The 288,358-nt window shown below is 42.5% G+C and overlaps 1 protein-coding gene across 2 annotated transcripts; it reads left to right on the forward strand.

The window, feature by feature from the left end:
* The first annotated feature begins 76,820 nt into the window (after positions 1-76,820).
* Positions 76,821-219,798, forward strand: TMEM200C (transmembrane protein 200C). 2 transcript variants are annotated; one of them, XM_077492488.1, is made up of 3 exons: positions 76,821-77,153; positions 131,197-132,408; positions 217,933-219,798. In XM_077492488.1, the coding sequence occupies exon 3, from the start codon at positions 217,969-217,971 to the stop codon at positions 219,610-219,612; it is 1,644 nt and encodes a 547-aa protein (XP_077348614.1). In that variant the 5' UTR covers positions 76,821-77,153; positions 131,197-132,408; positions 217,933-217,968; the 3' UTR covers positions 219,613-219,798. The 2 variants fall into 2 exon arrangements, with proteins under 2 accessions (XP_077348614.1, XP_077348613.1); XM_077492487.1 differs by lacking the exon at positions 131,197-132,408 and having other exon boundaries at positions 76,822-77,153.
* The last annotated feature ends 68,560 nt before the right edge of the window (positions 219,799-288,358 follow it).

Genomic DNA, 288,358 nt, shown 5'->3' on the forward strand with positions numbered 1-288,358 from the left:
TATGCTTTGAGTAAAATGTTTTATACTCAACAACGTGTGGCTTATTTTTCAATGCTCAATACCAGTTTTTGTAGTTCCAACTACGTTCGTGTAGTTTACAGTGCCACTGGGGGTATTTACTTAATGCAAATCCACTTTGCACTACAAGTGCATTTTAAGTGCAGTTTCAGTGCACTTTCAAGTACACTTGCAGTGCACTTGTAGTGCAAAGTGTATTTGCCTTTAGTAAATAACCCCCACAGGCTTTCCATGTAAGCACTCAGCGTGCACGCATGCATGCTAGCAATTTAAGACACACACCTGTCACTAATCCTGAAGTCAGGCGGGCTATTTAAACAGGGCTCCTACAGAGGTTCATTGCTGTTTGGTCTGCAGCTTCTGTGTTGTATCTTGTTTCCTGTGTGATCTCTGATTCTGATCCAGCTTGTTGTTACCTGTGATTACCTGCTACCTGTCCTGATCCTAGCTTCCTTTAGACTCTGATCCTGCCTGCTGATTCCATTTGCTGATCTTCCCGTACTACTCAGCTTGGGACCTAACCAGTCTTCTGCCTACGTCTATGCCTGATCTGCCTGATTATTACCGACCTGGCCTGTCTGACCCTGCATCTCGCTCATCCAGTCTGCTACAGTTTATAGCCCTGCAAGCCTGCATCTGGTACTGCTCTGTGGTTCATCCCAGCCTGCCACCAGTCAAGCATTGTGTCAGCTCATCTACTATCTGCCTGTTGATCACCGCTACTACAGGGACTATTGAACTGTTTACAGGCACTCATACCCCACGTGCTCCTGTGGCTGCTGTATCACTACCAATAGTCCACAAGTCAGAGTTGTACGAGAGGCCTTCCTCTGCATGTGAGGCTCACATCCCGAGTACATAATAATGCCACTTTAGGGACTCAAAGCAATTAATTAATTGAGCTGAAAAGGATGATTATTTTTATCATTAATGCATTACATACATTAACAACAAAAACAATGTGTGTGTGTAGCAGACCCACAACATAATAGTTAGCTGAAGAAGAGATTGTCACCTCACGTATCAAATAAATTATGTTTGCACTATTGAAGAAAATGGGCAAAAACAAAAAGGCCATTGGAAAACCTAGGAGACAGCTAAAAGAAACACAAGCAGTAAATCAAATGAAATATGAGTTCAGTTTATACCAAAAAATGTATTTTAAAAATGTTTCACACATTGGCTGGCATATCAATGCCCCCCCCCCACCCGCAAAGTACTCAACATACTTCTGTATAACTTCACGGGAGCTTTGGGGGGCAAGCCAGGACGGCCAGGTTCAAGTGTTGTCAGAGTTGTATTTTGAAATCCAGCCTCAGCCCCAACTGAGGCCACATAGTTTGTTGCATTTTTTCTGAGGTAATTGTGGAGAATGCAGCAGGCAAGGACATTATGGTTCAGTTTATATTCCGCCATGTGGATTGGCGTCAGAAATAGGCAGAACCGGCTGGCGAATATTCCAAATGCATTCTCCATGACTCTTCTGGCTCTGGCCAGCTGGTAGTTAAAAACCCTCTGCTCTGGGGTGAGGGTTTTCATGGGGAACGACCGCATCAGGTGATCGCCCAGCCTAAACGCTTCATCAGAGACAAACACAAACGGAAGACCACTTACATTGTCTTCCGCAGGTGGCAAGCCCAAGCTGCCATTCTGGAGCCGTCTGTAGAACTCTGTCTGGGCGATGACTCCACCATCTGACATCCAGCCATTCTTCCCCATCTCCACATACAAAAACTCGTATGTCGCCGACACCACCACCAACATCACAATACTATTAAACCTCTTATAGTTAAAATAGTATGACCCCGAGTTGAAGGGCGGGAGGATGTGGATATGCTTCCCATCGATTGCCCCTCCGCAGTTAGGAAAGTCCCACTGATGAGCAAACTGACATGCCATAGTCTGCCATTCCTGTGGGTTTGAAGGAAACTGTGGAGTCAAACAAGAAAAAAAATTGTACTTTTGCACATAACATTGCAAACAGATTAGACACAAACATTTTTGGCCAACATAAGTATAACATTTATTGAAATTAGTATTTTAAGACAAAATTATAAGGTCCACTTATCAGATGCCCCCCCCATGGCCCATTGTAAAAATGTTATGGTGGGGGGGAGATGTTTTGGACAGGTACCCCTCTCCACTTCATTGAGAGCTGAATGCATAAATAATGAGTGTTACTTTGGCCAGCCCCTGCTTATTACACTATTGGCAACCCACTGGCCAGGTAAGAAGTGTCATAATACAGAAATATGAATACACACTGTACAAATTGAAGCAAATTTTTACATTGTGCAATTACCTATCAAGATAATAGTATATCAAAACTTGAAACAGTACCATTTGAAAGTATTCAGGCAGGCCCTTGCATTACATGCTTTGGTGAATTCATCCATAAATATGACCACAAAAGAGGTAGGTATAGTGTGTATGGGTTTTGGCAAAGTCAGCAGATAGAGTATTGGTATTGGTTGACATAGCGGTTGGGGGGAAGGAAGGGTTCCAAATGAGATTGCCCCCCCCCCCCCAAAAAAGCCTCTTGCACTCTGCATAAATTTAAGGACAAAAATAACATTTATACACATTTTAGGGGTTTTTTAGGGTAAGCACTACAATAGAGCTGATCAAATACACTGTTAAGTGACTAGGCTAGGTGTATATGGGCCCAAGATAGCATGCTGGGGAGGTTAGTGAAGGCAAATGCATGAAGGACAAAAAAGGAACATTAAAAGCTTCCAGCATGCATGAGGACAAAGAGGACATTCACAGCATTTTACAATCATGGTAATTAGGGAATAATGAAATAAATACAATACATTAGCACACATTAAATACATAGAATGTGATGTTAAAGGAGAAAACGTACCTTAATATAGTCCTTCTGCAGGACCTGAATGATGGCAGGACAGGTCTCTGGAATAATGATCCCCAGAGCCTGGGGGGAGATGCTTGATGTCCTGCAGACTTCTCCCCATCGCCAAGTACCGCAAGGTGGCGACAAGCCTCTGCTCGGTCTGAGGGCTTGCCACATGCAGGTGTCCTGCTTCATAATATAAGGGGACAGTAAAGCAAACAGACAGTAAAAAACAGGGTCCATCATCCGGAGATAATTCCTGAAATCATCAGGATTATTGTCCTGGATATCCCGCAACAAAGGCATGAGTGAGAATTGGTCACACTGGAGCAACCAATTCTTCGTCCATGAACTCCTCCTCGCCCTGTCCGTGGACTGGACTTGGGTCAAAGAAAGAACTCCAACACCAAGCCCTTGCACAGCCCGAACTCTACGACGAGTAATGTACATGCAACATGGCTTGAAAACAGTTAGCTGGTCAGAACGAACGAACCGAACACACTGAAAATCAGAAAGAACCTGAGAAGAACGATCTGAAAATCATAAATGAGCGGACAAGAATGCACTGAAAAACATATACAAACACTTCTTTTTATATAAAGGACTTGTCCCAAGCCGTCTCCTGTCGTTTTAATAATTTTGGTACTTTTTTGGTGAATGAGTAAGGGCACAATGTACACGATACCCACATGGGGGGCTGGGATCTGGGGGTCCCCTTGTTAAAGGGGGCTTCCAGATTCTGATAAGCCCCCCACCCACAGATCCCCACAACCACAGGGCAAGGCTCGTGGGGAAGAGGTCTTTGTCTCCATCAACAAAGTCTGTTGCTTTTCAACAGAACAAGCATCAAAAGACAAACTATTTACAACAGACAGTGGAGCTGACAATGATATATTCATGCAAAACATGTTGCTGTAACTGCTTGTGTAACTGCAGTGTGAGATGGAGTTTGGAAGTCCATTTAACACCCCCCCCCCCCCAGACTGACAATGCTGCTGTCCAAAGGTACCCCTTTTGCTCCTTCATCCAAAGTGGAGGCACTCTAACATAGGAGGTGTATTACTGACCAGATCTTCAGGAGAAAGCAGAAGAAAAAAAAAGCTTAAAGTGTAAGTAAACCCCCTATCAGTTTCAGCCAAGGAAGCTGCCATCTTTACCTCTGTTTAATCTAAAACTGCCATGATGCTGCACATGTGATCAGTTATGACACCAGCTATTGGATGGTTTGACAGTTTCTTTAAGAGCACAACCAATGAGAGTATTACATTTCCGGCAAGTGCCGGAAATGAAACTGTTTTATGGATGGGTTTACTTACGCTTTAAAGTGGTTGTAAATCCTCACATATACCCTGTTAAGTGACTGACCTTAGCTGATACACAGATACACAGATAAAACAAATCCTACTACCTAAGTTTTACCTGTCTATCGCCATCTGTCACCTACAGCCATTCAAAGTGCATAATTTACACAAGATCTCTCAACCCTGAAAATTGGGGGGGGGGGGGGCTGAAGTTACATTCAGTGAGGGGAGCTCTGAGAGCTGATTGGAAGGATATAACACCTGACCAATCACAGGCTGAGCCATCCCGTCACAATTTTTCTCTTGGTGTCAGGAAACCTCTTCAGAAATGACTCTTGACTCTTGATGCTGATACTGTAGCAGAGGAACAAGGCAGCAGACAGAAATTACACTAGGTGCTCTGGATTGAGACAAGTACACACTATAGAGGGATATGCTTTGTTCATATCTCATGTCTGAGGTTTACAACCACTTTAAAAAATATAAAACAAATGCAGCCACCGCATCGAATGATTGGTAAGCTGTAATATACTTTCAATTTTTGGTTTGGGGTTTAAAACCGCTTTAAGCCTAAGCATACATTTTTCACATGCATCAGCTAGCTGCACAGTAACACTTTGTAATCCCTTGTGTATGTATCCTTACTGAAGTCTAGCATTACTAAATAGCGTGAGACTGCCTTTACGAAGGCAATTTATGCGACTGCTTTTAGTATCATTTGCGATAATCAAGCAAAGTTGGGTTAAAAATATTGTCAATGTAATCACCACTGAAATTCCAGAACTCAGTGAGAGATCTACTTACATATGAAAACTCAAAGTTTATTTTCAGTAAAAGATTGCTCCTCAAGGATCATCAAACAATCTATTTAAAATCTTTAGTACAAGAGTAAATAACAAAAATGAATAATGCCAGAAACAGTTAAACTTATGTATGAGAGGGACGATTGAAGTGGTATTCTGATTTATATACTGTATGTGTATATGGTACCATTATTCTCTGACATACTGTAGGTGCTGCACCAAAAAATGTCCTCCTCCAGTTTGCACTTCAAGTAATTGCCTGCTTTACTTAGTTAGACAGCTGATATAATATAACCATAGAATGTGCTGACCTGCATGACATGGAGGAGAAAGTGTTCAGCTTTGGCCCTTTCAGCTGTGGTATTATGGAAGCATTGACATAATATTTGTGTAGGATTTGAATTGCTGTAAACATGCTTATCCTAAGTCCTTGGTTTTATATGATTCACTATAGTTTTATTGTTTGCCACAGTTTGTTTGTGTTATCCATGAGGAGGTGTAAATCAATTTATAATATCTCGAGCTTAAACCTAATTTTTAGTTTTGGATACTTTTTGGATACAGTACATAGATAGATAGATAGATAGATAGATAGATAGATAGATAGATAGATAGATAGATAGATAGATAGATAATCTGAATCCCTGTAATACCATTGCAACAGGGTAAGCAAGCAATAGGATATATATATATATATATATATATATATATACACAGTATATATATATACACAGTATATATAGTGTATAAATGCATATACACACACACTAATGCCGCGTACACATGATTGGAAATTCGGCCAGAAAAAGACTGATGAGAGCTTTTCATTGGAAAATGCGACCGTGTGTAGGCTCCATCAGAATTTAGCTGTCCGAATTTCCGCCAGCAAAAAATTGATAGCATGTTCTCAATTTTCCAGACGGAAAAACTTTCTATCGGAAATTTCGATCGTGTGTATGCAATTCCGACACGCAAAAACTCACGCATGCTCAGATTCAACTACGAGATGGAAGCGATTGGCTATTGAACTTCCTTTTTCTAGTCTCCTCGTTCTGTTGTACGTCACCGCGTTCTTGACGGCTGGAATTTGGTGTGACCGTGTGTAGGCAAGACAGTTTGAGCGGAATTCCGTTGGGAAAGCCTTTTTCCGATGAGAAATCTGATCGTGTGGCGGCATTACTTGATATATATAAAAAAAAATTTGCTTGTTAAATTGAGAACGTCTGCTCACTCACCACCATGGCTGCGCAATGTCAAAGGCTCGGATCCTCTCCTCTGCACATGTATTAACCTCTGAATGGTCTTCCTCAGTAGAGGAACCACTCCCAATACATGTAACAAAAAAAATTTTAGTAAGTGTCCGCTTTTAGCAGGGTTTTAAATAAAAGTTTTATAGCAGAGTCCCTTGAAGTGGAGGACAGCTGAATAATCTCAGAGATAAACCCCCTATCTGTGAGGGATACATTGGGTGGAGTGGAGATCATGAAAGGGAGAAATTGAACAGCTGAGTCCTGAGAGAAAGAAAAAGACGTTTGGGGAAAATAAAGAGTTCATTTGAGTCTTCCTGACTCATCCTTGAGGTGAGCAGATTAAATGGCTGGTGGTGGTTTACAAAAACAATAAGAATTATTGAGAAGCATGGTGATATGATAATAACACTGGAGTGCTAATATCAACATTAATATTGATTTATGGGACATTTATTATGAATTTTTTATGAATTTGAATTTTATTGCATGTATACATAGCACTAAGTATAGCATTGAATTATCACTGTAGTAGCGCTGCACTGTGTGTGTGTGTGTGTATGTGCCTTTTGGTAGACATACACACATATATATATATATATATATATATAGAGAGAGAGAGAGAGAGAGAGATTTTTAAAGTGTAGTGATTTCACTTAAAGTGTATAGTGGCTGCAACTTTGCACTTGATTAATTTAGATCGGCGCTGATTGTTTCACACATTTGTAAAAGCAATAGGATATCCAAGGTTTTAAAAATTTTCACCAGAACAGAAAGTGAGGAGAAATCTTCCATTGGGGATCCGCTTAGGCAGCTTTCTAAAAAGGAAATTTCTACTCATTTTGGAGAAATTTCCTGTAAATTTTTTTAGTCTTTAGAACAAAAAGGTATTGGAAATATTACAGTAACAGGCCACAGACAGCAAAATAAATAAATAAATAAATAATACAGTCTAAGTCTTTGCCATTTTATTGAAAAAAAAAAAAGATAAAAGAAATATGCCTAGACATGAAATGATTTATAAAAAAAAAAAAAATGCAAGTTTAGTTATGGCAGGTAAAACATACCTGTACACAGATGGAGTTAACATATGATGGAATAGGTGCACAAAATCTTAAAACAGTTAGGGCCCTTTCACACATGTGGGCCATTCAGATCCGCCTGGTGACATGTCCGCTGACATCCGATCCGTTCCGCTCCGCAAAATCCAGACAGAAGCAAACCCTATTTTTCATCCGTCTGGCGGATCAGATCAGATAAAAACGGACAGGCGGTCCGTAATCATGCCTTGTCATCCGCCAGCTCAGCGGGGATCAATGGAGCGATACGCTAAATATGGACAGCCCCGTGTGAAAGGGGCCTTATTCTTGCATTTACAAACTCATGTGTAAGCAATATACTGTATGAGTACATGTTAATAAAGAAAGTCATGTGAAGTGGATTTGACTTGTCCTGCTGAGGGAGAACCAGATGGTCCTTTAAATTTTTTTATTCATTTTTAGAAAAAAAATTCACAAATACAATACATCACAAAGGAATCTTTAAATCACATACCCAACACTACAAGCATACTAGTTCATGTATATAAAAAAAGCTGTATATCCTTTGACCCTATTAAACCAAATATGTCATATTTATTCCCCAAAGAAAAGGAAAGAGACGTCATGAGAGGCGGGGGATACCCCTATCTAAATACCAAAAAAAATAAAAATCCAGCTAGATCTAAGGGTTGCTGGGCCTCTCTACCTAATCCTTACATTTTTCATCCGCACTCCACTATCCCCTTTCTTTTTCACTCTCCATCGATCTCAACCACCCCTTACTACATGTGTTTGTGACGTAACCAAAAATCAAAAACCAAGAATCAATCCAAAATCATTCCATTGTGATATTAGGGAGAAATAATGTAAGATGCTCTCATCTTCCTTTATAATTCTTCCCTTTTCTTCCCACCCCAGCTACCTTAACCCTTTTATCCCCTTAACCCCTCCCTCCATCCCTCAATTTTACCCATTTGGGCCCCATATGAGTAATCTATACCAGTGAATATACCCCATCTCAAATTACTGAAGGTATATATCCTGTGTTTTAAAAAGTTCTACCACCCGTTGACATTAAACCCTAAGGGAGATGATGGGTGGAGGAAAAAAAAGGTAAGGGGAAGATGAGTACCTAGACGGGCCTTATTAGATTTCCCCTCCACGATATCTTTTATGCATTATGGGGATTCTTGTGTCGCTCCCTCTCTCCCCTTCTCCTATGTATTCTCATTACCTAGAATCATTTAAACCAAAGATTGTTTAAACCCAAACCAACTTCTCCAAGTTCCATAGAAATTTGAATAGGAATCATTTTGTAGATGTATCAACTCTTCCATTAATAGTTCCAGATAGTTATAATAAGCAGAGAGTGTAGTCATTGCTATGAGCAGATTCAACAATCATCCTATATTATTTTTTAGATTCTTATGCCACGTACACACGGTCTGATTTTTCGATGGAAAATGGGAGCTTTTTGTCGGAAATTCCGACTGCGTGTAGGCTCCATCGGACATTTTCCATCAGAATTTCCGACACACATCTGGATCTGGATCTCAAATTTTCCGACAACAAAATCCGTTGTTGGAAATTCCGATCGTGTGTACACAATTTCAACGCACAAAGTTCCACGCATGCTCGGAATCAAGCAGAAGAGCTGTACTGGCTATTGAACTTCAATTTTCTCAGCTCGTCGTATGTCACTGCGTTCTTGAAGTTCGCAATTTCCGACAACATTGTGTGAGCCTGTGTATGCAATATAAGTTTGAGCCAACATCCGTTGGAAAAAATCCCATGGATTTTGTTGTTGGAATGTCCGATCGTGTGTATGCAGCATTAGACTTTACCAAATATGCATTTTTGAAATGTAGAATTCACTAGAATGAGGATTCATTCTTATTACAATTGAGATAATAATACTATTAATTTCTATGTTATGGCCACCTTAGGCAGACTGATTTTTCTTTCTAATCACAGAAGTAATACTGGATAAAGCTGTCAACCACTGAGTTATCCATATCCTAAAGTAAGAAACACTAGTTATGCGTTATTATTTTCCACACACCCCAATGTAATGTAACTCAAAGTATATAAGGAGCAAGAAAATTCCACTACAACAGAGAGAAGACCTGCTTGATAAAAAGCAACCTAGTGACCAGCCAACAACTAAATCAGTCTTATATCTGTTTACTCAGTTTGCCTGTACAGCTAAAGATAAAAAGCAATTTATTTCTTAAGCAGTGCTAGCCATAAAATCTGCTTGCAAGTGATCTTGAGTTTCTAATTTTAAAAGACTTAGTGGATCAGGAGGCAATCAGTTTTAGCATTCAGTGTAATAATTTACATTGCTCTTGGTCAATTGCTTCTTTTTTGTTACAATGAGTGCACTAACAACATTAACAGTTTCAGACATTAACTGTTAACAATTTCAGTCATGCCCTCTTTCTAAGAGGCTGACACAGATCAAAAGAGATTTGTGCTGAATAATGTGGTCCCTAAAATGAACCCGTCATCCAGCACTGAAATACCTATCATTAATAATACCCTTTGATCAAAAGCCAGTTTGCATTGTGTGATTACTCTCGCATATACTTTTCATGAGTCCATTATACAATTCTTTCTCAGATATATATATATATATATATATATATATATATATATATATATATATATATATATATATATAAAAGTGTAATGACTATCCATTGCACTAAACTCTTTTTCATCATTCATACAATCATATTTCTCCAGCATCTGACAAAGCTCTTGACAATATAATAAGCATGATTTGAGCGAATAAAATAATCGTTTTTTTAAGCAAGGTGGGGAAAAAATAGGAAGATATATTTTCTTACTTGTAGCTTTAGATGTAGATTTAAATCCAAACCTCTGGCAAAAACATTTTTTCTTTTTCAATAGCATGGGTAAGTGTCAGAACTTCTGTTACGTTTTTATCGCTATGCCCTGGGAAGATTTTTCTTCGCTTCCTATCATGGTGACACTAGGACAAGAGATGAGGGGTTGCGGATATTATCAGAACAGCAAAGGTTATGTTGGCCATACAAGTAACAAGCTGATGGAACGATTCTTTACAAAACTGAACAATATAATTGAATCAATAAATAATTGAAATGACATTTACCGTTGCTCATCTTTTCTCTTTCCCCAGACTGACATATTTTTGGAATAAGGTCCAAACTATAATGCAGGAATGGCTGACTTTGAATTATTTTTATTACATCATAAATCTGTTACCTTTAAAGTGTTACTAAACCCACAACAGTAAAATCAGTCTGTATATGCAATACAGCATGTTTGTTATACTCACTGTGGAACCTAAGGGGTTAACCTCCAGATTTTTTTTAAAAAGGCTGTTTGATCCTGTCTTCTCTGATCCTCCCCTTCTTTCACTGTCCCCAACCAATTTCCTGATAGTACAGAGCCTTTGGAGTCACTCTGCACATGCTCAGTTTGGTGAGTACTGAGGGATTTTTTTTTTTATTGTTTGGGGGGGGGGGGGGTACACATGATCAGCACAGGGTCATAAAAGCACTGTTCAGACAGAGGGTTAGGGGTCCTGCAGCCACATAGGACAGTCAGACAAGCTTTAACCAGACACTGATAGGAGTCACAAGACAAAAATCTACCTCCTTGCTTGTTTTCTTTCCTTCTTGTTGTAGAAGCTCATATTAGCCAATGTATTTCATATTATTCATATTGATTTGCATATGTTTTATTGATAATATAATTATTGTTATTATTATTATATAGTAGTGCTCTTATCAATACTATTATTAAATAGTAAAACAATAATTATTAATCTTTATTAATGTATAGATATAGAGAAAGTTTTAAATGCTGAACTTTAAATTACCCCTCGGCTTCTTTCTCATACTTTGTATAAGATGGTTTACTGGGTGAAAGTTCATTAGAATAGATTTAAGTTATTTAGAACTGCCCCAAGTCCTTGAAATGCATATAAATCAAACAGATAAGATAACAAAACAGGTGATTAAAATAATTATGTGGTATACGGGAAAGTTATGTACAGAACATTAATTAAGTTTGACAGGGTCAAACAAAGGTCTGTTTGTGCCCTCATTAAAACTGTCAAAATACATACATATAGTGAGACATATAACACATCTAGTGGGGTTATTGAAAGTTCATTCTCCCAAAAGTCGTAAATCTGTCATTCTTGAACTTAGTTAAATCTTATCAAGATGAGGAGAGTTTGATAACACAGCTGGGTGCCAGACTGTCTCTACACAGGCGTTTCTAATCGGACAAAAGCAGTTATAAATCACTTTAATGAACATATAGACATTTTGGTAATAATTAAGTTTATCTGGTTATAGAACAGGTGTCAGATTTATGGTTAGTTACATTGACATAGATCTTAGCAACTAATCACATGTAGGAGAGATGATTAAGATAAGGCTTGTTAAAAGGGTATATAAATGCAAGCTCTACACCTGTTAGTGAGACAAGTCAGATAGGAGCTCATAAGGTTGAACTCTGTGTATGCTGCCCTATTGCAAGGGTCATAGAGACCAGAACCAATGGGCAAATATCTGTCCGTAACTTGTCTCCCCATACGAGTCAGAGAAGACTTCTTAACTTGTTCTAGAGTGTGGTTTCAGATGAATTTCCCTCACAAACTTGGTCGAGCTGGAACCCAGAACTCTGCGAGGGGACCGGACCACTGGTTGATCAACCGGTACCTATCAGGTGACGGGTTCCCAAGAATTGGCAGAAAGGACCCATTCTGGTTCAAGGTGAGAACAGTTCACAATTGTTTCAATTTGGTTAGGGAATAAGAATACCTATATCTAATATGCTTGCATTGTAAGAAACTGTATAAATTAGACCTGTATGTTGTAATACTTTGAACACAAACCTGTATGTTACCAGCTGTTAATAAACCTGCATTGCTCAAATTCTGACTGGTTCAATACTTTACTATTCTACTTCATTCTCTACCCTTCCTTCCCCCTTTTCCTTTTCTCCTCCATATCAATATCTCTTCTCCCACTCTGCTATGTCCCTATCCCTGCCTTGGCTATAAGAAAAGCAATGCCCTTCTGCCTTCTTACTGCCCTACTGTTCCTTTCCTCACTTTCTCTCTTTCCCTTTTGATTTGGAATATATTTTACTAAAAAAACAGGGATGCCCTGTATTTCAATGATTAGTAATTTTAGGGATTCTTATATTCCCACCTTTATTATGTATATCTCTTTTTATGTTTGTAATGTTATAGGAATGCTTCTGTCATGCGTTTAGTACACTATACAATAGCACATGCACCTGAAGTGTGATCTAATGTACATTGTTGATCATTTTCCTTTTTTTTTTTTTTTATATATATTAGAATGCATTTAAATTAGGAAGTTATACTGTCATCAATCAATTTTAAGCAAAGTTTTTTCTGTTCATTTTGGTCAGCAGTATTTTTGAGTGTACAGAGATGAGTCAGTATAAGACTAGAAATGTTGGTGGTTGGAGGTGAGGATTTGAAAAATTTGGGAATGAGTTGCTAAATATCTGTGCTGTCAAGAGAGAGGTGTAAGTATTAAACCAAGCATGTTAATTCAGTCCATAGGACAAGTACCCAAAACAGGGTATGCAGTATTAACCACTTGCCTTGGGAAAAAAAGTGTGGTGGGAACTCACCCAAGATCCCCCCCCCACCTCAAAAATAAAAAAGTGTGTGTGTGTGTATATATATATATATATATATATATATATATGCCTGTATATATATCAATCATACTCCAGGGGTTGGCCCCTACACATGTGCCCAGCATGTGAAGCCTTTTTTGTTGGTACGCAGACTCCCTCTTCATCTGCAGAGCGGCGTATAGAAGTGTCAGTGACACAGATGCTGCCGTGCTAGCACATGCCAATCTCCGAATTCCCTGACCCGCAGCGGCAGGGGACAGGGGTGCAAGAATTGGGGTGATCTGAGGTGTAAGAGTGCAGGAGATGGGGTGATCTGAGGTGTGAAGTTGCAGGAATTGGGGTGATCTGAGGTGTGAAAGTGCAGGAATTGGAGTGATCGGTGGAGAATAGATGCAGGAATTGGTGAGATTGGAGGTATGAAAATGCAGGAGTTGGGGTGATCTAAAGTGTGAAGATGCAGAAGTTGGGGCGATCTGAGGTGTGAAGGTGCAGGAGGCGGGGTGATCTGAGGCGTGAAGGTGCACAAGATCGGGAGATCTGAGGTGAGAAGGTGCAGGAGATGGGGTGATCTGAGGTGTGAAGGTTCAGGAATTGGGGTCATCTGAGGTGTGAAGGTGCAGGAATTGGGGTCATCTGAGGTGTGAAGGTGCAGGAATTGGCATCATCTGAGGTGTGTAGGTGCAGGAATTGGGGTGATCTGAGGTGTGATGGTGCAGGAGTTGGGGTGATCTGAGGTCTAAAGATGCAGGAATTGGGGCTGATCTGAGGCGTGAAGGTGCAGGAATTGGGGAGTTCTGAGGTGTGAAGGTGCAGGAATTGGGGAGATCAGAGGTGTGAAGGTGCAGGAATTGGGATGATCTGAGGTTTGAACTGGCAATTTCTTTGAAAGCATTTTTTGGCACACTGTGCTCAAAAGGATGCCTACCCCTGCCATACTCCTTTTTTTTTTTTTAAAGTGCAACAGTTATTGTAAAGTCCCAGTTTATGAAGACACCTCCAAAATTCATTTGTATTAACAAATAAATATAGAACAGATGTAACAATAAAATTATTTAACATGTATGCTATACTAAATAAAAACAAAGACAAAAAAAAAAAACACCACGATGTGTGATAATGGTTCCCTCGCAGGGAATTTCTAAAACAAATAGTGTATAAAAAACAGAAGAGACTGTGCGACCATGATACTGGAGATGGTCAGAGACTGCAGAAATGATACAGGAGATATTCAGAGACTGCGTGGCCAGAATACAGGAGATAGTCAGAGACTGTGCACCCAGGATACAGGAGATGGTCAGAGACTGTGCGGTCATGATACAGGAGATGGTCAGAGACTGTGCAGCCAGGATACAGGAGAAGGTCAGAGACTGTGCAGCCAGGATAGAGGAGATGGTGAGAGATTGTGCAGCCATGATACAGGAGATGATCAGAGACTGCAGACATAATACAGGATATGGTCAGAGACTGTGCGACCATAATACAGGAGATGGTCAGAGACTGGGCGGCCATGATACAGGAGATGGTTAGAGACTGTGCTGCCATGATACAGGAGATGGTCAGAGACTGTGTGCGGCTAATGATACAGAGATATTATTGTAATGACAAGCAAACACTTACCTGGCTAACATGCTAACAAACACTGAAGCCACAGACAGGGTGCAGACAGATGATCCCACCACAAACAGCAGGGTGCAGACACATGATCCCGCCACAGACAGGGTGCAGACAGATGATCCCACCACAAACAGCAGGGTGCAGACACACAATCCCGCCACAGACAGGGTGCAGACAGATGATCCCACCACAAACAGCAGGGTGCAGACACATGATCCCACCACAGACAGGGTGCAGACAGATGATCCTGCTAGAATGATACAGGAGGTCAGAGACTGTGTGCGGACAATGATACAGGAGATGGTCCGAGACTGTGTGCGGACAATAATATAGATGGTCAGAGAGTGTGTAGACAATGAAACGGGAGATGGTCAGAAACCGTGTGGCCAGGATACAAGACATGGTCAGAGATTATGTGCAAACAATGATACAGACAGGGGGCAGACAGGCCACAGACAGGGTACAGACAGACTACAGACAGGGCGCACACAGACCACCACAGACAGGGTGCAGAACACAGACAGGGTGCAGGCAGACCACAGACAGGGTGCAAAACACAGACAGAACACAGCCAGGGTGCAGAACACAGGCAGAACACAGACAGGCTGCAGAACACAGGCAGACCACAGACAGGGTGCAGACAGACCACAGACAGGGTGCAGACTAAACACAGACAAGGTGCAGAACACAGACTGGGTGCAGAACACAGACAGAACACAGACAGACCACAGACAGGCTGCAGAACACAGACAGACCACAGACAGGGTGCAGACAGACCACAGACAGGGTGCAGACTAAACACAGACAGGGTGCAGAACACAAACAGAACACAGACAGGGTGCAGACAGACCACAGACAGGGTGCAGACAGAACACAGACAGGGTGCAGACAAAACACAGACAGGGTGCAGACAAAACACAGACTGGGTGCAGAAAGAACACAGACAGGCTGCAGAACACAGACAGACCACAGACAGGGTGCAGACTAAACACAGACAGGGTGCAGAACACAGACAGGGTGCAGAACACAGACAGAACACAGACAGGGTGCAGAACACAGACAGAACACAGACAGGGTGCAGACAGACCGCAGACAGGGTGCAGACAGAACACAGACAGGGTGCAGACAAAACACAGAAAGGGTGCAGACAAAACACAGACTGGGTGCAGACAGAATACAGAAAGGCTGCAGAACACAGACAGACCACAGACAGGGTGCAGACAGACCACAGACAGGGTGCAGACAGAACACACACAGGGCGCAGAACACAGACAGAACACAGACAGGGTGCAGAATGAAGACAGACCACAGGCAGGGTGCAGACAGAACACAGAAAGGGTGCAGAACACAGACAGAACACAGACAGGTTGCAGAACACAGACAGGGTGCAGAAAACACACAGAACACAGGCAGTGTGCAGACAGACCACAGGCAGGGTGCAGAGAGAACACAGACAGGGTGCAGAACACAGCTAGAACACAGACAGGGTGCAGACAAAACACAGACAGGGTGCATACAAAACACAGACAGGGTGCAGACAGAACACAGACAGGCTGCAGACAGAACACAAACAGGCTGCAGAACACAGACAGGGTGCAGACAGACCACAGGCAGGTTGCAGACAGACCACAGACAGGGTGCAGACAGACCACAGACAGGGTGCAGACAGACCACAGACAGGGTGCAGAACACAGACAGACCCCAGACAGGGTGCAGACAGACCACAGGCAGGGTGCAGACATAACACAGACAGGGTGCAGAACACAGATAGAACACAGACAGGGTGCAGAACACAGATAGAACACAGACAGGGTGCAGACAGAACACAGACAGTCTGCAGAACACAGACATAACACAGACAGGGTGCAGACAGACCACAGACAATGTGCAGACAGACCACAGACAGGGTGCAGACAGAACACAGACAGGGTGCAGACAGAACACAGACAGGGTGCAGACAGACCACAGACAGGGTGCAGATAGAACACAGACAGGGTGCAGACAGAACACAGACAGGGTGCAGAACACAGACATGTTGCAGACAGAACACAGACAGGGTGCAGAACACAGACATAACACAGATAGGGTGCAGATAAAACACAGACCACAGACAGGGTGTAGACAGACCACAGACAGGGTGCAGACAGACCTCAGACAGGGTGCAGACAGAACACAGACAGGGTGCAGAACACAGACAGGGTGCAGACAGAACACAGACAGGGTGCCGGACACAGACATAACACAGATAGGGTGCAGACAGACCACAGACAGGGTGCAGACAGACCTCAGACAGGGTGCAGACAGACCTCAGACAGGGTGCAGAACACAGACATAACACAGACAGGGTGCAGACAGACCACAGACAGGGTGCAGACAGACCTCAGACAGGGTGCAAAACACAGACAGGTTGCAGACAGAACACAGACAGGGTGCAGATAAAACACAGACAGGGTGCAGACAAAACACAGACCACAGACAGGGTGCAGACAGACCACAGACAGGGTGCAGAACATAGAAATAACACAGACAGGGTGCAGAACACAGACAGAACACAGACAGGGTGCAGACAGACCACAGACATGCTGCAGACAGAACACAGACAGGGTGCAGAACACAGATAGAACACAGACAGGGTGCAGAACACAGATAGAACACAGACAGGGTGCAGACAGAACACAGACAGGCTGCAGAACACAGACATAACACAGACAGGGTGCAGACAGACCACAGACAATGTGCAGACAGACCACAGACAGGGTGCAGACAGAACACAGACAGGGTGCAGACAGAACACAGACAGGGTGCAGACAGACCACAGACAGGGTGCAGATAGAACACAGACAGGGTGCAGACAGACCTCAGACAGGGTGCAGAACACAGACATAACACAGACAGGGTGCAGACAGACCACAGACAGGGTGCAGACAGACCTCAGACAGGGTGCAAAACACAGACAGGGTGCAGACAGAACACAGACAGGGTGCAGATAAAACACAGACAGGGTGCAGACAAAACACAGACCACAGACAGGGTGCAGACAGACCACAGACAGGGTGCAGAACATAGAAATAACACAGACAGGGTGCAGAACACAGACAGAACACAGACAGGGTGCAGACAGACCACAGACATGCTGCAGACAGAACACAGACAGGGTGCAGAACACAGATAGAACACAGACAGGGTGCAGAACACAGATAGAACACAGACAGGGTGCAGACAGAACACAGACAGGCTGCAGAACACAGACATAACACAGACAGGGTGCAGACAGACCACAGACAATGTGCAGACAGACCACAGACAGGGTGCAGTCAGAACACAGACAGGGTGCAGACAGAACAAAGACAGGGTGCAGACAGAACACAGACAGGGTGCAGAACACAGACAGACCACAGACAGGGTGCAGACAGACCACAAACAGGGTGCAGATAGAACACAGACAGGGTGCAGACAGAACACAGACAGGGTGCAGAACACAGACATGTTGCAGACAGAACACAGACAGGGTGCAGAACACAGACATAACACAGATAGGGTGCAGATAAAACACAGACCACAGACAGGGTGTAGACAGACCACAGACAGGGTGCAGACAGACCTCAGACAGGGTGCAGACAGAACACAGACAGGGTGCAGAACACAGACAGGGTGCAGACAGAACACAGACAGGGTGCCGGACACAGACATAGCACAGATAGGGTGCAGACAGACCACAGACAGGGTGCAGACAGACCTCAGACAGGGTGCAGACAGACCTCAGACAGGGTGCAGAACACAGACATAACACAGACAGGGTGCAGACAGACCACAGACAGGGTGCAGACAGACCTCAGACAGGGTGCAAAACACAGACAGGGTGCAGATAAAACACAGACAGGGTTCAGACAAAACACAGACCACAGACAGGGTGCAGACAGACCACAGACAGGGTGCAGAACATAGAAATAACACAGACAGGGTGCAGAACACAGACAGAACACAGACAGGGTGCAGACAGACCACAGACATGCTGCAGACAGAACACAGACAGGGTGCAGAACACAGATAGAACACAGACAGGGTGCAGAACACAGATAGAACACAGACAGGGTGCAGACAGAACACAGACAGGCTGCAGAACACAGACATAACACAGACAGGGTGCAGACAGACCACAGACAATGTGCAGACAGACCACAGACAGGGTGCAGTCAGAACACAGACAGGGTGCAGACAGAACACAGACAGGGTGCAGACAGACCACAGACAGGGTGCAGACAGAACACAGACAGGGTGCAGACAGACCTCAGACAGGGTGCAGAATACAGACATGTTGCAGACAGAACACAGACATAACACAGATAGGGTGCAGGCAGACCACAGACAGGGTGCAGACAGACCTCAGACAGGGTGAAGACAGAACACAGACAGGGTGCAGAACACAGACATAATACAGATAGGGTGCAGACAAACCACAGACAGGGTGCAAACAGACCTCAGACAGTGTGCAGACAGAACACAGACAGGGTGCAGAACACAGACAGAACACAGACAGGGTGCAGACAGACCACAGTCAGGGTGCATACAGACCTCAGACAGGTTGCAGACAGAACACAGACAGGGTGCAGAACACAGACAGGTTGCAGGCAGAACACAGACAGGGTGCAGAACACAGACATAACACAGATAGGGTGCAGATAAAACACAGACAGGGTGCAGACAAAACACAGACCACAGACAGGGTGCAGGCAGACCACAGACAGGGTGCAGACAGACCTCAGACAGGGTGCAGACAGAACACAGACAGGGTGCAGAACACAGAAAGAACACAGACAGGGTGCAGAACACAGACAGAACACAGACAGGGTGCAGACAGACCACAGACATGGTGCAGACAGAACACAGACAGGGTGCAGAACGCAGACAAGATGCAGAACACAGACAGGGTGCAGAACACACACAGAACACAGAGAGCAGAGAGAGGACATCAATCATGCAAAATGACAGGGAAGTGGGTGGATCCAGACTCCAGAGCCAGACCATTTTCAGTATTACACTGTATGAAAGTCTGTAGACCCTCCCACAGGTATTTAGCTTGATTTAAATCTTAATGCCGTGTACACACGACCGGACTTTCCCGCAGACTAGGTCCGACGGTCTTCCCGACTGACTTTTCAGCGGAGTTCCGACTGACTTTCCGAATGAACGGACTTGGCCACACACTATCACACCAAAGTCTGACGGATGCAAACGTGATGACGTACGACTAGAATAAGGAAGTTCATAGCCAATAGCTGCCCTAGCGTTGGTTTTCATCCGTTGGGCTAGAATACAGACGAACGGATTTTCGACCGGACTCGAGTCCATTGGAAAGATTTGAAACATGTTCTAAATCTAAAGTCCGTCTGATTTTTCGACAGCAAAGGTCAGATGAAGCCCACATATGATCGAATTGTCCGGCAGATTCGTTCTGTCTGACCTTTTGCTGTTGAAAAGTCTGGTCGTGTGTACACGGCATTACAGAATGGGAGCACTTCTGAGAGGGCTGAAAAGATTTTTAGATATCAGCAGCTCACATAGAATAGATGTAAGCAAAAAAAGGAAACCAATACTTTGCTTTTAAGTGGGTTTTTGAAAATCAGACAGCAAAGGTATACAGAGACTATAAGCAATGCACGAATGAGATGAAAACGTAATGACCCTATTCCAGCAGTCTGAGCACTTACTGAATGGTGTAATGAAGGCATGGATGAGTAAACAATGAGGTCTACTAAATATGAAGTTAAAGGATGCAACAATATGACAGAAGGAAACAGTACTTCCCTATTGCTTTTCATTTGTAAAAAAAACAAACAAACAAACATGATCCTTTTCTTTTTTGTGTTTTATATGTCTTGGACAGAATAAAGAACAACTTTGTTGTGTGTATGTTAAACCTTAGGCCCCTTTCACACCGAGGCGGTGGTAAAGGGCCGCTAAAAACCAGCGGAGGTTTTTGTCCGCTAGCGTGATGCTTTTAATCCCCACTAGTGGCCGAAAATGGGTTAAAACGACCTGCAAAGCGCCACTGCAGCGGAGCTTTGCCGGCAGTTTAGCAGCGCTGCCCATTCATTTTTAATGGGCAGGGGCGCTTAAGAAGTGGTGTATACACCGTTCCTTTACCCCTCCAAAGATGCTGCTTGCAGGAGTTTTTTTTTACCTCTTGCCAGCGCATTGCGTCAGTGTGAAAGCACTCAGGCTTTCACACTGAGACTGCAGGACAGCCATTTTTCAGGTACTCTACAGGTGCTATTTTTATCCCAAAAGTGTGTGAAAAATGCCTCAGTGTGAAAGGGGTCTAACAAAAAACAACTCTTACTTGCTTTCTATTGTTTATTATTTCTGTTCAATAAGACCAAAAAAAATCTGTTAATTCTGCCAGGAATCAAACAATGGCAAACAATTATATCAACCCTGCCTGGCTTTCTTCTGTGAACATCTATGTTATAGAGATGATGAGAGGGGCTGCTGTTTTGTAGTCCGAACACACTTCCTATCTGAGGGAGACAACCATGCTCCTCCATAGTTAGTATAGTGGGTGAATGTTGTCACGTTGTCACCTTAGAACAGGAAGTGTGTTACTAGCAAGATTTCCTGGCGAACATAAACGAACAAAAAAAAAAACAGTGCAGCCACTACATCTAAGGATTCATGTACACTTGGCCGTCATTTTCACTAACGCAGGAAATTGCAAAATGTGGTTTTGTCACATTTAGAGTTTTCCTGCAGCCGCCGTCAAAATGTTTTTATCCTGGATGCGATTCTTCCACGTTTAGGAGAGGGAGATTGAACCTCACCTAACTGCAAAAGCTCCTAAACTCTGATGAAAGCCTATGTGTACATGGACTCATAGGGGTTTATTTACAAAAGGCAAATCCAGTTTGTACTGCAAGTGCACTTGAAAGTGCACTGAAAGTGCTCTTGTAAGTGCAGTCGCTCTAAATCTAAGGGATCGATCTGAAATGAGTGGAAGCTCTGCTGATTTTATCATCCAATCATGTGCAAGCTAAAATGCTGGTTTTTATTTTCCTTGCATGTCCCCCTCAGATCTACAGTGACTTTACTTCCAAGTGCACTTTAAGTGGACTTTCAAGAGCACTAGCAGTGCAGACTGGATTTTCCTTTTGTAAATAATCCCCATAGGCTTTTATGGAGTTGAATTTAGGAGTTTTGGCAAAAAAAGAAAAAACACCAAAAAGTCCGAAACTCCAGTTTAGTTTTAAATATTTCTTTATTTTATTTTATCTTTTCATATATACAAAACTTCCATCCATTACAACATAACTTAAAACTCCCGACAAATTACCAACATACTTGACATAAAAAACTTCCCAAAGAAAAAAAAAAAAAGAAGCAAACAATTCCCCCCCTACCCACCCCATCCCCCCCCTACATTCCCCAACATCCCCCAACATCCAACACTTACAGAAAATCTTTCAGCTTCCCCGAGGTGCTAAACTCCTCCCATTTTTTCCAATACTTTGAGATCTGATTCCCCACATATCCTTCTGCTCTTATTTGTTTCTCCAAATAATATATTTCACTCATTTCATATTTCCACTCTAATATTGATGGCGCTATTTCCTTTTTCCATTTTTGAGCTATTACGACTTTTGCAACTGTGGTCATACAATGTAAAAACTCCATCTCCTTCTGTGTTATTGATTTGGTTGTATGTGAAAATAAAACTACATTTATATCCAGCGTTATCCCTATACCTGTCACCTGCTGATATATTTTCATAATCTTACCCCAAAAAACTCTTATCTTATAACAGCTAAACCATATATGTTCTAGAGTTCCCTTTTCTATTTTACATCTCCAACAGGTTTCAGAGTTCCTTTTATTTATTCTATTCATAACTACTGGACTTCTATACCATCTTGTTGCTACTTTATAATTTTTTTCCTGATATTTAATTGCTACAGGTATTTTATGCATTCTTACAAATATCGCTTCCCATTCTTTCTCCGTCATCTCTTTCCCTATTTCCTCCTCCCATTTTTTTACCCCTATTATTTTTTTTTATGTCACCATAAGGGAGTAATAAATTATAGATCTTAGATAGTTTTTTATTCGCCTTATCTTTATTTGTTGCCATTTGTTCAAATATGGTTAATGGTCTGTTAATCATTATCACTATTGGATCTAAATACGTTTTTAACTGACAATATTGTAGCCACTTATTTTTATATTCGTGTCCCATTTCCTGAAGCGATGGTATTTTTCCATCAATCAAGATTTGTGTAATTCTCTCATGCTCATCCTCATTCCATTTAAGAAATGTTTTACTATTTAAGGCTGGCCTAAATTCGGGATTAGCAAATAATGGAGTCATAGGGCCAATTAAAGAGGATAGATTTCCTTTTTTTATTATATCCTGCCAAGTTTTTAATGTTGTTTTTACAAAGATAGGTAACTCCTTTTCTTCCGACCTTAAATTAGGTTTTATCCAGGGCAGATATTTTATTCTAACCTCTATAATGTCTTCTTCTAGTTTTACCCATTGTTTATTTTTTTCATTGTGCTGCCAATCTATGATTCTCATTAACCACTTGCTTACTGGGCATTTAAACCCCCCTCAGTCCCAGATCAATTTTCAGCTTTCAGCGCTGATGCACTTTGAATGACAATTGCGTGGGCATACAACACTGTACCCAAATGAAATATTTTTCATTTTTTTCCCACAAATAGAGCTTTCTTTTGGTGGTATTTAGTTACAGCTCAGAGTTTTATTTTTTGCTAAACAAACAAAAAAAGATGCAAAAAAAAAAAAAAAAAAAGAAAATTTTGCAAACGGGTCATTTTTCTCCTTCATTGAAGTGCGCTGATTAGGCGGCACTGATAGGCTGCACTGGTGGGCACTGATGGGCTGCATTGGTGGGCACTGATAGGCTGCATTGGTGGGCACTGATAGGCTGCACTGGTGGGCACTGATAGACATAGTTAAGGCGGCACTAATAGGCACAGATAAGGCGGCACCGATGGGCACAGATAAGGCGGCACTGATGGGCAAAGATGGGCACAGATAAGATGGCACGGATGGGTGGCACGGATGGGTGGCACGGATGGGCACTGATAGGTACCACTGATAGATGGGACTGATGGGCACTGATAGGTGGCACTGATAGGTGGCTCTGATAGGTGGCACTGCTGGGCACTGATGGGCGGCACTGCTGGGCACTGGTAGATGACACTGATGGGCACGGATATGTGGCACTGGGGTGCAGCACCTTTGAGGCAGATTGTGGGCACTGCTGGGTGGCACTGCTGGGTGGCACTGTGGGTGGCACTGCTGGGTGGCACTATGGGCACTGCTGGGTGGCACTATGGGCACTGCTGGGTGGCACTGACAGGGGCACTTACTTTTAATACATGTGGCACTGCAGGGGGCAGGTGGGCACTGGCAGGGGGCAGGTGGGCACTAGCAGGGCTGGCCGTGATCGGGACTGATGTCCCGATCACGGCCGCCGGTGATCGGCTTTTTTTTTCTCCTCGCGCTGACAGCGCGAGGAGGAATAATAGCCGATTACCAGCTCCGTTATATCACATGATCAGCTGTCATTGGCTGACAGCTGATCACGTGATAAGGGGTCGGGATCGACCCCTTGCACGGAACGGTGATCAGGCGAGTCTCATGGACTCGCCGATCACAGGGGGCGCGCAGGCCGCTCGTGCACGGGACGACGTCAATAGATGTAGTCCCGGAAAAGGAGATCCGCGCTGTAGCCGTCATTTGGCTATAGCGCGGATCTCAAGTGGTTAATAAAGCTGCTTGGAGATATTTATCAAAATCCGGCATTGCCAGTCCTCCGTTTTGTTTTGTTCTTATTAATACATCTCTTCCTATTCTAGGGGTCTTATGTGATATAAAACTCTCTACCGCTTCCCTTAGATCTTTCATATTTTTCCTTAAAGGCACTATAGGGACAGTCTGAAAAATATATAACATAATCGGTAGTATCACCATTTTTACAATATTTATTTTCCCTATCCAGGAATATGTTATTTTATCATATTTTTCTAAGAGTTTTTTTACCTTAAAAATTGTCGCATTATAGTTCATTTCCTGTAAAAGCCTCAAGTCTCTTGGAATGTATATTCCAAGGTATTTAATCGCATCTTGCTTCCATTTAAATGGGAAATCCTTTTGAATTACCTTTTGCATTCTTTCTTCCAGTGTGATGTTCATTAATTCAGATTTATCATAATTTACTTTAAAGTTACTCACTTCCCCAAATCTTTCCAATTCTTTTATTATATTTGGTATTGTAATTATTGGATTAGTTATATATAGCAACAGATCGTCTGCATAAGCAGCCATCTTGTATTCTTTACCATTAACCTTTATCCCTCTAATATTCTTATTTCCCCTTATAGCTTCCATAAGGTGTTCCATTATCATAACATATAAAAGTGGTGATAGGGGACACCCCTGTCTAGTCCCATTTCATATTTCTATATATTCTGACAACATCCCATTAGTTCTTATTTTGGCTCTTGAATTCCTATACAATGCCACAATCCTACCCAACATTTTACTTCCCATTCCTATTTGCCTCAATACTCCCTCCAAGAACTGCCAACCCACCCTATCAAATGCCTTTTCGGCTTCTATAGCCAATAGGCAGGCTGGGATGGCAGTTCTCTGAGTGTATTCCATCAGTGTACATGTCTTAATTATGTTATCCCTTGTTTCTCTACCCTTCATAAATCGAAACTCCAGTTTTTGTTGTTTCTTAATAGGATAAGATACTCTTTTAGTTAAAACAACAATGATCAGTTAACAACCTTTACTAAATGCCCATTTAATACCAAAATGCTGTATATTTATTATGTTTTGTATGGTGGGAGGCAATGATGACTACAGTTATAACAGGCTGAATGTGAGTCTTTAAAAGGGCAAATTCTCTATTTTTTGCACTTCCCTCACAGGCTACACATGTTGGTTCATAAGGCATATTTCCTAATTGTTGCTGGCTGACATTTTTTATTAAAAGGCCTTTTCATTAGCAAAAGCCGTGTAATTTTCCTGGGCAATGTTCATCAGCATGTGACAGTGTGATTGGCAGATAGGAGATGGTTGGCAACGGGGGCAGAGAACCTTCAACCCATAACACAAAATGCCCAAACAAGGACCTTTATATAAGTATCACCAGCTGTTAGACCACGTACACACGCGGGGACTGTTCGCTCAACTTTGTCCGTCAAACAGTTTCAGTGGACAGTCCGCTCAAAATTAGCATGGACGGACTTGCCCACACACGACGAACGAACAGTCCGCTGAAACCGTGCGCAATGACGTGAACGGCACGTACGACGGGACTAGAAAACGACGTCCTATACACTGCAATGCAACCTCCGGCGTGTAAATTCTTTCTGAGCATGCGCGAGACTTAGTTTGACGAACAAGCCTACACACGGGCGGACTGTCCGCTCAAACCAAGTTTCAGCGGACAGTTTTTCGGAATTTCCGAAAAACTTTGTTCGTCAGACTGTCCGCTGAAACTGTCCGCTGAAAGCCCACACACGAGCGGACTGTCCGCCGAAACACTGTTCAGCGGACAAAGTTGAGCGAACAGTCCCCGCGTGTGTACGCGGCCTAACACAATGAGCTTCATAAACAGATAAAATATTTTTTTATTTTTCACAACAAAAATGATCATCATGCCACAAGCATTGGATTGTTATGCAAAGTCAGCTGGTGCATTCTCATTAAACTCTTTGACAGGCAAGAGAGTAATGTCTGCTTTGGCAATCAGAAAATATTCATGTGCTTCGATCTGCTTCACCTTCATATGATTGTCACCACAAAGTAAGCTGGACAGAAGACCTTTTGCTTTGCCATCCACATCAACCCTGTTTAGATCAGATATTCCATTAGGTTTGAGTGAAATACACCATAGTACCAAAATTAATGTCACACCTGCTTTTACACCGACATGAAAGTTAATGGCATCCCAGTCTTAGTCCGTAGGGTTCAATATTGACTTGTCCCACCCTTTTCAGCTATAACAGCTTCAACTTTTCTGGGAAAGCTGTCCACATGGTTTAGGAGTGTGTCTATGGGAATGTTTGACCGTTCTTCCAGAAATGCATTTGTAAGGTCAGACACTGATGTTGAATGAGATGGCATGACTCACAGTCTCCATTCTAATTCATCCCAAAAGTGTTTTATCAGGTGAAGGTCAGGACAATGTGCAGGCCAGTCAAGTTCCTCCATCCCAAACTCGCTCATCCATGTCTTTATGGACCTTTCCTCTATGCTGAAAAAACAGCGTGGGGATTCCCCCAAAATCCATACCAGACCCTTATCCGAGGACGCAGGTCAGGAAAGGAGTTGAGGATAAGTGATCGCACCCTCCCCTTCCTGAACCATACCAGGCTGCATGCCCCCAACAATGGAGGCCCTATGACGTCACCACCCAGGTAATGATGGGCGGTGACGTCATAAGCAGCATGGCCTCCGAATGACGTCAATCGGTGACCCCTGCTCCATGCTAATATAAGTAGTGGCACACTGCGCTCCCAGCATTAGAGCAAGAGAGAGCGTTGAGTCAACATCGAAAGAAGAACAGAGGGAGAAGACAGCAGAGAAGACCAGGCAAAAGAGCAAGAAGAGAGCGGAGGAGACCCAGTAGAGGCAGAAGACAGTAAAGAAGACCCAGCAGAGGCAGAAGACAGCAGACACAGGGAGAAGACCCGGAGAGGGGAGAAGAAATCAGAAGTGATAAGCCACTCGCAGACCCCAACAACCAATGGCCAGGGTTGTTGGGAAGAGGCCCTTGTCCTCACCAACATGGGGCAAGGTGCTTTTGGGTGGGGGGTGCAGGGCCCCCCTGCTCCAAAGCACCCACCCCCCCATGTTGAGGGCATGCAGCCTGGTACGGTTTAGGAGGGGGGTGCTCACTCTTCTCCACCCCCTTCCCTGCCCTGCCAGGCTGTGTGCTTGTAAAAGAGTGTGGTATGGAATTTGGGGGGACTCCCACACCGTTTCTTCGGTGTGGGGTTTCCCCTTAAAATCCATACCAGACCAAAGGGCCTGGTATGCTCTTAGAGGGGGAACCCATGCTGTTTTTTTTTATTTGGCATGGAGTTCCCCCTAAAGATTCATACCAGACATAAAGTGCCTGCAATATCGAGATCAAAGTTGGATCCCCATTCATTGAAGTCGGATGGAAGTCGCAGGGCAAAGTGGAATTCAAAGTCATACGACTGTTGTGTTGTACCAGTGTGAACCCAGCCTAAAAAATGCTAATCTGTAAATGCTGTAAAAAAATGAAGACATAACAAAATAGTACTATTGGGTGGGAAAATGGCAGGGTCTGGACCAGTGTTTGGCTCTTAGCATTATTAAAGGACAGGTTGTTCTTTCTATCTTGTTTAAAAGACTGTTGGCCTCTCACATCTTTAATAAGATCTAATCTTTGTCACAGATCAACAGCAAAGCAGATCTGCTACTTGTGGTTCTACTAGCTTGTTTCTTTTACAGCATGGTTTCAGGGCTAGGAGGCCTAGGCATTGCCAGAACTCACCTACGTTTTCTCATCGCAACTGTAGCATGAGTCCGTCAAGATCACTTTTTACCTGTTCACAGACTAACATCTGTTGACTGAGCATGAGGTTCATTTTCTGGCCCTAGACTCCATTCCAAGTTATTTATTGTATTCCTGTACCTCCGTGTCTGCTTGTATCTCACTATGCTTGTTCTCTGCACTCCCGACCTATAGTCTGACCATGTTTCTGATATTGTCAACTGTGCACCATGCTATGGTTCTAATCCTGGTCAGCTGATATCTGCACAAGTGTTTCTGAGGGCCAAAATCCGGTACACCCATTAGAAAAAACATTACTCCTTGCAGGGTGCTCTGGTGAAGATCTGGTCTGTATGCTTAAATTTTGTACCCCGGCCATTTTAAGGATTTGCATCCTCTCCAACATGAAGATACCACCTGGGATGCAATCTTTTTTTTTTTTTTTTACAGAAATGGCCTTTTAACCAATTAGAGACATATCTTTCTCCTGTATCTCACTTTCAAGAAGGTATTCCATTTAGCCAATGCCATAATCTCTGCCAGTCGGGTTTTATATTTTTTGTTTTTTTGCTTTGAGGAAATAAACTATGGACTGTCTTAATATATTCATTGGCTTCTTCTATACTGCTGCTTTCTAGCAGTTTCCATTTCAGCTGACCTTTTAGCACTTTAATTGCCTTGATGACTGCAATTAAATGATCCACATTTAGATTGATGCACTGGGTTGATTTACTAAAACTGTAGTGTTCAATATCTGGTCCAGCTCTTCATAGAAACCAATCAGCTTCCAGGTTTTTTTGTCAAAGCTTAATTCAGCAAACTGAAGTTAGAAGCTTATTGGCTACAATGCACATTTGCACTGGATTTTGCACTCTCCATTTTTAGTAAATCAACCCCACTGTGTAATTTTTCTTCTTCAGTTCAATACTGAATACATTCTTTGATTTAAAGTCTTCAATAAAATACATCTCTTCTTTGATTTGCTTTACTCTATTGCATATCATTTAATTGGGCTTGAGTAAAGAGAAGCAGGAAGAGGGGGGAAAGGACATATTAGCAGCCTTTAATAAAAAATAGCTGCTATACACCTTGGAGGAGGAAAAAGAGATGGAAAATGGAGCATTAAAAGTCCTTAAAAAATGGCTGCTATGTGCCCTTGGGAAGAAGGTGGAAAGTAATGCATTAGCAGCACCTCCCTTGAGGAGGAGGAGTGCATGTCTTTTGCTGCCAACTTTTCTCTGCACCCACTGCTCTCTGTGGTGCAGTCATGTGTTTATGCATGCATGTGGTACCCCAATGACTGGTATTTCTTGGCACAGCTGATACCCTGCAGGCAGAGGCTATAGACCACAATGGTGCTGTCAGCAGGAGATAGATTACAAAAGAACTTACCGGTTTAAGGTAGACCTAGCTTTGATCCAAGAGACTCATTTCCGAAGTGGGAGCCTGCCTTTCTGGCGGAGCAACTCCTACCCGACTGTGTATCATTGCACCAATGGGACTTCGAAGTCCAGGGGTGTTTCTATTTTAATTGCTCGACATGTTCCCTGTAAATGTTCAGAAGTAAAAATGGATCAGGAAGGTAGATCTCTGTTCCTTAAGGGCTTAATTGGGGGAGTAGCTGTTACGTTTGCAAACATATACGCACCTAATTCTAGCCAAGATCATTTTATTTCCAAGATGCTGACTACTTTACAGATGTTCATTTCAGGCCAATTGATAGTAGGAGGAGATTTTAATATACCGTTGATACCTATGGAGGATACATCCTCCGGACACTCTTCTATTACCCCAAGTGTCAGACATCGCATTGCACGTTCTATACATAGGGCACAGCTGATTGATGCGTGGAGGCTACTCCACCCGTCAGAGAGAGATTATACATTCTATTCTCTGTCTCATAGACAGTATTCAAGAATTGACTACTTTTTTATCCCTCACGACTACTTGCATGCTCTCAGAGACGCCTCTATTGAACCAATCACGTGGTCAGACCATGCCCCCATTTTAATATCTTATTCCCTAATGGACGGTGTTACTGCCAAGACACGGACGTGGAAGTTGAATGAAAGTTTGTTGCAGGATAAGGAGGTGCTCCAGGATGTAGTAAGGGAAGTAGATCAATATTTTGTCATTAATGACACCCCTGACAGTAGTCCAGGAATAGTGTGGGAGGCACATAAGGCGGTTATTCGGGGGGTTCTGATTAAGCATGGGTCGCGTATCAAAAAGATACGTATGGCACGGGTGAAAGCACTATTAAGCGACCTGCACCTAGCCGAGGCTAGGCATAAGCATATTCAGACTATAGCAGGTGAAACGGAAATTAGATTTCTGCGGAATAAAATTACCGACTTAATGCAATCTCAAGCTAAGGCAGCATTACAAAAATGCAGACGAGTCTCATACGAGTCCGGCAATAAGTGCGGTAGAATCCTAGCTCAAACGTTAAAAGATCAAGCACTGGCGAGTTATATCCCCCATATTAAGACCCCCCACAATCAGAAAGTCACCCTCCCGCGGGAAATAGCGGGGGAATTCAAAGAATTTTATAGGTCCTTATATAACATACAGACCCCCGAGCTCTCTCACACTCATATTGAAGATTATCTGTCCGCCTCCGATATGCCCAAGCTGTCAGAGGAGGTAAGTAGGGCACTAGATGAACCGGTTACCCAGCAGGAGTTACAGGCGGTGGTAGGGGTGGCAAAGATAGGGAAGGCCCCGGGACCAGACGGGCTTACGGCCCTATACTATAAAAAGCTACTACCGGTATTGGGGAATTTTATGCTTAAATTCTTCAATTCGCTGGGGACAACTCAGATATTCCCAAGCGAATCCCTGCTTGCTTACATTACGGTAATCCCTAAGGAGGGAAAGGATCCTTCACAGTGCAGTAGTTATAGACCAATCTTACTACTTAACACGGACCTTAAGATATTTACGAAATTATTGGCATCCAGAATACAAGGCCATCTCCCGTCACTGATTCATCTAGACCAGGTGGGCTTTGTGCCCACCAGGGAAGCACGAGATAATACGGTTAGGGTGCTTAACCTCTTACATATAGCTAACGACATTAAGACCCCCTGTGTTTTTCTGGGGACAGACGCGGAGAAGGCCTTCGACAGGGTGAACTGGAGATTTATGACTTATGTTTTGTGACATGTAGGCTTTGGCGAGAGGCTACTGAATTGGATAGGCTCTATTTACTCTAAACCGACAGCTCGGGTTCGGGTTAATGGAGTTCTGTCCGAACCGTTTGAAATACATAATGGCACTCGCCAGGGATGCCCGTTGTCCCCTCTCCTTTTCGCCCTGTCGCTGGAGCCTTTTCTATGTAAGGTGCGAGCCAATTCTAACATTATGGGGATTCCAGTGGGAGATAGGCAATACAAAATCGCTGCATATGCAGATGACATGCTATTTTCCCTGACTAACCTAACGATTTCTCTCCCCAATTTGATGCAGGAATTTAAGGTGTATGGTGATATCTCTAATATGAAGATCAATTTCCATAAATCTGAGGCAATGGGCATAGGTCTTTCCCAGGGTCTTATAGGAAGGCTCCATCAGGATTTTAAATTCAAATGGACCCCCTTGGCCCTGAAATATTTGGGAACGTATATTCCGCCAACTATATCTCAAGTTTATACTTTAAACTTCCCTTCATTACTGTCGACAATTCGTGCCCTGCTGGCTAAATGGAATAAAGGCCTGCACTCCTGGCTGGGCAGATGCAACATCATCAAGATGTGCATCTTGCCTAAGTTTCTTTATCTTCTGCAAGCGTTGCCGGTTAATATTCCCTCTCACTACTTTTTACAGATCAGGAGGTTATTATCTAACTTTATTTGGGCTCACAAACGACCGAGACTTAACTACCGACAGTTGACTCGACCGAAACAGCAGGGAGGTTTAGCGATTCCAGATCTTTGTAGCTATTATCAGGCCGCCCACCTGACTAGACTGATAGACTGGAACAGACACTATGATACCAAACTGTGGATCCAGCTGGAACAAGCCCAAACGGGGGTGGCACTGAATAGGGCTCCCTGGTGCTACAGTAGATTACCAAACAGGGTGAAAAACCACCCTCTTATAGGAATAACCTCATGCATCTGTGCGTCTCTCTTTGTGAGTGCTGGGCTTGTATCGCAGACTTCTCCACTTCGCCCAATTCTAGGGACCCCGGAGTTCTCCCCCGGGGTCACGGAGCCAGCGTTCCGTTCTCTCAGGACGTCTGGGATTTATCAGGCGTCCCACTTTTTTAAGGGGGGCAAATGGGCAACTACCATTGACCTAATGGATCCGGAGGGCCTGTACAAATTAGACTTTTGGAAAGCAACTCAATTGAATCATTTTTTGAGGTCCCTGACTCCCCCCGACAGTTGCAATCGAAGTTTGACCCCCTATGAAGTCTATTGCTCGGAAGGAGGTGCCATGCCCCATGCCTTATCTGTCACATATCACATATTGATCAAGGCACCGGATGATAGGGGTCCGAGCTGTTTGGAGGCCTGGGAGAGGGATATGCGGTGTAGTTTTTCGATACGCCAAAAACAAAATATTCTATATTTTACACACAAATCCTCCATCTGCTCAAGAACACAGGAGACCAATTTTAAAATTTTAACCAGATGGTATAATACCCCGGCGAAGCTACACCGGCTTTTTCCGACATCGTCAGACAGATGTTGGAGATGTCAGAGGGAAGAGGGTACGATTCTCCACGTCTTCTGGTCCTGCCCACTTTTGGAGCGGTTCTGGAAGACAGTTGGGGAAACGATCTCAAAGTTTTCTGATACTCCTCCTCCGGAGGGGCCTGCCTATTACCTCCTTCATGCCACGAATATGCCCCGCAAGAAATATCAGACCTCCTTGCTTCGGCATCTATTGGATGCCGCCAAAGCATGTATTCCACTGCGTTGGAAGAACATCCACCCACCGACAATTGGTATGTGGTTGAGAAGGGTAGAGGATATTAAGAGAATGGAAGACTTAATTCTGACGTACAGGGGACAGAATGAGCAATTCATTAAGACATGGTCAAAATGGAATATATTTATATGTTCAAGAGAGGGCAGGACCCTCCTGGATGGGGATGCCCCGAATGGGGGAGTATATTCCTCGGGTATGAACCACTGATAGAACGTACATAACATCATGGAGATCTTGGAGCCTGGCATTTGATGTTTGATACAGAGGGACAGGTCTGCCTCCATGGACCCCTTGGACCCAACCCCTCATTCTATTCTCCCCCCCCCCCTTATATACCTTATACCTCATCTATTCTTGTGTTTAATTTTCTAACAATTTCTTGTTTCTCTTTCTAATACTTTTTTTTTTTTTTTTCTGTTTTTGTTTAAGGGTTTGGGCCTGGAGGGAACGTTAGAGTCTCCCCCACGCCCAAAACATCTTCTTTATATATAAGTTTGAAAACTGGGTGGGATTTATGGTGCTGATTAGTGTTTCTGGAACCATTTTGGTAAGGGTATTTGGTCTTTACGATATGGAACTGGGGATGCCATGATGGGATAGGTTATTTACGGTGGAGTTATGGAAGGAGTGGCTTAGATGGGCCCGAGAGGTCAGATGTTATCGCTTTTCTGTTCCGTAGGTCGAAGTCTCACATGTGCATGTTGTACAGACCATTTGTTATTGTATTGATCTAATATGTATGCCTATTGGTTCATTGTATTACCTATATGTTCTGTTTTGCTACATATCTCCCTACCCTTTGAATAAAATAAATTTGGAAAAAAAAAAGATTACAAAAGAACTGCACTGCAGTGCTCTTTCTATTTGCTGTCTATTCAAGTCCCGGTGGATTGTCCCGCTGGACATTGTGTCTGCCGGACCCGCTGATTGGCTTCTGCTATGTCCAATGACAGTGGGAGAGGGGCTACAGCGGCGCACGTGCCCTGGAGCCAGAGAAAGGCATCATGCACAGGTACAGTGCCTTGCAAATGTATTCACCCCCTTGCCATTTTTCGTGTTATGTTGCCTCACAACCTGGAATTAACATTTAATTTACAGATTATGCCCACAACTTGGAAGATTTTCTTATTCATTTTTTATTGTGAACCAAACAACAAATAGGACAAAATAACAGAAAAAATCAATGTGCATATCCATTCACCCCCAAAGTTAATACTTTGTAGAACCACCTTTTGCGGCTATCACAGCTCCAAGTCGCTTTGGATAAGTCTCTATGAGCTTGCCACATCTAACCACTGGGATTTTTGCTCATTGTTCCATGCAAAACTGCTCCAGCTCCTTCAAGTTGGATGGTTTGTGCTTGTGAACAGCAATCTTTACATCTGAACACAGAGTTTCCATTGGATTGAGGTCTGGGCTTTGACTAGGCCATTCCATCACATTTACATGTTTCCCCTTAAACCACTCAAGTGTTGCTTTAGCATTGTGTTTTGGGTCATTGTCCTGCTGGAAGGTGAACCTCCGTCCTAGTCTCAAATCACACACAGAGTGGTACAGGTTTTGCTCAAGAATATCCCTGTATTTAGCACCATCCATCTTTCCCTCAACTCTGACCAATTTCCCAGTTCCGACTGCTGAAAATGGTGTTCTATGGGTGATGTGTTGGGTTTGCACCAGACATAGCGTTTTCTTTGATGGCCAAAAGGTTACATTTTAGACTAATCAGACCAGAGCACCTTCCTCTATACATTTTGGGAGTCTCCCACATGCCTTTTTGCAAACTCAAAACCGCTATTTTGTTTTTTGCTGAAAGTAATGGCTTTCTTCTGGCTACTCTGCCATAAAGCCCAACTCTATGGAGCGTACGGCTTATTGTTGTCCTATGTACAGATACTCCAGTCTCTGCTCTGGAACTCTGCAGCTCCTCCAGGGTTACCTTAGGACTCTGTGCTGCCTCTCTGATTAATGCCCTCCTTGCCCAGTCCATGAGTTTTGGTGTGCGGCTGTCTCTTGGCAGGTTTGCTGTCGTGCCATGTTCTTTCCATTTGGTTATGATAGATTTGATGGTGCTCCTAGGGATCATCAAAGATTTGGATATTTTTTTTATAACCTAAACCTGACTTTTACTTCTCAACAACATTGTCCTTTACCTGTTTGGAGAGTTTCTTGGTCTTCATGGCAGTGTTTGGTTAGTGGTGCCTCTTGCTTAGGTGTTGCAGCCTCTGGGGCCTTTCAAAGAGGTGTGTATATGTAATGACAGATCATGTGACACTTAGATTGCACACAGGTGGACATCATTTCACTTATTATGTGACTTTTGAAGGTAATTGGTTGCTTCATAACAAAGGGGGTGAATATATATGCACATGCCAATTATCAGTTTTTTATTTCTGAAAAATTGCTTTATGTATATATTTTTCTAATTTTATTTTTCCTTTTCCAATGTAGACTATTGTTTTCTGATCCATCACATATCATATCAAAAATAGTTTTATGTATGTCTTTTTCTAATTTTACTTCACCAACTTAGACTATTGTGTTCTGATCCATCACATATAATTCAGATAAAAAAAAACTCATTGAACTAAAGGCTGTAATGTAACAAAAAAGATAAAAAGCCAAGGGGGTGAATACTTTTGCAAGGCACTGTACGTGATTTTGCGCTTGGGGGCCACCCTACTGCAGTATGTGTGTGCTGGGTAGTCCTTAAGTGTCAAATCTCCACTGGCCTAATTGAGGGTTGATCCCAGTAGAGTGGTACTTGAGGAAGTTCCACATACTACTTATATTTTTTTGTCTGATTGGATTTCAGTTTTATCTTGGAAGCCTGTCAAGAAAAATCGCCTAGAAATCATTTAATCCTTTGGAGGGAATTGTTTAGATGCCTGCTCTTTTTTTTTTCAAATCCTTTGTATTTTACTGTATTAATGCATGAATAACTGCTAAAATGTGGGCTTTATCTCAATTTACCAATAATAATAATAAAGACAATCAAATTTTTTAATTATCTAACATTTCAAATTGAGATTTCTTTACCGACATGGTTTTAAAAATGAAGGTCATTGAAGGAAAATATGAACACTTCTAGGGCAATGGCATTGTAAAAGGAACGTAATTAGAGTCAGGTATTCAAATGACTGATTATGAAGCCTCAACAGATTCATTTGGAGGACTGACTTGTAAAATATACAGTTTTAGTTACCCACTCTTTAAAGCTCCCAGCAAAAGAAATTCTGAATACTATAATAGAAACTCATCACATGGATATCAATCAATCTAGACTAGAGCCAGGCACTCTGCTCACAAACAGAAAAAAATTTAAAACAATATTGCTGCTTTCTATTGGTGTGAACGTCCTACAGAGATCAATCCCAAGGCATATCATACAAACCTCAGGTAAATGAAAAATGACACTGTGATAACAGCTAAGGATGTGTATACATCTTATGTACCCCAAAACCTCTGTACCCATAAGGCTGGATATGCAGAACAATGTTCATATGTAGTTGCTATGGGGGAAGCCTCTGCTTTGCAAAAAAATGCTGATGGTATCAGATTTGTTTGGGTCCACCTGCATGTTTCGCAGCACTTCTGGAGCAATTCCCTGTGCACAGATGAGAAAAGGGCTAAACTGTCCTGTAAATAAACAGCACCCCGGGGGGGTGAATACATACGCACATGCCAATTATCAGTTTTTTATTTCTGAAAAATTGCTTTATGTATATATTTTTCTAATTTTACTTTTCCAATGTAGACTATTGTTTTCTGATCCATCACATATAATTCAGATTAAAAAAAACATTGAACTGAAGGCTGTAATGTAACAAAATAGGTAAAAAGCCAAGGGGGGTTAATACTTTTGCAAGGCCCCCCCCTCGACTGTACATTCCATCCAAGCAGTGGCAACATCACTTCTAGCTTCTCACGGGCACAGAGAAATCAGAAGTGACGTCAGGAGGAAAAGCATCGTCCACGTCCTACGGCGGTACCAAGCAACATAAACACAGAAAGAAGAATGACCCTATGAGAGTGTAGAGGCCCACTTCATAGCGCCACAAAGCAACAGAAACCCCGCAAATGAAGTGTCTCATCTGCAATCACGCTTCCCATAGTGCACTGTGTCCAGCGCCTGAACACTGTGCACTTAAAGGACTTTTTTTTTTCTTTCTTAAAAGGACTTTTTTTGTGTGTGACTAGATGGGGGGGGGGGGCAGTCCAGGTCAGCAACGTTTGGACAGATCAAGGTACAGACAGCAGGCAGCAGAGTGGTCAGGAACCAGGCCGGGGTCGGTAACAGCAAGGCAGATCATACAAAGAAGTAGGCAAAAGAGTAGTCCAGAGGCAAGCCAGGGGTTGGTACAGGCGATGTACAGGCAGAGTCAGGTACAGATGAAGTCGGCAACAGAGGATCAACACAAGAACAGATGCACAGATGCTCAGGAGCGTAATAGACCAAGCGGCACGTACAAAGAGGACGAATGCAGTTTAAATAGTCTGCCTGATGCCAATGTGCACGTGAACGTGCAGCCATTAAGTGGCAGTGGTTCATAGGCCTATGCTCCTGCATGTATTCAAATGTCTTTCCTTATATCACTGTTCATATAGACGCATCCTTTCTGACATCATCATGTGCAATGACAAAGGATACTGAGGGCCTTCCCATTTTGCAGGAGCAGAAGATCGAGCTGGCTGTTGGGAAAACCAGGGATAAGGTAAGAATTTCTCTACATTAAACTCCCACTAGACTAAAGAAGCACTTAAAACTTACTTTCCTGGGAGGGGGTGGTTGGGAACTGTCACACACTACTGATTTTTTTTTTTTGGCTGACTGGAGCTTAACTTTAACTTGGAAGCCTGCCATTAAAGAACTTCACCCAGAAATCAGTTACCCTTTTGGAAGGACTTATTTCGAAGCATTTTCAAATGAATTGGCAATACTGTTGTGAGAAAATCATAATGCTGTTCACTCTTTTTTCCAAGCCTTTGCATTATTCTGGATTACTGCATGAACGGTTCCTAAAATGTGGTTTTATCTCAATGTAATAATAATAAAAAGTCATATTTTTCAAATAGCTAACATTTCAAATTGCCATGTTTACAGTTTAAATGATCAAGGTACTTGAAGGAAAAGCCATGACCACCTCTAGGGTAATGACATTGTAAAATCAAAGTAAATACTGTAGAGTCAAGTATTCCAATGACTGATTAAGGTGCTTCAATCAATGCATTTGGAGGAGTGACCTGTAAAATATACAATTTTGGTTACAACTTCAGTTCTTCTGAATGCGCAAAATGACGGAATATGTTTGGGAATTTGGGATGTTTTTACTTCTTATGGGATACCTAAATAGGAATTGGGGGGAATTTTCCCCATAACAAAATGCAGACCTTATCCCTAAAATTAAGAGAAAAAAAGTTCCAATTTTACTTTACTACTAATACTAATGGTAATAATTAACAATATAGCGCTACCCCTACAGAAGCCACTTGAATTTTTGGTTGCCCAGGCCTCCCACTGTTTAATCCGTAGCCAGTCTCAATAAATTTTTCGACACAGCCAGGTGCACATACTCTTCCACTCGTTGTCTCCGATAACCAGTCTAAGTGATGGACATTCTTATTTAATTTTTTATTTGAAGAACTTGGATAGAAGAGGGGATTCAGTAGGATACTCCTAATTAATTATTCACATGTGAGGACAGCTTTCTCAGTAGAACTGTGTAGCAGACTGTCAGTAGAACTATGCAGCAGACTTTACAGAATAGAGCAAAGTCCCTTTGTAGTAGGAAGAACTTAGTGAACCTTGCTTCTTCAAGACACCATCTGGTGTCCCCTTTAGCCTACACCCAGCAACTGACTTCTAGCAGCACCAATCTATAGGATTAATTTAGGGGGGTCTGTACGCACAATACCCTGGCCACTGGTCACCTTCCTCCGTGATACCAGATGGGACCTGTGGACATCCTCCCTCAGTCAGCTCTCAGGAGAACCATGCGTTTCAGCTTCAATGTTTCAGGCTCTCAGGTCATCCAGCTGAGGTCACATGGCAGCCTCTGTAAGTAAGACCCAGAGCCCATGTACTCATCAAATATAAATACAGGCTCCCAGCATGCTTAGGGTCACCTCCCCTTCTAATTGGCTAGGGCTGTAAGGATATTCATACTTTCAACTGCAAGGTTTCCACCCATTATCTGTCACTTCCCATAGCTGCTAGACCAGTGTGAAGACTTCAAGACAGCAGGAGCAGCACCAGAACACACGGCTCCCACAACAGTCTCTGCTAAACAATCACAGCCTCTTTTATGCAGACAGCACATAATTGTACCTACTGCCTCTCTATTAGGCAAGGAAACAAAAAAAAACTATAGTACACTCACTCTAGCACCTACCTAGGAGGGTGCTACAACAATAAGCTAACAATTAGCTATTTTAATTCTGAAATATGGTAATAACAAAAACCTAAGACATAAAATAAAAACATTTACATACCTCTGTGCTTCCAGATTTCGTGCATTTTTTAACTTGCACCGTCATGCCTTTTTGGTATGTTTCTCCAAATGATGTGCTCAGTACCTAGTAGGGATGAGCCGAACACCCCCAGTTCAGTTTGCATCAGAACATGCGAATGGGCAATACATTCGTTTGAATATCTGAACACCATTAAAGTCTATTGGACTCGAACATGAAAAATCTAAAGTGCTAATTTGGGCTTATAAGCAAGTTATTGTCATAAAAAGTGTTTGGGGACCTGGGTCCTGTCCAAGGGGACATGTATCAATGCAAAGATTTTTTTTTTCAAACGGCCGTTTTTTTCGGGGGGCAGTGATTTTAATAATGCTTAAAGCAAAACAATAAAAGTGTAATATTCCTTTAAATTTCGTACCTGTGGGGTGTGTATAGTATGTCTGTAAAGGGGGACATGTTTCCCGTGCTTAGAACTGTCCCTGCACAAAGTGTAATTTCTGAAGGAAAAAAAGTAATTTAAAAGCCCTCGCGGCTATAATGAATTATCGGCTCCTGGTAATACAGGGAACAGTCATTAAAAGTCATTGATAAAAAAAAAATGCGTGGGGGTCCCCCCAAATTCAATTACCAGGCCCTTCAGGTATGGTATGGATATTAAGGGGAACCTTGCGTCAATTTTTTTTTGACGTGGGGTTCCCCCCAAATATCCATACCAGACCCTTCAGGTCTCAATGGCTGTGCATTTTCAGAATATGAAAGCAAATGTGTTGTGCTTTCATGCATTCCTATTGACTTCTATGGACTCCTCAATGCTCATTGACAGATCATAAAATGTACCTGAATTATTTTCCATGATGCTCCATAATGAATTGCATATATGTGAACCATACTCATTGAAAAAAATGGGATGGCAAGTCAAATGCACTTTAATGTGTCTTAACATGCTTTACAACACATAGGTGTGAACAAAGCTTCCAGCATCTGAAGGCAAGTTTGAAACCCCACAGAAGAACAGCTGATTTGTTTTACAGTGGACCCAGGCTGTTTCCAGTTCATAGACCCCTGGACAATTTATTTGGATCGTACATAGAGGTCATTACATAATAGACATGTGCACACTGAAATATTTTGTTTTGGAATTTAGTTACCGTATATACTCGAGTATAAGCCGAGATTTTCAGCCTCTTTTTTGAGGCTGAAAGTGCCCCCTCGGCTTATACTCGAGTCACCGCTGTCTGACTGCTCGATCAGCGTATCAAGCAGACAGACGGCGGACATTAAAATTCAAAAGCCGCGCCTCCTTCTCCGCCTCCGCCTGTGATAGGCGGAACACTGAATTTCCCAGCAGTCAGTGTTCCGCCTATCACGGACATCCGTTCATTCTCATACTACGGACGAGTATGAGAGGATGTCCGTGATAGGCGGAACACAGGCTGCTGGGAAATTGAGTGTTCCGCCTATCACAGGCGGAGGACGGAGGCGCAGCTTTTGAATCGTAGAATGGCCGCCGAGAAGAGCGGCGATCCATCGGCACGACACGGGACGGAGGAGGCACGGGACAGAGGAGGCACGGGACACCGGAAGGCACGGGACAGAGGAGGCACGGGACAGAGGAGGCTCGGGACGACGGCGGCTCGGGACGGAGGCTTGGGACACAGGTAGGCTGGACACACACACAAGGCTGCACGGACACACACACACACACACACACACACACACACACACACACAGGGATGGATGGATGGATGGATGGATACACACACACACACACACACACAGGGATGGATGGATGGATGGATGGATACACACACACACACACACACACACACAGGGATGGATGGATGGATGGATGGATATACACACACACACACACACACACACACAGGGATGGATGGATGGATGAATACACACACACACACACACACACACACACACACACACAGGGATGGATGGATACACACACAGGGATGGATGGACGGACACACAGGGATGGATGGATGGATGGATGGATGGACACACACACAGGGATGGATGGACGGACACACACACAGGGATGGACGGACACACAGGGATGGACAGCCATGTCTCACCCTCGGCTTATACACGAGTCAATAAGTTTTCCAGTTTTTTGGGGGTAAATTGGGGGCCTCGGCTTATATTCGGGTCGGCCTATACTCGAGTATATACGGTACTCCCTGAATTTGTTTTTATTTATTTTGTTTAGTTAAAAAAGGCATTAGTCCGAAAATCTGAAATAATTAAGGTCAAATCTGTAGTTGAAGGCTTATGGTGTCTGTCGAATGTTCTAAGAAGATTCGAAAGAGTAGCTAAACTGTATGACGCTGCAATCGTACATTTCCAGTCGAATATCCCACCTACAAGCTATAGTAGAATTCTAATGTTGTATGACACTTGTAATAATTATATTTATTAATGATTACTACTAGTCAACCAACATTAGAATTCTTCTATAGCCTATGGGCGGAGCATTTAACCATAAATGTCCACTCGCAGGACTGCTTCATCGAATCTTCATGTCAAATCTTTTCTCTCTATGTCAAATCTTTTCTCTCTATGTCGAATAATCTTAGACTAATAGAGTTAGGTAAGGCACATTCAACCTTTTTTGCTATTGTCTCTATAATGTCAAATCTTTTCATTCTATGTCAAATCTTTCTTTCTATATAGAATAATCTTGGACTAATAGAGCTAAGGTTAGGCACATTCGACTACAGGTTCGATGGACAGAGATTGCTATTGTCAGAGTCATGTCGAATCTCCTATCTATATCGACCTGTTGTCACAACGAAAACAAAAATAAAGCATTTGTTTATGTCGGATCGTTTGGTTTTTGGATTCTGCATGTTCGTTATTGTTTGTTATAACGATAATGAAGATACCCGAAATTCGGACAAAAATGCATTCGGACGAAAATTAATGCACATGTCTATTATACAATGAACATAAAAAATGTAAAAATGTCTACAGAATTTGAAACATGGTGATCTTGTTGCTCATTATACCTATGATTGTAATGGATCATAGCAAAACAACATTTCCTCATTTAGGATTAATATACACTTATTGTATGAGATCATTTATGTACTTTACAGATAATGTCACCCTGCCCAGTAAGTGCAAAATTATCAGGTTACTGTAAGTTCACCCATTGACCCAGTTATACTCACCTTCACAGCACTCCCCTGCAGCTTCTTCCATTGCTGCTGCTGCAAAATACCCAGTACTTCTATGTATGGTGGAGAATGTGACCTCCTTCCTTGATGCAGTGCTCGGGTCTAGTGGTCAGTTGCTAGACTCAAACACTGCCCCATAATAAAAGGGTTTCCGAGATCTGCCTACACTCAATATTTTGTGTTGGCTTCAACAGAAAAAGGAGCAGCTTGGTAGTTTCGTGGAGGTGAGTATAATGGGTGGGGGTGTGTGTTTTAATAGCGCCATAACCTTTCTTGAAAGAACTATAAAGATTACCATTGAGTCTCTTCTAAAGTATAAAGTCAGAAGACTTTCAAAGCTGAAACTGACTTGCTATAAAAAGAACTGAGGTACCAAACTTCTTTTAGTAACCTCATTGGTCCCTTTTGAGTCTGGTGCCACAGACAGCCACTTATTGTGCCTTTAATATAATCTGCCACAGTGAAATAATTGCCAGTTCAGACAATGAGGTCACATTGTTAAAACAAAAACAGTAAATACTCATTGTTAAAACCAGTGTTAATTTTGACGTCAAATTTTCATTTTGTTTTAGTCATAGTCTTTTGACTAAAATGCCATTTTAGTTTTAGTCGCATTTTAGTCATCTGAATTGTTTTAATTTTAGTCATATTTAATTGACTAAAACCTGCAGTACATTTTGTCGACTAAAATCTCCAGTACATAGTCAATTGACGAAAATGTACGGTAATTTTAGTTTAATTATCATCACTGGAAACATGCCACTGACGAAAATTATGATGAAAATTATGACAAAAATTTTTTCGTCAACTAAATTAACACTGCTTAAAACAAAAAAAGTGGTAAGGTGCATTGGCCTTCATAATGGAAAACACTTTTTTTTTCATTTTTCTTTACATGGCAATTACGATGAAATGAAATATTTCATTCTTATTCTTTCAGACTGTTTTATTTATTTTTTTCTCTAGTTTTCTGAACTGACTAGCTGATCAACATTAGAGATGCCATCTTAGGGAGAAACTTACATTGTTGATCAAGCAGATGTGTGCAAAGTGTGGCTGATATGATCAAGGGGCTTTTTTTTTCAACAGACTCACTTTACATATACAGTATCTCACAAAAGTGAGTACACCCCTCACATTTTAGTAAATATTTTATTATATCTTTTCATATGACAACACTGAAGAAATAACACTTTGCTACAATGAAAATTAGTGAGTGTACAGCTTGTATAACAGTGTAATTTTCCTATCCCCTCAAAATAACTCAACACACAGCCATTAATGTCTAAACAACTGGCAACAATAGTGAGTACACCCCTAAGTAAAAATGTCAAAAATGGGCCCAACATGTTAATATTTTGTGTGGCCACCGTTATTTTCCAGCACTGCCTTAACCCTCTTGGGCATGGAGTTCACCAGAGCTTCACAGTTTGCCACAGGAGTCCTCCATGACAATGTTAGAGACCTTGTGCTCCTTCACCTTCCGTTTGAGGATGCCCCACAGATGCTCAATAGGATTTAGGTCTGGAGACATGCTTGGCCATTCCATTACTTTTACCCTCAGCTTCTTTAGAAAGGCAGTTGTCATCTTGGAGCTGTGTTTGTGGTAGATATGATGTTGAAATACTGCCTTGCAGCCTAGTCTCCAAAGGGAGGGGATCATGCTTGGCTTCATTATATCACAGTACGTGTTGGCATTCATGGTTTCCTCAATAAACTGTAGCTCCCCAGTGCCAGCAGCACTCATGCAGCCCTAGATCCTTGTATAACGATGGCGGCTGGTTGGCAAGTGGTTAAAAAAGATACATTTTATTTAAACAATGATTAAAAAATTGTCTAAAAACAATTTGACAAGAAGTACATAAAGTACAATCCTTATGGATATAGCAGATTTGATGGCGTTCCCAACATGTTTCGCCACAATCTGGGCTTCCTCATGGGATGCTGTCCACTTGGAGCACAAGCCTTCTAATAGAGAAGAAAAAAAAAAAAAAAAAAAAAAAATATATATATATATATATATATATATATATATAAAAGGATGAGCCAAACACCCCCCACCAGAACCTGCGAACAGACCTAAACTTCGTGTGAACTTTAGAACCCTATTAAAGTCTATGAGACTCGAACGTTCACAATCTAAAGTGCTAATTTTAAAGGTTAATATGCAAGTTACTGTCCTAAAAAGTGTTTGGGGACCTGGGTCCTGCCCCTGGGGACATGGATCAATGCAAAAAAAGTTTTAAAAACTGCAGTTTTTTCAGGAGCAGTGATTTTAATAATGATTAAAGTGAAACAATAAAAGTCTAATATTCCTTTAAATTTCGTACCTGGGGGGTGTCTATAGTATGCCTGTGAAGGGGCGCATGTTTCCCATGCTTAGAACTGTCCCTGCACAAAGTGTCATTTCGCAAAGAAAAAAAGTCTTTTAAAATCACTTTCCCTTGTCGGCTCCCGTAAAACAGAGAACACCGACAATTCATTCATTGATAAAAAATAAAAAAATTTAAAAGCGTGGGGGTTCCCCTAAATTCAATTACCAGGCCCTTCAGGTCTGGTATGGATATTAAGGGGAATCCCGTGTCAAATTAAAAAAAAATTGACTTGGGGGTCACCCTAAAAATCCATACCAGACCCTTTATCCGAGCACGCATCCTGGCAGGCCGCAGGAAAAGAGGAGGGGACGAGAGACCGGCCCCCCTCCTGAACCGTACCAGGCCACATGCCCTCAACATTGGGAGGATGCTTTGGGGGTCTGTGATCCCTCAAAGCACCATGTCCCCATGTTGATGTGGACAAGGGCCTCATCCCCACAACCCTGGCTGGTGGTTGTGGGGGTCTGCGGGCGGGGGGCTTATCAGAATCTGGAAGCCCCCTTTAACAAGGGGACCCCCAGATCCAGCCCCCTGTTTGAAATGGTAAGGGGGTACAAAAGTACCCCTACCATTTCACAAAGAAAGTGTAAAAATGGTTAAATAAGACAAACACTTTTGAAAAATTATTTTATTAAAAATAAAAAGAATAAAAAAATGATTCCAGCGGTGGTAATCCACTCTTGCTATTCAGCGATGGATGATCGTGTCCCTGGGGTTCAGCGATGGCTGATCTGATCCAGCGACAGGTGATTTTCAGTCCAGCGCTGTCCATACATGCATCCGTCTTCTGTCTCCACTGCGGAGACACTGCGGAGATCCCAGTGCTGACGTTTCTTATATTAGGAGGGTGGGGCCACCCGTCACCTGACCCCGCCCCCTCTGACGCTGATGAGGGAAGCCATGGAGTTCCCCAGTGACGTATGGGTGACCCCGCTCCCCTCTGATGTAACGCACCTGCACAAATAGAGCTTTCTTTTGGTGGTACTGGATCACCATCGTTTCTTATTTTTATGCTATAAACAAAGAACAACCAATAATTTAAAAAAAAAAAAAAAACAATATTTTTTACTTTTTGCTCTAAAACACATCTAACAAAAAATGGAAAAAATATAATTTCTTCATCAATTTAGGCCAATATGTACATATGCTACATATTTTTAAGCGTATATTGATTGGTTTTTGTGCATAAGTTACAGCGTCTACAAACAACGCAATATTTTTATTTATTTATTTTTAGTAGTAATGACAGCAATCAGAGACTTATAGTGAGACTGCGATATTGCGGCGGACAAATCGGACACCTAACTGACACTTTTTACACTTTTTGGGGGACCAGTGACATTATTACAGTGATTAGTGCTAAAAATATGCATTGTCACTGTCCTAAAGGCAGGGGAGGGGTTAACATCAGGGACAATTATAGGGTTAACTCTGTGCCTATCTAATGTTTCAGTGTAGTGGGGAAAGTGCTTTTACTAGTTGAAGACATGGATCAGTGTTTCTGCTTTACAGAAACACAAGATCCATGCCTTCTGCACTGCCTTGTTTACATAGGCAGACTGCCATTCTGTCAGTGTGCCGGAGGATCAGCAGGCGCCGGCAGACATCGGGTCCAAGGGACCCACTGTGTTTTATATATATATATATATATATATATATATATATATATAGATAGATAGATCTATGATTTTATATATTATATATATATATATATATATATATATATATATACGAGATCCCGCGCAGTATGGCCGTCCTGTAGCAGAAAATCTGCTATGGGGGCGATCAGCAAGTGGCTAAAATGCTACACAATCTCAAGGAACCCCACTTCAAAAAGTTAAAAACTAAACTAATAGTTTTACATACTATAATATACAGTATATAATGCAGCAACATCCCCACATGTAGGACACCCAACATTAGAGATGATTTATTCTTCTAAAGGAGGGGTCTCCAAACTTTCAAAACAAAGGACCGGCGGAACTTGGGCCAAAGAGAGCAGAAAATGCCCTGGCATTGGTGGGAATGAACAATGCCATAGGCTGGGTGATCAGTGGGAGTAAAAAAATTCCATCATTGATGTCAGTCGGAGGAATAGGGCCCCATCATTGGTGTCAGATAGAGGAATAGTTCTGCATCTTTGGTGTCAGTGGATGGGCTAGTGCCTCATGTCAGTGGAAGAAATAGTGCCCCAAGGGCAGGATAAAGGCAAGCAGCAAGCAAAGGGCCACATCTGGCCCACGGTTTAAAGTCCACTGTTCTAAAGCAAACCCACCTTTGCACACTGGTACTGACTAGTGTTCCAATGTTTCTTTTCTTTCTCAGTTTCTCTGCCTCACTCAGCTAATGTGACCCCAGTGCTGATGGAGGAACAGGGGAGGAACAAACAAGGAGGCTGTGCAGGTGCCCAACATCCTCCTTATTAACCAATTACATCATTGTAGTGGAAACTCACTACGCATTTGTTTACAGCGACCAAGCTCACTATCGCTAGGGCATGGAAGTCCCTGGTCCTTACTTTTGAAGCGCCGTATCGATGATAATATGATTAACCAAAAACTGACAGCTTGTCAGGAACCATGAAACAGACAGAGACAGAAATACAATCAAATCACACTTGTTTATTAATAAAAATAAAAAAGTAAATAGGAAAAAGCGTAGTCAAGCATAGCCAGAGTCCAGTAGCCAGATCGGGTAGTCATCCAGTCCAAAGTTCATAAACCAGATCGGTTAATCAGCCAGTCCAGATGTCAGGGATCCAAGGAGAGCAACTGCAAGCAGAATAGAAGCCAGGAGGCATGTCAGCAAGCCAGTCTTGAAACAAACAGCAGGAGATGGTTCCTAGTGATGTGACCAACGCGAAGGCAAAGAAAAGAGCTGGAAGGCTTTAAATAGGCAGGTCAGACGAGCATCATCAGGAACAGCTGCTAACTGTGGAAAGAGAATAGAGCTGGCAATTAGCCGACAGCTGAGCGGCCAGCCCAGAGGAGGAAGGGCTAAGCCAGCCCTGACACAGCTGTGTAATTTGACTCTCATGACAAATTTCTTAGAGTTTGGCAACTTTGGATATCATATTCTTACCCTTCACGTTTTGACCCCCAATTGTTGGACATTTGATGCACCTTTGCCCCTGGTCCCTGGGATGCTCTAGTTCTTTTGTTCTCTCTTCCTTCTCTCTCTTCTTTCCCTTTTTTTCTCTTTCCTTTGCTCCTCCTCTTTGGTTTTTCCCCTTTGGGTTACCCGTATTTGTCCTGCTTGGCTGGCCCCTTTTTACTGTTGGACAACTTTCACCTTATGTATGCGGTATTCATACCCCTTGAAATTTTCCACAACCAAAAGCATAAATGTATTTTATTGGGATTTTATGTGATAGACCAACACAGTGGGACATAATTGTGAAGTGAAAGGAAAATTATAAATGGTTTTCAACATTTTTTACAAATAAAGATCTGAAAAGTCTGATGTGCATTTGTATTCAGCCCCCCTGAGTCAATACTTTTGTAGAACTATCTTTAACTGCATTTACAGCTGCAAGTCTTTTTGGGTATGTCTCTACCAGCTTTGCACAGCTAGAGAGTGATATTTGATTGGATGGAGAGCATCTGTGAACAGCAATTTTCAAGTCTTGCCACAGATTCTCAATTGGATTTAGGTCTGGGCTTTGACTGGGCCATTCTAACAAATGAATTTGCTTCGATCTAAACCATTCCATTGTAGCCCTGGCTGTTACTTTAGGGTCATTGTCCTGCTGGAAGGTAAACCTCCACCCCAGTCTCAAGTCTTTTACAGACTCTAACAGGTTTTCTTCTAAGATTGCCCTGTATTTGGCTCCATCCATCTTCCCATCAACTCTGACCAGCTTCCCTGTTCCTGCTGAAGAAAAGCAACCCCACAACATGATGCTGCCACCACCATGTTTCATGGTGATGTGCAGTGTTAATTTTCCACCAAACATAGCGTTTTGTGTCCCCCACATGGCTTCTTGCAAACTTCAAATGGGAATTCTTATGGCTTTCTTCTTGCCACTCTTCCATGAAGCCAAAATTTGTCGAGTGCACGACTAATATTTGTCCTGTGGGCAGATCCTCCCACCTGCGCTGTGGATCTCTGCAGCTCCTCCAGAGTTACCATGGGCCTTTTGGCTGCTTTTCTGATTAATGCTCTCCTTGTCCGGCCTGTTTAAATGGACGGTCATGTCTTGGTAGTTTTGCAGTTGTGCCATACTTTTTCAATTTTTGGATGATGGATTGAACAGTGTTCCATGAGATGTTCAAAGCTTGGGGTATTTATTATAACCTAACCCTGCTTTAAACTTCTCCACAACTTTATCCCTGACCTGTCTGGTGTGTTCCTTGGCCTTCATGATGCTGTTCGTTCACTATGTTTCTCTAACAAACCTCTGAGGGCTTCACAGAACAGCTGTATCTATACTGAGATTAAATTACACACAGGTGGACTCTATTTGCTAATCAGGTGACTTCTGAAGGCAATTGGTTCCACTGGATTTTAGTTAGGGGTATCAGAGTGAAGGGGGCCATATACAAATGCACACCACACTTTTCAGATATTTATTTGTAAAACATTTTGAAAACCATTTATCATATTCCTTCCACTTCACAATTATGTGCCACTTTTATATATTTTTTTTATTCTCTTTCATATATTTTTTCTTATATTTTCAATTGTTAATACTGTGTGATTTTGATATATTATACTTTTGATTAATTGCTGTTCGGAGTCACATTGCTCCATTATGGCGGACCTCTGTGGAGAGGCCTGGGAGGGATTCATGGCCAATATACATTTATCTAAGAATGCCTCTTATATTACTGAGGCAGACTTAGATAAATCATTTTTGAGATTACAACATCTTTTAGAGAAGAAAATAAGGATCGATTGGCATAAACAATACTCAGAAAACAAAATTGTCCCGTGGGGGCTTAGAATACACATTTTTCCCAATATTAGAAAAATCAATGACTCTCTTAAACTGATTTGGGAGCAAAACTTACAGAACTGCTCCCTAGAAATGATTGCTATTCTATGCAATCAATACCAAACCAAAATCACCAATCATGATGTACAAATCAGTATTTGGTATCAAGACTATGTCTTGATGATCTCCTCTCTCTTATTTGTTCTTAAGGAAAAGGAATTGCATGAACATTTCAAAGAATATGGTACAAAGAAAAAACGCACTGACCAACCAAAATAATAAATTGAAAAAATGAAAATAAATAGCTCAATAGGCTGCAGTAATGTGGGATAAACACAGTACAAATGATAAATGTCCAACATGGAATGGAAGGGGGAATCCTATACAATCCAATGGAGATCTCAATATATGGTTTGTGCTGAAATGAACAACAGCTAAACTATAGTTCTCTCAGTTCATAAGTATAGGGATGGTAGTAAACTGAAGTGAACAGTCTCTTAATATGCCAAAATCTTCATTCAACCACCGCTGTGCTCCACATCTATAGTAAGTGCCACCACCAATATAAAAGCCGCTTACCAGATGATAAAATTTAGATAGCATTCATATAAAACCAGCCACGATCTTTACACATGGGGAATAGACACACACCACAACCTCCTCCAGGTAGATATGGACCCTTTGGACTCAGCAATCCGTGTGTTTCGTAACAGCAAGGACCATGTAAATTGAAAAGCGGACCATAGCGTGATACCGTATTGGTACTTAATATGCCAAAATCTTCATTCAACCACCGCTGTGCTCCAAATCTACAGTAAGTGCCCCCATCGATATAAAAGCCCTTTAACCAGATGATAAAATTTAGATAACATGCATATAAACCCAGCCACGATCTTTACACATGGGGAATAGACACACACCACAACTTCCTCAAGATAGATATGGACCCTTGGACTCAGCAATCTGCGTATTTCATAACGGCAAGGACCATATAAATAAAAAGAGGACCATAGCATAATAACGCATTGGTACTTAGATTTATTAAAAAATAAGAATTATACTCACAATTAGGGATGAGCCGAACACCCCCTGGTTCGGTTCGCACCAGAACCTTCGAACGGACCAAAAATTCGTACAAACTTTAGAACCCCATTAAAGTCTATGGGACTCGAACGTTCAAAATCAAAAGTGCTAATTTTAAAGGCTAATATGCAAGTTATTGTCCTAAAAAGGGTTTGGGGACCCGGCTCCTGCCCCAGGGGACATGGATCAATGCAAATTTTTTTTTTTAAACGGCAGTTTTTTCGGGAGCACTGATTTTAATGATGCTTAAAGTGAAAAAAAAGTGAAATATTCCTTTAAATATCGTGCCTGGAGGGTGTCTATAGTATGCCTATATAAATACATGCCCCTGTTAAACAGGGGATGAAAAATTAGGCCTCAGGCACTGGTGCCACAACTCTGCAACACCTAGTTGAAACTTTAGTTGAAGAGCAGGAATGAGCCCTGCTGCAAAGTATTGCATTAAAAATTGTAATTACACACCCCTGTTAAACAGGGGCTGAAAAATTGGGCCTTAGGCACTGGTGCTGGTGCCACAACACTGCAACCTCTCCCAGATACTCTAGTTGGAGTGCAGGATTGAGCCCTGCTGCAAAGCATTGCATCAAAAATTGTAATTACATGCCCCTGTTAAACAGGGCCTGAAAAATTAGTCCTTAGGCACTGGTGCTGGTGCCATGACACTGCAACCTCTCCCAGATACTCTAGTTGGAGTGCAGGAATGAGCCCTGCTGCAAAGCATTGCATCAAAAATTGTAATTACATGCCAAATTGGGGCTTAGGCACTGGTGCTGGTGCCACGACACTGCAGCCTCTCCCAGATACTCTAGTTGAAGTGCAGGAATGAGCCCTGCTGCAAAGCATTGCATTAAATATTGTAATTACATGCCCCTGTTAAACAGGGGCTGAAAAATTGGGCCTTAGGCACTGGTGCTGGTGCCACAACACTGCAACTTTTCCCAGATACTCTAGTTGGAGTGCAGGATTGAGCCCTGCTGCAAAGCATTGCATCAAAAATTGTAATTACATGCCCCTGTTAAACAGGGCCTGAAAAATTAGGCCTTAGCCACTGGTGGCGATGCACAGAACCAAAAATGTTCTTCCAAGCTATCAGCAGGATCATTGAGGAAGAGGATAGTCAGTCAACATAACAGGATAGTCACTCAGCATCAGCATAGGCAGTCTTGAAGGGATGTGACATTTCAAAAAAAATGATTTGCTTACATCAGCTTCAGGTGCTTGGTATCTGGTGGTTATCCAAGACTGATTCATCTTTATGAAGGTTAGTCGATCAACCGAATTGGTGGACAGGCGCACCCTGTGATCGGTTACAAAGCCTCCAGCAGCACTGAATGTGTGTTACAAAAGAACGCTGGATACAGGACAGGCCAGTAGCTCAATTGGTGATCCATCCTCAAGACCCAGTAACCCAGAGGATTTTCGGTGGGAAAGGTGTCAAAGTCTGACCTTGCCCCTAGGTCTTCCTGCACCATGTAAATCAGACACTGGTGATGGTTTGCTGGAACCGATCATGCCTTGGGGCTGCAGACTAAATATTTGTCTGAACACATCGGTCAGGGGTCACCTTCTCCACCGCTACTTCTGTGACTGACCGAAGCCTCAGCAACATGTTGTCCAGGACCAGGAGTTTGTAACCTCCCAGTCTCTGGGAACGCGTTGCACAGACCTTTCTGCAAGGCCTCCCAGAGATGTCTCATCCTCTGCTCCCTCTACAATGGCAAGATAAGGTCCACAACCTTACCCTTCTATGGTGGATCAAGGAGAGTTGCCAGCCAGTAACGATCCCTCTCCTTGATTCGAAGAATACGAGGATCCTTCCGCAGACTTCAGGATCAGGGAGGCCATGCAGCGTAGGTTAGCTGAGGCATTCGGTCTGGAGTTCTCTGGGTCACTAAGGATGACATGATCCGCAGCCACCTCCTCCCAGCCACGTACAAGTCCACGGGTTTCTTGGGACTGTAAATCATCCCTAAAAGACTGCTGCTGCTGCTGCTGATGCTGAGTGCCAGGCTCCACCTCCATGCTGACACAATCCTCCTCCTCCTCCTCTTCCTGTGTGTTCCGCGGGACAGCAGGAACACTGTCTGCATAAAGAGGGCTTGAGAGGCAAGGAAGTCCTCCTCTTCCAGCCTCTGTTCTGCCTCAAGTGCCCTGTCCATGATTCCACCCAGCGTATGCTCCAACAGGTGAACAAGAGGTACAGTGTCACTGATGCATGCACTGTCACTGCTCACCATCCTCATGGCCTCCTCAAATGGTGGCAGGACAGTGCATGCATCCCTGATCATGCCCCACTGGCGTGGTGAAAAAAAAACTAGCTCCCCTGTCCTGGTGCCATAGTCGCACAGGTACTCATTGATGCAGCTGCAGCATGGCCAACTGTAATGTTTATGCAGAATCACTGTGACCCTTAACCCCTTTCTCCTGATGCATGCTGGGGGAGATGCTGTACCAGGAAGTCAGTTACAGTGTGTGTGGGACTGGAAGCAGCAGCATGATACGTAGAGGGAGATCTGTTGTATATGAATCCTCCATGTAAGAATGCTTTCTGAGTGAGCAATAAACCCTTCCCTGGTTGTGCATCCAGCCTGTGTGCAACTTGCTGAGCAGTCACCGGCAGCATTGCTAGCAACACCCTGAGAGAACCTGTGTCAAAGGGACATAACACCAACGTAGAGTTCCACCTGGTGGGCATGTCACAGATAAGGCGGTTATTGGGCAGGTTCAATTCCTTTTGGAGCTCAGCCAGCCGAGCAATGGCATTATATGACGGGCGGAAATTAACACAGACTTTCCTGGCCTGCCTCAGGACATCCTGTAAGCCCAGGTACCTGCCCAAGAACCGCTGCACCACCAAGTTAAGGACGTGAGCCACATAGGGCACATGGGTCAGTTGTCTCTGTCAGAGGGCGGAGAGGAGGTTGGGGCCATTGTCGCAAACCACCATTCGTTGGCTTAAGCTGGCGTGGTGTCAACCACCTCTCAGCCTGCCCCTGCAGAGCTGAAAAAATAACTGTCCCAGTGTAGCTCCTGTCCCCAAGCACACCAGCGCAAGCACGGCATGGCATCTTTTTACCTGCGTACTTGTATAGCTCCTTGAATGCCTATGGAGCACCGCTGGTTATGAGAACAAAGCACAGGGAGAGGCCATGGAGGAAGAAGAAGAGGAGGGGGTGGAGGAGAGAGGTGTGTCACAACCAGTAGTAGCATTTTGGAGGCGTGGTGGTGGAACAACCTCCAAACACTACTGCATCTTGTCCTGCATCCTTCCCAGCTGCCAGAAGAGTGACCCAATGTGCCGTGAAAGATAGGTAACGTCCCTGTCCATGCCTGCTGGACCATGAGTCAGCAGTAATATGCACCTTACCGCTGACAGACCTGTACCAGCGAGGCATGGACATTGCCTTCCACATGCCTCCTGTGAGAAAAAGTGGCTTTTGGGAACCTGCCACTGAGGAGCCGCACATTGCTCAGACTCACGGAAGGGGGCCGAGTCTACCAACTGAAAAAGCAGCAGTTGAAGTGCTAGCAATTTAGCCAAGCTAGCATTTAACCGCTGGGCATGTGGATGGCTGGGAGTGAACTTCTTTCGACGGTCCAAAAGCTGGGGCAGGGAAATTTGCCTGGTACAATCGGACGTCAGTGTACTGCTAGCAGAGTGCCCACAAGTACTTGGCTGTGACACACCTAATTCTACACCTTCATTCCTCTCAGTGCAAGTTTCAGAGAGGACTGAAGGTATAGTGGGGTTGGAGATCCCAGCTGATGAGGAGCAAGGAGGTCTGCTGTGTTCTTTGGTGTGGGTCTTTAAGGTATGCTTGCCAATGAGCTGCATGGCAGGTCAACATATGCCTGGTCAAGCATGTGGTACCCAAGTGGCTGATGTTTTGGCCACGCGAGATACGCTTGAGACATATGTTGCAAATAGCAGCAGTTCAATCTGATGCACTTGTCTCAAAAAAGGCCCACACCAAAGAACTTTTGGAATAACGCGCAGAGGCAGCGCCCTGCACAGGTCGGAGCTCTGCGGTGTGATTCAGTCGGTGTGCTGCCCTTAAGCTGGGCCCGGAAGGGCATCCTGCCTCGTTGGAGGCGTGCCTCCTCTTTCTCCTCCTCCTCTCTTCTATCAGGCACCCATGTGGAGTCAGTGACCTCATCATCCCCTCCATCTTCACCATTGGAGCAAACCTGGCAGTATGCTGCAGCTGGTGGTACTTGACTGCCAGATTGCTGTTCTTCTTGAGCATCCCCTCTCTCTGAGCTCACGCTACTGCCTTCCTCTAGCTGGGTATCATCATCAGAGCCTTCAAAACGCTGGGCATCCTCCTGGAGCATGTACCCAACACTGTGCTCAAACAGTTCAGGGGACTCCACGGGAGGACATGGATGGTCTAGGAAAGGAGTGACTGATGCCATTGAGACAAGGGAAGAGGCCACGTTGGCAGCTGCTTTCCCAGTACCCTGAGCCTGGGTCAGAGAGGATGAGGAGGATGAGGAGGACTTGGTCATCCACTATACCAAGTCTTCGGCATGTTACGGCTCAACAAGTCCAGCTGCCGAAAATAAGGACAAGCGTGTCCCGTGGCCACGTGCTGATGACGATGCACCACTTCCACGACCAGCACTGTTGCCTCTTGACACAGAGCCTGCTTGACCTCTTTTATTGGCTTGTGACTGTCTGCCTCTCCTTGTTGGCCTTCCAGACATACTAATGGCCTGCAGGAAGATGATAACACCAGCAATTGGGGGTAGCTTCAGGTGTATACTGTGCAGGAGGCCCAATACACCGACTGTAACTGCTCCAGATGCCTGTGGTATAGAAACGGAACAACACCAACAATTCGGGTAGCTTCAGGTGTATACTCTGCAGGTGGCACAATGCACCGACTGTAACTGCTGCAAATGCCTGTGGTATAGGAACAGATCAACACTGGCAATTGGGGGTAGCTTCAGGTGTATATTGTGCAGGTGGCACAACACACCGACTGTAACTGCTCCAGATGCCTGTGGTATAGAAACAGAACAACACCAGAAATAGGGGGTAGCTTCAGGTGTATACTGTGCAGGTGGCACAATACACTGACTGTAACTGCTGCAGATGCCTGTGGTATAGAAACAGAACAACACCAGCAATTGGGTGAGTTTCAGGTGTATACTGTGCAGGTGGCACAATACACTGACTGTAACTGCTGCAGATGCCTGTGGTATAGGAACAGAACAACACCGGCAATTGGGGGTAGCTTCAGGTGTATACTGTGCAGGTAGCACAATACACCCACTGTAACTGCTTCAGCTGCCTGTGGTATAGAAACAGAACACCAGCAATTGGGCGAGCTTCAGGTGTATACTGTGCAGAAGGCACAATACACCAACTCTAACTGCTGCAGCTGCCTGTGGTATAGGAACAGAACAACACTAGCAATTGGGGGTAGCTTCAGGTGTATATGGTGCAGGAGGCCCAATACACTTGAATGGATTTTATTTGCAGAACTTAGACAATGAAAAGTCTCTTAAATTGGGATCAGAGGGTTGAAAAGGAAGTTCAGGCAGTGGCGGCCCGCCCATAGGGGGCGCCCGGGCGCCGCCCCCCCCCCTCTCCCTAGGTGTAAAAAAAAAAAAAAAAAGTTAAAAAAAAAAAAAAAAAACTAAAAAAAAAACTAAAAAAAAAAAAACGGGCCCTTTAAGACATTTAAAAAAAAAAAAAAAAAAAAATGTCATTTAACAATTTAACATAGTGTACTGTGGCGCCGGTCACAGTGCACTATGAGAAGCGCCACGTCCATGCAATCACAAGATTGCATCCATGGCGCTTCATTTGCGGGTTAAAAACCCGCCTTGCGGCGCACTGCAGAACGCCGACTAGCTTCCGCCCGTAAAATCACTGTGATTCTACGGGCGGGAGCATTGTCATTCTTAGACAGGCAGTCACTTCCGGCTTTCGGCTGCTTCACGAAACCCGGAAGTGACGTAGGCAGCTCCGTTCCTTAGCCCGAGCGGAGCTGCCAGACAGTGAGAGGTGAGTCACCGCATAAAGGCTTTCTAGCCTCTACTTTGTGGAGAATGTTCGTGCATTTAGCTGAATGAATGCAAAAAGCTTTCACAGCCAGAAAGGTTTCCCCAGGCCAGGCGACTTTTGCCGTGGCCAATCAGAGAATGAGCTCTGAAGGGGGAACTCCACGCCAAATTTCTGAAAAAAAAATTGACGTGGGTTCCCCCTCCGAGAGCATACCAGGCCCTTAGGTCTGGTATGGATTCCAAGGGGAACCCCCTACGCCGAAAAAACGGCGTGGGGGTCCCCCCCAGATCCACACCAGACCCTTATCCGAGCACGCTACCCGGCCGGCCAGGAAAGGGGGTGGGGACGAGCGGGCGCCCCCCCCCCTCCTGAGCCGTACCAGGCCGCGTGCCCTCAACATGGGGGGGTGCCTTGGGGGAGGGGGGGCGTGCGGCCCCCCCACCCCAAAGCACCTTGTCCCCATGTTGATGAGGACAAGGGCCTCTTCCCGACAACCCTGGCCGTTGGTTGTCGGGGTCTGCGGGCGGGGGGCTTATCGGAATCCGGGAGCCCCCTTTAATAAGGGGGCCCCGGATACCGGCCCCCCACCCTATGTGAATGAGTATGGGGTACAATGTACCCTACCCATTCACCTGTGAAAAAAAGTACAAAAAAAACACAACACAGGGTTAAAATATTTTATTGCACAGCTCCGGGGGTCTTCCGTCTTCGGGGGTCTTCTCGCCGGACTCCTCCGCTATCTTCTTGTAGCTCTTTTGCTAGCGGAGGAGTCCGGCTTTCTTCCTCGCCGCCGGCCTCTTCTCCCGACTTCGGGGGTCTTGTCCCCCTCTTCGGTTCTTCTGCCGGGCAACCGCGCCTTCTTATAGCTCTTTTAGAGGCGGTGGCCCGGTCTTCTGCTGCCGCCGCCGCCGCCGCCGCCGCCACCCGTTCTTCTTCTTCTCCTTCTTCTCCAGGAGATGTTGCCTCGACGATCTCCCTGGCCGGAATGCCAGGGACGCGCTGCGCTGCCACTTTTATAGAAGAACAATGGGGCGGTGTCACATGGGTTGATGTCACATGGGTTGGTCACATGGGTTGATGTCACATGGCGACTGTGACATCAACCCATGTGACCAACCCATGTGACATCAACCCATGTGACACTGCCCCATTGTCCCTATATAAGTAGCAGCGCAGCGCGTCCCTGGCATTCCAGCCAGGGAGATCGTCGAGGCAACATCTCCTGGAGAAGAAGGAGAAGAAGAAGAAGAAGAAGAACGGGCGGCGGCGGCAGCAGCAAAAGACCGGGCCACCGCCTCTAAAAGAGCTATAAGAAGGCGCGGTGGCCCGGCAGAAGAACCGAAGAGGGGGACAAGACCCCCGAAGTCGGGAGAAGAGGCCGGCGGCGAGGAAGAAAGCCGGACTCCTCCGCTAGCAAAAGAGCTACAAGAAGATAGCGGAGGAGTCCGGCGAGAAGACCCCGAAGACGGAAGACCCCCGGAGCTGTGCAATAAAATATTTTAACCCTGTGTTGTGTTTTTTTGTTGTACTTTTTTTCACAGGTGAATGGGTAGGGGTACATTGTACCCCATACTCATTCACATAGGGTGGGGGGGCCGGTATCCGGGGCCCCCTTATTAAAGGGGGCTCCCGGATTCCGATAAGCCCCCCGCCCGCAGACCCCGACAACCAACGGCCAGGGTTGTCGGGAAGAGGCCCTTGTCCTCATCAACATGGGGACAAGGTGCTTTGGGGTGGGGGGGCCGCACGCCCCCCCTCCCCCAAGGCACCCCCCCATGTTGAGGGCACGCGGCCTGGTACGGCTCAGGAGGGGGGGGGGGGCGCCCGCTCGTCCCCACCCCCTTTCCTGGCCGGCCGGGTAGCGTGCTCGGATAAGGGTCTGGTGTGGAACTGGGGGGGACCCCCACGCCGTTTTTTCGGCATAGGGGGTTCCCCTTGGAATCCATACCAGACCTAAGGGCCTGGTATGCTCTCGGAGGGGGAACCCACGTCAATTTTTTTTTCCGATTACATAAGGGGCGTGTTTTATGAGAAGTGGGAGGGGCCAAAATGGTGGGCGGGGTCATGATGGGCGGGGTCTGGCGCCCCCCCATCCAAAAACTTCACCAGCCGCCACTGAGTTCAGGTACTCTTAGTGTCAAAGTCATATATTGAAGAACTCGCTTACTTTGACTGCATCCAGAGAATAGCCATTCGCAACTGGATGTTCATTCAAGTTGGACAGTCCTTCTCTAACAAGGCCTAGCAGCCAACAAGGTGCTTACTCAGGAACAAGTCTCTGCCACAGACGTTGTTGTAGAGCATACAAGATATGTCTCTGCCACAGATGTTGTTGTAGAACACGTAGGAAAACTAAACTTGAAGAACACTCAAACCAACCCGTATGTGTCCTTCTTCTGAAGAGTCCTCCCCTGGATAACGTGAAGTCACTGAGTCTCTCCCAAACCGGAGACGGCACCCAAACACGTCAGAATCCTCCTTTAGTTTCCTCGCCTCGGACTAGCCAGCCCCGAGACAGCAAGATTGGGTGGATCCGCACCCCAGGCCATAGCCTTCCTGGGGGCTGGCCAGGAGGACCAAGACCATGAAGTCAGTACATCATTCTGGACCGGAAGCCCGAATCACGGGACGCCCGCATCTTAAATACCCTCTCCCAGAAAGCACAGCAAGAGCGCCACTCCCACTGGGTCGGCTCCGAGAGAGAGTAACTTAAGCACCCAACCAGACCATAGTTCCATACCTGCCAGAAGAGACAGTGCCCCCTGTGGCCAGGCTGAACATCTCATAGTCCAGTCCGACTGATGCTGAAGTCCAAATTTAGACAATTGTACCCAAACCAAACTGCAGTTTAGGTATAACTTTAACTTTGAAAAACGCATACATATATTATAAAAAATATATAAAAAAATATAAGACAAATAGAACCCACTAGATATAGGTGAAAAAGAAGCGAGTTAAGTGCTAACCTTACAATACTATAGGGAACTATATACCAAAAAGGTGTTTAAATATAATTTAAATTATAGATAGTATTACTCATGACCATGACCACTAGTATACACTACTTTGATTTTCATTTTCCTTTTCATGACGCTATCTTACTGTATTGTGAGAAGCGCTTTACTTTACATGTGTTTCCCGATTTTATACTATATATTATTTGGACGGGCTTTTAGACATAGCACTATATTACCTTATTGGTATCTCGCTTAGCTATAGAGGCTATTGTTATACCTATGCAAGAGGACTTACCCACACTTACTGACTCAAAACGCCATAGATGATTCCGAGTGTTCTAGCAACTTACAGGCATATCTACAGATGTCTTTACGGAAGCTGAAAGGTGACAGGTTACTATCAATTACAAGGGAGGAGAGGCGAGGAAACCCACACACTGATGTTTAGGCTGCGTTATATATTATCCTAGTAGGAGATGATTTGAACTATCTGTATACTACGGGGCCGTATGGACCCTGTTCCTTCTGTTCTTTAAATATGTTCACTGATTTACTAGTTTTCCTATGTTTGTACTTTGCAATAATTACCTTCCCAACAGCGGCTGCGTCCGCTGATATACTATGGTATTTTTTTTTAACTGATCATCTGCTGTTAATGTATAAGTTGTTTAACCTGCTTGTACTGACTTATAATCTTCAATAAATATTGTTTAAAAAAAAAAAAAAAAAAAAAAGCAAAAAAAGAAGATAAATACAAAAAAAAATAAAAAAATAAAAAAATAAAAAGTATTACTAAAGTGTTGCCCAGAAATAAACCTGGATCAAATATCAATTCAACACGGTGAAGACAATTATGAAAAGAATATGTGTCATAATGTGAAATGATAAACACATTAACAGAAAAACTTCTTAATACAAGATGCCCTAGTGAAAATTTGAAATTTGAAAATAAATAAATGAAAATAAAATATAATAAAAATATATAAAAATATATCTAAAGACTGCCCATCCTTGCGTGACACAGTGAGCATGGTTGTATGGCCAAAAAAAAAAGGGCTTTGCAAGAATATTGAATGTATATTGCTACATCACCACAACATGGAATGCATGTACATCAATAGATAAGTGTCAAAACACCCAACATACAAATGATTGAAAACAATCATTGCTGAAAATACATACATAGAAGTAATTAACAAACCACTCTATAGATCAAGGGGAATTCATCAATAATGTCTGGGAGGACATGCAGTGACGTCACCATGCTATCTACGAAGGAGGAAGGGCTCCATGAATGCCGGCCGACGTTTTTGATTTTAAATGTTTTCCTATATCTGAAATATTGTGAGTATAATTCTTATTTTTTTATAAATCTAAGTACCAATACGGTATTACGCTATGGTCCTCTTTTTATTATGCCATTTGCCATTATGAAATACGCGGATTGCTGAGTCCAAGGGTCCATATCTATCTGGAGGAAGTTGTGGTGTGTGTCTATTCCCCATGTGTAAAGATCGTGTCTATTTTATTGGTGGTGGCACTTATTATAGATGTGGAGCACAGCGGTGGTTGAATGAAGATTTTGGCTTATTAAGTACCAATACGGTATCATGCTGTGGTCCTCTTTTCAATTTACATGGTACTTGCCATTACGAAACACACAGATTGCTGAGTCCAAAGGGTCCATATCTACCTGGAGGAGGTTGTGGTGTGTGTCTATTCCCCATGTGTAAAGATTGTGGCTGGGTTTATATGAATGCTATCTAAATTGTATCATCTGGTAAGCGGCTTTTATATCGGTGGTGGCACTTACTATAGATGTTGAGCACATCGGTGGTTGAATGAAGATTTTGGCATATTAAGACACTGTTCACTTCAGTTTACTACCATCCCTATACTTATGAACTGAGAGAACTATAGTTTAGCTGTTGTTCATTTCAGTGCAAACCATATATTGAGATCTCCATTGGATTGTATAGGATTCCCCCTTCCATTCCTTGTTGGACATTTATCATTATTATTGTGGTTTCATTCTGCATTTAATTACATTTATCCATTCAATCTATTTTTTTTTTTTTATTCGTGGCGCAGTTTTTTTGTTATTATTTCAAAGAATATACAGTAGACATCATAAATGCAAAAGAAGGTAAATAAGTCAGCACACGAAAATGGTTATGCCTACAAATGGAACCAACTGACTTTTAGTAAACCTATGAATAAACCTCCAACACAGGCAGGACCTAAAATTACCAATGAGGTACCTAATATGTCCTCTGTTTCTCCTGTGTCATCTAGCCAGTCAACCATCTATTGTGATCTGTAACAAGACAGACTCCCAAAAAAATGCAAAGGAGAACTAGATACGATGTCCACAGAATCACTTAGACTCACCTTCGGATCTTCAGCTACTCGACGATCACAAATTGCACGTTCTAAACAAACGACTCCATGGGCCACTTCATCTACTCTTTATCCACTTAAACATGTCGACACTTTGTCCGCACCAGTTTCTAGTTCTGCACTTAACACTTTGGCATTAGCCTTGTCTTCCCTCTCTTCCAAAAACCATGACCACCGCTAGAAGGGTAAGTGTACCCAACCTTCTTTCTTTATTCAGCCACAGTACTCTAGCTATAGATCCCAAAATAGCTCCTATTTTTTTTTGTGAAAACACAGAATCAGTTCCCCAGCCCCACTGCCACAGCCTCACTACCCAAAAACAATATGGAGACACTAAACTAGAAATTATCAATCTTTCCTCTGTATCTTTGACTAGTGACAAAACTGAAGTGCTAAAATTAGGGTTAACCTTTTGTCCACAAGTTGATGGTGATAAGTTTCAGATGATCAAGGATATACAACTCTTTGCAAGGAAATTAATGTATAAAGTCAGTTACGATGATCCCATGTTAGGTAAACTACTCCCTCTAGGACCTCTATTGAGCAACATAATTTTTGCCCTGATGAACTTCAAGCTATTGGTGATCTGATGGATTTGATGGATGCCACCCCCATCAAATCATTCTCTGCAGCTATTACCTTTTGTACCACCACACCCTTTAGAATGTAAGCTTTTGTATTGTACTGTAATTGTGTTGTTGTCCCCCCCCCCTATACACTGCGCTGCGTAAACTGTTGGAGCTATATAAAATGTGTATAATAATAATAATAATTTGTGGGAGGAGGGCCACACTGAGTAGGGGGGCATCGCTCATTCCACCCTTGGGAGGTATCTGCGTTCCCGGTGTTGCCTTCCCCCCACCTTTATCCTTCAGACCAAAGTTGCAAATATTTCCACTACTCAGCAATAATCCCAATATTTGGCCATTTGTTGAACAGACAACTAAGGAAATTGAAAAGATTGACTGTAGCACTAAAAGTACCAACAACAATCTATCACTAGGACAGAAGCAAGCTTTGAAATCTCTTCAAAATAACTGTAAAATTGTAATTAAACAAGCAGACAAGGAAGGTAATGTAGTAGTTATGAAATTTGAAGATTTCGAAAATATGTAACGAGGCATTTTCAATAACAGAGAATGGTATTGACCGATTTTGAAAAACCTAATTGAAAACTTTAATCTTGGATACTACGCTCTAATCTTTAAAGCATACACCAAATTGACAAAAATACCTGCAATTACCAAAGAACCTAGGATCCCTAGGTTATATGCATTACCAAAAGTACATAAATCAATATCCAATCCCCCGGTCGACCAATTGTATCTGGTTGCCAAAGTTTAACTGAAAATGCTAGTGCACTTGTTGACAAATACCTTTACCCTCATGTAACTTTCTTATCTTCCTATATTAAAGACACAATTGATCTTCCTCACGCCATTGAGGGCATGCATGTCCCCAAAAATACCTGGCTAGTTGGTATAGATATAGAAAGCCTTTATAACGCTATTCCACACACCAAAGGAATTTAAATTATAGGAAATCACTTGAAAGACAGGGGACTCTCGGCCCACCAATGCAGCTTGTTCATTCTGGACATACTTAGATTCAGCCTTACCCATAATGTTTTTCTATTTGGCTCCTCTCATTTCCTCCAGGTGCAGGGAGTTGCGATGGGAACAAGATGTGCCCCATCGTATGCCAGCCTGTACCTGGGGGATGGGAGAAAGAACTCTTCTCATGTGATGATATATCAGAATATCTGTTACATGTCATTTCATGGTACAGGTATACCAATGATGTTTTACTGTTTTGGTCTGGCACTAAAGACAAATTAACAATTTCAATTTAAAATTTACCATGGATTGTAATCAATGTAAAATGTACTTTCTAGATTTGGAAATTTCTATTGATAATGAGGGATTCTTTATTCTTGTTTATATCAGAAAGCCCTCCGCAGGGAACACCATACTGCATGCCACCAGTGCACACCCCCAATCCTTACTAAAAAGTATTCCATTCAGTCAATATGTAAGACTCAGAAGAAACTGTACAGGAGATGAGGACTATCAGATAGCTGTTAAAGGAATTTATACCAGATTAAGAAACAGAGGATATAGCCATACTCTTCTCAAAAAAAGCATATAACAAAGCTTCTAAACAAGATAGAAAGGATCTTATCTTCTCTACTAAATCTGAAGATGCCAAACAACCAGTGAGAATAATTACACAATATTCTAGACATTTTGTTCAGTTACGGAATATTTTAACAAAATTTTGGCACTTACTGTTGGCAGACACCTCTGCCAAAATACATCAAATCTCGACCCTGAATTTGCTGAATCCAATATAGGACTGCTAGCCAGAACGGGCGTATTCGTGGACAAAACCACCAGATGTGAGCGTGAGAGGCTCGCTCACCACACTCTCTCCAGCAGAGCGGGGAGGTTTGGGGGAAAAACTGATGCAGTGCCACAGGCGTATAATGCCACCTGGTCAACAGCTTGTAAGTCATCTCAGATGTTTTGGAGGAGCCTGAAGCAGTATGCGCCATGGTAAGAATGGTAGACACTTGGGTAGGGGTGAGTTCCTTATCCAGGTCCAGCTCCCAGTTTCAGATAAAAGTAGGGGTCCTGTGAAACTCCAGGGATAACAACGTGTGATAGAAATAAGAGACGGGCTTCTCCACAGGCAAGGCACCTAAAAAAGCAGATTCCAGAGGTGTAAGGTCATTTATGGAGCGTAGAGGTTTAGGAAGGGAGCGAACAAAGGCCGTCAGCTGACAGTATTTCCAGCGGTCCATGAATGAGATAGGTAACTCCCCCATGATGGCAGAGAGTGGGAGAACCCCAGAGGGGCCAGTGAACTGATGGAGGAGAGTTTTATCCCCGAGGCTCCAAGAAAAGCTTGAGCGAGGGCCCATATTACCAGGCGGAAAATAGTTATGGCCCGACAAAGACAGCAAAGGTGAATTGTAGGGCCAGGTCCGTTTTTTACACAGGGAGTCCCATACTGCAAGAGAGGAGGTCGTTAGCGGTGAAGAATTGGTAGACAAAGCCCTATATTTCCTTGGAAGCCACATGAGGTTAGAAAGATCAGTCTCACCCAACATTGTTTCTAGTTCGACCCACAACTTAGTATTTGTACAATATTTCCAATCTGATAACCTTGCCAGCACAATGGCTCGGAAGTAGAGTCGGAAATCCGGTACTGCCAGGCCCCCAGCGCACCGTGGTCGCTGGAGTAGGGACCTTGGGAGTCGTGGCTTCCTCCTATTCCATATATACCTATATACCATCGAGCTTAATATAGTAAAGAAACCCACTGGCACTCCGAATGGGATCATTTGCAGCATAAAGAGCCACAGAACTTACTTTTATACCCATGTGTATTTAAATATTATATATTTGGATATTCAGTGTTATCTTTTAAACTATGTGATGTATTCTGTATTACACTTTATTATAGGATTGTTGTATTGTCATATGAATTATGAATTCAATGTTTGTGTTATGTAATGCATTTGTCATGGCTTCTGGGTATTTTCTGCGTGCCTACTGGCAGGTTCACCAGTCTATGTTGTGCAATCCATTCCCTTTTTCCTCTCTCCCCCATCCTCCTGATCGGCGGGTGCATCTGGGATCCCCTATCCCTGCCCAAGTTGGTTGGTTGTGGGCCAGGTACATGGCTGCATGGATAATGCGGATCACGTCACATGATCAAGCTATCCCACCCTGCCACCTGGAACTCTGAATCTTGTAGGCAGGCAGAAGATCACCTGTTGGCGCATGCGCTGTGGATATGTCTCGCCCACACTCAGTGACGTCAGACGCCGAGCGAGTGAGAGATATATAAGGCCGGCCAATCCAGTACACAATCAGCTGGAGAGCAGGGACAACATTTTTTTGTCTGAGGCCGCGTACACACGCGGGGACTGTTCGCCCAACTTTGTCCGTCAAACAGTTTCGGCAAACAGTCCGCTCAAAATTAGCATGGACGGACATGGCCACACACGACGAACGAACAGTTTGCTGAAACCGTGCGCGATGACGTGAACGGCACGTACGACGGGACGAAAAATACGACGTCCTATACACTGCATTATAACTTTCGGCGTGTTAAGCCTTTCTGAGCATGCGCGGAACTTAGTTTGTCGAACAAGCCTACACACGGGCGGACTGTTCGCTCAAACAAGGTTTCAGCGGACAGTTTTACGGAATTTCCGAAAAACCTTGTTCGTCAAACTGTCCGCTGAAACTGTCCGCTGAAAGCCCACACACGAGCGGACTGTCCGCCCAAACACTGTTCAGCGGACAAAGTTGGGCGAACAGTCCGCCCGTGTGTACGCGGCCTAAGAAAAAAAAGGGAAATTGGGACTTTGGATGAAGCAATTGAATAGTGGAGGTACCGTATATACTCGAGTATAGGCCGACCCGAATATAAGCCGAGGCCCCCAATTTACCCCCAAAAAAACTGGCAAACTTATTGACTCGTGTATAAGCCGAGGGTGAGACATGCCTGTCCATCCCTGTGTGTGTGTCCGTCCATCCCTGTGTGTCCGTCCATCCCTGTGTGTCCGTCCATCCCTGTGTGTCCGTCCATCCCTGTGTGTCCGTCCATCCATCCCTGTGTGTGTGTGTGTCCATCCATCCATCCATCCCTGTGTGTGTGTGTCTCCATCCATCCATCCATCCATCCCTGTGTGTGTGTGTCTCCATCCATCCATCCATCCATCCCTGTGTGTGTGTGTCTCCATCCATCCATCCATCCATCCCTGTGTGTGTCTCCATCCATGTGTGTGTGTGTGTGTGTGTGTGTGTGTGTGTGTGTGTGTGTGTGTGTGTGTGTGTCCAGCCTACCTTTGTCCCGAGCCTCCGTCCCGTGCCTTGCCTCCTTGCCTCCGTCCCGTGCCGTGCCTTGCCTCCTTGCATCCGTCCCGTGTCGTGCCTTGCCTTGCCCCCGTCCCGTCCCGTCCCGTGCCGTGCCGTGCCTTGCCTTGCCTCCGTCCCGTGCCCTCTTCGTCGGCGGCCATTGTAAAATTCAAAAGCTGCGCCGCCGCCTTCGCCTGTGATAGGCGGAACACTGAATTTCCCAGCAGCCTGTGTTCCGCCTATCACAGACGTCGTATCATCCTCGTCCGTAGTACGAGGATGATACGATGTCCGTGATAGGCGGAACACAGGCTGCTGGGAAATTCAGTGTTCCGCCTATCACAGGCGAAGGCGGAGCCGGAGGCGCGGCTTTTGAATAGAATGGCCGCTGTCTGTCTGCTCGACACGCTGATTGAGCGGGCAGACAGCGATGACTCGAGTATAAGCCGAGGGGGGCACTTTCAGCCTCAAAAAAGAGGCTGAAAATCTCGGCTTATACTCGAGTATATACGGTAAGTTACAATATAACGTATTTTATTTATTGAATAATCTCAAGACATTAAATCATTGTTAATATCGTATATATACACATAAAGTGTGCACAAAGACTGAACATATTAGATAAAAAAGTACATACATACAACACATGATCAGAGTAATGAATATGCAGATTGATACAAGGGGGCATGCACGTACCAATAGCACCATGCCCAATGCTGGCATATGCGCCCACATGGTATATGTGCATCTGTCAAAGAATATAAAAACATCATAAAGTCTAGTAGTGGTGAATAGATAAGTATCAGTTCGTATGAGGTATAACTGCGGCATCAAGTAAAGCTCTACACGTTTCATGGGTATTCCAAATCGTCAGGAGAAGATGCGGCAGACATTCCTATGGAATATATATAAAATGATGTAAAGAGCTGAATTCTAGATAGAAATACTCAAAATAATTATATAAGTATAAATAGTTGACCCACAACACTCACCAAACCTGACAACAACCGCAGCTAGGAGTGGCCTGCCAAGGGTCGGGCGAGAATACAAACCCCACCACGGGAGCTGAGGTGGCATAAAAACAAAAATGCAGCATCTGATGGTATCAGGGCATGAACAGTATGAATAGAATCTCCATGTGGCAGGTACATGGCTGCATGGATGATGCGGATCGCGTCACGTGATCAAGCTATCCCACCCTGCCACCTGGAACTCTGAATCTTGTATGCAGGCAGAAGATCACCTGTTGGCGCATGCGCTGTGGGTATGTCTCGCCCACACTCAATGACGTCAGACGCCGAGCGAGTGGGAGATATATAAGGCCGGCCACTCCAGTACACAATCAGCTGGAGAGCAGGGAAACCATTTTTTTGTCTACACTGTTATCACAGGTATTTATAATTAATTTAATGGTACCTTATGCTGCAACTTTTATTCTCCTCTTTTCTACACATAACCCATTGGAAATATGGAAACCCAATTTATGAGATGTTGTGTTCCCTTTCTTTTCTTTTTTTACTTGTTTTCCCTGAACTTATCATACAATGCGATTGCAGTGACCCTTTTTTACTATTTCAACTCAGCCATGCTGATCTTAGTTTTTATGATTGAACCTGATTCGGATCTTTTTTCCATCTCTCCTTATGAAGAGTTACCAGTTTAGCTTACCATCAGTGTTATATGTTTCATTAACCTCTATTACACAATAAGTAATAATAACCCTTGTTCTAGTATAATTAACTTCTGACACCTACTCTTCAGTACTTATAGTGTTGAATATGTTTTAACATAGATCTATTTCTATTTTGATTTCTATTTTTCATAGTGTCTATCCAAAGCAATTTAACAAAACAGTGATTTCACTATTATAACATCTTCCCTAGGCATCCCTGCCTTAATCTTCGTGCATTAATGAGCATAGTAAGTCATTTTGAGGTTTTTCTGCCCACCATATTGGACAATGGGTCATGTCCAATATAAATGTTTAAAACTTTTTCCATTTGCATTTGTAGCCTTGTCCTTTTATATCTCCTGTGGTTGTTCTCCGTTCCCCCCCCCTGCCAAAACTTTGAGTAGCATTGCATTGAGGGTTTGGCTTATTTTTTGTCTTCCCTCCCTTCTTAATATTGCTTGGTACATCCCATAGTAGGCTGACATGGGGAGGTCCAGGAATAAGGAAAATTGTTATCCATACTTACTGTAATTTTCCTTTCCTGGATCCTCCCCATGTCAGCCTATTATGAGATCAGCTCCGCCCCCTCTGACCCCTCCAGGACCCCCTTTTTCTTATCCCATAAAGGGGGGCTGTCTTCCCACACCAGTATGCAAAAAATACCCACCTCACGACGGATAAACTGGATGGGAATCCTCCGGCTGACATGTGGAGGATCCAGGAAAGGAAAATTACGGTAAGTATGGATAACAATTTTCCTTATTCCTGGACCTCCCCATGTCAGCTTACTATGGGATGTACCAAGCAATATTAAGAAGGGAGGGAAGACAAAAAATAAGCCAAACCCTCAATGCAATGCTACTCAAAGTTTTAATGGGCAACAGCCGCTGTAATAACCATAGAGACAAATGTTTCCTCAGGCAGACAAGCCAAATGAAGCCTGTAATGCCTAGTAAAAGGTGTTGGGCACGCTCCAGCTTGCTGCTCTGCACACTACCTCAGGGGCGACCTTCGCGTATGCTGCCCAGGATGCTGTCATACCCCTCATCAAATGTGCTTTGATCCCTGAAGGAGGAAGGCCCAGTGTTTTGTATGCAATATGTATGGTCTTGATAAACCAGGAAGACACAACTCTGGATGTTGCTGGCATACCCTTTTTGGGCCCCATTGGGAAAATCTACAGCTGATCTAGTTTTCAAAAGCTTTTAGTTCATTTCAGGTAGGTTAAAACCACAAAAAAAAGGGCTAACCTACTCCACTCATCATCAGCTGTATCCGCCGAATAAGAAATAATGAACAAGAGAGAGCTTGATCAAAATGGAGGAATCAGCAATGTTCCCAAGACTAGTGTTAAGTCCTCTTTTGGAAAAAATTATTTCAATGGATGGAGGTCTGATTTCTATGACTGCCCCTAAAAATCAGATCAGCAACGGATGTAGAGCATATCTTATACACGACATAGCTGACAAAGTGGGGATTTGACCCTTTAGGGAACTATAAGCTAACCCTTAGAGACCACTCTGCAGAAACTCCAAAATGTTAGATACTGAAGGAGATCCAAAGTCCCAACCCCTTTCTGTAGTATTCCAGATCTGGTGATAGGTTACATTCGTGGACCTCTTACTAGCCTGTAATAATGTCTCCACTACACTGCCCGAGAGACTGAAGCCAGTTAAAGCCCCCCTCTCACTTCCAAGTCATTAACTTCACCTTCCTGCAGTTCGGGTGTCAGGCCCCACTCTGTAGAAGGAGATTTTGACAAGGAGGCAGTGGGATTGGTGAGCCCAACTTTATCCTCCAAGCCAGAGGGAACGATGGCTCCCTGAGCCAGTAAGGTAAGCCTACTACTGCTGTGACCCTTTCGCGCTGAATCTTCAGCAGGATTTTGAGAGTCAATGGAAGCGGCAGGAACACATACACTTGCGCAGTACAGTGCAGCCAAAAGCCGCCGAATATAGGAATATGCTTCCGATGCTTGTGCAAGTCTGCAAGGGGCGGACTTGTTCATGATGGGAGCGTGTGAGGGGCGGAAGGCAGGGGGGCATATTTTGTAATGATGGGCAGTGATATTGCATGGGAAAGATAGACAGCAAAGACATGTAGGAATAATAGCAGAGATATATATTCGTAGGAGATGTGTTTGAGTTTATTAATAAATTCCGGTCCAATCTTAACAACACTGTCCATCATTACAAATGATGCCCCCTTGTGTAGGCATCCGCCCCTCACACGGGCCCATCATGTACAAATCCGCCCCTTGCAGACTTGCACGAGCAGCAGGGGTGTGTGGCACTATGTCAGCTATAGTGCGCAGGTGCCGTCAACAGCTGTTCGTCAATTCCAAGGTTTGGTGGCTTTCAGCGGCCCGGTACTGCGCAAGCGCTGCCCACGTGCAGTGGCAGTTGGGCATTATTCAACAGGGGCATTTCTCATCACAACACCGGCTCAGAGCCCACTCAAGTGGTCAAGTCGGAGTCAGTTATACGCTGCCGCCTGCCAGTGCTTCCCTGGGCCTAGGGAATCATCACAGACAGGAAATACTGAGGCATACACTTTGAATAACCACAGGTAACAGCAAGACTCATGAGGAGCATTTTTATATAGAATAATATATTACTTTGCTTGGAAAGTGGGGCAGCTGAGCTGAGCTATAATTATTAAAAGGGGGCTGCCAAATTCTGATAAGCCCCCCGTCTGCAGACCTGGTCGACAGCCACTTCAGCCACAAACTCTACAGCAGTCTTGAAAACTGCAAAGGAGAAGAACTGCCACTTCCCAGACTTTCATCTGAACATCCATCCACCAGCTCCGCTACCCACAGTCTAAGGCTGAATTCACACTCATGCACTCCCAGAGCCCCTGCATTCTGCAGACCTACACCACAGAATGCGCTCCATAGGAGACCATGGTAAATGGACGGTAGTGCAAATCCGCAAAAAGCACCAAAAAAGCACAGGTGGAATCCAACCCAAGTGCTACAGAACAGAAGTGAGTGCTACCGTCGGTCTGCAGGCTGCTCCGGCCAAACTATACACTTTTTTAGGTCTGCGTTTATTCTGCGATCCATAGGATCCCTAAAAGAGACCGAATCCTCCAGTGGAAGCGGAATGTGGCGGGCAAATCTACGTAATGTAAGCATCCACCTACAAGGGGTACAGCTTCGATACTCTATTATGCACATTGAGCTTCTTCTCAGGCCCCGTCCACTCATCATCAAATACTTTTTTTAATTTCAGAAATGCATGGGAAGGAAGGTAACAATTTCTTTAAATACGGGTAGTATCTCTGCTGTTTCTTTGGAGGCGACGATTCTTCCTGGCACTTCATCGCATCCTTAACAGCCTCCACCAAGGGGAGCCAGTGTAAAAAATCAAACGTATGCGATCGACTTCAGAGTTAAAACACACTAAAAATGAGATGCAGAAGATACAGCAGGATGAGCAGGATTCCTTGAAACACTCTTTAACCCTGCCTTGACTGCATGCTTAGGATGTAGAATTTAACCTGGCGTGCTTTCGCAGCATTGTCCTGATACGCCTCCTTGAAGCAAGATGCACATACCCGCTTTCCTCTGAGGATCTCAGTTGAGCAGGCCCAACAGGATCTTTCTTCTGCCTGGGCTAGCGAAGAAGACCTATCCAAAGAAGAGGATCTTCTTCTCTGTTTGCTCCCGGATTTGCTCTTTCTAGAGGCTTTCTGATGTCTTGACCACTCTTGGTTCAGGTCAAGATCTGGGATGCTGTGACAACAGGCATTTATCCAGCTGCATGCGACTCTACGATTTTTTCATGTCTTAGTCCCTTTTTTACTCCTTTGAGGCTGGCATGCTGATTTGGAACCTCTTTGCGGGCATTTATCCCGCACTGGGCCCTTCTCTCTGTAAAACACAGAGTGAGACTGTGCTCTCTTTTTTAAAATAAATAAATAAATAAAACCTTTTTTTTTTTTTAAAACAAAAAATAAATAAAATAAATAAACGTCTCCATCCGAATCTTCAGCGCTAAGGCAGCTAGACAGGCAGGCAAAATTCCCCAGACCTATAAGGTACAGGATAATAAAAAACTCTCTGACAGACAAGAAAAACAGCCGTAAGTAATGAGAAAGTAATGAGAGTCCTGGAAGGAGGCTTACCAGAGCAGAGCAGCAGATTGATCAGTTGGAGGCTGAGAGTAGCCTAGAGGACAGAGCCTGCTGCAAATCAGCATTCTGGTGTTTGCTAGGCAACCCAAAGAGGAAGCTGCCTCTGACCTCATCTGCTCAACTCTGAGCTTCCTGAAAAGAATACATGTGGAGACGGTGAACTACAAGTCCCAGCGAGCCAAACCACTGCCTGAACACACAAAAACATGGAAGGAGAGAGTGGCAGCACCTGCCTAACGAAGGTATATACAGTCATTTATACTGCCAGTGACCTTTGCCAGTAATGCACATTTATACTGTACCTTACAATCCCTGCACCACAGGAACCCACCTCCTCAGGAGATTTACAGCCTATATGGGGGGGGGGAGTCTTCTGAACCGGAACAGGATGGATGATGGATGGAGAATAAATAAATAAATAAATAAAAAATAAAATAAATAAAAATAAACTTTAACCACTTCGCATCTAGGCCAATTCTGACATTTCTCTCCTACATGTAAAATTCATATTTTTTTTTGCTAGAAAATTACATAGAACCCACAAAAATTATATATGTTTTTTTTAGCAAAGACTCTAGAGAATACAATGGCGGACGTTGCAACTTTTTATCTCGCACGGTATTTGCGCAGCAATTTTTCGAACACTTTTTTTCCAGAAAAAAAAACAGTTTCATGCTTAAAAAAAAACAAAACAGTAAAGTTAGCCCAATTTTTTTGCATAATGTGAAAGAGGAAGATACACCGAGTAAATAGATACCCAACATGTCACGCTTCAAAATTGCACGCGCTTGTGGAATGGCGCCAAACGTTGGTATTTAAAAATCCCCATAGGCGACGCTTTAAATTTTTTTACTGGTTACATGTTTTGGGTTACAGAGGTCTAGGGCTAGAATTATTGCTCTAGCTCTAACGTTCGCGGCGATACCTCACATGTGTGGTTTGAACACCGTTTTCATATGTGGGCGGGACTTAGGTATGCGTTCGCTTCTGCATACGAGCTCCCGGGGACAGGGGCGCTTTAAATTAATTTTTTTGATTTTTTTATTGTTAATTTTATTTTTATTTTTTTAGTTTCACACTTAAAAAAAAAAAATTTGATTACTTTTATTCCTATTACAAGGAATTTAAACATCCCTTGTAATAGGAATATGGCACGAATATGGCACGATTGGACCTATTTACAGTGAGATATGGGGTCAATAACACCCCATATCTCACCTCTAGGCTGGGAAGACTAAAATAAAATAAATAAACGATCCTGGCTTCCCAGCCAAAACGGCTCCGTTAATTTGAATGCAACATCGCACCCAGCCTCCGAACGATCATAGAGACTCCGGGATGATCTGGTCCGCCGGAAATCTCTATGGTATCATCCGGGGGCCGGCAGATTCTGTGACCGACTCACCGATGGAAGCGGTGAGTCGGTACAAGCACCGGAGGGCAGCGGGAGGGGGGGTGTCGCTATGCTCATTCTTACGGTGCAGGGAATCGCCGGCTGAAAATGCCGATATCTGAATGATGTCTGTGGCCTCAGGCATCATTCAAATATACCACCACAAAGCCCACGACGTCATATGACGTAGTATGGGCGCCAAGTGGTTAAAAGGTGTCCGGAGCGAGGACAAAAAAAGAACACTGGTGTAAGCAGACAGCCGCCCTTTATGGGCTAAGAAGAAGGTGGTCCAAGAGGGGTCAGAGGGGTCGGAGTTGATCGCATAGTAGGCTGACATGGGGAGGTCCAGGAAATATATATATATGTATTTATCTATGTCTTTTTTTTTATTTCTCTTATATTTAATTACTGATGAAAACTTTTTTGTATCTTATTAGTGCTAGAGCTGTGTGAATACTGGTGGTCCTAAATAATCCCCTGAGGAAGCCAAAGCTGACGAAACATGTTGGAACATAACATCTACTTCTGTCCTTCTGTGCCTCTGTAGGATACTAGCGACCAGTAAAAAAAGCAAATTGCATATGCTTTATTAATCAATTAATTGACCCTCCTCTCTTCTATGTAATAATAAAGATTAAATGTTATCTTATATGAACTTTATTCAAGCACTGCTATAATCCCATCCTCTTTTTTCCATTTACTCTATGTGCCACTTTGTGTTGGCCTATCACATAAAATCCCAAATAAAATACATTTACGTTTCTGGTTGTAACATGACAAAATGTGGGAAATGTAAAGGGCTATGGATACTTTTTCTTTGTTTACAAAACGATTTTATTAGGAAGGATAGAAACATGTAAAAATATATGGAAAATAAAATGTGTACAGTAGAATTACAATATATGAATACTTTTTCATAGCACTGAATGTGTGGACTTTTATCTCCCCATTGTGTACTCATTTTTATCCTATTGGATCCTCTTTATTTGTGCACTATTTTGATAGTCCTTGAATATGTACAGTTTTTTTACTTTTCTTTTCTGTTGCTATAAATAAAACTTGGATACAAACTATACAACTTTTGTTGTTCAATTTCCTGATTGCATAAAAATTGAAAGTGTTTAGGTTTAACCTTATACTATATGGTTCTGGTAAATCTAAAGGAAAAAAACAAAAGAAGATTTTATAGTGTGCATGCACAAAAATCTGCTAACCCTACCATCCTCTGCCCCTGCACATCTTTTACTGCACCCCCCCCCCCCCCCCCCAATCAGACAGGCTAGATCTGGCCTTGGTTTAGCTCCTGGAACTGCCGTCTGCTCACATAATTTGTAATAAAAACATCTTTGCCATTCTGAAGCTTCCCTCTAAACACTTTGCATATTATTTTATATACACTGTGATTCTGTATCTGCCAAATATCCTGCAGAAATCTCCCTCCACTGAGTCCGGCTGTAACCATTTTAACTGTGGGCAACTGAAGTTGCTGTCTGTTCACTTCCTGGATTTACACATGCAAAGGCACACCTCCAGCTCTGGAGCTCTCATTTGCCCTCTTATTACTCATCCCCCCTCCCTTCCTGTTGAACTCTCACTAGAGAAAGCTGTGCATGATGTCATAAGCCTATGCTTTTTACCAGACAAAAAAAGAGGAACACTTCCTCTTTTTTTGTCTGGTAAAAAAGCCTAGGCTTATGACATCATGCACAGCTTTCTCTAGTGAGAGTTTGCCAGGAAGGGTGGGGGGTTGGTCATTATAAGGGTTGCCACCTGTCCGGAATTCACCTGGGCAGTTTGGGTTTTGAATCATGGGTCAGGGTTTCAGTCCACTTGAAACCCGGACACATTATTCAGACAGGAATGTGGCTTGGACCAGGGCTTTACAGGATGGTAAGGGGGTACTATGTGCGCCACATTACTATTCTCTTTGGAGTGCTGAAAGGTGTCCCTGGTCTCCTACAATCCTATAATGTATACGAAAAAAAAAGTTACTGCAAAGTGTTCGGGTTTGGCTTTAAGAAAAAGTGGCAACCCTAGTCATAAGAGGGCCAATGAGAGCTGCAGAGCTGGAGGCGTGCCTTTGCATGTCTGTGTAAATCCAGGGGTCCAATGTATTTACTGGCAGAAAAAAAATGTTTTACTATCCAATAGATGGAAAGATGAAAAGAATGACTTTAGTTTCCCCCATAGAAGTGAAGGCAGCCTATGATGTGTATCCATTCCTCGGTGATCATATCAGGTGTGAAGAGCTGTCTCTACACTCCGCCCCTGCTGTGTAAATGACCCCGAGGACCAACCACAGGGCGAGAAGTGACCAGGGGCGGAGCCTGCCAGGGGCTCTGCGATGGAGAGAGTGACAGAGGCGGATCCCGCAGCCGAGGATGTCAGGGACGGGAGATCTTCTCCAGCCTCAGCGCGGCGCAGGACCGGAGAGGAGGAGGAGGAGGAGGCAGCCAGCCGGGGGAGCTCCGAGCATGTGAGCCGGGTCCATGGAGGAACATGATGGACGCCCGATGTCAGGAGGATCGCACGATCTGACCACACTAATCCTACTGGCTGGGTTGTCACCCGGCATCCATTCCGCGGCACGGCAAACTGGTGAGTGCGATCATGGAGGGCATCATTTCCCTGCAGATGGCAAAGCTGTTGTCTGCTCACTCATCGGATTTACAGACATCTCAGAGCCGGCGATCGGTGGGCTGCTGATCAATGGGCTGATCGATGGGCTGATCACTATCATCTGATCGGTCCCGGGAGTTCTTCATCTGACATCGATCTACTTTGTAGTGTGATCGGCCCCGGCCATCTGTCATCGTATTATACGGGGATGTACACGGCATCCATGGGCTCTATCCACACATTCCACCTTAACCAGTCTACAGCTCGGGGAAAAACAAACCATACTGCCAATTCTTTTCACACTGCCACTCTTATTGTGGTCTCATTATTCTAGTACAATGCTTCTGCTTTACCCATTGGAATTGTTATTAGAACTTTCTATCGTTACCAATATTTTATCATTATCATTTCTATTAGTATTTATTATTATTTTATTATTACTATTATTATTTTATTACTATTAGTATTATTATTATTTTATTATTACTATTAGTATTATTATTATTTTATTATTAGTAGTATTATTATTTTATTATTATTATTATATTATTAGTAGTAGTGGTAGTAGTAGTATTTCATTATTACTATTATTAGTAGTATTATTATATTATTATTTTATTATTACTATTAGTATTATTATTACTACTATTAGTAGTAGTATTATTATTTAATTATTATTATTATTATTATTATTAGTAGTAGTAGTATTTCATTATTACTATTAGTATTATTATTTTATTATTATTATTTTATTATTAATATCAGTATTATTTTTTTATTACTAATAGTATTATTATTATTAGTAGTAGTGGTAGTAGTAGTATTTCATTATTGCTATTATTAGTAGTATTATTATATTATTATTATTTTATTATTACTATTAGTATTATTATTACTACTATTAGTAGTAGTATTATTATTTAATTATTATTATTATTATTATTATTATTGCTAGTAGTAGTAGTAGTATTTCATTATTACTATTAGTATTATTATTTTATTATTATTATTGTATTATTAATATCAGTATTATTATTTTATTACTAATAGTATTATTAGTAGTAGTAGTGGTAGTAGTAGTATTATTTCATTATTACTATTATTATTAGTATTATTATTTTATTATTATTATTAGTATTATTGTTATTACTATTAGTAGTAATATTATTATTATATTATTATTATAATTATTATTATTAGTATTCTTTTATTATTATTATTATTTTTTTTTATATTATTGTCATTATTAGCCTTCAAATTATTTTATTTATTTTTATTATTTATTTCAATGACTATGACCGCGCTCCTGATTATTTTCCTTCTACATCAAAACCAAAACACATCTGAACCCTTTCTAGATGTTTATTTTCCTAAAGCAATGCTTATAAATAATTACCTTATTTCCACCCCTTTTTGTATCTAATTTCAGCTGATTATTACTATTATCATTATTATTTTTACAATACGAGAGTTCTATAGCAGCAACAGTTTGCGCACCGCTTTACAAAATAAAGAGGGATAGTACCGTAACAATACAATTCAATAGAGGAGGGCCCTGCTCACTAGAGCTTGCAATCTAATGTCATCCAGCCTCTTTTGGCTACCTTTGGTGACCATGTACTCGCTCCAGCATCAGCTGTACGCTATCACACTGGAACAGCAATGGTTGTACATAACTGTGCATTGTGCATAGGTACCGCCACTTGGAGTCTGCACTAGGGGCGCAGGGTGACAACGTAGGAGCAGTTTTGAAAGACAGTTGCCACCCCATAAGAGGAAATGCCTGAACGATTACCTTTATAGCGGGATCACAGTAGGCTTAATTTTGAGAGCTAACACACCAGTATAAGAATACTTATTTTCAAAAAAAGTGATAGGTATTTTCAGTAGCAGCTGAAAGCCACAGATTTTCAAACAAAATTAAAATAACATGGTAAAGCTGATCTCTAAGGAAAGGAAAAATCCTCCCTTCTAATGGAACTACTCCAGCAAAGCAAAAATGTAATTCTCATTTAGGACTAGGGGACCAGAAAAAACTATTTTATATACCTGATTCCTTGCTCTCTTGGCAGCCAGCGCTCGCCTACCCTCCAGCGGTAGACTTTCCCTCTGGGTGGTCCTCATGTCTAGTTCAAGGCTATTTGCTCTTCATTGTACTTAATGACATCAGAGGGCCTGCAGTCACCAATGCATAGAGAAAAGGCTTCAGGGACTTGTCTAGCAGCATGGAGGAAGCCTACTGGACTCAGAGATCAGGTAAGTGTTTTTACCAGTAACCTAGACCTGTGTTTCCGAAGTCCATTGCTCAAGTACTCCCAACAAGCCATGTTTTGGGAATTTCCCTTAGATAAAATAACTGTCATAAATACCAAGCCATTAACATCGATTTAAAGCTCCTGTGAAACAAAACCAAAGAAATTCCCAGCTTAATTTACGAACTAGCCCGCTAACCAAGGGTTGGTTAGCAGGCTGGTCGGTAAGTTGAGTCGGGAATTTCTTTGGTTTTATTCTGCATACGTTGCCATTCCACATGCTCCTTGCTGCAAAGGCCAGTAATTGGTGAGGGCCGTGGCCATTTGTTTGTACTGTTTAAAGCACCTGTGCAAGGTGAAGGAGATCTTGGACACATGATCTATTAGGGGTTCTTGAGGACTGAAGTTGGGAAGCATTACTCTATGAGCATTCAACTCTTATACCCTGTACACACGATTTGGATTTTCCGACAACAAATGTTGGATGTGAGCTTGTTGGCGGAAGGTCCGACCGTGTTTATGCTCCATCGAACATTTGTTGGCGGACTTACTGCCAACAAATGTTGGCTAGCAGGTTCTCAAATTTTCCACCAAGAAATTGTGTGGTCTGACTTTCTGATTGTGTGTACACAAGTCTGTCGCACAAAAGTCCACCCATGCTCGGAATCAATGCTCACCAAACACAACATTAGAAGAAGGAGCCCAAGGGTGGCACATGACTATTGAACTTCCTTTTTATCGGCTCGCCGTACATCTTGTAGGTCACTATGCTCGTAATTAGTGGCCAACATTTGTGTGATCGTGTGTATGCAAGACAAGTTTGAGCCAACAACCTTTGAACAAAAATCCACGGTTTTGTTGTTGGAAAGTCTGATTGTGTGTACGGGGCATTACAGTGCGACAACAGCCCCACTGCAAGGGAGGATTTATGTTTTCCATGGAGTTCAGCTTTAAAGCTTATATGAAATGTAAGTGATTGGATCTCTATCTATTTTAATTTCAATAGTTCTTTATTGGAAAAAAAAATTCATATCCATACATAGAACAATTTTGTACAGAGAGATATACCTAATAAAAGGTAAAGCATTAATAGAGAGTAGTGGATGTTCTGGATTACACTTATCCAACTAGAAAAATATCCGTCAGGGTCTCTATCTATTTTATTGCATGCCATTGGTATATGACAGTGATGGCGAACCTTGGCACCCCAGATGTTTTGGAACTACGCTTCCCATGATGCTCCACTACACTGCACAGTGCATGAATATCATGGGAAATGTAGTTCCAAAACATCTGGGGTGCCGAGGAACGCCATCACTGGTATATGATGACCTGAAAAGTGGAGATGTGTGAAGCTTGCATCAGTTTTCCTCCAGTTATATGAAGGTCAGCTCCATGGGTTTTCCATTACCCCAGAGTGCTGGTGACCCTGACATGTAGAGTGTATGAGTGTAAGCTTAGTAGGTGCAGGTTACCACTTCCATCCCCTGCCCTGGTCTGCATGAGCCCTGCACTTCCATTGAGCCCGGGTTCTCTTCTGATGCATGAATACATTGTATCTATGTTGAATCTCTATGGCAACGTGTAGAGGAGGACACGTGATGCTCACAGAGGCTTGCAGCGGTAAGCAGTCCTGCAGCTTCCTGAGCCTATGATGTTCCCCTGCCAGTTTGGAGTATTTTGGGAAACAATGACATAGGGGGTGAGTGAACTCCTTGGCTGAGTGAGAATGGGATCAGTGCGTGGCTATGGACACCGTGCTTTCTTTCCGTCTTCTATGCTGACTTTTCTCTATAGTACAATGTATCTATTATAAACCATATTTTGAATGTGACATTGTCTGCACCTGCTTAGTGCTCATAGTTACATCTGGTTCAGTTTGTGTTCTTAGTCCCTTCCTAGCCAGGATCAGCGGCAGAGGTAATTTAAGTGATTTAAAGTGTTTCTTTTGTGTAGTCCAAATAAGGATGTCAGGATTATTAAAGGCTTTCCTAAAGCTGACATCTATATTATTTTAATAGCACATGGGTCAGTGCGTGCTGATCGTACATCGCCGTCTGTTTTCCATCTTAAGTCTTTCACGGGAGAATGTGTTTCCTAATATACACACACCATTCCTCAGTCAGAAGGGGTATGGTATATTACAATCACCTTATATGTTGCAGAGCTACGGCACAATTCATCAGTGCTAGATGAGTACATTATGTGTAGAAGACCCGTAACAGCGGTGAGAGTGACAGCGCAGGTTCTGTATTGTAGTGATGTGCAGCTACACTGACGAGCGAGGGGGTCAGTGACTTCGATGAATGATTGAATACTGCTATAATGTGCTGCTGGATTTCCCACTGCAATTTACTTTTACCTTAGCTTGTTACATGCGTGAGCTAAAAAGGTACCAAAGGCGAGCTTGCGCAAGTGATTCTAATAAGCCATATTAAACGTAGTAAACAATGCGGAGATCAAATCGGAGTTGCATAGGAAGAATCCCCCCCCTCCCCGAAATTTGAAAAACTAGGGTTGGCGTGTTCAGCACAAACTGCAGCTGCACAAGTACTGTGGGGATACGTTATTATGCAGCAGTATTGCCTCGTTCTATTCTAGGGAGAGTAGACCCATGTAATGTATTCTGAGCTGTGTGGATTTTGCCTTTTATATCAATGCAAATACAGTACATACACAGATGAAAGCAGGCTAGAAGCCAGGATTCTAGGAGGCCTTTTTTTAACTATTTTGCTATTCCTGTGTTAGCGGAGTACATTTATCAGAATAAATAGAATACTGCTTATTTATATATGTGGACTGCTGGTGTAGTTTGCCCATTTTTCGGACGCTTTGTGTGTATGACATTTTTGAATACAGAAAAAAATGTTAATTTATGCGCTGTTACTGTATCATATTTATGTGGAAAATAACACAGAGGAGTGTGGATTTTGGGGTTTGAAGGAATGATCTGATTGTATAGTATGTATTATATTAATATGTATTAAATGATGTACATAAAGTGGAATTGTGCTGCATCTAAGCACCACAAACCAAAAATGCTATATAATTTATTTTAAATCGTCAAAGTAAACTCCTCCGTCCAGCCATGTCTCTATGCTTTATTTTGCTGAGAAATCGTTTTGAAAAAACACCCCCTGGCATTTCTGGCAGTGGCCATCTTGAGTAAGGGCAGGGGATTAAAGCAGTGTTCCACCCAAAAGTGGAACTTCCACTTTAAGAACTCCTCGCCCGTTTACAAGCCACATTTGGCTTGTATTTTTTGTTGTTGTTGTTTTGAGAGAGACTTCCTGTCCCACTTCCTGCTTCCGTCTCTTGGCCACCCCTCCTTTCCCCCTAGGTGGCCCCTCCCTCTCTGCAATTTTGTGGGACACGTCACAGGTCCCAGGAGATTGCCTGGCCACTAGCAGAGCGCAGCGTGACTAAGGCATGCGTAGTGCGCATCCGGGCGCGAAGCTGCAAGCTGTCACAGCCCGGATGCCCACAGTTGCTATGACAGCGAGGAGGGGGAGAGGAGCGAGGCTCAGAGCGGCCGCATTGCTTGACTGTGGGACAGGTGAGTGTCTGTTTATTAAAAGTCAGCAGCTACACTTTTTGTAGCTGCTGACTAAAAAAACAAGTGGAACTCTGCTTTAATATAGCATTTACTTCCTGGAATCCATAAGCCCTTAGCTCAGGCACGGGTTGGCTGAGAACCCACCCTCCCCTTCTAAAATCTCATGGGATGTATAGTATCATTTGCCTAGGCATGGAAACCATGAAGTAACTGAAGAAATAATAAATAAATAAATGTTTAAAACAAGTAAATATGATATACTTTCTTATCTACTGCAAACCAAGGATATGTATGTGAGCCGTGACAGGCTGTATGAGAATGAAGTCCTGTGCCCACCGCTGTGATAGCTGGCAAGGAAGGGACCTCGTCTATGCTCCAGGCAATGGTATAGAGTGACTAGGTGTCCCGGGAGCCACACATCAAGTCAAAACCTTCTGTATGATAGTGAATGGCAGTCTCAGCCTGGACCCCTGCCAGGCCATGTCTTGGGGGCATTGCCTGGTGGGCGTCCAGGCCAAGACTGACATTCTTTATCACACAGCAGGTATTGACTTGATGTGCGGCTCCTGGGACACCTAGTCACTCTCTACCATTTCGTATCTATTTACTAATTTACTATTAATTTGCTAGCAACATAAGAATTAGAAATAGTCTATGCTGTTTGAGAGAGTAAAGTTCCGCTTTAAAGCAGAACTATTGGAATTAGACAAATTTACCCCTTGCTGTGGGGTTCCCCATACTGCAAGGGCTAAATGCTCATTTAGTCTAGGGGTGAAAGGGTTAGGTGTATCACTGACCCTATCTCTCCCTCCAGCACTGTTCTCTTCTGTCTGAAGTTCTGGGCTGTGGGTGGTCCCACGGCATCACCATGTGCAATGCAGGGCTAATAAACCTGCATTGTATGTGAGGAGGTGAGGTTGCAACCAGGGCCTGAAGAAACTTTGAGAGGTGGCAGTGCAGGACTGGCCGCATGGATTAAAGGAGCATGCCAGAGCACCCCTAGACTAAATGAGCAGTAGGGGCCCCATTGCAAGGGTAGATTTTGTCTTATTCCTGGAGTTCAGGTTTATGAACTGTTGGTCTCGACCATACAACAAAAAAAAAAAATGCAGATTTGTTTTGTGTAGGAGCATATAATCTTTATATTGTAGCTGGCTGGTAGATGAAAGGTGAGATGTAGACGGAGATGTGAGGTGAAACAAGTTAAAATGTCAGAGGATCTTGCAGTCTAACAGACAAAAAGGTTGCAGCAATTTTAACAAATGTGACAGCATGTAGATAGAGCTTGTTTTACAACTTTGGGCAAATACATAAAAGCATGTCTTCTTTCTGGCTAGAAAATTTCAGTATTGTTTCTCTCTACTCAATGTACATAAGTACCAAATTAAACCTGATCTATGATAAAAATGATAAAATTCAAGGAACTGTGCATAATTACAGTATTTCATTCCTCGCTGCACGCGACAGGTTCAATTGCACACAGTTCGTATTGAGAATGTTCAAATTTATGTTGTTTGGTAGCAGTTAATAACTAGTCTATTGGAGTGTGTGTTGGACAGGAAAGGACAAATTTATATCAAAGTTAGGAGCCAGTCAGTCCTGTTTAATTACTAACTTTGGGTACAGAAAAAAAAAGCCCTTGTAGCGAGGCCCCCTGCATTGCAAGGGTTAAATGTTTGATAACAAAAAAACACCGCTCTAGGCAGACATCTCATAATGCATCCCACCTACTAATGGAAACAGGTGCTGGCTCTGCATGTAGGAATGAATCGAAGAAAAGGCTGGATGGCCGCACTCTGTCGACACCTTTATTGAAGACGGTTTAAAAATTATTTTGGTACAAAGACATCAGAGGCACAGGATCAATGAAAAGCTGACACATTTCACTCCAAACAGTTGTGGCTATGACTAAGCACCCCAAAGTGTTGTGAAACATGTCAGTTTTTCATTGATCCTGTGCCTCTGAAGTCTTTGTACCAAAAGAATTTTTAAACCATCTTCAATAAGAGTGTCAACAGAGTGCAGCCGTCCCGTCTTTTCTTCGTTTCATTAAATGTTTGATAAGTCTTGGGGCATTGGAGGAGGCTCCAGCACCTTCCTCTTCACTGTGTAAAATCGTATTGCATGTTATACCACTGTGCTGATAAGAACACTCTCCTCTTCTCCATGTAAAACTTGTATTGCTTGTCTAAGGGCTCATGTACACAGACTAGGTTGACCGCCGACCTTGGGAAAATGCAGCAAAATCATGCTGCGATTTTGCCGCGTTTTGCGGCTGATGGTCAAAACAATTCTATCCGGAATGCGATTTTTCTGCTTTCAGGAGAGATAGGTTGAGGGAGGTTAACCTCCCCTAATTGCAGCTGCATCTAAACTCTTGTAAAATCAACACATAGGCTTTTATGGAGATGAGTTTAGGACCTTTGAAAAAAAAAAAAAAAACGGCAAAAGCTAATAAAAACTTATGTTAAGAAGCTGTAGTGTACATGAGCCCTTACCCTTGCTCTGGCAAGCTCCAACGTTCTCCTCTTCTCCTTAGAAAACTTGTATTGCTTGTCTTATCACTACCCAGGCAGGCTCCAGCACTCTCCTTGTCTCCTTGTAAAATTTGTATTACTTGTCTAATACCTTGTACACACGGTCAGACATTCCGACCACAAAATCCGTCGGATTTTTTCCGACGGATTTTGGCCAAAACTTGTGTTGCATACACACCGTAGGACAAAGTTGTCGGAAAATCCGATCGTTTGGAACGAGGTGACGTTCGTTGCGTACGGCGGGACTACGTAGAGGCTAGTAGCCAATAGCTTTGGTCTCGTAATTTGATCTGAGCATGCGTGGCACTTTGTCCGTCGGAATTCTCTACAAACGATCGTAAAACGTCAGATCGGATTTTTTTGACGGAAAATTTTAGATCCTGCTCTCAAATTTTTTCTGTGGAATTTACGACGGAAAAAGTCCGATAGAGCCCACACACGATCGGAGTTTCCGACAATATAATCCGATCGCACATTTTACATTGGAAATTCTGACTGTGTGTACAAGGCATTACTCTTGCTCCGGCAAGCTCCAGTGTTATCTTTTTCTCCTTCTGGCACTCTGGGTTGCAGGTGGTCCCTCAGTGCTATCACATACAATGCAGGGCTTTTAGCCCTGCATTGTATGTGGAGGAGGTAGGCGTGCGACCATGGCCAAGGGTGTCTTAGAAAGGAGGCTTTGGGAGAACTGGTGGTATGGATAGGGATAACCTTCTGCAGTGATTAATATGACAAGCATTACACTTTATTCCTGTATCCCTAGAACTAACGAGAATTTAACCCTTGCAGTGCAGGGGCCCCACTGCAAGGGTATTTCTTTGGTTGTGCCTGAAGTTGGGCTTTAAGGTGCAGCAACCGATTTTATTTTTCATCTACAGCTTTTACTATTATTTAATTTAATAGTTTTGTGTTCTGGCTACCTTTCAGGATTTGTCCAGACTGATACCTTGAAAAAAATGAAACAAATTGTTTGTGGACATTTTTTTTGCAGGCCAATAAGGCATTTTCTCAAGAGATGTAATTAACGTCTGTTTTCTGTACATGTGAGTGAGTTAAGATACGTGTCCAGTAGTGAAAATCATTGGCACATAGTAAGATGTACTGTCTTTCACAAAAACAGGTTCTGGAAAAAAAAAACTCTTCAACTCATTAAGAGAATGGACAGTCCCAAGGGATAAAATATAAGCTTTCCATGCAAGGCTAAGCTTCAAGTACAGTACATATCAACCATTTTACATTATTGGACCAGAGATTCAGTATAAAGGAACTAGTGATGAGCAAATGGAATCCAGGTGGAATAAAAAATCAGTGAAGTGTACATTTTTAAGCACTCCTGAATATACACAGATTGATCCTGTATTGAGACATACAATTAATGAACCAATATTACCTGGGTTCCTACATGTTTTAATGTAAAAGAGAAGTTCGATATGTATATATATATATATATAACATTTTTATTATTTTTTTAAGAATCATATTTACATAGGCTCAATGACTGAGAACCAAGCGATCAAACAGCACCGATCGCTCAGTTTTCAGAGCTCTGTGAGCAGATAGTGTCAGTCACTGCTGTCTGCTCTGCCCCCAATGCTCACTGGAGTGCTGGGTGGTGGAGGATGCAGGAGTGGCTGGCTCAGTCTCTCAGTGGCTCGCTGAGCCAGGTAACGGTCCAGGGTTGTAGGTGGCCATAATCTTACCCCAGCCTGGACTGGCTCTGTGATGTCAGCCAATAGCGGGCTTCAGCCTGCTGTCGGCTGACAATGGGTCACAGAAATGCAGAACAGACTGCACACCTGTGATCCACAGGAAAAGTACAGCCAAACGAGCTTTGGATGTGCTTCTCCTTTAATTCAGATCAAATCTACATTAAAAAATATTAGGGGACTCAAAAATAATGAGTCAGCAGCTTTTCCGATTTGACATTACCTAGCAGTAAACCTTAAATTGAACACGCACTTTGCCCATGCAGAGCGAAGCAACAGGCTCACTTACATTTCCTATCTTCCCAGCTGTACATACTCACTTTCCATTCACCCCGCTGCTGCTCTGATCAGACACTAGCATAGCTCCCAACTATCCCTGATTTCGAGGGACTGTCCCTGATTTGGAGCAATATCACTCTGTCCCTCATTTTGGTCTGATCTATATAGTTGTATATATAGTTGTATAGTTGTATATATAGTGCACTTTTATCTATCAAAAAGTGTTTTCCAGCGCTAAACCTTTCATCTGATTTCTAAATTGCTGCATTTGTAAATTCCAAAAGCCAATCAATATAAAGGGATGAGGCTGCACTGCTAGGGCCACTGATAAGGCAGCACTGATAGGGCCACTGATGAGGCTGCACTGATAGGGGTACTGATAAGGCAGCGTTGATGAGCACTGATGAGGCTGCACTGATAGGGACACTGATAAGGCAGCATTGATGGGTGCTGATGAGGCTGCACTGATATGGGACACGGATGAGGCTGCACTGATGGGGGGCACTGATGAGGCTGCACTCATAGAGACACTCATGAGGCTGCACTGGTAGGGGCACTGATAGGGATTCTGATAAGGCTGCACTGATAGGGCCACTGATGAGACTGCACTGATAGGGCCACTGATAAGGTAGCATTGATGGGCACTGATGAGACTGCACTGATAGGGCCACTGATAAGGCAGAATTGATGGACACTGATGAGGCTACACTAATAGGGCCACTGATAAAGCAGCATTGATGGGCACTGATGAGGCTACACCTATGAGCATTGATGAGGCTGCACTGATAAGGACACTGATGAGGCAGCACTGATAGGGGCATTGTGGGGCTGCACTGATGGGGCACTGATGGGGACACTAATGAGGCTGCACTGATAGGGGCACTGATAAGGCTGCACTGATGGGCGCTGGTGAAGCTGCACTGAAGATGGACACTGATGAGGAGGCACTTATAGGGACACTGATGAGGCCAACACTGATAGGGACACTGATGAGGCTGCACTGATAGGGACACTCATGAGGCTGCACTGATAGGGGCACGCATGAGGCTGCACTGATATGGACACTGATGACACTGCATTAATGGGCACTGATAGGTGGCCACACTGGCTGTCCAGGGGGCTCTCAAGCTGGCCAGACCTGACTCAGAGCCCATCCAGGTGGGAACCGGAGTGCCTGGGGGATTCCACCGGTTCCTGCTCTAGGGAGTCTCCCCGGACAACTCGATCTAGATGCACACCCAGTGGGAGGGAGGAGAGGGCCGCAGAGGAACGCTTATTGCCGGGGCTCCGCTCCCACCCTGTCAGCTCTGCTCCTCCCCTCCTTCTACCTTACAGCCCCCTGTCTGCTCTAACGCGCCCTTCACACTCCCGTCCCTCTCCTTCTTTAACTCGGCTTCACAGCGATGCATCTCCCCACCCCCGGCATCAGAAAACAAACTTACCTGCCTGCCGCCCAGCAATGGTGCACCCGGCTGTTCCTCCCTATGCTAGCCACTGGGGCTGACAACAGCCCAGGTGCCAGGCTGCATTTCCTAGTTCCAATGGCAATCTGGGGTTTGCCAAGCCCTGAGATGCATCATTTGTTTGTTAAAGCACCAAGATGTGTTTATGCATCATTGACACATTTTTTCACAGAGATTGACACATAGCTTTCTTAAAGCGGAGCTAAATCCAAAAGGGGAAATTCCGCTTTAAGCACTCCTCCCCCCCTGCCACATTTGGCATGTTATTTTTTTGTGGGGGAGCGGGTACCTTATTTAGACAGGTACCCGCTTCCACTTTCGCTCAGATCCCCAAGACAGAGTGGAAGTTCTCCTTTCCCCCTTCCTCCCCGAAGTCATCTGGGACACGTCACAGGTCCCAGATGACTGCGGGACACACAGCACGACTCGCACATGCACAGTGTGCACCTGGATATCACTGCTGGGTGCCCACAGTTGAAATGCCGGCACCGGGTAGAGAAAAGGGAGGGAAGCGATAGTTTGGGTGACTACATCACTGGATCCTGGGACAGGTGAGTGTGTGTTTATTAAAAGTCAGCATCTAAACTTTTTGTAGCTGCTGATTTTTAATAAACATAGAAATGTCTGGAGCTCCTCTTTAAGGAAACTTTACTTGAAAAAGTGTGTCCTGCTCATAGCTCATGTTATAAATGAAATTAAAATGACCCATGTCATTCCTTTTACTATCCTGTCTACAAATAACAGTGCATAATAGCTGATTTGTGCTCTTTATTGCTTCTCTCTCATATCACAGTTTTATGTCAACCCCTAGATTGCAGCTGTGAAAACTTTGTGTAAAAGTTACCTTTACAAGTCAGGCTTGCAATGCCCGTATACAGTATGTCCCAGTAGATTGACATCAGCCCTTCTGTCCTTATTGGATGCAATTTTTTTTCTTTTGGCTGAGGTGAGGAATTGCCAAGAGAGGGACAAATATAGAGCTTATAAAAGCCAATACGTAAGGTAATGTTAACTGTGGTAGAAAGAAAAACGTATGGGTCACTTTAGCATTTTACAGGATCCCAGTAATACCTCTCCTTTGGTAAAGGCTGTGAGTCCTTTCAGTTCAGTGAGCCATGATTTCAGCATTCCCCTTGACACCCACCTGAAGGCTAAACAACAGCCGTATTGCCAGTGCCTGGCATATTCGGCCATTCAAACCCACAGGTGCTCAACTTGTGGCCCTCCAACTGTTGGTGACCTACAAGTCCCATCATGCCTCTGCCTTTGGGAGTTACGCTTGTAACTGTCAGCCTTCCAATGCATTATGGGACTTGTCTTTCGCAACAGCTGGTGGGCCACAGGATGAGCACTCCTGCATTAGCCCCATTATAAACTGCAAGCCCCCTCTCCAAATAAAAAACAAAAACAGACATTTAGAAGGAGGCAGGTCTGCCTCCTGATCCGCTGACAGCTGTTTGAGAAGTGGCCTACTGCAGACCACTTTTCAAAGCACTGGTTTTTGTGAACCTAGCCTAAAGCTGGCCATATATGGATTGAAATGAAACCGGTTCAGCAGGAACCAGATTAATTTCAATCCATATAAATCTGAAAAGAGTTGATCTACTGGCCCCAAACTGGACTATTGGTATATTTTCGCTCGCCCAATGCTTGCAGCCAATAGGCCTACAGAAATAATCTGTGTATTCTGGCAGCGGAGGAGACCCTCTGCCAGCTTTAGTAAGAGCTGCCTGGAAGCATGGAACCTTTGAGACATGCTGCATGAAAGACATGGCTAACTATGGACTCTCATTTGACTGGTAAGCCATGTATTATTTGGACGGCTGATTTGCATACTTTCCTGTACCAATGGGTTTTTAATTGAACTGAAGGAAGATAGGTAATTTCATGTTTTGTTGAAGAGAAGCCATTACTAAGAAACTGACTTTTTATAAACCAGCAGTGTCCTACGTGCATGCAATATTCCAGAATCCCCTGAATTTCACAAATGATTTAATTAGCTGCAGAGGAGTAGAAAAGTACACCATCTTTTATCTGATAATCAGTCTGTAGTCTGTGGTGTATGCTGGGAAGTGGACGCTGTTACACAATTTTTTTTGCATGTAGCACAGTGAGCATACTCTTTGAAGCTGGTTAGAAGACAGTCGTTTCATGCAGACATGTAAAAGGCATGGTGTTGTGTTTTTGTCTGATACTTGTTTCTGTAGGTGGCATGCTGTCTCTAACAAAACAGGGACACCAAATTACTTTGTATTTGCTTAGGTAATACATATTTTTTGTTCCGGTTATTACTACTGTATTAACTCGGTATGCAAATACCATCCTAATTATTTTGCAGTGAGACTCATGGGCAAATATATAGTATGAAGAAACATGAAACAATATTAGGTGGTCTAAGACCTAATTTGACATTAAAGGTGAATTTCATATATGGATATTTTATACAGTGGGGAAAATAATTATTTGATTCCCTGCAGATTTTGTAAGTTTACACACTTACAAAGAAATGAAGAGTCTATCATTTTCCATCATATGTGTATTTTACATGATAGAGACAGAATACCAACCAAAAATCCAGAAAAAAACACATGATACAAATTATATAAATTGAGTTTCAGTGCAGTGAGTAAAATAAGTATTTGATTCCCAAACAAAACATGACTTAGTACTGAACTGCAACTTAATTTATAGCATGTGTTTTTTCTGGATTTTTGGTTAAAATTCTGTCTCCATCATTTAAAATATACTTATGATAAAAGTTATAGACCCTTCATTTCTTTGTAAGTGGGCAAACTTGCAGGGGATCAAATAATTATTTTCCCCACTGTACATATATATAGCGCTACCCCCAAAGGATCCACTTGGTAATTTGGGTTCTCTGTTCTGTGCCTCGACTTCAAAAACAGGCTCAGCCCCTTCTGATGCACCTGGTTGAGTGAAAGTTATTGCAAGCACTCATTGGAACTCAAGTGTGGATCCCCTTAACTTGGTTGTGAATTAGTACTGGGAAAAAGACGCAAGACCGTATAGTGATACATGAACTCATTGTATTGGTACAGGTTAGAATAAATTGTGGTTTGAGCATAAATTAACACACAGAAGGTAGGTTCAGACATAGTCTGCTAGATAGTATTATCACTATGAAAAAGGTAACGTATTATTATTATTATTATTGATTTATAAAGCGCCAACAGTTTACGCAGCGCTTTACAATGTATAGGGGGGGGGCAACACAATTACAGTACAATACAAAAGGTACAGGAGGGCCCTGCTCGTAGAGCTTACATTCTAAAGGGAGGGGGTGGTGGTACAAAAGGTAATAGCTGCAGAGAATGATTTGATGAGGGTGGCTCGGGGACAGTTAGGTGGGTGTGGGATAGGCTTCCCTGAATAAATGAGTTTTCAGGGAACTCTTAAAGGTCAACAGGGTAGGGGTTGAGTGGATAGACTGGGGCAGGGAGTTAGAATAGAGTTTTGTACCACTAAACTGAAATTAACTTGTTCAGCAATAAACAGTGCATATAAACAACAACTGCAATGTGAAAAATCATACAATAACTAACATAGAGTGCACTCTAGGAGAATGGCTAATATATAGTGCAATGTCCCCTGAAGCCGCGTACACACGGGCGGACTGTATGGCCTACTTAGTCCGTCATACAATCCGACGGACAGTCCGTCCTACTTTCGAATGAACGGACTTGACCACACACGGATGCACAAACAGTCTGTCGAAAGCTTGCGCGATGACGTGTACAGCACGTACGACGTGACTAGAAATAGGAAGTCCAATACACAGCAATGCAACCTTTCGCCATGTAAATCCTTTCTGAGCATGCGCCATTCTTAGTCCGTCGAACTAGCCTACTGACGAGCGGATTGTCCGCTGAAACCAAAGTATGACGGACAGTATTTCGAAAAATCTGAAATACTTAGTACGCCAGACTGCACGCTGAAAAAGTCAGCTGAAGCACACACACGAGCGGACTGTCCGCTGAAATGTGTTTCGACGGACTAAGTAGGCCATACAGTCCGCCCGTGTGTACGCGGCCTGAGAGATACCTCTTAGCATAAGTAATAGGTGAAGGCCTCTGTGTAGCAGCTGTAAAGGGACAGTCTTTAGTTATAACTCTTCAACTGGCTAGCATAGGGTCCCAGTTGAATCCTTGGTGCACATAAGAATAGTCCCAGTCTAGCCTGTTGGCAGCAAAAAGGCTACTAGATGGCTTTACGGTCATCTCCTATTGGGTTCAGTGTGTCTAAAAGCAGATAGTAAATTTCCACAGCAGGAGCTCACCAGTCCACGTGATATTGCAGCTCACCATCTGGTCACACACAGCGGTTGGTCCACTCTCTGCTGTCGGCACCCCTGAACTCCGTGCCCCAGATTCCACTTAGGCTGCTGATATGCAGAAGTGATGGTGCACACTAGACAGCGTTGTGCACTCTCCGATCTCCCTCATGGCAAGAGTTGAGCTGTGTCCTATACAGTCTGAGAAAATGCAGCCCTGTCACCTTCTCCTGGCAATCTCTCTCTGGGAAATGCAGTTTAACCACTTAAGGCTCGAGCCACTTTCTGAGATTTGGTGTTTACAAATTAAAAACATTTTTTTTGTTAGAAAATTCCTTAGAACCCCCAAACATTATATATATTTTTTTCGAACACCCTAGAGAATAAAATAGTGGTCGTTGCAATGCTTTCTGTCACACCATATTTGTGCAGCGGTCTTACAAGCGCACTTTAAAAAAAAAAAAAACATTTTTTTTGAGTTAAAAAATAAGACAACAGTAAAGTTAGCCCATTTTTTTTATATTGTGAAAGATAATGTTACGCCAAGTACCCAACATTTCACACTTCAAAATTGCCCCCGCTCATGGAATGGCGACAAACTTTTACCCTTAAAAATCTCCATAGGCGACGTTTAAAACATTCTACAGGTTGCATGTTTAGACTGAGGCCGCGTACACACGGGCGGACTGTTCGCCCAACCTTGTCCGCTGAACAGTGTTTGGGCGGACAGTCCGCTCGTGTGTGGGCTTTCAGCGGACAGTTTCAGCGGACAGTTGGACGGACAAAGTCTTTCGGAAATTCCGAAAAACTGTCCGCTGAAACTGTGTTTGAGCGAACAGTCCGCCCGTGTGTGGGCCTGTCCGCTGTACTTTCGAAATGAGCGGACTGTTCCCGCTCGGAAAGTCCGGCCATTTCGAGCGCGTGTACAGGTAGGCGGGGCCCGCGAAGGAGACGTCGCGGGCTCCGCCGCCTGGAATGGGCTTAAAGGGGAACCCCAACGCCGAAAAAAATCGGCGTGGGGGTTCCCCCCAAGTCCACACCAGACCCTTGTCCGAGCACGCTACCCGGCCGGCCAGGAAAGGGGGGCGAGCGAGCGCGCCCCCCCTCCTGAGCCGTACCAGGCCGCGTGCCCTCAACATGGGGGGTGCCTTGGGGAAGGGGGGGCCGCGCGGCCCCCCCACCCCAAAGCACCTTGTCCCCATGTTGATGAGGACAAGGGCCTCTTCCCGACAACCCTGGCCGTTGGTTGTCGGGGTCTGCGGGCGGGGGGCTTATCGGAATCCGGGAGCCCCCTTTAAGAAGGGGGCCCCCGGATACCGGCCTCCCACCCTATGTGAATGAGTATGGGGTACAATGTACCCCTACCCATTCACCTGTGAACTAAAGTACAATAAAAAACACAACACAGAGAAAAAATATTTTATTGCACAGCTCCGGGGGTCTTCGGGGGTCTTCTCGCCGGACTCCTCCGCTATGTGTGTGTAGCTCTTTTGCTAGCGGAGGAGTCCGGCTTTCTTCCTCCCCGCCGCCGGCCTCTTCTCCCGACTTCGGGGGTCTTGTCCCCCTCTTCGGTTCTTCTGCCGGGCCACCGCGCCTGGTCCGGTGGCCCGGTCTTCTGTCGCCGTCTTCCGTTCTTCTGTCGCCGCCTTCGGTTCTTCTGCCGGGCCACCGCGCCTTCTTGTAGCTCTTTTACAGGCGGTGGCCCGGTCTTCTGTCGCCGCTGTCGTCGCCGCCGCCGCCGCCTTCCGTTCTTGTTCTTCTTCTTGTTCTTCTTCTTCTCCTGGAGATGTTGACTCGACGAGCTCTCCGGCCGGAATGCCAGAGCCGCGCTGTGCGGTCACTTATATAGTGACAATGGGGCGGTGTCACATGGTATATGTCACATGGGTTGGTCACATGGTGACCCCGCCCCCTTACGATGTCATAGTCCCCATGTGACATCAACCCATGTGACCAACCCATGTGGCATATACCATGTGACACCGCCCCATTGTCACTATATAAGTGACCGCACAGCGCGGCTCTGGCATTCCGGCCGGAGAGCTCGTCGAGTCAACATCTCCAGGAGAAGAAGAAGAACAAGAAGAAGAACAAGAACGGAAGGCGGCGGCGGCGGCGACGACAGCGGCGACAGAAGACCGGGCCACCGCCTGTAAAAGAGCTACAAGAAGGCGCGGTGGCCCGGCAGAAGAACCGAAGGCGGCGACAGAAGAACGGAAGACGGCGACAGAAGACCGGGCCACCGGACCAGGCGCGGTGGCCCGGCAGAAGAACCGAAGAGGGGGACAAGACCCCCGAAGTCGGGAGAAGAGGCCGGCGGCGGGGAGGAAGAAAGCCGGACTCCTCCGCTAGCAAAAGAGCTACACACACATAGCGGAGGAGTCCGGCGAGAAGACCCCCGGAGCTGTGCAATAAAATATTTTTTCTCTGTGTTGTGTTTTTTATTGTACTTTAGTTCACAGGTGAATGGGTAGGGGTACATTGTACCCCATACTCATTCACATAGGGTGGGAGGCCGGTATCCGGGGGCCCCCTTCTTAAAGGGGGCTCCCGGATTCCGATAAGCCCCCCGCCCGCAGACCCCGACAACCAACGGCCAGGGTTGTCGGGAAGAGGCCCTTGTCCTCATCAACATGGGGACAAGGTGCTTTGGGGTGGGGGGGCCGCGCGGCCCCCCCTTCCCCAAGGCACCCCCCATGTTGAGGGCACGCGGCCTGGTACGGCTCAGGAGGGGGGGCGCGCTCGCTCGCCCCCCTTTCCTGGCCGGCCGGGTAGCGTGCTCGGACAAGGGTCTGGTGTGGACTTGGGGGGAACCCCCACGCCGATTTTTTTCGGCGTTGGGGTTCCCCTTTAAGCCCATTCCAGGCGGCGGAGCCCGCGATGTCTCCTTCGCGGGCCCCGCCTACCTGTACACGCGCTCGAAATGGGCGGATTTGCCTCCTCCTTACGTGGGCGAGTCCGTTCATTTCAAAAGTTGAGCGAACTGTTTGCCCAACCTTGTTCGTCAAACAGTCCGCTCGTGTGTGGGCAAGTCCGCTCATGCAAATTTTGAGCGGACTGTTTGATGAAACTGTTTGCCGAACAAGGTTGGGCGAACAGTCCGCCCGTGTGTACGCGGCCTTACAGAGGAGGTCTAGGGCTAAAATAACTGCTTTTTCTCTACGTGTGGTTTGAACGCCGTTTTCATATGTGGGTGCTGCTCATGCATGCTTTTGCTTCTGTACGCGAGCTCGGCGGGACAGGGTGCGTTTAAAAAAAAAATTTTTTTTTTACTTATTAATATTACCTTTTATTTATTTTTTTACACTGTTCTTTAAAAAAAAAAATTGTGTCACTTTTATTCCTATTAGAAGAAATGTAAGCATCCCTTGTAATAGAAAAAAAGCATGTCAGGACCTCTTAAATATGAGATCTGGGGTCAAAAAGACCTCATAACTCATATTTACACTAAAATGCAATAATAAAAAAATAAATAAAATTATGTCATTTGGGGAAAAAAATTACCCTTTAAGCGCTATGGGCAGAAATTACGTTTTGACTTCGCTTTCGCCCTGCAGTAGTATGGAGACGGGTAAGGACCATCTTCCCCTCACTCATCTCCATGCCAAGCCAGGGACAGGACACGATTGCCTCCGTTGCTGCCGGCAGCTCCGGTAAGTGGCAGAGGGCACCGGAGAGCAGCGGGAGGGGGGCCTCTCCTGCCGCCGATAAAAGTGACCTTGCAGCGAATCTGCTGCAGAGACCACTTTTTTCTTGAAGGGGACCGCCCACTGAAGAAGAGGATACCGGGGGTTATGGCAGCTAGCTGCTTCCATAACAATGGTGTTTCTCTTCAAAATAGCGGCGTAAAATGACGGCGGGCGGTCTGTAAGTGGTTAAAAGCTCTAGTAGAGTCTCTCGCCTCTTGACTACAGTTCCCACAGTATAGTGCTGTCTTACTTACTCCATTGAACTCTTCTTGCTTAGCAGCTCCTTCCTCTTGCTGATATAGCTAACCAATTCAGCACATCAGAGAAGCAGCTACAGAGAGCAGCTGCAGTCAGTGTTTCTCTCACTCTTCATTCTTAGCCAAGCACCTGGCTACACATAGTTACTGAAATAGACACTAATACTACAGTGATCTCCACTTGCTTCCATGCTCTGCAGCATTTTATGAATAAATGCAAAGCGTTCTCTTATTGTACGAGGTGGATAGCATGACATCACCACCCTCCCTCTCCACATCATCCAATCAGAGATTGCTTTGCTTTTATTCAGCAAAGCATTCTCTAAATGGAGCTGGTGCCCTACGACCAAACTCCTCTGTTCAGAATGCAGCAGAGCAACTGCTCAGGGGTCAGGTATGGTATACGCATAGTTACAAGCTGAACCAATGTAACTATGTATAAGACATCTATACCTGGAATACTTCTTTAATGTATTAGGTGACAAAATGTGCATCTCCGTGGTCAATATAGACTGCGGCCTTGTGTAGAACAATAGCTTGGGTTCACTCCTCTCTGAAATAAACAGCCTCTTGCCAGGATATAAACATTTACTTTTGTTGGGTATCAGGGTAGCGAGCACATCTGCTCTTATCTTGGGCATGCTGCCCCACAGGGGAACAAACAAGTCAATGCAGGTTTGGGGCAATTTTTATGCCCCTAAATGCTGCTCTAAAATATTAATCCAAACACCGCAGTGTTCGTGGACACATTAGCTGTGTTCAGAGGCAAAAAAAACAAAAACAAAGGAAAAATGCTTCTAAAGCAGCATTTTTTTTCCTACCTGCATGTATGAGGCCTTACTCTCTCTATTTGTCCATTGTCACTGGGACAAAAAGTGAGCGGAACTCCAAAATGTTACAGTTGTCACTGTTGTAAGTCTTCAAATGGAGACATCTTTTCTTAGAAAAGACTCTAAGGCCGCGTACACACGAGGGGACTGTTCGCTCAACTTTGTCCGCTGAACAGTGTTTCAGCGGACAGTCCGCTCGTGTGTGGGCTTCAGCGGACAGTTTCAGCGGACAGTTTGACGAACAAAGTTTTTCGGAAATCCCGAAAAACTGTCCGCTGAAACTTGGTTTGAGCGGACAGTCCGCCCGTGTGTAGGCTTGTTCGTCAAACTAAGTCTCGCGCATGCTCAGAAAGAATTTACACGCCGAAGGTTGCATTGCAGTGTATAGGACGTCGTTTTCTAGTCCCGTCGTACGTGCCGTTCACGTCATCGCGCACGGTTTCAGCGGACTGTTCGTTCGTCGTGTGTGGGCAAGTCCGTCCATGCTAATTTTGAGCGGACTGTCCGCTGAAACTGTTTGACGAACAAAGTTCAGCGAACAGTCCCCGCGTGTGTACGCGGCCTAAGAAGATACTTCTCCTGACTTTGGGGAGAGTTTCACTAACTTTCTGTTGTCATTCCATGACAGGAAGTGAAATTTCCTCAAAAGATGCAGAAAACTAAAACATTTAGTGAGGATTTTACCCATTCACTACTCCATAGAGCTGCACGATTCCAAAATGAGAATCATGATTTTTTTTGCTTAGAATAAAAAGATCACGATTCTCGTGACATAAAATTTTTCACATTATACAAAAAAATTGGGCTAACTTTACTGGTTCGGTTTTTTTTCTAATTCATTAAAGTAATTTTTTCCCAAAAAAATTGCATTTGAAATACCTCTGCGCAAATACAGTGTGACATAAAATATTGCAACAACCACCATTTTACTGTCTAGGGTCTCTGCTGAAAAAAAAAAAAAAAAAAAAAAAATATATATATATATATATATATATATATATATATATATATATATATATATATATATATATATATATATATAATGTTTGGGGGTTCTAAGTCATTTTTTAGCAAAAAAAATAATGATTTTAACTTGAAACCAACAAATGTCAGAAAAAGGTTTAGTGTTTAAAGTGGAGTTCCATCCAAAAATGTAACTTTAGCTTTTCCGGTTCCTCTCCCCCTCCAGTGTCACATCTAGCACCTTTCAGGGGGGAGCAGATACCTGTCTAATACAGGTACTTTGCTCCCACTTCCAGGCATAGATACCAGAGCCACCCGCAGGTATCTGCGCCACTTCCCCCCGCTGTAATTTTGGATACACACGGGTCCCAGAAAACAGCAGGGACCAATGGGACAACGCAGCTTGAGTCGCGCATGTGTAGTAGGGAACCAGGAAGTGAAGCCGCAAGGCTTCACTTCCTGATTCCCTTACCGATGATGGCGGCAGAAGCACCTGACAGCTGAGGGATAGTTTGGCTTCAGGTGCCGACATTGCGGGCTCCCAGGACAGGTAAGTGTCCATATTTTAAAAGTCAACAGCTGCAGTATTTGAAAAAAAAAAACGGCAGAACTCCGCTTTTAGTGGTTAAACTTTCCTCACTTACGAAGTCTATTTCTTTGACAAATTGTTACAATGTTTCGACTTATTTCTACTGCTAAAGAATGTTTTGATTCTTGGCAGACTGCCTGTTTTTTTTTCTTCCTTTCTTTTAATGGCTGTGGCTTCAGAAGAGCAGAGAGAATTCTTTGCATAGAAAGAATCGTGAAACACTTTTGTCAAGATCGCGATAATGATTCTTGACGATTAATCGTGCAGCTCTACTACTCCAATACTCTTTAATCCAAAACATTTAAAAAGGTTTGGGTTTAAAATTGAGTTAAACTAAATAGTAGCTCACTAAGCAAGCTTTGTTTGGCAAAAATTGAAGTATAACTAAACCATAAGTAGAGCTTAATTTGCTAAAGCACTGTGTATCTTAAACAACTGATTTTACTTTACTTTACTTTTACAACCCTGTTTTAAAATGATGAAAAATGACTTTTGAAATCATAGTGTATGTCAAAGTTTATTTGGAATTTTACTAACTGGATTTATATTTATTTAATAAATCATTTACATCCCATTAACTGCCAATTATACCTCTTAGCTTATAATAACTACTTGACATCAGGAAATATTCCTAATAAGATCACTTGGCTTCCCTAGATTGTCCCCAGACGTCACTTAACACAGTCAAAAGTCATGTTGTTTTTTTTTTCTGTTCTACAATCCTTACAATATTTAGATATTTCCTGTTATAACTTGATGGCAAGACAACTCCAAGGTCTTCTGTCCTGGTCCTGGTGTCTGATAAATATTATTTTCAATTTTTTGTTTTTGTTTTTGCTTTGTGCTTTTTATACCCCTGCTTTTAATACTTTTGGTGCAAGCATTGGGTTTTTACTGTCACACCTCTGTCACCTTAATAAAGGGGACCCGAATGCTTCTGACATGTCCAGTGTATCTATCAGACTTCAGTAAATTACATTTTACCCTGGCATGCTAGCCTTTATTATACATTGGATTCTGGCATCTGACTGTGCACTCACCTTTTTGATTGCCTTGTTAGGAATCTGTGCGGTATGTTTGTATTGAGAAAAAAATGACAGGGGTTCTAGTCTAACCCTACTCTATTAAAGAAAATATTTTTTTTTGTCTCTTGTTGCTGTGAGTTGATTTCACTTCCTGTAAGGGAAAACGTCAGCAGCACAGGAAGTTATATGAAATCTATTTAACCACTTGCTTCTGGGCACTTAAACCCCCCTCCTGCCCAGACCAATTTTCAGCTTTCAGCGCCATCACTCTGTGAATGACAATTGTGCGTTCCTACAGCACTGTACCCAAATGACTTTTTTATTATTTTTTTCACACAAATAGAGCTTTCTTTTGGTGGTATTTAATCACCACTAGGCTTTTTTTTTTTTTGCTAAACAAACAAAAATAGACGGAAAATTTTGAAAAAAAAATCATGTTTCGTAGTTTGTTATAACATTTTGCAAACAACCATTTTTTCTCCTTCATTGATATGATGAGATGGCACTGATGGGCAACTATAGGATGCATTGGTGGGCACTGATAGGCTGCACTGATGGGCACTGATAGGCACAGATAAGGCGGCACTGGTAGGCACAGATAAGGCGGCACTGATAGGCACAGATAAGGTGGCACTGATGGGGACAGATAAGGTAGTATTGATTGGCACAGATAAGGTGGCACTGATGGCCATTGATAAGATGGCACTGATGGGCCTTGATGGGTGGCACTGATGGGCACTAATAGGTGTTACTGATAGGTACCACTGATAGATGGCACGGATGGGCACTGATAGGTGACACTGATGGGCACTGGTAGGTGACACTGATGGGCAGCACTGTTGATGAGGCACTGATTGGTGACATTGATAGGTGGCACTGTGGGCACTGCTAGGTGGTGCTGGTGGGCAGCACTGTTGTGCAGTGGTAGGTGGTACTGGCATGTGGCACAGGTGGGCACAGATGAGCTGGTGGCTGCTCTCCTTAAACGGGACCGATGTCCCTCTGGCAGCCGCCGGTGATCACGTTTTTTTCCCGCACACTACCAGCTCTTTGTACATCACATGATCAGCTGATACTGGCTGAAAGCTGATCACGTGGTAAAGGGACGGGACCAACCCTTTACTCGGATCTGTGATCCAGCAAGTCTCATAGATTCGCTGATCACAGAGCACGACGGGCACACCCTGCAGGGAGCGTGCAGGCCGCTCGAGCACAGGCAAATACCTCTTAAAATTACTTAAAATGTATCTGAGCTTTGCTCCTTAAAGTGGATGTAAACCCTCACATATACCCAGTGAAGCGAACAGCCTCAGATGATACACAGAGATGAAAACTCTACATACGTTTTACATGTATATCTGCTGTTTTCAGCTTTATATACTGTTTAGAAAGTGCACATCGTGTTAGGAGATTTTCTTTTAATGGTTAGCACTGCTTTGAAACCTGGGCATGCAGCCAAGACAGCTGATTGGAGGAAAGGCACACACCCCCTTTCCTCATAGGTAGAAACTTTCAGCTTTGTCCCTTTTGAAGATTTTGAAAACCATTCATCATTTTCCTTCCACTTCCCAATTATGTGCCACTTTATGTTGGTCTCTTACATAAAATCCCAATAAAATACATTTACGTTTTTGGTTGTAACAATGCAAAATGTGAAAAGTACTTTTAGCCAGCTGCATATTATTTACTGCTTTTTACCTGTATAAGATGAATTGATTTACAAAAAATCTTAGCTCAAGTTAGTACCAAACTGACAGTTTCAGTGGAAAATTCATCCAAGAATGCGGAGTAATGATCGTTAGTGAACTTTTATCACCTTTCTTTGTGTTCGAACTGTGTGTGACTTTGTCTTACTTGTCAAGATGAGTATGTTCCTTATGTCATGAACAGAGATGACATACTAAGTAATGGAGAAAGGGGATCAATGGCTGGTCTTGTCTGTTTTAACCCACAACATGCCAACCCTTCTAAGAATGGGCTCATAACTCGTCTGAAAACACCGCAATACAACCGATTCAGTTCCATTTCTCCACAAACTAGTGACATCAATTCCATTTGCCAGGAATATTTGAAAACATAATCATACAGATTTCTTATCTATTTTCTGATATCTTTGCCAGTGGCAGCTAAAAGTCTTATTGTACAAATTGGAAGTTAGGTGTTCTTAAAAAAAAAGAATTTCTATGCTTCATGCTTGGGTGATAGAAAAATAAGTCAGCGATAATGTTTTTTTAAATTTTTTATTATTATTATTATTTTTAATATCAGACCATCAGACAACTGATGTCTTTAGATGTCTATTTGTTGGCTTTAAGTTTTCTAAGTAAGTTATATAAAATAGAAATAAATTGCATACATTTGTTTAATAGGTCTAAAATTCTGTTAGACAACAGGAAACCATGGGTCAGGTTAGTGGATTAAAGCGGAGGTCCACCCTAAAGTGGACCTTCCGCTCATCGGAACCCAATTGGCACCTTTCAGGGGGGAGGGGGTGCAGATACCTGTACAGTACAGGTATCTGCACCCACCTCCGGGATAGCTCTCTGCGGAAAGGGGCGTAGATTACGCCCCTTTCCGCAAGTGCCCGCCCCTTTCCGCAAGTGCCCCGCTGCCTGCTGGGAAACACACAGATCCCAGAGGCAGCGGGGACCGTCCTTATTGCGCAGCGCGACTCGCGCATGCGCAGTAGGGAACCGGGAAATGAAGCCGAAAGGCTCCATTTCCTGATTCCCATACCCAAGATGGCGGCGGCAGGACCCGAGAGACGATCTAGAGATCGGCTTCGGGTGCCGACATCGCGGGCGCGCTGGACAGGTAAGTGTCACTATTTTAAAAGTCAGCAGCTGCAGTATTTGTAGCTGCTGGCTTTAAAAAAAAAAAAACGCGGAGTCCCGGCAGACTCCCGCTTTAAAGGCAATTTTGGCAATTTTAATGTCACAGATAACAGAGCATTCAGTACATTATTCAATATATTGCTTTTGCTTCTGTTGTAAAACGTGACTATAGGATAATTGTAGGGCTGAAACAACTAATCGATTAATCGACAACTAATTGATCGTGAAATTAATAGATTATTATTTTCATAATAGATTAACATAATGGGTTAAAAAAAATTAAAATGAATCCTTTATAGCAGTGGTCATTAACCCTGTCCCCACAGCCCACTAACAGGCCAGGTTTGCAAGATAACTGAAATGCATCGCAGTCTGCATCTCCCCAAGGTAATACATAAAACCTGGCCTGTTGAGTGAGTCCTGAGGACAGGGTTGATAACCACTGCTTTATAGTACAAAAAGAGCAAATAATCGCTACTGTAAATATTACTTTCACAGTTCTACAGTAAAAAAATAAATAAATTAACCCCTTACAGTAGTGATTATCTGCTTATTTTGTACTATAAAGGGCTAATTTTAGTTTTTTTTTCACCCCGTTTTGTTACTAAACGTCTTAGACCTGGTTCACATCTATGTGTTTTTTTGGTGCTTTTTGCAGAAACGCACTACAGCTCACTTAACAGGTTTACCTATGGGACACGGTCACACCCATGCTTTTTTCAGCCGCAGCGCATTTGGAAACGGTCTGGGACTTCTTTTTTTTAACGCAAAACTGTGCCTTGTTTGGTTCAATATACTTCAATGGAGAAGCTGCAGAAAAGCATGCAATGCGTTTTTGCAGCAGTTTGTGTTTTTTTAATCTGCCCAACAACAAATTGGCCCAAAAATTTTTTTCAGACGAAAAATCTTTGTACATTTGCTGAAAGAATGTTGCTTGAAATTTTCACTTGTTTTTAACATTCTGTTTTTAAAATGAATGTAATTTCTGAACGCAAACCACATACACTGTCTGAAAATTTCTTTGATCAAGAAGTTTTCTATTATTTCCAAATTTTCCCATTTCCCATTTCCCCACTCTGGTTGAAAATGAACATCGATGTGACCCCACTAACGATTAGATCAGTGGTCTCCAAACTGTGGCCCGAGGGCCAGATGTGGCCCTTTGCTTGCCTTTATCACGCCCTTGGAACACTTTTCCTCCAACTGACACCAATGATAGGGCACCAAATCCTCCTACTGAAACTAACAATAATGCCACGTAGACACGATCGGAATTCTCATCGGAAAAAGCTCTGATGGTTTTCCTGACGGAATTCCGATGGGATTTCGCTCAAGATGTCTTGCATACACACGGTCACACCAAATTCCGACCGCCAAGAACGCGGTGACATACAACACGTACGACGGGACTAGAAAAAGGAAGTTCAATACCTAGTAGCCAATAGCTTCCATCTCGTAGTTGAATCTGAGCATGCGTGAGTTTTTGCTTGTCGGAATTGCATACACATGATCCCCCTTGGATCTACAACGACTGCATTTCCAAGTGCACTTGCAGTGCAAAGTGGATTTTCCTTTAGTAAATAACCCCCAATATCTCTTCTGTCTGTTATTCTCAGAGTGGATTTGATATTTTGCTCCCTAACCATATAGTTGCTTATTTATATTTACCACTGTATACAGATATAGAAGAATAAATTGCCTTTTTTTTTAAACTTTACATATTAACTAAATTATACACCACGCTTTTTTTTAAGGTTATTAACCGATTAATTGGAACAATAATTGGCCAACGAATCAATTATGAAAATAATCGTTAGTTGCAGCCCTAGATAATTGTAGTACAATAAACTTGCATTGATAAGGTGTTTGTGGAAAAAAAGTTCTCTGCAATGTTTTGGCCCGTTACCCGGACCCAGACTCCTTTTTGGTTTTGTGCCATGTGACTTGTACCTGTGATCTAATGCAGAATGCTACAAAGCAGAATTCGGGGATAAATAGACTTCCCCTAGGTCTGTAAGTTCCTTGCTGATTAAAAAAAGTGAGCTGCCATGTAATAAGGCTGTCACCACAGATCCCAATTAATGTTCTGATGGAGTTCTAATGAGGACACGTGGTGAGCTTTGTAGGATGTGGTTTTGGTAGGAAAAAATGTCAATGCCACAGCAAAGATGCTATAGAGAAATTGAAGATGGTGGCTATTTCCCAGGATTTGGGCATATATTTTTTAGTGTCTGGCAACCCTTTTTTATATGTGGACCATCATTGAGAGGGTGGGGACCTTAAAGTGTATGTGAACCTTAATTTACATAGTGAGTCTTTTTTTATTTCTTGAGAAGCATTAAAATACATTAGAGAAAAGGAAAACACTTGCGCCTTGGAAAAATGGCAATATATGAGCCGATGTTGTCCAATGTTATCCCCACTAGAGGGAAAAACACACCTTGTGATCCTAGCAGTCCCCTTTATCCTGTTTCCTTCTTACTACACTAGTCATGGAAGCAGATCTATACTAGCATGGTCAGTTTATGTCCGTGCCTTCTGAATGGGAGCTACAAGACTTGTGCCTATGCACTAGGGCTGTGGAAAAAAACTATTTTAATCTTGAATCGTGTTGTGAGTTCAAATCGATTCAGATTTGAAGAAAATCGATTTTTTTTTCGATTTTTTTTTTCCCTTGAGAGTTTCCGTAGCAGGGGGCGTGTCCGCAGGCCCATCCCGACAGGACAGGCAAAACAAGCGGCTTTGCAGAGCGCACAGAGGACACGGGAGGCTGTATTCGAGATCTAGCCAGCAGTGAGGGGGCGGCGCCCAGAGCTCCACTGACATGCTGCCCCTTGTAGCCTGTATGCTCAGAAAAGAATGGCTGTAGTTAGAGCAGTGATCGGAGAGGGCGCATCAGTGGAGCTCCCTCTATACTGGCCAGAAGCTCCACTGATGTGCCCACTCCGATCACTGCTCTAATTACCGCCGCTCTGTTCCAAGTGGAGCTCCCGGCCCCGCACCCTCTCTGCTAGCTAGCGCGTGAATACAGCCTCCTGTGTCCTTTGTGCAGTGCACTCTGCAAAGCTGTCATTTGGGCCCCAATTCACCGGTAATCTCATGCAGTATATCCACAGTCTCTAATAATCTTATGCAGTATATCCACAGTCTCTGGTAATCTCCTGCAGTATGTCCGCAGTCTCTGGTAATCTTGTGCAGTATGTCCGCAGGCTCTGGTAATCTTGTGCAGTATGTCCGCAGTCTCTGGTAATCTCATGCAGTATGTCCGGAGTCTCTGGGAATCTTGTGCAGTATGTCCGCAGTCTCTGATAATCTTGTGCAGTATGTCCGCAGTCTCTGGTAATCTTGTGCATTATGTCCGCAGTCTCTGGTAATCTTGTGCAGTATGTCCGCAGTCTCTGGTAATCTCATGCAGTATGTTCGCAGTCTCTGGTAATCTTGTGCAGTATATCCGCAGTCTCTGGTAATCGTGTGCAGTATGTCACAGTCTCTGATAATCTCGTGCAGTATATCCGCAGTCTCTGGTAATCTTGTGCAGTATGTCCGCAGTCTCTGATAATCTCATGCAGTATATCCGCAGTCTGTGATAATCTTATGCAGTATATCCACAGTCTCTGGTAATCTCCTGCAGTATGTCCGCAGTGTCTGGTAATCATGTGCAGTATGACCGCAGTCTCTGGTAATCTTGTGCAGTATGTCCGCAGGCTCTGGTAATCTTGTGCAGTATGTCCGCAGTCTCTGGTAATCTCATGCAGTATGTCCGCAGTCTCTGATAATCTTGTGCAGTATGTCCGCAGTCTCTGGTAATCTTGTGCATTATGTCCGCAGTCTCTGGTAATCTTGTGCAGTATATCCGCAGTCTCTGGTAATCTTATGCAGTATATCCACAGTCTCTGGTAATCTCCTGCAGTATGTCTGCTCTCTCTGACCCTCTCCTGCAATATGTGTATTAATGTGCTGCTTTACTTGCTCAATTACTTTTCCGTTAGAGAAATGGTTTGCCTTTGCAATTTTGTTTGTTGATGCACTTTAATTAATATAATAAAAAAAATAGTTTTGAATCGTAAATCAAGTTTTTTAATTAAAAAATTGCAGATTTTTTGAGGGGAAAATCGCCCAGCCCTACTATGCACTAGGAATCTCCTCCCGCAACCCCTTATATAGTTACAAAGTTGGTAAGGTTGAATAAAGACACCAGTCCATGCAGTTCAACCTGTGTGGGTGTGTGTGTTTATGTAAAAAAAATCATTTCCCGCATCCCTGTACTTGTTAAGATACCCATCCAAGAGTTTTTTAAAACTATCAATACTTCCCACTGAGACCACCGATTGTGAATGTGAAGTTCACGTCTTTTCTGCCCTGACAGTGAAAAACCCCTACACAGTTTAAGGTTAAAATGCTTCTCCTCATTGAGTGGCCCCTTATCTTCTTACACTCTCTGATACTGAATAGTGTATTCCCAATGCTAGAATCACCATTGAGGAATTTATATATCGCTATCATATCTCCTCTTAAGCGGCTCTTCTCCAGAGTTTAATGTTTATAGTAGTGCCTCATAGCTGAGGTCCTCCAGCCCCCTTATTAGCTTTGTTGACCTTCTCTGGTTTTTCCCAGTTCCTGCACCTCCCTACTGAGAACCGGTGACCAGAACTGGTCTGGTGACCCTTGAAGTCCAGGATGCAGATCCTGATTATTGATAGTGTTTTTTTATTTTTTGTTTTTTCATAATTTTGTCTTAAATTAATATTGTACTTGATTCTAATATTTTAAGATAGACAGGGTTCACAATTACTTTAAAGTATATGTTCACGCCTACCTTAAAATAACTCATTCATTTTAAAAAAGAAATACATTGCAGAACATTTGTGTGTGTATATATCGTTATAAATCCCTTTTTCTTTTTTTTTGTTCACATAACCTCAGTTCTCAGCTGCATACTGTGGGCGTGGAGAAACAGCAGTGCACTGATCTTCCCAGTGAATGGCTGTGGGGGGGGGGGGGCATGTCTTGGCCATTGGAGGACAGGCAGGCTGTTATCCCAGCCTGACTGATCACACCTGGATGGATGTGCTCTCATGCCTAGAGTGGTCAGTTTGATATAAGAAAGCAGGGGGACTGGGAAGAATATCAGGTATTTCACGCAAAGGAAACAATGTAAAGGGAACAGGATCATTTTTAACACAAGTACATGGTACAACAGGCACATATCTGGACTATGAAATGCTGGGGTAACATATTCTTTAAGTCACTTTGACTTTGGGTCTACTTTAACTGCTGTACCACTATCACTTTTCTTTATGTATTATATTTCGCTATACTCTTTAGTTAGGAATACTCAAATAATGCCCCTGTAGATGTTTCTGCAGCTATATAACGTATATTGTAATTACAGGGGATATATGATAGTATAATTTGATATCAGGCTATATATAATTGATACATCAAGGTTATCTTAATACGCTCCAAGTAATATATACAAATATCTACTTTTGTGTCATTATACCCCTAATAGACTCTAGTTAGGCAGGTCACCTCCAGTAGATTGTAGCGCCTTCTGTTCTGTGAGTACTCTGTTCTTCCTTGAAGGAAAAGGTTGAATTGAGTTTAAAACTGTCATAAAAGCAGTATTGTAATAGAAAAATAGGCTACTGAGCTGAACACAATTATACCTAGAAAATACATTTACTAGTGTTTGATTTTTTTAAATTCTATAAAATAGAGCTGCACGATTCTGGCCAAAATGAGAATCACGATTTTTTTGCTTAGAATAAAAAGATCACGATTGTCGCAATGTAAAATCTTTCACATTATACATACAAAATGGGATAACTTTTCTGGTTAGTTTTTTTTTTTTTTATTCATTAAAGTAATTTTTTCCCAAAAAATTGCATTTGAAAGACTGCTGCTTAAATACAGTGTGACATAAAATATTACAACAACCACTATTTTATTCTCTACAAAAAATATGTATATAACGTTTTGGAGTTCCAAGTAATTTTCTGGAAAAAAGAAGGAAAAGTTGGACTTTAGATGAGATAGGTGACTTTGTGGAGGCAGATTGAAAAAATACAAATTTTATTGATAAAGAATATTATATGAAATATAGCAATAAAAACCACATATATAGTAGATATACTGATTCATATTCGCTCCACCCACACATAACATACAAGTGTGGCATGGGTAATAAATTACATTGATATAGTAATTCTAAACAATGATTATTATATTGCATTGGGTAAATTCATATATATACACGTATCATATAAACAGCACCAGCAGCAAGAGTATAAATATATAAGATAGAACCGTAATTGAGGAATCCATAAATGTCAAAATTGGTAATCTGCTGCAGACCAGGGTCAATATGTCCATTAAGACACAGGTCAGCATAGCGTATGCCCGACACGTTTCGTGTAGAGACACTCTTCAGGGGCAGATGCTCAAATATGTCTACAGAGTGTAAAAAGATCATAACATTAGTTATATTTGGTAATGAGAAGGAGGGTCGAGTTAGCCTCTCCTTAATACTCACAAAGGGTCCAATGTGGTAAAATGCTGCGACCATAGAATCAAGGTCCCAGAATAGTTGTCCCCGGGAGCTGAGGTAATTAAAGCTGTGTGCAGCAGGGTGCATACAACAAGAACTCCCGATGACCCAGGGCACAAATTGCTGAAACTTGAGTGCAAAAACCATGATGACTGGTGATGGTGACCCATAGGGATCTAAAAAAGTGTACATGAGACTATGTGTGAATGGATGGAAGTAAATTGTTCAAAAACTATTTCATATTAAAGGAATATATATTAAAGCAATGTATACACTGGGTGATCGTGACTAGAGTGACGTGAAGAAGGTACATCAAATCATTCTCTGCAGCTATTACCTTTTGTACCACCACCCCCTCCCTTTAGAATGTAAGCTCTACGAGCAGGGCCCTCCTGTACCTTTTGTTTTGCACTGTAATTGTGTTGTCCCCCCCATACATTGTAAAGTGCTGCGTGAACTGTTGGTGCTATATAAATCGCGAATAATAATAATAATAAACAGTGAGGCAAAAAATGTGTTGGGACCAGACTTGAGAGTGAGGTAGCGTGCTGAACCGCAAAGTGGTATCTGAAGTGTGTAACAGCAAAACTGTGTCGGGGAGGCTGTTTATAAGGGCCCCGCGCATGTGCACACCGGCTTATACCAGCGTCACACTAGCATGATGTGGGCTGGGGAGGGGCTCCGGGGGAGGCGGCAAATACCGCCCTCCGCAACAGCCTGTGTTCCCCGCCAAAGCAGCCAAGATGGAGATCATGTGCGCTGCGTGTTGGCGTCAATCCTGACATCACACGCAAGGCAGAATGCGTGGCGCTGATGCTCTGTAGGCATCTACACACTCCCCCATACAGCTCCCCGGCCCTAATGGGCAGGAAGGAGAGGTGGAGGAGGGGACACGTACAAGGCATCGCAGCTCCCAGGTACGGACCAGAGAAGGAACCCCAAATCGCTGTGGCCACAGAGTACCCCCTATAAAATTGGCGCAATGGTGCTGTAAAATTACAAGGGTACAATGTTAGTGCAATTTTCTAGCACAAAAAATGATTTTAACTTGAAACCAACAACTGTCAGAAAAAGGTTTAGTGGTTAAACTTTTTTCACTTACACACAAAGTCTATTCCATTGACAAATTGTTAAGATGCTTATACTTGAGTTCAACTGATAAAGAATGTTATGATTCTTGGCAGACTGCCCAGTTTTTCTCTTCCTTTCTTTTGAGGGCTGTGGCTTCAGAAGAGCAGAGAGAATCTTGCATAGAAAGAATTGGGAAGCGCTTTAGTCAAGATCACGATAACGATTATTGACGATTAATTGTGCCGCTCTACTATAAAATAATGTTTTGCATTTAAGACATTAATATTATGGAAACAACCATGCTCTTGCTGATGTGGCATTGCCTATTAGGCATTCGCCCAAGTCTATGGGACAGGAACAGGAAATATCCAAAGTCCTCATTTCAAAAGCTTATATGCAAGTTATTGCCATAAAAAGTGTATGGGACCTGGGTACTACCCTGGTGGACATGTATCAATGCAAAAAAAAGTTTTTAAAATGATTGCTTCTAACGGAGCAGTGATTTTAATGATGCTTAAAGTGAAACAATAAAAATGAAATATTCCCTTAAATATCGTTCCTAAAGGGTTCCCTTAGTCTTCCTGTAAAGTGGCACATCTGTGCGATGTGTAGAACATGGCACAGCAATAATGAAATTTCTAAAGGAAAACATTTAATTTAAAGCTGACCTTCAGTCATTTTTTTCAACTTTCCATCTGTTAAAGCGGGAGTCCACCGGGACTCCGCGTTTTTTTTTTTTTAAAAAGCCAGCAGCTACAAATACTGCAGCTGCTGACTTTTAAAATAGTGACACTTACCTGTCCAGCGCGCCCGCGATGTCGGCACCCGAAGCCGATCGCTAGGTCGTCTGTCGGGTCCTGCCGCCGCCATCTTGGGTATGGGAATCAGGAAATGGAGCCTTTCGGCTTCATTTCCCGGTTCCCTACTGCGCATGCGCGAGCCGCGCGGCGCAATCTGGACGGTCCCCGCTGCCTCTGGGAACTGTGTGTTTCCCAGCAGGCAGCGGGGCACTTGCGCAAAGGGGCGGGCAGTTGCGGAAAGGGGCGTAATCTACGCCCCTTTCCGCAGACAGCTATCCCGGAAGTGGGTACAGTTACCTGGATTATCCAGGTAACTGCACCCCCCTCCCCCCTGAAAGGTGCCAATTGTGGCGCCGGAGGGGGGGGATTCGGATGAGCGGAGGTCCATTTTAGGGTGGACCTCCGCTTTAAATCCTCTGCCCTTGTTGTTTCAAATTTGGATAGTAAAACATTTTTTTCTGCCAGTAAATACCTTATACAGCCCACTTCCTGATTCTTGTCTGGTAAAAAGCCTAGGCTTATGTCGTTATGCACAGCTCTCCTCCTCACTCTTGTGATAGTTTGCCAGGAAGGGATGGCGGATGAGTCATAAGAGAGCCAATCAGAGCTGCAGGTCTAAAGATGCGCCTCTGTTTAAATCCAGGAACTGAACAGGCAGCATCTTCAGATGCCCACAGTTAAAATGCAACCAGACTCAGTGAAGGGAGATTTCTGCAGCATATTTGGCAAGAACAGAATCACAGTATATATAAAATGCAAAGATGTTTTTATTACAAATTATGTGAGCAGACTGCAGTTCCCCTTTAAACATCCTCGCGACTGTAATGTATTGCCGGCTCCCGGCAATATAGATAAAAAATAAATAAAAAAAGTTACACTTTTGTTCCTATTACAAGGAATGTAAACATCCCTTGTAATAAAAAAAAAACATGACGGGACCTCTTAAATATGAGATCTGGGGTCAAAAAGACCTCAGATCTCATACTTACACTAAAATGCAATAAAAAAAGAAATAAATTAAATGTCATTACAAATAAAAAAGAAAAAGTGGCTTTAAGAGCTATGGGTGGAAGTGGCATTTTGACATTGCTTAAACCCTGCAGTGGTATGGGGGGGGGGGGGGCATATTCCCCTCACTCATCTCCATACCAAGCCAGGGAAAAAAAATGCAATAAGCGTATAGTGAGTGGTTTACGCAAAAGTTATAGCGTCTACAAAATAGGGGCTATATTTATGGCATTTTATTATTTTATTTTTTTACTAGCAATGGCAGTGACCTGCGATTTTTAGCGGGATTGCGACATTTCGACGGACAGATGGGACACTTTTGACACTTTTTTGGGACCATTGACATTTATACAGTGATCAGAGCTAAAAATAGCCACTGATTACTGTATAGATGTCACTGGCAGGGAAGAAGTTAACACTAGGGGGCGGTCAAGGGGTTAAGTGTGTTCCCTGGGAGATGTTACTAGGCTACATATCTGTGGTTAATGAATACAGATGGCCTTCCGCAGTACATCTGCATTGATTAACCACAGAGATGCAGCCTACATCCATGTGGCAGCACAATGGCTAACTGGTTTGAACTTCTGCTAAGCAAGACAGGGGGGGGGGGAAATGGTTAAAAACCCCTATTTATTCGGCTACCTGGCTAGAGGTTTGTATTTTCTTCATGTGTTGTGGTTTTAAAGTTTTTGTTTTCACCAGTGATTACATTTTTTATGGGTTTCACATAATGGAAACCCAAGAAATTACATTATAAATCAACCGAGTGTGGGTTTGCACCAAATCTATAACTGTGTTTTGGGTCAGATATGATGTATAAGTCTGGTGTGATCCTGCACACATATTTTAATGATGTATGCTGATGATAAATGACGAATGTGCTTTGTCAACAATTTGTGTGAAGCAGCCCTCACAAAGTTGCCATATCCTGTTTTGTACCCTCCACATACCCAACCCAAGAACCATTGAACAACCTTTTTCTGTCATATGTCATCTTTTTGGAAGGCTGGGTATGGCTTATTACTGTCAGCATGCTGCAATTGGTGCTGGTGAGGAATTATTAAGGCTTATTACCGTCCTTGCCCATGGAAAACATATGACATGATTTGCAATGGTAGTGGAACCATCCTACACATAAATACACAAATACTGCATTTCTTTGGGCATGTACCTATAGGTGATGGAATGAAATTAGTCAGGGCTCAGGAGTTATGCTTCTCGATCTATTCTGTGATATTTTGTGGTTCTTGAAGTGTGAGTGTAAAATAGTGATTTTACCCTCTGAATTTTGGGAGTGATATTTTGATTTCTGATGTTGGTACACATATCACATTTTTTGGGGTCAAATTATGATCATGTGGAAATACTAAACAACACACAAAATTGCGACTCATTTAAAATTTGCATCAGCAATGGTATTATTTGTGGCTTGTGAAGACACCTGTGGGAGTTTCGGATCTGATTTTTCTGAAAAATATATTTGACCAAAACATTATTAGCATTCTTAAAAAAAAATAAACAGTTCATCTCAAAATTTAAATGTATTTTTTTTTGTGAAAGTAAGGCCGCGTACACACGCGCGGACTGTTCGCCCAACTTTGTCCGTCCAACAGTTTCGGCAAACAGTCCGCTCAAACTTAGCATGGACGGACATGGCCACACACGACGAACGAACAGTTTGCTGAAACCGTGCGCGATGACGTGAACGGCACGTACGACGGGACGAAAAATACGACGTCCTATACACTGCATTATAGCTTTCGGCGTGAAAATCCTTTCTGAGCATGCGTGCAACTTTGTTTGACGAACAAGCCTACACACGAGCGGACTGTTCGCTGAAACAAGGTTTCAGCGGACAGTTTTACGGAATTTCCGAAAAACCTTGTTCGTCCAACTGTCCGCTGAAACTGTCCGCTGAAAGCCCACACACGAGCGGACTGTCCGCCCAAACACTGTTCAGCGGACAAAGTTGGGCGAACAGTCCGCCCGTGTGTACGCGGCCTAACAATTGTACAATTATATTCAATGGTTGAATCTTGCATTTGGCTATATAGTGTGCATTTTCACGTTTGCAAACACTTTTTAACTCTAATGTGCGAATTTACTATAGCGCTTGTTGAAAAATTTATGGGAGTTAAAATGTGAGTATTTTGCATGTCTGAGCATGCACACTTGTACTGGTACATAGTTGTAGAAAGAGGTGGAATTTATCTCAGCTCAGACTTTCAATGATATTTCAGTTTTTATATACAATTTCCTGCAGCTTAAAAGCGGATTTTCTTTAAACAATATATCACATATTTAAGAACCATTTAGGCTATCATATCATGCCCTAAACATTATTTCCATGTGCAAGTCCTGTGTTTCTAGCACGACTAATGATTTGGCTGGTCTCCGTTGTCTGTGACCTATAGTGAATTTGATTTTGTGAGTATTTTTTCCCAAGCGCTTTTAATGAATTCCATTTTCACGCTAATTTAAGCGGTTTGGCTATTTTGCGAGTATTTATTTGCACATTCGCATATTTGCGCTATAGTAAATCAACCCCATTGTGTATAAAAGACACCTGTACACAGAATCTCTTTCTTCCATTCATAATCCTGGGCAAGGCCAAAGAGCTGTCAAAAGACGTCAGGGTCAAGAATGCAGACCTGCACAAGATGGGAATGGGCTACAAGACTATCAGCAAGAAGTTTGGTGAGAAGGAGACAACTGTTGGAGTGATTATTTGCAAATGGAAGAAATATAAAATAACCATCAATCGCCCTCATTCTGTAGCTCCGGGTAAGATTTCACCTCATGGAGAAAGGATGGTCATGAGAAAAGTGAGGGATTAGCCCAGACCTACATGGGAGGAGCGTGTGAATGCTCTCAAGGCAGTTGGGACCACAGTCACCAGACAAACCATTGGTAACACAATATGCCGCCATGAATTGAAATCCTGCAGCACCTGCAAGGTCCCCCTCCTCAAGAAGGCACATGTACAGACCTGTCTGAAGTTTGCCAATGAACAACCAAATGATTCAGAGAAGGATTGAGAGACTGCTGTGATCAGATGAGACCAAAGTTGAGCTCTTTGGCATTAACTCGACTGTGTTTGGAGGACGAAACATGCTATGATCCTGAAAACACCATCACTACAGTCAAGCAGTGGAAACATTATGCTTTGGGGCTGTTTCTCTTCTAAAGGTACAGGCTGACTTTGCCACATTGAGGGGCCAATTGAGGGGCCAATGGATCGTGCCATGTATTGTAAAATCTTGGATGAGAACCTTCTCCCCTTTAGCGAGAACACTGAAAATGGTTTGGGGATGGGTCTCTCCAGCATGACAATGACCCAAAACATACCACCAAGTAGTGGTGCAACGGATCGTCACCGATCCATAATCCGAACGGGTCAACCTGTTCGGATCAGCACACCATGCGATCCGCGGAGTGCTCCACTGCCTCGGCCTTAGAAAATGCCGTGGCTTCGCCTAGCTCCGGAGTGGTGGCCATCTTGGTACACCTGGCAATGAGCTGCGTGCTGACGCCATCACCCCTCAACTGCTCGTGGATCTGATCTGGCCGGTGTAATGACATAAGAAGGGGTAAAGTTGACATGTTGTTACACCCACCGGCATTTTGCATTTTACATGTATTTATAACAGTAAAGTGCATTTATATAGTGAAATACAGGACTTAGAACTTCGTCTGACTACTCAGATCTTGAATTTTAAAAGCAGCGGCAATCCTGTTCTTCTCACAGGTTTGCAAATCTGATAGAAATTCGCTGCTTTTAAAATCCAACATCTAAGTAGTCAGATGAAGTTGTAAGTCTAAATCTAAAATAACTTTACTGTTATAAATACGTCTAAAATGCAAAACTCTGGTGGGTGTAAGAACATGTCCGCTTTACCCCTTCTTAGTATATCCTTACTGTGGACGAGTGTGGGGTGTAGCAAGATGGTAGCGACGGAACGTCACTTCCGTAGTAAACTGCGATGGGTCGCCGAATATGTTGTTACACCGGCTTCTATTCTGGTAAGGTAAGACACTAGTCTTCCTATACTGTATTATACAGTGGGGAGGGAGATGTCTGTGGATATTAGTGGGGGAGATGTCTGTGGATATGAGTGGGGGAGATATCTGTGGATATTAGAGTGGGCGAGATATCTGTGGATATTAGAGTGGGGGAGATGTCTGTGAATATACAGTGCAGGAGATGTCTGTGGATATTACAGTGAGTGGGGTAGATGTCTATTACAGTGGGGTAGATGTCTATTACAGTGGGGGGGATGTCCATTACAGTGTGGGAGATGTCCATCACAGTGGGGGAGATGACATGGTTATTACAGTGGGGGAGATTGTGGGTATTACAGTGGGGAGATTGTGGATATTACAGTGGGGGAGATGATGTGGATATTACAGTGGGGGAACGTAATTTAAAAGTGTTAATAAACAAAAAGACAACATTTATGTTTATTTGTCTTGTCTTTTTTTTTATTTGCTGATCCAAAAAATGATCCGATCCGTGACTCTGTAACCCGAGGAACGATCTGAACCGTGAGTTTTTTGATCCGTTGCACCCCTATCGCCAAGCAACAAAGGAGTAGCTCAAAAAGAAGCACATAAAGGTGCCAAACTCCAGACCTTATTGCTATAGAAAATTTATGGAGGGAGCTGAAACTTTGAGTTGCCAAACGACAGCCAAGAAACTATAAGGTTTTATGCCGTGTACACACGACCGAACTTTTCGAGGGACTAGGTCCGACGGTCTTTCCGACTGACTTTTGGCAGAGTCCGACGGACTTTCCGAATGAACGGACTTGGCCACAAACAATCACACCAAAGTCCGACGGATTCAAACGTGATGACATACGACTGGACTAGAATAAGGAAGTTCATAGCCAGTAGCCAATAGCTGCCCTAGCGTCGATTTTTGTCCGTCGGACTAGCATACACACAAACGGATTTCTCGGTCCAGCATGTTCTATTTCTAAAGTCCGCCGGAAATTCTGACGGAAAATGTCAGATCAGACGGTGTTGTCAGATAATCCGACCGTGTGTGGGCTCCATCTGACTTTTTCTGTCGGAATGTCCGACCAACAAAGTTTGAGAGCTGGGCATTTTTAGAGAATTCCGATCGGACAAAGTGCCACACATGCTCAGATCAAATTACGAGACCACAGCTATTGGCTACTAGCCTGAACATAGTCTTCGTTCGGGAGTAACAAACGAACGTCATCACGTCCCGAATGATTGGATTTTCTGACAGCTTTGTCCGACCGTGTGTATGCAACACCAGTTTCGGACAAAATCCATCAGAAAAAAACAGACCGATTTTGTTGTCGGAATGTCCGACCGTGTGCACAAGGGCTAAGTCATATTTTGCTTGGGGATCAAATACTTGCAACTTCATTTATAACATTTGTATCATGTGTTTTTCTGTATTTTTGGTTGATATTCTGTCTCTATCATTTAAAGTACACCTATATTAAAAATTATAGACCCTTAATTTTTTTGTAAGTTGGCAAACTTACAAAATCTGCATAATTATCTGCAATAATTATTTATTATACCACTGTATGTGCTACATCATTTTCAGGGGTCAACCCAGATGGCACCTGTTTGAGAAAGGCTGATATAGACATCACAGTATTCAGAAGGTCTTCCTACTCAGGTTAAAGCAAACCTGTCCTGGGAGAAATAAGTAAGCAGTCATTGATGACATATCGTTCTAAAATTCTAGCTGCCTTGCTGATCCATTGTCTTTACTACTTTCTGAGTCACTGACTCAAATGAAGCATGCTGATCCAACTAGCTTTATACTTGTTTTAGGTCATTGGCTCAGAAAGTTTTTCACTTTTAGTCATGGTAACAGTGGACATCATGATAAACAGAAGGGGTACATCTTCATAGTGGGGAAACAAATGGCAATAAAAACATTTCAGAGGTTCTAACATCTCACCACTATATACAAAACTTGAAAAAAAAATTGTGGCCTTAGATACAGTTTAACCACTTAAGCCCCGGACCAATTTGCAGCCAAAGGACCAAGCCCCTTTTTGCGATTCAGCACTGAGCCGCTTTAACTGACAATTGCACGGTCGTGCGACGTGGCTCCCAAACAAAATTGGCGTCCTTTTTTTTCCCACAAATTGAGCTTTCTTTTGGTGATATTTGATCACTTCTGCGGTTTTTATTTTTTGCTCTATAAACAAAAATAGAGCGACAATTTTGAAAAAGAAATGCAATATTTTTTACTTTTTGCTATAATAAATATCCCCAAAAAATATATAAAAAACATTTTTTTCCTCAGTTTAGGCCGATACGTATTCTTCTACATATTTTTGGTTAAAAAAAAATCGCAATTAGCGATTATTGATTGGTTTGCGCAAAAGTTATAGCGTTTACAAAATAGGGGATAGTTTTATAGCATTTTTATAATTTTTTTTTTTTTACTAGTAATGGCGGTGATCTGCGATTTTTATTGTGACTGCGACATTATGGCGGACACATCGGACATTTTTGACACATTTTTGGAACCATTGTCATTTATACAGCAATCACTGCTATTTAAATCCACTGATTCCTGTGTAAATGACACTGGCAGTGAAGGAGTTAACCCCTAGGGGGCAGTGTAGGTGTTATGTATGACGTTATGTGTTTTTTTATTGTAGTGGGCGGGGCCTGGCATGTGACGTCACTGATCGTCCTTCTCTATAAAAGGGAAGAGACGATCGGTGACAGCCACACAGGGAAGCACGGGGAGAGGTTTGTTTACACAGACCTCTCCTCGTTCTTCAGCTCTGTGACCCGATCGCGGGACCAGCGGCCCACGGCCCACGGCTGGGCACTTAAAAAGCATGGCACGTACCTGCTTGTGCCCAGCCGTGCCATTCTGCTGACGTACATCGGCGTGAGGCGGTCCTTAAGTGGTTAACTTCAGCTGTTAAGCTACAGTGTCATTTCTACAATCCCCTCTATTACATTAACTGATGTGCCCAGTGTATGTGGTTTTGTAAAAATAAGACGTTCTGTACTATATTTCGAATCGTCTCCTGGCGCTCACGTAACCACCCGCCTCTCTCCTCTCCCAGTCTGACAGCTACAGTGGGATAGGCCAAAAAAAACCCCGCTAGAGGAGGAGAGGGAGGCAGCCGGTCACGTGAGCGCCGAGTAGAAATGCCACTCAGAAATTATATCAGCAGTTGGAGCTGACAGGCAGGGAGGGGAGGAGAACAGAGGAGAGCTGCAGATAAAGGAGGCACGTAAACTGACCATGGTGTCAGGGCTCAGCAGCCATGATTAACTGTGGTCAATTTACAGGGGTGAGGGCAGAACCAGGAAGGATCAGCCAGGTATTTCAGGTGATACAGGGGGCCAAATTACACAGCACAAGCACTGTGCTGTTGTTCATGCTTTAAAGGAACAGGATCTATTTATTTTTTTTAGAGCTGCAAACACTTTAAGGACTGCCCCATAGCAGCTATACTGCTACAGGGCAGCCCTGCTGTGCAGAATCACATATATTTATACATGATTTTGCACTTGTGCTTAGGGGGCTGCACGCCCCGCCGTCGGTGTCCCGCTTCTTCTGTGATTAATCACAGCAGAAGCTGATCTGTGAGTACCGGACACTGGATGTGCGCTGGCACCCAATGATTATCAGGCAGAGACACAGAATGGAGCTCTGTAAACAAGGCATAACTCCATTCTGACAGGGGGGAAGGAATAGATTGTGTGGCCTTGAAAAGCAGGGATTAAACTCTCTTACTTCCCTGAGTAAAAGCAGCACACATAGTGCCATAAAACACTGGCTAGGCACACAGTTAACCTTTTAATCACCCTAGATATTTAACCTCTTCAGTGTCATTTTTAGTGACAGTGCATATTTTTTAGCACTGATTACTGTATTAGTGTCACTGATTGCTACAGTGTCAAAAGTGTCATAGTTTCATAGTTTCATAGTTAGTAAGGTTGAATAAAGACACCAGTCCATCCAGTTCAACCTGAGTGAGTGTCTACCCCTATCCCTGTACATTGCACACTCACATTGGTCCCTACCCTCAAGGAGCCCACAATCCAAAGTCCCCATTCATTTACTAGGGCCAATTTTGGACAGAAGCCAATTTACCTACCTGCATGTCTTTGGAGTCAGTTAGTGTCTGACTGTCTGCTGCAATATTGCAGTCCTGCTATAAGTCACTGATTGGCACCATTACTAGTATAAAAAATAAATAATAAAAATTCCAGTATATACAGTATACCATAGTTTGTAGGATCTATAACTTTTGCACAAATCAATCAATATGCACTTATTGAGATTTCTTTAAACAAAAATATGTAGCAGAATAGATATTGGCCTAAATTTATTAAGAAATTTGATTTTCTCAAAAAAAATTATTGGATAGGTTTTATAGCAGAAAGTAAAAAATAATGTTTTTTTTCCCCAAAATTGTCAGTCTTTTTTTGTTTATTGCGCAAAAAATAAAAAATACAGTTGTGATCAAATACCACCTAAAGAAAGCTCTATTTGTGGGAAAAAATTGTAGTTGGGTGCAAAGTTGCATGACTGCGCAATTGTCAGTTAAAGTAACACAGTGCCCTATCGCAAAAAATTGTCTGGTCATGAGGGAGGGGGGGGGGGGGGGGTAAATCTTCCAGAGGTCAAGTGGTTAAATAACTTTCCAGAAAAATATTAACAATTACAGCCTTTAAAGTATTCCTTGCAGTACAAGTTTTAATTAAAGCAGGCTAATATAGACACAGAAATGAGTGCAGCTTTCCAATCCTCAATGCACAGTAATTGTAAATACCTGAATTTGACTTGGTATCAGCCTCTTACAGTAGAGTTTAGAGACAGGGGAGGAAGAAGAAGCACAAGAAGCCATACAGGTGTGCTGCAGTGTAGAGCATACTGATAGGAGGGGAGAGCAGATTGATAGGAAAAACACAGCTCATCAGTCTGCTGCTTCTCCTTTCACTCCAGTCACAGACAAGGTGGATGTAGGGAGGGGGACTGGAACTAATACACACGACCGGACTTTTTTCGACAGACTAGGTCCGACGGTCTTCGCGACGGACTTTCGGCATAGGTCTGATCGACTTTCTGAACAAACGGACTTGGCCACACATGACTGGACTAAGTCCCTTCGAAAGTCCATTAGTTTTGAACGTGATGATGTAGACGGGACTAAACAAGGAAGTTCAATAGCCAGTAGCCAATAGCTGCCCTTGCGTCGTATTTGGTATGTTGGACTAGCACACAGACGAACGTTTTCCTGATTTTCTTCGGATAGATTTGAAACATGTTCTATTTCTAGGTCCGTCAGATTTATTTTTTAGAAAAAGCAGTCGGACTAGCCCACACACGATCTGATTGTCCGACGGACTGGTCCCGTTGGATCTAGTCCGCCAGTCATGTGTAGGCGGCATAAAACTTCAGTACAGCAAGACTAGATCCTCCTCATTGCTCGGCAGGACTGTGCTATGGGACAGAGCTATGGTACGCTCAGTACTGTTTGAACAAAAATAAAAACCCTTTGGCAGGGAATCAAATATGGATATTTTATCCATAGTTGTATGGAGTTCAGCTATAAGCTACATTAAATGAACTTTAGCACTATTGCATTGTGTTCTAGAAAGCGTTGGTGGCTCCTTTACCGGTTGACTGGATTTGCTTTATAATCTTTTTTTTAATAGTGTGATGTGGAAACTAAAAGTAAAAGGTTTGTTGCAATGCCATTGCTGAACACAAAAGTACAGCATGTGCATGTGTGATAGATACAATAAAAGTTGACGGGAAGAAGGCCTATTTCTGTGAAAAGGTTTCAAAAACCTTTCGCTTGTGGTCTATTTGTTGGAAAATTATTTTTAAGGGTAACCTATAATAATTTTGCATCAGTTTTAATTCAACCTTTTGAAGATGTATATGTTTTAAAATGTATTGTTTATTTCAGTTGTATGTTATAATTCTTAGAAAAGCTTTGTTTTACAAATAAACAGTTAAAGCGGGAGTCCACCGGGACTCCGCGTTTTTTTTTTTTTTTTAAAGCCAGCAGCTACAAATACTGCAGCTACTGACTTTTAAATAGTGACACTTACCTGTCCAGCGCGCCCGCGATGTCGGCACCCGAAGCCGATCGCTCGCTCGTGCCGCCGCCATCTTGGGTATGGGAATCAGGAAATGGAGCATTTCGGCTTCATTTCCCGGTTCCCTACTGCGCATGCGCGAGCGGCGCGGCGCAATCCGGACGGTCCCCGCTGCCTCTGGGAGCTGTGTGTTTCCCAGCAGGCAGCGGGGCACTTGCTGAAGGGGGCGGGCGCTTGCGGAAAGGGGCGTAACGTACGCCCCTTTCCGCAGAGAGCTAGCCCGGAAGTGGGTGCAGTTACCTGGATTATCCAGGTAACTGCACCCCCCTCCCCCCTGAAAGGTGCCGATTGTGGCGCCGGAGGGGGGGGGATTCCGATGAGCGGAGGTCCATTTTAGGGTGGACCTCCGCTTTAATATAGGAGAACGAATGACAAAGCATTCCCGAACATTATGGTTTTCTAAATAGAGAGCACGGCAGAAGTCGTTTTCTTTCATACTCTGTGAAACAGATTTAACCTTTTGACAGATGTTTATTTAGTTGTTTACAAATTAGAACAACAATTTGCGGACTGCCCACCGTACATATACTGCGGCAGGGTGGCTGCTCTGTGCCAGATCATGTACAGTGCCTTGAAAAATTATTGATATCCCTTGAAATTTTCCACATTTTGTCATGTTACAACCAAAAACTTATTTTATTGGGATTTTATGTGATAGACCAACACAAAGTGGCACGTAATTGTGAAGTGGAAGGAAAATGATAAATAGTTTTCAACATTTTTTACAACTAAATATGTGAAAAGTGTGCCGTGCATTTGTATTCAGCCCCCCTGAGTCAATACTTTGTAGAACCACCTTTCGCTGCAATTACAGATGCAAGTCTTTTTGGGGATGTCTCTACCAGCTTTGCACATCTGGAGAGTGACATTTTTGCCCATTCTTCTTTGCAAAATAGCTCAAGCTCTGTCAGATTGGCTGGAGAGCGTCTGTCAACAGCAATTATCAAGTCTTGCCACAGATTCTCAATTGGATTTAGGTCTGGACTTTGACTGGGCCATTCTAACACATGGATATGCTTTGATGTAAATCATTCCATTGTAGCTCTGGCTGTATTTTTAGGGTCATTGTCCTGCTGGAAGGTGGACCTTCGCCCCAGTCTCAAGTCTTTGCACACTCTAACAGGTTTTCTTCTAAAATTGCCCTGTATTTGGCTCCATCCATCTTCCCATCAACGCTGACCAGCTTCTCTGTCCCTGCTGAAGAAAGGCATCCCCACAACATGATTCTGCCACCACCATGTTTCAGGGTGGGGATGGTGTGTTCATGGTGATGTGCAGTGTTAGTTGTCTGCCACACACATAGCGTTTTGCTTTTAGGTAAAAAAATTCAATTTTGGTCTCATCTGACCAGAGCACCTTCTTCCACATGTTTGCTGTGTCCCCCACATGGCTTCTCGCAAACTAAAAACGGGACTTCTTTCAACAATGGCTTTCTTCTTTCAACTCTTCCATTATGGCCAGATTTGTGGAGTGCACGACTAATAGTTGTCCTGCGGACAGATTCTCCCACCTGAGCGGTGGATCTCTGCAGCTCCTCCAGATTAATGCTCTCCTTTCCCAGCCTGTCAGTTTAGGTGGACAGCCATGTCTCGATAGGTTTGTAGTTGTGCCATACTCTTTCCATTTTTGGATGATAGATTGAGCAGTCCAAACCTTGGGATATTTTTCTTTATAACCTAACCCTACTTTAAACTTCTCCACAACTTTATCCCTGACCTGTCTGGCGTGTTCCTTGGCTGCTTTCATAATGCTGTTTGTTCACTAAGGGTGTTTTATAGCAGAAAGTAAAAAAACAATTTTTTTAAAAAAAAATTTAATTGTCGGTGTTTATAGCTAAAAAAATACAAACCACAGAAGTGATCAAAAGAAATCTATTTGTGAAATAAAAAGGACATACATTTTATTTGGGTACAGTGTCCACGCAGTGTCCAGGGTACAGTGACTACACAATTGTCATTCAAAGTGATGCAGTGCCGTATTGAAAAAATTGCCTAGTCATGAAGGGGGGGGGGGGTAAATCTTCCAGAGTGCAAGTGGTTAAAGTATATGTAAAACCAAAACCTTTTTAGTTTTGAATAGAGTAGGGAATGACTAAGCCTCCTCTCAAAGTTTGCCAACAGTATATAAACACTCGGTGACAACGTCGGCCAGGAAAAAAAGTGCTGCAACTAAAGATTTATTTCCTAATGAATTAGTTGGCCAATTAATGTTTTGATTAATCTGATAAAAACCTCCAAGTGTGGTGTATAATTTAGTTAATATCTGAAGTTAAAAAAAAGTCTATTTATTTTTGAATATCTACTGCATATGCAGTGGTAAATATAAATAACCATCTATATAGTTAAAATATAAATAACCAGCTATATAGTTAGGTAACAATATATCTAATCCACTCTGAGAATAAGTGACAGAAGATATATATATTTTAGAGGTTGAATCTGGTACATATCATCAGATTCAGAAATGTAACACTTTTTTTTTAAAGAAAAAAACATAAAAAAATACATAGATCACTGTTTTACATATTTTTACACAGTACTGACATATAATATTTTGCATGGCAGACTCCCTTGTCATAGGTAGGTAGCTTGATACAAGCTCTCTATGCCTACTGTCACTAAAATATTTAGTAGCAGCTGCATGTTTTTGTATTAGCTTTAATGATGGGGTCCCCATAGGAAGATGGGGACCCCATCATCAGCGGTAACCTACATAGGACTAAATGGCTTCAACACTGGCTTTTTACGAACCTTCAACTGCCTATGACAATAGGGATTTATGGGCTGCATTCAGAGGACCTATTATGTAAAAGACCTATGACATCATCATGAACCTGGAGGGAAGAAACCTTAAAAGGTTTCAGGGTGGTGCTATGTGGGTCAGGGCAAATATCACAGGAGGCGGTTAAGTTCACAGTTGGCCTACTAAGTACTCTAAACAGGCTTTTTCAGCAATGCAGATAACAATAGCTTTGAAAAAAATTGAAAATGGTCCATTCACTCCACTTGTAATCTGAATATGAGAATACGAAACATTGGTATGTAATATTTCATATTTACCTTACAAAAATAAAATAAAAATATTTTTTCAAAATTTTATTTTTCTAATCATGACCATAATAAAGAGGCATGTGATAAATTTGTTTTACCTATAAATTGTTTCCTGAGCTAACTCATGTATGATGTAAAGTTTTATGTGATGACCATAATAAGTAAAGAAAATGTATACAGCACCAATCAACATTCCCTTCATAGAGAAAAGAGATAAATTTGGTTTACTTATAAATGGAGACCCTGAACTAACTCATATACAATGTAAAGATTGTGTTATATGTACAACTGGCTCTAAAATGAGCTTGTGGTGAGCTGGACTGTTTTTTAGGGAAAGTGCTGTTAAAGATACTCATAAAACTGGATTGGTATCTATGACAGAAGGTCCTTTAAATAGTCCAGTGCTTACTAGAATGTGAAATAGTGGATTTATAGTTATAGTTAAAAAATTCACAAAATGTAAATCTGGAGATCAGAGGAAGGTAAGGCCGGCCATATATGGTTTGAATCTCAGCCGGTTTAGCAGGAACCGGCCGAGATTCAAACCGTTAAGGGGCATGCTTAATATACCAATTTGATTGATAGATGTGGTGCATACTAGCACATTATGACTTAAACCGCCCGGGGGGGCCTTTTTATTTTTGGTGCAGTTTACTACATATTCAAGCGATCACCTTATGTTACTCCAGATTACCAATCCAGCCCACAAAAACTTGCATACAATGAATGCATCAAATGGTATCTCTAATATCTTAGTTATAAGAATGTCCTCCAAATTATACAGAATGGGTAAGTACAGCATATAATTCTACTTTATATGCAGCGGACTTGAATTATTCAAAATTGTCATGCAATTAACCACTTCCGGACCACCGCACGCCGATATGCGTCCTAAATTTGAAGCGGAATATCCTTGCAATGGCAGCAGCTAGCTGCCATAACTCAGGTATACTCTTGTTCAGCGGGCGGTCCGGTTTCCGATAATAGTGGTCTCTGCGGCAAAATCACTTTTATCGGCGGCGGGAGAGGGGCCCCCCACCGCACACCAGTGCCCTCTTACCAGAGCCGTCGGCGTGATCGGAATCTTTCTCCTCTGTGGTATTGAAACGAGTGAGGGATGCCCCCCACCTGTCTCTATACCATTGCAGGGTGGAAGCAACGTCAAAACATCAGTTCTGCCCATAGCTCTTAAAGGGCCATTTTTTTTTTTATTGCATTTTAGTGTAAATATGAGATCAGAGGTCTTTTTGACCCTAGATCTCATATTTAAGAGGTTTTGTCATGCTTTTTTTTCTTTTTTTTATAAGAATAAAAGTGACACAATTTTTTTTTTAAAAGAACACTGCAAAAATAAAAAATAAAAGGTAAAATAAATAAGAAAAACCAATGTTATATGCACCCTGTCCTGCCAATCTTGCGTGCAGAAGAGAAAGCATACGTGAGTAGCGCCCACATATGAAAACAGTGTTCAAACCACACGTGAGGTATCGCCGCGATCGGTAGAGCGAGTGCAATAATTCTAGCCCTAGACCTCCTCTGTATCTCAAAACATGCAACCTGTAGAATTTTTTAAATGTCGCCTATGGATATTTTTAAGGGTAAAAGTTTGTTGCTATTGCCAAGCAGGCGCATTTTTGAAGCGTGACATGTTGGCTATCAATTTACTCGAAGTAACATTATCTTTCATAATGTAAAACCAAAAAATTGGGCTAATTTTACTTTTGTCCTATTTTTTCTAATTACATTTTTTTTTTTTCAAAAAAAAATGCGCTTGTAAGACTGCTGTGCAAATATGGTGTGACAGAAAGTATTGCAACGACCGCCATTTTATTCTCTAGGGTGTTAGAAAAAAATGTATAATGTTTGGGGGTTTTAAGTAATTTTATAGCAAAAAAAAAACTGTTTTTAACTTGTAAACAACAAATCTCAAATGTCCAACAATGAGCCAATCTTCACCTGGTTTCCTTACAATGTCAATTGAAGTTCATATTACTGTAATCCAAAAATAAACGCAATTCGGGTTGAGGATATAATATTGATGGATCCCTAATTCCATATATCAATGGAGGGTTATGTCTGGGTTATATATTTGAGTTAGATATTCCTATAATATCTTTTCCTTCTCAGGTAGATGGCTATAAAGCAGATAAAAAAGTCTGACATATAATTCACTCCCGTGTGTAATCAAACTGTATTAAAGCTGGTTTTCACTGAGTATACTGTACTTGGCAAAGCATATAACCATATAAAGTTCATAGAATGTGAATCATAGTGGCTTCAGTAGCATAGTATTAATGAAGAATCAATCCTCTTTGTGGCAAAGAAGTCAGATTTGAGCAAAAAATCACAGTTCATCATATTTAAGAATTGAAAAAGCCCAAGATGCCAGGCATATAATAGTCAAAGTTCTGTTAGAGCTTGAAGAACAAATAACTGTACATCCCCGACGTGTTCTTGTCTTAAATTTGGCTTGCCTGTATCTTTGAGATAATCCCATCATCCCAACTGATGATATTCCCTGCCAAAGAAGAAAGAAAAAAAGGAAGATTCTTCCACTTTCTGCTCCCAAACTAGATAAATCAGGCTTTTTCTTTTAGGTGTTTTTAAACAAAGTTGGACATTTTAGTTATTTTAAAAATTTTTTTTTTTTTTTTAAGATCTTTGCACTTCTCTTTTTGTATAAAACCCAAAAGCAAACATGTATTATGGTGCCTTAAAGTATTCATACCCCTTGAAATGTTCCACATTTTGTCATGTTACAACCAGCAATGTAAAATGTTAATTGTATTTTATGTGATAGACCAACACAAAGTGAAGTGGAAGAAAAATGATAAATGGTTTTCAAATTAAAAAAATATATATATCTGAAAAGTGGGGCGTGCATTTGTATTCAGCCTCCCTGAGTCAAGCCTTTGTAGAACCACCCTTTGCTGCAATTACAGCTGCAAGTCATTTTGGGGATGTCTCTACCAACTTTGCACAACTAGAAAGTCACATTTTTGCCCATTCTTCTTTGCAAAACACATCAAGCTCTGTCAGATTGGATGGTGAGCATCTGGAACAGCAATTTTCAAGTCTTGCCACAAATTCTCAATTGGATTTAGGTCTGGACTTGGACTGGGCCATCCTAACACATGAATATGTTTTGATCTAAACCAGAGATCCCAAAACTCCTGCCCTACAGCTGTTGTAGAACTACATGTCTCATGAGGCATTGTAAAACTCTGGCATTCACAGACATGACTAAGTAGGATGGAAATTGTAGTTCCTGAACAACTGGAGGGCCATCGTTTGGAGACCCCTAATTTAAACCATTATATTGTAGCTCTGGCTGTATGTTTAGGGTTGTTGTCCAACTGGAAGATGAACCTCCGCCCCCAAGCTCAAGTCTTTTGCAGACTCTAACAGGTTTTCTTCTAAGATTGTCCTGTATTTGGCTTCATTCATCTTCCCATCAAGTCTGACCAGCTTCCCTATCCCTGCTGAAGAAAAGCATCCCTACAACATGATGCCGCCACCACCATGTTTCACGGTGGGGATGGTGTGTTCAGGGTGATGTGCAGTGTTATTTTCCACCACTCACAACGTTTTTGCTTTTAGGTCAAAAAGTTTAATTTTGGTCTCATCTGACCAGAGCACCTTCTTTCACATGTTTGTTTGCTGTGTCCCCCCACCTGGCTTCTCGCAAACTGCAAACAGGACTTATGGCTTTCTTTCAACAATGGCTTTCTTTAAACAATGGCTTTCTTCTTGCCACACTTCCATAAAGGCCAGATCTGTGGAGTGCACAACTAATAGTTGTCCTATGGAAAGATTCTCCTGCCTCAGCTGTGGATCTCTGAAGCTCCTCCAGAGTTACCATGGGCATCTTGGCTGCTTCTCTGATTAATGCTCTCCTGTCAGTTTAGGTGGACAGCCATGTCTTGGTAGGTTTGCAGTTGTGCCATACTCTTTCCATTTTTGGCTGATGGATTGAACAGTGCTCCGTGAGATGTTCAAAGCTTGAGATTTTTTTTTATAACCTAACCTTGCCTTAAACTTCTCCACAACTTTATCCCTGACCTGTCTGCTGGGTTCCTTGACCTTTATAATGTTGTTTGTTCACTAAGGTTCTCTAAGAAACCTCTGAAGGCTTCACAGAATAGCTGTATTTATATTGAGATTAAATTACGCACAGGTGGACTCTATTTACTAATTAGGTGACTTCTGAAGGCAACTGGTTCCATTAGATTTTAGTTAATAGCAGAGTAAAAGTGGCTGAATACAAATGCACACACCACACTTTTCAGATATTTATTTGTAAAAAATGTTGAAAAACATTTCTAATTTTCCTTCCACCTCACAATTATGTGTCAATTTGTGTTGGTCACATGAAATCCCAATAAAATACATTTACGTTTTTGGTTGTAACATGATAAAATGTGGAAAATGTCAAGGGGTATGAATACTTTTTCAAGGCACTGTATATTTTAGTTTACCAATTATAAGAAGAGATGAATGTGTTTGTTTTCTTCTACTTTCATCTGGTGATGCAGCCAGCGAAAGCTGTTATTTTTCTAATTTCCAGATTGGAGAACATCCATCATCATTTAACCTAATCCTCCCCAGCCCGACTGTCCTTGGTCTAACCCTTTCACTCATTGGATGTCAGTTCTTCGATCAGCTCAACTCAGCTCATAGAGGCGCATCATAACATGTGGGTATTATCTAGAGCAGTTAGAATGCAGATGCAGTCTGCATAGGAACATCCACTCATCCAGACTGGCATCTGCTCTGTCAATACATTTTGATATTTGTCTAACTTCTCCCAAAATCCAGCCCACTGCTTGCATCAGAATTGAGGGTTCTAGACAGGGCGTTGTAATATTTTCAGGAGGTTATGTGCAGCGCCCAGCTTGCCTCTTCCACCAGCAATGATCTATCTCTATTGCATAGAGAAGCACAGGGACTTAGTGATGATGGCATTGGGCCTAAAACAAGATGTGTAATGATGATAATGGAAATATTTTATTTATTAATTTATTTATTTATTTATTCATTTATTTATTTGATCCTGATAAATCCTTGTGAAAATATCATGTGGCATGAAAAATTGGAACTGCAATTATTTTATTCTCCATGGTCTCTGTTTTCAGAAAATATGCAGGGGGATTCATAAAGAAGTATACAGTTTCCAGATGCTGTAAAACACTAACAGTTGAAGACACGGACCACAACTGCGAACCGTTAGGTAGATGTACTCCTAAAGTTTGTGTCCCACTACTGAGGGAAATGTCACATGACTAGTCAGTCAAACTGACAGCGTCTGCAGTGGAGAAGGCGTTTTGTGTTCTTGAATTTAGCAAAACGGAATCTGTAATTGTTGTACAAAGGCATTTTGGATCACGATTCGGAAAAGAACATCCAACCAGAAAATCTATCTACGATTGACATAAAAAAAATTGAAACTATGGGCTGTTTGTGCAAACTTATAAGTCCTGGACGACCGCGTGTATTGGAAGAAGTCATCGATAGTGTTTTCACCACCATTCAATGAAGCTCGGGAAAATCAACACGGGGGGTTAGTCATGAAGTGCAGATTTCATAGCCCACTGTCTGGAGAATTTTGAGAAAGAAGCTGAAAATGATTCCATACAAAGTGCAGAAGTTGCAAAACCTCACTGATCATGACAAATCAAAGCGCTTTGAATTTTGTACTGAAATGCAGCACCGTTTTGAAAATGACGATTTTGCCAATCACTTCGTTTTCACCGATGAAGCTACATTTCATGTGAGCAGTCAGGAAAACAAGCTAAACGTTTGCTTTTGGGGAACAGAGGATCCCAGATTTACAGTGCAACACATGCAAGATTCGTTTATGGCCCCTTCTTTTTTCATAAGAAAACTGTCATGGGAGGCTCTTTTCTGGATATGTTAAGTCTTTGGTTGATGGATGACAGTGACAACTTTATACTCCAATTGGATGGTGCACCACCACACTGGTCAGACGAAGTGCATTATTACCTGGATGAACATTTTCCTGGCTGATGGATTGGACGAGCCGTGGACTACAACATGCCACTGACCCAATGGCCACCCAGAAATCCTGACTTAACACCTTGTGACTTTTTCCTGTGGGGGTACGTAAAGGACAAGGTATTCGCCACTCTTCCTGGTGATCTAGCGGAGCTGAAACAGCATATTACAGCCACTATTACTGCAATTGATTCAAATTTCTTAACTCGTGTTTGGGTGGAAATGAAATGGATTACCGGCTCGATGTGTGTCGTGTGACTAAGGGTGCACATATAGAACATCTATGACTGTCTCTTAAATACTTGAAACATTCCCCTACAATTCTTTTGCAGGTAACATAAAATATCTAATGTGTTCTTGTTTTTAAGTCTGTTGAAACTGTATACTTCTTTATGAATCACCCTGTGTAATGGTTAGGAGTTTTAAGTACTCTTCAGAACTAAAATAATTTTTTTACCATGTGCAAAAAAATAGCTCCACCATCAAACCGAGTAAATGAAGAAAAAACAAACAAACAGATAAGCAATGAAAAACACAGCCAGTTAAACTTGTTTGTAAAAATTACAAAATAAAACATTTTTAGTGGTAGAAGGACTCTTCCAGCTTTTTATTGTTAATTCCACTGAGAAAACTTCACCTATTAGGATTTGACTCAACGATATTATATTATATATTACATAGAAAAGGATTAGGATTCATACAGTTTTTTATTTAGTTTTTTGAATAAATGTAGAAATATGACATGAATATACTTCCTCAAGAGAAAAATATAAAATAAAACCTTCAGGGCACTGGCATATACTATGTAACAGCCATAGTGATGAAAGATAAAATAGAGAAAAAATAAAGAATTCATAAATGATTGACATGTTACTGGCTAATATTGTGCCAGTTCCCAATCAGCTGATGTGATAAGGTTATTATGCTGTGCTTATTGTCAAACATATGGCATCATCTAATGTGTGGTAACTGTGTGGCAACTGTTATTGTGCATATATGGATAATGGATAGTAGCGCTTCTGCTAGAAGGGTCCTCGAGACACTTGTAATCTATTGGAATCATCCGAGATAAAAGCTGGTAGGACATTCAAGGAGCACTTTTGGGAGAGAAGCAGGCTTTGGATGTACAAAGAAAATTGCTTTTAAGTGCAGTAGGCCAGTGATTTTATTAGAACACAACGGTTAAAAACACTTATAGAATGTAGAAAGAAAACACGCTCATCGATCGGTAGATGCTCCTGAGATGGTATTTTCAGTCTCTGTGCCAACCAGCAGCTGCAGGAACTAAGGGTTCATGGGAACTAGATGGTTGCCGCACCGGGAACCACTGTGGAATGCACGGGGGCTGCGTGGAAAGCAAGGGCCCTCCCTGCTGACAGGTTTATTGGTTGATTCCACTACTTGTTCTCCGTTCCCCTTCCCCTTATAAGTCGGCTCATTACTTTAAGGCTTAGGTTTTGAAGAAAGAGCTTCTGAGCATGCACCAAAATGCTTCACTACCCCCATTCTGATGTCACTAACAACCCTTGCATTCCACTCAGCCCCAGTGTATTCCACGGCAGGGGCCATCTTGTTCCCATGGACCCTTCGTTCTGGCCGCTTGCTGGTCGGCACAGAGAAAGGTAATACAATCTCAAGAGCACTTAACGGATTGATGAGCCTGTTTTATTTGTACATTCTGTAATGCCGCGTACACACGACCGGTTTTCCCGTCGGAATAAACTCTGAAGGTTTTTCCGACGGAGTTCTGACAGAGTTCCACTGAAACTGTCGTGCGTACACACGATCACAACAAAGTCCAATCATTAACCACTTCAATACCGGGGCACTTAAACACCTTCCTGCCCAGACCAATTTTGAGATTTCAGCGCTGTCGCACTTTGAATGACAATTGCGCGGTCATGCTACACTGTACCCAAATGAAATTTTTATCATTTTTTTCCCACAAATAGAGCTTTCTTTTGGTGGTATTTGATCACCTCTGCGGTTTTTATTTTTTGCTAAACAAATAAAAAAATACCGAAAATTTTGAAAAAAAAATGTTTTTTTTGTTTCAGTTTCAAAACTTTGCAAATAAGTACGTTTTCTCCTTCACTGATGGGCACTGATGGGGTTACACTGATGGGCAATGATAAGGCGGCACTGATGGGCACCGATGAGGTGGCACCAATGAAGTGGCACTGATGAGGTGGCATTGATGGACACCGATATGTGGCACTGATAGGCGGCACTGATGGGTGGCACTGATGGGCGACACGGATGGGCACTGATAGGTGGCACAAATTGGCACAGATTGGCATGGATGGGCATGGATAGGTGGCACAGGTGGGCATGGGTAGGCGGCAGAGGTGGGCATGGGTAGGCGGCACAGGTGGGCATGGGTAGGCGGCACAGGTGGGCATGGGTAGGCACTGATAGGCGGCACAGATGGGAACTGATAGGCGGCATTGTATTATAATATATTATACTAATGGACGCCAATCAGTGCCAATCAATAATGCATGCCAATCAGTGATGCCCATTGTGGGCACTGAGTGGCATCCATTATGGGCACTGATTGGCATCCATTGTGGCACTGACTGGAATCCCTGGTGGTCTAGGGTGGCATACCTTGTCCTTGGCATCCCTGGTGGTCTGGTGGCGTCCCTGGTGGTCCAGTGTGGGCATCCTCGGGGGGGCTGTGCTGATAATCGATCAGCACAGACCCCCCCTGTCAGAGGAGCAGCCGATCGGCTCTCCTCTACTCGCGTCTGACAGACGCGAGTGAGGAAAAGCCGATAACCTGCTTTTCCTATTTACACTGTGATCAGCCGTGATTGGACACGACTGATCACATGGTAAAGAGTCTCCGTCGGAGACTCTTTACCGAGATCGTAGTTGCCGGGTGTCAAACTGACACCCCGCAACAACGATCGCTGCGATGCGCGCCCCCGGGGGCGTGCAGCGGCTCATGATCCTGATCACGTCATATGACGTCCGGTCAGGATTATGCAACCACTTTGCCGCCGTCTATTTGCTATAGGGCGGGCGGCAAGTGGTTAAGAACGCGGTGACGTACAACGGGACTAGAAAAAGGAAGCTCAATAGCTAGTAGCCACTAGCCTCCGCCTTGTAGTTGCTTCCGAGCATGCGTCGTTTTTGCTCAGTCAGAACAGCATACAGACGAACGGTTTTCCCGATAGGAATTGGTTCTGTCGGAAAGATTTAAAACATGTTCTATTTCTAGGTCCATCAGAATTTTTTTTTTTTTAAGTCAGATGAGGCATACACACGATCGGTAAATACAATGAAAAGATTCTGTCAGACTTTTTCTGTCTGGCATTCCGCTTGTGTGTACACGGCATCAGTGTTTTTAACCGTTGTGTTCTATTAAAACTGCTGGCCTACTGCACTTAGAAGCATCTTTCTTTGTACATTTTATCTTGCATATATGCATAAGACGCTGAACATGTGTGACCCAGAAGTTGGCTAGAAAATTACAGATTGCAAATATACAGGGCTTTTTTTTTCAGCAGGAACTAGGGGAAACTCAGTTCCACCACCTCTGGCTCTGGCCTTCTGCTGCCTGCTCACCACTATCACTTGGTAACACTGAAGTCCAGCTTATGCGTTTCTCCCAGTAGTTCCCATAGGTCAGATCTTCTGCGCAGATCCCTTCAGTGCTGGACAGGGACAAGGGAGATACAGAACAGGTGCCCAGGGTTCAATGCAGTCATGGGCAGGATAGAGTGCATGGTAGGCTGCACCCTCTGTGTTCTCCATTTTTTCCCTGGTGACCAGTTGTTGATGCTCCTACTGCATGATCTCCCTTGCAAGTGACTATAGTATAGTATGCTGGGAGGTACTACAGCCGGATAGGTGTTTCAGCTTAATATTGCAACAAAGGTAAGACATGTGACAGATGGTGGAGCTTTTAAGGAGGGTGGAGAAGATGAGGGCAGTGCTGGGAGGGGGTTGTATGCAAAGGAAAGAACTACTATTTGATGCCATTTGGCAGGTATGTGTGTGTGGCGGACATGGTTGAGTTCCTGCACCTATTCTCTGAGAAAAAAAGCCCTGCACATATATCATCAACTGCATATTAGTGAATTCCAGCAAGCTTAGACACAGTATAAGGTTCAGACAGGAGGTCAAGCAGGCTCCACAGCCAGTGTAAAGATATCAGTGTTCAAATGGACTTGGTGTAGCATTATCTGCAAATCACAAGCTAAGTTAGGTAAATCTGTTAGCGGTCCATTATTTAAGAGTAACTTCAGCAGGGGAGTGGACCGAAACAACCCCCATTGTAAACAAGGAATAAGGAAGTGGGAGCAGATACCGCCAAAAACTGTATTTGCTTCCCAAAAAAGTGCAATTTTTTAAAGGGTAGGGGAGAGAATATAAAATAAGGTAATTCCATTTTCAGGTAGTGGGGCAGTGCCATTTAGAATGGATAACACTGAGCTACAGCAGTGGGCAGGGCTGAAAAAGAGAAATTAAAAGCATGTATGGCCATCTTAAAGTGTCATTAACCCCACATTAAAAACTATCAATAAATGCTGCATTACATGCAGTTCATTCACACAGTCAACATGGTATTTGTTTTCTGTATTTTGCAACAAACCTGGTTTATCCTGCCACTCTCTGTGTCCCCCTCCTGTCCGTGTCCCCATCGCAATTGGGGATTTTGCAAAGCAGTGTTGACAGCTAGTACACAGACTCAGTTTTCAGTGTATTTTCTACAGTGAGCATTTCCTTCCCATTACATCTGAGCAGCCCACGTGACTCTAGATTCGCACATGTGGGGATAAACACAGTAGTAAACGGCAGCCTACATCTTGATTGATGGAGGCTTCACCTCATTGTTATTTTAAGACTGGAGGAGGTGTGGCAACCTGTGATTGGCAAAAATCCGCCCACACCATGTTCTTGTCAAAAACGAATAAAGATGTGATTTAAAATATATATTTGTATGACAATTTAAAACAGTTTATTCATATGTCACCAATAGCAGAGCACTAGAAGCTCCTCCTGCCAATGTTTCCCTACAGACAGGCTGGGAATAAGCTGGGTCATGTGACAGCGGTATATCGGTTAGGAAAAAGGTAATTAGATGGGGTTTTTTTCCGTATTAAAATAATCACAGTGCCATCATCCACATACAGAGAGCGAATGGATAGTGTAACTTAACCCCTTGATGTCAAATTAACACAAATATGCGGCCTCACTGGGCTTTTTTTTCTGCGGGACCGCATATTTGCATGTCTCCCTTTCTCCTGGGAGCGTGCCCAACACAGAGAAAGGGATCTTAGCAAGAGCGGCGCTCCCCATACTGACGACCGGGACCCAGAACTCACAAAGCCAGCTCACCTAATCGCTGTGATAGCCTCTGATTGGCTACCACAGTGATCAGTCACTGAGAAGCCCACCCCCCATGTTTTCTCTCTCTGTGAATGGAGGAGGGAGATACATCATATTTCTCTCTTTCCTTGCAGAGAAAAAAAAGCGTGTATAAAAAAGAAAATAAATAAATAAATAATAAAAAAATTTTAAGAAAAAACCTAGATCAAGGTTTGATCTAGGTCAGTGCCAGTGTTAGTGTTTTGGTCAAGGTCAGGGTCAAAGGTCAGGGGCATTATTTTTATGGACATGTTTTTTGTTTTTCAAATTAGTATCAGTGTATTTTAGGTAGCATAACGTAAAAGCAAAATGCACACTATTGTTTCAGGGCTGTACTATGGGTACAAAGACCAACTAACATACACATATGTGGTATCAGTATAATCGACAGGAGCGGTAGAATTTAGGGTTGTTCTTTGGTGGAAGGTTATGGAAGTAGCAAGAAATATACAGCTATATTTTTAAAAAAAGTTACTATTTTGGGACAGTTTTTTTTTTTTTTTGATAATAAAAAAAAGTTCTGAAGATATCCATTACCATTTACCATCAAATAAAAGCCCAATTTGTTCTGAATAAAACAAGCTATAATCTACCTGGATACACAAAGTAGTTGTGATGATATGTACGGTTTTACTAACACATGTCAAAGTTGCAAGATTGTGCTTGGGCATTAAAGTGATTGTAAAGTCTTTTTTTTTTAATAAATACTTACATGCTCTATGCAGTTGGTTTTGCAGAGCAGTCTGGATCCTCCTCTTCTCGGGTCCCTCTTCTGTGCTCCCTCCTGTTGAGTGCCCCCACAGCAAACAGCTTGTTATGGGGGCACCCAAGTCTAGTCACAGCACCCTCTGTCCATTCGGACATGGAGCCGTGACGCGGCCCATCCCCCTCTCTTTCCTTATTGGCTGAATGATTTTGATTGACATCAGTAGGAGCCAGTCACGCCACGCTGCTGTCTCAGCCAATGAGGAGGGTAGCCCAGGGCAGTTTAGACACTCCTGCAACATCATTGGATAAAGATGGGCTTAGGTAACTATTAGGGGTCTGAAGAAGGTTTTTTTTTTATCTGAATGCAAAGAACTTCTGCCTTTACAATCCCTTTAAGATTTGTTTTCCCTCTAGGTGCAAAGGGGTAAAGTATATGTTTATTATCACTTTAAATGAGTGAAAATCTCTTCTACAGGGCCCCAGATAAGAGTAAAGCTTTTCAGGGGCTTTAATCTTGCACCACTCAGTCAAAAAAAGGTGTAAAGTTCAGACTGGGCATGCGCTTGTAAAGTAACAATATACCACTGTGAATAAGTCTCTGGCTTCCCTCCTTTTAAAATAATGAATTATTCCTGGTGTATAAATGATCATGAATGTTTTCAGTGAGAAAAAAAAATGAAAATTCCCCTTAATATAGTTGAATATGGTGAACATGACTGAAGAAATTGCCCAGTATTGCTTTATAAATAGGTGACTTTGAAGCAATATTTCTCATGAAAAAGACAAGAGGAAATCAGAATCGACCTCGATGAACAGGACATATAGCACAATAGAAGCCTACCAATATATCACCAATCTTCTCCTTAATGATGTATAGATTATCAATATTATGGTAATCAAGGGCCCCCGATTTGTTCAAAGCTAATTATTAGCAAGACGTGATAAATTTAAATTTCGGCAAATAAATGTGCAGCACCATGCGATAAGACCTAGCAGGGAGTATATGATAATAACTACGTAGCTAAAGTGTGTATTCAGGTAGATGGCATTATGTCAAGAAATAATTATTAAAGCATAGGAGACCTATGTGCAGTTACTGTAACATACAGTAATTGCACATTACAGATCTTTTTAATGAATTTTTATCATGCTGGGAAAACAGTGAGTCTGTTATCTAAAATTAAAATGACAAGAGAGAGCAGTTGCTGAATTTTTAATGTCACACAGTCTAGTGACTAAGCCAGAGCTTCAAAATGGAACAGATGAGGTATCTTCATTTGTCTTGCTTGCACTTTGTGTAATGGGGGCTGTGGAGCCCTGGAGAAGGAGACATCTCTTCAAAGCTAAAATATTGTCATAGTGCTTTATAAATTAATAAATCATTACATAAATAATATCTAAAATGGTAATTATGGCTTCTCTTGTTAAAGGGGACTTCTAAATAAAAAGATATATACAGTATATATTCAAAAGAAATCTGGTCTGATTATTTGACAGTACATAATATGGATACTTACCTTTCTTGCAGTGATAGAACAGCTATTGTGAAAATTATGAGTCTTTACAGAATGTTTGCTGTGCCCACTACTACTTTAAAGCACAATCCCCCATGCCCGGTGCTGCCCCCTCTATCCATGCTGCCTTAGGTACTGGTCGGAGTGGCATTATAAAAAATTCAATCTGCGTGTATGTTTGGAAACCTTCCAACCCACAGAGTGCAAAAAACACTCTTTGGGAAAAGGTATTAGTAAACTTGGTTGGTTTGGTTCACAAAACTACAAACTTAGCACAAAACCACATTGAAGTCTATGGGACGTGAAACTAGATCATTTTTATTGCCTTGACTGGGTTCACACCTATGCAAATTGAAATGCTGCTTTCTTCACATCCAGTTCGCATAACAGGAGATTGTGACCAGCTCTCTATGGAGCCGGTTCACATATCTCCGTTGCAGCTGCGGAGCGGCCTGCACAGGAGTGCTATGTGTCTTTGTCTCCGTTTCAGGGCCGAATTCAGGCAAAAATTTGGCCTTGATTCATCCTTGGAATGGAGAACAGGGATGCACCGGACCCCTGCTGCAAGCAGCATCCGTTGTTATTTTAGTTTTGGAAAATATAAAAGGATGATGTTACGCCGGGTAAATAGATGCCTAACATGTCATGCTTTAAATTGCGCACACTCGTGGAATGGCGCCAAACTACAGTACTTAAAAATCTTCATAGGCGACACTTTACAAATGTTTACAGATGACCAGTTTAAAGTTACAGAGGAGGCCTAGAGCTAGAATAATTGCTCTCACTCTGATGTTTGCAGTGATACCTCACATGTGTGGTGCGAACACTGTTTCCATATGCGAAGGGACGGGGGGCTTTAAAAATTGTATTTTTTCATTTATACACTGTCCCTTAAATTTTTTTTGTTGATCACTTTTAGTCCTATCACAAGAAATGTAAATATCCCTTGTGATAGAAATAAGGCATTATATGTCCTCTTTATATGGAGATTTGGGAGTCTATAAGACCCCAGATATCTCCTCTACCCTGAAATGCTTGAGATAAAAAAAAAACATTCATCTCTGCTTTCTAGGGAAAACAAATGGCAGTGTTTACATCTGCCATAGCTGGAAGTGACATCATGATGTTGAATTCAGCCTCCCAGGGTCTTAGAGATGGCCGGGCACCATCGGTCCAATGAGGAGGTATAGACCCAGGAGAGCTTCTGCTCTTGTGCACAGTGCTGGCTTAGGTAAAACCTTCAGGCTTTAGAACCACCTTAAAGGATTATAAAGGCAGACTTTTTTTATCTTAATGTATTCTGTGCATTAAGATAAAAAGCCTTCTGTGTGCAGCAGCCCCCCTCAGCCATCCCTAATACCTAACAAAGCCCTATCTATGTCCAATGATGTCCACAAATATCTCTTCCATCTGAGACTCTCCCTCCTGATTGGCACTGCAAGTTGGCTCCTCTCTGTCAATCAAAGTCAGTCAGTCAATCAGGAGAGAGAGGGGGCAGGGCCGGGCTGCAGGTCCGTGTCTGAATGGACACAAGGAGCTGTGACTCGGCTCAGGTGCCCCCATAGCAAGCTGCTTGCTGTGGGGGCACTCAACAGGAGGGAGGCACCAGGAGCAGAGAAGAGGAGGATCTGGGCTGCTCTGTGCAAAACCATTGCATTGGGGCAGGTAAGTATAACATGTTTGTTATTTTTATTGAAAAAAAAAAAACAAAACTTTCCAATCGCTTTAAACTATTTTGCATATAGTGACAATACAGTATAAGACTGTACGTTTCTTCTGGGTAGTCTATTGTTGTTAGGCTACTGTATCTTTAAAATGTATTAAGCTGTCTAGAAGTTTATAGGACATTTTGTGAATTTTGGTTTGGCTGAATTGCAACTGAATGATGTTTGCAGATGTTTGCACATCTGTAATCTATACACATGAGCACATTCTTGCACAATCATAGGCATGTACACAATCACACTTGCAGCCTTTTACAAAACACATGTACATCTCACAAACACAATCCCATGTATAGAATCGTATATACATATTCAGCCTTCTTCATGCATTCACACTCTAGTCTGCTATTTTTGCCTTGCATATATGGCTAGTGTATTCTCTGTAAGAAGACACCACTAAGCTACCCTTTGTGAACTAGGACATTTTCAAAATCCTTATGTCACTTATTGAAACAATTCATGATCTTGCTGTCAAGCTGGGATCTGGTAGATTACCTCATTTGGAGACATTGAGGGGTCCACAGAGTTAGTTTTATGTTTACATAATCTTTCAACAGGAAGATATGGTAGAATCTATGTTAGATGGCCATTATTCATTATAGTCAGCTTAAAGTGATACTAAACCCATTTTTTTTTATTGTAGTTCAGGCAAGACAGACTTAAGCCACGTACACACGATCAGATTTTTTTGACTGGAAATGTGTGATGACAGGCTGTCGGCGGAAAATCCGACTGTTTGCATGCTCTATGGGACAATTGTCAGATTTTTCGCAAATGTTTGATGGCAGGCTTTAACATTTTTCACAAATGCCTGTCAGATTTTTGGAGCGTGTGTACACAAGTCCGTCGGAAAAAAGTACAAAGTACAAACACGCATGCTCGGAAGCAAGGACGAGTTGGAAGCGGTCAGTTTTGAAAACTAGCATTCGTAATGGAGAATTAACATTTGTGAGGTGGCAAATTATGAAATATTGGGGCCCCTGGATGATGTCATCTCTGATGAAATGCATAGGGAGGAGTGATGTGCTGACGTCGCCTCATGTTTACTTTTCGTTTGCTGGAAGGACGGGTTTGTCTGTTTGTGTGCCGGCCGGCGCATCAGACTTAAGGCTCACATAAATACTACTATTGTAAATGCAATATTTTGCATTTTAAATTTTTAATAAATGTTAAAGGTTTTACACTATTTGGAGCCTTTATCCTTTATGTACCACGTCCATCCATTCACCGGTCTGAGCTTATAAGAGGCGGCTTGAAGATATTTGAGTGCATTCACTGTGCGTTGGAACCAAGCTATGTATAAGCTACAAATGCTTTCATTGATCCTCTGTAACGGGGGGTCATGGTAATCTGGTAAGAAGTGATTTCTTCTATTTGGTGGTGGAGTCAGCACAACATTTGGCAGCCTTTGGGGATGCCATCGCACATGTTGATGGACTTTATCCTTTGAGCACTGGTGGACTTTATATTGAATTGGAATTCATGCATTTATCATTTATTTATTGCTCATAGGTTTAGCGCAATTCTGTTTTCTTTTGATTTATCCCTACTGTGTTTATGCTATACAGGAGAATTGCAGCTTCCAATATATTTTAGAATCTTACATTTTTCATCCTCTCAGCGCAGTTTCTTCACTTTTTTCTACAGCTATTGTTATGCTCCCAGCGCTCTGAGAGGAGCTGTCTTCTCACACACATCATCTTTGCCCACCCCCTCCCCCCCTTTCCTTTCTGTTCATAGGAGGTATATGAGGAAAGGCGCAACTAGGAGGTCCAGCATCAAAGAGCCAAACGTATACTGATAGCTGTGCTCCCAGAGCTCAGTAAAAATGGCAATTGTAAATTAAAGAGGTAAGCCAAAAAGGTGGCATGCACCTTGTTGGACTTAACTCCTAGTATGCCTGCACATTTACAATGTAACAGAATTCCTGGAGTTCAGCTTTAATGCCATGTATGCAGTAAGGTAAAAGATGTTTAGCCTTTAAAACGAATTTAATGCAAATCCTACCGTGACATATTCCCCCTTAGAGAATGCAGCCATCCTTACTGACTACATACAGATTTGCAGAAGATATAAACACTGCACCGGCCTTGTACAGCCCTGGGCAGTGCAAATCACACAGTCTTCTACAAAAAGGGATGGAATTACTATACATTTTCAAATTTTGCTGCTAAATGTGTCTTACTGGTCATTATTTTGCTTGAAAAGACACATTTTTTATAAATAGAAAGAGTTTATTAAACAATTTTAATAAAATAAGGTACAGAGTCAAAACAGAATATTGGAGTTAGTCACAGGAATTTTGCAGTCCGCTGTGGACACGATCAGCGAGGAAGGACTTTACCAACTTGTTAACCTCCCTGGCAGTATTCCCGAGTCTGGCTCGGGGTAAGATTTAAATACCATAAGCGGTATTACCGAGCCAGACTCGAGATCTCATCGCTGGATCCATGGAGGGGTTTACTTACCTTGTCCCCTGGATCCAGCGATGTCTCCCCGCTGTGATTAGCGAGCCGTCCTCCGCTCGATCTGTCACATCGCCGGGCTCCGTTCCCTGCAAGCGTTGCGACGCACGGGGACCGAGTTCGGCGATAAATTCAAAAAGGTAAATACACAGTATAGATACAGTATACTATAATCTTACAGATTACAGTGCTGTATCAAATAATTACACATCCCCTTTGTCTCTAGTGGTTTGTCCAGTGCCCTGCATGTAGTTTTATATTATAAATACAATTCTTTATGCCAGGAAACTGGAGATTGTCCATAGCAACCAAGAAATGTCCGTTTACATCAAAGTGGTTATAGACCAACTAGAAAACAGCGATAATAAATTAGAATCACTCACAGAATTGAGCGATAATGATTTGTGGGGAAATTCAGCATCAAACACTAAAAGTAATGACAGCGACAATTCTGCAACTCAGCATATTTCAGTGTTTTTGATTTGATTACATTATTGAATCATTTTTATTATTATTTGTTATATATATATTGTTCTATTAGACTCTTGTTTGGACAGATTTAAGTGAATTAATGCTAAGAATTACAGGCCTACAATATAAAATGCCAAATTTCCATGCAAAATAATGGTACCGCTTTCAGCATCTAAAATCTAAAATAATCATACCGCCAGGGAGGTTAAAGTGGTTGTAAACCGCCCCCCGCAACTTTGTCCCATGCAAATCAGCATAAAAAACCCTAATGAACACTGCTTGTAGATATCTCCTTGTTTAGTTTTGTTGTAATCCTTTTTGTTCTTTAGAATGACGTCACTGAGCATGCCCAGATCTCCCCTGATTTACGGCACACTCTCTATGTGCTTATCTATCTGTTATCAAGACTTCCTACGGCACACAACACTGAACTCCCAAGAGGCTGCATAATCACTCAGAGCTTCCTCCTACACACCATGTGACCATTAGACATCACATGCAGTGTAAAGCAGGGCATGGGGCAGCATTATTGTAGTCAAAGTAGTAAATACTATGAAATAAACAAGTCAGCTATGAACAGGGAAGCAGGGTTGCCATAGAAACGTTGGATTGAGAAGGAGGCTTGGTTAACAGTACAGGAAGTGCTCAATGTAAGGGCAGAAATGCACTCTACTGTGGACTCAGAAAACAATACTTAAGATGGCGCTGTCTTACTCCTGGAAACAAGTTTTTTGTAAGTAATATGTAATTTGGGCTGGATTACAGTGGCTATAGTTTGATAATTACTTATTATAATGGACTAAATAAAAAGAAGCATCAGAGTGGGAGAGTTTACTTCCTCTTTAATGTGTGGTCCAATATAGATGCATGTTGTGTATTGATCCTTGCGGAACTCATATGGCTGACCTGGATATGAGTAAATGTACACAATTTTTTTTTTAACATATATACACATTTTTAATATATATATACAGTGGTTCCTTTGCATGTTTGTCACACTTAAGTGTTTCGGAACATCAAACCAATTTAAACAATAGTCAAGGACAACACAAATAAACACAAAATGCAATTTGTAAATGAAGGTGTTTATTATTAAAGGTGAAAAAAAATCCAAACCATCATGGCCCTGTGTGAAAAAGTGATTGCCCCCTAAACCTAATAACTGGTTGGGCCACCCTTAGCAGCAACAACTGCAACCAAGCGTTTGCGATAATGTGCAATGAGGCTTTTACAGCGTCCTGGAGGAATTTTGGCCCACTCATCTTTGCAGAATTGTCCTAATTCAGTTACATTAGAGGGTTTTCGAGCATGAACGGCCTTTTTAAGGTCATACCACAACATCTCAATAGGATTCAGGTCAGGACTTTGGCTAGGCCACTCCAAAGTCTTCATTTTGTTTTTCTTCAGCCATTCGGTGGTGGACTTGCTGGTGTGTTTAGGATCATTGTCCTGCTGCAGAACCCAAGTTCGTTTCAGCTTGAGTACACGAACAGATGGTCGGACATTCTCCTTCAGGATCTCTTGGTAGACAGCAGAATTCATAGTTCCTTTTATCACGGCAAGTCTTCCAGGTCCTGAAGCAGCAAAACAGCCCCAGACCATCACACTACCACCACCATATTTTACTGTTGGTATAATGTTCTTTTTATGAAATGCAGTGTTCCTTCTACGCCAGATATACTTGGACACACACCTTCCAAAGAGTTCCACTTTTGTCTCATCGGTCCACAGAATGTTGTCCCAAAAGTCTTGGGGATCATCAAGATGTGTTGTGGAGAAATTGAGACGAGCTTTGATGTCCTTTTTGCTCAGCAGTGGTTTTCTCCTTGGAACTCTGCCATGCAGGCCATTTTTGCCCAGTCTTTTCCTGATGGTGGAGGCATGAACGCTGACCTTAACTGAGGCAAGTGAGGCCTGCAGTTCCTTGGACGTTGTTGTGGGGTCTTTTGTGACCTCTTGGATGAGTCGTCGCTGCGCTCTTGGGGTAATTTTGGGCGGCCGGCCACTCCTGGGAAGGTTCACCACTGTTCCATGTCTTCGCCATTTGTGGATAATGGCTCTCACTGTGGTTCGCTGGATTCCCAAAGCTTTGGAAATGGCTTTATAACCCTTTCCAGACTTATAGATCTCAATTACTTTCTTTCTCAATTGTTCCTGAATTTCTTTGGGTCTCGGCATGATGTGTAGCTTTTAAGGATCTTCTGGTGGACCTTACTGTGTCAAGCAGCTCCTATTTAAGTGATGCCTTGATTGTGAACAGGTGTGGCAATAATCAGGCCTGGGTGTGGCTAGAGAAATTGAACTCAGGTGTGGACAACCACAGTTATAGTATGTTTTAACAAGGGGGGCAATCACTTTTTCACACAGGGCCATGATGGTTTGGATTTTTTTTCACCTTTAATAATAAACACCTTCATTTACAAATTGCATTTTGTATTTACTTGTGTTGTCCTTGACTATTGTTTAAATTGGTTTGATGTTCCGAAACACTTAAGTGTGACAAACATGCAAAGGAACAGGAAATGAGGAAGGGGGCAAACACTTTTTCACACCACTGTATATATATATATATATATATATATATATATATATATATATATATATATATGGCTATATATATGTATATATATATATTTAAAAAAAATAAGAAGCCTGTGAGAGAGTGCTTATTTATTTTTACAGACTCTCCGAGAGCTGAATTGCAGTTTATAGTTACTCTCATGTATATATTTCCCAAGAAACATCACAATGATATTTTTCCCTTTTCTCATTGTGTGGATTTCTATTGTGATTTCCATTGTGGAACTATTACTGTAAACTACATGTTACCATTCAGACCCATTCAGCAGTCGGAGATGCATGCTGGCAATGCTATTAAGTACCAGTAAAATTCTCAAATGCCGAATGAGCATTTTTAGTGCCATCAAATGGTCTGCTCACAATCCAATTTACTAATGCATGCATAAAAAGGTGATTTTAAAAACGACTGTACATTTGTTACACACAGTAATATGCATACGTTTAATGCCCCTTGTGTGAAGATAATTCTACTTTAATAAAAAAATAAGGGAAAACAGACAAAGTATTCTAATTACAGTAATGAAATCAGTTTGATAAGAGCTATATGACTTCATGGCAGTGTGCAGTTTGTGATATGTTTTTGAGAATAAGTCCATAAGTACTTTGCATCTCTCAAATCTGCTGTGCTAACTGACCAACCACTTGTGCGTTTAATATTGATTAGAAAACACTTGGGAGAATGGGTACCATCTGCTTCTATGTTTCAGCTGTGAATGGACCATTGGCTTTGGTACTGTGCCCAGAACTAGAGCTGTAGTGCTGTTCATTAAGCATCGATTTGGATAGAAAAACAATGTAAACTCTTCCTATTCGTGGTAATTATGCAGAAGTCGCTTTCTTTCCAAAAGCAAGCAGACTTCCTATCCCATTTATTTAATTTTTTTTTAACCAATATTTTTATATGATTCAACATCTTTAACTACGGTATATTCTTTCATCTTTCTTTATGAAGCGCTTTCACCTATAATGCATTACTAACAAAGGGAATTTTTGCTGTAAACAGATTCACTCATGTAATGAATCTAATCTAAATGTATCAATAAAATGCTTATTTCAAAGCATATGATTTTGATTTGTTTGATTTTCATTTGGGCATTGCATCAAACATAACTAATACAATCAGCATCCCCGTCAGACCGAACGTGAATTGAATGAGTCAAGACTTTTGATCTTGAGTATACATTGTTCTCCTTGTCAGCGTGGGTAATATTCCTTGTGAAATTAAAATAATTCTTAAAGTGGAGCTGGCTGGTTTTAAGATCCCATAAGGCAGTGCAAAGACCATATACAGGAATTCGTATCAACTATTAGGAAAATATTCTTTGTGATATCAGGCTGCAGCAATATAAAACAATAGCAAGGGAAGGGCGCACTGATCTAGCGCACTACCAAAATAACTTTTATACTCGCATACACACGGTGCATATAGGCATATCATAGCATAGCAAGTGAGATTAATTGCCTTCAGGTCTGCTATAGTCAACCAAGACCAGGTGGCGTCTCTGATGGCTGATACGTTTCAAGGGAAAAGTCTCTTCTTCAGAGCCAAAGTCACTATTTTGACTCTAAAGGTGAAGGTTCTCCCTCAAAACGCGTCAGCCGTCAGAAGCGTTGCCTGGTCCTTCCACACTATTTGCTGACTATAGCAGACCTGAAGGCAATTGATCTCCCTTGCTATGCTATACCTATATACACCATGTGTATGTGAGTATAGCAATTGTTGCTTTTCATTTTAAATAACATTTTTTTTTGGTAATGGGCTAGGTCGGTGTGTCCTTCTCTTGCTATTGTTTAAAGTCCCAAGGATACCTATCGTCCTGAGAGGGGCAGTAAGGACCTTTGGCAGAAAAAAGGATACTTACATTATCCACTTCAGCCTCGGACCAATAAATACCTTAAGGACCAGAGGTCTTTTTGCAATTTCGCACTGCGCTGCTTTAACTGGTAATTGCGCGGTCATGCAATATTGCACCCAAACGAAATTTGCGTCCTTTTCTTCCCACAAATAGAGCTTTCTTTTGATGGTATTTGATTGCCTCTGCGATTTTTTTTTTTTGCGATATAAATGGAAAAAGAGCGAAAATTTTGAAAAAAAAGATATTTTCTTCTTTTTGTTATAAGAAAAATCGAATAAACTAAATTTTAGTCATACATTGAGGGCAAAATTTATTCAGCCACATGTCTTTAGTAAAAAAAATGTCAATAAGCGAATATTTTTTGGTTTGCGCAAAAGTTATAGCGTCTACAAACTAGAGTACATTTTCTGGAATTTACACAGCTTTTAATTTATGACTGCCGATCTCATTTCTTGAGGTGCTAAAATGGCAGGGCAGTACAAATCCCCCCCAAATGACCCCATTTTGGAAAGTAGACACCCCAAGGAAATTGCTGATGGGTATGTTGAGCCCATTGAATATTTATTTTTTTTGTCCTAAGGGATTGAATAATGACAAAAAAAAAAAAAAAAAATTTTTTTTACAAAAAGTTGTCACTAAATGATATATTGCTCACACATGCCATGGTTATATGTGGAATTGCACCCCAAAATACATTCTGCTGCTTCTCCCGAGTACGGGGATACCACATGTGTGGGACTTTTTGGGAGTCTAGTCGTGCACGGCACCCCGAAAACCAATCACCACCTTCAAGATTTCTAAGGGTGCAAATTTTTGATTTAACTCCTCACTACCTATCACAGTTTCGAAGGCCATAAAATGCCAAAATAGCACAAAACCCCCCCAAATGACCCCATTTTGGAAAGTAGACACCCCAAGCTATTTACTGAGAGGCATGTTGAGTCCATGGAATATTTTATATTTTGCCAAAAGTTGCGGGAATATTACAAACTTTTTTTTTTTTGCACAAAGTTGTCACTAAATGATATATTGCTCACACATGCTATGGGCAGAAGTCAAATTACACCCCAAAATAAATTCTGCTGCTTCTCCCGAGTACGGGGATACCACATGTGGGGGACTTTTTGGGAGCCTAGCCACGTACGGGACCCCGAAAACCAAGCACTGCCTTCCGGATTTGAATATAAAATGCTATAAAAAACAAAACTAACCAGAGTCACCCGTAACACTTATACGGTGATCAGTGGTGAAAGGGTTAACTAGGGGCAATCAGGTGGTTCAAATTTTTATTAGGTAGTATATGGGGGTCCCTGGCGCTATATAAAAACCTGACGGGGAACCTAAATAACTAACTGGCTAACCAGCGTCACCAGTGACACTTATACTGTGATCGCTGGTGAAAGGGGGTGAAAGGGTTAACTAGCAGCAATCAGGGGGTTAAAACCATTATTGGGTAGTATATCGGGGTACCTAGCGCTATAAAAACCTGGCGGTGAACCTAAAAAAATAACTAGCTACCTAGCGACACTAGCGACACTGATGCAGCGTTCAGAAAAATTATCGCTTAGTGACACTGGCAAAAGGGGGTGAAAGGGTTAACTAGCGGAAATCAGGGGGTTAAAACCATTATTGGGTAGTATATCGGGGTACCTAGCGCTATAAAAACCTGGCGGTGAACCTAAAAAAATAACTAGCTACCTAGCGACTGTAGCGACACTAATGCAGCGATCAGAAAAACGATCGCTTAGTGACACTGGCAAAAGGGGGTGAAAGGGTTAACTAGCGGCAATCAGGGGGTTAAAAACATTATTGGGTAGTATATCGGGGTACCTAGCGATATAAAAACCTGGCGGTGAACCTAAAAAAATAACTAGCTACCTAGCGACACATGCAGCGATCAGAAAAATGATCGCTTAGTGACACTGGCAAAAGGGGGTGAAAGGGTTAACTAGCGGCAATCAGGGGGTTAAAAACATTATTGGGTAGTATATCGGGGTACCTAGCGCTATAAAAACCTGGCGGTGAACCTAAAAAAATAACTAGCTACCTAGCGACTGTAGCGACACTAATGCAGCGATCAGAAAAACGATCGCTTAGTGACACTGGCAAAAGGGGGTGAAAGGGTTAACTAGCGGCAATCAGGGGGTTAAAAACATTATTGGGTAGTATATCGGGGTACCTAGCGATATAAAAACCTGGCGGTGAACCTAAAAAAATAACTAGCTACCTAGCGACACATGCAGCGATCAGAAAAATGATCGCTTAGTGACACTGGCAAAAGGGGGTGAAAGGGTTAACTCTAGGGGCAATCAGGGGGTTAAATCTTTATTGGGGGGTGATAGGGGGCTACCCTGGACCTAACACTAACTGTCCTGACAGTTTTTACTGTCACAACTGACACTGAATGCATTGATCAGTAAAGAAATGATCAATGCAATCAGTGACACTGTGACTGGGGGGGGAGGGGGGGCGGGGGGGGATCGGGGGGGGATCGGGGGGGGTTTGTGTGCCTGTGTGTACCTACATGTCAGTGTAGTGTTGGTGCACACTTACTTTTACTGTTCTCCTCGTAGTCCGGTCAAAAAGACCGCCCCGAGGAGAATGACATCACTTCCTCCTTCCTGTGTAAACAATACACAGGGGAGGAAGCTTCTCATTGGCCAGGAGCGATCCAGAGGGGGTGGCCGAAAACCAACGGCCATCCCCTCATCACGGAGCGCTCCTGGACCGAATCGGACCGCCGTAACCAGCGGGAGGGGGTCCGATCGGACCCCCCACCCGCTGGAAGGCAATCACGTAGATGTACGTGATTATGCCTGCCTGTGCCATTGTGCTGACGTACAATGGCAATACGGCGGTCCTCAAGTGGTTATACACCTCCAAGCTTACCACTCCAGGGCAGGAGAATAGTTTTTGGATTGCAGCAATATCAAGTCTGACTGGTTGCTATAGAGTACCTAACTTTACACATTTTCATTGGTCTTCACACTTTTCATTGAGTAAGCCTATTAGAGTGATAGCAGCTTGGATATTTCAGGAAACATTTGGTCTTTGCTGTTGACATGCTAATAACACAGTTCAGCAAGTGTTAAAAAAGCGAAGACAATACTTATCAGTTTACTGATTGAGAAGCTAATAATTTATCCTAGACTGAAGAATAATATGAAAGGAAACAATCACCGGTAAAGTGGTTTTCTAGTCTCGATGCTTGTGTTCCATATAGATTTGAGATCAGATAATTGAAATGTATTGCGAGATTCGGTGATGTGTTTTATTGATTTTTTTGGCTTTCCCATTTCCTTGTCCATGTTGAGGTTTTTCAGACAATACAGAAAGCAAACAATTCTCTGTAACATACAGCAATCCACTTTAACTCAATGTATGTTGTAATTCTTCAATCTAGATAGAGTGTAGTGTTTTGAGAACATCATTGGTGGCAGAAGAGAAGAAACTTGGTTTGATGTTCACTTTAATTGGCATTAGAAAGCTAGTGTTCTGTACATTGTTTTGATTGGGGATCTCATTATTTATTGTCTATCATTGTAACGCAGTGCATTGTAGTTTGTGGCATGTTTTTCTCTTGTGTCCACGACTCTTTCCTTCATTGCCTCATGGAAGAGAGAATAAAACGTACATTGAGATTTTTTCTGTCTTTATACAGTAGCTGATTCCCTGTTTTCACTGCTAGAAGAAAAATATATCAGAGTAAATATAAGTATAACATGCCTTGAGACATTCCTAACATATTATCCTTGTTTACCTGATGACCATGGAGATAGCTGGGCCCCTATTGCTAAGCAGTGGGAAATCATAGTATAAATGATCAAATTTACCTCCAGTACCAACAGTAACTACTTATGCACTGTGTTGGCCCTGTGCCCTTTAAACTGCCCTGTGTCAGGTTCAAAAACCCCTGGCACTCATTTCAGTTACTTTATAAACACATGTGGCAGAGTTGTACAGATCACAATAGTGCCACTTTTATTAATGCACAAAATTACAAAAATAATTGCCTCCAATTCATAGATAATGAAATTGGAGTGCCTGTCCTTGGATGCAGTGTAGCAGAGCAGTATATATACCTTCTGACAGCATTACAGTCAACAAGGTCCTAGCAAACAGTGATGCTGCAGTGGGTGGAGCCTGATAGGTAAGCTGAAACACTAGTTCCCCATCAGGTCCTCTCTCTCATGATGTAAAGCAGGCATGTGGGTGGATTCTATTGCCAATAGCGGGCTGCCTATTGGATAGAATTGTCAGTACCTGGGTCTGAAATTTGGACCTCTGTTGTGTCTGGCAATGTCTCTTCTGGCTGAGCCGCTTGGAATGATGGACATCTCCCTGGATAATTCCTTGAATGATCTTGCCCTGAACCTTGTTTCCCTTGAATCTTGAACCCTTTGCTTCTCCCATGAACTTCCTTGTTTTAGCCATGTCTTTGCAATTTTTGTTTGCCAGATTATTGTGCTCTCTCCAGCCAATATCTCGCTCTTGTTGCTCCTGCTGCCGTCTGTATCTCTGCTACCACTTACCATTGAACTTTGGCTTGATCCTCGTATATACTTCTGCTTTGTGACCACTTGTTACTGACCTTTGGATTCTTTATTGACTACGCTTCTGCTTCATCCCTACCCGCTATATCTGCTACTGGACACCAGCCTGCTCTCCTCCTGGTGGGGCAATCCTGAGGACCGCCACTTGGTACTTACATGCATTAAAAACCCAATTCCACCATCAAGAGCTCTGGTGAACACTGGTTAATACTCTGCACTTCAGGTGAGCCTGTGTTATCCACTAGGGCAGTGATGGCGAACCTTGGCACTCCAGATGTTTTGGAACTACATTTCCCATGATGCTCATGCACTCTGCAGTGTAGTTGAGCATCATGGGAAATGTAGTTCCAAAACATCTGGGGTGCCAAGGTTTGCCATCACTGCACTAGGGTGACCTGTTGCTGCACTTATCTAGCTGGTCGGTGTAAGCCGTGTTACTGCTATAGCTACTGGTATCTGAGCCGGACCCCTGACTGTTACAAGAATCCAACTGCCTGCTGTCAATCATAAAGGGTTTGAACCTGATAGGGAGCTAGTATCTATGAGTCCCCATAAGGTTCCACCCACCCAGGTATCAAACTGTACTCTCTCTGTGACAGCGGCAGTGGCAGGTGGAAGCATAGCTGCAGTGAGGACGGAGTGTCTATATGAACACTCTGCTCCATACTCTTTACAATAGACACACTAAGCTTTAGCAATCCAAAAAAAGGGAAGGAGGAGCCACTCACCATAAAAGCCCATTTGAATTTATTAAGGCAAAGAGATGCACTGACAATTGATCTGGTGTTAAAGCTGCTCTAGTGCATTTCATGGATAAAAGAAGCTTAATTGTAGGGTAAAAATACATAAAGAAGCAGTCCTTATATTGAAGTCTAACAACAAAACCTGTAACACTTGAATTATCATGATGAGCTGAGTGGACAATTAGCTTACCTTACCAAGAGTAGTCAAACCACAATACTCTTACACACTGCCACCACAGGTCAGTGATCAAAGTGCAGTTCCACCTAATTACAACCCCAAGAAACATTGTAACAGTGATATCCAATTCACAAATGTATCCAAATGATCAGCCAGAACAAAGTTAAAAACCTTTTGCAATGTTTATCAACAAAAATTAAGATGTAGCATTATTGGACGGCTACAGTTGACAAAGTGTGAGTGTGAGAAACATCCAATGTATACGTATCAACACTGGGCCCATAGGGCCACATCATTTACTAGAAATGTATATTAACTCATTGCAAGGTAGAACCATCAAATCAGCTCATCAACAAAAATAAAAATTAAATCAGACTATTTATTACAGAAAATATATCAGATACAAGAATGAGATAATTAAAGGGGTTGTAAAGGTAAATGTTTTTTCACCTTAATGCATTCTATGCATTAAGGTGAAAAAACATCTGACAGTGCCTGCGACACCAGCCCCCCCGTTTTACTTACCTCACCCCTCGAAAATCCCGCGCTCGCCCCGCCATCCTTCCTCGCCACTCAGCCTGGCCACTGATTGGCTGGAGTGGATGGATGGAAAGCAGCGTAGCCATTGGCTCGCGCTGCTGTCAATCACATCCACTGACGTGGAGCGCCGGGGGGGGCAGGGCCGTGTGATACAGCGAGCGGCTATAGCCGCCAGCTGTATCACAGGAGCGCGCCCGCAGGTGCTTCTCACCATGCGAGGGAGCTCGCATGAACGTGAGAAGTACCTGCGGGAAGAAGCAGAGACAGTTGCCGAGGGACCCCAGAAGAGCAGGTTCGAGGCCACTCTGTGCAAAACGAGCTGCACAGTGGAGGTAAGTATAACATGTTTGTTATTTATTTTATTTTTTTATTAACTTTACAATCCCTTTAACTATTAATGCTCACTAATTCGTATTCCTTTACAAAAAATGTTTGTTCATGTAAATCCCATTCAAAATTAAGACCAATTGGTAAACAAGTTTCCAAAGTGAAAATCCAAACACTTCACATAACATTGATAACCTAGAATCTCACCTTATTGGCCTCGTCATACTACATTCAATAATTAGCATTTTTAAAAGCTCAACATTTTTAGACTGTTCAGTACATCTATGAAATGTTTTGCTACAGTAGTCCACTTATTTCAGTTGATATTGTGTAAATGAGAGACAGTAGATGGGGCGTGGAGGATCTAATCACATTGTAGCAAATTTAAGGTGTGGATAAAAATGTGCTAAAAGCGGCCACCCTCCCGCGTATCCCAGGGCATTTATTTTTAAGAGAATGCTTTAGTTTGAAAACATTTTTTTTTTTTTTTTGCACAGCTGCAGACTTTTCTTTGCATGCGCACCAGATCTTTGCAAGTTAATGCTTTATTTGCACAGCAAGTTTTTTTTTATACAGCAGCAGAATCACCTCCCACAAATGCACATACTGTAAGGTCAGTCTTATGCAAGGGAATAATGATTACGTTTCACGGCAAGATTTTTTATTTATTTTTTACAACCCCAGAGGCTTGCTTTCCACACATGCAAGCACATTAGGATAATAATTTTCTGTTGGAAGGTTAAATAAAATAAATTATAAAGCAAGGTGGGTTTTTTTTTTGCACCCCACCAGGCCAGTACAAAAAGTAGAGATTTGTCTCCCATGGTCCAACCCTGGAAAGGCACTCTGGCACTGCAATTGACCTTCACCTGACCTAAATCAATTCTAGGTACCAGCCATTCCAAGATTGTAATGTCAGGAAGAATTGAGCGCAGCCAGCCACCTCGTGCTGCTCTCTTCTCACTGCTCACTGTGCTCAGCCTCGCATGGCTTTTACACCACAGTCACTCTCCTCCTTGTTGAGAAAAATGGACATTACAAGGATTGTAACAAACTTTGGTGCAGATTTCTGAGAAAATCGGTGAGCCAATCACACAAGCAGGAAATTATGTTTCTGGGGTGTGTTCAGTACACACTCTGTGTACAGAACAACTCCAGTTAGCCATATTGCATTTGTGAGGGGTTAGCTCGGTAGCGGGTGTGTGTGACCCCCTGGATGGGTTCACAACACAAAGTCAGGCACAGCAGACAGCGGTGTAGGTGCAAAAAAACTAAAGATCCCGTTTATTTAGGCTACATGCAGTGATACATATAACAGCCAAACAAAATAAAACAAGAAAATAAATCCTGGTCAGCTTGACCTCTAACTACACACGTAGACTCCATGTCTAACAACCCTGTCTCTATTGTAGGGGTTTGCCACACAGGCGTTAACTCACCGCACAGAACAGATCTCAGACTCCCCAGTCTATACACACACAAAACTGGTTCCAGGATGGAGCATCTCCCTATGCATGCTGGGGTTTTTTGTAGAGGCCTTAATGAGCCCACTTACTACAGCTGGGCTCATTAACTCTTCCCCCTCTAATTGTAAAAGTCTGCATAAAGCCTGAATCTAGGACACACATATTTCCCATCCTGAATACAACCAGGTGATTTTACCTGCGTGCTGCCACATACCCCCCCCTCGTTTCAACCTTGGGGTTGTAACACAAGCAGCCAGACACGCATGTATCCGAGACAAAGCATCCACATTCCCCATTTTAACACCAGGGCGATGCTTAACTGTAAAGTTAAATTCCTGTAGGGCCAGGAACCACCTATTTACCCTTCTATTGGTCTCCTTGTTCTGAGCCATCCACTTTAAAGGAGCGTGATCAGTCACCAGGTCAAAGTGCCTACCTAGCAGATAGTACCGAAGGGAATCTAGAGCCCACTTCACTGCTAAACATTCCTTCTCAATCGTGGAGTAATTTACCTCATGGGACTTTAACTTCCTGCTGAGGTAAATGACTGGGTGCTCTTCCCCGTTCCAGACCTGGGATAACACTGCTCCTAACCCAACGTCTGAGGCATCAGTTTGTACAACAAAGTCCTTAGAGAAGTCTGGTGAGTACAACACTGGCTGGCTACATAAGGCTGTTTTTAAGGACTGAAATGCTTCCTCAGCCTCTGGGGACCATTTAACCATGACCGACTCTTTCCCTTTTGTCAGGTTGGTGAGGGGCACAGCCTGAGAAGCAAAATGGGGAATGAATCGTCGATAATAGCCAGCGATTCCCAGAAAGGCTCGTACCTGTTTCTTGCTGTTGGGACGTGGCCAACTCTGTATGGCCTCGACTTTATTGACTTGGGGTTTTATCACCCCCCTCCCAATAGTGTACCCAAGATATTTGGCCTCCTCCTGTCCAATGGTACACTTCTTTGGATTGGCCGTAAACCCAGCTTCCCGGATAGAGTCTAGGACTGCTTGTACTTTTGGCAAATGTGAGACCCAGTCTGTGCTATGGATAATCACATCATCCAGGTAAGCTGCAGCATATTTCTGATGGGGCCTCAGAATCTTATCCATTTTCCGCTGGAATGTTGCCGGTGCATTTTGTAACCCAAACGGCATTCTCTTATATTGGAATGCCCCATCTGGGGTTACAAACGCAGTTTTCTCCTTGGCCGACTCGGCCAGGGGAATTTGCCAATACCCTTTGGTGAGATCAAGAGTTGTCATATATCGGGCTGTTCCCAGCCGGTCAATCAACTCATCTATACGTGGCATGGGGTAGGTGTCAAATTTTGTAACTTTATTTAATTGTCTAAAATCGTTACAAAACCGCCAGCTCCCATCAGGTTTGGGCACTAGTACGATAGGACTGGACCAGTCACTCTGGGACTCCTCTATCACACCCAATTCCAGCATCCTTTGAACCTCCCCACGTATTGCCTCCCGTCGGGCCTCTGGTATTCTATAAGGTTTTAGTTTTACCCTTTCTCCTGGTGGGGTGATAATGTCATGCTCTACACCAGATGTTTGTCCCGGAAGCTCAGAGAAAATCTCTTTGTTACGAAGTACAAACTCTTTAACCTCCTGTTGTTGGGGTTTCGATAAGGTGTCTGCTATTCCAACCTCAGGAACTAAGCAATCAGGCTGTACTTGTGACAAAGTCTCTGCGACTAGGGATTCCCTATCCCTCCAGGCTTTCAGCAGATTGACGTGATAGATCTGCTCCGGCTTTCGCCTTCCTGGCTGTCTAACCCTGTAGTTCACCTCACTAGTTTTTTCAATTACTTCATATGGACCTTGCCATTTGGCCAGAAATTTGCTTTCAACCGTAGGGACTAGCACCAAGACCCTATCCCCCGGGGAAAAAGTACGGGTCTTGGCCCCACGGTTGTACACTCTCTTCTGTGCTAACTGCGCTTGGGTTAAATGTTCCTTTACAATTGGCATTACCTGTGCAATTCTATCTTGCATCAGGGCGACATGCTCAATCACACTCCTGTGAGGAGAACTCTCATTTTCCCACGTTTCCTTGGCGATATCCAGCAGCCCTCTTGGGTGTCTCCCATAGAGCAACTCGAAGGGTGAGAAACCCGTAGAGGATTGGGGTACCTCCCTAATGGCAAACATCAGATAGGGTATTAGACAATCCCAATTCTTTCCATCTCTATCCACCACCTTCTTTAACCAGTTGCCGACCGGCGCACGCCGATGTACGTCGGTAGAATGGCACGGGCAGGCATAAGGACATACATGTACGTCCCTTGCCTCCCGCGGGTCGGTTTTCGTCCGGGAGCGATCCGGGACGAGGGGGCGGCCATTCATTCATGGCCACCCCCTCGCGATCGCTCCCGACGAATAGAAATCCCCGGTGACATCACTTCCTCTCCTGTAATGTAAACACAGGAGAGGAAGTGATGTATTCTCTCCTCCGTGTCGGTATTTTTCGTTCCGACACGGAGGAGAGCGGATCGGTGAGTTGCACCAACACTCTACACACACAGTAGAACATGCCAGGCACACTCACACCCCCCCTTTACCCCCCGATCACCCCCCCAATTACCCCTGCCCCCCAGTCACAGTGACACCAATGTCATTTTTTTATTTTTTTTGCATTGGTGTCATTTGTGACTGTAATAACTGTTAGGGCAGTTAGAGTTAGCCCCCTTTAGTTCTAATGTACCCCCCTAACCCCCCCAATAAAGGTTTAACCCCGTGATCACCCCCCGTCGCCAGTGTCACTAAGGCTGGGTTCACATTGCAGCGGTTTATGAGAACGAATGTGATTCGCACCGCACTGCAGTGCAAATCACATCCGATCTCTGTGCGATTCGAGTTCAGCCATTCGCCGCACCCGCCACACCCGCCGCACCCGCCGCAAATTCGCACGGGACCCTTTTTTTGGCCCGCAGCAGAATCGGATCGCATGGGTGTTCACACCATGCGATCCGAGTTTGCAGATCGCACTGCGATATGCGAACTGATCTGGGGGTGTCAGTAACATTTCACTGACACTCCCAGCAGTTCGCATAGGGCAGTGTGAACTGCCGCCGGGAGGCATGCGATGCGGGAACCCGCCGCGGATTCGCGGCGTTTCCGCATCGCTCCAGTGTGAACCCAGCCTAATAAGCGATCATTTTTCTGATCGCCGTATTAGTGTCACAGGTGACGCTAGTTAGGCAGGTAGGTATTTAGGTTCGCCGCAGCTTTTTATAGCGCCAGGGACCCCCATATACTACCGCATAAAGCCCCCTGATTGCCCCCTAGTTAACCCTTTCACCAGTGATCACCATATAACTGTTACAGGTGACGCTGGTTGGTTAGTTATTTTTTTATAGTTTCAGGGCACCCGCCATTTATTACCTAATAAAGGTTTAACCCCCTGATCACCCGGCGGGTGTCATTTGTGACTAATAACTGTTAGGGCAGTTAGGGTTAGCCCCCTTTAGTTCTAAGGTACCCCCCTAACCCCCCCAATAAAGGTTTAACCCCGTGATCACCCCCCCTCGCCAGTGTCACTAAGGCTGGGTTCACATTGCAGCGGTTTATGAGAACGGATGTGATTCGCACCGCACTGCAGTGCAAATCACATCCGATCTCTGTGCGATTCGAGTTCAGCCATTCGCCGCACCCGCCGCAAATTCGCACGGGACCCTTTTTTTGGCCCGCAGCAGAATCGGATCGCATGGGTGTTCACACCATGCGATCCGAGTTTGCAGATCGCACTGCGATATGCGAACTGATCTGGGGGTGTCAGTAACATTTCACTGACACTCCCAGCAGTTCGCATAGGGCAGTGTGAACTGCCGCCGGGAGGCATGCGATGCGGGAACCCGCCGCGCATTCGTGGCGTTCCCGCATCGCTCCAGTGTGAACCCAGCCTAATAAGCGATCGTTTTTCTGATCGCTGTATTAGTGTCACAGGTGACGCTAGTTAGGCAGGTAGGTATTTAGGTTCGCTGCAGCTTTTTATAGCGCCAGGGACCCCCATATACTACCGCATAAAGCCCCCTAATTGCCCCCTAGTTAACCCTTTCACCAGTGATCACCATATAACTGTTACAGGTGACGCTGGTTGGTTAGTTATTTTTTTATAGTTTCAGGGCACCCGCCATTTATTACCTAGTCTCACTAGTGTACCCCTAAATTTAGGGGTGTCTACTTTCCAAAATGGGGTCATTTGGGGGGGGTTTGTGCCATCTTGGCATTTTATGGCCTTCAAAACTGTAACGCCCTTAGAAAGCCTGAAGGCGGTGCTTGGTTTTCGGGGCCCCGTACGCGGCTAGGCTCCCAAAAAGTCCCACATATGTGGTATCCCCGTACTCAGGAGAAGCAGCAGAATTTATTTTGGGGTGTCATTTCACATATGCCCATGGCATGCGTGAGCAATATATCATTTAGTGACAACTTTGTGAAAAAAAAAAATAAATAAATAAAAAGTTTGTAATTTTCCCGCAACTTGTGGCAAAATATAAAATATTCCATGGACTCAACATGCCTCTCAGCAAATAGCTTGGGGTGTCTACTTTCTAAAATGGGGTCATTTGTGGGGGTTTTGTGCCATCTTGGCATTTTATGGCCTTCAAAACTGTAATAGGTAGTGAGAAGTGAACTCAAAAATTTACGCCCTTAGAAAGCCTGAAGGCGGTGCTTGGTTTTCGGGGCCCCGTACGCGGCTAGGCTCCCAAAAAGTCCCACATATGTGGTATCCCCGTACTCAGGAGAAGCAGCAGAATTTATTTTGGGGTGTCATTTCACATATGCCCATGGCATGCATGAGCAATATATCATTTAGTGACAACTTTGTTAAAAAAAAAAAAAAAAAAAATGTTTTTTTTGTCATTATTCAATCGCTTGAGGCAAATAAATAAAATATTCAATGGGCTCAACATGCCTCTTATCAATTTCCTTAGGGGGTCTACTTTCCAAAATGGGGTCATTTGGGGGGGTTTTGTACTGCCCTGCCATTTTAGCACCTCAAGAAATGAGATAGGCAGTCGTAAACTAAAAGCTGCGTAAATTCCAGAAAACGTACCTTAGTTTGTAGATGTGACAACTTTTGCGCAAACCAATAAATATACAATTATTGACTTTTTTTTTACCAAAGACATGTGGCTGAATACATTTTGGCCTAAATGTATGACTAAAATTGAGTTTATTGGATTTTTCTAATAACAAAAAGTAGAAAATATCATTTTTTTTCAAAATTTGCGGTCTTTTTACGTTTATATCGCAAAAAATAAAAATCGCAGAGGCAATCAAATACCATCAAAAGAAAGCTCTATTTGTGGGAAGAAAAGGACGCAAATTTTGTTTGGGTACAACATTGCATGACCGCGCAATTACCAGTTAAAGAAGCGCAGTGCCAAAGTGTAAAAAGACCTCTGGTCATTTACCAGCAAAATGGTCCGGTCTGAAAGTGGTTAACATTTGTTTTAGGGTTTTGTTGAATCTTTCAACCAACCCATCTGTTTGGGGGTGATACACAGATGTACGCAATTGCTTCACTTTGTACAACTTGCATAATTCTTTCATAACCCGGGACATAAAGGGTGTACCTTGGTCCGTAAGCAGTTCCTTACAAATACCCACGCGGCTAAAAACAAGAGATAGCTCTTTGGCTATGGTTTTGGCTGAGGTATTTCGGAGAGGAATTGCTTCCGGATAACGGGTGGCATAGTCCAATATAACCAAAATGTACTGATGCCCCCTAGCAGACTTCATTATCGGACCTACCAAATCCATTGCGATCCTCTCAAAAGGGACCTCAATGATAGGAAGAGGTACCAGTGGGTTACGGAAATGTGGCATAGGTGCCGACTTCTGACACACAGGGCAGGAGGAACAATACTTTTCTATTTCCTTCATGACCCCAGGCCAATAGAATCTCTGCAATACCCTCTCTCTGGTTTTCTCTGTCCCCAGATGACCTCCCAGAATGTGTCCATGAGCCAATTCTAACACCAACTTCCTGTAAGGTTTGGGCACTACAAGTTGCTCAATGGTTTCTTCTGCCCTTTGAGCCACTCGATATAGCAGGTCCTTTTCCATAGTGAAGTAAGGATAAGGGCAAGTCTTATCTGGGTTCACTAACTCGCCATCTATTTTCACCACATTTTCCCGTGCCTTTATTAGGGTGGGGTCTTTTAACTGTTCTGTGGCAAAATTTTCCCTGTGAACCTCAAGATCCAAAAACTCCACAGACGGCATGTTTTCATCTGAGGATGTTGGCTCCTCCCCAGTTTCTCGAGTTTCCCCCGCCAATACCGACAAGGGAAATTCAGGAGAGTCCTCACCACTCCCAGAGGAATTCTGGTCATCTTCCTGGTTTATAGGGGCACCAATGGGGGCCTCAGGACAATCCCAGAGTTCCCAGAATTTTGGAAAATCCCTTCCCACAATAGCATCATGTGGTAAGTGAGACACTAACCCCACCTGATGAGAGAGGTTACCTTTGGGGGTCTCAAAAAACACTGAAGTCACAGGATACTCTCGGGTGTCCCCAGGCACACAAATAACAGCCACCCTGTTCTTCCCAGAGACCTCTGTAGTAACTAATTCAGCTTTTATCAATGTTACCAGGCTACCTGAATCTAGCAACACATCAACATGTCTACCATTAATACACATTTTACATAAATGTCTCTCAGGTCCCCGAATGGCAGTGCATGCAACTGTCGCAAACAGCGACTGACGTCTCTCCCTTATAAAGTCACATTGCATAGGCTCATCCACAACTGGGCAATTGGCTGCAATATGTCCCTCTTGCCGGCAGCGGTAGCAAATAATCTTTTTCGCTGCCTCTTGCAGCATGGGCTTCCTGGGCTGCTCCCGCCAGACCTTAGGTATGTCTAGACCTTAGGTAGAACTCCCACCCTCTCACTCTCTCCACCCTCACCCCTTGGAGTCATCTTACCCGCCACTGGGGATGATCTGGTCTTAGGGGGGAAAGTCCGTGAGTCCCTGGAAGAGGTGGTCAAGTTCTCTGTAGCCAAGTACCTCTCAACCAGATCCACAAGTTTATCTGCATTTTCTGGGTCTCCATGGCTTACCCATTTTTGGATGGCAGTAGGAAGAGCTCTCAGGAAACGATCCATAACAACACGTTCCACAATGTTTGGTGCGGTCAAAATCTCTGGCTGCAGCCACTTCCTGCTCAGGTGAATGAGATCATACATTTGAGACCTGGGAGGTTTTCCAACCTGAAAAGTCCAGTTATGCACACGCTGAGCCCGGACTGCCAGGGTGACACCCAGCCGTGCCAATATTTCTGCTTTTAGCACCACATAGTCTTTTGCTTGTTCAGGCTCTAGGTCATAATAAGCTTTCTGCGATTCCCCAGTTAACAGAGGGGCCACCAGTCCAGCCCACTGCTCCTTAGGCCACTTTTCCCTTTCAGCAGTCCTTACAAATGTGGTCAAAAACACCTCCGGATCATCCTCTCCAGTCATTTTTGTCAGTAAACGGCTCACACCAAAGGATGCGGTATTATTGTAACCACTTGCTTCATTGGTCTGCGGACGTTGCTGTATCAATGTCTCTATTTGCTGTTGAAAGCTCTGCTCTTGCTTTTGCAACAGGTCTATGAAGCGGGCTTCAGATCGCTGCTGGGCTTGTTGCTGAGCTTCCAAACTCTGCTGCAAAGTTGCATTTATCTGCTGCTGATTTGCATTTGTCTGCTGCTGGGCTTGTTGCTGAGCTTCCATACTCTGCTGATGAGCTTTCTGCTGGGCTGCAAGGCTCTTTTGTAAAGCCGCATTTGTTTGCTGCTGATTTGCATTTGCTTGCTGCTGATTTGCATTTGCTAGAGCCAGCTGTCTCAGTATCTCCTCCATGCTGGCCTTTTAAAAAAAATTGAAAAAAAAACTGCCAAAATTCTCCACCAACTGTGAGGGGTTAGCTCGGTAGCGGGTGTGTGTGACCCCCTGGATGGGTTCACAACACAAAGTCAGGCACAGCAGACAGCGGTGTAGGTGCAAAAAAACAAAAGATCCTGTTTATTTAGGCTACATGCAGTGATACATATAACAGCCAAACAAAATAAAACAAGAAAATAAATCCTGGTCAGCTTGACCTCTAACTGCACACGTAGACTCCCTGTCTAACAACCCTGTCTCTATTGTAGGGGTTTGCCACACAGGCGTTAACTCACCGCACAGAACAGATCTCAGACTCCCCAGTCTATACACACAAAACTGGTTCCAGGATGGAGCATCTCCCTATGCATGCTGGGGTTTTTTGTAGAGGCCTTAATGAGCCCACTTACTACAGCTGGGCTCATTAACTCTTCCCCTCTAATTGTAAAAGTCTGCATAAAGCCTGAATCTAGGACACACATATTTCCCATCCTGAATACAACCAGGTGATTTTACCTGCGTGCTGCCACACATTGTATTTTCAAAAATATTACAGAGCCGCAGATTTAAAAGGAAAGGTCATTTTTAATAACATTCATTCACAATATGACTTGCGTCGCAATTGTATACGCTATATTTTTACTTTATTTGCAATTTTTTTTCCCCCAAAAGTGGCGTTATGCCATGTACACATGACCGTTTTTTCCGTCAGATTATTTTTTCTTTATTTGCTATTTTTTTCCCCACGAAAGTGGAGTTATGCTGCGTACACATGACCGTTTTTTCTGTCAGAATAAACTCTGATGGTCTTTTCGATGGAGTTCCGATGGATTTCCTGCTGAAAAGGACTTGCCTACACATGATCACACCAAAGTCCATTTGTTTGAAACGCGGTGAGGTACAACATGTACTCCGGGACTAGAAAAGGTAAGTTCAATAGCCAGTAGCCAATAGCTGCCCTTGTGTCAGTTTTGGTCCATTGTAATAGCATACAGACAAACGGTTTTCCCGATAGGAATTGATTCCGGAAAGATTCAAAACATGTTCTATTTCTAGGTCCATGAGAATTTTTGAAAAAAAAAAGTCAGATGAATATCACACACGATTGCAATGTCCGATGAAATTATTCCGTCTGACCTTTTCTGCCAGAAAGTCCAGTCTTGTGTATGCGGCATTACTCTTTAACCACGTGCCTATCAGGCACTTACACCACCTTCCTGCCCAGGGCATTTTCAGCTTTCAGCACTGTCACACTTTAAATGATAATTGCGCGGTCATGCTACACTGTACCCAAACACGTTTTTTAAAATTTTCTTCACACAAATAGAGCTTTCTTTTGGTGGTATTTAATCACTGCTGGCTTTTAAATTTTTAGAAAAAAAAAAAAGACCATACATGTTTTTAAAAAAAGAAATTTTCACTTTTTTCCTGTCAGTAAATTTTGTAACTAAGTAATTTTTCACCTTCACTGATGTGCGCTGATGAGGCAACACTGGTGGGCACTGATAGGCTGAACTGGTGGGCATTGATGAGGTGGCACTTATGGGCACTGATGAGAAGGCATTTATAGGCACTGATGTGGTGGCACTGATGAGGAGGCACTAATATGCCGCACTTATGGGCACTGATAGGTGGCGCTGATATGTGGCACTGATGAGCATTGTGAGGCAGAACTGATGGGCACTGTTAGGCAGCACTGATAGGCGGCACTGGTGGGCTCTGACAGGCGGCACTGATAGGCGGCACTAGTGGGAACTAATAGGCGGTACTAGTGGGCACTGATAGGCGGCACGGATAGGGAGTACTGATGGGTGGCACTGATTGGCATTGATTGACAACAGTGATGGGCATTGATGGGCAGCACCGATATGCAGCACTGGTTGCCAGCACTGACTGGCATCGCTAATGGGCACTGATTGGTGGCACTTGTGGGCAGTGGTGGGCAGTGATTGCTGCCACTGGTGGGCACTGATCGCTGGCATTGGTGGGCACTGTATGGTGACACTATTTTTCTCTATTGTAGTCAGGGCACTGATGATCAGTGCCTTGATTACATTCCTAAATGTCCCCCTGCATGGAGATGCCACTGATCAGCTCTCCTCGCCACACACTCTGTCAATGTGAGACGAGGAGCGACGATTACCGGCACTTCCTTGTTTATATGGGACCGGCTGTGATTGGACACAGCCGATCACATGTTTCAAAAGCCGCGGACGTGGCTCTTTCCACAGATCAGGGTCGCGCCGTGTCCTAGCAACACAGCCCGGTTGCGATCGCCGTGCTGTGCACCAATAGGTCCCAGAACAGCGGACCTCCGTCATTTGACAGTGGGCGGGTGGCAACCAGTTAAGGTCTCTGACTCCTCCCCTCTTTCCCTATTCTCTCCATAAGGCACATACTAGCTACATAGTGCCATACGGCAGTATTGGCAACTTTGCATGCGTGAATCAATGAGTGACACCACTAGGGATGAGCCGAACACCCCCTGGTTCGGTTCGCACCAGAACTTTCGAACGGACCCCAAATTCGTACGAATGTTAGAACCCTATTGAAGTCTATGGTACTCGAACGTTCGAAATTAAAAGTGCTAATTTTAACTGCTAATATGCAAAATACTGTCCTAAAAAGGGTTTGGGGACCTGGCTCCTGCCCCAGGGGACATGGGTCAATGCAAAAAAAGTTTTAAAAAACGGCCGTTTTGGCGGGAGCAATGATTTTAATGATGATTAAAGTGAAAAAAAAGTGAAATATTCCTTTAAATATCGTGCCTGGGGGGTGTCTATAGTATGCCTGTGAAGTGCCACGTGTTTCCCGTGTTTAGAACAGTCCCTGCACAAAATGACATTTAACGGAAATAACGTCATTTAAAACTGCTTGCGGTTTTAATGTTATATCTGGTTTCTGCAATATGGTTGAAAATCATTGAGAAAAATGGCATGGGTAGCCCTCCCTGCCCATTACCAGCCCATTTGGGTCTTGTATGGATATTAAGGGGAACCCCGTACCCATATTAAAAAAAGGAAATACGTGTGGCCCCCAGGCCCTATATACTCAGAACAGCAGTATACAGGCGGTGCAAACAAGACAGGGACTGTGTAGATTTGTTGTGTTAAGTTGAATCTGTTTGTAATTTTCAACTGGTACATTTTTAAAGTGTAGCTCCAGTCAAAAAAACAATTTTTAAGCTTTTTGGAAAACATAGGGAAGGGTTATCACCCCTGTATAATTTGTTTTGCCGTCCGTCTTTTTTCATCTCACTTGCTGTTGTCTCCTTCTGTTTGCAAGTAGGAGATGTTTGTAAGTTGGATGTTTGAAAGTAGGGGCCTGCCCTATATGCTCTGCAGAAATGGCGGAACAAGGTGTTGGTTTTGCCACAACATTGTAAGCCCTCAAAGTGACTCTTGGTGGGCGCTGGAGCGCCCTGCTGTGAACGATTATATCAAGAATTGTAATTACATGCCATTGTTGAACAGTGGTAGAAAAATTGACCTTTGGTGGTTGTGGTGCTGGTGCCACAACACTATAAGTCCTCACAGTTACTCTGGGTGGGCACAGGAACAGGCCCTCCTGTGAAATGTTATATCAAGAATTGTAATTACATGTCCCTGTTAGACAGGGGCTGAAAAATTGGGCTGCTGGCACTGGTGCTGGTGCCACGACACTGCAACCTCTCCCATATACTCTAGTTTTAGTGCAGGAATTAGCCCTGCTGCAAAGCATTGCATCAAAAATTGTAATTAAACGCCCCTGTTAAACAGGGGCAGAAAAATTGGGCCTTAGGCACTGGTGCTGGTGCCACGACACTGCAACCTCTCCCATATACTCTAGTTTTAATGCAGGTGCATTCCAAAAGAACGCTGGATGCAGGACAGGCCAGTAGCTCAATTGCATACTGTGCAAGCTCTGGCCAGTGATCCATCCTCAAGACCCAGTAAGCCAGAGGATTTTTCGGTGGGAAAGGTGTCCAAGTCTGACCTTGCCCCTAGGTATTACTGCACCATGTAAATCAGACGCTGGCGATGGTTGCTGGAACCGATCATACCTTGGGGCTGCGGACCTTCTCCACCGCTCCTTCTGACCGATGCCTCAGAAACACGTTGTCCAGGACCAGGAGTTTGTAACCTCCCAGTCTCTGGGAACACGTTGCACAGACCTTTCTGTCTCATCCTCTGCGATGGCAAGATAAGGTCGGCAACCTTACCATTGTACCGTGGATCAAGGAGAGTGGCCAGCCAGTAATGGTCCCTCTCCTTGATCCGAAGAATACGAGGATCCTTCCGCAGGCTTTGCAGGATCAGGGAGGCCATGCAGCGTAGGTTAGCTGAGGCATTCGGTCCGGGGTCCTCTGGGTCACTAAGGACAACATGATCCGCAGCTACCTCCTCCCAGCCACGTACAAGTCCATGGGTTTCTTGGCACTGTAAATCATCCCTACAAGACTGCTGCTGCTGATTCTGAGTGCCAGCCTCCACCTCCATGCTGACACAATGATCCTTCTCCTCATCCTCATCCTCTTCCTGTGTGATGGGTGGCACAGCAGGAACACTGTCTGGATAAAGGGGGCCTTAAGAGGCAAGGAAGTCCTCCTCTTCCTGCCTCTGTTCTGCCTCCAGTGCTCTGTCCATTATTCCACGCAGCGTATGCTCCAAGAGGTGGACAAGAGGTACAGTGTCACTGATGCATGCACTGTCACTGCTCACCATCCTTATGGCCTCCTCAAACGGTGACAGGACAGTGCATGCATCCCTGATCATGCCCCACTGGCGTGGTGAGAAAAAACCGAGCTCCCCTGACCCTGTCCTGGTGCCGTAGTCGCACCGGTACTCATTGATGGCCCTCTGCTGTGTGTGCAGCTGCTGCAGCATGGCCAACGTTGAGTTCCACCTGGTGGGCATGTCACACATAAGGCGGTTCTTGGGCAGGTTCAACTCCTTTTGGAGCTCAGCCAGCCGAGCACAGGCATTAAATGATCGGCGGAAATGCACACAGACTTGCCTGGCCTGCTTCAGGACATCCTGTAAGCCCGGGTACCTACCCAAGAACCGCTGAACCACCAGGTTAAGGACGTGAGCCACACAGGGCACATGGGTCAGTTGTCCCTGTCGGAGGGCGGAGAGGAGGTTGGTGCCATTGTCGCAAACCACCATTCCTTGCTTAAGCTGGCGTGGCGTCAACCACCTCTTGGCCTGCCCCTGCAGAGCTGACAAAACATCCGCCCCAGTGTGGCTCCTGTCCCCCAAACAAACCAGCGCAAGCACGGCATGGCATCGTTTTGCCTGCGTACTTGCGTAGCCCCTGGAATGCCTACGGAGCATCGCTGGTTCTGAGGACAGAGCACTGGAAGAGGCCATGGAGGAAGAAGAAGAGGAGGGGGTGGAGGAGAGAGGTGTGTCACAACCAATAGTAGCATTTTGGAGGCGTGGTGGCGGAACAACCTCCAACACTACTGCACCTTGTCCTGCATCCTTCCCAGCTGCCAGAAGAGTGACCCAATGGGCTGTGAAAGACAGGTAACGTCCCTGTCCATGCCTGCTGGACCATGAGTCAGCGGTAATATGCACCTTACCGCTGACTGTCCTGTCCAGCGAGGCAAAGACATTGCCTTTCACATGCCGGTAGAGAGCTGGAATCGCCTTCCGTGAGAAAAAGGCATTTGGGGACCTGCCACTGAGGAACCGCACATTGTACAAACTCACGGAAGGGGGCCGAGTCTACCAACTGAAAAGGCAGCAGTTGAAGTGCTAGCAATTTAGCCAAGCTAGCATTCAACCACTGGGCATATGGATGGCTGGGAGTGAACTTCTTTCGCAAGTCTAGCAGCTGGGGCAGGGACATTTGCCTGCTATAATCGGACGTGGGTGTACTGCTAGCAGAGTGCCCGGAAGCACTTGGCTGTGACACACCTAATTGTACACCTTCATTCCTCTCAGAGCAGGTTTCAGAGAGGACTGAAGGTCTAGTGGGGTTGGAGATGCCAGCTGATGAGGAGCAAGGAGAGGTCCGCTTTGTTCTTTGGTGTGGGTCTTTGAGGTACGCTTGCCAACGAGCTGCATGGCAGGTCAACATATGTCTGGTCAAGCATGTGGTGCCCAAGTGGCTGATGTTTTGGCCACGCGAGATACGCTTGAGACATATGTTGCAAATAGCAGCGGTGCGATCTGAAGCACTCGTGTCAAAAAAGGCCCACACCAAAGAACTTTTAGAATAACGCGCAGATGCAGTGCCCTGCACAGGCGGAGCTCTGCGGTGTGATTCAGTCGATATGCTGCCCCTAAGCTGCCTCGTTGGACATGTGCCTCCTCCTCCTCCTCTCTCCTACCAGGCACCCACGTGGAGTCAGTGCCCTCATCATCCCCTCCTTCTTCATCGCTGGAGCAAACCTGGCAGTATGCTGCAGCTTGTGGAACATGACTGCCAGATTGCTGTCCTTCTTGAGCATCCCCTCTCTCTGCATTCACGCTACTGCCTTCCTCTAGCTGAGTATCATCATCAGACCCTACAAAACACTGGGCATCCTCCTGGAGCATTTACCCAACACTGTGCTCAAAGAGATCAGGAGACTCCTCAGGAGGACGTGGTGGGTCTAGGGAAGGAGTCACTGATGATGACATTGAGAGGAGGGAAGACGATGCGTTGACAGCTGCTTTGCTAGTACCCTGAGCCTGGGTGAGAGAGGATGAGGAGGATGAAGAGGGCTTGGTCATCCACTCTACCAAGTCGTTGGCATGTTGCGGCTCAACATGTCCAGCTGCCGAAAAGAAGGACAAGTGTGTCCCATGGCCACGTGCTGATGATGACGATGCACCGCGTCCACGACCAGCTTGGTTGTCTGTAGACACAGAGCCTGCTTGCCCTCTTTTATCGGCTCGCGCCTGTCTGCCTCTCCTTGCTGGCCTTCCAGACATGGTAATGGCCTGAAGGGAGTTGGGAAAACCAGCAATTGGGTAGTGTATATTGTGCTGGAGGCACACAAAACAATCACTAACTCCTGCAGATGGCAGATGGCTCAATTAGAGAAGAGCTATGTAGGTGGATATAACGGAGTATACTGGGTTCAGAGCACGCAGACAGCACGCACAATCTCCTACAACTGACTGAAAGCTCTATTTAAAAAGGAGCAAGATAGCTAGCTATATAGATGGATATAGCGGTGTATACTGGCTTCAGAGCACGCAGACAGCACGCACAATCTCCTACCACTGACTGCAAGCTCTATTTAAAACGAGCAAGATAGCTAGCTATATAGATGGATATAGCGGTGTATACTGGGTTCAGAGCACGCAGACAGCACACACAATCTCCTACCACTGACTGCAAGCTCTATTTAAAACTAGCAAGATAGCTAGCTATATAGGTGGATAAAGCGGTGTATACTGGGTTCAGAGCACGCAGACAGCACGCACAATCTCCTACCACTGACTGCAAGCTCTATTTAAAACTAGCAAGATAGCTAGCTATATAGGTGGATAAAGCGGTGTATACTGGGTTCAGAGCATGCAGACAGCACGCACAATCTCCTACCACTGACTGCAAGCTCTATTTAAAACGGGCAAGATAGCTAGCTATATAGATGGATAAAGCGGTGTATACTGGGTTCAGAGCACGCAGACAGCACGCACAATCTCCTACCACTGACTGCAAGCTCTATTTAAAACGAGCAAGATAGCTAGCTATATAGATGGATATAGCGGTGTATACTGGGTTCAGAGCAAGCAGACAGCACGCACAATCTCCTACCACTGACTGCAAGCTCTATTTAAAATGAGCAAGATAGCTAGCTATATAGATGGATATAGCGGTGTATACTGGGTTCAGAGCACGCAGACAGCACGCACAATCTCCTACCACTGACTGCAAGCTCTATTTAAAATGAGCAAGATAGCTAGCTATATAGGTGGATATAGCGGTGTATACTGGGTTCAGAGCACGCAGACAGCACGCACAATCTCCTACCACTGACTGCAAGCTCTATTTAAAACGAGCAAGATAGTTAGCTATATAGGTGAATATAGCGGTGTATACTGGGTTCAGGGCACGCAGACAGCACGCACAATCTCCTACCACTGACTGCAAGCTCTATTAAAAAAGAGAAATATAGCTAGCTATATAGGTGGGTATAGCGGTGTATACTGTGGTCAGGGCATGCAGACAACAACAACTACAGAAGATCAAGAACGAAAAATCGGCCGATAACGATCGGTGTATACTATGTTGAAGGTACACAGAACACCCACTAACTCCTACAGACACCAACACACTACACAAGGCCGCCGCGCTGGCAGACTTATATAGTGTGGGGCGTGTACTACACAGCCTGAGCTATGATTGGCCACAGGCATCCTGCCTGTGGCCAATCATAGCTCTCCTCGCTGCTGGCGCTGTGATTGGCCAAGCATGCGGGGTCACAGTGCATGCTTGGCCAATCATTAGCCAGCAATGCACTGCGATGGCGCAGTGCATTGTGGGCCGTGAGCGCTACACGGATTTGGCGCGAACGGCCCATAACGTTCGGAATTCTCCGAACGGGCGAACAGCCGATGTTCGAGTCGAACGTATGTTTGACTCGAACACGAAGCTCATCCCTAGACTCCACACATGTAGCAGTCATCCCAGACTTTCACCAATTCCAGTAATGACCTGGCAGCTGGTTCCAAATTCTGGCATTTCCGAGTCAATTCTAGGCAAGTTCCCACCCATGTATACATTGAATGAATGAGACAGGGTTCTAGAGAAGGGGTTTCCAAACTATGGCCCGCCGGTTGTTCAGGAACTACAATCCCCATCATACCTAGTCATGTCTGTGAATGTCAGAGTTTTGCAATGCCTCATGGGATGTGTAGTTCAACAGCTGAAGAGTCGTAGTTTGGAGATCTCTATTCTAGAGGAAGGGGACAAGACATCATGTATGATGTGTCTCCTGCAGCAGTCAACGTCGCAAATGGGCTTATGACCCTGCTCCAAAATTGCCTTGGCTGCCAAGGAAGCATAGAGTGCATTTGAGCTGATAAGGTTTCATTGGACACTTCTGTCATGTCTTTACAAGGGCCTCTACAAATCTCAGGTTATGAAAGGAAATGTTCTAATTTTGAGGGCCAAACCTCCACACAAAGATAAGATATTGGCTGCACACATTTATAGACAGAATACATGTAAAAAAATATATGTTTCCCTAATTTAGAGTTTAGTCATTGGCCAGGTCAGCAGGTGAAAATAAAGAAAAAAGCCTAAAAATGAAATACAGACACCAAATCTTGGAATGACTGTGCTGGAATATATTGCATTTTTTGTTTTTGCCTTTAACCACTTAGCCCTGGAAGGATTTACCCCCTTCCTGACCAGAGCACTTTTTGCGATTCGGCACTGCGTCGCTTTAACTGACAATTGTGATGTTGTGCCCAAACAAAATTGACGTCTTTTTTTTCCCATAAATAGAGCTTTCTTTTGGTGGTATTTGATCACCTCTTTTTATTTTTTGCGCTGTAAACAAGAAAGGAGCGCCAATTTTGAAAAAAAAGCATTATTTTTAAATTTTTGCTATAATAAATATCCCCAAAAAATACATAAAAAAACATTTTTGTTCCCTCAGTTTAGGCTGATATGTATTTTTCGACATATTTTTGGTAAAAAAGTTTATTGATTGGTTTGCACAAAAGGTCTACAAAATAGGGGATAGATTTATTCATCATTTTTTTTTACTAGTAATGGCGGTGATCAGCGATTTTTATCGTGACTGCGACATTATGGAGGACACATTGGACAATTTTGACACATTTTTGGGACCATTGGCATTAATACAGCGATCAATGCTATAAAATTGAAGATTGTTACATGTAGTGTCTTATGTTTACGTGTATGTTTGATGCATCAATTACTGTAGTGATTTTCTATTGGTCATTATAGTGAAGCTGTTATTTTTTGACATTTGGTTTATCATTTTGCCAACTTGTTCTAAATTAATCTAATTAATATGAATTTTTGATACTTGTAAAAGGATCAAACTCTGTTGCTATTAGTAACACTTTTCTGGTGTCTCGCACCCGAATCATTTGTTTTTGTTGTATGTTTAGTTACGAATATAGCACCCTACACGGTGTAGGATCCAAGAGTAACCACCCCACCTGTTTAGGTGAATATATACGTGCTTAGCCTGCCTTTTTTGTTGTGGTCTATATCTATTATATTGGCTGGAGAGTTGATAGTTGAATGAAAAGCTTTTATTTTTTCATGTTTGTACTAAGTATATGAAGTACCTGTGTACTCAGATAATTTATCATAGGATTGTTTGTCCCTGTCCTTATCCCTTGTCTATCCGCTAGAAGTAAAACAGGTTGGAAAAAGGCTAAGTTTACACAGCCAATATTTTTTTTTTTGTGTCTTTGTAGAGTTTGGTCCAAGCAGCATTGTTCAATGAGCAATTTTACTTCAATAGTACAGGACAAACAGTATTGTAGCAGCTGAATATTTAAAAACACCAGTTAATGCAGTAATGTATTTATTAAAATAATAAATAAATATATTTTAAATGTATCTAGTTTAATACCTAAATATTACTTGATTTCAGCCTCATGTACTCTCCTATACAACAACATTCAGACTTAGGGAGTGTGAGCCAGTACTCGGGTTTAATTAGGCTCCGTTCACACCTGAGCGACGCTGCCATGTTTTTAGAGCTTTTTTAGTGTGTTTTTTTGAGTGGCACTATTAATTTAAATGGACCTCCCTCCTGCACTGAAGAAGCTTATGTACCAAATTTTGGCAATGAGCCAAGCACGTTTTGTGGCATGCATTTTTGAGCATTCTTTGCATGCTTTTTGAATGAGGCTTCCGATCTCGTGCAGACAGGAAGAGTGAGAAAAGAGATGACCTCATCTTAATTTTTCTACTCCTTTCTTGTGTGGGGAAGGGAGGTGTCCTAGCTGTGTTGCTTGACCACTTCCCCAACGGCACACGGCGATGTACGTCGGCAGAATGGCACAGACAGGAAAATGGGTGAACAGGTACATCCCTTTGAATTTGCCACCGTGCCATCGCGTGCATGCGTGCTGGTCGGGACCCCGTGAGTCTGACCACGGGTCCCGCGGACTCGATCGTCATGGGGATACCCGCGATCGTCTCACGGGGAGGAAGAACGAGGAGATGCCAATGTAAACAGCATCTCCCCATTGTGCCTAGCAACAAGTGACACTGATCTTTGCTCCCTGTGATTGGAGCAGAGATCAGTGATCTGTAAACCACAGCCATGCCCCCCACAGTTAGAAACACACCTCTAGGACACACTTAACCCTCTACACTGCCACCTCCTGGTTAATCCCTTTACTGCCAGTGTCATTTACCCAGGAATCAGTGCATTTGTATAGCAAATGACAGTGGTCCCAAAAATGTGCCAAAAATGTCTGATGTGTCCGCCATAATGTCCCAGTCACAATAAAAATCGCTGATCGCCGGCATTACTAGTATAAAAAAAAATAATAAAAATGCCATAAGGGATAATTTAATTTTGTAAACACTATAACTTTTGCGCCAACCAAACAATAATTACTTATTGCGATTTTTTTTTTACCAAAAATATGTAGAAGAATACGTATCGGCCTAAACTGAGGAAAAAATTTTTTTTTTATATATTTTTTGGGTATATTTATTATAGCAAAAAATTTTAAAAAACATGCGTTTTTTTCAAAATTGTCGCTCTTTTTTGTTTATAGCGCAAAAAATTAAAACCGCAATAGAAAGCTCTATTTGTGGGGAAAAAAGGACGTCAATTTTGTTTGGGAGCCATGTGGCACGACCGCGCAATTGTTAGTTAAAGCGACGCAGTGCCGAATCGCAAAAAGCGCTCTGGTCTTAAGCCAGCAAAATGGTCCTGTCTGAAAGTGGTTAAGAAGAACCTAGAAGAGACAAGTTACCAGTCCATCACAGGCCTGGATGGACAGCAATACAAACCCTTTCCAGGTAAGACAGCTGGCATATTTGGGTTTCAACTGTGCATTTACTCCTTTGCCTGGAGTTCAGCCTTAAAACATAGTGTACATGAGCAATAGGTACAGCGAGAAATATAGGAACTTAAGTAATACAGATTTTACAAGCATTAATGGTAAATGTAAAACCACCAAATGCCCATCAAGAAGAAATACAATGCTGTTGCTGTATTCTAGAATCGTTCCATCACATTATTTATTTTTTGGTAGAGAAACGTGATAATGCCATAAGGCAGACTGGAACGGCATAGAGAACAGTTGTTCTCTCTGCATATGGGAATCTCTTGTTCTCATGGGACTTCAATGAAAGGGACACAAGAACACCATCAGGGAAGACAGCAGTACACTGTGCTTTTCTCACATGTTATTTTGGGGTCTGTTTTATGCAAGTCTTATGTGAGCAACAGATCCGTCTATGCACAGGGGAGAGACTGGGGAAAGAAGAAGTCCCTTCACTGCCGTGTGCACCTAGGCATATTATCAGTCTGCAATACTACCAAAGGACCTTTACCTCTTGTTTGTTTGTCTTCAATAATCAAGTCATTAAAATTTCATCAGCAAACAGGTGACACGTTTTATTAGCTATAAATGATGTAGAACTTCCTCCTAGCGACCAAGAAACATTTATGAAATATTCTTTCTTTGAATGGAATAAATCATTGTTTATTTCAGATTTCGATTTCTTGGTTTACTTACTTGAAAACTCTGACCGGCTCTTAAGGGAATTTGATCTATTCATGGACAGGTTATCGCAGAATAAATCAGGATGTTCACATTACTCTTATGCTGTTACAAATGACTGTAGATAATGTGTTCCTCTGAATGTGCAAAGCTCATTTTTACAAAGTAAAAATCTGTTAATGCTTGTCCATGTACATCTTGCCATCTGCCTGTTTTCACAAGTCACTATGAAACCTCACATAATCCTTAATAGTCGGTGAACTGCTGTTACATCAGGGATAGAGAGGTTTGCAATTTTTTATGGCAACCATGAACCCAGCTAGTAATCCAATCAAATAAAGAATGTGGACGGCAAATATGCAGTGTGAATTTTGTAAGCCACAACATATTTAGCCAAATCTTTGTGGAATTCCATTCTGTAACGCGCTGCACAAACTAGTGGCTCTATATAAATCTTGTATAATAATAAAATAATGGTAAAAATAATTCAAATTCTGTTGTGGCTGATATAATACACAGTTGAAACAAATCTTAGTGCCTGTGGCAATCAATTAATATTATTTAACTGTAAAATTATTTACCCTGCATGTGTATGCTTTTAACTGTATGTACTCACCATAGGTGTGTGCAGTCTATTGCATTAGGGTCTGCACCCCATAATGCAAACACACATGCCTTTCTCTGCAGCCTCACCTGGACGGGGCAGTGAATGCATGGGCTTCCTGTTCATTCACAAACTGAAGCTTAGTAAACATAGTTTACTATTTTTCAGTTATGAATTGACACAGTAAGCGAGTGTGTTCACTGTATTCATTTAGAAAAGGAAGAGGCTGGTAAATCACACATTTACTAGCCCCTTCCCCTGCTCTCTATCCTGAAACATTCCCTGCAGCAGCCAGGGGGAGAGGAAGGAATTTAGCAGCACTGCGGGGCAGAGGGGGAAATATGGGGGGAAGCCCGAGCAGTAGGGAGAATTGGTACCACGCCTAGTGATTAGGGTGTACCCAGGTGCTATGCTACTCATGAATGCCTCACTGTATGCCTTCACAAATGTGTACAGCTGCACATTAAAGGGATTGTAAAGTCTTGTTTAAAAAAAAATAATACTTACCTGCCCCGTGAAGGGGTTTTGAACAGAGCAGCCCAGATTCTCTACTTTTCAGGTCCTGCTTCGCTTCTCCTGGCCCCTCCCTCCTGTCGAGTGCCCCCACAGCAAGCAGCTTGCTATGGGGGCACTCGAGCTGAGCTGCAGCTCCGTGTGTCCATTTAGAAATGAAGCTGCTGTTTGGCCCCGCCCCCTCTCTCTCCAGATTGGCTAACTGACTTTGACAGCCGTGGGAGCCAATGTCACCTCTTCTGTGTCTCAGCCAATCGGGAGGGAGAGTCTTGATTGGCCAAGACACATGTGGACATGACTGGACAGAGATGGGGCTCAGGTAAGTATTAGGGAGGTCGAGGGAGGGGGGGGGGGGGCTGCTGCACACAGAAGGCTTTTTATCTTAATGCAAAGAAAGCATTAAAATAAAGAAACCTTCTGACTTTACAACCCCATAGAAAATACACAAAATTGTGGAAAAATACAAATACAAAGAACAATAAATGAAATAAACTAAACAAAAAATGAAGCACCCTCTTAAAAAAATTTTATTCTAAAATGTTATACCTACTCAGCTTGATTAACAAAAAAAGTTTTCATTTCTGAAAAGTTTCAGTGACAACGAAACTTGTAATGTCATGGCAAAATCAATTCCATTGAAATCATTCTGCTTCTCCCTATTTGGGTCTCAAGAATGAAAATGATGGGGGCAGACATAGATGTAGCAATTCTTTATTGGGTAGGAGAAGAATTCAGTAACATTGAGCAGAACGACATGTTTATAAAAATCTTACTAATGCTTTAAAATGTTACCAATCAGTGTGTAAAAATCTGGTGATGTTCTATGGAATAATTTTTTCTTTGTAGTTGTGTTCCAGAATAATGTAGCAGATTGATGAATTATGTTATAGAGACTCCACTGTATGGATACTTGCACTGAAAACATCTTTTGATACCTAACATTTATGCAGCGTGTGCCAGTTTATCAGCCAATTTATTGCCAGTTTTATACATGAAATAACACATTTGTGAAATCAGATTAGATGAAAAATGTTATATCAATAGCCAGCTTTAGGAAAAAAAGGCTTGTTAATCCAGAGTGGAGGCATGCTAATACAGAAGGTGTATTACTTTCCAAACCTTTAAGTGAAAACAAAGGGAAAAAGCCTAAAAAAAAACAAATGCAGCCATCACATCTAATGATTGGTAAGCTGCAAAATATAAAATTTTTGGTTTATTACGGCTTTAAATAAAACAAACGCAGGAGTCGTGTATGAATGTACCCGGAATCTTGCCCTTTTTCAGTGATGTGCACCTTTTCATACATAGAAAGAAGGTACACGAAGAAAATTTATTTTCTAGCATAGTCTTGAGAAATTATTCAGTACATAAAATATTTCCACTGATTAGCTGAGTTTTTAGAAAGTACCCATGGATATTGGATATCTTCCATCTGACATCTAGCCACCAAGAGCCCAGGAGGAACATGCCAAACTGCGCTGCCCCCACCCCCCAAGATGTATGAGCATTAAGTGTCAGCAAAAATCCCCCTCAAAAAAAATTAAAAGATTGGGACACTAATCTGCATGATTATCACTTAGGCATAAATTCTCCCACTCCTCCCTGCTGAATTTACCCCAGCACAAATCGCTGCCCCCTCCTTCCCCCCAAAGCCCCCCCAAGCACATATACTCTCCCCCAAAAAATATATCATCCCTCCTACAACAAATCCCCCACCCCTCAATTTCCCCTCTGAGTATACATTCTTCCCCTACTCCAAATCCCCCTCCTAGCACAAATACCCCCCCCCCGTCATTCTCCCTGCAAGCACCAGTACCCCCGATCCTCCCTGCGAGCAAAAACCCCCCCCATATTACCTCTTCTACTTCTAGCACCGGCCCCCCAAAATCAACCCTCCTAGCACAAATCCTCTTCTGCCATCCCACTCCCAACACAGATCACTGCTGAATCACCACTCCTAGCACACACTGCCAATTTTCCCCTCCTAGAAGAATTTTTTCCCTCTACTGCCCTCTAAATTCTTCCCCCCAACACTAATCCCCTCTGCCCTCAATCTCCTTGCGGTGCCCTCCCACCTCACATGATACTACAGTTACCAGGGTAGCTGCCCCTCCTGCCCACCCCTTATCCCAGCCCTGCTGACACCTACCTTTGTGAGCTGCTATCAAACTGTGTATGTTACACCATTGTTGAAATAAAGGTCCGTTTCTTGACAGAAATGTTTAACTCCTTGGCGGGTATAATAGCAACAGCTTGTTTCTCTTTGCAATGCCCTGACTTTTTTTCAGAGAAATAAAAGTATACTTCCTGACATGTCACTGTATCTAGCCCCCTATAGCTGTAGATATATATGCATTAGGGCCGGTTCACACAGCGAGGCGCGGCGAGGCGTCTCCGACTTGCCTCGCCGCGACCTGCGGGGACCTCAGCGGCGACTTGCAGAGGACTTCTGTATAGAAGTCAATGCAAGTCGCCCCCGAAGTCGCCCAGAAGTAGTACAGGAACCTTTTTTCTGAGTCGGAGCGACTCGAGTCGCTCCTCTCAGAACGGTTCCATTGTACAGAACGGGGGCGACTTGCGGGAGCGAGGCGAGCCGTGTCGCCTCGCATCGCCTCGCTGTGTGAACCGGCCCTTATACAATTACTGCTATTCCAATTCAGTTTGGAGTAGGAATGAGTGATGTCATTGCTGTGCTACTGATTGTGCTTCTGATGCCACGTACACACGACTGGACTTTCCAGCAGAATAGAATCATTCTGTAGGATATTCCAATCGTGTGTGGGATAATCCGATTGTTTTTCTTTTAAAAATTCCCATGAACCTGTTTCAAATGACTCAATTCCTATCGGGAAAACCGTTTGTCTGTATGCTGGTCCGATCTATGATCATAGATCTGGCGGGATCTATGATTATGTGGATGCCACGATTGGCTGTCATGGCGGTCACATGATCGGAAAGCTGCTGATCGCAAGAAGCGATTGGCAGCTTTCCATTAGCCACTGGTGAATGCGCAGGGAGCACGATCTTGGCACAGCTGGTTTTGCAGTGTTGCATGCAAATCTACATATTTGTAGCCACTCACTGCCAGGGTCCGCGTATTAGCATGCCGTTGGCGCCAACAAGTTAAAGTACAACTAAAGACTCCCATATTACAGTCTAAACAAGCACCAAATCCAGTTACTATGTTATGCACATGCGTCATAAAGTAAACAAAGAAACGTCCTTCTACTCTGACTCTGAATTCACAAGCCGTGCAGTATCATCATTGCCACACCATCACTGAAAGGTGAACTTCACTGGCAGGGACAACAGGTATTTCAGGGACATTGCAGGTATACTACGGCAAAACTGAGACGCAGATGTGCTGATAATGAAGTTCTGCAGCACATTTTTTTTTAAATTTGATGTCATAGTTATTAAGATACTTTAACTAAAAATTGAAAAAAATCCAGATTTTGTGAGGTAGGACTTCTTTTTGAAAATGTTCTTTGGAGTCACGTGCCTGGGAAATATCCTTATATAGCTTTAAAGAGGGATTTCACTGTAAAGCCAGCAGCTACAAATACTGCAGCTGCTGACTTTTAATAAATGGACACTTACCTGTCCCAGGATCCAGCGATGTCAACAGCCGAGGCCGATCAATCGCTCGGCTCTCGGCTGCTGCCGCCGCCATTCTGGGTGAGGGAATCAGGAAGTGAAGCGTTGTGGCTTCACTTCCCGGTTCCCCGTCCCGCAGTGCAATAGGAATGGTCCGCTCTGTCTCTGGGACCCGTGTGTGTCCCAGCAGACAGTGCGCCGGGACAGGAAGAGGCATAGACTCCCGTGGGAGTCTATGCCCGGAAGTGGGTGCAAATACTTGTCTTAGACAGGTATCTGCACCCTCCTCCCCCCTGAAAGGTGCCAAATGTGACACCAGAGGGGGGGAGGGTTCCGATGAGCAGAAGTTCCACTTTAGTGTGGAACCCCACTTTAATATTCCATGTCTGTATAATTACCTTGGAGATAAATGTATCAAGTGAGTATTCAATCAAATTCTGCCAGTGTGCCCAACTGCCCATCATATGCTGCCAGTGTGCCCATCAAATGCTGCCAGTGTGGCCCCTGCCTGCTCGCCGTCTGCCTGACATGTACCCTGTGTCTGTGCAGCACCATGGCAGTTGCAGATCAAAGAGAAGCAGCTTCCTTTGCTGTAAAGGGTAGGAGGGTTAAATTCCACTTTAAAGCGGTTGTATCCCCTGCTTGGTCTTTTTTACCTACAGGTAAGCCTATAATAAGGCTAACCTGTAGGGAAAATTAATATCTCCTAAACCTGCATGGTTTAAAAGATATTCACTCTTCATGCAGCCACTGACGTCAGCGGCGCATGTGCTCTGAAGGTCCAACAGATCACGCCAGAAATTCAGAGATCCTTGGCGGAATGGAGAACTCCCACATGCATGCCTGGGAGTGACATCATCGCAGTGCATACTAGCACATTATGCTATAATCTTGCAGGGTTTTTTTGTTCTGTTTTTTTTTTCAGTGGTTTACTACCGCTTTAAGACTGTCAGCAGATCGGCCTCTAGAAATTCATTAGTGCCTAAAAATGGAGAGCAACTGAGCATGGGCAGAGCAGGGTGAGACAGTATATTACAGGATTATAAATAGTATAGGCACTTATTTGTAATGTTTTACATAGCTATACCTGCAAAAGGGGCCAGCCTGAAGTGATCTAGCATAACTTCATTTTCCTACTAAAGTTCCACTTTAACCACTTAAGCCCCGGATCATTTTGCTGGCCAAAGACCAGAGCATTTTTTGCGATTCGGCACTGCATCGCTTTAACTGACAATTGCACGCTCATTTTTTCCCACAAATAGAGCTTTCTTTTGGTGGTATTTTATCACCTCTTTGGTTTTTATTTTTTGCGCTAATAACAAAAAAGAGCGTTTGCTTTAATAAATATCCCCCAAAAATATATTTAAAAAAAAACATTTTTTCCCTCAGTTTAGGCCAATATGTATTCTTCTACATATTTTTGGTTAAAAAAAAACGCAATAAGCATTTATTGATTGGCTTGGCGCAAAAGTTATAGCGTTTACAAAAGAGGGGATAGTTTTATGTCATTTTTATAATTTTTTTTTTACTAGTAATGGCGGCAATCAGTGATTTTTATCATGACTGCGACATTATGGCAGACACATCAGACATTTTTGACACATTTTTGGGACCATTGTCATTTATACAGCAATCAGTGCTATACAAATGCACTGATTCCTGTGTAAATGACACTGGCAGTAAAGGGGTTAACCACTAGGGGGCAGTGTAGAGGTTAAGCATGTCCTGAGGAGGGATTCTAACTGTGCGGGGGGTGTGGCTGTGTTTGACATGTCACTGATCTCTGCTCCCAATCACAGGGAGCAGAGATCAGTGACACTGTCACTGAATACTTTTTCAAGGCACTATATATATATACATATACATACACAGTTTTGCTCATAAGTTTGCATACCCTGGCAGAATTTATGATTTCTTGGGCATTTTTTAGAGAATAGGAATGATAACACAAAAAAATTCTTTTACTCATGGTTAGTGTTTGGCTGAAGCCATTTAATATCAATCAAATGTGTTTACTCTTTTTAAATCATAATGACAACAGAAACTACCTAAATGACCCTGATCAAAAGTTTACATACCCCAGTAATTAGTACCGTGTATTGCCCCCCTTTAATATCAATGGCAGCTTGAAGTCTTGTGGTATTTGTGGATGAGGCTTTTATCTTTTCAGATGGTAAAGCTGCCCATTCCTCTTGGTAAAAAGCCTCCAGTCCCTGTAAATTCTTGGGCGTTTGAGATCTCCCCAGAGTGGCTCAATGATATTGAGGTCAGGAGAATGAGATGGCCACTCCAGAACCTTCACTTTATTCTGCTGTAGCCAATGACAGGTTGATATGGCCTTGTGTTTTGGATCATTGTCATGTTGGAATGTTCAAGTACGTCCCATACGCAGTTTCCTGGCTGATGAATGCAAATGTTCCTCCAGTATTTTTTGATAACATACTGCATTCATCTTGGCAACAATTTTGACCAAATTTCCTGTGCCTTTTGTAGCTCACATATCCCCAAAACATCAGTGATCCACCTCCGTGTTTCTTTTTTTTTTTATTGTTTATTTCTTTATTTGACATATTACAAGTTATAACAGACCAAGTTACAATATCAGTTTTATATTTTACAGTTTTGTTTCCTTATACCGCTAATACATCATATTCTCGTTTTCCTATTTATTTCAATTGATCCGTGCAAAACAACTTTTTATATTTTTCTCTTATTCTTACTTGCCACTATCATATATACTACCTAACCATCCTTTAGACACAAGTATTTACAAACATACACACAGACATAAACACAAAAAAAAACAAAAAAAATAAAAATAAATAAATAAATAAAAAAATATAAAAAACACACGCACTCTCCGGGCGAAAAATCCATAGCGTAGTTTCCATAGTGAGTTATATATCACAAGCTGACAAAGGAGGAGAATGTTTATACCCACATCTTCCTTTGAATACTGCTTTTACTGTCCCACTCAAACAGAAAAAGAAAAACTATACTAACCACTCAATACAGACTCCCCCATTACCAATGAGGGTGGAGCTACCCGTGGATCCGATATCCATCGTTTCCATGTGTTTCACAGTAGGAATGGTGTACCTTTCATCATAGGCCTTGTTGACTCTTCTCCAAATGTAGCATTTACAGTTGTGGCCAAAAAGCTAAATTTTGGTCTCATCACTCCAAATTGACTTTGTGCCAGAAGGTTTGAGGCTTGTCTCTGTGCTGTTTGGCGTATTGTAAGCGGGATACTTTATGGCATTTGTGTAGTAATGGTTTTCTTCTGGCGACTCGACCATCTTTCTTCAAGTGACTGCTTATTGTGCATCTTGAAACAGCCACACCACATGTTTTCAGAGAGTCCTGTATTTCACCTGAAGTTATTTGTGGGTCTTTCTTTGCATCCTGAACAATTTTCCTGGCAGTTGTGGATGAAATTTTAGTTGGTCTACCTGACCGTGGTTTGGTTTCAACAGAACCCCTCATTTTCCACTTCTTGATTAGAGTTTGAACACTGCTGATTGGCATTCTCAATTCCTTGGATATGTTTTTATATCCCTTTCCTGTTTTATACAGTTCCCTTGCACCTTTTCCTGCAGATCCTTTGACAATTCTTTTGCTTTCCCCATGACTCAGAATCCAGAAACATCAGTGCAGCACTGGATGAAAGATGCAAGGGTCTGTCAGGAGTCCAGAAACACATTGACCTTTTATACGCACACACTAATTAAAAGCAAACAGATCACAGTTGAGGATGATTACCTTTCCATAGCCATTGAAACCACTTGTGTGCATGTAATCAGGCCAGGGTATATAAACTTTTGATCAGGGTCATTTGAGTAGTTTCTGTTATTATGATTTAAAAATGAATTTTTTTTTGTGTTATTCATATTCTCCGAAAAATGGCCAAGAAATCATACATTCTGCCAGGGTATGTACATTCATTTATGAGCACAACTGTGTGTGTGTGTGTGTGTGTATGTGTATATATATATATATATATATATATATATATATATATTTTTTTTTTTTTTTTTTTTTTTACATTCACCTATTGAAATCACTTAGGATTTATTTGTAGTTAGATGGTGAGGGGTGTTTATAGATTATAGCGCAGACCTTTTGTGTTATTGGATACAATAGAATTATTGTCAAGTTAACTGATGCATGCTGATGTTGCTAAATCTGACCTGAGCTTGTATGCATCAATGACCTCTAGATACGAACAGGTTCATTTTAGAGCTGTGTGATGTGACCTTTTTATATAGTAAAATGTAATACTGTACAATTCTGTTAGTATATACAATTAGTGGTTTCCAAAAACTGAGTAACCATTTTAAGAAAGGAGACTGCAATGCATCTGGGGTGCTGGGGTGGGGTGTATACAGTCCATAGCTTGTTGCCATGGTGACTAGAGCGGATGGGTATTATATAAAAGTGTTCAAGTGTAATTGTCTCTGCTGCATCAGTGCTAACCACTCTAAACTGAACAGATCATGGTTTGCTGGCGAGTGAGATACTGTATGTTTCCAAGAAAGATATTCTTTTATTTAAAAGATTGTATTGTGTTTCTAAGCCTGCATCCTGAATTGAAAGCAGTGTGCAACATTGAAAATATACCATTCATACCACAGCCTGAGTAAAAGCTAAACTGATGTTTATGGTTAACATCCCAAATTGCTTTTATATAAGATGCCAGCTGTAGATTTCTACCTGACCTCCCTATATCTAAAATAGTTTGAAAGTGTATGAAATACAATATTATACTAAACTGCATGTGACCATTCAGAATCAACCAGAGGTCTGTGATAAACGTTAAAGCATTTCAACAATGACAAGCACAATTCTTAAAAATACTATAAGCTTGCTTTGTGAAAGCAGATAGTTTACCCTTCTATAAATACATACATTTGTCATCTGGCTAAATAAATAGCAACTTATAAAGGCATGTAACAAAAAAAAAAAAAAAAACATTTTGTGGTTGTATCTTTTCATTTAAAAACAGAACTTCAGTCAAAAATAAAGTGTTTCTAGGGGAATATTAACCACTTGCTTACTGGGCACCTATACCCCCTTCCTGCCCAGGCCAATGTTCAGCTTTCAGCGCTGTCACTCTTTGAATGACAACTGCGAAGTCATGCTACACTGTACCCATATGACATTTTTATCATTTTTTTCACACAAATAGAATTTTCATTTGGTGGTATTTAAAATTTTGCAAAGAGGTAATTTTTCTCCTTCATTGATGTGCACTGATGAGGCTGCACTGATGGGCACTGATAGGCACTGATAAGGGGGAACTGAAGGGCACTGGTAGGTGGCACTGATAGGTGGCATGGATGGGCACTGATGAGGCAGGACTGGTGGGCACTGATCAGGAGGCACTGATGAGGCTGCACTGATAGGTGGCACTGATGGGCACTGATAGGTGACATGGATTGGCACTGATGAGGCAGGACTGGTGGGCAATGATCAGGAAGCACTGATGAGTCTGCACTGATAGGCAGCACTGATGATGAGGCACTGATGGGTGGCACCAGTGGGCAATGGTTAGTAGCACTGATGGGCACTGGTAGGTGGCACTGGTTATGAGCACTGGTGGGCACTGGTTAGCAGCACTTGTGGTTCCTGTGTGGGATCAATGTGCCTTTTACAGAAGCGGGTAATCAGCTTATTTTTTCTCCTCATGCTGTCAGCACTGAGCACTGATGAGGCAGGACTGGTGGGCACTGATCAGGAGGCACTGATAGGTAGCACTGAGGGGCACTGATAGGTGGTACTGAAGGAAACTGAGAGGTGGCACTAAAGGGCACTGAGAGATGTCACTGATAGGTGGCACTGATAGGTGACACTGAGGCATTGATGGGCACTGATTGGCAGCTCTGATAGGTGGCACTGGTTAGGAGCACTTTGCACTGGTTAGCAGCACTGGTGTGGGATCGTTGTCCCTTTTACAGAAGCTAGTAATCGGCTTATTTTTTTCTCCTCACGTTATCACCATGAGGGAAAAAAAGCCAATTACTGGCCTCTGTTTACATCATGCGATCAGCTGTAATTGACAGCTGATCATGTGTTAAGGACTTGGTTATCACAGAACGTGCCAACTGCGTGCTGCAGGAGGGTGTGCTGACAGCGCGAGCACAGGAGGACATCCATGTACAGTACCTTACAAAAGTAGGTACACCCCCTCACATTTTTATTATATCTTTTCATGTGGCAACACTGAAGAAATTACACTTTGCTACAATGTTGTAAAGTAGTGAGTGTACAGCTTGTATAACAATGTAAATTTGCTGTCCCCTCAAAATAACTCATCACACAGCCATTAATGTCTAAACTGCTGGCAACAAAAGTGAGTACACCTCTAAGGGAAAATATCCAAATTCGGCCCAAAGTGTCAATATATTGTGTGGCTAACATTATTTTCTAGCACACTGCCTTGAGTTCACCAGAGCTTTGCAGATTGCCACTGGAGTTCTCTTCCACTCCTCAATGAAGACATCACGGAGCTGGTGGATGTTAGAGACCTTGTGCTCCTCCACCTTCCGTTTGAGGATGCTCATCGCGGCCGATTACCACGTGATCGCTCCGTCAAATGACGGAGCGATCACTTGTAAACAAATAACATGACGCCGGTTCCTTCCTCCCCCTCTCTGTACCAATCGGTACAGCGGAGGGGGAAGAGATCGGTGTCAGCAGCGCTGTGGGCTGCATCTGCAGTGCCCACATCGCTGCTCACCGAAATTTAACCCCTCAATTCCCTGCCATTACTCTGCAATACTCTGCAATACCCTGCAAAACCCTGCAATACCCTGCAACACTCTGCAATACCCTGCAACACTCTGCAATGCTCTGCAACACCCGCCAATACCCTGCAACACTCTGCAATGCTCTGCAACACCCGCCAATACCCTGCAATGCTCTGCAACACCCGCCAATACCCTGCAACACTCTGCAATGCTCTGCAACACCCACCAATACCCTGCAACACTCTGCAATCCTCTGCAACACCCGCCAATACCCTGCAACACTCTGCAATGCTCTGCAACACCCGCCAATACCCTGCAATGCTCTGCAATGCAATACTCTGCAACGCCATACTCTGAGATACCCAGCCATACTCGGAGATACCCAGCCATACTCGGAGATAACCAGCCATACTCGGAGATAACCAGCCATATCCAGCCATAGTCGGTGATACCCTGCAATACCCAGCCATAGACATCCCCCCTCCCGCCGCCCTCCGGTGCTTCTACCGACTCGCCAATACGATCAAAGCCAGAATCTTTTTTTTTTTCAGACTTCCCAGCCTAGAGGTGAGATGCGGGGTCTTATTGACCCCATATCTCACTGTAAATAGGACCTGTCATGCCATATTCCTATTACAAGGTATGTTTACATTCCTTGTAATAGGAATAAAAGTGATCAAAAAAATTTTTTGGGGGGAAAAAAATGTCAAACTAAAATAAATAAAGTAAAATGAACAATAAAAAATATTATTTTTTTTAAAGCGCCCCTGTCCCCATGTGCTCGCATGCAGAAGCGAACGCATACGTAAGTCCCGCCCACATATGAAAACGGTGTTCAAACCACACATGTGAGGTATCGATGCGAACGTTAGAGCGAGAGCAATAATTCTAGCCCTAGACCTCCTCTGTAGCTCAAAACATATAACCAGTAAAAAAAATTCAAATTGTTGCCTATGGGGATTTTTAAGTAGCGACGTTTGGCGCCATTCCACGAGCGTGTGCAATTTTGAAGAGTGACATGTTAGGTATCTATTTACTCAGCGTAACTTCATCTTTCACATTATGCAAAAATTGGGCTAACTTTACAGTGTTTTTTTTTTTTAAGCACAAAACTGTTTTTTTTCCAAAAAAAAGCATTCGAAAAATTGCTGTGCAAATACCGTGCGAGATAACAACCATTGTATTCTCCAGGGTGTTTGCTAAAAAAACATATATAATGTTTTAGGATTCTATTTAATTTTCTAGCAAATAAATGATGATTTTTACATGTAGGAGAGAAATGTCAGAATTGTCCTGGGTGCTCCAGAACGCCTGATGGCGCTCCCTGCATGTTGGGCCTCTGTATGTGGCCACACTGTGTAAAAGTCTCACACATGTGGTATCGCCGTACTCGGGAGTAATAGCAGAATGTGTTTTGGGGTGTAATTTGTGGTATGCATATGCTGTGTGTGAGAAATAAACTGATAATATGACAATTTTGTGAAAAAAAAAGTAAAAAAAATCTTGATTTTGCAAAGAATTGTGGGAAAAAATGACAACTTCAAAAAACTCATCATGCCTCTTACTAAATACCTTGGAATGTCTTCTTTCCAAAAAGGGGTCATTTGGGGGGTATTTGTACTTTTCTGGCATGTTAGGGTCTCAAGAATTGAAATAGGCCGCCAGTACTTCAGGTGTGATCAATTTTCAGATATTGGCACCACAGCTTGTGGACTCTATAACTTTCACAAAGACCAAATAATATCCACCAATGTGTACTTATTTTTACCAAAGATATGTAGTAGTATAAATTTTGGGCAAAATTTATGAAGAAAAAATTACTAATCTGCTAAATTATATAACAGAAAACAAAGAAAAATTCATTTTTTTTACAGAATTTTCTGTATTTTTTCTTTTATAGCACAAAAAATAAAAAACCGAGCGGTGATTAAATACCACCAAAAGAAAGCTCCATTTGTGTGAAAAAAGGACAAAAATTTCATATAGGTCCAGTGTTGCATGACTGAGTAATTGTCATTCAAAATGTGAGAGCACAGAAAGCTGAAAATTGGTCTGGTTATTAAGGGTGTTTAAGTGCCCAGTGGTCAAGTGGTTAAGTACAGTACAGTAGTTTGTCACCATTCCAGGAGCTTGCGCAGTTTTAAAGCATGACATGTTAGGTATCTAATTACTCACTGTAACATTATCTTTCATATTTTACAAAGAAATTGGGGTAAGTTTTGTGTTTTTTTTATTTTTTTATTCATTAACGAGTATTTTGCAAAACTGCTGTGCAAATACTGTGTGGCATAAAAAAATTTAACAATCACCATTTTCTTCCCTAGGGTCTCTACTAAAAAAACAAAATGTATAATGTTTGGGGGTTCTAAATAATTTCCTAGCAAAAAATACTGATTTAAACTTGTAAACAAAAAGTGCCATAAAAGCCTGGCTGGCAGGTGGGTAGAAAATGTACACAGTGCCAGATTAAGAACATCATGGGCCTGGTGCTGAGGATTTTGATGGGGCCTTTTATAAACAATAAATAAATAAAAATGCTAACTATTTTTTGTTATAACAAATTCAATTAAAGAGAGAGAGGGAGGATGAGAGAGCGAGAGAAAGACAGAGAGAGAAAAAGGGGATGAAAGAGGTGTGAGGGGTAAGGGAGGATGAGAGAGAAAGGGGGGATGAGAGAAAGAGGATGCACATGAGCATGTGTGGGAGTGACATCAACACAGCCTGGCCAAGGCAAGTGACCGAAGGCACAGAACCCAGAAGGAAGACCGGGTGAAGATGGAAGTGCCGCCGGATTGATCACAGCACAGCACTGGAGGGCTCAATCTGACAATTTAAGTGTGCCCTAATGTGCTAATATGCTGGGCATACTTGTACATCATGGCATAACCTACCCCAGGGCCTCTAAAAAGTAGTAATTTTAGAAAAGTTTACTACTGATTTAATATCACAGGAGCCTCTCATGGGGCCCCTACTTACCCTGTGGCCCTTGGGCAGTGCCTAAGTGCATAGTTGTCAACATTTGAAAAATAATTTCAGGGACACTTTTTTCTATAGGTGCTATATTTAGATTAGCTGACATCCCCCGTGTTCCTCTATACATCACAATAGTAATTACAAAATTAAATAAGTACTAATAATGGGGCAGAACAAATATGAGGACTGTGAAATTTCCTTTAGTTGAACTGACAAAAGTGTGCCCATTCTAGAGCTGGTAACATTGAGGATATTCAGCATAATTTTAAAGAACAGTTTTTGTGGGTAAGAGGCATAGGGGAGGAGTATGGATGGTATAAAAGTGGGAAGTATGTGCAGGTGAGGGAGAGGAATGTGGAGGGTCTAACAGTGGGCACTATGTACAGGAGAGGAGTGTGGAGGGTATGGCAGAAGGCACTATGTACAGGAGAGGAGTGTGAGGGGTATGACAGTGGGCAGTATGCACAGCAGAGGAGTGTAGAGGGTATGACATTGGGCACTATGTATAGGAGAGGAGTGTGGAGGGTATGAGAGTGAGTAGTATGTACAGGAGAGGAGTGTTGGAGGTATGACAGTGGGCACTATGTATAGGAGAGGAGTTTGGAGGGTATGACAGTGAGTAGTATGTACAGGAGAGGAGTGTGGAGGGTATGACAGTGGGCACTATGTATAGGAGAGAAGTGTTGGAGGTATGACAGTGGGCACTATGTATAGGAGAGGAGTGTGGAGGGTATGACAGTGAGTAGTATGTACAGGAGAGGAGTGTGGAGGGTATGACAGCGGGCGTTATGTATAGGAGAGAAGTGTTGGAGGTATGACAGTGGGCACTATGTATAGGAGAGGAGTGTGAAGGGTATGACAGTGGGCACTTGTATAGGAGAGGATGATGCAATAATCTGGGAAGGAAAAATGTAAAGGTTTGTGGAAGGATGTTTAGGGGCTGTGTAGTGGTTAAGCGGTCCATACATGGATTGAAATTACACCAATTAAGCAGAGACCAGCCATAGTCGATCTATGTATGGGCTAGCTGGTTTTACACAAGTCAACCTATTAACTGACTTGAGTACAACCAGCCTGTCAGGTTTTCCCCCAAACAATCAGTGCTGCCAGCTATAGTTAGCAACACTAATCATTGTATTCACTGGCAGAACACAATAACACTGCGGAAGTGATTGCCCCATTCACATGTCAGCGGGTGAGAGGGTGTGTGGGTGTGTGGGGACAGGCTGGGGAGAGATACTAGTCAGTCCCTGGGTAGGCACTGGTTAGTATCAGAGCCAGATACACACAGGTTACATACGCTATGATCGTTAGAGCGAGAGCAATAATTCTAGCACTAGACCTCCTCTGTAACTCTAAACATGTAACCTGTAAAAAAAATGTAAAGCATCGCTTAGTACACAACAAAAAATCATGCTAACTTTAGTGTTTTTTTTATGAATGAAACAGTTTCTTTCCAAAAAAAAGTTTGAAAAATTGCTGCGCAAATATCGTGTAACATATAAAGTTGCAAAGACCACCATTTTATTCCATAGGGTGTCTGCTAAAACAATATATAATGCTTGGGGGTTCTGAGTAATTTTCTAGCATAAAAAAATTATGATTTTTACATGTAGGAGAGAAGTCTCAGAATGGCCCGGGTGGCAAGGGGTTAATTATCATAAGTAATATACAAATAATTATTATAAGCACAGTGAGTTCATCCTCTCAGTCTGCAGCAGAGTGTTCCAGCTTGTATTTATACTGCCGCTCTGTATGTAGCTTCTGACAGGCAGCGCAAGGAGCCCCGTATCTCCGGAACCATAGATGATAGCAGCCCCATAATTTAACCAGTGTTGGAGTGGGTATTTAGCTACCTACCCCCCAAATATGGGGTCTCTGTGACTCCTGATCGCCGAGCTACAATCCTCGAAGTTGATCTTTTTTATTTTTATTTTATTTTTTTTTGGGCATATGGGCCTATCTTGAGAAAGGGGCCTGGAGCTGCAGCTCCAATAGCCCCTATGTTAACCACCTTCAGACCGGACCATTTTGCTGGTAAATGACCAGAGGTCTTTTTACAATTTGGCACTGCGCTGCTTTAACTGGTAATTGCGCGGTCATGCAATGTTGTACCCAAACAAAATTTGCGTCCTTTTCTTCCCACAAATAGAGCTTTCTTTTGATGGTATTTGATTGCCTCTGCGATTTTTATTTTTTGCGATATAAACGTAAAAAGACCGCAAATTTTGAAAAAAAATGATATTTTCTACTTTTTGTTATTAGAAAAATCCAATAAACTCAATTTTAGTCATACATTTAGGCCAAAATGTATTCAGCCACATGTCTTTGGTAAAAAAAAAGTCAATAATTGTATATTTATTGGTTTGCGCAAAAGTTGTCACATCTACAAACTAAGGTACGTTTTCTGGAATTTACGCAGCTTTTAGTTTACGACTGCCTATCTCATTTCTTGAGGTGCTAAAATGGCAGGGCAGTACAAAACCCCCCCAAATGACCCCATTTTGGAAAGTAGACACCCTAAGGAAATTGATAAGTGGCATGTTGAGCCCATTGAATATTTTATTTTTTTGCCTCAAGCGATTGAATAATGACAAAAAATATTTTTTTTTTTTTTTTTTACACAAAGTTGTCACTAAATGATATATTGCTCACACATGCTATGGGCATATGTGAAATGACACCCCAAAATAAATTCTGCTGCTTCTCTTGAGTACGGGGATACCACATATGTGGGACTTTTTGGGAGCCTAGCCGCGTACGGGGCCCCGAAAACCAAGCACCGCCTTCAGGCTTTCTAAGGGCGTAAATTTTTGATTTCACTTCTCACTACCTATTACAGTTTTGAAGGCCATAAAATGCCAAGATGGCACAAAACCCCCACAAATGACAACCATTTTAGAAAGTAGACACCCCAAGCTATTTGCTGAGAGGCATTTTGAGTCCATGGAATATTTTATATTTTGCCACAAGTTGCGGGAAAATTACAAACTTTAATTTTTTTTTATTTTTTTTTCACAAAGTTGTCACTAAATGATATATTGCTCACACATGCTATGGGCATATGTGAAATGACACCCCAAAATAAATTCTGCTGCTTCTCCTGAGTACGGGGATACCACATATGTGGGACTTTTTGGGAGCCTAGCCACGTACGGGGCCCCGAAAACCAAGAACCGCCTTCAGGTTTTCTAAGGGCGTAAATATTTGACTTCACTCCTCACTACCTATTACAGTTTTGAAGGCCATAAAATGCCAAGATGGCACAAAACCCCCACAAATGACCCCATTTTAGAAAGTAGACACCCCAAGCTATTTGCTGAGAGGCATGTTGAGTCCATGGAATATTTTATATTTTGCCACAAGTTGCCGGAAAATTACAAACTTTTTTTTTTTTTTTTTCACAAAGTTGTCACTAAATGATATATTGCTCATGCATGCCATGGGCATATGTGAAATGACACCCCAAAATAAATTCTGCTGCTTCTCCTGAGTACGGGGATACCACATATGTGGGACTTTTTGGGAGCCTAGCCGCGTACGGGGCCCCGAAAACCAAGCACCGCCTTCAGGCTTTCTAAGGGCGTTACAGTTTTGAAGGCCATAAAATGCCAAGATGGCACAAACCCCCCCCCAAATGACCCCATTTTGGAAAGTAGACACCCCTAAATTTAGGGGTACACTAGTGAGACTAGGTAATAAATGGCGGGTGCCCTGAAACTATAAAAAAAATAACTAACCAACCAGCGTCACCTGTAACAGTTATATGGTGATCACTGGTGAAAGGGTTAACTAGGGGGCAATCAGGGGGCTTTATGCGGTAGTATATGGGGGTCCCTGGCGCTATAAAAAGCTGCGGCAAACCTAAATACCTACCTGCCTAACTAGCATCACCTGTGACACTAATACAGTGATCAGAAAAACGATCGCTTATTAGGCTGGGTTCACACTGGAGCGATGTGGGAACGCCACGAATGCGCGGCGGGTTCCCGCATCACATGCCTCACGGCGGCAGTTTACACTGCCCTATGCGAACTGCTGGGAGTGTCAGTGAAATGTTAATGACACCCCCAGATCAGTTCGCATATCGAAGTGCGATCTGCAAACTTGGATCGCATGGTGTGAACACCCATGCGATCCGATTCTGCTGCGGACCAAAAAAAGGGTCCCGTGCGAGTTTGCGGCGGGTGCGACACGAATTCAGCCATACTATCTGTATGGCTGAACTCGAATCGCACAGAGATCGGATGTGATTTGCAGTGCGGTGCGAATCACATCCGTTCTCATAAACCGCTGCAATGTGAACCCAGCCTTAGTGACACTGGCGACGGGGGTGATCACGGGGTTAAACCTTCATTGGGGGGGTTAGGGGGGTACCTTAGAACTAAAGGGGGCTAACCCTAACTGCCCTAACAGTTATTACAGTCACAAATGACACCCGCCGGGTGATCAGGGGGTTAAACCTTTATTAGGTAATAAATGGCGGGTGCCCTGAAACTATAAAAAAATAACTAACCAACCAGCGTCACCTGTAACAGTTATATGGTGATCACTGGTGAAAGGGTTAACTAGGGGGCAATCAGGGGGCTTTATGCGGTAGTATATGGGGGTCCCTGGCGCTATAAAAAGCTGCGGCGAACCTAAATACCTACCTGCCTAACTAGCGTCACCTGTGACACTAATACAGTGATCAGAAAAACGATCGCTTATTAGGCTGGGTTCACACTGGAGCGATGCGGGAACGCCACGAATCCGCGGCGGGTTCCCGCATCGCATGCCTCCCGGCGGCAGTTCACACTGCCCTATGCGAACTGCTGGGAGTGTCAGTGAAATGTTAATGACACCCCCAGATCAGTTCGCATATCGCAGTGCGATCTGCAAACTCGGATCGCATGGTGTGAACACCCATGCGATCCGATTCTGCTGCGGGACAAAAAAAGGGTCCCGTGCGAATTTGCGGCGGGTGCGACACGAATTCAGCCATACTATCTGTATGGCTGAACTCGAATCGCACAGAGATCGGATGTGATTTGCACTGCAGTGCGGTGCGAATCACATTCGTTCTCATAAACCGCTGCAATGTGAACCCAGCCTTAGTGACACTGGCGAGGGGGGGTGATCACGGGGTTAAACCTTTATTGGGGGGGTTAGGGGGGCACATTAGAACTAAAGGGGGCTAACCCTAACTGCCCTAACAGTTATTACAGTCACAAATGACACCAATGCAAAAAAAATAAAAAAAAGCAATTGGTGTCACTGTGACTGGGGGGGCAGGGGTAATTGGGGGGTGATCGGGGGGTAAAGGGGGGGTGTGAGTGTGCCTGGCATGTTCTACTGTGTAGTGTAGTGCTTGTGCAACTCACCGATGCTCTCTCCTCGGTGCCGGAACGAAAAATACCGACACGGAGGAGAGAATACATTCTCTCCTGTGTTTACATTACAGGAGAGGAAGTGATGTCACCGGACATTTTCATTCGTCGGGAGCGATCGCGAGGGGGTGGCCATGAATGAATGGCCGTCCCCTCGTCCGGGATCGCTCCCGAACGAATACCGAACGCCGCAGGCACCGGGCGGGGGCCCGATCGGGCCCCCGACCCGCGGGCAGGCAAGGACGTACATGTAAGCCCTTATGCCTGCCCGTGCCATTCTGTCGACGTACAACGTCGTGCGGCGGTCGGCAAGTGGTTAATCCGGCCCTGATTATGTACAGGGCATACGGAAAGTATTCACAGGTATTTTGTTGCATATTTGTCACACTTCAATGACTCAGATCATCAAACTAATTTTATTATTACACATAGATAACCCAAGTAAATACAACATGCAGTTTTTAAATGATGGTTTCATTTATTAAGGCAAAAAAGTTTTCCAACCCTGCCTGGCTTTATGTGAAAAAGTAATTGCCCTCTAAACCTAAGAACTGGTTGTGCCACCCTTGGCGGCAACAACTGCAATCAAGCATTTGCGATAACTGTCAATGAGTCTTTCACATTGCTGTGGAGCAATTTTGCCCCACTCTTCTTTGCAGAATTGTTTTAATTCAGTCACATTGGAAGGTTTTCCATCATGAACGGCCTGTATAAGGTCATGATCCAGCATCTCAATTAGATTTAACCACTTAAGCCCTGAACCAATTTACAGCCAAAGGACCAGGCCCCCTTTTTGCGATTCAGCACTGCGTTGCTTTAACTGACTATTGCGCAGTCGTGCGACGTGGCTCCCAAACAAAATTGGCGTTCTTTTTTTCCCACAAATAGAGCTTTCTTTTGGTGGTATTTGATCACCTCTGCGGTTTTTATTTTTTGCGCTATAAACAGCGATTATTGATTGGTTTGCGCAAAAGTTATAGCGTTTACAAAATAGGGCATAGTTTTATAGCATTTTTACTATTTTTTTTTTACTAGTAATGGCTGCGATCAGCGATTTTTATTGTGACTGCTACATTATGGCAGACACATCGGGCATTTTTGACACATTTTTGGGACCATTGTCATGTATACAGCAATCAGTGCTATTTAAATGCACTGATTCCTGAGTAAATGACACTGGCAGTGAAGGGGTTAACCACTAGGGGGCAGGGAGGGGTTAAGTGGGATGTGTGCGTGTGTTTTTTTACTGTTGGGGGACGTGGCTTGGCATGTGACATTACTGATCGTTTTTCCCTATAACAGGGAACAGATGATCAGTGACAGCCACACTAGGAAACACGGGGAGAGGTTTGTTTACATATACCTCTCCCCGTTCTTCAGCTCTGTGACCCGATCGTGGGACACCAGCGGCGAACGGGTCCGATCAGGACCGGGTCACGAGTGTGCCGCCGGTGGCGTTCTCGACTCACGGCTGGGCACTTAAAGAGCAACGTACCTTACGTTGATGTACCCAGCCGTGCCATTCTGCCGACGTAAATGTGCAGGAGGTGGTCCTTAAGCGGTTGAGTCTGGGCTTTAACTAGGCCACTCCAAAACCTAGATTTTGCTTTGTTTAAACCATTTGGAGGTGGACTTGAGCTTGAGGTCACAAACTGATGGCCAGACATTCTCCTTTAGGATTTTCTGGTAGAGCTCAGAATTCATAGTTCGATCAATTATGGTAAGTTGTCCAGGCCCTGAAGATGCAAAGCAGCCCCAGATTATCACGCTACCACCACCATGTCTGACTGTTGATATGATGTTCTTGTTATGTATTAGTTTTATGCTAGCTGTAACGGGACGCACACCTTCCAAAAAGTAACATTCTTGTCTCATCAGTCCACAGAATATTTGCCTGACGGTCCTTTCACACGGGGCGGATCAGTGATGATCCGCCCCATGGATATCCACTTGCTCAGCGGGGATAGCTCCATCGATCACCGCTGAGCAGGCAGAGGACAGGTCCGTCTCTGCACGCTGCGCAGGGACAGATCTGTCAGAGCGTTGCTCTCCCCTATGGGAGATCGGATGACAACGGACCGCAGTGTCCGTCGTCACCCTATCCGATCCGATGATGGATAGAAAAGTAGGTTTTTCCTCCGTCACACTTTTTCGGATCAGAGCGGGTTGGATATCAACGGACATGTCACCGCTGACATTCGACGTTCCATAGACCTCTATGGAGCATCCGTTCAGGTCTGCCTGAAAAACTGATAGGCGGACCTGAACGGATCGGTAGTGCGAAAGAGGCCTAAAAGTCTTGGGGATACTCAAGATGTTTTTTGGTAAATATGAGATGAGCCTTTGTGTTCTTTTTGGTCAGCAGTGGCTTTGGCCTTGAAAGGCTCCCATTTTTGCCCAGTCTCTTCCCTCAGGAAAGTGAGGCCTGCAGTTCTTTAGATATTGTTCTGGGTTCTTATATGAGTTGGATGAGTCGTCGTCATGCTCTTGGAGTAATTTTTGTAGGCCGGCCCCTCCTGGGAAGGTTCACCACTGTTCCAAGTATTTCCATTTGTGGATAATAGCTCTCCTTGGGGTTCACTGGAGTTCCAGAGCCTTAGAAATGGCTTTAAAACCATTCCTAGACCAATACATGTACATTACTTTGTTTCTAATCTGTTCTTGAATTTTGTTAGATTGTGGCATGATGTGTGGCTTTTTGTGATCTGTTATTGTGCTTCACTTTGTCAGACAGCTTCTATTTATGTGATTTCTTGATTCAACAGGTCTGGCAATAATCAGGCCTGGGTGTTGCGACTGAAATTTAACTCAGCTTTCCAAGAAATTGTGGTTAAACACAGTTCATTCATGATTCAGCATGGGAGGGGGCAATTACTTTTTTGCATAGGGCCAGGTAGGTTTGAACAGCCTTTTTCCCTTAATAAATGAAATAGTAATTCAAAAACGGCATCTTGGAATTACTTGGGTTATCTTTGTGTAATATAAAATTTTGTTTGATGATCTGAATCATTTAAGCGTGAGAAATATGCAAAAAAAAAAAACACAAGAAACACAGAGACCCAGATAGGCTAGGCCCAAGTGCTATGAACGGCGGAGGCCGGAGAGGCAATCATATTCCCTACATCCTTCCCTCCTCTAATGCTCCTCTTTCTCTTTACCCCCCCCCCTCCCTTTACCTCCCCCCTTCCTCTCTCCCTTTTTCTACCTACGTAGATAACCCTTCCTACTTACTCAACTACTCATTTTTCACTTCCAGTAGACTATAATAATTTGGACGGTCTAACAATTTGCCCACAAACGACCTCACGCAAGATGACTGACTTACTTTAGGACAGAACCCTACCTTACTTATTAGACATGACAGAAGATTTTTTACTTAAGACTATTCCAGCGAGACATGTTAAAGCTACTTATGACAGCTGATTGGATGGAAAGGGAAAGGCTACTTTTTACATGATAGCAGAAGGTTAGACCTTCCCACGGTGTGAGTAGGTTCTGCTCCAGAAACTCAACCTGGAAACGTGATGTAATCGGACGCATAATGTCTGTGATATGTTTTAATATGTGCTATGCTCTGGACTGTACTGTTTTTGCACGCACGTTACGTGCTCTGTTACTGTAACCATTATCTATTTCTAATAAAATTTTGAATGGAAAAAAAAAAAAAAAACAGGAAGGGGCAAATACTTTTTCACACAACTGTAGGCATTCACAGCCTTTGCTCAATACTTTGTTGAAGCACCTTTGGCACCAATTAGAGCCTTAAGTCTTTTTTAAGTATGATGCTGCAAGCTTGGCACACCTATTTTTGAGCAGTTTCTCCCATTCTTCTTTGCAGGACCCCTCGAGCTCCATCAGGTTGGATGGCAAGCGTTGGTGCACAGACATTTTCAGATCTCTCCAGAGATGTTCAGTCGGGTTCAAGTCTGACCTCTGGCTGGATCACTCATCGACATTCACAGAGTTGTCCCATAGCCACTCCTTTTATCTTAGCTGTGTGCTTAGGGTCGTTGTCCTGTTGGAATATGAACCTTCACCCCAGTCTGAGGTCCATAGCACTCTGGAGCAGGTTTTCATCAAGGATGTCTCTGTACATCGCTGTATTTATATTTACATCGATCCTGACTACTCTCCCAGTTCCTGCTGCCAAAAAACATCATGCTGCCACCACCATGCTTCACTGTAGGGATGATGTTGGCCAGGTGATAAGCGATGCCTGGTTTCCTCCAGACATGATGCTTGCCATTCAGGCTAAAAAATGCAATCTTTGTTTCATCAGACAAGAGAATTTTGTTTCTCATGGTCTGAGAGTGCTTCAGGTGCCTTTTGGAAAACCTCCAGGAGGGCTGCCATGTGCCTTTTACTGAGGAGTGGATTCCGTCTGGCCACACTTCCATACAGGTCTGATTGGTGGAGTGCTGCAGAGATGGTTTTGTCTTCTGGAAGGTTCTCCTCTCTCCACAAATGCTGGAGCTCTGTCAGAGTGGCCATCATGTTCTTGGTCACCTCCCTGTCTAAGGCACTTCACCAATTGCTTAGTTTGGCCAGGTGGCTCACTCAAGGTAGAGTCCTGGTGGTTCCAAACTTCTTTCATTTATGGATCATGGAGGCCACTGTGCTCATTGGGACCTTCAATGCTGTTCCCTTCCCCAGATCTGTGCCTCCATGCAGTCCTGTCTCGGAGGTCTACAGACAATTCCTTGGACTTCATGGCTTGGTTTGTGCCCTGAAATGCACTGTTAACTGTGGGACCTTATATAAACAAGTGTGTGCCTTTCCAAATCATGTCCAATCAACTGAATTTACCACAGGTGGACTCCAATCAAGTGTAGAAACATCTCAAGGATGAGAAGTGGAAACAATATGCACCTGAGCTCAGTTTTGAGTGTCATCACAAAGGCTGTGAATACTTATGTACATGTGATTTTTTAATTTTTTCTTAAATAAATTTGCAAAGATTTCAAACAAACCTTCACGTCATTATGGGGTATTGTTTGTAGAACACTTTCCAGATGCACGGTACATATGCAGGCGCAGCTTGAAGTATTTCCAGGGATGGTGAGCAAAGAGTGGAAACTGGTCTCCTTTAAAAAAGGGACCCTAAGTGCATTTGCTAAATTTATTTTACAGAATTTTAGTTTCATTTAAAATAAAACAAAATAGATCATTTAAAATACAGTTGTGTGTTTTATTGAGTCCATACAGTGTTTGGTAAAGTCAGGGAAAATATACAGTATGATAATCCATAATTATAATTTTACCCTGATAACAGGTAGACCTTGCAGACTTCTAACAGTGCAGCCACATTAAAAGCATTGTAAGGAACTGCAGACAATAAACAAAGCTACAATGCACTGGATGTGTCTGACACTAGATACAGGTCATTGCTGGTTACTATGGTAACTGGATGATGGGGAGTAAAGAAAACCTAACAATGAACCTTGCAGTTCACTTTGCGTAGCTTTCTGTGAAATGGCTAATTTAGCCTGTATCTTTTTTTTAATAGTGTATTGTGTATTATATAAAATATATACAGTATGTAGGTACATTTTTGGAGCGAATATCTGTAGAGTTGCTTATATTGCAAATTAATTACTGGGAATGGTAACTAAACTATTAGTGTTCTCATGAGAAATATGAACGTAATCTAAGTAGTGCTGAAACAACTAATCAATATAATCGATTATGAAAATAGTTGTCAACTATTTCCATAATCGATTAGTTGGTCAACCAATTAGTTGGCCTGCAATAGGAATGCATTATTTGTTTACATATCAGGAAATACAGTGCAGCACACATACAGTTTAGTATACCCTCCATACGCGTCAGTGTCCATTAAGGGTGCACGGGTGCCACCCCCCGTCCATCGCCGCCTCCCCTATCAATGCGTCTGGCCCCTTTCATGACACCGGTGCATGGATTCCAATGCGGAGGGGCTTTTTTTGAAACACCAATTAGAGCCAGGAGGCTCTAATAGTCTTCAATATAGGGTGGGCTCGGGTCGCAGAGAGTGCGCTCTGAGCCCACCCAGGTGTGTTACAACAGCAAATTATTATTTGCTGTTGTAACACTAATCCTCCACCCGGGCCAATCAGGAAGTGGGTTTTGACACCAGTCACCCAATTGGCTGAAAGGACAGGCGACCCTTTTGGATGCCTAGTAGGAGCTGGAAAGCTCCATGGAGGAGAGGGCTCTGAGCCAAGCTGCTGCACCAGGCTGCTTGCCACCCACCACCACGGGGTAAGTGTCAGACCAACCAGCAAACAGAGGGTGGTGGGTGTCGCTCAAGGGGGGGATGGGTGGTTGTTTGCCAACCCCCCAAAAAAAAAAAACTCACCAGCCGCCACTGATGCACAGTGCAGCACACATACTGCTCAGTACACCCTCCATACATATCATTATACACAGTGAAGGACAAATGCAGCTCAGTACACCCTCCATACATGTCAGTATACACAGTGCGGCACTCATACAGCTCAGTGCAACAACCATACATGTCAGTAAGTGCCTGAGAGCTTGTGAATGTGTGAGGAGTAATGCATTGTAGTCCCTGGCAGGAGAAGGAAGCGAGTGATTCCAAAGGCAGAAGTTTTTTTTTTACCTTACTACAGGAGCACTCTATACTATACTTTGCTGTTTGCTATAGGGGCACTTTGTAGGCTGGAGGAGCCAGAAACATGTGAGAAGCCAGCATGGGATCCGAGAAGTGGAGAATCAAGGCTGCTTTGTGCAAAAGCATTGTACAGAGCAGGTAAGTATGACTAGTTTGTTTAACCACTTGCTGACCGTTGCACGCCGATTTATATCAGCAGAATGGCACGGGCAGGCAAAGGGGCATACCCGTACGTCCCTTTGAATTTGCCACCTACTGCTCCCAGTCAGTCCTCTTCAGGCCCTCCTGACTGTAGCTGCCCGATTCCACTGCCCATGACATCACAGTCTCTCCTACTGGTTCTACATCCATCTCAGACTGCACACTCCAAGTCCGCCCTGGAGACTTGCCTGGAAGCACTATCTCTTGTGGTCCTTCTCGATCCATCTTTGTGCCTCCTGTCTAGATCCTTCTTTGTTTCTCAGAAAGGCTCCGACTTGCACTCCAACTCCACAGCCCCATGGTCACACCCCCTACTGAAGAATGCCTCAAAGGCCCCAACAACCTAGTGCCCCATCTCAAGCTTCTTCCACCTGACAACTCCTCCCCAACAGGGCTGACTCTAGGTATTTAAGGAGGCCTGCCAACTGCCAATCCAAGTTGGGGATTGATCAGGGCTCCTTAGAACATCCCAGGCAGCTCCACCTCTCTTCTAGAATCCTCTAGAAGCCAGAGGGAGGTAACTGAGAAGGGATACTGCATGTGAGTCACCTGCTGCCACTCTAGGCCACTCCCAACCCACACAGATCAAAACAAACAGGCCTAGCTTACAGCTAGGCCTGCTTAAATTTACTTGCACTACAAAATTCCTACTTCTAGCACCTACCTAAAGTAGAGGGTACCACACTAACTAAAAGATTTCTATACACCCGTCATATAGCTTCATGTCTGACTCCCAGTTAAATTACCCTGTATATCCTACTTCTAGGTACAGTGGTGTGAAAAAGTGTTTGCCCCCTTCCTCATTTCCTGTTCCTTTGCATGTTTGTCACACTTAAGTGTTTCGGAACATCAAACCAATTTAAACAATAGTCAAGGACAACACAAGTAAACACAAAATGCAATTTGTAAATGAAGGTGTTTATTATTAAAGGTGAAAAAAAATCCAAACCATCATGGCCCTGTGTGAAAAAGTGATTGCCCCCCTTGTTAAAACATACTATAACTGTGGTTGTCCACACCTGAGTTCAATTTCTCTAGCCACACCCAGGCCTGATTATTGCCACACCTGTTCACAATCAAGGCATCACTTAAATAGGAGCTGCTTGACACAGTAAGGTCCACCAGAAGATCCTTAAAAGCTACACATCATGCCGAGACCCAAAGAAATTCAGGAACAATTGAGAAAGAAAGTAATTGAGATCTATCAGTCTGGAAAGGGTTATAAAGCCATTTCCAAAGCTTTGGGAATCCAGCGAACCACAGTGAGAGCCATTATCCACAAATGGCGAAGACATGGAACAGTGGTGAACCTTCCCAGGAGTGGCCGGCCGCCCAAAATTACCCCAAGAGCGCAGCGACGACTCATCCAAGAGGTCACAAAAGACCCCACAACAACGTCCAAGGAACTGCAGGCCTCACTTGCCTCAGTTAAGGTCAGCGTTCATGCCTCCACCATCAGGAAAAGACTGGGCAAAAATGGCCTGCATGGCAGAGTTCCAAGGAGAAAACCACTGCTGAGCAAAAAGAACATCAAAGCTCGTCTCAATTTCTCCACAACACATCTTGATGATCCCCAAGACTTTTGGGACAACATTCTGTGGACCGATGAGACAAAAGTGGAACTCTTTGGAAGGTGTGTGTCCAAGTATATCTGGCGTAGAAGGAACACTGCATTTCATAAAAAGAACATTATACCAACAGTAAAATATGGTGGTGGTAGTGTGATGGTCTGGGGCTGTTTTGCTGCTTCAGGACCTGGAAGACTTGCCATGATAAAAGGAACTATGAATTCTGCTGTCTACCAAGAGATCCTGAAGGAGAATGTCCGACCATCTGTTCGTGTACTCAAGCTGAAACGAACTTGGGTTCTGCAGCAGGACAATGATCCTAAACACACCAGAAAGTCCACCACCGAATGGCTGAAGAAAAACAAAATGAAGACTTTGGAGTGGCCTAGCCAAAGTCCTGACCTGAATCCTATTGAGATGTTGTGGTATGACCTTAAAAAGGCCGTTCATGCTCGAAAACCCTCTAATGTAACTGAATTAGGACAATTCTGCAAAGATGAGTGGGCCAAAATTCCTCCAGGACGCTGTAAAAGCCTCATTGCACGTTATCGCAAACGCTTGGTTGCAGTTGTTGCTGCTAAGGGTGGCCCAACCAGTTATTAGGTTTAGGGGGCAATCACTTTTTCACACAGGGCCATGATGGTTTGGATTTTTTTTCACCTTTAATAATAAACACCTTCATTTACAAATTGCATTTTGTGTTTACTTGTGTTGTCCTTGACTATTGTTTAAATTGGTTTGATGTTCCGAAACACTTAAGTGTGACAAACATGCAAAGGAACAGGAAATGAGGAAGGGGGCAAACACTTTTTCACACCACTGTATATTAATTATTGTATATACATGATATAATTTATATATATATATATATATATATATATATATATAATTACTTTTCACTAAAAGTACTCCCTTATAGTAGTGATTATCTGCTGTTTTTGTACTATAAAGGGCTAGTTTGTGTTTTTAACCCCTTTATGGCAGGTGATTAAAAAAAAAGGCATGCTGCTGCTACTAAAGGTCCTATGCTGGCCATTAGGGGTGCTGAAATTAATCGCTGCATTGCGATTCGGGTGTCCCCAATGCGGCATCGATGCATACGACCAGAAAAACGATTGTCAGGTGACATCATCCTGACTTGCCTCGCCCCTCCCGGGAGAGCGCTCTGAGCGTATTGGTAAAATTACTGTGTTTTAATAAATCCCATGTTACAATGAATGAAGTGTCTCGCTGTATGTCATTTAAATAAAAATATGGAACTTCATACCGAATTTCACAGTACAATACATCCCGCTCGTGTGACTGCCCTGCCGGCCCGGCCCGCCTCTCTCATCTCATGTCTCTCCTGAGTCCTAAGGTCAGCGGGAATTCTCAGCCCAGCCTCTCTTCTGATCTGATAGCTACAGTCAGCGGACGGGGTTGAAAATTCCCCACTGACATCAGGACTCAGGAGAGGCATGAGACATGAGAGGAGAGAGCCGGGCCGGGCAGGGCAGCATATATTGTACTGTGAAATTCGGTATGAAGTTACACATTTTTTTAAAAAGCACATACAGCAGGGCGCTTCATTCATTGTAACACAGGATTTATTAAAACACAGTCATTTTAACAACAGTAAGTAGAGTACAAATGTGTTTGTACTCTACTTACACCTAGTACACGCTCCATGCTGACATTTCCCTGGCTTCCTCTTTGCATATTCCACCGTGTTAACTCCTAGTGTGCTGGAAGGTGCAAATCAATTTTGTTTGGGTACAGTTTTGCATGACCGCATAATTCTCAGTTAAAATAACACAGTGACGAATTGCAAAATATGGTCTGGTCATGAAGGGGATAAATCTCCCGGAGGTCAAGTGGTTAAATAAAAACTTTGATCTCTAAGTCTAATGATATGTACCAGGTTCAACCTCTAATAGTGTGTGTGTGTGTGTGTGTGTGTGTGTGTGTGTGTGTGTGTGTGTGTGTGTGTGTATATATATATACACAGTTAGGTCCATATATATTTTGGCACAGGCATAATTGTAGATTTTTTAAGATATTTACCCAAACATATTCAAGCTATAGTTATATAATGGATATGTGGTGAAAGGGCACACTCTCGGGTTTAATTTGAGGGTATGTACATCCAAATCGGAGGAATGGTTTAGGAAATATAGCTCTTAAGAATAGCCAGCCCTCCTTTTTCAAGGGGCCAAAAGTAATTGGACAATTGAATCAAAAGCTGTTGCATGGCCAGGTGTGGGTTACTCCTTCCTTATTTCTTCATCAATTAACCAGGTAAAAGGTCTGGAGTTAATTCTATGTGTGGTATTTGCATTTGAAATCTATTGCTTTGAACCTAAATCATGCATTCAAAAGAGCTGTCCAAGCAAGTGAAACAGGCCATTGTAAGGCTTCAAAAATGAAACAAATCCATCAGAGAGATAGCAGTAACTTTGGAAGTGGCAAAATGAACAGTTTGAAAAATTTTGAGGAATGAAGAACATACTAGGGTGCTCAGCAACATCAAAAGGCCTGGACGTCCATGGAAGACTACAGTGGTGGATGATTACAGGATTCTCTCTGGTAAAGAAAAACCCATTCACAACATCCAGACAAGTGATGGACACTCTCCAGGAGGTAGGTGTATCATTGTCAAGGTCTACAATCAAGAGAACACTTCATGAGAGCAAATGCAGTGGGTTCACCACAAGGTGCAGGATAAGCCTGAGGAATAGAAAAGCCAGATTAGACTTTGCCAAAAAAAATCTAAAAAAGCCAGACCAGTTCTGGAAAAGCATTCTTTGGACGGATGAAACTAAGATGAATCTGTACCAGAATGACAGGTAGAATAAAGTGTGGAGTAGGCTTGGAACAGTTAATGATCTAAAGCACACATAATCTGTAAAACATGATAGTGATAGTGTGATAGTATGGGCATACATGGCTTCGAGTGGCACTGGGTCATTGTTGTTTATTTGTGACGTGACAGAAGACAAGCAGCTGGAGATAGTGTTTAAAGAAAGACTGCAGTCTTTAGAGATATACTGTCAGCCCAGATTCAGCCAAATGCAGCAAAGCTGATTGGACAGTGCTTCACAGTACAGATAGACAATGATCCAAAACACACTGCAAAAGCAAACCAGGAGCTTTTGAAGGAAAAGAAGTGGAATATTCTGCAATGGCCGAGTCAGTCACCTCACCTCAACCCAATTGAGCATGCATTTCTCTTGCTGAAGACAAAACTAAAGGCAGAAAGACCCAGAAACAAAGAACAACTGAAGAGAGCTGCAGTTAGAGCCTGGCAAAGCATCAGAAAGGAAGAAACCCAGTCTATGGTAATGCCCATAGGTTCCAGACTTCAGGCAGTCATTGCCAGTAAAAGATTCTTAACTAAATATAAAAAATTAACTTTTTATTTAGGAGTATATGTATTTGTCCAACTACATTTGAGCCCCTGAAAATGGGGTGACTGTGTATAAAAAAGTTGCAGTTTGTAAAAATGTGTACTTGATATTTATGTTCAATCCCTTGAATTAAAGCTGAAAGTTTGCACTTCAAATTCATTTGGATTGTTTTAATTTTATTCTGATTGCATACAGAGCCAAAATTATGAAAACTATGTATATTACAGCTGCACAATCCTGGATTAAATGAGAATCAAATTTGTTTTGCTTAGAATAAAGATCACAATTTTCTTACAATTCTGAAGAACTTTATTTTAAAGAGTTACAACCCCTGAACATTAGGTTATCAAACAAAATGGTTATAAAATAAGACATAATACTCTTTGCTTCAACCAAATTTAAAGAAATGTAATGAAAAATAATGTAATGTGTAAAGAAATAAAATAAAAATACCATTAAGTTATATTAAGGTCTTTTTTTTTTATAGTACTCACAGATATCAACTGATACCTACCTCAACATTTTTCTTTACACTTCAGCTGTCATCAATGGTACAAAGCCTTGAAAATTTATTTTAAAATTAAGTAAATGTATTTTTTCTTTTAATTTTGTGCTTTTTTCAATGTGAAACCTGTATATATATGATAAAGGTGTAAAAATATTAATGAACAAAGCAAACAAAAATAGTTTTTTAAATTATTGATAGTTTATAAAATAGAAGTAAAAAAAAAAGAAAATTAGCAGGAAAATAATTAAATGGAGAGGGGAAATAAGGAGTTAATGAGGCTGATTAGAGAGAAAAAAGGGTAAATAAGGGGTTACACAGAGGAACAATTTAATAGAAAACAAAAAAAGAAAAACAGTTTTTTACTTGACAAGGTTGCTTTAAACTGACTTTATCTAAACTGAGTTCATCCCTTTGATCTGTAAATGAACAGCAAGATACAATGTTTTTTTTATCTGTTTTTTTGTTTTTTACAGCTGTGAGCAGGGAACTGCTCTGCATTTGTTACACTTGTTACATGAATCGTGGAAATACCGGATTAAGATTGTGTGTGTGTGGGGGTAGGGTTGAGAGTGAATAGATATTTTGCTCCCCAACCATAATAGCTGGTTATTTATATTTACCACTGCATTAAGATATGTAAGAAAAATTGTCTTTTTTTTATTTTGCATATTACTGAGACACCCCGAGCGTGAGTCGTGTGGGTGGAGTGGTATGCCCATCCAACCCAAGGGCGGCGAAGGGCCATTTGGAGCCTGCCCTCGACATGTGTCTCGACCAGCGCCACAACGTCTGCACGTTGCTTTTTGAGGAATGTAAGGGTGGCCGAGCGCTTAATTTTCTCACGCAGGCACCTCACATTCCAAGTTAGAAATTTTATAGTTGCCATGGCGCTGTACAGGGGACACCACCTCGCCTCAGTGAAACATACATCCTGAGGTCTAGCGAAGAATATAGTTTGTAATAAAACTGAGGTACTCTAAACACCGTATAAGGCCCCCTTGCAGCATATATACATGTTCCCATAATCGGTTTCTGATAGCTTGTATGCACACTTGAAAATTGTAAATATAACAGCTTAACAATCCCCTCCCCCCTCCCCGCCTTACACCCACCCCAACTTGTGTAGGCATGATCCCTGAACAATTCTGAACTACCATCTGGGACAAACAGTAACTTCACATGTAAGGAGAAAATGAGGAACAATTTCAGCCACTGGGTCAAGTAGTGGCTCCGAGTCAGCCACCACCGAGAAGGAAAGGGATGGGGCCTAGTTATGCGCCCCCGTAGGTTAGTGTAAAAAAAAGGCAGTAAGACCCAGTTCCTCCGTTCATCTGCATAGTCATGATTCCCAGTGGATAGCGGGGCATAAATTCACTGCACTATGCAGGCGACCTGTAGGACCAGCACACCTCTGCAGCTCCGTGTGGCAGATAAGTGCAGGGGTATGAAAAAGACCCCCATGAGAGGGGCAATGAGATGTAGTGAGTCCACTCCAAATATCCAGGATGAAAAAGTGAGGAAAAAAAAAAAAGGGGGTGGGAACATAATAAAATAAGGGGGTGATTTTTAATCCAGTACCCTTGATGTTGCAGATAGGATTGTATAACAGCAGATGTGATGGTAAGGGTCCGCGGAAGTATAGAGTTCCAACTGCCTCCCCGGCCCGGAATATCCACAGGGGACTGATAGTCTATGTGGTGTGGGTCCAGGTGGTAACCCAGCAAGGGTAGCTAAGATAGATCAAGTAGTGGTGAAGACATAAGACAAGAACATCACGCCGCATGGCTCACCTGGTGCGAAGTCAGTCTCTCCTGCCATGTGCAGATCTGCGATCCAGCCAGGAGACGACCTCTCCGGGATCCTCAAAGAATGAGACGCGGCCATCATGTTCCACCCTCAGGCGTGCAGGGAAAAGCATTGAGTACTTCAGATGACAGTCGCGCAGTCTGCGTTTGGCCTCCATGAAGCTCTGCCGGCGTTTCTGTATCTCGGCCGAGAAGTCAGGAAATATTGCCACTTTGATGTTTCCTACTGGGATGTTACCCTTCTCTCTTGCCAGCCTCAGTGCAGCATCCCGATCTTTATAGTTTAAAAGTTTTGCAATAAAGGTACGGGGGGGAGCCCCCTGTGGAGGAGGTTTAGCCGGCATCCTATGAGCCCTCTCCACCACCAGCATGGGGGAGAAGGACTCCCGACCGTATGTGGTTATCAGTAGTTGTTCCAGGAATGCTGTCGGGTCTTTACCTTCCGCTCCCTCCGGGAGACCGATGAAGCGGAGGTTGCACCTTTTCAGGCGATTTTCCATATCGTCTTGCTTGGCGAGCAACTGGTTAATCTGCCTCTGCATGTGTTCAGATCTAGCGGGTTTCTGTCTCTGTGACCCTTTCGCGGATTTTCTGGAAATCCTGCCTAATCAAAGATATGTCCATCTTGACCTCCTCCATCTGGGCAGTGAGGGATGTCCTGCAAAGTGTGATCGCTTCTAGTAGTTTAGCCGTGTCTCCCTGCCCGCGCTCTCCCCCCGTCTTCTCAGTGCCGCCATCCCCCTCAGCCTCCTCTCCCTCATTCCGGCGGTACTGTGCGAGCTTTGCCGCGGCGGATTTTTGGCTCTTTGGAGGGGACATAATATTGGACATAAAGATAGCAAGCTGAGACAGTCAGAATAGGCTAGACAAAACTTGAAAAGGATGACAGGTCCAGGGCCCAGTGCTGGTTTGAGAAACGGGTGTACCAAAATGGCCGCAGACCTCCGTGTGCAGGCCGAATCCACAGACCTGTCTGAGTGCGGCTGCCGTGTGGGAGGCCCACCACTTCACATTGGCTGCTGGGCGACTAGGGGTCAGGCAGGATTAGAGGAATGTATCAGGCACCGGGCCCAGCAATGAATTGGAGGCAGGGTGTCCCAAGATGGCCGCAGACCTCCTTGCATAGGCCGAAGCCAGGGACTTGCCTAAATTCGGCCTCCGTGCGGGAGAATCAACGCTCCGCCCGGGCCGCTGGGTGACTGCAGGAGATGCTGTGCGCTATATGGGGCCAGGCCGGCTGGGAGCAGGGCAGCATGCACAGGACCCAGCGCCGTTTCGGACGAGGGGTGTACTAAGATGGCCGCGGACCTCCGTGCATAGGCCGAAGCCGGGGACTTGCCTGAGTGAGTGCGGCCGCCGAACACAAAATCGCCACTCCAATCGGCCCGCCGGACGGCCGAAACAACGTAGGGTATGAAGAGGGTCCTCAGGCAGGCAGCCAGCTGGAATGGGAGGATGATTGGAGTGGAGGATAATATTAATCCAGGATTAATGAACGGAGCTCCTGGCCTGCAGGTCCTACTCCATGCTGCGTCAGGCCATGCCCTATTTTGCATATTAACTAAATTATACACCACACATTTTTTGAGGTTTTATCCGATGAATCGATTAATCAAAACAATAAATCGGCCAACTAATGGATTATGAAAATAATTGTTATTTTCAGCCCTAAATCTAAGTGAGTGACTTCATACCAACCCTGAAAAATAATGCCAGCTTAAAGGTTTCCTTTTCTCTTTGATGCCCAGCATTCTAATGGTTAGCCTATTCTGGTTGCCTGGAGCATTCAGCACCTTTCAACTTTTATCAGCTTAGGAGAAATGTTTGTTAATGCAATAGAAATCAATGCTCCATTGGGCTTTCATTGGAGGTGCCATAACTGCTTTCTCCTCTTGCAGTGAAAGCTAAGTAATGCAGACTGATCCAAGCTACTGTTGTAGGATGGTCAAAATTTAGGAGATGGATATCAGATACTACATTCAAAAAATGGCGGTCATTTCAATACTTTCTGTCACACCGTATTTTCACAGTGGTCTTATAAGCACACTTTTTTGGAAAAATAAATTTTTTTGAGTTAATAAATAAGACAACAGTAAGGATAATGTTACGCTGAGTAAATTGATACCCAACAAATCACACTTCAAACTTGTGCCTGCTCGTGTAATGGCAACAAATATTTACCCTTAAAAATCTCCATAGGCGATGTTTAAAAAATTCTACAGGTTACATGTTTTGAGTTACAGAGGAGGTCTAGAATTATTGTGCTCGCTCTAACGATCGTGGCGATACCTCACACTGTTTTCATATACGGGTGCTGCTCACATATGCGTTCGCTTCTGCATGCGAGGTCGGCGGGACTGGTCGCGTTTAACAATTTTTTTTATTATTATTATTTATTTTACCTTTTATTTTTAAACTGTTCTTTAGAAAAAAGGGTCGCTTTTATTCCTATTACAAGGAATGTAAACATCCCTTGTAATAGAAAAAAAGTATGACAGAACCTCTTGAATATAAGATCTGGGGTCAAAAAGACCTCAGATCTCATATTTACACTACAATGCAAAAAAAAAAAGTACTTCAGCCCTGGAAGATTAGGCTGCTCAATGACCAGAACACATTTTACAATGGGGCACTGCACTGTTTTAACTGGTAATTGCACGGTCATTCAGTGTTGTACCCAAACAAAATTTGCGTCCTTTTTTCCAACAAATAGAGCTTTCTTTTGATGATATTTGATTGCCTCTGCGATTTTTATTTTTTGCAATATAAATGGGAAAAGACCAAAAATTTTGAAAAAAATGATATTTTCTCATTTTTGTTATAAGAAAAACTCAGTAAACTCAATTTCAGTCATACATTTAGGCCAAAATGTATTCAGCCACATGTCTTTGGTAAAAAAAATTCAATAAATGTATATTTACATAGTTAGTAAGGTTGAATAAAGACACCAGTCCATCCGGTTCAACCTGAGTGAGTGTCTACAGTTGTCCCTATCCCTGTACATTGCACACATTCACATTGGTCCCTACCCTGAAGGAGCCCACAATCCAATGCCCCCATTCATATACTAGGGCCAATTTTGGACAGAAACCAATTAACCTACCAGCATGTCTTTGGATTGTGGGAGGAAACCGGAGTATGCGGAGGAAGCCTACGCACAAGGAGAACATGCAAACTCCAGGCAGGTAGTATCGTGGTTGGGATTTGAACCAGCAACCCTTTTTAATGCTAGGTGAGAGTGCTAACCACTACACCACTGTGCCACCCATTTATTGTCTTGCACAAAAGTTATAGCATCTACAAACTATGGTGCATTTTCTGGAATTTAGGCAGCTTTTAGTTTATAAATGCCTATCTCAATTCTTGAGGTGCTAAAATGGCAGGGCAGTACAACCCCTCCGTCCAAATGACCCAATTTTGGAAAGTAGACACCCCAAGGAAATTGCTGAGAGGCTTGTGTTGAACCCATTGAATATTTCATTTTTTTGTCACAAGTGATTGAAAAATGACAAAAAATAAATTACACAAAATTGTCACTAAATGATATATTGCTCACACATGCCATGGTTAGATGTTTTCATCTTGGCACCAAGTCACACACAATCTTACCAGCGCTCCCTATGTAGTGTGGGTAGTTCTCTGGCTCTACGGACTATCTTTTCCCTCGTAAACCATAAAACTATATGTATAGCCCGTTGCCCTGTCACAGGGCTTATTAAATCTTGACCCCATATCTAGCACTCTTGCTGGAAAAATACTGTTTGATAGACAAGCGGCCAGAAAACTTAATCAGGGACTCATCAACACAGAAAACTTGATCAAGGGGAAAACAAGGCTGCAAACTGGCAAAGTGGTTTACGAGGGGCCAAATTTTGTAGAGCCGATCAAATCCAGGGTCACCCGAGGACGACAGAGTTCATCATCATTAAAGTGCACGAACCGCAAGAACCACTCGTATCATGCCCTGGTCATGGAGGCAGAGAACACGGGCATATGATGAATTGGGTCAATGGACCAATATGACCGCAACTCATTTTAGTTATGCCCATGAGGAGGGATAGGCTCAGGACGTCTTACATTCAGAGACCTTAATAGTTCTCCAATCTCTGACACGGGTCAACTGGGGATTAGCAGCGATGAATTGACCAGCATACAAATTGATTTGATCCATAATAGATCTATAGAGATCTTCCGTGAAAAACAGCGAACAAAAATCAAGTGACATAAAATCAACTGTTTCCACCTGAATTCCGGGTTGGTCAGTGAATGGGGGAAATACGGGTGCTTCAGAAGTGGTGGGTTCCCAATTAGGAATGGCAGCTGCAGCAGAAAGAGCACTATGGGCTTGACGGGACTGTGCTTGTGGCATGGGGGTCCCCCCCAAGGTCCATATCACACCCTTATCCGAGCACGCAGCCCGGCCGGTCAGGAAAGGGGGTGGGGACGAGCGAGTGCCCCCCCTGAGCCATACCAGGCCACGTGCCCTCAACATGGGGGGGTGCTTTGGGGAAGGGGGGCCCTGCGGCCTCCCACCCCAAAGCACCTTTCCCCATGTTGATGAGGGCCTCTTCCTGACAACCCTGGCCATTGGTTGTCGGGGTCTGCGGGCAGGGGGCTTATGGGAATCCGGGAGCCCCCTTTAATAAGGGGGCCCCCAGATACCGGCCCCCCACCCTATGTGAATGAATATGGGGTACAATGTACCCCTACCCATTCACCTGGTGAAAAAGTGTAAATAAAACACAACACAAGGTTTTAAAATAATTTATTGCACAGCTTCGGTGGTCTTCCATCTTGGGGGGGTCTTCTCGCCGGACTTCTCCGCTATCTTCTGCTAGCTCTTTTACTAGCGGAGGAGCCCGACTTTCTTCTTCGTTGCCGCCACCGCCCGGGGGTCTTCCGACTTTGAGGGTCTTCTTCCGACTTCGGGGGTCTTGTCCCCCTCTTCGGTTCTTCTTGCCTGGCCTCCGCTTTCTTCTCCCAGCTCCTTTACTAGCGGTGGCCCGGTCTTCTGTCACCGCCGCCTCTTCTTCCGACTTCGGGGGTCTTGTCCCCCTCTTCGGTTCTTCATGCCGGGCCTCCGCTTTCTTCTTCCAGCTCTTTTACTAGTGGTGGCCCAGTCTTCTGTCGCCGCTGTCTCTGCCTTCTCTTCTTCTCCTCTTCTTCCTTCAGATGTTGAATCAACGCTCTCACTAGCCGCAATGACAGGGACGCGTTGTGCGGCAACTTATATAGGGACAATGGGCGGGGTCGCCGGGTGATGTCACATGATGACCCGTCCCCTTATGATGTCACAGTCCCAGCATCCTCTGGGAGTTCATCTTTCATTTTTAATAAGCTATTAATGCAGCACTGACTTTTTCCTATGTTAAACAAATAAAGTGTATGTATAGCCCAAACCTTTTTTTCTTGCATAACATGTTGAAGGATCACTTTGTGAATGTAAATATTGACAAGGAAAAGGGGGAGTAAGGGGGAAAAATAAAAAATGAAAATAAAAGAACCTTCACATAAAAGACCTCAAAAGAAAAAATGTGGGTTCAGTTGGACTTTTTAGGCATGAAGAAAGTTGTAGACACAACCAGTATATTCAAAAGGAATTATTTCTATTTATTTTTAAAACAGAAAATAAAAACAGGGCGGCCATCTTGTACACAACAAACAATATGATAGGGGTGAATGAGCTGAATAGTCTGCCTTTTTGATTCCCCCTCTTACCTTCCTTCTTTACCCAGTGGGAACTTGGTCCGTTTTCATTGCACCTTAAGCTTAGGGGATACTAAACAGTTTCCATCACCGACCCTACCTCCTTTTACTTACGTCTCAAGAATATTTATTAAACACTGAAGATTTGAAACCTTATGAGCCCAATAAACCTTTTAGGTGATTAAGCTCAAAACCTATACCTGTATAAAAAATTTTTGCTCAACAATTACTCTTTTTCCCTTTGTGGAGAAATGGTTGTGTAATCAATCGTACCAACTTCCCCAGTCTCCTTCGGAAATTTTGTTATCTCTATATGGGACACACTCTATGAAGGAATAACACTGTTATCAGCTCCTGAAAAAGCGTCATCGCAGACGCGAAACATGTAGAGCACCAAAAATATATGTAATTGATGACTGTATGGTTGATATCCTTAATCCTATATTTATATAGATACATATTTTGTCTTTTCCTTTTTGGAAATTTGAAATGGATCTTACTGTTTTTGATAGGATGTCAATTAGGTCCTAAATGTGTAGTTACAAGGAGGAAACATTTCCTTTTTGTGTGTAAAAAGGAAATTGAACTCTTTATTTTCTGTTTTTATTTTCTGTTTTAAAAATAAATAGAAATAATTCCTTTTGAATATACTGGTTGTGTCTACAACTTTCTTTATGCCTAAAAAGTCCAACTGAACCCACCTTTTTTCTTTTGAGGTCTTTTATGTGAAGGTTCTTTTATTTTCATTTTTTATTTTTCCCCCTTACTCCCCCTTTTCCTTGTCAATATTTACATTCACAAAGTGATAACCAGGACGTGGCATTTTATTTATCCGTGTATCCACAGACACCACCCTGTGATAGATACACATCTGTTCTATTTTAAATATCAATGTTGAAGGATCAGAACCTTTGTCAAGTTTACGTAGTTTCACCATCCCTATTTGTACTGTTGACTATTATCAAAGAGATAAAAAGTAATGGGATATCCAAAACATAACATTTATTTTCACAGAGAATTAAAAAGTAACATATTGATTTATCAGTACATATTTAAGCCTTTAAAGCAGTTGGTATTCTTTCACATTAGATCATAAATCACACATTCTCTTGAGATGTACTGTCCTCTATAGAGCATCATAATATTGACAACTTAACATACTTGGAAATTATGTTTAACCTTTAAATTTGTCTTTTTTTGTCTCTTTTTAAATGCACAGGAGCTGGAGTGACTTGTGTGGCAGTTTGAGGTCGGCATGATTGCCACTGGAGGTCTGTTGAGGATCTCTGCACGAAAACAAGATCCTCTCAGACCCCAAAGCCAAGCTCCAAAGAGAAAGCGGAAAGCAAAAAAGAAGCGCAAGAATGATGTGGTGGTAGTAAAAGGCAAACTTAAACTTTGCTCTGTCTCTGGATTAATTGCCCTGTGTGGAATCTTGGTACTTTTGGTTGGAATAGCCATGGCTGTTATGGGATATTGGCCAAAAAGCAGTTCTGTTTATCATGGCAGTCTAGGGACAAATCAAGCCAAACTTTCATCAGGAGATATAAATTCTATCAGTGCAAATTCAAGCCAATCATGGAGCCATCACAACAGTCAAGGAGCTAATCAGAATGCCTTCAAAGTAAGTGATACAAACTTAACAAGAAGCCTTCAGCAAAAAACTTCACCTGGATTTCTTGCAGGGTTTTTTTCTGGATACTTGCACTCGGATAATCTTAAAGTTTTTGGTCCTCTAATAATGGGCATTGGAATATTTCTGTTTATTTGTGCTAATGCAGTTCTTCATGAAAACAGAGACAAGAAAACAAAGATCATCAACCTGAGGGATCTCTACTCTACAGTGATTGATGTTCATGGCATGAAATCTAAAGATGGAGTTCCTTTAAATGGGTTTGTTAATTATGTGCAATCTCGAAGCATGGATGTAAAAGGTGGTGACACATTTGGTGCGGCAATGTTGGCCAAGAGCTCCTGGAATTCTGCTCTTGGTGGACCAATTTCCTTCTCTCCTCCTAATCTAAGGGAAACAAGGACGTCTTCTCCTAAGGTATATCGACACCCAACTGAGCAAATAAACATGAATGAGGAGGTATACAGTATTTACAGGGAGAGGTCCAACTCTGCTTTACCATTTGACAGAATTTCAGGGAGAGATGAGGATATAGATTCCTTGTCTGAATCACCTGATGTAGAATGGGGTAGGAACAGTGCGTGTTCAATTGTCGGTCATTCCCTCAGTGCTTTTACACTGCCTATTGTCAAGTTAGAAAGCTGTCTCTTGGAGAAGAAAGAAGAGCATGGGAAAGGGAACAAAAGTGCCAAAGAAGTATCTAAGGGAGAGATTGAATTAAGTTTGACCAATTTTAGCCATGCAGACTTAAACTGGGAAATTCCCAAAACTCATAGAAAATTACCTTTAAGGCGCCAGAGCACAAGCTGTCTGCCTGACTTCAGGAGACCAATGTCACCTGGGCCACTGTCAGAATTGGGTAGCCAGTCATTAAGTAGCACAGATTTAGACTGTAGCCTTTTGGTGAGAGGCTCTCCATTTGGCAAAACAAAACCTGCTGTTCTTTTGGATTCTCTTACTACAGCACCATTGATAAGAAGAGATTCCCAAAGTTCAGGGTCTGACCAATCAAGCAATAAGGGCTACATTCATCTTGAGGAGGCAGGAACCTCCTTCGAGTCTATAGACACCTCAGCCAATAAAACTCAAGACTGTAAGGAAACAGAGGCTATAGACATTGAAATTCCCTCGGACGATACCAGCACAGAACAACATGTAGAACAGAAGCAGTACACTAATAAAGAAAAACTGTTGATGCTCTCCAGGTCTCACACTAAGTCTGATGACAATGGTAATGACGATGATATAGATAACACAAGTATTTAAAGCACACTTTGAGATTTGTCCATAGTTCTGGAACATGTTGTATTACAGGGAACTTGCCAATATCCAAAGATCTGCAGTGTCAACAGTTTTAGTATGTATTGGTAACCATCACCAACACCTGATTGTAACTGTATGTATGACTGAAACCAAACTGTATTAATAAACAGTGAACTAGCCCATCTTTAACTTTCAGTATGCATCAGATTATTTTTAACAGTAACTGTGCACTTCATTTTAGCTACAGTAGATATTTTTTCCTGCTGATGGCATGTCAGTAATTGCTCGGTTATGGCGATTTAGTTTGGCTTACTGAAATGCTAAGGCAGCAAGTCTGCCTACATAGTGATAAACTGATTTATTTTTCTGAATAAACTGTTTTAGAGGTTTTATCATTTCTTTAGTAACATAATATTCAAACGAAGTTTAAAAAGGCAGAATATTAAAATTCATTTTAAAGGCAAAGGACATCAATTGAGTTTGCTTAAGTGGGACTGTTAGAAATTTTTTTTTCAAATAATTAAAACATTTCTGTATTACGCTGTTTTTATTGGATGTTATGGTTATTAAATGACTGAAAGCATCATTATTATTAAAAAATAATAAAAAGAAATGTTTACATTCAAATATATCACATGCACCAAAATGTATATTTGTTATTTTTAGTTATTTTTTTGTTTTTGTTTATGTTTTTTTTGTTTTTTTGTTTTTTTTACCTCTTGCAGTATTTTACAAATGGCATGCAATCTTGCTTACAACAAGCAGACTTGAAATGCAGAATATATAGTATATTTAGGAATCTTTTTGCTAGCTACCATAGAATTTAATTTCTATAAATGGAAGTGCATGATAAAATGTATTTTTGCTACATTTCATATTTATTCAATGTAGATTTGCATCACTGGCCCATTTGTCAGAATGTCAGCCTTTTGATGTTTTCTAATATAAAGATTCTTTATTAATAACAATGCTAATACTAATAATATTAATAAAGATAAATAATTTATTTAAAAAGGTACAGAAGTATTGTTAAATATTAATAAAGTAAACACTACTGTTTCCTTTTAAAACTTTTTATCTTATTGCGCAGCTTGACAATATGTGAGTTATATTTATGGTAAAATTGTAGCTATGTTCATTTTAATTGATAAGAAATGGCATTTTGATGCCTGATGTGCTTTCTTGGTATTTAGGAGGTCCATTTACCCTGTTGTGATGTATCAGAGTATAATTAACATTTGTCCATGTTCTGTGAATTTTTTTGTACGTCAAAAATAGATATGCAGCCTTTTTATTTTACATATCATATGTTATGTTATTAAGTATGTTATTACTTTTTGAAAAATACTGTAGCATGCCTAAACTACAGTGCCCTTGTGTTTTCTAACCTTGTTGAAAATTATTTATGGTTCTTTAAGAAAATTAGGTCCTGAAACTGTACAGATATAATGGTGACTGCAGTTCATGAAAATGTTGTGCCTCATGACAAAAAAAAAAACCTGCACACTGCAATTCTTTTAATCTGATTGAATTTCTTAAACCATGTTTCTATACCATAATGCGAAAAAACTATGAATAGTTACCATTAACTGTAGGCATCCAGTTCAAATTGGATACAGACTTGGGGTTTTGTGTTTTATCCAGGCAGAGCTGTATGTTCTAGTTCAAGCCACACTTCTACTGAAATCTCCTTAGTGACAGTAGCCTTGTTAATCAGAATGCCATCTGCTCAGCTTCCGAATATGCAGGTCAGGTATCCCATCCTGGCCCATTTCATGTTGTACAAGTAATATGGGTTACATAGAGGATAATGTTCAAAAGCTTCAGCCATAAATAGGAACTGTCCCAGTAGCTATCTACGTCTGGTTACTTTGCTATGCTTTTAATTAGAATTCAGTTTGAAGGCCAATTCAGTCGATTTTCTGACTTAAAGTGGAATTCCAGTCAAATTCTAACTAAGGCTAAATCTACTTCCACCCCCATTCTAATGCTTATACCTACCTATTCTAAAGTTTCTCTTGTCCGGTCACATGATCGGGTTCCAGCGCCGGTTTCAGTGTAGAGGAGAGGTAGTGACAATGGCTGCAGAGCCTGGATTGTGACATCACCTATAGGCTTACTACGGGGCATCCATTGTTGGCTGTCTCTCCTCTACACTGAGGCCAAGCGGCTTCAGAATAGGTAAGAATACACATATTTTCTTTTACAGGGTAAATAGAATAGTTTTAGAATGGGGGTGAGAGTAGATTTAGCCTTAATTGGTATTTGGCTGGAATTACAATTTAAAGTGCATTTCTAGGCAAAAAAAAACACAAATTCTTCCACACGTTTCAGCAATCCTTGCACATTTGCCATGTGTTTTTTTTTCCACAACTACATAAAAGTACCTGAGGGTCCTGCCAAAAATCCTGTGAGCTCCTAACTTTCTTTAATGAATTGATAATGCTGCCTCTGCTGTACTGGAATCCCAAGCAGTGTTGTCAGCCCTGCCTGGGTTGTTATTTGCTGGACTATAAAACACCCCCCTCATGTCAATAAGTGAGAGGTGGTCTACAGGCCAACAAGGGGGTCAGATTTAAAATTCCAGTTCAGAAAAAGTAGTGTTGTTAGCCAACAACAAAATGTAAGAGTACACTGTTTTTCTGGCAGGATCTACAAAAATTGTTCTGTAAAAAGGGAAGTGTGTATGGTTTGCAAAGATGTACCAGATGTTTTTTATTTTGCCTATGACATACACTTTAAAGTGTATGTTACCCCAAAATATATTATTCCATCTGTGAGTCCATGTGGATATTTGTTAATGTGGCCTGTTCTCTTTTTATTTCTTGATTGCATGAGAAATTACTGATGATCCTGCCATTTTTTTAAAGGAATTCTTGAAATAAGATAACATACATTAGGAAGTTCTTTTTTCTTTTTTCTATATTAGGCATTTATCTTTAGTTCCTCAATCTACCTCTCCAATCCCTAAAGGTAAATGTCAACAATATCCAATATAATAAAAAGGTGCACACTTAACATCATGCCCTTTGGCCCTGTATGACATTGTTGGGCACTGGTAGTTGGTATAAGGTAAATATAGACACCATAGGGTGTCTAAAACAAGATGTGGATGGTTTATTCTTTTAAAGCACAGCATTCATTCAACAAGAATTGTGACTCCCCATCTTAGACACTTTAAAAAACAACACATTCCTATTCTTTCCATTTCAGTTCTTGATTTACTTTTCAACAATAAGTACGTGCTCTCTGAGATCCTCATTATTTCCAATTATCTGCACTGTTTATGAAGTCTTATTTACTGAAAAAAAATACTAGGGCAGTGCTAATTTACAAGAACAGCCTGACCCTATCAAAGACCAATATCATTTAGCAGATTTAGCGTACCAATCCTGACTCTAAATAGCATTGGTCGAAATTTTAATGCGAGAGAAAGTATATTAATACAACTTGTGATCCATCATTTAAAGGTCTAATATATTTCAGTTTTCATTGGTTCTTGGCTTGTTGAATCACAATCCGCAGGTCTCATTCCCCAACAAATTATTGAGATCTCTAGCTCCTAAAAAATTACACCATCATTATGGCCATGTAATGTGAGTTAGAGGCTCAGACTACTGCAGGGAAACATCTTTATTATAGACTCTGGGAGATGTAAGAAGCTAGCAAGTGTTCAACTCTCCAACAGCCATTCTAAAGTCAAATAACTACTTTAGATAGCACCAGCATTTTAAGTATACTGATTGTTAATTCATAATTCATAAATGAGTATACATATGGTACAAACAATGTAGATGTTGGCTGCATTACAAGCATTCATTTACTACCTGCATTTCCAAATAATAGTGTCTCCTGTTTTGTGCCTCCTGTTCTGCTGTCACTGTATAAAAGTAATGGATGATGTAGTCTTTGTGCATTAGATGATTTGATAGGTCTGCTGTGTTTTGGCTTACTGAGAATTTAGTTTGAGTTAGACCCAGCTTTAAGTGGTAGTAAACGTATTTTTTGCACTTGTACCTACAGGTAAGCCTATAATAAGGCTTACCTATAGGTAGAGTGAATATCTCCTAAACTTGTAGTATTTAGGTTATATTCACACAGCATATAGCCGGTGACGTCACCGGCACATGCACTCTGAAGGAACAGAATACCTGTGCCATTCGATTACAGCTATGTGCCGTGCCTGTGACTCCCACACTCAGGCATGGAAGTGACGTCATCATGGCTCAGCCAGTCAGGGGGCTGGAGCACGCAAACCCAGAAGGAAGACTGGGTGAAGATGGAAGCCCTGTCAGCGGTGACAGCGCACAGCTGGAGGGCTTCGTTCTAAGGCAAGTATTTCATAATATGCTAGTATGTGATGCATACTAGTACACATTGCCTCTACCCTGCAGGGTTTTTCTTTTTAAACATGCCCAAGTTTACTAGCACTTTAAGACTAGATTGGTGTTTTTATAACTGCTGTGGAACAGGTTTCTATAAACACTGCACAGACCACAGAGGACAGCAAGCCTATTCTACAATATAACGAATATTAACTAAATGTTGGAAATCCAGCCCATGTCTTTTTTTCAGTGAAAGGACCTTTATAATAAATTAACCTTCCCCCTAAAGTCGTCAATTCAGTTCTCACCAAGGTACTGTCTTAATGAGGTCTGCAAGCCTGTTCTATATATGAACATGGGATTCCACTTGACATTACTGTTACCACTATGTAGAAACATACTGCTCCCTACCAAACTGATCTTTGGTCTTTGTACAAGTTTAGAATGAGGGTAGAGGAAATTGTTCAGTTTGTCTCTTGCATCCATTCCTGTAATTAGTTAGAATCTGTATCTCTATTTTGTTTTACTTTTATGAAAAAAAAAAAAACTTTGTTTTATTTTCTGGTGAAGACGTTCTGTGGGTTGGATTAGAAGGTGAATTCCCTGTCTGCTGGGTGGAAGAGTCACCAGATGTCGTGAAAGTGGAAGGAGTCCATTGTGGATGCTAATTGTGATACGTCAGAGGTCGTGGATGTTTCGTGGAGGTGTTTGGGTGTAGATCTGTCATCTGTTGGGTGCATGATGGTGTTGAAATCGCCCCCAACTACATGTGGGATGTGAAGTAGTTTAGTGGAACGCTTGCTAAAGAATAGTTTTCTGGGATTATTGGGCGCATATTAGATATCACAAGATCACTGTTTCCTATGGAGATGCCTTCACAGGGGAGGTTTTTGTGGATCAGGATGAGGACCCCTGCTTTACGTCAAACTGCGTCGGATCCCAAGACTGTGCCTACCCAGAGTTTCCTCATGCAATGAAAATCTGGGGATGACAAATGGGTTTCCTGAAGGAGGGCAATGTCAGTTTTGAGCCTCTGAAGGTGGTGCAGGATTTTAGGTCTCTTGTTGGGGGACCTAAGCTCTGTCACGTTCCAAGAGGTGACTTTCATGGGGGAGGAATGCATTGAGGAATTTGGGCTGGTATTAAGGTTATAGTGGGTTCTGGCTTGTAGGGAGGGGCTGGTGCATTAATGCATAGCGATGTAACTTTCAGGTGGGGGAGTGTTGGTGCTGGAGTGTGTGATGTTGGATAGGTGGTGTGAGAAAAAGGTGGGAGAGATGAAAGGTTATTTGGAGGGGTAAAAATAGGGAACAAACAATATACAAAACATTGAGTGGTCTTCACTTCTTTTCACATGGAGTAACTGTATAGGCCAGCTCCCAGTACTCACCCAAGTGTTGTATTGGAGGGTCGCCCAAAAGGAGCAGCAGCAACTCTCGCAGCATTACTCAGGTTGTATATAGGGAGGGAGGTGGCTTTATGCAGTAGGACCAAAGGAGTCACTTAAGGTATAGAAAAGACTTAATAAGGTTGGATGTAAACCTATATAGAACATAATATCAAACATAACATCAGGGCCTGTCAAGTTAATGGAGGCTATATCAGAGAGTACCAATAATGTAGGTGAAACCCAGACTTGGGTGACCTAGAAAGAATGCTCATAAGTGCCCGTGAGGCGATTGGGCGGGTATATACATTTAAAAAGTCAGCGTTGCGTAGAACAGAGATCAGGACTGGAGGGTCTGAAGTGTTTTGGGGAGTCCTTCCTAGGGCTTCTTTGATCCAATGGGTGGTTGTTCTGGCAGCCCTGGATGGGGAGTTGAAGTGTGGGCCTGCGTGTAGCTTGCTCATGAAAGATTCTGCTTCAGAGGGCTCCTGGAAGGAGAGCTTATCCCCATTGGGGGCCTTGAGGTGGAAAATTGTGGGAAAAGCCAGAGTAAATTTCAATTGTAGCTGGTGGAGTTCCAAGCAGATGGATTGGAAGGATTTCCTTTTTTTTGGAGACTTCAATGGAGTAGTCCGCAAGGATTAAAACCTTCATTCCGTCTATTTGAAGAGATCTGGACTGTCTGAATTTTTGCAAGATGTAGGCTTTACCCGAGTAGTTCAGATATTTTGCAATGATCAGGCGGGGAGTTTTGTGCTCTGCGGTGAAAGCCCCCATGCGGGTGGCCCGTTCAACTGTGCATGGGCCAGGAAGGCCTATAGCTTCTGGGATGTGTCTGGCACAGAAATCCGTGAGAGCTGATGCTTGGAGGGGCTCTGTGATTCCTACAAAATGTAGATGGTTCCTTCTGGACCTGTCTTCCAAATGGTCCAATTTTTGGGAGCACATATTTGTTCATTTTGTCTTTAATCCTGTTCTGTCACTTGTGCTTGATATAGATCGTCTTCCATGTCGGAGAGGCAGCTTTCAACCTCGTTCAGTCTGGTGGTGTGTTCCCCCAGTTGTTTTTTAATGGGTGTCATCCCCGAATTTACTGCTTTTTCAACTGAAGCAGCAATCATGGGGTGCAGGAGTGCAGCCACTGCTTGGGCTATCAGCTCAGTATTGTTTTCCCCATGTTGTGAAGGGGGAGAGGGGTGCTGTGAGGAGGGAGCCACTCACTTCCATTTCTGGAGTGCCCGCCATGGTATCGGACAAGACCGAGACTGGGGTCTCAATTTGTGGCTGGGCCGACCATGCCATCAGGGATGTTAGCATGGGCTGGATTTCTCTACGACTCGGTCCATGAGAATGCAGAAGGTTACCCGAGGTGGCTGCAGGCCGTTGCGGAGGGTTGGGCTGGTTTTATAAGCTGGTTTAAGGGTCCAGCTGCAGGAGCTGAGTAGCGATGCAGCTACTCCATGTGGGGCCGCAACCGGAAGTTGTGTCATTTTCTAAATGATACCAGACAAACCATAGATGGATTGTCTATAGCAAACTCCAAGAGGGTTGTACATAAATTAGGGGAAATTATGTGCAATGTATCTGCTTAGTCTAGGGTCAAGTTAAAATGCAACAGACCCAAAGCACTCAACCATAGAATGAGCTAGCAGTTATATGTGGTAGTAACATGCATCCTATTGACCCAGTCCTATGCTGCATGCAATTCACTGGAGGAATGGAGATACCCAAAACAGAAACACAAAGGCTATATGCTACACACAGGTAAAGTCAGGGTACCTGTGAGAAAAAAGTAGATAAATTGGAGGATGAATAAATAAATAAAACTTGCTTCCATATAAACCATGAAGTAACATTTATTATGTGGCCATCGATAAAGCACACAGTCATGCACTGTCTAATTTGCAAGTGGCCATCTTCAGGGTGGGCTCCAGACTTGGGCTTTTACCTTTTAAATTAGACTGTGCCATTCACACATGACTGTGTTTTTATCTAGACTGTGTGCTTTATCAATGGCCAAATAATAAATGCTACTTCATGGTTTATATAGCAAGTTTTATTTGTTTATTCATCCTCCTCCAATTTATCTACTTGTTTCTCATGTATACCCTGACTTTACTAGTGCTCAGCATATAGCCTTTGTTATTCTAGGGTCAGCTAACTTGCTACCACTTGACAGTTTACACAGACACAAGTTAAATGCTAGGTGCACTGCATCAGCAGAGTTAATAGCTGCACTTGGTATGCTGTAAGAGCAGGATTAGGGTGTATTTTCTAAACACCAGTCACATTTTGTTGTTTGATTGATTGTGTGTTGTCACAGGAGCACTAAAAATCACTCAGAGCACATTTAATCCCTGACAATGACTCAAAAGCAGTGAAACATGTAAGACTGTGATGGGGAAGGGAATATTTTAGTTATGGTGAAAAGTGAAGAAATTTCTCAGAAAGGGAAAAAAGACAAGATAAACAGAAATAGAAGTTCAATATGGAGTCTATGCAGAAAATATGAGAATGAACAATATGAGGAAAAAAAAACCTGATATATAGAATTGAAGGAAAAGGGAACATGTTTAGAAGTTATTGAAGAGCAAGAAAGAAGATGATCAGATAAAGAAAAAGCAAAAATCATAAAAAAGAGTCTTTATTAGAGTGCAACAGATGGCTGCCTTAGATTCCATGGAAAGTATTTGTGAAAAATTAATTATTTAAGTTAATCAGGGGAATTCATAAAGGTTGTCTACCGAAAATACGTGGGTGCTTGTGACCAATTCATGTATATATGAATCTGTCCCTGTCTGCACTGAGGATGGAGTGTCCACATTGGACACTGCTTTAGTGGACGTCTGATCCATTTTTTACTAGGGATGAGCAAAATCTGATGGGGGAAGTAAAAGACTAGTCCTCTAGCAGGTCCACTCTACTTTAACACTGTACAGAAATAGACACATCCATGCTACTGAGGCCAATAGAATACACCCAGTGCTGTGTGGTGTCAATTAAACGTTACTGAGACTTTATGGTGAACTGGGTTTATCTACAGCTAGATCAATGACACATAATATCCCAAATATGAGCATCGTTATTTATCTTAATTATCAACAGTTTGCTAAACAGAGAACTGGTGGTAATTATTTAAGAATTTGTCACTGACATAGAAATGTAATGTTACAGAGACTGGCGCAAATGCTTGCCTGAATTCTGTGCAGACAATTCTTAAGAGAGCTACTACCAAAATCTGTCATTACGGCAATTTCAAATACCCCTGAATATCTCCTCATAAATAAAAGTTAAAAGCACACAATAAACAAAAATAATAGGATAAAGTTGAAAAAATATTTTATTGATTAAAAACAAAAGTTTTATTAAGCCTTTCTGGGATGGACATGAAAATTAGTGAAGTATGTCAAGCTCATTGCATATATTTTAAATAATGATATGCAAAATAGATGCAGCGCTAGTGATATTACAAAGTTACAAAATTTACACTTGAAAAGAGACTAAAAATAAAGACTAAACCAGAGTCAGTCCATAGGTGAGAAATGACAACACCCATCCTTGCTTTATAGATGATAAGCTGTAGGAGAGGGAATTGTGAAAATTCTTCACACATTGTGCATCCAGTTCCGCACCCAAGTGAGTAAGTAACCTGCTTACCAGCTCTCCATGACCACTAGAATAATGGTCTCACCAAGCTCAGTGAAATAGGTCTCCCCAGGACCCTTAATAGTGTCTGGAACTTAATCCTTACTACTGAGACTCGGAAATCTAAAAAATAATTGCTCCCATAGTGCAGTACTTTAGAAAAAACGGAATTTAATACTATAAGTGTGTGGCACTTATAAAAGCCATCTGTAGGCAACAAAGCAGTATATCGTGTGGTAGGAACCGCGGCATCTCCAGAGGCTTCGCTTCACTTCCTGGTTCACTTGTCCATCAACCTCATGAGAGGAAAAAAACATGATGATGTCACTACCAGACGTCACCTGGGGATTGCCCAGGTGACAGAGTCATCGCGCATATCTTAATTACTGGACGTGGGACTAATATGATAGAAACAAGGCGGCAACACCATTTTAACTGCTGGCCACCCATTTAAACAATGAAAACAGGGAGTGAGAGAGCCCCATGTGTAAACAAAAAAACCTCACCATATAGTGGCAGAAAAAAATAGCTAAATAGAAACAATTATTGTTATAACAATTAGCAAACTCAGAAAGGAAGTCAGCGACTGTGTTAACGCCATATATATATATATATATATATATATATATATATATATATATATATGTGTGTGTGAAATACACATTAATATAATTCACTCAAAGCTATAAACTAGGCAATAATATTAATCATTACAAAATAGATAGAAATTAGTAGAGTAAACATTAGGGATGAGCCGAACACCCCCCAGTTCGGTTCGCACCAGAACTTGCGAACGACCCCCGCGTTCGATACGAACGTTAGAACCCCATTGAAGTCTATGGGACTCGAACGTTCGAATTGGAAAGTGCTAATTTTAACGGCTAATATGCAAGATAGTGTCCTAAAAAGGGTTTGGGGACCTGCCTCCTGCCTCAGGGGACATGGGTCACTGCAAAAAAAAGTTTTAAAAACTGCCGTTTTGGCGGGAGCACTGATTTTAATGACGATTAAAGTGAAAAAAAAAAAGTGAAATATTCCTTTAAATATGGTGCCTGGGGGGTGTCTGTAGTATGCCTGTGAAGTGCCACGTGTTTCCCGTGTTTAGAACAGTCCCTGCACAAAATGACATTAAACGGAAATAACACCATTTAAAACTGCTTGCGGTTTTAATGTTATATCTGGTTCCTGCAATATGGTTGAAAATCATTGAGAAACATGGCATGGGTAGCCCTCCCTGCCCATTACCAGCCTATTTGGGTCTTGTACGCATATTAAACGCATTAGTGAAAGATGAAGTTATGCTGAGTAAATAGATATCAAACATGTCACTCTTCAAAATTGCACATGCCCGTGGAATGGCGCCAAACGTCGCTACTTAAAAAATCCCCATAGGCGACGCTTTAATTTTTTTTTTACTGGTTACATGTTTTGAGTTGCAGAGGAGGTCTAGGACTAGAATTATTGCTCTCGCTCTAACATTCTCGGCGATACCTCACATGTGTGGCACATGCGAGCACATGGGGACATGGGCGCTTTAATTTTTATTTTATTTTTTTATTGTTCATTTTACTTTATTTATTTTAGTTTGGCATTTTTTTCCCCAAAAATATATTTTTGATCACTTTTATTCCTATTACAAGAAATGTAAACATTCCTTGTAATAGGAATATGGGGTGACAGGTCCTCTTTACAGTGAAATCTGGGGGTCAATATGACCCCACATCTCACCTCTAGGCTGGGAAGCCTGAAATAAAAAATAAAAAAAAAGATTCTGGCTTTGATCGTACTGGCGAGTTGGTAGAAGCACCGGAGGGCGGTGAGGGGTGGGGGGCGTCTATGGCTGGGTATTTCAGGGTATCACCGAGTATGGCTGGGTATCTCTGAGTATGGCTGGGTATGGCAATTTATGGCAGGGTATTACAGAGTATTGGCGGGGTATTGGCGGGGTACTACAGAGTAATAGCAGGGTACTGCAGAGTATTGGGGGGTACTACAGAGTAATGGCAGGGTACTGCAGAGTATTGGGGGTACTGCAGAGTAATGGCGGGTACTGCAGAGTAATGGCAGGTACTGCAGAGTATTGGGGGGTACTGCAGAGTAATGGGGGTTACTGCAGAGTAATGGGGGTTACTGCAGAGTAATGGGGGTACTGCAGAGTAATGGCAGGGTACTGCAGAGTATTGGGGGTACTGCAGAGTAATGGGGGTTACTGCAGAGTAATGGGGGTTACTGCAGAGTAATGGCAGGGTACTGCACTGCAGAGTAATGGGGGGTACTGCAGAGTAATGGCAGGGTACTGCAGAGTATTGGGGGGTACTGCAGAGTAATGGGGGTTACTGCAGAGTAATGGGGGTTACTGCAGAGTAATGGGGAGTACTGCAGAGTAATGGCAGGGTACTGCAGAGTAATGGCAGGGTACTGCACTGCAGAGTAATGGCGGGGTACTGCAGAGTAATGGCGGGGTACTGCAGAGTAATGGCAGGGTACTGCAGAGTATGCACTGGTATTGCAGAGTATTGGCAGGGAATTGAGGGGTTAAATTCGGTGAGCAGCGATGTGGGCACTGCAGATGCAGCCCACATCGCTGCTGACACCGATCTCTTTCCCCTCCGCTGTACCGATCGGTACAGAGGGGAGGGAGGAACCGGCGTCATAACATGACGCCGGTTTGTTTCCAAGTGATCACTCCGTCATTTGACGGAGCAATCACGTGGTAAACGGCCGCTATGAGCGGCCGTTTACCGTGATCCGTGATGCGACCCGGCGGTCACGGATGCTCTCGAGTGCGCACACCTCGGGGCACGCGAGAGCAGAATTCTGGGAGGCCGTTAATTAACGGCCTCTCAGAGTTAAACAACCGCCCTGAAGCCGTTAATTGGCAATGGGCAGTTGTTAAGTGGTTAAAGCTAGATCACTAGCTATATAGGCGAGGTGAATATAGTGGTGTATACTGCAGTCAGGGCACAGACAACAACCACTACACAGCAGCAAGATAGGAAATCAGCCAAAAACGATTGGTGTGTACTGTGTTGAAGGTACACAGAACACCCACTGCTTCAGATGCTAAGTAACACACTACACGAGGCCGCCTCAAAGGCGGCCTTATATAGTGTGGGGCGTGCACTACACAGCCTGAGCTATGATTGGCCACAGGCAGGATGCCTGTGGCCAATTATGGCTCTCCTCGCTGCCGGCGCTGCGATTGGCCAAGCATGCGGGGTCACAGTGCATGCTTGGCCAATCATCGGGCAGCAATGCACTGCGCCAACGCAGTGCATTATGGTCCGCGCGCGCGTCACTCGAATTTTGACGCGAACGGCCAAAACGTTCGGAATTCGCCGAACGCACGAACAGCCAATGTTCGAGTCGAACGTACGTTCGACTCGAACACGAAGCTCATCCCTAGTAAACATAAATGTAAATAAATATAGATATGAAAATAAAATTAAAATCCTTTGGCGTTATTTATAAAGCAATTGATTTCCCAATCAACATTAAACCAGAAAGGTACATAAGATTTCATATCAAATATCCATCTGGTTTCTAGCCTAGAAATTGATCTGACCATGTTTGTTCCTCTCCAATGAGGTAAAATATTGTCAAAAGCCAAAAAGAGGGTACCTTTGAGTTTCCTGTGATGGTACTTAGCATAGCGTCTAGATAGATTATGTTTTCTAAAACCACGCTTAATATTCCCTACGTGCTCAGCCAAAGGTACATACAATGCCCTTTTAGTGCGTCCGATATACTGTTTAGAGCATGGACACTGGATCATGTAAACAACATTTTCCGTAGAACAGGTAATAAATGATTCTATGTTATATGTTCTACATGTCTGTATGGATTGAAAAGTCACATTTGCACCCTCTAAAGGAATAAATCTGACAAATACTGCATTTTCTACAAGGGTAAAAACCCTTCATAGATTGAAAAAAATAAATTGTTTTTGATAATATTTGGCAATATTGTGTTGCAATGATGGAGCTCCCCTATATAGTACTATAGGGTGATCTGGGATTACAGGGCCAAGTATTTTATCAGCCTTTAATATACCCCAATGCTTATTGAGGATTTTCTTTACAGAGACGTGCTGATTGGAATATCCTGTGATAGTAGACCATCCAAATGTGTTATCTTGGCCATGATTAGTCACTCTTATCCTATTTAGCATATGATCCCTGTCCATGTTTCCTACTTTTTCTGTAGTTTCATCAATATCACTCTCCAGATATCCCTGTCGATTGGGATATCAATTGCTTTATAAATAACGTCTAAGGATTTTTATGTTATTTTCATATCTATATTTATTTTTATTTATATTCATGTTAATTTTACTCCTTTCTATTTTGTAATGATTAATATTATTGCCCTAATGTGTATTTCACTTATATATGCAGCGTTTACCTTTCTGAGTTTGCTAATTGTTATAACAATAATTGTTTCTATTTAGCCTTTTTATTTTTCTGCCACTGGATGATGAGTTTCTTTGTTTACATATGCCGCTCTCTCATTTCCCTGTTTTCATTGTCTAAATGGGTGGCCAGCAGTTAAAATGCCATTGCAGCCTTGTATCTATCATATTAGTCCCACGGCTAGTAGTTAAGATGGCACCACTGGACTATAAAAATGATATGAGTGATGACCCAGTCACCTGGCCTATCCCCAGGCGACGTCCAGTAGTGATAAAACGTGTAGGGTGGGGTCAGCAATGGTGACTTCATCACGTTTTTTCCTCAGGAGGTTGATGGACAAGTGAATCAGGAAGTGAAGCGAAGCCTGTAGAGACGCCGCGGTTCTTACCACATGATACAGTGCTTTGTTGCCTACAAATGGCTTTTATCTTGTAAGTGCAACCCGCTTATTTTATTAAATTCAGTAAGGTGTAAGTTCCAGACACTATTAAGGGTCCTGGGGAGACCTATTTCCCTGAGCTTGGTGAGCTGATAAGCAGGCTACTTACTCATTTTGGTGCGGAGAGCTGTGTGCACATTATGTGAAGGATTTTCACGTTCCCCTCTCCTACAGCTTATCTATACTAAGCATGGATGAGTGTTATTTTTCACCTATGGATTGAAATTTAGAGCCTCTTTTCACTTGTAAATTCTGTAACTTTGCAATATCACTAGCGCTGCATCTATTTTGCATATATATACATTTGAGTTTGTATTAGACTTTGGGGTGCTAGCAGCTGTGTTCATATACCTAAAAGTTTCTATTGATTGTTTTGTTCTAGTGCAGCATTGGCCTTTGGGATTTTTTTTATATTTTAAATAATTGAAAACCCAATTCAGGCCGCGTACACACGCGCGGACTGTTCGCCCAACTTTGTCCGTCCAACAGTTTCGGCAAACAGTCCGCTCAAACTTAGCATGGACGGACATGGCCACACACGACGGACGAACAGTTTGCTGAAACCGTGCGCGATGACGTGAACGGCACGTACGACGGGACGAAAAATACGACGTCCTATACACTGCATTATAGCTTTCAGCGTGAAAATCCTTTCTGAGCATGCGCGCAACTTTGTTTGACGAACAAGCCTACACACGGGCGGACTGTTCGCTCAAACAAGGTTTCAGCGGACAGTTTTTCGGAATTTCCGAAAAACCTTGTCCGTCCAACTGTCCGCTGAAACTGTCCGCTGAAAGCCCACACACGAGCGGACTGTCCGCCCAAACACTGTTCAGCGGACAAAGTTGGGCGAACAGTCCGCCCGTGTGTACGCGGCCTAATACCTTTCACATGGGCTTTCCATTCAGGACCACCTGTCAGTTTTTTAGGTGGACCAGAATGGAAGCTCCATGCAGCTCTATGGGCAGGCTGATGTAAAGGGACTTGTGCCCATTTACACCCACTTACCTCCCAGTCTGACAAAATCTGGAAAAATAAAAACGGAAAAGGAATTTTTTTTTTTCCAGACCTAGACGTGGCAGATTAGAGGTAGCCTGATGTAACGGTCTGTTTACATCCAACCACACATAGAGCCATTATGTATTTATTGTGTAAATGTGGACACAAACTGGACAAGCACAGATGTAAAAAACACTGACATCTGTCCCATTCAGCTTTGCTTCAGCAGGGGATCTGGAAGTGGAGCAGCAGCTTCATTTCCACAGGGGATCTGGGAGTGGGGCAGCACCATGTGAAACAGCCCTTATGATGGTATAGTAAAATTAAACCTCATTTCATAAGTATTTTGGGAGATAACAGTGATGTACTGCATAGCAAATCCACCAAACCTTCTTTGTTTCCTCTGGTGTTGGTACATTGCATGATGAATGGTGCAGCTTACAAGAGCCTGCTACATCATTGGGTTGTAGCAAAGTGTTAGTTATTACTGGACTCTCCCCTAAGTGTGTTTTTTTTTTTAAAGAATATGAGAGTAAAAATAAGCAGGGAGCCAAATACTGACTGTGATAAAGAAACTTTGTGATATTTTTAAAACGGATTACTAGATGCTAAATAGCAGGATTTATTCCACCAACTGTTTATTGTAAACCTGAATTACAACCAATATACAGCAATTTATAAAAAAAATAAAAATAAAAATCATGCTGCTCCCAAAATTCACAAATAATAAAAATTTAACATAAAAAAAAATAAGTGAATATACTGTTAACAAAAATAAATAAATAAATAGACAGCTACCTTCCACTCAAACAATATTACATCAATAGACTCATAAGGAGTGCCCACTGGACATGCATGATTCCTTTTGTTACAAATTAAAATTCTGATGAAATTCTGATGAAATTGTCGTTATTCAGAGATTTGTTAGTACTTATACGAATCCCCAAATCACAATAGTAAAGACTTTCAACAAATCCAAATTATAAAGAAACAAATTCATTTGTATTCAGGCCTTTGATCCGGATATTATCATGCTATAGTTTGGGACTATTGTTAATGTTTGAAGCATCCGAAATAACATAAAGACATAACAAATGATCCAAATTGATTTGAATCTATATTGTTTTTATTTTGCATTAACATTTTTCAGTTATTTTAGAAAATGCAGTACATATGAAATGGATACCTATTGCAATAAATACAGTAAGGTATAAAAGTGAAATAAGATGATGATTCCCAATTGTATTTGGGTTGGTTAGATCCATCAGAATCTCTGAACATAACATAACAAATTAATCTGAAATTATTTTGTTCCAAATGTTATGCTATGTTATGATCTAGATATTCTTCTGGATCCACCTCCATCCATCTCAAACAGTACATGGGTAATCTCCCTAAATAAGGAATTAACACGTTAAAACGAATATAGCCAATGTTCCTTGACTTCCAATATACGAAACAAATCAGAATAAATGAAACAAAGATTTTATGCTAAAGACTCCTGTAAGTTTGTTTATGCAGAACTCCAGCCTACCTGCTAAAAATACCTAAATGGACTAGTGCAAAAGGCATCAATATATTTAATATAGTATTGAGTACTATATATATATATATATATATATATATATATATATATCTAAACAACAGGTGTATTTCAAAAACGGCCTATAATACACCACTCAGCGCAAAACAATGACTACACAACAGATTCAAAAAAAAAAAAAATATATATATATATATATATATATATATATATATATATATATGTATATCCTTATATAAATACCTGCATATGAAATGCCAATAGAACCAAACAACCTGGATAAAATCTGCCAGGTCTATTATGACCTAGCTATCCAAACAATAATAGCAGCCGTTTAAAAACTATAGTGATTATATAAACCAGTAATACAAACAATTCATCAATAAAAGTCTGAGAATCTCCGTATTAAAACAGCGCTCTATATAGAGTTCACAGAATTTTCACAAATAATTGTGTATGAGCTCTAATAAAAAGGAGGAGAGTCCTTAGTGTGCAGATAGGGTGATTGTAGTGTTTTAATCAACGTTGCGAGGTGATCAAAGTGCTGCTGTCATTTCTTCCACCGAAAAATGGGAGTGCTTCACCACGTGCGATGCATCCCCCACAGGGGGTAAAACTCACCAGACACCATTGATAAAACCAGCCTTAGGGAGTAGACACTCTTTTAGGTGTACCACAAAATCCTACGTCTTCCCTCAGGGGTCCCGTTTCCAGCAATACTCCAAGTTTGTCATAAAACAAAACAAAGTATGCACATAGCGTAATACCGTTTTATTTTTTTTTTAAAAAAGAAGTAGCTCAAAACAAATAAAATCTCCATTTAAATATCTGCGTACATTATTAAAAACATCACAAGCATTCAAAATGTGTGTGTTTCACCGGTTTCCAGATTTCAGAGCCGTCCACCTGTGTTCAGCTGTGTGCCGCACAGATCATTTTGATAAGATCATTTTGGAATTGGCAACACGTCACAAAAAAGTTGGGATAGGCCCATGTTTATCACAGTGTAGCGTCCCCTCTTCTAGCAAAACTCTGTAAACACCTGAGGAGACCAGTTGCTGGAATTTGGAGAGGATTATTTTTCCATTTAAGATGAGCCAAATATTTTCAATTGGTGAAAGGTCTGGACTGCAGGTAGGCCATTTAAACACCCAGAACGTTCTACTAGAAAGCCATGCTGGTGTCATAGATGAAGTATGCGGTTTAGCATTGTCCTGTTGAAATATACAAGGCCTTCCATGAAAAGGATGTCATCTGAATGGGAGCATTTGCTGCTCTAAAACCTGGATGTATCTTTCAGCAGATTTGCAAGCTGTCCATTTTATACACAATAATGCACCTCCATACCATCAAAGATGCAGGTTTTTGAACTGAGCACCGATAAGCTGGAAGGTCCCTCTCTTTTTTAGTTTTGGAGGACGTGGTACCCGTGGTTGCCAAAAAAGAATGTCAAATTTTGATTTGTCTGACCACAGAACATTGTTCCACTATGCAACAGACCATTGACCCAGAGAAGACAACGGCATTTCTGAATCTTGATCAGATATGGCTTCTTCTTTACATGCTAAAGCCTTACCTTTCATTGTTGGATGGCACTGTTAACTGTGTCCATAGACAGTGATTTTTGGAAGTATTCATGAGGCAATGCAGTGATGTCCACAATCATACTCGTTTTTAATGCAGTGCTGTCTAATGCCCTGAAGATCATCCAATATTGCATTTTGGCCTCATCCCATGCGCAGAAATTTATTCAGATTCTCAGAGTCTTTTGATGATATTATATACTGCAGATGATGATTTTTTATATAATAGGAACATAATTGTAGCTTTTCACAGATTGATGATCTTCTTCCCATCTTTACTTCTGAGATGCTCTGAATCTCTATGATGCTCTTGTTACTGACCCATTGCCAATTAACCTGACTAGTTGCAAAATGTTCTTCCAGCTCTTCCTTGTTAGTATGTCTTTGCCAGCTTTTTATGGCACTATCCCAACTTTTTGAAATGTGTTGCTGCCATTGATTTCAAAATGACCTGATTGTTTTCTTAAAATTGACATTTTCTCAGTTTAAACATTTGATTTGTTTTCTGTTTTCTATTGTGAATACACTATGGGTTTATGAGATTTGCAAATCATTGCATTCTGGTTTTATGTATATTTTACAAAGCGTCCAAATTTTTGGGGAATTGAGGTTGTAATTCTCTGTCTAAAGTTCCACTTTAAAAATAAAGCTTGATCTCCAGTTTATCCTTTTAAATATTTTAAATAAAGTACTGATTTTTACATTTGCTTATGATGTAAACTAGCGATCATGTATGACACTGTTTTATCTCTGACCCAAAAGCTGGTTTTGTTGGACTGGTATAATTTAGACTTAATTTTAAATTAATACATTTGTATGGGTTTAGTTATATCAGAATGTTATTTTTTCTTATATTGGATCTATTCCATGAGTAGAGCTGCATGATTAATCATTTAAAAATCATGATCTCGATTCAAATCCTCTCACGATCTTAATCCGGCATTTCCACAGTTCATGTAACAAGTGCATAGCCATTCCTTGCTCACAGCTGTAAAAAAAAAAAAAAAAAAAAAAGCAACCAGCAGTGTTTATCAACAACATGCTCTGAAAGAGAGATAAAATGAAACATTGTACCATTGTGTTCTTTTAAAGATCAAAGGGATGAACTTCTGTCTGCTAATGAGGTCAGTTTAACCACTGGAATACTAAGCCTTTTTCTAACACTTTTGGCTTACAAGTTAAAATCAGTATTTTTTGCTAGAAAATTACATGGAGCCCCCAAACATTATATACATTTTTTTAGCAGAGACCCTAGAGAATAAATTGGTGGTCATTGCAATATTTTATATCACCCTGTATTTGCACAGCAGTCCTTCATTTTATTTTTATTTTTTTAAATGCACTTCAATGAATTAAAAAATAACTAAACAGTAAAGTTAACCCAATTTTTTGTATAATGTGAAAGATGATGTTACGCCGAGAATTGTGATCTAAGCATTCTAAGCAAAAATTGTGATTCTCATTTTATTCAGAATCGTGCAGCTCCATGGGGCATGTTAAACATTATGTTTTGTTAGGGTGCATGTACTGTACATTCCCAGTGTACTTGGTTGCAGTGGCATAATCCTAATTGTGCCTTAAGACAACAGAAATACGTAACACATTCTGTTTTCATTAGTCTATGTCACATTGCAGCTTGCAAAATCCATTCATTTAGTAGCAGAAACTATAATAATCACCCAGACCTACAAATAAAAGCAGTCTGATTCAGATTCAAATGTGTCACTAATTAAAACAGTAGCATAATTTAGACAGCAAATATGAAGTAGTCTTTTTAATTATGAGTGCCATGCATATTTATGGACCAACATGCTCATTCATGTAATGTTCCTAATGGGATTAAGTAAAACATATTTGTCATTTAATAATATGTTACTTTTTGAAGATGGCCACCAAGCAACGCATAATAAATAGTAATCTATGCAAGTCACCAAGTAGATCCCAAATGAAAAAAAACATAACATTCATATCTCTATTTATACTGCATGGTGCAGGTTGGTAACTTTAAAGGGCAGGGATTACTGGCTATACATTTATACTTACTGTGCTGTAATGTCCTTGTTATATAACAGTATCTCACAAAAGTGGGTACACCCCTCATGTTTTTTGTAAATACTTTATTATATCTTGTCATGTGACAACACTGAAGAAATTATACTTTGCTACAATGTAAAGTAGTGAGTGTACAGCTTGTATAACAGTGTAAATTTGCTGTCCCCTCAAAATAACTCAACACACAGCCATTAATGTCTAAACCTCTGGCAACAAAACTGAGTAGACCCCTTAGTGAAAATGTCCAAATTGGGCCCAATTAGCCATTTTCCCTCCCCGGTGTTGTGTGACACATTCATGTTACAAGGTCTCAGGTGTGAATAGGGAGCAGATGTGTTAAATTTGATGTTATCACTCTCATTCTTTCATACTGGTCACTGGAAGTTCAACATGGCACCTCATAGTAAAGAACTCTATGAGGATCTGAAAAAAATTATTGTTGCTCTACATAAAGATAACCTAGGCCAGGCATGTCCAAAGTCCGGCCCGCGGGCCCAATTGTGGCCCTTGTTCCAGTTTAATACGGCCCCATGGTAATTTGGATATATACATCTTTTGTGGCCCCCAGGGCTATAAGGCTATAAGAAGATTGCCAAGACCCTGAAACTAAGCTGCAGCACAGTGGCCAAAACCATACATCAGTTTAACAGGACAGGTTCCACTCAGAACAGGCCTCGCCATGGTCGTCCAAAGAAGTTAAGTGCACATGCTTAGCGTCATATCCAGAGGTTGTCTATGGGAAATAGATGTATGAGTCAGCCTGTTAGTACACCACTTGCCGCACACTGCATCAAATTGGTCTGCATGGATGTCGTCTCAGAAGGAAGCCTAAAGATGATGCGCAAGAAAGCCCAAAAACAGTTGGCTGAAGACAAGCAGGCTACGGACATGGATTACTGGAACCATGTCCTGTGGTCTGATGAGACCAAGATAAACTTTTTTGGTTCAGATGGTGTCAAGCATGTGTTTTGCGGCAACCAGGTGAGGAGTACAAAGACAAGTGTGTCTTTCCTAAAATCAAGCATGGTGGTCTGAGTGTCATGGTCTGGGGATTCATGAATGCTGCTGGCACTGTGGAGCTACAGTATATCAAGGGAACCATGAATGCCAACATGTACTGCGACATACTGAAGCAGAGCATGATCCCCAACCTTCAGAGACTGGGCCACATGGCAATATTCCAACACGATAATAACCCCAAACACACCTCCAAGATGACCACTGCCTTGCTAAGGAAGCTGAGGGTAAAGGTGATGGACTGGCCAAGCATGTCTCCAGACCTAATGAGCATTTGTGGGGCATCCTCAAATGGAAGTTTGCTGGGAGGAGCACAAGGTCTCTAACATCCACCAGCTCTGTGATGTCATCATGGAGGAGTGAAAGAGGACTCCAGTGGCAACCTTTGAAGCTCCGGTGAATTCCATGCCCAAGAGGGTTAGGGCAGTGCTACAAAATAGAGGTGGCCACACAAAATATTGACACTTTGGGCCCAATTTGGACATTTTCACTTAGGGGTCTACTGACTTTTGTTGCCAGCGGTTTAGACATTAATGGCTGTGTGTTGAGTTATTTTGAGGAGACAGCAAATTTACACTGTTATACAAGCTGTACACTCACTACTTTACATTGTAACAAAGTGTAATTTCTTCAGTGTTGTCACATGAAAAGATATAATAAAACATTTACAAAAATGTGAGGGGTGTTCTAACTTTTGTGAGATACTGTATATTGTACTGGAGACCAGGGTTGGGTCCTGAATGGCAGGTATATTTCCCCAATATTTGGGTTGTGGTCCCTTCCAGGGGTACAGTTTGCAAGTAATGTTGATTACTCAGGGGTTCTTACCCATGCAGGGTGAGGGGTTCTGAAGTAGTCTGGCTAGAGGGGAGTGGACTGACTTTCAGTACTCTGCAGATTGCCAAGTCCTTGTTAGGGACCTGCAATTTTGGGGTTCAAAGAGTTTTGGGTGGGTAGGACCTCCAAACCCTGATTACAGGGACTTTGGTTAACCCAGATGCCTCAGAGTACAGGAAAGAAAGAGATAACAGTCGGCACCTGGCTGTGAGAGGGCTGGACACCTGTGCAACTGAGTTTTAGGATTGAACCACAATTGCTGAGCTGTGAAAACCTCCTCTTTAGCACCCCTGAAGTCAACAGGAAACCTTAAAACCATGGGACTGATATAGTGGTGGTGCGCCATTTCCTTGTTTTGCAATTTGAACCAGAGCATGGACTAGTGTGTGTTTTCTGTTTGCTGAAGACAAGCTGTTTTTCCTGTTTGCCTGTTTAGATTGTAAAAAAATAATGTTTTTCTTTTACTAACATGCTTGGCTGATGTTCTCAGGTCTTTAGACGTGATAATATATAAAGGCCTGTGGGCAACTCAGACTAGAGGTAGGAATAAAGGCTTTATCCCAATCAAAGCTCTACAAAGGCTCTGTGCTCCAGAACCCAGACCAGAACGTAAAGATTTGTGAGAAAAAAAAAATATTCCACATCAGCCATAAACTCTGGAGGCGCCCATTATCTATGTGTATGGGAGAAACCTAGGTGACACGTAAGCACCATTCACAATCCTATTAACCAATGCTTTACATACCCACCACCTCCTCAGACCTGTGGAAAAGAGTATATTTTTCCAACAAATGGTGCACATTTGATGGTCCATCAGCATTCCCTTGTTGGGTCCCTAGCCTGTGTTCTTTAAAAAAAAAAATATGTCTTGCAAAATCACATACCTGTATGTAATTTTGCTCAAGTGGTTGTACCGGAGTATCACCCTGGTACCGTTTTTTTTAGAACCAACGGTCGGCTTTCTTGTAATAACAACTGATGCGGCTATGCAGCCACTCAGCTGTTACTAGCAGCAGGAGAGGACACCCCCCGTTGCCTTCCGGCGATTCGCCCAGGTTTCACGTCCCACCAGGAGACCTGAGCCAACAGCCAGCACGTTTGCCGGCTGCCTGGAGTCCTGATCAAAGCCGGAATCTGCTTTGATTGGGTTTCCGATGTAGTAACCCGTAAGCAACGTCACTTCCCGTTTACTCGGCAGTCAACTGCGCCAATTTTTTAAAATCCACAGTATTTGTAAATGCCAATATTGGCGTTTTGAATACTTTCAAGTGCAGAGGAGGGGTTTGGGATATTTTAGACCCCAGATCCCTCCATAAAGAGTACCTGTCACTGCCTATTACTGTCACAAGGGATTTTTACATTCCTTGTGGCAGCAAAAAGGAATCAGATTTTTTTTTTAAAAGGATAGTGTAAAAATAAAACAAAATTAAGAAAAAGTTTTTTTTTTTAAACGCCCCATCCCTCACGTGTCAAAGCAAACCCATATGTAAGTCGCACCCATAAATGTAAACAGTATTCAAACCACACGTGTGGTATCGCCAGAATCATTAGAGTGAGAGAAAGAATTTTAGCACAAGACCTCCTCTGTAACTCTAAACAGGTTACCATTAAAAAAATGTAAATCTCGACTTTGGAGATTTTTAAGTACCTTAGTTTGTCGCCATTCCATGAGTGTGCGTAATTTTAAAGCATGACATGTTAGATATCTATTTACTCAGCTTAACATCATCTTTCAAATTATACAAAAAAAATGGGCTAACTTTACTGTTTTTTTAAAATTCATTGAAGTGTATTTTTTCTAAAAAAATAGCGTTAGAAAGACCGCTGCACAAATACAATGTGACATAAAATATTGCAATGACTGCCATTTTATTCTCTAGGGTCCCTAAAAATAAATATGTGTATATATATATATATATATATATATATATATATACATATACACACACATATATACAAATCTCAGAAATAGGCCTGGCCTTGAATTGGTTAAAGAAGGGGACACACCCCAAAAGCTTGTCCTGAAAATTTGGATGTTAGTACAATAAATAAAAAAAGTATCACAGGCAGTACTCATTTTTTTTAAGTGCACTAATACATCTGCAATTAACTCAAACCTGATTGAGGGATGTGACTGGATGCTCTTCTCCATTAATTTATTGGGACATAACTGCTCCCAGGCCAACATCAGAGGCATCTGTTTGTACAAGAAGCTCCCAGCTGAGGTCAGGAATGGTTAACACTGGTCCCCTATGTAAAATTGTCTTCAACTCTTGAAAAGTGCTCTCTGCCTCTTCGTTCCATTTCACATGGTGGACTTGTTGTCTTTGCTAAGATTAGTAATTTTTTTTATTAATTTTTTTACACAGGTTGGGCATAATTTTAATTGCCTTAATCTTGTCCATTAGCTTTTTTAAGACTCTCTACCCAATGCTGTAGCCTTCAGTGGGCTTCTTTCAGGCCTAATTTTAATTGTTTTGGATTTGCTGCTAGCCTAGCCTTGTGAATCAAATTTAGAACTTGACAGACCTTCTTTAATTGGAAATCCCAGTCAAGACCAAAAATAACATCACCTATGGTGATGATAACATACAAAATCATGCATTGTGGGGTTTAAGAATGTAGTCTATCAATCTTTGGAATTAGGCTGGGGTCTCATGGAAGCCAAAATGGAGAACCACATACTGGTACAGCCCACCTGGTCTTTTCCTTTACCCTGGCTGTTAAGGGAACCTGCCAATACCTTTAAGTAAGATTGGAGGCGAATGTACCTGTGAAGACCCAGCATTTCTATCAATTCATCCACCTGGGGCATGGGACAAGCAGCAAATTTAGTCATTTTAATGCATTTCCTCAAGTTGTTGCAGAACATCAGGCTTCCTTTAGGCTTACTGATAAACCTTTTAGAGCTAAGCAACTCATTTTTAGATTCCTCTATAACCTCCAAGGCTATTATTTTATGAACCTCTTCTGAAATGGCTTTCCTCTGAGTTTCAGGTACCCGATATAATCTTAAAATGACTTTCACAAGAACCTCAGTCACGTTGTTAAGGTAAATTATGTTAGCTAAAATTAAGAAAACACCTCTTTTGTACCAAGAACACTCTCATCTCCTGAATCTGAGTAGCAGACCGGGGTTCTGACCTAACCTCTGGTACACTTTTCATTGATGATACTTAGGGTCACTTTCTACTCAAAAGCCTCCTGATGCTTCCAGAGTTTTATTAGATTTACATGGTGTATTTGGAGGGGTCATCTCTTTCTGGGCTGTTATACCTGTTAATTCACATTATTGACTTTTTCAATGAACTCACAGGAGCCCCAGCACTTTTTTGCTGGGTGATACTTTAGGGTGACTTTCTGCTGAAAGAGCCTCTTGATCCTTCTTGAGTTTTATTAGATTTACATAGTATATTTGGAGGGGATTTTTCTTTTGGGGCTCATATACCTGGTAGATCTCGTTACTGACTTTCTCTGTGAACTCATAGGAGCCCCACTATTTTGCAAAATGTTTACTTTCTAAAGTGGGCACCAATCTAAGACTGTCGCCAGGATTAAAGTTCTAATTTTACTAGAGCAGATGGCTTTTGTCTCTTGGGCTTGCTGCATATGTTCTCAAACTATGGGCATTGCTGCTGCTATCCTACCCTGCACCTGAACAATGTGATTACACTTTTGTGTGGTGTGGCCTCTTGCTAACATATTTTCTGGGTTATATCCAGGAGTACCTGGGGACATCAAATGTTTAAATGGGAAAAATCCTGTGGACGACTGTGGCATTTCCTTTACTGAAAATAATAAGTATGGTAACAGGAAGATCCATTATCTTCTCTCCTTATTAAACACTTTTGCATACATGTCATGATTCTATTTAACTTTTTTACCTGGCTTTTAATTTGGGGCTGGTAAACTGAGGTGCATAGGTGAATAATTTTCATCAATCATGAGGCTACTTGGTTACCTTTGACGTAAAAGAGGTTCCTTGGTCTGTAAAATTTTATGTAGAAACACCAGTACAGAAAAACATGTAAAACTGTTTTTTTCACTATAATCTTTAGAAGATGTGGTTCCCAAGAGGGATTGCATCTGGATACCAGGTGGCAAGGTTAGTCAAGGACTAACATTATGAACTTGTGTCCTTTACTCTCAAAAAATGACCTAAATTACAGGCAAGAGTACTAGTACCTTTTTAATACTCAACTGCTTTGAAAATACTGGGCAAGAACCCCTCAACTCTCTCTTTTGTTTTTTCTTAGCCAAAGTGACCAACAACAACCAGCACATGGGAACGAGCCATATCCAATACATCCTTGTGTGAGACTGTGAACACTAGTATATCTGTTTTTCCTGGCACTGAATAAGTTCTTCTGACTCTCCAACCAGGACCCCCTAATGGAAAGCTGTCAGTTACCTCTGACATAATCCTATCAATATATCCCTCAAATTCAAGCAAAATAGTAACACAGTTTACATTTTCAGGATTGGTTACCCACTCCCAGTTGCACAGAAACAGAAATCAATCACAGTTGTATGCGTAGCAAGTTCTTAATCAAACCCATAATATAGTCTGCCACCTGGCACAGACCATGTCATCCAGAATCCAATAATGCCTTACTGGATGTCCTTCTATTGTACTAGGATATATATCTACCTTTCAGTTTCAGTTCCTCCATACACTTCAAGAACAGGCTTGGCAAATAGTGACATACACCTCCCTAGCTCACAGATGGCATTTATAATTCCACAACAGCTGGCTAGAGAAAGCTGATGCAGAATAAATAACTTTATAATCCAGCTGTAAATGAGTGAAACCTTTACTATGACACTGTAGGAAGACCATTTCTGCATGATATCTTGACATTAGAGTCTGTGAGGGTTATAAAGAAGGTCAATCAGGATTCACCCACAATACAACCAGAGGATAAAGCATGGTGGTAAAATCATATAACCATTGTGTTCTTTATTGACTGTTGTAGCAGAACATTTTGATCATACTGACCCCCCCCCCCCCTTTTACTTTACAAAACTGCAAGTAATCATTCAAACTAGACTTGCATAATGTAAAATTGTGATTTTTCCATGCTGGCTGAAGCAGCAAGTTTGCTCCAATGCCCCTCCCAAGGAGCACATACTTCCTTTTGTTTGCCACAACATTAGATCATCAGGATTCCCTCTGGTTGGAGCTTATTCAGAGATGGAGACTTTTCCTCACGTGACATGAAATGATTTATACAATCCTGGAGGTTAAACTAAAAAAAGTTTTCTGGTTTTGGACATCCACTTAACTTATGGGTGTCATGAGACATTGGCCAGTATATTAGAGATTGGTCTTCAAATTAAGCATTAATGGACGGATTAGTGCATTCATTGGTTGATGAGATGTTACTTATGGAAATTATGTGAGAATCATGTCTTTATATCATTTTTGTGAGTATAATATATATTTTTTAATGAATTAAAAAACTTTTAAGGAAAAACTTTTACACTATGCTAGTATTCTCCTTGTTTCATTTAATTTCATAAGGCATTACCAAAAAGATTCCTGATAAAACCTTTTTTCAACTCCATGTTCAGTTTCATTGCTATTCTGTGTATCTTCACTTTTATGGATAAATTATGAAAGGGTTTGCAGTGTCAGTTCTGAATGCACAGACTGTTAACATAGCACAGCACACATTCCATTGTTCACGATCCATTGCAAAAAATGCAATAAATAGAAGTCAAGTCCAAATCTGTAGTAAAGACTGAACATGGAAAGATTAAACACTGAAACCAATACCAATGAAGGCATTTTTTAAAGTCCTGGTCAGTCAGCACATGGTGTTGCCCTCAGGGAACAGCTCCTTCCCACATAATACATGGCAAAGACTAGCCAACATTATTTGTCCCTGAGGGCTGACCATTGCCTTGTGGGATTAAAGGTAGAGAGTGTGTACATGTGCTTCATCTAATAGAAAGTCAGTATTAGTTTAGGATTTTTTTTCTCATTATTAAGCATGTAATACATAGGTTATTAAGCATGTAAAACATGTACTGAGGTATTATGATGCTTGCTTATGCCCACAAAGCTTGGGTTTGGCCACTTTGTGTTTCTACAAGTTTGTTTAAAAAAAAATAAAAAAATGTATAACAGTTACTTATATTAAGCAATTACAATATTATAATATATTACTGCTGGTAATAATATTATAGTTGATAGTACAGCAGTACTTTTCTACTTCTGATAGTTATTAATTAACCAATTGATGATGAAGGGTTTTATTTGCTTAAAGTCACCCTGTTACCTTGTGATCAAAGCCTGGGTTGCTTCCCGATTGCTGGTCATATTCTACACTTCCAGCTGTGTGAATATCTGCTCCTTCAGTCTCATGATGTATTTTGACATCCCAGCTACAGGACGTATGAGCTGGTAGGAGAAATCACAGCACGGGTCGGAGGAAGCAGTTATTTCACACGTAAAAGCGTAGAATATCTACAGTGTCCAGCAAGCAGCAAATCATCAGCGTTCAAAGACACGGGTCACTGGAAAGGTAAGCCTAAATGCTCTTCTTTTACAGTTCAGTTCTTTTGCAAGTGACCCTGGGGTTATTGTGTAGAATCTTCAGAAGTAGGAGCTTGTCAGAAACAGGCCAAGCTAATTAAGAATGCTACACTTTGCTTTCTGAAAAGCACATAACTTAAATTAGGATGTTAAATAGTTATTTAATTAGCACATTTATATGTTTAATGTCTTCTGCAACAGTGTGAAAATATTAAAAATAATATTTTGCAGCTTACCTGTCCTTAGATATAAGGGATGCATCTGTTTTAATTTCTCGCGTTGAGAATATTTTCAGCAATTACAGAAAATACCTGTTGATCTTGCTATTAATGTAGGCTGCTAGTATGAGATAAAGTAGAAGCAAAAACAGCCCTATTTTGGTTCTCTTAACTACTAATTTCATTACCCCCAAATGTAATTGAGTTGAAATCTAGTCTTGGTGACAATCCTAACTCCACCATAGATACAATGGAGAAGTGCGCATAGCCACTCTTGAACAGAAATTGCATTATTCACAGAGTTAAGCCCCATACACACTATCAGATTTTCTTCTGATTTTTGTCTTCAGATTTACCAAAACCATGTAGTGCAAGGGCCTGCCTGATTGCATACAAATTGAAACTCCTAAGGTTTGACTTCATATTATATGGTTTTGGTAAATCTGAAGGAAAAAAATCTGCAGAAAATCTGATGGTGTGTATGGGGCTTAACTCACTAAAAATAAAGGGAAAACCACTGAGAAAACGAGTGCAGTCACTACAGCCAATGACCAGTAAGTTACAATGTATTTTACTTTTATTTTTGAGTGTTAATACACATTAACCGCTTCAGCCCCGGAAGATTTTATCCCCTTCCTGACCAGAGCACTTTTTGCGATTCGGCAATGCGTCTCTTTAACAATTGCGCGGTCGTGCGATGTTGCACCCAAACAAAATTGATGTCCTTTTTTTTTTTTACACAAATAGAGCTTTCTTTTGGTGGTATTTGATCACCTCTGCGGATTTTTTTTTTGCGCTATAAGAAAAGCGCGACAATGTTACTTTTTGCTATAATAAACATCCCCTAAAAATATATTTAAAAAATGATTTTTTTCCTCAGTTTAGGCCGATATGTATTCTTCTATATATTTTTGGTAAAAAAAAAAAAAAAAAATCGCAATAAGCGTATATTGATTGGTTTTCACAAAAGTTATAGCGTCTACAAAATAGGGGATAGTTTTATGGCATTTCTATTATTAATTCGTTTTTTTACTAGTAATGGTGGCGATCTGGGATTTTTATTGGGACTGCGACATTACGGCGGACTCGTCAGACAATTTTGACACATTTTTGGGACCATTGGCATTTATACAGCGATCAGTGCTATAAAAATTCATTGATTACTGTACAAATGTCACTGACAGGGAAGGGCTTAACTTATGTCATACAATAAAATGCAAATGAATTACTTAAAAATCATATAATGATTTTCTGGATGTTCGTTTTAGATTCTGTCTCTCACAGTTGTAGAGTACCTATGATGAAAATTATAGACCTTTACATGCTTTGTAAGTAGGAAAACCTGCAAAATTGGCAGTGTATCAAATACTTGGTCTCCCCACTGTATACAGTACGCAAACAGTATATATATATATATATATATATATATATATATATATATACACACCGTATACTGTATACATAAATTAAATATATATTTTTTTAAGTAGAACTAAATTCAAAGTAGAATTATGTTATAGCGAGCATCAATAATTGCTATTTGTGCCTAAGCAATACCATGAAAAATTTACATTTTGTCTTTAATTTGACCTAGAAAGTGTGATTTGACATTACTGTTACATAGTTAGTCTGGTTGATAAAGGCACAAATCCATCTAGTTCAACCAATAGGAGGGGAAAAAAAAATCATACAATCTTATATACACATTCCTATACCCATAGTTGATCCAGAGGAAGGCAAAAAACCCCAGCAAAGCATGATCCAATTTACTCCAGTGGGGGAAGAAATTATTTTCTGATCCCCAAGAGGCAATCGAATATTCCCTGGATTAACTTTACCTTTAAATGTTAGGATTGTGCTTACTGCTTTTTAGCTGTATAGTTTCAATATGAGATCTAAGGCATTGTCTGAATGCTAGTCGTAGAAGATTTAGAGTAAAATGTGGTGATTTCACCACTGTGCTGCTCACTGTTGGAGACTGACATAAGGAAGTAAAGCTGCCTCTACCAAGATGGCCACCACCATACAGAAACACAGCGCAGAACAAGGCTTATAGTCAGTAATAGGGAAAGGATCAGCTACAAGGAGACCACAGGCAATACTAGTGATTAGTTATTTTCCCTGTGCCTATCTTTTTTGGGTACAGTTTGCAGACGTCAGTTCCTTATCAAGTAGAAGGGAACATCTGTGAGATTTTTATTGCGGTCTGTGTATTCCTTTTCTTAACCCCTTTTCTGTCATTTCTTATTCGGGTTGCAACAGGATAAAATATGATGATAGGTACAAGTCATTGCAATAAAAACCCTCACAAAGGTTCTAATCTGCCTTCATTCTATTCAAAATTAAAAAAAAAAAAAAAAGTATTTTCTATGCATCATTAACTATTTATTTTTAAGTTAAACTTAGAGAAGTATTTTAAATAACGTATATTTAAAAAAATATATATTTAAACATTTAAAGAGTCATTTAATGTACAGTGTAAGGTGAATTCAGAATGTGACCTACTTTTTATATAAAATCCTATTGTTGATATTTCAAGGACCAGTCAAGATGTGTAACTATCTTTATGTGGTTTGAAACATAATATTATTTGAATGTACAATAAGAGCCTTGCAGGCTCAAGTGACCTGGTTTTGTTGATACTGTACATATTACAGTGAACAAGTACCACAAATAGCCTATGAAGCAGACCCGGAAAATCTGAAATATATGCGATATCTCCAAGGTATTGGCTCACTCTTCTTTGTTCAGGGTGATCTTGTCTGTCTAGTTTGTGGAAATAAATGATGCTTTAGACACTGGAGATTTTTTAATATTTTACTGAAATGTGATGACTCTTCTCAGTAAGGCCGCGTACACACGCGGGGACTGTTCGCCCAACTTTGTCCGTCAAACAGTTTCAGCAAACAGTCCGCTCAAAATTAGCATGGACGGACATGGCCACACACGACGAACGAACAGTTTGCTGAAACCGTGCGCGATGACGTGAACGGCACGTACGACGGGACTAGAAAACGACGTCCTATACACTGCAATGCAAACTTCGGCGTGTAAATCCTTTCTGAGCATGCGCGGAACTTAGTTTGACGAACAAGCCTACACACGAGGGGACTGTTCGCTGAAACAAAGTTTCAGCGGACAGTTTTTCGGAATTTCCGAAAAACCTTGTTCAGCGGACTGTTTGCTGAAACTGTCCGCTGAAAGCCCAAACACGAGCGGACTGTCCGCCGAAACACTGTTCAGCGGACAAAGTTGGGCGAACAGTCCCCGCGTGTGTACGCGGCCTAAGTGTTCCAAGCAAAGTCCTAACCTGTTGAAATATTGCTTTACCTCAGATGGGCAGTTCATACCTGAAGACACAGGAATTTATAACTTGTAGGATTATTTAGGAAGAAGAACTATGTATTGGTTTGTTCCTTTCACTGGAGCATAGTGATAATTTTGATGTTGAGAAGTACAGGTTCTGACAAATTAAGCTGGCCATACACTGTTCGAGCTTTGGCTACTTATCCATGCCATTAATCTTGCTATCCCATTTAACAGCACCTGGACACGTTGCCACCATCCTTTATTTCCTACTTGGCCTAAACTATTTTATTTTCAATTGGCGGAATAAATAATAATTTCAGCCAATATGGAAAGAAGAAAGTAAAGAGAGCAATCATGAGCCTCTATAAACAGGTACTGTTAGGATGTTCGAGGAAATGAGTAGAATTTTGGTGGCTCTAGCCTAGAGATTAAATATTCCTGTACCACAGTAGGAAGTAGCAGCGGTTATCACGCTGAGTGTTTGAAGTTTGAAAATTATTAGGTAATCCGCTCATTACTTCCTCAGGTATCATGGAATTCTGGCTTACCTTTTTATTCCCCAGAGATGAGCCAAGTATCGGATGAAACATTTCTCCATATAACTGATCTTTAGTAATACTTTTGATCTCTTGAGGTCTACATATATGATAATTTTAGATAAAAATGTCATACAATTCTGCTGAAAATAGTTGTAAAATGCAACAGGCTTAGTATGTTTATGATAACCTTAATTAATTAGTTTTAATATGGATAAATTCACAAACCTGTTTTTAGAGTTTTTCAATTGTACACGCTATGTGGATCTGCTTTTAAAATGCTCAAAGAAAGTACCGTACCTACATAATTAAAGCCCATCTGAAGTCTTACACCTTTTTTACTCTTTATAGTCCTGTACCATCATATGTTACAATTTTTAACTTATTTATACTTGGAAATGCCTTACAATACCTATTTAAAGTGATATTAAACTCTATTTTTATATACTATTTAAGATGCTGATGACTTACCTTGTGTGCTGCTTCCTCTGGTTTTTCTTGCAGTCTGCCTTCCCTTTATATCTGGTGTCCCTGATCACTGGTTTAAATTTCTGCTGTAAGGGCGGCTCCATAGCTTGCCGAGTCGCACTGAAACCCCCCTTACATGTACACTCTTAGGAAGAGGACTACAGACCTAGGTGAGGATTCTGTGTGCACAGACATGCACAGGCAGCCCCAAAGAACCACTAACAAAAGACACATCTCTACACTTCCTCCAAGGGAAGTGATCAAAAACTTAAACTGTCAATACATTGATCCGTTTTTTTAACTGCTTTTTTAAAAGCAGCTGTACAGAATTTAATTGGTAGATCCACGTGTGTACAAATTCTACAAATTCCCTGCTTATACATGGATCGAAAATCGGCCTTCCCTGCTGAACTGGCTCACTTTCGATTCATGTATGGCCAGCTTAGGGCAGCGCTATCACTGAGGCGGAACATAGGCCTGTCTTGTTTTATTTGTCTTTTCGGGTTGCCTGTGTGTGTGTTGGCATAAGCAGCGTACTCAAAATAATCAATGGGGTATGCATGTATAGCAATTTGCCTAATGAGATATGTGTTTCTGAGTACAGATTCACATGATTTTTACTCACATTTTCAGTGCTGTCGAAAGTGTGGAACACAAGAAACCAATGGACGAGGCTACAATATGAATATATTGTAAGTGTTCTGCAGTTTTTACAAAAGGATTCCTTCTTGTTATGTTGTGTGCAAAATGTATATGTTCAAATGTGTTGCTGCTAAAACAAGGCTTTACTACTAATTTAATCTCTCTGAAAATATGCACCCCACTCCGGTACTTTGTGCTGGCATAGATAAGTAACAGCCACACCTCATCACGAGTGTCCTAACACAGACTTGTGTGTCTGAACAGGTTTTTTAGATGAAGTGCACTAACCAGCATTCAAACTCTGGTGCCTATTGGACTGAGCAGTCATACAGTATGTACAGTATACACACTGTGCTACAGCTATAATAGTGAAGCAAAGGTAAGACTATACAAATCAAGGTTTTCATGACAATGTCCATCTGATTAATTTAATCTATTTCTGTCACTTCAGTTTGGCTTTAATTCCTGGAAATCAACATTAATCAAATTTGTGTATTGCATAGAGTAATAAAAATTGGGTTTTAGGAGTTTAGAAACCATTATTTCATGGTAAATCAACCTAAAATTGATATTTCAGTTTTTGGTAGGTCCTAGAGTCTCACAGGGACTAGCTGCATTTGAGTTACAAGTTATATCCATCTGCAATGACCATTATAAGAGATTTAACTAATAGTGCAAGATTTTTTTTTGGTGTCTATCAGTGTTTTCCAAACTTCACCCCACAAGTCTAATAGTTCACACTGTCTAGATACCCAACCATGATATTAATCCACACTGCAGTGTTACTCCACCTTTGCATATCTATTTGCTTGTAAGACATGCAGTCCTGGCAGGACTTTAGGTCAGGTTTGGTAAAATCTGGATTCCCACTTTAGCTGCAGGCAAAAACTCAATTGTTTGGGTGTGTAGAACAAAAAGGTTTGGTGTAATACCTTAGAAACCAAGTTCTCAAAAATGGAAGAAGCCAGTGGTTTATGCAAATTCACAATTCACTGAAATATCAGTTTTTGGTAGACTGACACTTTGATGAGAAAAAAAAATGTTAGAAAGTGATGAGTAGTAAGATATTTTACTGATGACAACAAATACTTTTATTGTAATATATAAATGAAAATTTATTTTTATTTCTGTTCACAGCATTGTAACCTACATTTTTAAATGAAAATAAAGGCATTTTTACATTTTTGCATGTTTCTTCTTTGTGCAACAAACCTGTAGCCTGCAGAGAACACTTATTTGAGGCAATGAAGATTGTTCAAGTCAGAAAATCTTTGCTACCTGCAATGCAGTATGCAAACATGCAGTGCAGAAAGATTGTTCCCATGACTTTACCATCCATTTAGTGAGATTAGGAAGCTGTACTAACTAGAGCTATATCTAGAACACCAGCTGGATATTTTTCTTATTGTAGTTAAGTTTATATATTGCTATTGTTACACAATACCTAATAAGATTTTACTAAATCTTATATTTAAAGCTTAGGGTTTTTAAAATAATGTGCCAACATTTGAAGCCTTCCAGTGGTTAAACAGGATATTCAGATAAATACAGAATGTTTCTGCTTGTAAGGTGGCCCCAGGTTTGTCTAGCAGATACCCCTGGGCACATACTCATCAATTTAATTTATTCTAGAGTGCCTACGTTTTTTCTAATCCTTTGCGCAACATTAGGCGATTATTAACTACACAGCATCCTAATAGGGATGAGCTGAAAACCCCCTGGTTCGGCTGGCACCAGAACAGGCAAAAAATTTGTCATAACACGCGAACACCGTTAAAGTCTATGGAACATGAACATAAAAAATCAAAAGTGCTAATTTTAAAGGCTATGCAATTTATTGTCATAAAAAGTGTTTGGGGACCCGGGTACTGCCACAGGGGACATGTACCAATGCAAAACTTTTTTCAGAAAACGGCTGTTTATTCAGGAGCACCGATTTTTTTAATGCTTAAAGTGAAACAATAAAAATGAAAAATTCCTTTTAATATCGTGCGTGGGGGGTGTCTATAGTATGCCTGCAAAGTGGCACATTTTTCCTGTGTTTAGAGTAGTACCACAGCAAAATTATATTTCTAAAGGAAAAATTGTAATTTTAAACTGATCGTGGTTGTAATGAATTGTCGGGTCTCGGCAATATAGATAAAACTCATTGAAAAAAAAGAGCATGGTCCCCCCCCAGTCCATTAACAGGCCCTTTGGGTCTAGTATGAATATTAAGGGAACCCCGAACCAAATTTTAAAAAAATGGCGTAGGGGTCCCCCCAAAATCCATACCAGACTTTTCTGATGGGGACAAGGGCCTCATCCCCATGACCCTTGCTCGGTGGTTGTGGGGTTATGCGATTGGGGGCTTATCAGAATCTGGAAGCCCCCTTTAACAAGGAGACCCCCAGATCCCCCCCCCATGTGAATTAGTAATAGGGTAAAAGTCCTTTATTAAAAAATAAAAAAATGTAAATGTTCAGCGATGTCCATTCGCCTTCTGTCACGCCGCCCGATGGACCGAAAAAGAAAAAAAAAGCAGCAAACTGTTCCGTCTCCATGGGAGGCTCCCAGCGACTGAACTTTCTTTTCTGACTGACGTGTCTTTTTGGTTCGGGGTTGCCCTTAATATTCTTACCAGACCCAAAGGGCCTGGTAATGGACTGGGGGGGGACCCATGCTCATTATTTCAATGAGTTTTATCTATATTGCCGAGGCCCGACAATTCATTACAGCCACGATCAGTTTTAAATTAAAAATTTTCCTTTAGAAATGTCATTTTGCTGTGGTACTGTTCTAAACACTGGAAAAATGTGCCACTTCACAGGCATACGATAGACACCCCCCAGGCATGAAATTCAAAGGAATATTTCATTTTTATTGTTTCACTTTAAGCATTAAAAAAAAAACACTGTTTTAAAAAAAAAAGGCCCATTTTATATACATTTTTTTGCATTGATACATGTTCCCTAGGGCAGGACCCTGGTCCCCAAACACTTTTTATGACAATAACCTGCATATAAGCCTTTAAAATTAGCACTTTTGATTTTTCATGTTAGTATCCCATAGACTAACGGTGTTCCGGCGGCTTTCGAATTTGCTGCGAACACCGCATATTGTTCACTGTTCTGCGAACACCCGAATGTTCGAGCCGAACTTACTTTCGTCTCGAACATCAGGCTCATCTGTACATCCTAACTACAACTTCTGTGCTCTCCCCAACACACGCACTTTCCTATTGGCTGCTAAATGCAGTGGGTGGCCTCACTGGTCATTAGGAAAGCAAAGGGGCAGATGGTGACACAAACAAAAATACAAAAAAAGCACACAGCAGAGAACGGTAAATGGTTGGAATCCTTGTTATATTTTAACTAATCTACAGTAATTCCAAAACTGAAGCACCACATTGTGATATTAAAGTCCAGACACCAGTTTATTCCAGTACAAAAAAGCGATGCATTTTGGGGGCTAAGGCTTGTACTTTTCATCAGGGCTGAAATATTATACAGAGTATATCCATAAAACATCAACAAAGACATATTCCCAAAGATATATCACGCTGTGACACTTAGATCTACTTTTTTTCCTATCACAGCCCAAGGCGATGGGCAGAAGCTGCCAGCACGCCATCCAGACATCACACACATATACCAGTGGTCTTCAGACTGCAGTTCGGGGTCTGGATGTGGCCCTTTGCTTGCCTTTATTATGCCCTTGATATACTATTTCTCCCACTGATACAAAGCATAATTCCTGTCACTGACCCCAACATTAGGGTACTATTCCTACCACTGACCAAAACAATGGGGCCCTATTCTTCCCATTGACACCAATGATGAGGCACTATTCCTTCCCCTGATACCAACAATAGGGCAATATTCCTCCCCCTAATACCAATGATGGGGCATTCTTTACTCCCATTGATGCTGGGGAATTTTCTACTCCCACTGGCCACACTCCGACCCCCTCCAAGTCTGAAAGACAGTAAACTGGCCCTTTGTTCAGAAAGTTTGGAGACCCCTGACACATACCATCTTCACACTATTGGGTGACATCAAGTACATTTTGTAGGGATCCAGTGCCAAACCATCCATTCTCCAAAGGTTTTCGTTGCTGTGTCTCCCCACAATGAGTGTCAGTGGGGTTGATATACAACCTGGTGAATGTGGTGAAAATTCACTTTGCAAAGAATACTCAGTCACAACCAAGGAAAATTGGAAAATCTTTTTGCATACTAACAGCAATGAAAGTGAATGTGAGAGATGACATCACTAAGCTAGGGAGGAGGTGAAATTCTTATGGGAAGAGCTCCAAAGGGATGAAGCTAAGGGGAAAATAATACTGGGAGTATGCTATAGGCCCCTTAACCTGAGGGACGAAGGGGAGACAGATCTCCTATCACAATTTGGATTAGCAGCAAGGATGGGAAGTGTTATCATAATGGAGGATTTTAATTATCCAGACATAGACTGGGCGGAGGGAACCACGCATTTATCTAAGGCTTGCCAGTTCCTGAGTGTCTTGCAGGACAATTTTATGGGTCAGATGGTAGACACACCAACTAGAAACAAAGCATTACTGGATCTACTGATTACCAACAATATAGACCTATCATGGATGTGGAAATACGGGGCAATTTAGGTAACAGCGATCACTTGGCTTCAGTATAAATCACACAAATAGTAAACATAAGGGGAATACAAAAACACTGAATTTCAAAAGAGCCAACTTCCCTAGAGTACAAACCTTGCTAGAAGGCAAAAATTGGGATAAAATCTTAGGAACAAAGAACATGGAGAGATGGGTTTGCTTTAATAAGGGCATTAGCCAATGCACCCCATTGACTAATAAATTTAAAAATAGCGAACAAAAGTCCTGGATGGCTTAAAGGCAATGTAAGAATACATATACAAGCAAAGGAGAAGGCCTTCAAAAAATACAAGATTGAGGGATCATCATCAGCCTTTAGACTTTATAAAGAAAGCAACAAGAAATGTAAGCGTGCAATAAGGTTGTCTAAGATAGAACATGAAAGACACATAGCGGAGGAGAGAAAAAAAATCTTTAAGTGTGCAAACAGTAAAAAAATGGGAGAATAGACCACATTGGCCCCATAAAGAATGATGAAGGACATCTGGTTACAAAGGATGGGGAGATGGCAAAGGTATTGAATTTATTCTCCTCCTCAGTCTTCAGGAGGGAATCGGGGGACTTCAGTAACCAAACCTGCAGTGTTTATTCTCATGACACATCATAGGAAGTACCTCCATGGTTAACAGAGGACAGAATTAAAATTAGACTTGGGAAACTTAACATTAATAAATTACCGGGACCAGATGGCTTACACCCAAGGGTACTTAGGGAACTCAGTCAAGTAATTGACAGACCATTGTTCCTAATTTTTACTGACGGTCTACTGACTGGAATGGTACCAGCTGATTGGAGAAAAGGCAATGTAGCACCAATATTTAAAAAGGACCCAAAATACATCTCTGGGAATTGCAGGCCAGTTAGCCTAACATCAATAGTGGAGGGGAGGATAAGGGACTATATACAAGATTTTAGTAATGAGAACGGTATCATTAGCCGTAATCAGCATGGATATATGAAGAATCATTCTTGCCAAACCAATCTCCTTCTATGAGGAGGTGAGCTGCCATCTAGATAAAGGAAGGCCTGTAGACGTGGTGTATCTGGATTTTGCAAAAGCATTTAACACAGTTCCCCATAAACGTTTACTGTACAAAATAAGGTCCATTGGCATGGACCATAGTGAGTACATGGATTGAAATCTGGCTACAAGGGCGAGTTCAGAGGGTGGTGATAAAAGGGGAATACTTGAAATGGTCAAGGGTGGGTAGTGGGCTCCCTCAGTGATCTGTGCTGGGACCAATTCTGTTTAATTTGTTCATAAGCGACCTGGAGGATGGGGTAAACAGTTCAATCTCTGTATTTGCGGACGATGCTAAGCTAAGCAGGGCAATAACTTCTCAGCAGAATTTGAATTCCTTGCAAAAAGATCTAAACAAATTAACGGGGTGGGCAACTACATGACAAATGAGGTTCAATGTAGAAAATTGTAAAATAATGCATTTGGGTGGAAAAAATATGAATGCAAGCTATACACTGGGGGAGAATCTGGGGGAATCCAGGATGAAAAAGGACCTGGGGGTCCTAGTAGATGATTGGCTCATCAATGGCATGCAAAGCCAAGCTGCTGCTAACAAAGCAAACAGAATAATGGCATGCATTAAAAAGGGGATTAATTCCAGAGATAAAATGATAATTCTCCCGCTGTAGCGAATACAAAGAAGGGCAACAAAGCTAATAAATGGTCTGGAGGATATCAGTTATGAGGAAAGGTTTTGAGCATTGAACTTATTCTCTCTGGAGAAGAGACGCTTGAGAGGGGATAGGATTTCAATATACAAATACCATACTGGTGACCCCACAATAGGGACAAAAGGGAGTTTAACGAGACTCATGGCCACACTTAAAATTAGAAGAAAAGAGATTTAACCTTAAACTACATAGAGGGTTGTTTACTGTAAGAGCGGCAAGGATGTGGAATTCCCTTCCACAGGCGGTGGTCTCAGCAGGGGGCATCGATAGTTTCAAGAAACTATTAGATAAGCACCTGAACAACCGCATCATACAGGGATATACAATGCATTACTGACATATAATCACACACATAGGTTGGACTTGATTGACTTTTGTCTTTTTTCTACCTCATCTACTATGTAACTATATAAAAAATTCTAACTCTTTTCTTTTTTCATTACTTAGGCAAACAAGCATGGAACCAATCCTGGAGTTGGGCATTAAAACCTAATATACTGTATCTTCAAACTCCCGAGTAGATACAGAGAAAGCCTTATAAAGAATGGTCCAATATAATGTTAAAAGCACCTGTATTCTTGGAGAAAAAATATGCTGCAAAGAAAGCAGACAGAGAAGAAAAGTTTAAAAATGTTAGGGTATTTTGGAAGGTTTCTATAATAGTTGTAAGTGGTTGTAAGTGGTTGTAAGTAGTTGTAAACCTAGTTACACCACTTGTACCTGCAGGTAAGCCTATCATAAGGCTTACCTGTAGGCACTGTAAATAGCTCCTAAACCTGCACAGTTTAGGAGATATTTACCATATACACTTGCCACGACAACATCAGCACATGTGCTGTGATGCAACGGCCCTCCATGCTGTTTCTTCACTAGCAATGACTTGACTGATGGCTCCCATGCAAATGTGACATCACACAACCCTGGCCAGTCACAGAGCCGATTCCACAGCCCTGGAAGGAAGAGGAGTGAAGGTGAATGCGGCCACCAACAGGGACAACGCTGGCTTCATTTGCAGGTAAGTGCCACATAATGGGCTAGTATGCGATGCATACAGTAGTAGCCCATTATGCTTTTACTTTGCAAGTAAAATCAGGCGAAAAAAGAGGAAGTAAAACCCATCAGTGTTTATTTCCTCTTTAGCGCAAAGTAAAGAGCTAAACACAGTGGTGAAACACAGCTGTACAGTGTCTTGAAAAAGTATTCATACCACATGAAATTTTCCACATTTTGTCATGTTACAACCAAAAACCTTAGGAGTATTTTGGAATTTTATGTGATAGACCAACACAAAGTGGTACATAATTGTGAAGTGGAAGGAAAATTATAAATGGTTTTCAAACTGTTTACAAATAAATATGTGAAAAGTGTGGCATGGATTTGTATTCAGCCCCCCTGAGTCAATACTTTGTAGAACCACCTTTCGCTGCAATTACAGCTGCAAGTCTTTTTGGGGATGTCTCTACCAGCTTTCCAGATCCAGTGAGTGACATTTTTGCCCATTCTTCTTTGCAAAATAGCTCAAGCTCCATCAGATTGGATGGAGGGCATCTGAACAGCAATTTTTAAATCTTGCCACAGATTGGATTTAGGTCTGGACTTTGACTGGGCCATTCTAACACATGAATATGCTTTGATCTAAACCTTTCCATTGAAGCTCTGCTTGTATGTTTAGCATCATTGTCCTTCTGAAACGTGAACCTACAACCCAGTCTCAAATCTTTTGCAGACTCTAACAGGTTTTCTTCTTAGCCCCCGTACACATGGTCGGACATTCTGCCAACCAAATCCGTCGGATTTTGTCCGTCGGATTGTGTCCGAAACTGTTGCATACACACGGTCGGACAAAGTTGTCAAAAAATCCGATCTTTCAGAATGTGATGACGTAATTTCGTTATGATGGGACTACTTTCAGGCTAGTAGCCAATAGCTTTGATGTAGGAATTTGATCTGAGCATGCATGGCACTTTGTTCGATCGGAATTCTCTACACATGATCGGAGTATTTGGCTCCATCCATCTTCCCATCAACTCTGACCAGCTACCCTGCCCCTGCTGAAGAAAAGCATCCCACAATGCTGCCAATGCTGCCACCACCATGGAGTGGAGTGCACAACTAATAGTTGTCCAGTGGACAGATTCTCCCACCTGAGCTGTGGATGTCTGGAGCTCCTCCAGAGTTAACATGGGCCTCTTGGCTGCTTCTCTGATTAATGCTCTTCTTGCCCGGCCTGTCAGTTTAGGTGGACGGCCATGTCTTGGTAGGTTTGCAGTTGTGCCATACTCTTTCCATTTAGTTAGGGGTATCAGAGTAAAGGGTGCTGAATACAAATGCACTCCACACTTTTCAGATATTTGTAAAAAAGAATGAAAACCATTTATCTTTTATCTTCCACTTCACAATTATGTGCCACTTTGTGCTGGTCTATCACATAAAATCCCAATAAAAATAAATTTACATTTTTGGTTGTAACATGACAAAATGTGGAAAATGTAAAGGGGTGTGAATACTTTTTCAAGGCACTGTATTAACTGTTTTGCTTGCCAAAGTCTTGTGATTCCATTGTTACATTGTACAGGCAGTCAAGTGACAAGCCTATAGCTTGGCTTAGCGTTGCAGCTATCAATTTTACATCTCTATCGCTAGCCTCCTATTTGAACATTGAATGAGCATCATCACTGTTTTACTGTCTAATGGTTGGATGGGTGACATTGGAAACTGCAAATCAGAGCAAGAAGTAATTATTCCATGCTGTATGATGAGGTTTGAAAATTTAAAAGACTGGCTTAACAGAACTGTAAATCCCTTGGCAGAGTAAAGAGTTTAACAAATGTGTCCTTTAACTTTATTTTCACCTGTTTGTCTGGGGTTCTGCTTTAAAGGAAACCTGTCTCTATTGAGTATATACATTAAAGCACTTGCTGTCCACAGAATGTAAAAACGTCTTGGATTTAAGTGGTTGTAACAAGCTTATGGCTGCAGCTCAGTATTATTTACACCACGCGACCTGCTGTTTAATAAAAGTGATCTGGGTGGCTCTATAGCCACCTGTTCACTTTTACTGTAGTAAGAATGGTAATCAACCCCCCCCCCCCCCCCCCCCACACACACACACACACACACACACACACACACACACGTAGCAATTCATGGGTTCTCCTGTACCTCTGGGGAGCCAGGGACCATGGTAAATAGCTGGGATAGAAAGTTACAGAGATCAAGGAACATTTGTTCCATGATCTCCTCTGTAACAAATTAACCCATAACTGACAATGATTTCCTGACTTTCAGTTTCAGGGCTGTTATTCCCTTGCTGCTACAGTCAGGAAAGCAGTTAATCCAGTACAACCTGTGCTTCATTAGCTGTAGTGGGGGGCAAGAGAGTCTATTAGATGCATGATGTTGCCATAAAGAGTAGCTGTGACTTGCCCATCATCAAGCTATCATGAAGGGGGCTTGGTAGTCATATTGTGATAGCAATAAAGTTAAGTGAAAAAAAAAGTGTAAAATTTTTTTGTAAAATACATAAAAATAATTAAGAAGAAAAATTATGTCCCAGTGAATACACGCAAATGCAAATGTGAGTGTAGGTCCCGTATGTGTATGCAAACAATAATTGCATCACACATGTAAGGTATAGCTGCGAACGTTCACAATTAACTTTACACTGATAACCTGTTAAGGCTTTGAAAACAACGACACCTATGAAAATTTTTCGGCACCATAGTTTGTCATAATTTCACTGCGTTTCATTTTGAATCTTGATGTGCTTGGTATCTATTTTAATAACGCATTATCATCTTTGCATTTGATAAACAGCTGCACAAATATCATTCCAGCAGCCACCATTTTATTTTCCAGAGCCTCTGCTTATAGAAAATATATAATGCTTTGGCGGTTCTAAGCAATTTCCTAGGATTTATATATATGTGCAAAAACTTAAAAAATTGCTTTGGGCAGCAAGTGGTTAATTTGAAGTTAAGCTGCATAGGTTACTGTAATACTTTAGTCTTGGTTGTATAAGAATATTTTTTGATTGATTTGTTGAGTTGCAGCCTTTCCTACTGCCCAAAATGATCACTATAACGAGCTGTCAATCAAAGTAGTTTTTTTTCAGGAGCACAATTAATAGCTTCCAGTTAAAGAGCCTTTAGTTGTTTACATTCTTTTCTCCAATGTGACAGCACATCATCTTATACACATTAGATGGAAGGTGTAATATGATGATACTATAGGCCTGCCAACAGTGCAAGTTTTACCTACGATTAGACAGGTGCACACTGCAAAAAAATATTACCTGTACAAAAGAGCAAGAAGGCCCCCACCATACTGATAACAACCTGTACAGATACATTAAAATGGCTTTTTCACTTCACTAACTTTCCAAGAGGTGGGTGGCATATGTACAACTTATGTTTATTAACACCATTCAATTATCAGAATACACTATGCCTCTTACATAGGTGAAATCATTTAACATACTAAATGTGAGTTTAACCACTTGATGCCCATGCTAAAGCCAAAAGACAGATACAGCACAGGTTTAAATTGCCTGGAGGGTATACATGGATGTCCTCCTGTGCTCACGCTGCCCGCGCGTCCCCTGCGGTGCACAGGTGGCATGCTCTGCAATCACTGAGTCCTTGGGACTCGACTGATCACAGATCGGACTTACCATGTGATCAGTTGTCAGCCATGACAGCTGATCATGTGATGTAAACAAAAGCTGGTAATCTGCTTTTTTTCCCTCAAGCTGACGGCGCAAAGAGAAAAAAACAAGCTGATTATCGGCTTCTGTAAAAGGGACATGAGTCCCACACTGACAGCCACTGCTTGTCTGAGCTGTCAAAAAGGGGGCAGAGAGCTGAGCTAATTTAAGAGACCTCTGGGAGCAGATTGGAGGGAAGGGACACAACCCTTCACACAGCAAACAGAAACAGAGCTGAGACTTTCAATCAGCTGGCGCTCCCTCCCCTTTCATCTCTTTTCTCTTGGTGTCAGGAAAACTTGTCAAAAGTGATTCATGCTGATAGCAGAGGAACAAAGCAGCAGAGAGAAATGGCACTTAGTGTTATGGAATGAGACAAGTGCACACTATAGGGAGATATGCTTTGTTCATATTTAATGGCTGAGGTTTACAACCACTTTAATGCATTAGATGAAAGACACATCATGCGTAGTTCCCTTTGACATTGGGAGATGTCCAACAGTGCCATCAGCACAGAACTGGCAGAAACCAGTGGAACCCATGTACACCCAGCTACTGTACAGAGAAATCTGGCCCAAAGTGGTCTTCATGGAAGAATCATGGCCAAAAAGCCAAGCCTCCCTTGTGGAAACAAGGCTAAGCGACTCAATTATGCACAAAACATGAGGTGCAGAAAAAGCAGGTGCTCTGGACTGATTCAAAAATTGAAATCCTTCACTATGCTGGGGTTCTTTCCTTAAGTGATTTTTTTCTCTAAGTGATTCTTTATACAAGTGATATTCACTTCAAGCTATGCTTCATCTGAATGTCTCGTCTGGAGATTTCTTCCCTGTCCCGCCACAGGTATGTCCTAGTTGATTCACATCCACCCATAACTGATAAACTGAAAGCTGATTGCTTCATGTGTATGTGTGTTGCTCTGGTATGTCCCAGCTAATTTACATCCATCCAAAACTGAAAATTGACTTTGCTTTCATTGTCTGTGTGTATTTTGGAATGTTGTTGCCCTGTCTGCATCACTATGGTGTTTATGGAGCTCTGTAGTGTTTTACCTAAGTTATGTGCTGTTCTCATCTATACAGCTCTGCCCTCTTGCTAGTCTGACTTAGATGTGAAAGGCTTGCTTTGATTGCTAGTCAGCCTTATAATAACTCATGATTAATTAACAAATAACCACTTAAGAGTATAAAACGAAAGAACCTTTATGGCGACAGCACTTTGCTGAGGGGAATGTTGCTGGAGTTCTTCGAACATACATACCAAACTGCACTGAAAAGACAGATAAATCAGGGGAAGAATGTTACATAGTAAGTCAGGTTGAAAAAAGACACAAGTCAATCTAATTCAACCCAAAAAAATACAATCCCATATACAAAATCCTTTACCCACATTTGATCCAGAGGAAGGCGGAAAACCCCAGCAAAGCATGCTTTACTTTTAATCCCAGGCCCTAGATAATTTATAAAGATATTAAAAAGTAAGGGTCCCAGCACTGAACCTTGGGGTACACCACTACTAACCTTAGACCACTCAGAGTAAGTCATTAACCACTACTCCCGGAATTCTAACTTTTAGCCAGTTTTCTATTCATTTACAAATTGATCTTTCCAAGCCTGTAGACTTTATCTTACACATCAGCTGTGTGTGGGGAACTGTGTCAAACGCTTTTGCAAAATCCAGGTATACCATGTCCACAGTGAGGGAGGAAATATTATGAGCTTGGTTTTGGATAGATTGAGTTTGAGGAAGTGGTGTGATTTCCAGGCTGATATATCTATTAGTAAATTAGTGATGGGTGAGGAGACGGATGGAGTGAGCTGATGGGTAGAGAGATAGATTTTGGTGTCATCAGCATACAAATGTTATTGAAAGCCATGGGAGGCAATCAACTGACCCAGGGAGGAGTTGTAGATTAAGAATAGGAGAGGTCCAAGAACAGAACCCTGGCAAACCCCGAAATAGCAAGGAAGAGAAGAGGTAGTAGAATTGTAAGTGACACTGAAGGTGCATTGGGATATATGGGCTGAGAACGAGAAAAGAGTACGGAGACCAAAGGAGTGGAGTTTTTTGAGGAGAAGGGGTGGTCCATCATATAAGAGGCAGCAGTGAGGTCCAGAAGTAGGAGTACTGAATAGTGTCCATTGGTTTTAGCCCTCAGTAGACCTTTTGTGAGTTTAAGGTGAGCAATGTTGAGTGCAAAATCTGGACTGAAGTGGATCCAGAAGTTTGTTCTCAGATGATCACTCAGTCGGTTGTAGACCAGACGTTCATGGAGTTTGGAGGAAAAGGGGAGAAAGGAGATGGTGTAGAGGTTGTTAAGATAGGTGGGGTCCAGTGAGGACTTTTTAAGGATGGGGGTGACTAGTGCACGTTTTAGAGTGTTTGGGAAGATGCCAGAGGGAAAGATTGAAGATGTGCGTTCTAGAGTGTAGAATAGAGCCAGAGGGTGACCATAGCATTTGCGAGGGATCAGAGTCCAGGGGGCAGGTGGTTAGGTGGGTGTTAGAACTAAGTTTAGCAACCGCATCAATAGTAGCAGGGTTGAACAAGAGAAATAATTTTACCTGTACCTGTGGACATGGGGTGTTAACTTGGGGAAGTATCTGCGCATTGGAGATCTCCTATTGAATTGTATCTATCTTATTTTCAAAGTGATTGGCAATCTCCTTGGCAATGAGTAAGTTTGTGGGAGGCAGTGGAGCACAAAGAAGAGAGCTAAAAGGTAGAGAAGAGTTGACAGGGACCTGGTGAGAAGTTGTTAATAATGCCATGTACACATGACAGGACTTTCCAGCAGAAAAGGTCAGACAGAATCATTTCATCGGATATTACGATCGTGTGTAGGCTTCATCTGACTTTTTTCTTCACAAATTCAGACGGACCTAGAAACAGAACATGTTTCAAATCTGTCCGATGGAATCATTTTCTATCGGGAAAACCGTTCGTCTGTATGCTGGTCTGATGGACCAAATACGACGCTAGGGCAGCTATTGGCTACTGGCTATTGAACTTCCTTTTCTAGTCCCGTCCTACGTCATCACGTTCAAAACGAACAGACTTTGGTCCGTTCGTGTGCGGGCAAGTCCGTTTGGTCGGAAGTCCGTTGTATCTCCGTTGAAAGTCCGTCAGAACCAAACACATGTTCACAAAGTGCATGATAGGCCAATACAACTGCAAATTGACAAGTACTTATGCAGTGTTATCAGCCCTCCAAAAGCAATGCTGCAAAAGTAGATATAATGACAGAAATAACAGGTAAGACATTGAGGATGGAAGGGGAACTGAATACAATGTATTTTCTTCCAAAAGTACACATTGACCCTGGAAATTTTGGTTTTGCCTGGACATACACTTTAAGAATTAGGTTAGTTTAGTCTTAAAGAAGAACTACAGGCAATACATTTTTTTGTACTTTTTGGTTAGAGCAAGCAAGGGTTATAACCCATATCAGTTATTTGCCATCTGTATCCCATTGGGAAGATTTACCTTCACTTTCTGTCCCATAGCCAAAATAAGAAGCGAGAGCAAATCCCTGCAAATTAAAGCGGTAGTAAAGCCTGCTTTGTAATTTTTACCTACAGGTAAGCATATAATAACTCTTACCTGTAGGTAAAATCAATATCTCCTAAACGAGCATCGTTTAGGAGATATTCACCCTGGGTGGAACCAGGGACATCACTGGCGCATGTACTCTGAAGGTCTGGCATGCCTTGTCGGAACTTCAGAGCTTCTTGCCAGAACTGAGGGCTCCCACACCAATGAGGCACCAGGTCAAATTATTGTGGCTCTGGCCAATCACACAGCCGGAGCTCGCAAACCCAGAAAAAAGACTGGAGGAAGATATCAGCCCTCTCAGCAGAGACAGTGCAGCTCTGGACGGCTTTGTTGTAAATATTTCAGAATTTGCTAGTATGCAATGCACATTATGCCATTGTCTTACAGGTGTGTGTGTGTTTTTTTTTTATAACTAGTGCCTCCACTGGAAGATTTTTCATGTATAAATTTTCTGGGGACAGCCCAAAATTTTAGTGGAATCTCCCTAAGGGGGGAACAGACTGAAATAAAAACTGGTAGGTGTTGTAATCCATCTCCACTCTATCCAAAATAAAAAAAACTGTGTTTTGCTTTTAGTTATACTTCAAGGCTAGGAAGTGTAGTTTAACTGTTATAGCTGTGATCACAGTTTAGAGGGTTGTGTTTTTTCGGGTAAGTGTACAGTTAAGAAGAAAGTTAAATTTTAGGGTCTTTCTTTAGCAACATGACAGGGATCTACTGCTCCCTGTCATCCGGAGCAGTGATCTCTGTCATGTTGTAGTGAGCCCACCCCCCACAATTAGAATCACTCCCTAGGACACATTTAACCCCTTGATCGGCCCTAGTGTTTAACCCCTTCCCTGTCAGTGTCATTTATACAGTAATCAGTAGCTATTTGTAGCTCTGATCGCTGTATAAATGACAATGGTCCCAAAATAGTGTCAAAAGTGTCCGATGTGTCCGCCATAATGACGCAGTCCTGATAAAAATCGCAGATCACCTCCATTACTTGTAAAAAAAAAAAATTAATAATAAAACGGCCATAAATCTATCTCCTATTTTGTAGATGCTATAACTTTTGCGCAAACCAATCAATATACACTTCTTGCAATTTTTTTTAAACAAAAATAAGTAGAAGAATAAATATCAGCTTAAACTGTGGAAGAAAATGGAAAATGTATTATCAAATACTTACCGTAATTTTCCTTTCCTGATGGACTCAATGGCAGCCTACGTGTGGATTAACCCCGCCTCCTTTCCAATGCTATAGGACCCCATACCCATAAATTTGAACTCACCGCTAGGGACTAAGCTCCGTAACTAACCAACTCTTGACCTAATGGGTGGGAACTCAGTCTGCCATGGAGTAAATGTTCAGTTTTCCTGACAGACTCCATAGCAGCCTATGTGTGGGAAATAACTAGCCAGACCACACAGGGTGGGTATGCTAAACAAAAAAGATTTAATTTGCCCCATCAACCGACAGGATTCTTAAATCAAAGTTCACAGAAGATAGAGAAGCAGGCTCTATGCAGTAATGTGACATAAAATATTAATGGAGGCCCAAGAGGCCATTTTGCAGATGACCTCTGGAGGCATGTGCCCACGAAGCTGCCATACTCCTGGTGGAATGTGCTGTCACCGCCTCTGGAGGAACCAAACCCTTAGCTCTATAAGCCTGCTGGATGGACTGGACAATCCACGCTGCAATCATTCTTGTTGAGGCTCGCTTCCCTCTGTTACTGCCGGAGTAAAGAAAGAACAGGTAGTCAAAGCATCTAAAGGAAGAAGTAGCTTGCAGGTATTCCTTCAGTATTTCGCCTATATACAGAGGATGAACCTTGGGGGATCCTGGAGACCTGAATGTGCGATTTCTTGGTTCTCATGAAACACTTAAGTGACTTTAGGATTTGAGTCAAGCATAGGGATGAGGACCACCCGGTCCGGGAAGAAAGTCAGGAATGGTTCTTCATGACCCAAGGATCTGATCTCAGAAACCCTCTTGGACGAAGTGATGGTGACTAGGAGGGCAACTTTTGCAGAAAGGTCTTTGATAGAAAGCGGGGTAGACCCCGTGATACTGAGTCCAGACAATGAGTCAAGAACGAGAGGAAGATCCCATTTGGGGAATCATGGCCCTTGTACACACGGTCGGAGATTCCGACAACCAAATCCGTCGGATTTTGTCCGTTGGACTTTGTCCGACGGATTTTGTCCAAAACTGTTGTATACACACGGTCGGACAAAGTTGTCGGAAAATCCGACGTGATGACGTTATTTCGTTACGATGGGACTATGTTCACGCTAGTAGCCAATAGCTTATAGACATGTGCATTCGTTTTCGTCCGAATGCATTTTCGTCCGAATTTCAGCTATTTTCGTTTTCGTTTTGACAAACGATAACGAAAGCACAAAATCCGAAAAACGAAAGATCCGACATAAATAAATGCTTTATTTTCGTTTTCATTGTTACAACAGTTCGATATAGAATAGGAGATTCGACATGACTCTGACGATAACAATCTGTCTATAGAACCTGTGGTCGAATGTGCTTAACCTTACCTCTATTAGTCCAAGATTATATAGAGAAAATATTCGACAGAGAAAAAAGATTTGACAGAGAGAAAAGATTCTGCAAGTTACTGTCCTAAAAAGTGTTTGGGGACCCGGGTCCTGCCCCAGGGGACATGTATCAATGCAAAAAAAAGTTTTAAAAACGGCCGTTTTTTCGGGAGCAGTGATTTTAATAATGATTAAAGTGAAACAATAAAAGTGTAATATTCCTTTAAATTTCGTAGGGGGGGGGGTTGTCTATAGTATGCCTGTGAAGGGGCGCATGTTTCCCGTGCTTAGAATTGTCCCTGCACAAAGTGTCATTTATGCAGGAAAAAAAGTCCTTTAAAATCACTCGCAGCTATAATGAATTGTCGGCTCCCGTAATACAGAGAACACTCATTGAAAGTCATTGATAAAAAAATAAATAAATAAATAAAAAAAAGCGTGGGGGTCCCCCAAATTCAATTTCCAGGCCCTTCAGGTCTGGTATGGATATTAAGGGGAACCCTGCCTCAAATTTAAGAAAAAATTTGACGTGGGGTTCCCCCTAAATATCCATAACCAGACCCTTCAGGTCTGGTATGGATATTAAGGGGAACCCCGCATCAAATTTAAAAAAAATTTGACATGGGGTTCCCCCTAAAAATCCATACCAGACCCTTTATCCGAGCACGCAACCTGGCAGGCCGCAGGAAAAGAGGGGGGGACGAGAGAGCGGCCCCCCCTCCCTCCTGAACCGTACCAGGCCACATGCCCTCAACATTGGGAGGATGCTTTGGGGGTCCGTGACCCCTCAAAGCACCTTGTCCCCATGTTGATGAGGACAAGGGCCTCATCCCCACAACCCTGGCCGGTGGTTGTGGAGGTCTGCGGGCGGGGGGCTTATCAGAATCTGGAAGCCCCCTTTAACAAGGGGACCCCCAGATCCCGGCCCCCCCCCTGTTTGAAATGGTAAGGGGGTACAAAAGTACCCCTACCATTTCACAAAGAAAGTGTAAAAAATGGTTAAATAAAACAAACACACTTTTGAAAAATTCCTTTATTAAAAATAAAAAAAAGATTCCAGCGGCGGTAATCCACTCTTGCTATCCAGCGACGGACGGTCAGCTCTCCATCGATGTCTAATGTCATCCAGCGCAGCGCAGCATCCTTCTTCTGTCTCCGTGGAGGAGACACTACAGACATTCCGGCGGCTTGACGTTTCTTATATAGGGTGGGCGGGGCCACCCGTCACCTGACCCCGCCCCCCTCTGACGCAAGGGGAAACCCGGGGTTCCCTGTGACGTAGGGGTGACCCGCACCCCTCTGATGTAACACAGGCAGGTTTCCGTTACATCAGAGGGGGGCGGGGTCACCCATACGTCACGGGGAACCCCGGGTTTCCCCTTGCGTCAGAGGGGGGCGGGGTCAGGTGACGGGTGGCCCCGCCCTCCGTATATAAGAAACGTCAGCGCCGGAATGCCTCCAGTGTCTCCGTGGAGGAGACAGAAGAAGGATGCTGCGCTGCGCTGGATGACATTAGACATCGATGGAGAGCTGACCGTCCGTCGCTGGATAGCAAGAGTGGATTACCGCCGCTGGAATCTTTTTTTATTTTTAATAAAGGAATTTTTAAAAAGTGTGTTTGTTTTATTTAAACATTTTTTACACTTTCTTTGTGAAATGGTAGGGGTACTTTTGTACCCCCTTACCATTTCAAACAGGGGGGGGCCGGGATCTGGGGGTCCCCTTGTTAAAGGGGGCTTCCAGATTCTGATAAGCCCCCCGCCCGCAGACCTCCACAACCACCGGCCAGGGTTGTGGGGATGAGGCCCTTGTCCTCATCAACATGGGGACAAGGTGCTTTGAGGGGTCACGGACCCCCAAAGCATCCTCCCAATGTTGAGGGCATGTGACCTGGTACGGTTCAGGAGGGAGGGGGGGCCGCTTTCTCGTCCCCCCCTCTTTTCCTGCGGCCTGCCAGGTTGCGTGCTCGGATAAAGGGTCTGGTATGGATTTTTAGGGGGAACCCCACGTCAATTTTTTTTTTAATTTGACGTGGGGTTCCCCTTAATATCCATACCAGACCTGAAGGGTCTGGTTATGGATATTTAGGGGGAACCCCACGTCAAATTTTTTCTTAAATTTGAGGCAGGGTTCTCCTTAATATCCATACCAGACCTGAAGGGCCTGGTAATTGAATTTGGGGGACCCCCACGCTTTTTTTTTTATTTATTTATTTATTTATTTTTTTATCAATGACTTTCAATGAGTGTTCTCTGTATTACGGGAGCCGACAATTCATTATAGCTGCGAGTGATTTTAAAGGACTTTTTTTCCTGCATAAATGACACTTTGTGCAGGGACAATTCTAAGCACGGGAAACATGCGCCCCTTCACAGGCATACTATAGACAACCCCCCCCCTACGAAAATTAAAGGAATATTACACTTTTATTGTTTCACTTTAATCATTATTAAAATTACTGCTCCCGAAAAAACGGCCGTTTTTAAAACTTTTTTTTGCATTGATACATGTCCCCTGGGGCAGGACCCGGGTCCCCAAACACTTTTTAGGACAGTAACTTGCAAATTAGCCTTTAAAATTAGCACTTTAGATTTTGAACGTTGGAGTCCCATAGACTTTAATAGGGTTCTAAAGTATGCTATATAGTTAGCTCCGTCGAATCTTCTTTATACATTCGACAGACACCATAAGCCTTCCAAGACAGATTCGACCGTAATTCATGTGGATTTTCGGACGAATGCAATTTTTGAACGAAAAACGAAATAAATAAAAACGAATTTCGGGAGTAACTAAATAAATTAAGTTTTCAGACGAAAACGAAATTCCGAAACGAAATATTTTACTCTGCACATGTCTAATAGCTTACTGCAGATGTTCTTGCCCGACTTGGAACCAAAAGGTATTTGCGTAATTCCTCTGCCACAGGCACATGGAAGTAAGCATCTTTTAATTTGATTGCAATTAGCCAATTGCCTGGCTGCATGGCTTCCTGGATGGTAGAAAGGGTCTCCATTTTGAACCTTTTGTATTTTATGAATTTGTTTAGGTAAGTTAGCCTGTTACCAAATAGCAAGAAGCCCTCAAATGGGATCCAACACCAGGCTTGTTTAGACGCCGGATCAGTGACCCAAGGCAGTAACCACAAGGCCCGCTTAGCCATGACTGAAGATAGCATAGTCTGGGCCAGCAGGTGGATAAGATCAATAGAAGCCTCCCCCAGGAAGGCCACTGCCAGCTTCAGTTCCTGAACTGCCTAGGCCTCTGGCTAACTCTTCAGAAACCCCCCTGAGTACAGAGTCCACATTTTCTGTCCAGGTTTCCATAGCCTTGGACATAGCCGCTAGGGTGAGTAAATTCTCTTGGGGTCTTGGTCTATTCTTCTTTCAAGACTGCCTTTGAAGGATACCACATCCTCCAAGGGAAGAGTTACGTGTTTTGCCAGACGCATCAACGCTGCATCCACAAGGGGGGCATTTTCCAGATGTTTCACATGCTCTGCCATGAAAGGGTATAGTCTGGAGGTTTTGCTTGACATTGAAGCTTTTCTATCTATTTTGCTCCATCCCTCATCAACAGTATACTTCAATTCTGAAAGGAGCTGGAAGTTCCTTTCCCAGGTGTTTAAAGAACTTCCTTTATTTAGCCAGCAGAGTGGAAGGGTCTTCCCACTTCAGAGCCTCTCTAACAGCCTTGACTAGTGGGGAAACAAGAGCAAAATCGAAACCTCCGGAAAACTCGTCTCCCTCTAACTCACTGTCTGAAGATCCGGGAGAAGCATCGTAGGGCTGGGATGGGCCTGGATCCTCCTGGGCCTCGTCAGCCAGGGAGCCAGATGGTGGACTGGCTCCTTGTGCGGGTTGTACCCCACTCATGTATGGAATGCATCACCACACGCTTAACAAGAGACTCCATCTGTTGGTTTTCTGTCTCTTTTTCCTCCAACCACCCAGGTAAAACATGGGTCACACAGTGACTTGCCCTCCGGGGATTCATGTCCCACATCCCCAGCAGGCTCAGTGATCAGAGCGGCTGTCATAGTGATAGTTGCAGTGACTGGTGGAAAAATTGAAATATCTCCTCTGTTTGGAGGAGGAATGTGACCTCCCCTCCACCTCTGGGGTATCTTGTGCCTAAAGAGCCCACCCATGGCTGGGTCCTGAGCTTGCACCGCATAGATGGTATGTCGAAATCCGGAGTCATCCCGACTGGATGCCAAGCAGGAACAAACGTAACGTAGGGCCATGGAGGAGGACAAAAAAAGGAACGCAGTCCCCAGCAGTGAGTTAAAATTTATGGGTATGGGGGTCCTAAAGCACTGGAGAGGAGGCGGGGTTACTCCACACGTAGGCTGTCATGGAGTCTGTCAGGAATTTTTTTTTTTATATTTTTGGGGGGATATTTTTTTTTGGTTTATAGTGCAAAAAATAAAAACTGCAGAGGTGATCAAATACCACCAAAAGAAAGGTCTAGTTGTGGGAAAAAAAAGGATGTCAATTTTGTTTGGGTACAACATTGCACGACCGCACAATTATCATCCAAATATACACAGTACAGAATCGCAAATAATGCTCTACTCAGGAAGGGGGTAAATCCTTCCAGAGCTGAGGTGGTTAAAGAAGTTCACATACCTATAATATTCAGCATCGAAGACACTATTTTCCCCAAAATGGGCTATTGGAGTCCACATACAGTAGCTGTCATTAGGGTGAGTAAATTATATGTTGAAATGACATTTGCCCAGCTAAAGGGACAACAGTTATTTAAAGGGAACCTCTTGAATGAAATCCTTACGTTATCATTAAAGACTTCTCAAAATGAAAGCTCCCTGGCTTTTAATGCTCATCCTCCTGATGCCTTGAACATGTACTAATGCTGTAGTAGTAAACTCAATTATTTTTTGCCCCTGCAGTTTGTGTCATAATGTGCTAGTATGCACCAGTGGAGGAACTACCAGGGTTTCAAAGGTCGCACTTTCGACTGGGCCTTGGCATTCGGCCACTGTCAGGGGGTCCCCAGTGGGGTTGCTTGTTGCAGGACTCTGAGCGTCTCTCTCATACAGCCCAGAGCCTGCACTGACAGTTCTCCCTCCCTCGCATGGGTGGAAGAGGAGGGAGCCGATCTTCTTCTTCTCCTCCTGCTCCTCTCCTCCTGTGTACACTATGGGAATTGTGAAGCTAAGCAGCTGAATTTGATCATTCAGCTGCTGGGTTGCACACTTCCTGTGGTCCACACACAGGGGGAGAGGGGCAAGAGGAGAAGGAGCGGGTCAGCTCTCTCCTCTTCCATCTGAGCAAGGAAGGGGGAACTGTCAGTGCAGGCTCTGGGCTGTATGAGAGAGATGCTCTCAGTTCAGGGTCCTGCTGAGAAGGCACTGATGGCAGCATTGATGAGCCACAATAAGTGGCACTGATAGGCAGCACTGATGGGCACTAATAGGTGGCATTGATGAGCACTAATAGGTGGCACTGATAGGCATCACAGATGGGCACTTGTTGGCAACACTGTTGGAAGCTGATAGGTGGCACTGATAGACAGTATTGATGGGCACTGATAGGCAGCACTGATGGGGCTGCAGTGACCAGTGCCCTTATTATCTGTGTAAACAATGTACTGACAGTCTTGTTGGTTAACAGCTCTCCTTTCCTCACACAGACACAGTGTGGGAGGAAAGTTCTGCCGATAACCGTCAAGTCTGTTTACATGTGATCACATGGTAAAAGGATCACTGTGATTGGCCCTTTACCATGATCTGTGATCTGCTGGGTCCAAAGGACACAAAAGTCACAGAGCGCACTGGATGCACTCCTCAGGGGGCACGTGGGAGGTAGGGTTCTGGGAGGATGTCCATTAACACCCTCCCTGAACTGGAAGTCCGGGGGTCAGATGGAAGGAGGATGGGGGGTCAGGGTGGTCTTTCATGGTTTCTTGAACTGGGGCCCTGAAGGTTCTAGTTAAGCCTCTGGTATGCACCGAAAACTAGCTAACTATGACTGACTTACCTGGAACCCTCTACAGCCAAGTTTTCACCACTCCTGGTGCTTCCATCTTCACTTACTCTTCTTTTTGGGTTTGGTATCCAGCTGAATGGCATGCTGCAATGACGTCACTCCTGGGCATGCGCACAGGAGTTTTGATGGAGGCCCAGTGCTCTTACTAAAACTGGAGGGTGTAAAAGATGATTGCATTATATTAACTGACAATTTCACAGTCGTGCTACGCTGTATCCAAATAAAATTGATCTTCTTTTTTTCCGCACAAATAGAGCTTTCTTTTGGTGATATTTGATCACATCTGCGTTTTTTATTTGTTGCGCTAGAAACAAAAAAAGACTGCCAATTTTGAAAAAAAAAATCAAATTTTTTTACTTTCTGCTATAAAACGCATACAATAAAAAAATGTAAAAAATCAAATTTCTTCATCAAATTTGGTAAAAAAAATCCCAATAATGGTGTATTGATTGGTTTGCACGAAAGTTAAAGCGTCGACAAACTAGGGGATATATTTATGGCATTTTTTATTATTTTTATTTTTTTACTAGTAAAGATGGCGATCAGTGATTTTTAGCGGGGCTGTGCCATTGTGGCGGATAGATCAGACACCTGACACTTTTGATAACCAGTGACATTACTAAAGTAATCAATGCTAAAAATATGCACTATTACTGTACTAATGACACTAGCAGAGAAGGAGTTAATGCCAGGGGCGATCAAAGGGTTAAGTGTGTCCCTAGGGGGTGCCTACTGTGTGAGGGATAGACTCACTGGATGAACACAGAGATCCCTGTTCTTGATTAGCAGGAACACAAGTTCACTGCGTTCATTCCTGTCAGAACGGCAGTCTGCCTTGTTTGCGTCGGCAGACCACCTCCTCTAGCCAAGCGGCGCACACGTGCCCCCTGCTGGCTATTGCAAAAATTACGTACAGGTACATGTACTGTGGCTAGTCGGCAAGTGGTTAAGCTTTGTAAAAAATCTGGAAACTGAGTAGTTTCTATGAAGAGCTGCACCAGATTTTGCACTCTCCAGTTTTAGTAAATGAACCCCTTAGGGTACCCTGAGCCAGTGTAGTGTAGCTGGTGACACCATCAGCTGCAGCCTCTTTGAATATCTTCCAAACATTACAAGTTTAGAAGATATTCACTGTACCTACAGGTAACCTTTGTTGTACGCTTACATGTAAGTAAAACTTTATAATAAGAGTTTACGATCAGTTGCTCCAGTGTCTCTCACAGCACCCCCATTCCTGGTCAATGAGTCACTTAAAGTCATCAAAAGTAGACACACTGAAAAGCGTAAAACAGCACAAAGGTGTAAAACACAAGGTGTAAAAAAAAGAACAAACTTGTTAATGTTCACTGAAGACTGAAGAAAATTCATACCTTAAAACTACACCATTGCTTGTTCCTCTCATTAAAAATGTCCAAATAAAGATTATTTAAAAATATTTTTAGAAAATATTTGAAGTTTTCGTATCTACACAGTCCCACTAAATACAGATTATTGCTTGTTACTTGAAAAGGTTTTTAGTAAAATTGATTATGCTCTCTATTCCTTTGTGAATTCATTTAATATACTGATATTTCCCAGTCACGCTAATTATTTATCTAGACATTTTTTTTCTTCACCTCTGATGTGCCTTTTCTCTCCTGAAAGACAGAGATATAGATGGTTATTAAATTACTATTTTAGAATGTCAGATAGTTACATGGAAAATATATGGCAATCATTTTTTCCCTGTTCAAGAAATAATGGAAGACGGACCATATATAATGACTGATATTGTAACTAATAATAGTAATTCACTTTGTTCTGGGGAGAAGACGGAAGAGTAGTATAAAAGGGACAGAAATCCTTGAATATTGGCACAAGCCCATTTGGATAATTTAGTGACCTACATTTACATTGGTTGTAAATTGAACTGTAAGATTCTTTTATTCTTTTGAGAGAACAGAACCCTGTAGACACAGAGTATTACACAAATGAATGAACAGCTCTGTCTGTATTTCCAGTTTCATTTATTGTTCTTCCTCAACATGTTATGATTCATGCTAATCAGAATTCATCTAGAAAAATAATGCATTGCTTTGAAAACATTGTGATAGGTTATAAAGAATAATGTATGAGGTGCAAAATGGTTAGACTGCAACGTAATGATATTAGAACTGAACATTTGCATGTGCCATTTTGCACAATGCAAGCGTTGTCACCTACCACTGCGCAATGAAATCAACAGTAAAGTGTACATTTATAACAAAGAGTAAAAAATGTTTTCAAGGGTAAGTGATTTTCTGGGCATCAGTCACTGGACACAACTGTCAATCAACACAACACAACAGTCAATCTGACATCCAGTAATAACGCATCATATTTGCCTGCTGGTACCTTGGACTAACAGCCCTGTGTAAGCTCTGAGGCAAAGCTTACAGAGAGATAATGACCTTCCACTATTAGCTTCCTGTACAGAAATGCCCAATGCTTCATATTGGCTAGTCAGGCCACCCATCATATTTGTTGACATAAAAAGTCACAGCCACCTATACACAGAGGAGTTACACCTTGGATCCACAGATTCACTATTAGGCTGATCCTCCTCCTGCATGTACTGTGTGGCAAGCTTAACTTAAAGTGGTTGTATACCCGCTGATGTGTTTTTTGTTTTTTTCCTACCTGCAAAGGAAAAGGCATAATGAGCTAGTATGCGCCGCATACTAGCTCATTATGAAATACCTTAGAACGAAGCCCCGACATTTGGTCCGATCCACGCCGAGGGAGCTGACATGTTCCCTCAGCGTTTCTTCCGGGTGTCGCGGCCCTGGCGCTGTGAGTGGCCAGAGCCACGATATCGTCGCTCCTGCGCATGCGCGCGGGAGATTTCTTCCCGGCAGGGTCCGTCGTCTGCCGGGCTTTCAGCCGGGAATCCCCTGTGCGCATGCGCCGCTGCAGTCAGCGGCGCATTGCAAGGGGAATATCTCCTAAACCGTACAGGTGATTTTTTTTTACCTACAGGTAAGCCTTACTATAGGCTTTCCTGTAGGTAAAAGTCCCAAAAAGGACTATACAACCACTTTAAGAAAGGTATGCAGCCAGCAATAGATCACTATTAGTAATGATCCGTTACTGTACTGCTCTATTGGTGGATCTGGATCTGCTCTCCACTGACCAGATCTAAATCCCAAATTGATAAAAAAAAAGCAATTAAAAAAAAGGGTACAGAAATAGAAAATATACTCTCGCTCTCTCTCTGTATATATACATGATTATTTATATATATATATATATATATATATATATATATATATATATATATATAGATATATAGATATAGATAGATAGATAGATAGATAGATAGATAGATAGATAGATATATCTATGATTTTTTTTATATATATATATATATATATATATATATATATATATATATATAGATATAGATATAGATACACACACTCACCGGCCGCTTTATTAGGTACACCTAGCTAGTACCGGGTTGGACCCCCTTTTGGACATATTGACATGATCGCATCACGCAGTTGCTGCATATTTGTCGGCTGCACATCCATGATGCCAATCTCCCCTTCCACCACATCCCAAAGGTGCTCTATTGGATTGAGATCTGGTGACTGTGGAAGCCCTTGGAATACAGTAAACTCATTGTCAAGTTCAAGATACCAGTTTGAGATGATTTGAGCTGTGTGACATGGTGCATTATCCTGCTGGAATTAGCCAAAAGATGGGTACGCTGTAGTCATAAAGGGATTGGGCATGGTCAACAACAATACCCAGTAGGCTGTGGCATTTAAACAATGCTCCTTTGGGCCCAAAATGTGCCAAGGAAATATCCCCACACCATTACACCACCACCAGCCTGAACTGTTGATACAATGCAGGATTGATCCATGCTTTCATGTTGTTTATGCAAAATTCCGACCCAACCATCTGAATGTCGAGACTCATCACCCCAGGCATAATTCTTCCAATCTTCTATTGTCCAATTTTGGTGAGCCTGTGTGAATTGTAGCCTCAGTTTCCTGTTCTTAGCTGACAGCAGTTAAGGTTCGATGTGTTATGTGTTGAGAGATGGTATTCTGCATACCTTAATTGTAACATAATACAAACATGTTGTCTATACATCTCTTGTTTTAAGAAGTTTCAATAAAAATATTGGTGGGAGTTCCATGGTCTGGGGCTGCACAAGTGCTGCCAGCACTGGGGAGATACAGTTCATTGAAGGAACCATGAATGCCAACATGTACTGTGACATACTGAAGCAGAGCATGATTCCCTCCCTTCACAGACTGGGTCGCAGGGCAACATAACCCCAAACACACCTCCAAGACGACCCCTGCTTTGCTAAAGAAGCTGAGGGTAAAGGTGATGGACACAAAATATTGACACTTTGGGCCCAATTTGGACATTTTCACTTAGGTGTACTCACTTTTGCAGTTTAGACATTAATGGCTGTGTGTTGAGTTATTTTGAGGGGACAGCAAATGTACACTGTTATACAAGCTGTACACTCAATACTTTACATTGTAGCAAAGTGTCATTTCTTCAGTGCTTCATATGCTTTGTTCATTTTGCATGGTACATCAGATATCCTTTTCACATGGTTAGTAAGCACACAAAATGAAGTAAATATTCCAGGGTTGATAATACAGTATATGTAAAACAAATATGATGGTCAGTGGAGGGGTAAAGCATTCAGGGTTTGCATGTAAATCTTAGTCTAAGGACAAAAAGACTTAATTTCACCACTTGAATTCATACACTAAGCATGCACACTTATCATTATGATCAAATACCCATGCATGTGCTGTATTAAAAGTACAACTAGAGAAAGTGGGAAAAACTGTAACTGGGATATCAAGAATAGAAAACTGTAACTGATATATCAAGGAAAGGAATATGAGGGGTGGGGGTAATAAAGAGGGGAGGAAAGGGATGGGGTTGAAGGAAGGGTGAGAAGTGAGGAGTGTGGAGGGAGGGGATTTAATAATCTTTTTAAAAGGTACATATCAGGATTAGATTGTGTTTTTGTTTATATTATAGTTCAGCTTTAGAAGCTTACCTTATCTATATCTAGACATACCTCTACAGCTGCACATACAACAAAACTCATTATCAAAACTTGAGCAGCTGTGCATGGCAACCAATCAGCTTCTATCTTCAGCTTGGTAAGTTAAAGTGGTAGTAAACTCATGTATGCCCCTTTTACCTACAGGTAAGTTTATCCACTTGTATCACCCCCTACCATAGGTAGGTGCTAGAGTGAGGATTTTTGGTAGGTTATGTCAGTAAAGGTAAATTTAGGCAGGCCTATGCTGCAAGCTAGGTCTGTTTGTTTTTATCTGGGGGCAGGGAGTGGTTAGTGTAACAGTGGGTGTAACCACCTGTACTTTAGTTCTGAGGTGCCTCCCCTGCTTTCAGTGGGAATGTTCTGGAAGAGGGGCAGGGCCTAGAACTAGAGTGGCAGGCAGCTCATATGAGGAGCCCTGACCAATCCCCAACTGAAATGGGCAGGGGGCAGGCCTCCCATATAAACTGAGGTAACAGGCCACTGGGAGGAGTTGTCGGCCGGGAGAAGTGAAGGATGGGGTACTAGACAGCAGCAGGAAGAGGCCCGGGAGAGCTGGGAGGGAACTTCACCCTTACACGGTCATGAGTGAGGTTTTCATCATTGCAAGGTCATGTCTGGACGCTTTAACTGACAATTGTGCGGTCATGCGTCATGTATCCCAAAAAAATATAATATTTTGTACTTTTTGCTATAATAAATATCCCCAAATTTTGTATAATTCTCAGTTTAGGCCAATATCTATTCTTCTACATATTTTTGGTAAAAAAAAAAATAAAAAAATCGCTATAATCACATATATTGATTGGTTTGCGCAAAAGTTATAGTGTCTACAAAATAGGGGATAGATTTATGGCATTTTTATTATTCACGGTTATGATCAGATGGCCAGAGCTTGCAAACCCGGAAGGAAGACAGGTGAAGATGGAAGTTCTGTCAGCGGTGACAGCGGAACGCTGGAGGGCTTCGTTCTAAGGTAAGTCTCTCATAAAGTGCTAGCATGCGATGTATACTAGCACATTATGACATTGTCTTGCAGGGGAAACGTGTTTTTTTCCCCCCAGAGTTTTTAAACTTTTAAAATGAAAGATAGAAGCTGATTGGTTGTCATGCACAGACTGTCTGTTCTAGTCTTAGTAAATTCCCCTCATTTTATTTGTGCAAGTGTTGATTAGTTATTGTGACATATATTACCATGTATTACTCAAGTGTACATTCTGTTGGTAGTTTCTTACCTCTCCAAAAGCTATTTTTTTCTAAAACAAAGCAAAGAAAAGTTATAATTTTTCTTTATCCTGATAAATCTTACATCACACAGCTTCATCAACGCCGCCAATCAATGACCTCAACAATATTGCAAAATACTTATCAGGAGACACAACTAAAAGGACAGCATATGCTTCAATTGCAGAATAACAGGGTTATAAATCATTGAGATACATAGTTGTTGCTTTGTTTATTTTAGTATCAGAGAGCAGGTGTCAGAATGAGTACACAGATGTTCATGTCATCATGGTGAAATGTATTGCGGCTTTGTTCGATGAACTGATCTCAGAGTGACGAGTATAATTTGAGCTAGGTGGTAAGGCCTGCCACTGTGCTGTACATCTAAAAGCTGATAAATAGGCCATCCTAAAATAAATTCACACAGTAATAACTAACCTGAAATATGCAGCGGAGCCCACTAAAAAGAATCCAGGAACAGCACCAAATTACTATATATATAGTGAAGTAAAGCCTTATTCAAAGAAAGGATATTATTTTCAAAGCCTTTGAAATCACAAAATATGTTCAATGAAGACTTTTATTTACGCTGATTACAATGTTATGTAATCTAGTATAACATCCAAGCTTTTTACAAATGATGTGTCTGTAAAAGCACTGAATCATGTTTAAGCTATCTAAGCATGAACATTTTTATTTAAATATATTCCTCAAAAGCCACAAATGATGTCAATCCAGTCCACAATCCACAAGTGGTGCAAACTCAGATATTACATTAAAGTCACATAGATCAAAAGCCTTTTGAAGAAGTTGTAACAATGAAACGCATTAAGGCTAGACCGCACTGGTAACCAGGAAGTGAAGTTGGACCCATCCCAGAAGTGATGAGCCGGAGCTCACTCGGGTCAGTGGACTGGTTGAGACGCACAGTGATGGGGATGAGGTGGCTGAAGATTGTGTGATATACTGTAATGCCCTGTACACGCGGTCGGACATTCCGACGACAAAATCCATCAGATTTTTTCAGACGGATTTTGGCCCAAATTTGTCTTGCATACACAGGAGCGCACAAAGTTGTCAGAAAAAATCCGATCATTCAGAACAAGGTGACTAGGGATGAGCTGAACACCCCCCGGTTCGGTTCGCACCAGAACTTTCGAACGGACCGAAAATTCATACGAACTTTAGAACCCCATTGAATAAAAAGTGCTAATTTTAATGGCTAATATGCAAGATATTATCCTAAAAAGGGTTTAGGGACCTGTCTCCTGCCCCAGGGGACATGGATCAATGCCATTTTTTTTAAAACGGCTGTTTTTTCAGGAGCACTGATTTTAATGACGATTAAAGTGAAAAAAAAGTGAACTATTCCTTTAAATATCATGCCTGGAGGGTGTCTATAGTATGCCTGTGAAGTGGCACGTGTTTCCCGTGTTTAGAACAGTCCCTGCACAAAACGACATTTAACGGAAAAAAAGTCATTTAAAACTGCTTGCGGTTTTAATGTAATATCTGGTTCCGGCAATACGAATGAAAATCATTGAGAAAAAATGGCATGGGTAGCCCCCCTGCCCATTACCAGCCCCTTTGGGTCTGTATGGATATTAAGGGGAACCCAATACCAAAATTAAAAAAAGGAAAGGCAAGGGGCCCCCAGGCCCTATATACTCAGAACAGCAGTATACAGGCGGTGCAAACAAGATAGGGACTGTGTAGGTTTGTTGTGTTAAGTAGAATCTGTTTGCAATTTTGAACTGGTACATTTTTTAAGTGTATCTGGAGGCACACAACACCCAATTTAACTGCTGCAGATGCCTATATTACAGAACACCAGTAATAAAGGGTAGCTTCAGGTGTATATTGTGCTGGAGGCGCACAACACCCACTTTAACTGCTGCAGATGCCTGTATTACAGGACACCAGTAATAAAGGGTGGCTTCAGGTGTATACTGTGCTGGAGGCGCACAACACCCACTTTAACTGCTGCAGATGCCTGTATTACAGAACACCAGCAATAAGGGGTATCTTCAGGTGTATACTGTGCTGGAGGCACACAACACCCAATTTTAACTGCTGCAGATGCCTGTATGACAGAACACCAGTAATAAAGGGTAGCTTCAGGTGTATATTTTGCTGGAGGCACACAACACCCACTTTAACTGCTGCAGATAGCCTGTATTACAGAACACCGGTAATAAAGGGTAGCTTCAGGTGTATATTGTGCTGGAGGCACACAACACCCAATTTAACTGCTGCAGATGCTTTTATTACAGAACACAAGTAATAAAGGGTAGCTTCAGTTGTATATTGTGCTGCAGGCACACAACACCCACTTTAACTGCTGCAGATGCCTGTATTACAGAACACCAGCAATAAGGGGTATCTTCAGGTGTATACTGAGCTGGAGGCACACAACACCCAATTTAACTGCTGCAGGTGCCTGTATTACAGAACACCAGCAATAAAGGGTAGCTTCAGGTGTATATTGTGCTGGGGGCACACAACACCCACTTTAACTCCTGCAGATGCCTGTATTACAGAACACCAGCAATAAAGGGTAGCTTCAGGTGTATCCTGTGCTGGAGGCACACAACACCCACTTTAACAGCGCTAGGTTCACAAGAAAAGAACACACTGTCCCTGCCTATCCTGCTCTCTTCCTAAACGCTGCAACACACTACACAAGGCCACCGCGCTGGCGGCCCTATATAGTGTGGGGCGTGTACTAAAACCCCTGAGCTATAATTAGCCACAGGCATCCTGCCTGTAGCCAATTATGGCTATCCTCGCTGCCACCGCTGTGATTGGCCAAGCATGCGGGGTCAGAGTGCATGCTTGGCCAATCATAAGCCAGCAATGCACTGCAATGGCGTAGTGCATTGTGGGCCTTTCACGCCACGCGAATATGGTGCGAACGGTCCACAAAGTTCTGATTTGGCCGAACGGACGAACGCCCGATTTTCAAGTTGAACATTCATTCGACTCGAACACCGAGCTCATCACTAAAGGTGACGTACAACATGTACAACGGAACTATAAAGAGGCCAGTAGCCAATGGCACTTCGTGTGTCGGACTTGTCTACACACAATAGGAATTTACGCAATCGGATTTTGTTGTCGGAAAATTTTAAATCCAGCTCTCAAACTTTGTGTGTCAGAAATTCCGATGGAAAAAGTCTGATGGAGCCTACACACGGTTGGAATTTCCGACAATAGGTTCTGATTGCACATTTTCCATCGCAAAGTCCGACCGTGTGTATAGGGCATTACTCTGCATTTATGACAGGCATTTTGTAATGTATGCTTGTGAGTATATTTTTAACTGGGACGAAAAAAAATATGGTTTTATTGATACCACACTGTTGAAGGTCTCTCTTTTTCCCATTATGAGCAGAGAGGTGACATCTTAAAGAAGAAGCCTTACTGAGGAGCCTTTGAGCCTGTTCTTAACCGGTTCCTGACCCTCTCACGCTGATATACGTTGGCAGAATGGCACATGCGCGCAAAACGGCATACCCATACGTGCCCCTGGTGATGGGTTTTGTTGCAGAACTGATCAGTCTTCAGGTTTAGGCCAAGGATTTCTGGCCTGGACCTACTGATCGGTTCTGACCAATGAAATGCCACCTCTGCATATGTAATGTAAACACAGGCAGAGGAAGTGATGTCACCTCCCGTCCTGGAATTCTTTTTGGTTCCAGAGCCTGGAGAGAGGACATCTAATGCCACGTACACACGATCAGAATTTCTGCCAGCAAAAGACAGATGAGAGCTTTTCATCGGAAAATGCAACCGTGTGTAGGCTCCATCGGAATTTAGCTGGCTGAATTCCCGCCAGCAAAAATTTGAGAGCATGTTCTCAATTTTCCAGATGAAAATTCTGATCGTTTGTATGCAATTCCGACACGCAAAAACTCACACATGCTCAAATTCAACTACGAGACGGAAGCTATTGGCTACTGGCTATTGGCTACTGGCTACCCAAGTTCTCATCCCGTCATACGTCACTGCGTTCTTGACGGTCAGAATTTGGTATGACCTTGTGTAGGCAAGACAGCTTGAGTGGACTTCCATCGGAATTCCATCAGACCTTTTTCCGACCATAATTCCGAACGTGTGTACGCGGCATCAAAGTTAGTTGCACCAACACTACACTGACAGTACATGTAGGCACACATTTCACCCCCCCCCCCCCCCGATCACCCCACAGTAAACACCTTCACTCCCTATCACTGTGTCACCAATTGCAGTTTTCAGATTTTTCACTGATCACTGCATTGGTGTCACTAATCAGCGTTAGGGCAGTTAGTAGTAGATCCAGGTAGCTTTAGGGAACCCCCGATTAACCCCCTAATAAAGTTTTAAGCCCTTGATCAAACCCCCCTCACATTTCTGAGCATGACAGGTGAGAGTAAAGAGGAAGTCACCCATCTATCAGATTCAGGCTCAGTATGTGAACCGGTAGACAGCACCCTGACAGATAGCTCAGATGCCGGATAGTGGTCCCTGCTAAGGTCAGGCATACTCGACCCCGTTCTTCTGTCGTTGAGGTGCAAGAACCACAGGGCTCTTGTATGAAACAGAGAGCCAGTACTACTGCTGCTAATCCTTCTAATGAACTGGCAAGCACCAGTGGCCTATTACACCCTTGTAGTACATCCAGCACTGCAGTATTACATGGAGACGTGGCGAGTCCCATAAGTGCAGTTCAAGCTGGTGTGGTGGCTAGCATGTGTAGTGTCCCGCAGCCACCAAGAACAAACACAAGCCCATCGAGCCCATAGTGCCCTTCCTGCAGAATAAGCCAATCCTAATTGGGAGCCCACCACTTCTTCAGCATCCATATTTCCCGCATTCACTGGCCAACCCGGAATTCAGGTGGAAACAGTTTATGTCACTTATTTTTTATTCGCTGTTTTTCACGGAAAATTTCTATAAATCTATTGTGGACCAAAGCAATTCGTATTCTGGTCAATCATCGCCTCTATTATGGTATCCCTCCTCATGGGCATAACTAAAAAAAGTGAGTTGGGTTCATATTGGTCCACTGACCCAATTCACCATATGCCCGTGTTCTCTGCTTCCATGACCAGGGCTAGATATGAGCAGATCTTGCATTTCATGCATTTTAATGACAAACAACTCTATTGTCCTCAGGGTGACTCGGAATTTTATTGGCTCCACAAAATCCGGCCCCTCGTAAAGCACTTCAACCAACAGTTTGCAGTCTTGTTTACTCCCGATCAAGTTGTCTGCGTTAATGAGTTCCTGATTAAATTTTCTGGCTGCTTGTCTTTCAAACAGTATCTTCCCAGCAAGCTTGACAGATTATGGCATCAGGTTGTATAAGCTCTGTGACAGGGCAACATGCTAT

This window comes from Lithobates pipiens, unplaced genomic scaffold, assembly GCF_037356315.1.
Source record: "Lithobates pipiens isolate NorthernLeopardFrog02 unplaced genomic scaffold, aLitPip1_a1.2 Scaffold_19, whole genome shotgun sequence".
Lineage (NCBI taxonomy): Eukaryota > Metazoa > Chordata > Amphibia > Anura > Ranidae > Lithobates > Lithobates pipiens.

Excerpts from the sequence above, each read along its gene's own strand:
- TMEM200C (XM_077492488.1), top strand. The coding sequence starts at position 217,969 with ATGATTGCCACTGGAGGTCTGTTGAGGATCTCTGCACGAAAACAAGAT.